Source organism: Theobroma cacao, chromosome 9 (assembly GCF_053813885.1).
Source record: "Theobroma cacao isolate CCN51 chromosome 9, ASM5381388v1, whole genome shotgun sequence".
NCBI lineage: Eukaryota > Viridiplantae > Streptophyta > Magnoliopsida > Malvales > Malvaceae > Theobroma > Theobroma cacao.
Window position 1 is genome coordinate 4,577,641 of NC_142647.1, and position 221,849 is coordinate 4,799,489.

The 221,849-nt window shown below is 35.4% G+C and overlaps 31 protein-coding genes, 2 long non-coding RNA genes and 3 pseudogenes across 58 annotated transcripts; 22 read left to right on the forward strand and 14 right to left on the reverse strand.

Moving 5' to 3' along the window:
• Positions 1-1,538: 1,538 nt before the first annotated feature.
• Positions 1,539-4,810, reverse strand: LOC18588382 (basic helix-loop-helix (bHLH) DNA-binding family protein). The gene is made up of 8 exons (XM_018127362.2): positions 4,226-4,810; positions 4,023-4,130; positions 3,823-3,931; positions 3,715-3,729; positions 3,546-3,608; positions 2,705-3,415; positions 2,180-2,560; positions 1,539-1,812 (listed from the first exon to the last, which is right to left on the reverse strand). The coding sequence occupies exons 1-8, from the start codon at positions 4,336-4,338 to the stop codon at positions 1,744-1,746; spliced, it is 1,569 nt and encodes a 522-aa protein (XP_017982851.2). The 5' UTR covers positions 4,339-4,810; the 3' UTR covers positions 1,539-1,743.
• A 6,174-nt stretch (positions 4,811-10,984) lies between these two features.
• LOC18588383 (putative uncharacterized protein YDL057W) lies at positions 10,985-13,774 on the forward strand. The gene is made up of 7 exons (XM_007012749.3): positions 10,985-11,151; positions 11,242-11,360; positions 11,547-11,629; positions 12,133-12,254; positions 12,578-12,742; positions 13,118-13,211; positions 13,317-13,774. The coding sequence occupies exons 1-7, from the start codon at positions 10,992-10,994 to the stop codon at positions 13,501-13,503; spliced, it is 930 nt and encodes a 309-aa protein (XP_007012811.1). The 5' UTR covers positions 10,985-10,991; the 3' UTR covers positions 13,504-13,774.
• A 1,172-nt stretch (positions 13,775-14,946) lies between these two features.
• On the forward strand, positions 14,947-17,809 carry LOC18588385 (putative uncharacterized protein YDL057W). 2 transcript variants are annotated; one of them, XM_018127366.2, is made up of 8 exons: positions 14,947-15,044; positions 15,250-15,343; positions 15,441-15,559; positions 15,694-15,776; positions 15,906-16,027; positions 16,453-16,617; positions 17,155-17,248; positions 17,402-17,809. In XM_018127366.2, exons 2-8 carry the CDS (start codon positions 15,313-15,315, stop codon positions 17,598-17,600), a joined length of 813 nt encoding a protein of 270 aa, XP_017982855.2. In that variant the 5' UTR covers positions 14,947-15,044; positions 15,250-15,312; the 3' UTR covers positions 17,601-17,809. The 2 variants fall into 2 exon arrangements, with proteins under 2 accessions (XP_017982855.2, XP_017982854.2); XM_018127365.2 differs by having other exon boundaries at positions 15,030-15,164.
• A 53-nt stretch (positions 17,810-17,862) lies between these two features.
• Positions 17,863-23,021, reverse strand: LOC18588384 (CRS1 / YhbY (CRM) domain-containing protein). The gene is made up of 9 exons (XM_018127361.2): positions 21,991-23,021; positions 21,261-21,741; positions 20,997-21,127; positions 19,934-20,284; positions 19,670-19,826; positions 19,300-19,592; positions 19,142-19,201; positions 18,951-19,043; positions 17,863-18,325 (listed from the first exon to the last, which is right to left on the reverse strand). The coding sequence occupies exons 1-9, from the start codon at positions 22,966-22,968 to the stop codon at positions 18,248-18,250; spliced, it is 2,622 nt and encodes an 873-aa protein (XP_017982850.2). The 5' UTR covers positions 22,969-23,021; the 3' UTR covers positions 17,863-18,247.
• Positions 23,022-25,164: 2,143 nt separating this feature from the next.
• On the reverse strand, positions 25,165-27,989 carry LOC18588386 (cytokinin dehydrogenase 3-like). Its single transcript, XM_007012757.3, has 5 exons — positions 27,165-27,989; positions 26,482-26,609; positions 26,084-26,359; positions 25,705-25,973; positions 25,165-25,594 (listed from the first exon to the last, which is right to left on the reverse strand). Exons 1-5 carry the CDS (start codon positions 27,769-27,771, stop codon positions 25,300-25,302), a joined length of 1,575 nt encoding a protein of 524 aa, XP_007012819.1. The 5' UTR covers positions 27,772-27,989; the 3' UTR covers positions 25,165-25,299.
• Positions 27,990-36,291: 8,302 nt separating this feature from the next.
• Positions 36,292-40,502, reverse strand: LOC18588387 (translation machinery-associated protein 22-like). Of its 2 annotated transcripts, none has more exons than XM_007012759.3 (7): positions 40,266-40,502; positions 40,111-40,179; positions 38,368-38,432; positions 38,165-38,246; positions 38,013-38,080; positions 37,842-37,925; positions 36,292-36,783 (listed from the first exon to the last, which is right to left on the reverse strand). In XM_007012759.3, exons 1-7 carry the CDS (start codon positions 40,411-40,413, stop codon positions 36,727-36,729), a joined length of 573 nt encoding a protein of 190 aa, XP_007012821.1. In that variant the 5' UTR covers positions 40,414-40,502; the 3' UTR covers positions 36,292-36,726. The 2 variants fall into 2 exon arrangements, with proteins under 2 accessions (XP_007012821.1, XP_007012820.1); XM_007012758.3 differs by having other exon boundaries at positions 40,111-40,182; positions 40,266-40,501.
• Positions 40,503-41,054: 552 nt separating this feature from the next.
• On the forward strand, positions 41,055-41,468 carry LOC18588388 (LOB domain-containing protein 22 pseudogene; annotated as a pseudogene).
• A 2,806-nt stretch (positions 41,469-44,274) lies between these two features.
• LOC18588389 (pathogen-associated molecular patterns-induced protein A70) lies at positions 44,275-45,889 on the reverse strand. Its single transcript, XM_018126492.2, has one exon. It carries the CDS (start codon positions 45,874-45,876, stop codon positions 44,866-44,868), a length of 1,011 nt encoding a protein of 336 aa, XP_017981981.2. The 5' UTR covers positions 45,877-45,889; the 3' UTR covers positions 44,275-44,865.
• A 7,195-nt stretch (positions 45,890-53,084) lies between these two features.
• Positions 53,085-58,941, forward strand: LOC18588391 (CwfJ-like family protein / zinc finger (CCCH-type) family protein). The gene is made up of 10 exons (XM_007012765.3): positions 53,085-53,259; positions 53,365-53,638; positions 53,747-53,876; positions 53,971-54,090; positions 55,029-55,146; positions 55,705-56,156; positions 56,357-56,642; positions 56,999-57,092; positions 57,291-57,436; positions 58,327-58,941. The coding sequence occupies exons 1-10, from the start codon at positions 53,185-53,187 to the stop codon at positions 58,453-58,455; spliced, it is 1,824 nt and encodes a 607-aa protein (XP_007012827.3). The 5' UTR covers positions 53,085-53,184; the 3' UTR covers positions 58,456-58,941.
• A 2,876-nt stretch (positions 58,942-61,817) lies between these two features.
• On the forward strand, positions 61,818-70,446 carry LOC18588393 (Protein kinase superfamily protein). 10 transcript variants are annotated; one of them, XM_088809822.1, is made up of 21 exons: positions 61,818-62,484; positions 63,392-63,505; positions 63,580-63,894; positions 63,979-64,035; positions 64,131-64,187; positions 64,285-64,425; positions 64,522-64,656; positions 64,746-64,853; positions 64,943-65,050; positions 65,173-65,250; positions 65,339-65,422; positions 65,584-65,712; positions 65,803-66,018; positions 66,113-66,184; positions 66,292-66,384; positions 66,482-66,589; positions 66,708-67,079; positions 67,167-67,463; positions 67,747-68,136; positions 68,247-68,490; positions 69,056-70,446. In XM_088809822.1, exons 1-21 carry the CDS (start codon positions 62,391-62,393, stop codon positions 69,744-69,746), a joined length of 3,903 nt encoding a protein of 1,300 aa, XP_088665948.1. In that variant the 5' UTR covers positions 61,818-62,390; the 3' UTR covers positions 69,747-70,446. The 10 variants fall into 10 exon arrangements, with proteins under 10 accessions (XP_088665948.1, XP_088665949.1, XP_088665951.1 ...); XM_088809823.1 differs by having other exon boundaries at positions 61,819-62,484; positions 63,586-63,894; positions 64,516-64,656; XM_088809825.1 differs by having other exon boundaries at positions 61,819-62,484; positions 63,631-63,894; positions 64,516-64,656.
• A 6,242-nt stretch (positions 70,447-76,688) lies between these two features.
• On the forward strand, positions 76,689-77,218 carry LOC148760641 (uncharacterized). The gene is made up of 2 exons (XR_016028168.1): positions 76,689-76,739; positions 76,819-77,218. It is a non-coding gene; the product is annotated as an uncharacterized LOC148760641 (long non-coding RNA).
• A 2,737-nt stretch (positions 77,219-79,955) lies between these two features.
• LOC18588394 (uncharacterized) lies at positions 79,956-82,001 on the forward strand. 2 transcript variants are annotated; one of them, XM_007012775.3, is made up of 5 exons: positions 79,956-80,095; positions 80,185-80,291; positions 81,585-81,663; positions 81,758-81,833; positions 81,952-82,001. In XM_007012775.3, the coding sequence occupies exons 1-4, from the start codon at positions 80,093-80,095 to the stop codon at positions 81,803-81,805; spliced, it is 237 nt and encodes a 78-aa protein (XP_007012837.1). In that variant the 5' UTR covers positions 79,956-80,092; the 3' UTR covers positions 81,806-81,833; positions 81,952-82,001. The 2 variants fall into 2 exon arrangements, with proteins under 2 accessions (XP_007012837.1, XP_017983246.1); XM_018127757.2 differs by having other exon boundaries at positions 81,758-82,001.
• A 719-nt stretch (positions 82,002-82,720) lies between these two features.
• LOC18588395 (WD-40 repeat-containing protein MSI4-like) lies at positions 82,721-89,482 on the forward strand. Its single transcript, XM_007012776.3, has 15 exons — positions 82,721-83,104; positions 83,518-83,581; positions 83,931-84,017; positions 84,118-84,180; positions 84,508-84,573; positions 84,682-84,756; positions 84,908-84,983; positions 85,450-85,648; positions 85,861-85,942; positions 86,647-86,720; positions 86,868-86,979; positions 87,084-87,158; positions 87,808-87,884; positions 88,578-88,677; positions 89,155-89,482. The coding sequence occupies exons 1-15, from the start codon at positions 82,848-82,850 to the stop codon at positions 89,254-89,256; spliced, it is 1,509 nt and encodes a 502-aa protein (XP_007012838.3). The 5' UTR covers positions 82,721-82,847; the 3' UTR covers positions 89,257-89,482.
• A 4,724-nt stretch (positions 89,483-94,206) lies between these two features.
• On the forward strand, positions 94,207-95,172 carry LOC18588397 (uncharacterized). The gene has a single exon (XM_007012778.3). It carries the CDS (start codon positions 94,240-94,242, stop codon positions 94,828-94,830), a length of 591 nt encoding a protein of 196 aa, XP_007012840.3. The 5' UTR covers positions 94,207-94,239; the 3' UTR covers positions 94,831-95,172.
• Positions 95,173-99,869: 4,697 nt separating this feature from the next.
• Positions 99,870-102,106, forward strand: PAO5 (polyamine oxidase 5). Its single transcript, XM_007012779.3, has one exon. The coding sequence runs from the start codon at positions 100,141-100,143 to the stop codon at positions 101,824-101,826; it is 1,686 nt and encodes a 561-aa protein (XP_007012841.3). The 5' UTR covers positions 99,870-100,140; the 3' UTR covers positions 101,827-102,106.
• Positions 102,107-108,059: 5,953 nt separating this feature from the next.
• LOC18588399 (beta-galactosidase-like) lies at positions 108,060-109,358 on the reverse strand (annotated as a pseudogene).
• Positions 109,359-112,437: 3,079 nt separating this feature from the next.
• LOC18588400 (acyl-CoA synthetase family protein) lies at positions 112,438-116,673 on the forward strand. 2 transcript variants are annotated; one of them, XM_007012781.3, is made up of 6 exons: positions 112,438-112,653; positions 112,748-112,934; positions 113,218-113,407; positions 113,809-114,012; positions 115,004-115,303; positions 115,438-116,673. In XM_007012781.3, the coding sequence occupies exons 1-6, from the start codon at positions 112,447-112,449 to the stop codon at positions 116,438-116,440; spliced, it is 2,091 nt and encodes a 696-aa protein (XP_007012843.3). In that variant the 5' UTR covers positions 112,438-112,446; the 3' UTR covers positions 116,441-116,673. The 2 variants fall into 2 exon arrangements, with proteins under 2 accessions (XP_007012843.3, XP_017983040.2); XM_018127551.2 differs by having other exon boundaries at positions 112,515-112,653; positions 112,857-112,934.
• A 104-nt stretch (positions 116,674-116,777) lies between these two features.
• LOC18588401 (beta-galactosidase) lies at positions 116,778-123,790 on the reverse strand. Its single transcript, XM_018127550.2, has 19 exons — positions 123,325-123,790; positions 123,075-123,170; positions 122,856-122,968; positions 122,658-122,724; positions 122,440-122,532; positions 122,142-122,285; positions 121,487-121,575; positions 121,185-121,290; positions 120,979-121,066; positions 120,557-120,675; positions 120,279-120,443; positions 119,814-119,989; positions 119,593-119,702; positions 119,385-119,494; positions 119,167-119,277; positions 118,672-118,782; positions 118,380-118,585; positions 117,978-118,305; positions 116,778-117,337 (listed from the first exon to the last, which is right to left on the reverse strand). Exons 1-19 carry the CDS (start codon positions 123,499-123,501, stop codon positions 117,227-117,229), a joined length of 2,520 nt encoding a protein of 839 aa, XP_017983039.2. The 5' UTR covers positions 123,502-123,790; the 3' UTR covers positions 116,778-117,226.
• An 11,585-nt stretch (positions 123,791-135,375) lies between these two features.
• Positions 135,376-137,120, forward strand: GNC (GATA type zinc finger transcription factor family protein). The gene is made up of 3 exons (XM_007012783.3): positions 135,376-135,877; positions 136,020-136,367; positions 136,506-137,120. The coding sequence occupies exons 1-3, from the start codon at positions 135,656-135,658 to the stop codon at positions 136,842-136,844; spliced, it is 909 nt and encodes a 302-aa protein (XP_007012845.3). The 5' UTR covers positions 135,376-135,655; the 3' UTR covers positions 136,845-137,120.
• Positions 137,121-140,121: 3,001 nt separating this feature from the next.
• On the forward strand, positions 140,122-142,018 carry LOC18588403 (uncharacterized). Of its 2 annotated transcripts, none has more exons than XM_007012784.3 (2): positions 140,122-140,456; positions 141,551-142,018. In XM_007012784.3, exons 1-2 carry the CDS (start codon positions 140,342-140,344, stop codon positions 141,892-141,894), a joined length of 459 nt encoding a protein of 152 aa, XP_007012846.3. In that variant the 5' UTR covers positions 140,122-140,341; the 3' UTR covers positions 141,895-142,018. The 2 variants fall into 2 exon arrangements, with proteins under 2 accessions (XP_007012846.3, XP_007012847.3); XM_007012785.3 differs by lacking the exon at positions 140,122-140,456 and adding an exon at positions 140,904-141,037.
• LOC18588404 (uncharacterized) lies at positions 140,819-142,204 on the reverse strand. 2 transcript variants are annotated; one of them, XR_016028350.1, is made up of 3 exons: positions 142,065-142,204; positions 141,605-141,745; positions 140,819-141,432 (listed from the first exon to the last, which is right to left on the reverse strand). It is a non-coding gene; the product is annotated as an uncharacterized LOC18588404 (long non-coding RNA). The 2 variants fall into 2 exon arrangements; XR_001929567.2 differs by lacking the exon at positions 140,819-141,432 and having other exon boundaries at positions 141,449-141,745.
• A 222-nt stretch (positions 142,205-142,426) lies between these two features.
• On the forward strand, positions 142,427-148,091 carry LOC18588405 (uncharacterized). Of its 6 annotated transcripts, none has more exons than XM_018128056.2 (12): positions 142,427-142,620; positions 142,709-142,765; positions 142,876-142,945; positions 143,037-143,110; positions 143,200-143,330; positions 143,748-143,841; positions 144,028-144,170; positions 144,258-144,461; positions 144,548-145,300; positions 146,305-146,427; positions 147,047-147,114; positions 147,406-148,091. In XM_018128056.2, exons 5-12 carry the CDS (start codon positions 143,277-143,279, stop codon positions 147,407-147,409), a joined length of 1,443 nt encoding a protein of 480 aa, XP_017983545.2. In that variant the 5' UTR covers positions 142,427-142,620; positions 142,709-142,765; positions 142,876-142,945; positions 143,037-143,110; positions 143,200-143,276; the 3' UTR covers positions 147,410-148,091. The 6 variants fall into 6 exon arrangements, with proteins under 6 accessions (XP_017983545.2, XP_007012849.3, XP_088665915.1 ...); XM_007012787.3 differs by having other exon boundaries at positions 142,876-142,927; XM_088809789.1 differs by having other exon boundaries at positions 142,876-142,927; positions 144,345-144,461.
• LOC18588406 (Transducin family protein / WD-40 repeat family protein) lies at positions 147,957-151,589 on the forward strand. Its single transcript, XM_007012790.3, has 12 exons — positions 147,957-148,092; positions 148,198-148,364; positions 148,545-148,623; positions 148,805-148,984; positions 149,085-149,183; positions 149,566-149,734; positions 149,855-149,961; positions 150,081-150,220; positions 150,319-150,391; positions 150,717-150,832; positions 150,978-151,095; positions 151,169-151,589. Exons 1-12 carry the CDS (start codon positions 148,045-148,047, stop codon positions 151,298-151,300), a joined length of 1,428 nt encoding a protein of 475 aa, XP_007012852.2. The 5' UTR covers positions 147,957-148,044; the 3' UTR covers positions 151,301-151,589.
• A 167-nt stretch (positions 151,590-151,756) lies between these two features.
• EER5 (proteasome family protein) lies at positions 151,757-155,546 on the reverse strand. Of its 2 annotated transcripts, none has more exons than XM_007012792.3 (13): positions 155,244-155,546; positions 155,006-155,142; positions 154,802-154,895; positions 154,626-154,715; positions 154,443-154,508; positions 154,037-154,126; positions 153,899-153,955; positions 153,567-153,628; positions 152,845-152,932; positions 152,533-152,609; positions 152,383-152,457; positions 152,191-152,296; positions 151,757-152,109 (listed from the first exon to the last, which is right to left on the reverse strand). In XM_007012792.3, exons 1-13 carry the CDS (start codon positions 155,409-155,411, stop codon positions 151,978-151,980), a joined length of 1,242 nt encoding a protein of 413 aa, XP_007012854.3. In that variant the 5' UTR covers positions 155,412-155,546; the 3' UTR covers positions 151,757-151,977. The 2 variants fall into 2 exon arrangements, with proteins under 2 accessions (XP_007012854.3, XP_017983505.2); XM_018128016.2 differs by having other exon boundaries at positions 155,006-155,131; positions 155,244-155,408.
• A 217-nt stretch (positions 155,547-155,763) lies between these two features.
• On the forward strand, positions 155,764-157,923 carry LOC18588408 (Alkaline-phosphatase-like family protein). Its single transcript, XM_018127636.2, has one exon. The coding sequence runs from the start codon at positions 155,980-155,982 to the stop codon at positions 157,456-157,458; it is 1,479 nt and encodes a 492-aa protein (XP_017983125.2). The 5' UTR covers positions 155,764-155,979; the 3' UTR covers positions 157,459-157,923.
• Positions 157,924-159,935: 2,012 nt separating this feature from the next.
• On the forward strand, positions 159,936-163,911 carry LOC18588410 (thioredoxin-like 2, chloroplastic). The gene is made up of 4 exons (XM_007012796.3): positions 159,936-160,672; positions 161,811-161,993; positions 162,841-163,005; positions 163,549-163,911. Exons 1-4 carry the CDS (start codon positions 160,457-160,459, stop codon positions 163,678-163,680), a joined length of 696 nt encoding a protein of 231 aa, XP_007012858.3. The 5' UTR covers positions 159,936-160,456; the 3' UTR covers positions 163,681-163,911.
• A 959-nt stretch (positions 163,912-164,870) lies between these two features.
• On the forward strand, positions 164,871-166,570 carry EMB2752 (embryo defective 2752). The gene is made up of 2 exons (XM_018127927.2): positions 164,871-165,230; positions 166,199-166,570. Exons 1-2 carry the CDS (start codon positions 165,048-165,050, stop codon positions 166,307-166,309), a joined length of 294 nt encoding a protein of 97 aa, XP_017983416.1. The 5' UTR covers positions 164,871-165,047; the 3' UTR covers positions 166,310-166,570.
• Positions 166,571-166,786: 216 nt separating this feature from the next.
• Positions 166,787-168,712, forward strand: PRA1.C (prenylated RAB acceptor 1.C). Its single transcript, XM_018127926.2, is given in 2 exon segments — positions 166,787-168,285; positions 168,288-168,712. Coding segments are annotated over 2 exon segments (831 nt in total). The 5' UTR covers positions 166,787-167,729; the 3' UTR covers positions 168,563-168,712.
• A 1,847-nt stretch (positions 168,713-170,559) lies between these two features.
• On the reverse strand, positions 170,560-171,925 carry LOC18588414 (cytidine deaminase 1-like). Its single transcript, XM_007012801.3, has one exon. The coding sequence runs from the start codon at positions 171,705-171,707 to the stop codon at positions 170,793-170,795; it is 915 nt and encodes a 304-aa protein (XP_007012863.1). The 5' UTR covers positions 171,708-171,925; the 3' UTR covers positions 170,560-170,792.
• Positions 171,926-174,354: 2,429 nt separating this feature from the next.
• On the forward strand, positions 174,355-178,875 carry LOC18588415 (S-adenosyl-L-methionine-dependent methyltransferases superfamily protein). 3 transcript variants are annotated; one of them, XM_088809980.1, is made up of 8 exons: positions 174,355-174,729; positions 175,552-175,619; positions 176,284-176,431; positions 176,517-176,597; positions 177,047-177,133; positions 177,435-177,520; positions 177,996-178,116; positions 178,316-178,417. In XM_088809980.1, the coding sequence occupies exons 1-8, from the start codon at positions 174,472-174,474 to the stop codon at positions 178,385-178,387; spliced, it is 921 nt and encodes a 306-aa protein (XP_088666106.1). In that variant the 5' UTR covers positions 174,355-174,471; the 3' UTR covers positions 178,388-178,417. The 3 variants fall into 3 exon arrangements, with proteins under 3 accessions (XP_088666106.1, XP_088666107.1, XP_007012864.3); XM_088809981.1 differs by lacking the exon at positions 178,316-178,417 and adding an exon at positions 178,517-178,875 and having other exon boundaries at positions 174,356-174,729; positions 175,561-175,619; XM_007012802.3 differs by lacking the exon at positions 178,316-178,417 and adding an exon at positions 178,517-178,875 and having other exon boundaries at positions 174,358-174,729.
• A 189-nt stretch (positions 178,876-179,064) lies between these two features.
• On the reverse strand, positions 179,065-181,630 carry TET2 (tetraspanin2). Its single transcript, XM_007012803.3, has 2 exons — positions 181,034-181,630; positions 179,065-179,648 (listed from the first exon to the last, which is right to left on the reverse strand). The coding sequence occupies exons 1-2, from the start codon at positions 181,529-181,531 to the stop codon at positions 179,337-179,339; spliced, it is 810 nt and encodes a 269-aa protein (XP_007012865.2). The 5' UTR covers positions 181,532-181,630; the 3' UTR covers positions 179,065-179,336.
• Positions 181,631-182,531: 901 nt separating this feature from the next.
• LOC18588417 (fanconi anemia group E protein FANCE protein) lies at positions 182,532-184,294 on the forward strand. Its single transcript, XM_007012804.3, has 2 exons — positions 182,532-182,920; positions 183,019-184,294. Exons 1-2 carry the CDS (start codon positions 182,706-182,708, stop codon positions 184,289-184,291), a joined length of 1,488 nt encoding a protein of 495 aa, XP_007012866.3. The 5' UTR covers positions 182,532-182,705; the 3' UTR covers positions 184,292-184,294.
• A 1,025-nt stretch (positions 184,295-185,319) lies between these two features.
• Positions 185,320-186,638, reverse strand: LOC18588418 (ACC oxidase 1). Its single transcript, XM_007012805.3, has 3 exons — positions 186,480-186,638; positions 186,173-186,396; positions 185,320-186,084 (listed from the first exon to the last, which is right to left on the reverse strand). The coding sequence occupies exons 1-3, from the start codon at positions 186,579-186,581 to the stop codon at positions 185,490-185,492; spliced, it is 921 nt and encodes a 306-aa protein (XP_007012867.1). The 5' UTR covers positions 186,582-186,638; the 3' UTR covers positions 185,320-185,489.
• A 2,979-nt stretch (positions 186,639-189,617) lies between these two features.
• Positions 189,618-190,715, reverse strand: LOC18588419 (1-aminocyclopropane-1-carboxylate oxidase 1-like; annotated as a pseudogene).
• Positions 190,716-204,513: 13,798 nt separating this feature from the next.
• Positions 204,514-213,550, forward strand: KEA4 (K+ efflux antiporter 4). Of its 3 annotated transcripts, none has more exons than XM_018128155.2 (20): positions 204,515-204,953; positions 205,352-205,395; positions 205,889-205,947; positions 206,072-206,150; positions 206,312-206,373; positions 206,468-206,543; positions 206,704-206,778; positions 208,545-208,616; positions 208,697-208,780; positions 209,813-209,881; positions 210,077-210,154; positions 210,257-210,345; positions 210,446-210,542; positions 210,617-210,670; positions 210,891-210,986; positions 211,635-211,823; positions 211,913-211,990; positions 212,246-212,290; positions 212,693-212,782; positions 213,096-213,550. In XM_018128155.2, exons 1-20 carry the CDS (start codon positions 204,737-204,739, stop codon positions 213,123-213,125), a joined length of 1,683 nt encoding a protein of 560 aa, XP_017983644.1. In that variant the 5' UTR covers positions 204,515-204,736; the 3' UTR covers positions 213,126-213,550. The 3 variants fall into 3 exon arrangements, 2 of the variants coding, with proteins under 2 accessions (XP_017983644.1, XP_007012870.2); XM_007012808.3 differs by having other exon boundaries at positions 204,516-204,953; positions 212,938-213,550; XR_016028429.1 differs by lacking the exons at positions 212,693-212,782; positions 213,096-213,550 and having other exon boundaries at positions 204,514-204,953; positions 211,635-211,829.
• Positions 213,551-218,977: 5,427 nt separating this feature from the next.
• On the reverse strand, positions 218,978-220,597 carry LOC18588421 (myb-like transcription factor family protein). The gene is made up of 3 exons (XM_018126522.2): positions 220,162-220,597; positions 219,617-219,813; positions 218,978-219,484 (listed from the first exon to the last, which is right to left on the reverse strand). The coding sequence occupies exons 1-3, from the start codon at positions 220,460-220,462 to the stop codon at positions 219,212-219,214; spliced, it is 771 nt and encodes a 256-aa protein (XP_017982011.2). The 5' UTR covers positions 220,463-220,597; the 3' UTR covers positions 218,978-219,211.
• Positions 220,598-221,849: the final 1,252 nt, after the last annotated feature.

Below are 221,849 nucleotides of genomic sequence, written 5' to 3' on the forward strand. Positions count from 1 at the left end.
TTCGAATCTCATTAAATTACTTACAATTAGAGAAATTTTTGTTATGTTTATCACTTTTGAATAGGTAAAATCACATTATCTTGTTTAATGAGGAAAAGTGATTTTTGCAATGAATCAATTAGATCTTAAACCCTCAATCCATTTCACGAAAAGGCTGAGGAAAACTATGCTGCTTATAAAGAGTCATAAAATGCAGTTGAGGGGATGGAAAATCCATCACATCTTTAGAGCTGTAAAAGCCAGTGTTCGACCGTCACCGGATTTGTTGATGGTAAATAGCTAGACTATGGTTTAACTCCTTGAGAGTGTGCTATACCTGTGTGAGATATTGATTTGTCGGTGAATTACTTTGGATTCTCTGTTCCGTAGCAGAAGAAAGGGGCGGTGCCCCCTTTGTGTTTTCTGCCTATTAAGTCTTTTGTTGAGCTTGATTTTTGCTTGAATTCGGAAATTCTGTTTTAAGGGAGAATTATGACTAATTGTCTCAGCCGCAAACGTTGAGAGTTTCAGCCAGTCATGATATGGCATGTAGCTTTGCACATACACGTGGTTGATATGTTGGTTAAAATTATCATAATTTCTTTTAATTTAATCTTAAATTAAATTAAAACCATGAAAGTATATGTAATAGGTCGAATTTGTTACAAAGTAGAACGTGTATGTTATACATATTTCTAAGCAATCGTTCACTAATTATAACATTCTTAATGTATAAAAAAGGACCAAGTAAAATTAAGACTTAATCTCTGTACTTGCCACAAAACTCACTCATAATTAAAGCCAACTCATATAGAAGAAAACTTCTAGTACCACCATATTGACCCGTCCACACCCACAAACAAACGCAATTAAATAAGAGGAAATCCAACGTGCAGGCAAATATTATTATTGTTAAATTAAAGTAAGAACCAGTATTGGGTTATAGTTTCCTGCTAAACTAACATTGGTCCAAGTGTTGCCGATAGCGCCCACACCCCCCACCCCTGAAACCAGATTAGGTAGACGAGTCAGTGGATGACAAAAACAGCCAAAAGAACATGGTCCTGAGACGAAATTCCACGGCTTCCATCCCAAAGAAAAAGTTGTCAGTCAAAAGCGCCGTCTCTCTTCTTTTCCTTATTACGTACAGGAAAGAGAGAATGAATGGCCCAACTTAATTTATTTGGATCTGGGAATCCTAAAGTGACGGCGTGGCCAAACGTTTTCAGCCAGGCAAAACTACAACTAAGCCTCAGGATGCCATAATAGAAAACAAGTACAATAATCTTGAGCAGCACTAATTGAAGATTATTTGAAAGATGGGGTTGGTGCTTGGGTGGTCTTGAAAAAGTAATATTTTTTGACATTGGACCAACTTTGAATGCACCTATCAATGTTTTGTTGTTGTATTTATGTATGGTTTCTTGCTCAAATTAAAGGAGAGGGTCGCTGTCATAGTCTCCCCTTTTAACAAAAAAAAAAAAATTAAGTCAATATGGGCGACACAAACTACATAGTCATATATTTGGAAAATCAACTATTCAATTACTCCCTTAAGCTACCAAAATTGTGACGCATCACTAAAAGTATTATTTTTGAACTCAGAAACACTTGGTGGAGATCAAAAGGATGTGATCAGAGGGGAAAAAGGAGACCAAAAAGACTCAGCACACCATCAACTACAATAGCTGTTGGCCGCAGAATAAATCAGTCTGACCACTTTTAATTAGAGAGTGATAAATATTAGAAAAATATGATATTATATCACTGTGCCAGATCAGCGACTAGCCTTCTCACTGCTTCCTGGAAGGTGTATTCATCCCATCCATTGCCCTACATACCACAAAAGTATCATCAAACATCCATTTCCTTGCCATCAATTTCATAAGCTTCAATTTCAGTTTTCCCATCATGAGAAAAAAATTTTAATATACAAGTCCAGGGAATTAAACTATATATGGGCCCAAGATATTAGTAATTTTTATGGAAGGAAACCCCTCTATTGTTTTTAGGCAAGTTTAAACATATCGCTTTCATGCAAAAACATAATAATAACATATATATATATATATATATATATTGTCTATATTAAAAAAGGAAAAACATAAGTATATACTAGCATTTTTTTTTTGGTTCAAGAAAGTATATGTTATTGCAACATTTTTCTCATGCAGCTTGAAATCTTAGTTTGTGCTCATACCTCTATTCTCAGTCTCAAGTTAAAATTATTAACAGAGCCTGCGTCTGTTATATGGGTGTTAGCCTCAATGGACAGCAAGCTCACATTTCTGTCGAGCTTCAAAAATTGTAGCAGGTGGATTAAGACATCCACTATTGGCCGTTCTCCTCTAACACTGACTCTCAGGTCCATGATTCTTTGTTCTGATGTTGATTCGGGTACAGGTGTAATCCGAACACTAAATCTCTCGTTTGATGAACCAGTTACCTCCCCGCCGACAGCTTCTCTGGAAGGCAAAAGCTGAGCTTCTAATAACTGGTTTCTCCGATTAAGCTCCACAATATGAGCTTGCAATGAGGTCAAGTGTTCCCTTGCACTACAGAGCACCGATGCTTTGTCTTTCTACATGAATGATTTCAAGACCAAATTTAACTTCATGACTTCAATTTTTTTATAATAAACATTGTTGTGCATAAATCCTTGACGCATAAGAAAATTAATTCATGTTGAAACTTCATAACTATATGCTGAAGATTGAAATAATACCTTGGTGCCAGAAGGAAGAAGAGATCGCAATGCAATGAAACTTTCATTGAGTTTCTCTCTCCTTTTGCGCTCTGACATCATATGGTGCAATTGATTGCTAGTGGGGCGTATTCGCAGCTGTTGTTCACGCCTCGCTAAATTCAGTTTTCCATAGAACAAAACGGCTCGTTTCTGCATGCTTTGGGCTCGTAAACTGGCCCTCGCTGGTGTTGTAGGGGCTCCTAACATAGAGGCAGCATAACGTTTAAATGCACTAGCTTTCGGGTTCAGCTGGTAATCATTGTAAGGTAAATTTTGATTTTGTTGGGGTTGGTGGGATGTTGAAGAGGAAGAAGAAGAAGGAGAGGTTAAAACGGCAAGGATTGCTCTGGTCATCGCAGCATCTTCGCTCTCTAGCGTCGGTAACTGAATATTGCTCCGTATTTGAGACAAGGCCTGCATGGCTTGTTGGTGTTGGTCGGTGATTGAGGAAGAGATTGCTTGCAGTGAAGAAGGTGTCGCGTCGGTTGGAACCTGGGGGCGGGATGCGCTTGGGATGGTGAAGATCAGAGAAGAGTCTGGACTACCCGTAGACAGTGACCTTAAAGATGACGAAGACGAAGATGGCCTGTTCGGATCAGTTGGTTGGGGTTGGGGAAGCTGATCTCCTACAGGAGATCGTCTTGAAAAGTCTTCTGGGAAAAAACCTCTCATCTCCATCTCCATGTTGAGCTATAATTAAGATAATAAGTTCAGTGGCAAATTAGATATACTTATATAGATTAATATTTTCATTAAACGAAGCAAGTGGCATTAAATATATCTAATATTATATTCATAACCGATAGTTTTACTTCCTTACTTGTACCACATTGGAAGACCCTAACTCAATCTCTCCACTCCTGCATCCCATGAATACAGCCGTCTGCAATATTTAACCGACAAAAGAAAGCACGTCAGGATTGTTGTACTTTGCATTAATTATCAAGATCAAGCTAGCCATAAGCTTTGGGAAACAAAGCGAAGGAAACCTTAATTCCTGCTTCCTGCAATAAAGACAGAAAGATTTTAGGTTAGTCTGGTTAAACAAAAATGCAATATTTAATTCTTATCGTAAAGTATTTTCCATTGATCTTTACCCCATAAAATTGCCGCTGTGTCTGCTGGGCTATCCGGTTCTGAAGCTCCGATTCCCCTAACTCAATGTAAGGCCTATTATTCCTGAAAGCAAATCCTGGAACGAGGCCACTGTAGCGCAGAAATTCAACAGGTTAATGGCGAAACTATAACTTGACTGATCAAGTAGAAAAAAAATGGGTAAGAAATTTTCTTGCCGTACTTATCATTTTCGAGAGGGAATACTAATTGCCGGTACTCGAGGAAAAGTCTCAAAGCTCTGGGTTGGTTGCTTTCTTCATTGTAACATCCGTCCCAACACATTAAACAGCTGCTAAGAATCAAAATATTAGGTTCCCAAATGATAAAAATAAAAAATAAAAAAAGTGAAAGAGAGAGATAGAGAGATATGAAGAAGATATATACTTTGCTTGATGGATGTACGACCATAGGCAAATGTATGTGCAGCCGGTAGAGTGCATGAGTAATTGGAGAAATTCAGCACGGGATGCTTCATCGAGGTGGAAGACAGCGTCCATGGGAGTTAAATGGTTACTTTGCTGTCGTTTTTTTCCCTACTAAAATAGCAGTACGAGATCCCTCTTGGATCCCTTTATCGCTGTTTCGATTTCCATGTCATTTGAGTATTCTCTGCCTTTCATGTCATTCCTGGAAGATTATGAACCTTGAAGGTTGGAGAAATCATCTCTTGAAAGAAGAAACTTGGTCTCGCATGATAAGAAAACGAAGCTAACTGAGATACTTATTGGGTGGGAACGTGATGAGATGAGGGTCTCTGGAAATAACTCGCAATTAAGGTTATCACACTTGGGACTTGGGAAATAAGCAAAGCCAGCTGATAGGAAGAAGGGGTTTGAAAAGTAGCAGAAATTAACCAAGAAACCATAACAAAAGATATCAGGAAAATTATAAAAAAAAAAAAAAAAAGCTAATGGTAGCAAGACAGCAAGGGCCTCCTCTTTGTGCAATAGTGATCGTGAGAGAGAGGAAAGAATTGTCTGGAAAATGAGAACTTGGAAAAGTATTTAGGAGAGAGAGAGAATTGCTCCAGCAAATCGATTGACAGAAGCAAGGAAAGCGAAAGAGAGAGAAGAGCAGCAGCCAGCCAAGAGAAAATTAGAAAAGTAATGGTCAATCTTCAAAGTCCTCCCTCGCGATGGTTTGTTTGAAAAGAGTCAAGGAGGGAATGCACATTTCTTTTTCCTTTGGGCTATATACCCTTGATTGTTTTATTATTATACATACAATTAATACATACTCCATGCAAATTCAGAATACAATCCTCCATCAAATAAATTTTACATAAAACTCATCATTTCGAAAACGCACTAAATTGACAGGTGACCTCGACTAATATTAAATGATATCGATTTTATTATATAAAATATGTTAATCAACGTTGTACGAGAAAATTAATATTATATAAAAAATAATTGTCAATTATTCCAATTACACGTAAAACATTTTGTTTGTTCAATTTTCTTTCCATGACCCAAGGCTTGATTCCATTTAATGCTGTTTCCATGTTGGATTCCATAAGAAAGTATGAACACAATCCTTCCAAAAAGAAAATGTTTTATATGTTGTGTTCAGATATGGTGATGCAGCTAATGCTTACAGCTGCTTACCTGTTCCCAGAATCTAGAGGGACAGGTTGATTAAAATTTGATGCTGAGATCCGTTGAGCATGGATTTTAATTAGCAATAATTAATTAAGGTTCTAAAGAAGGTTCGCAACACAAACAAAATTATAGTTTTCCAATTGAAGGAGATGCTAACCTACCATATTGAAAAAGTCTGAGGGAGTTATAGAATTCTTTTTCCTTTTGACATTCCCAATATTGAGCTGTTAAACTTTTGGCCAATTCTCTTAACTACTACCACATCAATATTTATGTACACTCATTAAAGGTTATTATTTAAATTTACTCGAACCCATGTCAGGTAATAGTTGTGCCACTCAAATTTAAACTCGATTATAAAATATCATATTATTACTTAATCAAGTCGGATAACGCAAAATATTTGATTATACTCAGTCCATTTCTCATATAATTGTGTGGGCAATTTTTGTATAAAACCAAAGCGGGAAATGTTAAATAAAAAAAAAAAGAAAGCAAGAAAAGGTGCATGAGAATAATTGATTTTTTTTGAAAAGTTTTCAAAACCAAAGACCAGAGAATTAAATTTTCGGGAAAGATATGTATAACAACTTGCTCAACTTATTTTGTGATATAAATGCCGATGCAACAAATTAAGAATGTCAAAGAGATATTTTTATTTCAATTAATTGGAAAAAAATTTGTCGAATTAGTCTTCATAAATTTAGCATATCAGATGCAATTGACTTATAAAGAGTGTTTTGGGTTTTCATTCTTATCGCAACAATATTTTGGGCCATAACTTTATAATAAAATTATAAAATAGGTCAAGCTCTTTTTTTTCAAGAGTATATGAATTTAAATTTAAAATCTTTACTCAAAATTATTTCTTTCATATATACTTTATTTGGACCTTGATCTTAAGTTTATTAAAAATTTCGTGTTTTAATATTGTTCATACTTATAATTAATATTTAAATGAGGTCACTTTTTTATTAACATCATTTATTTTCAATATATTTTAGGGTAAACTTCTCATATAGCTCTTGTGATATAATCCTTTCTCACATAACACCTTGAACTTTTTTTTTCATATAAAATTTTGTGATTTATTTATGTTCCCATAGGGACTAATGGGTTAAATATTCAATTTAATTTTTGTTTAAAAAAATAATAAAATCCTTTACCCCTTTATTTCTTTATTTGTCTAGATTTGTTGTATTTTCAATTGTTTTTTCTCTCCTTTTAACCAACTTGTTTCCTTTCTTAATGGGTACAAAAACTGCATGTTTGTATTGAATGTGTTAAATATTAGATCCAGCTATGTTTTGTTCCTTGATTTTAATAAAGGTTGTCCCATTTTCTTTATGCAAGAAGGACGAAAAAATAAATAAATATGAATTCAAGTCAGAGGTCCTACACCAAGCTCGCCTACTTTGTAGACAAGGCTGGTTGTTTGAAACCCCTCCAAGCATTGGGTCCCCAGCAATTAAGGCAGGGGTACTTTTTCTTTTCTTTTCTCAAAAAACATTCATAAGATTTCATTAGAAAAAGGGCATGGAACTTTCCCTTTTCAAAGTACAGAACAAAACACAAAACGGGGATTAGAAATATTGGTCAGTATTCTCATTTGCTGCCTACGGGTATACCTCCCCAATATTTCCACATAATCATCCTTAACGGGGTCTCAAAATAATCCCCGTAACCGTAAACAAAAAGTACCTACAAAAAAAGACTATTCCCCTGCACTATACAATTTAATAAGAGGCGTCTACCACAATAAGTTTATTTTCCTGTATACAAAAATCTGCTATCAATAATATTAACCAATCTAAAATCAAAAACATCATAGGGTAGAAGTTTCAAAACCTCCACTATGTTGGACATTTTCAAATAAAATATATGATTTCATATCAAAATAGGAGAAAAAATTGTGACTGCTGAAAATTAAAATTTTAAAAAAAGTTATATATGTTAGAAATAAAAATAAATAAATATCATAAAATAAAATCACGTATGTTGAAAAGGGAAACAGACACAAATAATATCTATTGGAAACAAACATCTATGCCTATAAAAGAGAATCCTCTTTATCCAACAGAATATATCAGAAAACAAAAACTTTTATTTCCTTTCTCAAATTTCTCAAGTCTTCTTCTATATTATTTACCTGCACAAAAATACTATAAAAGTTTGATAATTATGTTATACTTTGATGAGTACTCAGTAAATTGATTTCGTTAGTGTAAAATACCGTCAATCACTAGATTTTATTGTATTTTTGAGATTTATACGTCGTTAACTCTTTTGCACGCTACAAGTGGGAGCGAATAAAACCTTAAGAACAGTAACATTGATACACACCTTGAAGTTAATTTCTAAGTTTTTTCAGCTTGATGTTCTAACACACTAAGGGTAAACCAAGGCATTTCTTCATCACAGTAAACATCACAGCTTAATTGTCACGATAATAGCAAGGATAGTATACCCAGTTAAGGCAGGAGGCGCTTAATAATCACCATAGTTGCCAAATAACTACTCTTTTATATTATCAGTTCAAAGACTAAACTTCAATCCCAATCAAATTTCAAAATGGAAAAACAAAGGAACAAAAAAACTAAATTTTGTAATAAATTTGGCAACTTTAAAATCAAGAAAGAAAGCATATAGCTAGATCCAAAACTTAACACATCCAATACAAATATGCAGTTTCTGCACCCATTAAGAAAGGAAACAAGGTATTTAAACAAAGAGAAGAAATAACTAGAAACACAACCAATTCAGACAAATAAAGAAAGAATAAGGAGATAAAAAGATTTTATTATCTTTTTACAGAAAATTAAGTTGAATATTTAACTAGTTAACTTCAATGGGATAGAAATAAAACACAAAATTTTATATGAAAAAAATATGTGAAAAATGATTATACCATAAGGGGTATGTGTGGAGTTTACTTAATATTTTATTTTAAACACATATGTATGTGTATATATATATAATAATTATTTTGGCTTATCTTACATAGGATTTGGAAGAGGGTTGTCAACTCATAAACAAACCTGTCTAATATTGAAAGGTTGATTTTGCTTGCTTAAATTTCGATGTTTCTTCTTCTTCTTTTCTTTTTTGTGATTACTATAACTTCATTGGGTGGGTAATACAGCTAAAAACATGAAAGTCCCACCTTCTTTCATTTTCAATATTTAAAAAAATCAAGAAGAACGACTTTCTGCTTAGTCTGCAACTCAGGGATGTATGTTGAAAAGCAGAAAAATTCATTCGCCGCCTTTTTCAATGAAATCTTTCTGAACGACTTTCAAAGACAAAAAATAAAAAATAAATAAAAAAGAACGAATTTCAAAATATTTATCTATAATATAAGAATTTTATTTTAAAATGTGAAAATAACCCAGTACCATTCAATTAATTTCCATTTATTCGAGCATTTCTTAGGTATTATTAATATTTGCATGTGAAGAAATGAATGGTGATTAAGTAGATTACTTTCTATGATCCCTTTGATTCGAAAAGTCTGGGATGGTGTATGATGAGACGAGACCTAGCTAGCAAGTTAAATTCCAAGGCACTTTTTGGCTCCCAAACAAAGCTTCTTTCGAACGTGTTCTCACTCAGATTTTCCTCTCCTACCCGCCCAACAACTCCAACGACCAAATTTCTAGCTGCTGCTGCTGCTGCTGCTAAGTCTCCATCCGAAGCTTAGATTCGCAAAACCAAGTCCAAGACGTTGACCCAAGTTGCTGCTCATCACGGCATTTTCTTTGTTGCAGCTTGGCAATTGCTAAATGCCAGGCCAGCCAAAGATCCATCAAGTGAGCAAAATAAAAATAAATAAACGCCTGGCCCATGGTCGCATGCGTTTGTGAACGCGTTGATTTACCCTTTAGGGTCCCCCGCGAGGGATGTTAAATTCTTTCGATTTCTTGTTTTGGGTTAGGGTACAAGTAAATTATTGACTTATTGACACATCGTATGGAAACATGCATGGCACATGATTGAATTGAAATGAAGTTGATTGAGAGGTTATGAACGGAGACCATTTCATATTTTTTCTTTTATATATGGATCCCAACTTTCTCATCAGTTATATTCTTCTCTCTGTGGTCCTTTATATTAGCACTGTCTCACGCATGCTGAGACAATTTCAAACAAAAGATTTTTTCTACCAAGTCAGAAATACGATGCACTTTCAAAGCTAAAGGGTAAGAGCCTATTTGGTTTGATTTTTTTTTTTAATTTAAAAGTTATTATAAAATTCTTATAAAAAATAATAGTTTTTAAAATTAAGTTAAAGTTGTTTGGTAAATTTTTTTTTATAAATTCTTTTTAATAAGTTATAATTTTTGTTAAAATTATTATAGAAAGTATTTTTTAAGGGTAATATTGTAATTATTTTTAACAAATGAGGATATTTTTTAAAACAAAATAAAAATTCTCTTGTATTTTTAAAAGTAGAGAAGAAAAAACTCCTCATTGGAGCTTTTTTTTAAACTTTTTTTTTTTAAATTTTGTTCTAAAAAAAAGTTATTTTTTTTAAGAGCTTTTTAAAAAATTATGTTTGACTTGGTTTTTGTTTTTAAGAGGTAAATAAGCTGAAAAAAAAAGTTAAGCCAAACATGCACTAAAACTAATTTTGTACGTATCGGTCACACGCTATATATATCATTATCAAAGAAAGAAATGATAATTTTTTTTATATAATACTTAAAAAGATGTTTGTTGAATTATTTAAACAAATTTAAATAAATTTTTATTCTTTTATTATATTTAATCAATAATATCTTACAATTGACTAAGTATTTGTAACTAAAATCCCATTTGTCTTTTATGTCATGTGATGATAATGTAGCATATTGACGTGTTATACTATATAATGATATGATCACGTGATATTTTTTACACTCTATATCAGAATCACATGACTATAAAATATAAGATGTTATTTTAATTAATGAAAATTAATTAACTACTAGTTATAATGAGAATTTTCTTAAATAGTTCAATGGTATTATAAAACTACTTCATGCATATTAAAAGAATTAATTTAATCAATAATAATAACAAGGTTTTATACCAAAATTGTATTATTTTCATTTCTTTTGCCCAACGTATTATTTTCATTTAGAAATTCTTTTAACCCCCCTTAGAATAGCTAGTGAAATGAAACTTTGAATATAGTGGTTGAGAAAAGCTCCATGTTAATACAAATAAAAATAAAAATTATATTTTTATATTGAAAAATATGAATTTCAATTTCTTTTTTATTTCTTTAGTGGAGCATAAATATAATCAGCCCAATAATAAGTGTTTTCTTGAAGAGATGAGTCATGTTTGTGGCAATCCAAGCTTAATTAGTTTCTCGGGCCTATACTGAGTGGGCCAGGCTAAGCTTTAAAGACTTATTGGACTTCAAACAATTATGCGTTTTTTTTTTTGTTACAACGTCCTGTCCTGGCCTGTCCTATCCTGTCCTATCCACAACATTTTGGGAGCTTTGCTTTGCTGCTGTAGTGTAAGGAATAAGAAAAAGAAACACTTGGCAAGTAGATGAAATGGAAACACTTGCTTGTAATTTTCATCCATTGATCTTCAATTTATCAAATTCTAAAACTCTCTCTTTTCTTAAATTTCCTCTTTCACCAGATCCCTTCATCTCATCAGCAACAACCTTGAGCTTGAGGATGGCTCACCCTCACTCTGCCCAAAGTCCAGGTTTTGTAATTTTGTTTTGAGTTTTTATGATTTCATTTTTTGAAAAGTTACTTAAAAGAATCTTGGGGACTGACCCTTGTTGTATTTCAGTGATTGAGCAGCAGAGAGTAGTGATTCCTAACAAGCATGGTGAAAAGCTTGTGGGATTATTGCATGAAACTGGGTCTAAAGAAATTGTAGTCTTATGCCATGGTTTCAGATCCACCAAGGTTGGTAAATTCTAGTCGAGACCTTTCATATTTCTGTTCTTTGATTTAGTCAAGCATTGAAACGCTCATAGTAATTAAGAATAAGCTTGGGCGTATAATCCGTTATTGTTGAAATGAAAATGTGATATGTAGAATCACTCATTTATGGGGTTCAAAGCCCACTTATAGAACCGGCATGTGTTCCAGGCTGATCGTACTATGATGAACCTTGCTGTTGCCTTAGAGAAAGAAGGAATCAGTGCCTTTCGTTTCGACTTTGCTGGAAATGGGTAAGTGGTATATATGCTAGGGTACTTGCCGTGGACTTTTGAGATTTAATGACTGCATTCATGTTTAGTTTCCTAGTTATTAGGAGATTGCCTCATTATTATGAGGTTTCTGTTTCATAACCATTTGTGTCATGGCTATTTAGATCACCTTGGAGCTTAATTTAATTGAGAGATACCAATAGTGTGGGATGCATATAATGTCAATATCTGTTTCTTACTGATTTGATATAAAATGCTGCAGATTAGTACAGATTCTTTTTATTTAATTCTAATGGAAGAGATAATTATCTTGGACATTAATGTTCACCACACTTTTGTTGATGAATCAATTGTCACATTTACTGGCAGAATTAGAATTACTGTATAGATACTTCTGAGAATTTGATTGTAAGTGTGCTTGATTCAATTGTGTCAAGTGGTGTATGTTCTTAATGTCAGTCTTGGGAGTTATGAATTCATTTTGATGCTTATCATCTAATTACTTGACACGTAACTCATTTTAGTGAAAGCGAAGGTTCATTTGAGTTTGGTAACTACTTGCGAGAAGCTGATGATTTACATGCTGTCACCCAGCACTTTTGCGGGGAAAACCGCATAGTAAGTGCAATTCTTGGGCATAGCAAAGGTGAGTGGATTTTCCGAGGTGTTTTGCTCATAACATTCTGATCATTGATTATTGATATTACAACTGGATACAGAAATAGAATACCACAGCCTAGAGTAGCTGTCATATATGACAAGCAGAGTTTACGAAGGAATAAATTTAGATTTTAGACTCCATGTTCTTTTCATGTTGAATTAATGAGGCTTAAGTAGTTTGCTTTAATTAGCTTTGTTCAAATGCAATTTTCTTTTCAAGCAGCCTACTTACAAGGTTTGATTCAATCATTGACTAGCAAGTTTTCATATTTACACTCTTGCAATATAACTAAAATAATGCAAATGCAGGAGGTAATGTGGTGCTTCTCTGTGCTTCTAAGTATCACGATATTCATACAGTTGTCAATGTTTCTGGCCGCTATGATTTGAAGAAAGGCGTTGAAGAACGTTTTGGAAAAGATGCTGTGGACAGAATTAAGAAGGATGGATTTGTTGATATCAAGGATAAGACAGGTAACTGCTACTTTGCTTCAATAATTATTCAATAACTGAGAAGTCACTGGTCCTTCCAACTGAAATTTTCTTTCCCTCCAAGTGTTTCTTCTGTGGCTGCATCACAAGTGATGAAGCAAATTAAGCTGCTTCCACCAGCCTTCTTCTAGCTTTTTGAATTTTAGAAGAAAAATAAACATAGTAAATGACCTGTGTAAATTCTTGATATGGTTTGATCATGAACAGAATTGGATGTAGAATGGTGGAAATATCAAGATATGATGCCTCATCATTCACCAAACTAATTGAGCAGATTCCCCTCCACCCCTTCTTACTTGCTTAGTCATTCTAGCTTCATTTCACATTCATTGAGAATTTGAGATTTTATATCTATAGGAAGTGTTGAATTTCGTGTGACTGAGAAAAGTCTGATGGAGCGCTTAAGCACAGACATGCATGAAGCATGTCTTAAGATCCCTAGAGAATGCAGGTGAGAATGAACCACATCCCTCTGGAATTTTTCTTGTGGTGTTAGATAATTTTCTCAAGTTATTATTGGTCTAAAAAGCAAGTCTCATGAAGTGTTCATTTACAGGGTTTTGACAGTCCACGGATCTGCTGATGAAATAATCCCTGTTGAAGATGCATTGGAGTTTGCCAAGATTATACCTAACCATAAATTGCACATTGTAGAAGGAGCTGATCATAACTACACTTCACATCAAACTGAATTAGCTTCTGTGGTGTTGAGTTATATAAAGGTAGCTTTACAGCAGGACTAGGATACACCTAATTACTAGCTGCTTTTCGTGCCAATAAACAGATAAACCTTTTCATCTGAAATAAAATTTCAAGTTAATTTTAACCTTGCTCCGGGTAAGAAAGTGATAGAGGGGGCTGATGGAATGTTCCCAGTGTAAGATGTAGAAATAGCATATGTTGGTCATCGCTCTTTTGTGTGTTTGGAGACAAGTCTATGTATATAAGTTGGCATTTCAGGTTTTGTTACCAAGTTGGCTAATTTAATCTTTGGTCAGGATTCACTGTTAGAAAGCTTTATGATCTTGGTTGTCCTTATTGTTTACAAGCTTTAATATTTGATTAGAAGTTTTAATTTGACTTTGTGCTCGCAAACTGAATTGAATGATGGATGTAATGAAGCCATCTTTTCCTTTTTATTGAAGGCCACTTTCAGCTTTTTAAGTAAGAGCTTGTTTGGCCTAGTTTTTTTCTAGCTTAAAAGTTATTATGAAGCTCTTAGGAAAAATAATAGTTTTTAAAATTAAATTAAAGTTGTTTGATAAATTTCTTTTTATAAGTTATAATTTTGGTTAAAATTATTGTAGAGGGTATTTTTTTTTTAAGAGGGTAATATTATAATTATTTTTAACAGATAAAGATATTTTTTAAACAAAAATAAAAATTTTCTTGTATTTAAAAAAAAAAGATAAGATAAAGTTCAGTAGTTTTTTTTGAAGTTTTTTTTTAAAAAATTTGATTTTTTTAAAAAAATTATTTTTTTAAGAATTTTTTCAAATTTATGTTTGACTTGATTTTTATTTTTATGAGATAGATAAATTGAAAAAAAAAATACCAAACAAATACTAAGACGTAAAAAATCTCTTAAGTATTTGCTACTGTGTATGTGCTGTTATGGTTAAAGTCTCCAGGCCCATGTCACTAGCTTAGTATTTAGATCATTTTTTTGGGCCTAAAGATGGGGACAAAGCCGTTCGGTATCCAACCACATCTGGCACTCTTGAGAAAGACATGGGATGAGGCCAACAACATGATAACCGCCAAATAGTGCAGGTGCTAGATGGGGTTGATTCTTGTGGTTTTCCCCATTATGGAATACCCTGCAATTAGTCCTGGTTTCACGTTTGTTAATCATATTGTGCATGGAACATGAGTGCCACTCTGTCCAACCAATGGTGCTCATAGACCATGTTTAACCGCATTCAAGGTGTAGCACTAGACATAGAAGATGGGCAAAAAATAACTGTACACACTAAGCAGAATCATTGGAATTGATTTTGGCCTCGTAACTCTTGGTTACTGAGGAACATAACTGAAGAGGTCAACTAAGCAATGAGAAAGTTGGCTCGCCAATGTAATTGAACCATGTGTTCAACAAAAGGTTGAGCTAGCTAAATGTCTGAAATGCTTTTAGGTTTCAATAAGCTATAAATAAATAGTTGAATCCTTTTTTTAAGGGCTTAAATTTTTAAGATAATCAGTTAAGGTAAATTAAAAAAAAAAAAAAAAAAAACCAAAGAAAGCTACACGGAAGAGCAGTACTGTATAAAGCGTTGCCAATCTGGTACTTACTGTTTATTCTCTGCGATCCTGTTTTACCGATAAGTGATAAGTAATAAGCACTCTTGCTTACTCCCATTTGCGGTCTTGCATTTTTTCGTTATAGTGCAAGAAAGAGGGAGAGGTACTCAGATATGGAAACTGTTGCTTATAATTTTCATTCATTTCTCTTAAATTTATCAATTTATACCACGTCTCCTTGTCGACAGCTCTCCTTCATCTCATCCGCCAATCGCATCTCCAAAGCAAAGTCAACAACCTTGAGGTTGAGGATGGCTCACTCTCACTCTGCCCAAGACCCAGGTCCCAAATTAAATAGTCATTTGATTTGTAATTTTATGATTCCAGTTTTTAATGTAACAATTTTGGATAAAAAAATTGACCCTTTTTTATATTTTAGTGATTGAGCAGCAGAGAGTGATAATTCCGAGCAAGCATGGAGAAAAGCTGGTGGGATTGTTGCATGAAACTGGGTCTAAAGAGATTGTTATCTTATGCCATGGTTTTAGATCCAGAAAGGTTGGTAGTTATGAAGTTGGGTCCTTTCATCTCCTTTGCCTTGCTTTAAATAACAAATATATTGACTGTAAATGTCTGCTCATGTAGAAATAGTAATAATTTATGGAATCTCACTAGGGTTAATTCTACTTCAGGACTACAATACTATGGTGAACCTGGCTGCTGCTTTAGAGAAAGAAGGAATCAGTGTCTTTCGTTTTGACTTTGCTGGAAATGGGTGAGTAGTAGAGATTTTCTGAGCTGGTTTCTGTTGCATAGACAACATGTGTTATATGGTGTAGTTCTTACTTCTCTATGTCAATTTCGTGAGTTGTGGGCTATTTATTTTTATCATTACATTTTTCAGAGAGAGTGAAGGATCATTTCAGTATGGTAACTATTCCCGAGAAGCTGATGATTTACATGCTGTAATTCAACACTTTTCTGGGGAAAATCGTGTGGTAAGTGCGATTGTTGGGCATAGCAAAGGTGAGTATCCTAAGTGTTCATACATGAAATTTTACAAACTAGTGAAAATAGAAAATGATTTTACACTATGCAGTAGAAGTTGCATGTGAGTTTTTGAAGGGGAACCAAGTTGATGAAGATTATATCTTCTATCACATTCGAGACAATGAGTTAATTTCAGATCTACTGTCTGTTGGATCTTAGCAATATCTTTTGCTTATAATGTTTTGATCATTAATATAAGGAAGGAATATGTAGCCAAGCTAACATTTAGACTACATTTTCTTTTCATTTTGAGTTAGTGAGGCTTAAGTGTTCAGTTTGTCAATTAGATTTTTTCAGCTGTAATTTGACTAATCCATTTACTTTAATGTGATAATGGCTAGTCAGTTTTCATATGAATATTGCCCTGCAAATGTTGTGCCACTAAAATAATGTAAATGCAGGAGGTAATGTGGTGCTTCTCTATGCTTCTAAATATCGAGATATCCATATACTTGTCAATGTTTCTGGCCGTTATGATTTGAATAGAGGCATTGCTGAACGCTTGGGAGAGGACTTTATGCAAATAATTAAGAAGGATGGATATATTGATGTTAAGAATAAGACAGGTAATGTTCTATATTGCTTCCATGACATGTATACGTTCCTCACTTCTGTTTTGTTCATGTCTGTGAGGGTGTATTTGTTGTTTGTTAGGTTGAGAAAATCAATAGCCCTTCCTATTGGACTTTCCATTCAGTTAAACGTTACTCTAAAGAATCCAGATAGGGAATGTGGCCACATAATCAGTGATGAAGACAGCTGCTTAAAGTGCTCTACTAGCATTCGGTATTTGAGAGAAAAGAAACATAGAAATTGTGTTAGAAATGCAAACAATTCTTTAATGTTTCCTGGAAATAAAAACATTGCTTGTAAAATGTGGAAAGCGTAAGATGTACTACCCTATCAAAATCAAACTAGGCATATATTTTTCCCACCTACCCCACCTCACCTCTCTCTCTCTCTCTCTCTCTCTCTCTCTCTCTCTCTCTCTCTCAGCCCCATATATATTGCTTGGTTACTCGCTTGCTGAATCACTCTTGTTCAATCTTTTTTTGTATGCTCAATTGGCAACATATCATGGTTGAATTACATTTTATGTGTAGGAGGTGTTCAATACCGTGTGACTGAGGAAAGTTTAATGGAACACTTAAGAACAGATATGCATGAAGCTTGCCTTAAGATTGACAAAGAATGTCGGTAAAACTCTGAATCCGGAGCCTATTACTGCTCTTTCAAAATCACTGTTTGTCCATTAATTCATTGATATAGCTGTAGATGTCATTGTAAAATGATAGTTAATTACACTAATATATGCTTATATATACTTTTATTCACCAATCTTATTTACAGGGTCTTGACAGTCCATGGATCTGCTGATGAGATAATTCCCATTGAGGATGCATTGGAGTTTGCCAAGATCATACCTAATCACAAGTTACACATCGTGGAAGGAGCCAATCATGGATACACCTCACATCAAACTGAGTTGGCATCCGTTGTTGTGAACTTTATAAAGACAGTCTTAGAGCAAGACAAGGTTGCCCCGTAGTAGGCAGTTTATGTGATCAATGGATAAGCTTTTCATTTCAACTTTGATGTTGAGCATTTAAACTTTTCTTCTCACAATAAAAGCGCAATACAGGTCACTGATGGAATGTTCCAGCATTGTAAGCCCTGCAGCTGTAATTGATCTCAGTTGACTAGGGAAATATTACAAGGACTTGACCACTCTTAATAATTTGATTAAGTTTCATGAAAGCGTGAGTCTTCCAAGTTAGTTTCGTAAGTCTTTTATATTCGGTCTTCGAACATGTGGCAATGTATATTCTTTTATTTGTTATTTTTTCACAACCATTTCCATGGTTGCAAGCTGGTAATAAGGCAAGTTCACAGAAATATCAGATTGCTTCAAACCTATTAAGAATACAGAAGATGGGAAGAAAACTTTTGCTACATTATCGTATTTACGGCTTAAGCGAAAGCACCTACAAGCTTCTAAAATTTGCCCGTGAATCCTAGCCTAACACTGGCTGCTTTAAAGGACATTTGCCAAATAATGTCACTATTCTATGATCTCCATTGCTAGATGACCTTTCCCTTGCCCACTGGCTGGAATGTTAAATTATTTGTCTTTCCTTTTAAACATCTGCTGTGGCTGGTACTTCGCACTCCAATCGGGTGGACGAACTATTAAACTCACATAAGCTCCTTTTGCTCATGACCATCGTCCTCGCTACTGTCATACGTTTCTAGATACTCCTCTTCCCATTCGCCCTGATTCAACCAAAAATACGTTTGCTATCAATAGCAGTACAAAGGGAACATACCATCCTAGCACGAGAACTAGAAACATAAGTGACAGGTTCCCATATCAGACCGCGGAAGGAACTGAGACTTAACCTCATAGTAGTCAGTTCAAATCCTTGATGTCCTCATCAAGATCACAAATCATCCACAGGACCAAGAACTCCATCAGAGCAATGTGAAAACCCACATCGTACTAGTACAAGCTCTAATACCATTTGTAACAACTCAAGTTCAAACACTGGCCTAACAACTTTTCTAGCCTAAACCACGTGATCCTCAAAAGCTCAAGCTCAAGTTGTTAGTAGTGAGAGACTTGGATTGTTATATAAATCTTAACAATCACATTCACATCAAATGTGAGATGTGAGGTCTCACAATTAAAAAAAAAAAATTATAGATTATTAATGACTATTGAGAGATGTAAATAGCTGAAGAGTAAGCACTCTGAGTATTAGGAAATGTGGCCAAAAGGAAGATTGTAACTTCTAAAGGGTATAACTCTCATACCAAGGTGGAAGAAATTGAATTGCATGTCTATTTCCAGCACATACACTTGACCTAGAGAGTTATAAAAGTTTGGGAGTTCATTTACCTCTTCAATATCCTCATCAAAAAGGGGAGCTTTATTCAACCTTGAGTATGAAGTTTTGTCTACATCAATCTCCTTCCCAGTTTTCATTTCTTCCTGAATTAAAAAACTCATTGTTGAGATAAAAATCTTCAGCAAGCCACCTCTTGCTAATATCACTATGAAATTATATATATCTAAAATGAAAAGAATACCAGTTCTGATTTCATTAACTCAATTTTTTCCTGTAAGTCCAAGACGTGATGCTTCAGTGCCTAGAAAATGCAGGAAACAAATTAGGTAGAAGCAAAAACATTATATTTTAGTTGGAGAAGAATCATAAAAAGGATCAAGAGTTTTATTACTATGTTACCTCACGTCTCTGAAGTTCAACTGACCGAGCTAATGCCTGTCTTCTTGTCAACAAATTCTTGGGCCTCAATACACAAGGACGCATGTAGTTTTTCCCTCGATAGATAATAATTGCATAGCCTTTGGTAGTTTTATCTAAAGATACTAGCAACCCACCACTCTCAGCCTCCAATGAAATTGCAATGTGCTTGACTTGTGCAAAATTTTCTCCTTTGACAATTATCTTTACCAATTCACGATATTTCCAATGCAGGTGCATGTTTTCTATTGTCCCATCATAAACACCTCGTCTTCCTAAAACAGAAAAACCACATAAATATTTGACTTGTCCTGTCAGAAGCAATAAGCAGAAGCAAAGTACTCATTCTTACCCAAAAGCAAGTAGGGTTTCATACTCAGACCAATCTTACGAAATAAAATTCTTTCCTCATCACTCAAAGTTTCCAAATCAGTTGGGAGATCTGCTGGTTCCAGATGCTGCTGCACTTTAGCCAAAGCCTTATTGGCCTTTCTCAACTTCCCTATAGCCTAGGACCATAAAATTAGAAACACAGCATAAATCAGAAAGAGTGTCAGGGTTATCAAATGTTTGAGAATATTTTTATAGTTTCTTAGTTACTGTATCTGTAACTTACAAGAGCTAGTTTCTTCTCAAGATATCTGACTAGTGAAGCCTGTTGAGTCAAAGCTGAGTTTTTCTTCATTTCCTCCACCTCTTCAATACTTGGTTGGTGCCCCCAGCGAGACGTTGCAGCAGTGGTTTCTGCAAGGGTGCCGGCAACCAAAGGAAGTTTAGAAGCTTTGGCATTAGATCCAACCAAGGCCAGGACCCTCTCTCGTGCTTTCTCTTCCTCCTCTTGTTGAAGATTTCTTGATTTTTGCCTCTCTTTCAATGTCTTTGTTACAACAGGTGGCAAGAAGTCATTACCCCTGTAAAAGACAATAAATTCCTTGTTTCTGGAAAGCAGTGTCCCCCCTGTCAATTGCTGCATAGGCAAAATGCATATGCAATAAGCAATAAGCTTCTATGAAGCAACAGATTAGAGCACCAAAAGAATAGAGAAATAAAAAGCAATTGTCCAAAAGCTTGATAGAATAAGTAATAAGGTAGCCTGAGCTTGAATTTGGTGTGTAAAAAAACTAATCTCAAAGATTAGTAAAATCAAGCCAAAAGCAATGGTTTATAGTATTCAAATCCATCCTTATTCTGCTCAAACATCGAAATACCTGTTTCCATGATCTAACACAAAAAATTTAGCAAAATTTTGAACATAGTCATAAACGTGCATTTGCTTCAAATTTGAAATGATATGCCTCATTAGCATACCATATAATACATAACTGAATGTATGTTTCTCACCAAGCAGAAAACTTCCATCAACAAGTTCATTTCAAGAGAGTTAAAAATGAGCTGAAAGGGGAGGAGGGGAGTCTGCTATATAATACATGAGAATATCAAAATACTAAATTTAGGGGCTAAACAAACAATGATATCAATAGGTTTACATATCATTTTTCTCTTTTCCTTTCATAAGAGAAACAGCAATATCCAGGTGATGGGAAAATATCTTGAGACCATAAAATGTCTCCTTTAGAATACTTGAATCCCTCATTTCATATTCCTTCCATAAGCTGACTAAATCCTCATAAATATTTAAATTTACATTTCAAGATGCAACAATATCTGTAATCTCTCACCTTGAGTTCTTCAGCCATTCTTTCATTGCGTGTATTTTGCACTCCACGTTTGATGGCTATCTTTGCAATAGCACTGCTTTCCCATAGCTTCACAATAGCCTCTGCCAGGCCTTGCAGTTCCCTGTTTCTTCCTGCAAAAATCAGGAAACAGAACACCTCAAGAAGAAAGTGATTTGGTGATTAAATAAAAGAAAAAGAAAAAACAGGAGAAAAACGAAAAAGAAATATCTGGCAATGCAAAGACCATCTCATACATTAATTTACCTAAGGCAAAATGTGGAGGCACTGTCCTTGCAAGCCTACGGAAAGTAGTCACTTCACGGTCCTTTAAACAATGTCTTATCCCATAAGGAAGACGTCTGAATGGAGGTTGATATCCAGGAACAACAGGAGGAAGCAGGTCAGCATCAACAGGCAATGGTTCACGACCTGACCAATCTTTATACCGTGGACCTAATTCATCTAACAAATGGTTGAGTTCACACAAATCCATGAGCTCTTCTTTAGATAAATCCTTTAAATACTCTGAAGAAGAAGGCATGAAGCACTCCATGGTCCTAACAGATTCTTTGACTACTATATTTTGGGTGGTATCAGATTCAACATTAGTTGAACAATCCAAAACATTCATATCAACCTTATTCTGACTGGTATATGATTGAACACAATGAAGTTTGTAGGCCATTCCCCTGTACAACACCAATGAGCTGCCTGATCTCCATATAACCAATCCCCCGGTTCTTTGCTGATGAAAAATAGAGATAATTAATACACGATTGCTAGCAGACTCAATTCTGATAAACAAAACATTAAATAGCTGGACTCAATTCTATATGAATTCTACTCTAAACTACGATTCCAGTTTCAGTCAATAATATTTTCAATAACTCCATCCACTGGAAGTATATCATCAAAGACAGAAACAGAATGAAATGATTTAATATTGCAACTACTTATAGAAACATAAAAAATCAAAACAATGTACAAAACTAACCTCCAAAATCTCATGTGTTCTTTTCATGTTAAGAGAAAGAGGCTCTTCAAACTTCAACTTAACCACCTCATCCATCTTCCATCTCTCATGAATGTACTCCACTAAGGCCTGCGTGATCCCTGCAACTCCAACTTTTGTTCTCTCCACCATCCTCAATGCAACATTCCTTAGCCTCTGCAATTCATGTTCCGGTATCATTCTGTCCACCATCTCTGTGTTGCTCCTCTTCTTACTTCTCCCGCTATCTCCTTCAACTGAACCACCCTCATCATCACTATTAGAAACCTCGAAATTCTCTCTGGAAGAAACTACATCGTTTAAGCCCTCAACTGCTGCAACCTCCTTTCCAACTGGTAATCCAATTTTTTGCTTATTTATGTTAACTTCCTCATTTAAAGATTCTGATTTATCAATTAGGCCACCAACAACTTCAGCCTTGTTTCCCCCTGGAAACTCAATTGTTTTCTCACTAGCAAAACTATCTTCTATTTTAGACTCAAAATTTGAAATTTCAGGCACAAAATCAAAATGGGGTTCATTAAATTCGCTTCCATGAGACCAAGGAGCAGAAATTACCCGACTCGGAAAAGAGGAACTCACTGGGTCACTCCCTTCAACTTGTGGGTCCTCATCACGTTCTGACTCAGATATGGCCCCCCCAAAAGACTGCTTTCTTTCCACTTCTTCTTCTTCAAATTCCTCTTTTTCTTGCCATGGAAACTTCTCTCTTGTGGAAATGATTGGTTTTAGAGACCATTTATCCTTAATTTGATCCAAAAAACTTGGCTTGGGCTTCCTCTTCCTAGTTATCTCAACACCAACCTTTATTGTTTGATGAGAACAACAAGAAGGTTTGAATTTGAGAGCTCTGAAACTATTATTTGGACAGTGCGTTTGGGCCTGCAAAAGAAGAAAGTAAAGAGAACGTGAAGATGTTGGGAAAGTTTGATGATTTACTGGAAATGGTGAGAGCTCCATGGCCAAGCCACAGTGACGAAGAATACTGAAATCTTTTATAGAACACGGTGCTGGAGATTCTATGGTACCGTGCTTACTAGTATTAATCAGTGACCAATTAAATCCTGCCACCTCAAATGTTAATAATATGCTCAAACCTTAACGTGCTCTTCAAAAAGAAAATAAAGGAGGCCCAATCTAAGCCCACTGTGAAGAGTTTGGGGTGCGGAGAGCCTATTTGTCAAGCCAGGCCCGTAGGCTCATTATTTGTGGCTTGAACCCAAAAAAGCAGCAAGGAATTAGGAATGCTCGGGCCCCAATTCTCATCGGCCTTAGAAATCCGGAATCTGTCCTTGAGATCCAAAGCTTCACTTTATATAATTTTACAGTATCTTATAAACATTTCACATTAACGTCTAATCGCATCGTTAAATTATTTATTTTTATTATTTGAATTTAAAGTTTAAAATTTAAAATTTAGAGATTAAAACATTTTTTATCAATAAAATATGAAAGTAAACATGTGACCTAAAATGATTAAAAAACTATAAAAAAAAAATGTCAAATGCCGTAACAGATTTTTATTCTATATATTAAACAATAACTCCAGTAAAATGGTCATGTTAATCACGGTCAAGAAGATAGACAAGAGGTCATGACATGTTGAATTGAAAGATGAAATAGTTTGAAAAATAAAAAAATGATTTTGCAAACACAGGAGATGGCATATGGTAAATGTTTATAGTTGGCCATACGTTGTTAAACAAAAACATGATTACTCCGACAGCTTAAAATCTTTGAATGCTTTAAGGCGTCGAAATCAAATCTTAATATTCATAATTACTCGGAAGAAATTTTGACTGGGCATGAGTAGGAAACTGGGAGGAAGGAAGAGAGCAAAGTGGGTTAGATATGAACATGGATTTCCATTTAAGAAGAAAAACCACACGTGGGTACGTCTGCTGGCAATGAAGACGAATATATGGAGGAACTGTTGTTTTCCTCATCCTTCGCTATGCTATAATCCCTTAAGAAACAAAGTTTGCTCAAAAGGAAAATAACCTTTGCATTGAGAAAACGTGTGGATTTTCAACTCAAAAAGAGTATTTTAACAGTAGTATGCTTTCTCACATCATCTTTCTTTTCTTTTGCAAAAGATGTTAACAGTTAATTACAAAACACTAATTAATAGTGCTGGAATTTAGGCTGTAAACAAAGGGATAAAAACACCGACAAGCTTTTATGGGAAAAAGTCAAAAAATGATGGGGTGGGAGCAGCCAGATTGCCTCATGTCTCCTGGTTTTGAGCAATATGTATTAAGAGTTGCCAACATTCTGAAACATTATAATAAGCTAAGGTTGATAAAAATTAAAAAAGGGGCATTTCTTTATGTGATTCTTGCGGCTATAGCCAGCAGCAGGCCCTAAAGAGATCATGGCCCCTTTCCTTTCATCATGGATATTGATTACTAGTAATTTTTTAATCAAGTGAAAAGGGGATTTGAAACCTTATACAAGCTAATTTTACTCTTGTCTATGCCATTGTTTTTAGCTGCCATGATTATAGTATAGTGGTAGTGTAGTGTTAATTGATCTGCCTTCACCATCGGAGGCAATGTTGCCTACCACACCAATTAATCATAGTCTTTTAATATTCTTTCTTTCTTTTTTGGTCAGGAGATGTTCCTAAACTTCTTTAAGCATTTCATACTATTCTTTTACATGGTGTAGTTTGAGCTGAATTCTTTTCCTTTAATTATGGAATTCTTTTCATCCTTGCAAGGATTGGATAATTAACATGGATTATACACAAACTAACCAGTGCATGTAATGTGTACCAACCTTCTGATCAGTCCAAATTTTGGTAAGGAGAATATCAATTGGACCATGTTGCAGGCTTAGTTATAAATGGAACAGTCCAATATTCTTACACCAATTTAAATATTGAAAAGGTTCTCAGTTTAATAAGAATAGATGAGGTTAAGGATTATATTAAAAATATGAGAGGAGGTTCCAGTTATAGGATTCTCTCATTAATTTATATAAGTGCATGTACATGAAATGTATGTGTGAATTTTAGGATTAATCTTTGTTATCTAATTTTTGCATTATTCATTATATAAAGGAGATTGATTGTAAGTTTTTATGGCAAGATTATAGAGGGAAACAAATAAAAAAGAGGCGAAGAGAATTTTCTACCCTTAATCTACATATTAATTTTGTTAACTTGTGGGAAAAATATATACCATAACTCATAGAGTTATACACTAACTTTCCCCCTCCAGGAAAGGAAGATATTATTTGTACTACTAATAACCCTAAAAGCACAAAAACCAAAAAAGATACTAGGACTTAATTGTTGTTGAAAATCCTTTGTCCTGGTGACAATATCATTTTGGGATCAAACTGATGTTTACTCTGTTGGAAAGTCTTCCATTTTGAGCCAAAGTGTTGAATCCATTCTTCCTTGGCGGTGTAATGAGGAAGATACTGCTTAACCCCAATACCAGCCTTATCACAGAACTGCATTATTTCCTTATTTTGATCATCAAAAGCTTCCCAATCATCAAACCCACTTGAATGCAAGATTCCTACCGTGTAGAAAATCTCTTCATCTGGTATTACAGCTGACATCCTATCATCCCATCTGCCATCATTCAACATCAAATTATTATTTAAAGTATCAAAGCTTTTGGTTCAGTACAAAAATCAAAGTATGTGAAAAAATAATATAAAATTTTAATTAAAAACACTTACTTTTTTCTGTTCATGGGATAAAGGAGGACAGGTCCTGTAGTAATGCTTCGTTCAAGGACGATGCCCTTGAAGACACCATCATTAAAATCTGCTATCTGAGATTTGGGTATAAAAAGATTCAACCATGGATGGGGAACATCCCATAATCCTTGTGACTTAAGCTTCAGCTCTCCACTTCGGACTCTATTCAAGAATTCTGCATAGAGGACATCTTTTTCGAACATAAGTCCCGGCGTGTAGCTCAAACCTTTCAAAAGCTGTTGCAACTCCTAAAAAGGAAAAATCCATAGGCAAATTATTACCCTATTATGTTCAGCAAAAACATTATAGTATTCATGATCATATACCTTTTGTAAGAATGATAAACGCGATCATTTACCTTGTCCACTGTGCTTTTGGTTTGATCATCATAATGCTTGACAACTTCAAGACAGTAGATGATGCGATGTTCGGTTATCAAGGACATTATTTTGGGGTGATCTGCGGGTGGGAAAAAGGAGGATCTCCAGTTGTCAGGAGAACCCTGATCCATCATGAGTGAACCTTCCAAATAATCTAGTGCATTATTGTCTTTCCTTCCATTTATCGAGATCAAAAGCTCTTGGTCTCTAGTAAAAGCAGAGAAATCATTGTACAACATTCGTACCCACTTAACCTGTGAACAGAATCATCAGGGTCTCAAAATTAAAATTAATTGAGAGAGATTGAACATAAAGCAAAGGAAAAGAATGGCTCCTATGAGTGGGGCTAATAAGCATGTTCCCATGTAATATTTACCCTTTTTGGGGCTGGCTCAAGTGGAATTCTTGCCCTGGTTATTATTCCAAACTGGCCTAAACCTCCCAGAACAGCATAAAAGAGCTCTGAATTCTTCTCTGGGGAGCAAGTATGAAAATCAGCTGTTCCTGAAATTGAAGAGGCAGAGACCCAGCTCGTAAGTAAACCCAAACGCTCTAAACAACTGCATGCATGCAAGCACATATAGTATTTAAAATATGTAGACCATAAAACTTCTAATATAGTAGTATAATGTTAGCATTTTTTTGGTTGTAATGCGGTACACTAAAACATAAAATAATTGGAAGGGGAGAAAAACTAACAATCTGACCCTTCAAACACGGTTTGGTTAAATCTACCAGGGAGTTGTCCTCACATGAAATATAATTATGATAGGAATCAAATTATTTACAGTGACATCATACATTATTGTAAACAGATTGGAAAATTTTGAATTTGTATGAAACGGCTGTGGATAAGGGATGCTGAGCGCCGTGTGAACTTTCGTCCATGGCTTCCTACCCGTGGGACCCTGGACGAGTACGTTTCCAGAAATAATTAAATATATGTGAGAAGGACTACATTTAAATGTATAATGATCAACCACCAGCTAATTTGTCTGATCAGGGTTTTTCAACAGAGGGAAAAAGAAAATGTGGAAAGGAGAGACAGAAGAATCATACCTGTTATTACATCCATTTCATAAACATTACTGATCTGAGGACCATATCGAAAGGTTTGCCCACTAATTCCTGCATTGGAGAGTGTCCCACCTACGGTTAGGTACAAATAATCGGTCCAGGAAACAGGTGCAAGTCCACGTTCCAATGTGGCGTTTAGCACATCAATCCAAAGCTGTTCGCCGCCAATATCTGCGTAACACCCGTCACTCGAGATTCGGATTCCGCTTCCGTTTCGATGCTTCTTCATAGATGCCATGTCCACCACCACCCCGTTGTTTGCCATGGCTTGGCCCCTGACAGAATGCCCGTGCCCTTTGGCTGCTATGCTGAAGGGAACCAAACTGTTGTAGCTGAGTTTTACAAGGGTTGCAATGTCTTCAGCGGATGAAGGGTAAAGAACTGCTTCAGGAATGGCTTTCACAATGTGACCAAAATCTTGAGAGGCTGATTCAATGGCTGAAGGATCAACGGAGAGCTTGCCTGCAATTTCAAGGGTTAGGAACTTAGGTGAAATATTCCAGGGCTTCGATATCCCTATGATGGACATCAAACGGCTTATAATGAAAATAGCCGTGAAATATGTTGTGATTGGAAAATCCACAGCCATTTCTTTCTGGTGAATGAAATTCAAGCAGCGAAAATAAACAAAGAAAGGGAAAGCAAAAGGGGTTAAGAAGAGGAAAAGAGAAGTTGTCTCTCTTAGCTTTTATGGTTTGAGTTGTGTTATAGGGATGGTGAAAGGAAGAAGACGGGAGGGGAACATATATATACACAGGGTCGTGGAAATTTTGCATGAAAACGATGGAGAATAGGAAAAACATCTCGGTTGGTGAAGAAACGACGCCGTAGGGTTATGGTTAATTACTAGTGTACTACTTTTTCAATGTAATCGAAATTTCAAGGACAAGAGCCCTGGGATCCATTGCATGATTTACTCGTATCATGCGAATATAATAATTCATCTAATACATGTTTAGTGTGTCTTTGTACGATGTAATCATCAAAGATTCCAAAGCCATAGCCACCCACAGATTTTCATCACTTGTGGGCCTATTTCATATGGGCCAAACCCAGTTAATTTCGACCGTCGGATCATGATCTTGTGGTCAATATTAGTCAAGCTGGGTCAATTGGGCTCGTACCAAACGTTCCCTTCCTATTTTTCGATCATTGTAAAAGTATTTCTTTTCCAATTTTAACGTGCGGGTTGGTCAAAATTAGGTAATCATCAAGAGGATCTTTAAGATTTTTTTTTTTCTCTCTTTTGGGGTTTGGAAGAACTCTTACGAATCAAGGCGTTGGGTGTTTCGATGATTCAGACGGGTGAGTTTTCATGAGAAATGAAGAGTGGTGGAGACATCAGCCAGATTTTTCTTCTTTAGAAGATTTGGTTTGTATGTATCTTAGGCTACATGTAAATCGAATAAAGTCAATTTGGGACCATATAATTAACCCAACCCAGCCTTAGTTGTCTCATTAATTAACTCACTGTCCAGTCTAAATTGAATGAATCCCCGAAACCAGTAGCATAAATTTCACTTGTTTTGATCCCAAAGTATGCTTTAATTACCCAAATCTCTATGTTGAATGTTGTACCAAACTTTCAAGAGAGTTAAGAGAATTAATTAATGTCTATTTAAAGAAATCTAAATCAACTTGCATGCAAGATAGAGGTAGACAACAATATCATGCCATGCACACGGAAGAATGCCAAAGGGAAAAATTGAATTGAACACCAAGAAAATTTGACCCTTTCCCATGTATCATTGCCGTGCTAGCAACAAATTAATTTATCATGGAAGGAATGAATCAGGAGAATTGTATATTCTTCATCTTCTGTTTTTTTAAGTGAAGAAAAGAGAAAAAGTTAGTGAGTCGTGTTGAGGCATATATTGATATTGTAATGCAAGAAATCGCGAAAAAATTTATATACTTAGGTCCTAGATTCGGTTGGAATTCAAGTATTAGACTAACAAAAAACATTTCATTCAAAGGACAATCTTTGACCTAAAGATCTTACAGGTACGAAGACCTATCAGATAGCAGACCCTTCAACATTCATAAATCCTGTTAATACTATATTATTAGGAATGAAATCTTTAAGACTCATGTGCAACATGCAAGTCTAAAATATATTAAATGCCTTGCTAATCGGAACAAAAAAAATGACAAACCAAATGTACCAAGAATGTCCATTGGAGTTGTTTTTAAGTGATATTATAACAACAAGAAACTATCATGAAAACAACTAAGCATGCCATCCCCACATGCCAAAACAGTGACAGTTAGGTTTTTATACCTAACAGAAGACAGTGAAAAGGAGAAGAAGAAAGGTGGGTCATGAACACATAACTTGGAAATTTGGAATTATAACTAAACCATGAATTAACAATATGCACCATTCAAAAGACCAAAGGGCTAGCTAGCTAGCTAGCTATGACTTCAATTTCGGTTGCCACTAATGCTATCGTGTGTTGCCAAAATTTATGAATACTGTTGCTTGAACTTGGACTGCCAAGTTAGGATCGATGCCATCAAATTCAAAACATGTAATAAGCTTATGCCTTTGTCTCATGCGGAATCTCTTTTCCACCATTAGCAAATGACAATGTGAAGAAATTCATTGGCTTTAACACAGTGTAATTATATTTTAATCAAAAACTATATATGAAGGTGGAGTACAATTTTGTCAAAAGTGCGGAAGGGGGAATTCAGATTCTCTGGATGAGCTGTTTAAAGATGTGCTATGGAAAACGCACAAATGAGTTTTCAAATGTCATGCTTCTTCATGATGCATACTACACAGAGAAAGGGGGGGTTTGAGACAGACAAACTAAGATGATATTGAGCGTCTTCGTGACGAATGACAAGCAAGCATGAGTCATGAGTGAGAGAGAGAGAGAGCCAAATCAAAAGGCCCCGTGCAGAAAAACATGGGTAGGGCCTCGGGAGGCAGGGGAGGGGGGGTGCGGGGACTATTGTGAGATACTGAAAATCTTTATGGGGATCGTAGCCAGCCCAAAAGATCACGTGGTCCAAACAACACCATCAGCCATCAGCCCTTCACTCCCCCACTCCTTTCTTTTCTTTCCTTGCCCCCTTTACACCGCCAAAATCTATGTCACTGTGATTGCTCACGTACAGCAATCATTTCTACCCATACGTGCATGAGAAAAGTACAAATAATAAAAGCACTTAGCTTAATTATGTTGTTTCTTAATTAAACAGCATAAATTGCTCTTTTTGGAGCTCAGAAAAGTTGACGCACACTGTTAATCCGCACTGAGTAGTAGTAGTGTATAAATATATAAATGTATGTATATATATATATATATATAACATGAAAAGAAAGTCATTCATCGAGAAGAAGAAGACGTGAGGGATATGTTGATGGCTAAACTTACAAGTCTTTTGATTGATGAGAGAGAGAGAAAGGCTTTTGAAGTTACCATTTTTGTCTTCTCTAGTTTTCTATTCCAACTTTCACCGTATAATGTCAAACTGTCTTCTTCAGAATGGAAAAGTCGACTATGGACCATCACACAGCGTGATAATCCTCTATGTAACTACAGCCTTGATGGGGATATTTGCTCATAAAAGATTGCTAATAGAACAAACAGATCAGAACTTAAAACCTGTCACCTAGCTACAATCTTGTTGGAGAAATTCCCAAGGAATCGATTAATCAAACGTTTTATTGAAAACAGTTGAGGAAAACAACAGATGATCCTAGTTGATGAAAGTGTACGTGAGAGTGTTTTACACGATCCAAAGACAGGGGGGTGGGGTTAGGTCGGGAAGTTTGCTGTCGATGCCCGTGGCGGGAAGGAACTTTATGGGCACCGAAGGTAATCAAAAAGCTTGACAAAACGACCCCACTTGTGAGTGCAACTTGCTCAGTTTTTACATGAGCTCGTGCTTTGGCTCTGTCTGTACTGTGGGGTGCTTTACAGACAGAGATTTCGAGCAGACAAGATGGAAGATACGTCCTAGAATAGGAGCCATAGCCCTCTCCCCCCCTCCCCCACTCTCTCTCTCTCTTTCTCTCTCCTTCCTAGCTAGCAAGTGAAAAGAAGAGAAAAAAGAGTTTCTGCTCTTAGGCAGTGACATTCATCTCTCAATTTCTGTTCCTTTATCACTGTTGGCATTACCTATTCTTGTTAGTACACGGCAAGAGGTACTTCCATCGTATTACCAACATTTTCTTTACAGCTTGGAGCTTTCTATGTTCATCTCTGAGTTGTCATAATTTACAGTCCATTAACAGTGGCTTATCTCATTTCAATCTCAAAACTATATTTAGGATTTATTGCTGTACAACTAGCTAGAGAGTGATGTACAGAATATGTACCGTAAATCATTACTATCTGACCCTGTACTAAATAATCACATGCTTAATTAGAGTTTTCTCAGTGCTTATAATCAAGTTATCAACAATTCTGTTCACGATATATCCCCATTGGTTTCATTTGAACCACCAACAACTCATCGCCATCAAGATCATATAGGCCATAGATAACAGAGGGAATATGTCTACTTTTAAGACTCTACCAACGACCTACTGAACAAGACGCAGTCTTCTTAATGAGAGACATTATTGCCTAAACTCCTACAGCAGGCACACTCTGATCCCCAGATTTTGAACTTATTTTGGAGCGCCCAGCATTGAACTTGCAGCAGGTCTTAATCACAATAACTGTATCCATGTGCATGGAAGAATGAAATCAAGAAAAGCACCATCTCCTTTATGTTGAACTAATCTCTTCTGGATCTTGCATGCTGTGGTCAATTTTTTCCCAGTGCTGCAAACATCAATCTCCTTTCCGAATATCTGCTGTTGGATCTTGGATGATCTCTCGCATGATCCTTTCAATCAACCAAGTTCATTCAATCTGTACAGGAACGTGGGGTCCCAGCCCCAGTTGGAATCTAAGCTAAAGTACTTTGTACTTGGATACTCTGAGCACTGACCTCCTACTCCCTCAATGTATCATGCGCCGATACTCCAATGTTTTCTAGCAGAAGCTCTGTAGCTGAAATGAGAAACAGATCAATCTTGGTCAAAATTGAAGATCGGTCCTTACACTGGATAAATTTTCAGAATTTAATCGCCTTACACCACAATTTTAACAATTTAATCTTTATTAATTTTGTTCATAAATTATCAGATTGAGAACAATTCTTAATAATGTGAATATTGGATCCTAAAATTAATTAGGTGATAAATTGTAATCTAGGTCACGTGCTGTGACACATGAATTTCTTTACCACTTAATTACATATTCTGAGTGTCTAAAAGTTTTAGATTTTTTTTTTCCACTTGCTGATTACATTTTTTTTTATCAAGTTTTCTTTTTTAATCATAAATTATTATAATTATAATCAGCAAAAAAATCAAAACAATTCTTTGAGATACAATGGTGAGTTGGTAACAAAAATTTACGAGGCCAGAATAATATAGTATCAACCAATTTGAAAGTTGAATATTCACACCATTAACAATTGTTCTCAATTCGATATTTAATGAAAGTATCGAGATTTAATGCATTGAAATTGTGATACATGGACTACATCCTTAATATTGAGATAGTAAAGGCACCAATCAGAATTGAATAATTTTTTTTACCTATTGCGTGTCATTGTACTGAATAATTTGTTCTTTACTGACCATTGTTAACAGCCTTACTGGTAAAATGATTCAATGATCACCAAGATATGAAAAGAGCGAAGCGTCCAATTGACAAGATTTTGGAGGCAAGTACAGGTGAGTAAAATCCTAGCAGTCAGAGCGCTAAACAACATAGAATGGGGCACTACTCAAATAGTTTATCGAATTAAACCAATTAGTAAGCAAAAGATAATATTCTACTAGAGAAGACCATGTCGACAAAAAGATGAACAAAACGAAAACAGCAACCCCGGAGGAAGCTGCCATCCTGGAATTGAACAAGTTTGAATTTGACTGGGTCGACTGGGTGTATAGTTCATCCATGGGCAGTCTCTGTCAGATCACTAGCATGTGAAAATGGTAATCCATCTAACATCTTCCTGGATCGTTCAAGTCAAATGTTTTTTAGAAAAAAAAAATTATGGTGTGCTAACTAGCTAGTTCTGTTTCAACTACTAGTTGGTCATTTACTACAATTCCAATGTGGTCTCTATGATCGAGCAAGTGAATTTTCCCTCATCTTTCCTGAGCCATTTTCTGCAGTCCCATGACGGGGAAGGTAAAGCCAATGCCAAGCAGCCTGGAGCCATCATTGTATCTAATCAATTATTTAGTTCCCTTCACCACTTCCTCCAGCTGGCTCAGGAACGCCATTGGATAACCCATCTCCAAAAAGAGTTGTTCGCACATAGGGCACCAATTTCCATGGAAAGACACCGACAGTTGCCTACTTTTCGGTTTGTGTGGCCTAATAACCAAAAGGAAATGGTAATTTTCTAAAGTTTCTGCAGAGAAAAAGGTTTTGCATGCATGTTTAAGAGAAATTTTTTAATCTTAGTGAGCTGACAATTATTCTCATTTAGTCACATATTGTTTACTAGGGGATCAATTAGCCTAGAGAAGCTTTTGGAGCTACTGAAAATGATTTGCTTCTCTACTTCCAAATATAAAAAGAAAAAGTGGCAGCCTATATATGCTCCTATTCTCTATGTAGGTTATATATTGATGCAGCATCTTTACCCATGTGCTTATATATGGGGAGATTATCAAGCAAGGGTGATGACAACCTCTCAAATAGTTACATTAACCAGGTGCCAGGAAGTATTTCTACTGTTTCACTCTTGAATTCAGCAGAGAAAATCTGCTTCTGATACTTTGATAGTTATATGTGATAGGATAGACGATCTCTGACAAGGCAGTCTTTTGGCATCATACAAACAAACAATCTGATTCGCAGGAAAATGTTAGGATACCACCCGGCAAATAATTCATTCAAGGACTGCCCTAAACTTGATTGACAACACCAACCTTTCCAACAACGATAACGATAACAATAACAATAATAATAACAAGTAAATTTCAGGCGTAGACTAAACATAAATACCACCTAGATTTCACCACCCCAATATAAATTTCTTTGAAGTGGCCAAAAAGGACTTCCAGGAAAACAAAATGGTGCTTGTAATGCTAATTTTTCTAGCAAGTTTGTGTAATATGTATGTATAGAAAAGGATGCCTACGAAAAGAGACAAACCTGAAAGCATAACTTTCTAGTTTTGCCTTTTAAATATACGAATCCAGACCAAATTAATTGATCTTTTATAGAAGAGAAAAATGTTGGAAGCATTGGCTTTTGGGATAATGGATGAGGCTGAACCCTTAATACTTGACATAATGGTGCCTGAGAAATGCCAATAACATAATTTCAAAAGATTCTTAATGTGATTTGCAACAGGTAGAACATAGAGAAATAAAATCCAATGCCATGATAGAGACAAAAATGAACAACTGGAATAACTTAATCTGTGTGGGACACCATGTGGTGTTGAAAATGCTCACCTATTGGGAAGCACTTTAAGAATGTGAACATGAACTCATTGGAGGAGAGCCGTCCCAAACATGCTTTAAGGTTGTTTTCATTTTTCCAGCTGAAAGAGAGAACTGGAAATAAGACGAAGTTGTATTCACACTAGTAACAAACACACAGTGTGAAACAAAATGTTGGCTGGTCTTGGACCATGCTACTGGGAGATGGTGATGATGATGGAGCTAAGGTGGAGGACAGTAATAATAAGGTTGCTAAAAGCTGGCCAAAATGGCGAAATCAGCTCCCTGATTAGACTCATTGACTTTATTTATTCTCCAAAAACATCAGCTTCACCTTCTAATGCATTCAGATCAGTAGCACAACGCCAATTATCCACAAAAACAAAAAGCAATAAAACAAAACAAAAGGTAGCAGAATCAGATTTGAAAAATTAGTCACAACTATCACATGATGAGATTGTTAGCCCCACTCTAGTTCCCAATAGCTTTGCTCCCCAATGTTCTTGCCCACATTATTGTAATCAATAAGCTTTTGTTTTCCTTCTCTTTTACTGCAGAGTTCAGATTTATGTAAATTCTCGGTGAAAGTAATCTTTATTCTCAGCCATCGCTTCCCAACGTTACAAGGCTTCAAAATAAATTGCCAAGATAAATTTCATTTGCTAAGAAACCTTACCATGGAGTCAGTTTCTGAGTCTTAATCGCAAGCAATATGGGAATCATGAAAAGTCGCCTAGTGAAAAAAGTTAAGAGATTCCAGATGAGATCATCATCAAGTGAACAATGTACACCATATCTAAGTCAAAATCCACTAGATATTGCAGCCGACCACTCATGATTCCACATCAACATCTAGTTAATGAAGACAGCGAGTCAGTCCGATTAGCTATATAGGTTTATTAGATCAATTATTTTATGAACATCTAACCCCAACACTACCGCAGTAGCTATATCATTGTCAGTACAGCTCTCAAAGTTAAGTTACAATGAACTTACTTTCCTGAAGCAATACTGTCAAACGTTATCCATGCAATGAAAAAACATGGCCTGGTACACGGAATGTGTTGTAAGTCTTTTTCACCCTTCATATTTTCCTTTCACCTTCATCCGCGCAAGCCATTAATTATTAATTGTTAGAGACCATAGGTTAGAGCTCATCCCAAACAAACCAAGTGGATAACATTTACACCAGGCAGCAACCACTGGCACAAAACCCAACCACAACCACCATTAAATCTTCCTAGCCACACATGCAGAATGACTACCTATGCCACCATCACATCTATCTTATTGACAATATCCATCACCACTTGTGTTTGTCCACCGCTTATGCAGAGAGCACCATTTCTTAATATGTTCCCTGTTAGTTATAAAATTATATCATGAAAAGTGTTTTTCTGTGCTTCTCATGACTGACTGATGCAGATCCACGATCAATTTTCAATCACAATATATCAAAACTCACTTCCTATAACATTGACGTGCACACTGTAGATTCCTATATGTATTATCATAGTTCATATAGCAACATGCTGCAACCATCAAACCTGCAAAGACTGCAGAGTCTCCAACTTGTGTCAAATCTTGATTGCATTTAGCTTTAAGAGGTCAATTCAACTAGAAGATAGAATGTGTACGGAAAACTCTTCATCATACACACAAGATACTGATATTCCATAGGAGGCACAGACATAACCAAAATATCACAGGCAAACAGCGAAAGAAGAATACAACTGTGGAAAAGCAAGGTTCATCACAACAAATTAAAATAGCATCTTGTTAAGGAAATTCTACTCTGAATGCAAAATATAGCATACACCATTGATGTTGCCACTATACAGACTGTGCCTATTGATTAAATGCACGTACATGTTCACTTCGACTGGAAAACTATACTACTTTTGCAAAAGAGTAACAGGTGACTGTGAAAGAGGGAAAAGTCTCACTGGCTGTTGAATTTTCTGAAGCAGCACTTCTCAATTTGACAGGATGATACACCTCACAGAGTCCCATCCAAAGGGGAAAGATGATACTTCAATGCCTATTATGTATTTGCCTTCATTTACGTCAAGCAGCTGGAACCTTTTTTCCGTCCTCAATAAAGAAAATTGCAGTTTCTGGGACCTAATGTCAAGGGAAAAAAAAGTGGTTAATAAATGTAACCTGATTTTGTCCAATAATTTTTTAGAAGAAAACTGTAGGACATGTAAATAGGCTTATCCTGAAGAGGTCAGTCAATGCAAAAAATGTAACAAAAGATACAGAATCATGGAAAAAAAATAATCTCAACCTTCCTGAAAAACTTATAAAAGGAAAAGGGAAAATAAAGATGTGTAATTGCCAAAGAAATACTCAAAAACACCAGTTCTTATTGAGACATGGCAATTTCAAAAGTATTCACAACCTTTTATCTTAGCACAAAATCCCACTAAGTATAAATGCATGAAAACTTTAAGCCTTTAAGCCCTCAACAAGTCTTCATCAGAAAATGATATGCTTTAAGATTCATTGTTACTTAACAAGAGAAGTTGTTATTTCAAGGTTTTGGAGGACTTCACAACGCTATTTCCTCTTTCCATGCTATTAAGTTGTAAAAACAAGAAAAAAAAATTATAAATACCAAAAGAAGTATACTTCTTTCTGTTTTTTTTTAACAAGTCCAAATGACTACAGCCAAAATAGTTTCAACAGAATTCAATAGAAAGAGAGGCTTTAACAGGTTTACACGTATAATGAACATTTATTGAGAACATCAATAAGCAATGTGAAAATAAACACGGCACGTTATCCAAATGCAAAGTTTCACTGCAATTAAATTTTCAATAGCTTTTGTTCTTGGAGACATGTTTACTTGGTGCCAAAATGGAAGGGAAAGTAAAGGGTCTCTAACATAGTTTACTTTGACCAATTAAGCTGACACATTAACTTATTTTTGGCAGAAAATACAGGTATAAAGGGAGATAGTGTGCATTATAGGACACAATTTGATTTGATATAAAAAGAGATAGAATGCTTTTTTGATATAAGGATGGATGTACGCTTACTCCAGTTTGGCTAAACTTCTTAGTATAGAGAGGAACAGCCTGCCTTATAGAGAATGATAGAGAATGATAAAAGAAATGGAGACACATTCAAACCCAACATAAAACATCAAAAAGGACAGAGAATGATAAGAGTATTACATCTGGCCATGTGTCTGTGATGAATTCCACAATGTCATATGATATATCTCCTTGGACATCAATCTGTTCCTTGTCAGTTGGCCCCTGAAACAAATTAGTTGAAAAACAGTAAGGCATGATGGGATATTACGTCAGAATAGATTAATAGATATTTTCCTCAAAATAATGCACCTTTACAACAGAGGCTCCTGTAGCAAACTTCTTCCCAAGTTTCTTTGAAGCATCACTTAGTTTTACACCTGAACCGAGTTAAGGATGATAATGAGATGGGAATCTTGACATGAATTTACACTTTAGAAAACAAGAACTAGCATGTGGCTCACCGAAAAGATCCAGGCCTTTTACAGTGGTGATACACTTTCGCTTATTACGCACAACCTTTTCAATGACAACTTCTTGCTTCTCCTACACAATAAGACAATCCAAATTTCAATTCCATTAAACTAAATTGGCATGTACAGTTAATGTTAGATAATTCATTTCATGTGAGTGATGTTTGCATGCATGGAAGAGTTTTAGATTGTACTTTCTTCTTAATCTTTCCCCCAGGAAGACGTTTAACTTCCTCTTGCTTAGGTTCTGAACTACCACCTGCAGCCCAAGTGAGAAAAAGAGGACTGAAGAATGCATCATAGCGGAAATTTAAGCAAAACTATTAAGTATGGAAAGTAACAAAATTGATGAAACCAAAAAACATATAGCACAAAGAAAACACATGATTATGCATGGAGAAAGTTAATTAACTCCCAGGACCATAGGAAATCTTCATAATAAAAGTAAAAACAACTACCTCGGAAATGTTCATTTGCAGATGATATTTTAATAACTTTGGACAATACATATAATGTTCAATCTAACACCAGGAATGATCATATTTATGCACATAAAGGTTAGCCATTTATAAGCATGTTTGAACATGCTAGACTAGTTCGAACAAGCTATTAGCTCATGGAGCAGCATCCCTCTACTCTCATAACTAACCTATTTCACTCAGTCCAATTAACAGCAAAAATAATTTTCCAGGGAGTTTTTATCTACTCTTTACTACACTAGCCCCTTTTTTCTGAAAACTTCTCTCCAACTACTAGTCTCTTACTATCAATCACCATTTGGAGTACAGTTACATTATTTAGAAATTTTCGCAGAAGATTGCTCAGTCAGTGAAATGAAATCCATAATTTTTTTTATAAAGTTTAACAGGTTTATTTGCTATTATCAGTTAGGTATTCTTCTTGGCTTGGAAGTGATTTCTTCAATCCTTGAAATGTTGACATCTTTCTCATCAACAATCAATACCTAGCAACAACACTCCTAAACATTCTCAAATTTGTACTCCAATATTTACAGCAACATGCCCTATAATTATGAGATTTTTAAATCACAGAAAACTATTCTTTTTTCCTGGAGAGCTGACCTCAAAGAGCAGGTACACTTGTAAACTATTCCAGAAAATGTAGGAAAATATAATATTCAACACCACTCTTTCTTTCTTGTTCAGGGTAAATGAAAACGATGAGACATTAGATCAGTTATTAATTCGAAACTCTGCTTCTACCGCACCAACATTATCAAGACAGCTTGTAGGCACCAGCCATGCCAATAGGCTACAACAGAGATGGGAAATTTGAACCTTCCCAGTTTCCCTTGCTCCCTGACTTTTACAAGTGACCATAAGAACCATTTTAGATTTTTTTCTTGAATCCCCCATTTACAATTACTTTGTGCTAAAAGTTGAACTGATAAAGCTAACAACTTAAGCATCTTGTTATTCTAATTCGCCTACCTCTACATTCAGATGCAATCAGCTATAATAATAATAATAAACAGCTTTAGAGTTTTGAAGAGATCAAAGCAGATTGAACCAAGTTCATTATTCCACCACAACAATAAAACCAATTTAAATTATTGCCCTTATCCTGCTCTAGTACAATATTACTACAGCGTCACCTCCATCTTCCAGGCTCTGAGGCCGAATACCACTATCAAATATAGTACATTACTACACTAATAAACGCAACCGTTTAGTTCAGAACGATAAACTGCCGACTCACAGGCACAATCATCTAGGATAAAACTGACACATTATAGAATGGATTTACTACATGCAAATCTTTTTCTATTTTCAAGAATTTTGGAATGTGATTTACAAAAATAAGCTTAAACCAACAACAAACAACAAAATCAAATTTCAAATCAATTCCGATATTCAAAATTGAAAAAAAGAGATAGAAATTGAAGTATGTAAAAGAGAAAAACAAATAAAATTTACCTGCAGCAGCAGAAGAGATGCCAGTGGATTGTAACTGATCAGCAACTTTATCAGCTTCTTTAGCATTCGCTGCTGCACATAAAATTTTGAATAAAAAATTAATATATGAAAAACAAAAAGATTGGTTTTAACGGCGGTGATTAAAGGGCGTTTACCTTGAAGGAGATCCGGGTAAAGGTCGGGTGCGTTTTGGATCAACCAGGGTTTGCATTTATCGAATTCGGATCCGAATTCGCAATACTCGGCGGGCAATCCGCAGACTTGACAGTATTGTACGACGATCGGTTGGGGTTTCTCCGCCATTAGACCACCGCCGCCTCGATGATTCAATCACTCTCTCGCTTCTCTCTAGGAAGGGACACCTGTACACAGTAAAGTATGTTTGGCGGCATTCCCACCATCCGCCTTCTAATATTGCATGTGGATGGTTGATAAAAAAAAATAACAGCAGTTATAATTTTATCATCTTAGAGTAACTTTTTTTTTTTTAACAAATATGGCAACGTTTGGTCTTATTCACCCCCATCAATTTCTGATTACAGTTCTTCTTAAAATATTTTGATTTGAAATTTTAGGTTTTTAATTTAAAAAAACCCATTATTAATTTTTACATAAATTATAGCATTGATTTCTTAAATATTTTACATTAACTCAACTTCGAGTTTTATAATTATATCTATAGTCAACATTTTTTCATGAAAAGAGTAGAGTTTGAATTCATAAAAAGAGAAATAAACATATTAGGTAATTGAGATTATGAAAACTAATTTCATAAAATACAGATTTTCATAATCTGATATCTGATTCTTCTGTACTAAAATAATAAATCAAATTTAATATCTAATATCACAATATATATATATATATGTATAAACACTCAGACAATTGTCTTGATGTATCAACAAGTTTTGAGTTGTATTCTCTTCAAATTCTAAAGTGCAAATATGAATGGAGAGGGTCGTGGGGGAAATCCTCCTGCCTGTGCTGCTTGCAGGCATCATAGAAGAAGGTGCCACCAGAGCTGCGAGTTGGCACCCTACTTCCCAGCAAGCAAATATGATGAGTTCAAAAATGCTTTGAAGCACTTTGGGTTAAGCAACATTGTAAAAATCATGAGTACGGTCCGACCCGATCAAAGACAAGCAGCTGCGGAGTCGATACTGATGGAGGGCAATGCGAGATTGGATCACCCTGCGCATGGCTGTCTAGGCATCATTCGGAACCTCCACAGTCTCCTGGAAATTTATGAATCCGAGCTCGCTGCTGTGAACCAACAGCTAGCTGTCTTCAAGGCAAGCTCGTCTTCAACACCACAGCCATCGCAGCCTGAAATTGACCCCCTTGTAAGATATTTATGATTCTAATCTAATATCTCCTTTCTCCCATTCCTTCTCATTTTCTCTTTATATTTAACATCTCCAATAGATGTTAGCAAAAATATAAAAGGCTTTATCATCTTTCTTGGTGATTTATAGGTTGCCAAAATGTTTAATGAGGGAGACAATTCCCGCTGGGTGAATTTGGAAGCAGATGCAACCATCAACAGGTTGTTTCATATATATTCATCCAACTGATCAAACCGTGGGTCTGAATTCTTTTACAGGCCTATTTATGACTATACATATATTTATATGTGGCATTAATCATAAAGCTTATTGCATATCTATACCAAGTATCAATTCAACATTAACCAAGTCTCAATTTGACACATTCTTTGTATATATTTGGTGGCGCAGTGTTCCATCTGACTCCAGAGGAAAGCAGCCTGTCAGGCCTGATGAGGAAGCAAGGGACGATGAAGCTGATGATATCTTTATGGAAAGTGATTAAAGATTGAGGATATCAATAGGAAAATAAATCATGCTAATGTTTTTATGGTTATGTTTCAAGATAAATCTGATTAGCCTCCCCCGATGACCACCTAATTAAATTACTAGCACATACAGGTGGCTGGTTATGCTTTACTTTAATCTGTAGCAGTGTGCTAGCAATTATATATATATATATACACACACACCATATTTCCTTTCCCTTGTTTGTTTTTCTCTCCTCTTGTTGGTGTTCTTAACTAGCAAATAGATTGATGATGAGCTTTTGCAAAGGTCTGTAGAGAACCAACGGGCTAACTAATTGCTCATCTCAATTATCGCTAATTAACCAAAGCCTGATTTCGTGTAGGGAAGAGTCACCGCACGGCCCAAAGCAATCTGCCTTTGTTAAGGTTCTAACGACAAAACTCAATCCATTAAAAGCCGAAGAAGATCATTTAGCAAAGTTAAAACGAAAAGAAAGCATTGTAACTTTTTTAAAAAATTGACTGAAATAACGGAAATAACATAATTAGTAATCAAAAACTGTATGAGCTGTAATATTATTTGTCAGATTCAGTGTACCAAAGACAACTAATGTGTTAAAAGTTCAGTAATTCCATCCGGTAAAAGAGAAAAAGATGAGATTGGGTGCCAATTCAACAACCAGTTGAATAAAGGAAGAAGAGAGAAACCGTATCGTTTCAACTATTAGTTTGATGAGTTAATGAAACGAAAATTAGCTTGTCATTTTATTTCTTATTCCTGTTTTTTAGTTTGGCTAAACGCTGAGATGCTGAGTCCTTTAATTGATTTGTAAGATTAAGAAAGTCACGTTTTTTATTTATCTGGTATTTTTGTTATTTTTTATTTATCGTTGTTGTGTCTGTTGTGAAGCACAAAATTCCAAATCTGGAATCCTGTGCCTAGCTGTAATTCCTTAGCACTTCATTCTCCTATACCGAAGTGCAAGGACGGTTTTGGGTGTGTAACAATCTATATATATGAAATACAAAAATCAACTTGTGTTGCCCCCTCAATTTCTGGTTTTTCCTTTTCTTCTTAGCTCTCCTGTTTTCCTTCTCAGTAAAAACCTTCTCTGTATTTCATACTTCACCTTTATCAGTGAAATTTCTACATGGTGCGTGAGACTAGCAATTAGCATGAAACCCAACTAGAGCCACAGAGACACCACCCTCACAGGGCCTACGCGACAATCCTACTTAGGGCCTCTTATCATTTTACAAATACTAATAAATATTTATATGCTTTGGAGTTTTGAAGAATTCATCAACGATCCCACCTCTTGCTTTCCCATCCAAAAGTAACATAAAGAAGATTCTCGCATGTTCTGGGATCGCCTTTTGAGTTTGCTTTTGAGAGTGACATCAAATCGCATTACATTATTCAAAAAGACTCAGTTTGACCTTTATAGTATTGCTGCCTGAAAAGCGAAAATTCTAACAGCGGCTTACTTATAAGTTATATAGCTTTGTAAAGGAACCGATCTGAGTCTTCTAGCATAAAAGAAGAAACTTTTCCGTAAACAAATTAAAGGTAAGATAATTACATTTTCATTGTTAATTAGAATTTAATTACGAATACGCTTGCTCTGAAAGTTCCTCCGCAGACCTCAATTGTAATTATAATACAAAACCTAACAGTGATAAAACGTGATTATTGACTCCATAGTCAACACCCATTTAATCCACCAATGGAAATGTCTCGAAAACTTTCTAATGAGCTATGGTCATATCTTCTTGATTACAATGTTGACGAGTAAGAAAGCTGGTGAGACCGGTAACGCCGTGTTTCAACGATTCCTGTTCCTCCTCTGTTCTTGTCCTGCTTTGGGTGAGGATAAAGATAAGACGGTCATAGGAATGATTCCGTTTTGTTTGCTGATTAAGCAGATGAAGGGAGTATCTTTATCTTGTTGACCCCAAGGTCCATTGAAGAAATTGAACATATCACCGTTACCAAAACCCGATTACTAACGTCCACGTAGGCAGAGGCGGAGGGCAGGGGGCTAGTAGGGCACCCGCCCCCTAAAATTTTAAATTTTATATATTTTTTTATTTTATAATTTTATTTATATTTTTTAAAAATTTTATAATTTTATTTTTTAAATATTAAATATTTTTTTTATCTCTTTTAATTTAAAACTTGATTCCACTACTGCTATGGTGTCAGAAACAAAAAGAGTGTGCAAAAACTGTACCGATCAGGTTTCTTAATTATCATATTTGTACGATGTCATTGTCCATAACCATGTCAATGATTGTCAAGTTCATAGTTAAGCTTAGGTTGCCTTTGATGCGAGGCAGATGCAACATATCCTAGAATTTCAGGGAAGTTCGGCAGCAAAATAATCCTGGAAAATTTGCATAATCACTGCCATAACATGGCTTGATCCAAGGGCACGAGGCTCCTTCCCCTACAGCAATTTATAAACATTACCCGATTTCGTAGACATGGGCGGTTTGACTCTTTGAATATGGCAATCTAGCCGTCTACTCACCACGCAAAAGTTGTTGAACCTTACTCCGCCTGATAAATATGACTTAAAACAGTTCATTAAAAGCTACAGACTCTTCACATGCAAACTACTAATTGAAATTACTTTTATAGAACAGAAAACCCCATCATTTTGCAGACCAAATTTACTCGAAACCAAGGGGGCAATTTCGGTCATTCGAATTTCATTCTTTTTGCCCACTGCTCAGCTCTTCTTCCCCGCTGTTCACTTGCCGCTCACCGGTCGGAGGAAACTGGATCATAAACTAAGCGTTTAAGCTGGAAAAATTACGAAAACACCCCTCGTACATTATGAAAATCAGCTCCCCACCTTGCACTAATTAAACAGTGGGAAAAAGCGACCGTAAAGCCACACGGAATCCTATGTTAATTTCGAAACCTTAACAAAAACAAAAAGGAAATTCTTACATTACTTGCCCTTAAGCATATCCCTGTAACGCAACAGAGAATCCAACCTCTGCAACTTAAGTTGCTGCTTAAACTTGTTGATGAAATCATCAGCTTTTGCATCGACACCTCGATCATCATCTCCAAACGATACCGTTTTCTCGATCCTAGTAGTTGCTGGTCGTCTTCTCTCCACTTCTTCTTCTTCCTCCTCCTCCTCCTCCTCCTCCTCCTCCTCCCTCTTTTCCGCCTTGAGTCTTGAATTCTCACTTTCTGATTTCTTCAACTTCTCTGGAAATCTTCTTTGTTTTACCTTAGACTCCGATTTGCTTCTATTTACTTGACCACGAACTGGACTCATATCCGTGTCCGAATCGGGTTCTTCAGTTGCAGGGAGTTCCTTTTCTGGGTTTGCTTTAAAGGAGTTGGATCTGTAAAAGGACGTGAAATCTATGGACTTGACTCGCTCTAAGAGAGACGGTGCTCGGCTGAGGGGTTGTGAGTTATTGTGTTCGTGTTCCGTTGGCTCAATATACTCCCTGTCTGGATCTTGAGGAGAGTATTTGTAAAGGGAGAAGTTGATGGACTTGACTCGTTCGAGAATTGAAGGGGCTCGCTCAAGCGGATGGGCAGCTAAGTTGTCAGGTGGGAGATGATGGTCCATGTCTTGGTAATTTGGAAGAGGAAATTTGTACGTTGAAAAGTTAATCGACCTGACTCGGTCGAGGAATGACGGAGATCGCTCGAGTCGTGGCGGGGCTGAGTTATAGTCGCCGTCTCCAAATTGCTGGTGATGTGGCCTTTTGGGAGGGGAGAGACGGGAGATAAGGAAGATGGTGCCGATCATGATGTTGAGGAGGAGGAAAAGAGAGGTTGGTGTCAACCAGCTTGCTATGAAAGACGACATATCAGAAGACGAGCAAGGGAAGGTATTGCCAGAAAGAGAAAGAAAGAATTGAACTTCCTTACTGTTTGTGTGTTGCGTTTCCGCGGATAGTGAGAATGGAAGTAGAACTCCTGAGAGCACAAGCATATAATGTCGCCGTGAACATTTTAGGGCTTACAATAACGTGCTTTGTTTTTTCTTTGTCGTATTTTTTCAACTAGAGATAGATAACCTACGGTATCAACATGGCACACGTGGTTTTCTTTTGTTCAATTTTCTCCTCCAGGAAAGCGAAAGGGAAAAGTCTTTTTTTATTCTTTTTTGGGTAAAATAATGGAAAAGTCTTTTTCCAGGAACGTGAAGTGCCACGGCTCATCCACCATGCATGTTCATATGTATATATGAAGCATATTTAAATTTCTGCTACGTACTGAGTAGCAAGAAATTTACCTACTGAGTTGCAAGAAATTTAGTTGGGGTATGGAGAGCTGCTCTACATGACAGAGAGAACCATACTGTCTCCACTCTATCAATATAAATGCTGAACATCACAGAATGGTCTAACTCTAGTGCAGGATTCACGTTGATTCCTAGCAATGAGGTGTAAAATTAATTTCCCAATCAATCTAGCAAAGAAGGGTGAGGTTTCGTTTAAAAATAATTAAACAAAAATTAAATTTAAAAATCTATATGGATAAATTAAAACATCATCTTATATAGATTAATTAAATATTTAATTTAATTATTAATTTTCTTATCGAGTTTTATTAATTTATTTTTAAATTTAATTTTTAATCATTTTTTAAATAAAAACTCATGAACTTAATTTAAAAAATCTTGCCTAAATTCTCTCTAATAAAAAGTCACCAACAAACCATAATTTAACTTTGACTTGTTTTCTCATTTGATTAAAAAAAAAAAGAAAAAAGAGTTACTTTTGAATCAAACAGCTTACCTGTCTTTCCATAAATTGCGGCCGTATTCATTAAAAGTTTGTCTGCTTGTAGCTTTCTCGGCTTGCTAGGCAAGTAGTATGGAGAGTTTTGAGAAAATTTTTCGCTTATTACAAATGCGTACCAGTTACTATATCTTAAATTTCTCTCCGTTGGCAGGAATTAATATAGCATGGCATGTGCTAACAATAAACAACGTACATAAATAAATAAATAAATAAAGAGAACAATAACTCCTATAGTCATTTTCAAGTACATTATTTGCATCGTATTTTCACATCATAATTAACTACTGAAGTGCGTTCTTAACAAACCTGATTTTGGAATTTTCTGAAGGACCAACGTGGATGAGTACAAGGATTCGATATGTCGTACGGTAAATAAATAAGGTTGACTAGGACATATCGTGATGATGTCTGTGGACATTTTCTTATATACCAGGCATCGAGGAGTCGTCCTGCACTTGACGGAGACTTAGTCCAAGTCATGTATTCTGGTCCATGTATATCTCATCGGCACCCTCATTAAATTGGAATCTTATTTTGAAGTCATGTAAGTATCAGATGTTGATTCATGATAACCACTCGTTTGAATATTTTAATATATAGTATATGTCACTCGACGTCTCTCTTTTTTCTTTCTAAAGCTAATGAACTGTTTGATTAGAGTGTTGTTATTTGTTAATCCAAGATGTGATGACTCGGATTGACGTTTTATTATACCTACCCAATATTGTATACATTGATTTAGGAGGTTGATTTCTGATTTGAGAGTTTTAAGTGTGACACTTGCTATTTTAGGATTAGCTAGTACTAGTCGTAGTATGAGATACCAAATGGATAATGCATGCTAACGAATGCAGTGATATTGTTGGCTACGAAGTATATAGAATGTGAGCAGGGAATTACAGGGTAAAGTAGATGGTAAATACTCGCATCAGCAAAGGACTTGTTGAAGTTCAGGGTTAACTGTATGGCAATGGCTTCTATGAGATGGATACCCCAACGCCCACCAGGCACCGACCATGTAAAAGGCTGCAACGAGTAAATTCCCCAACACGATTACTGGCAACAAACATTTATCGCGTGCAAATCCTGAGTGTTGGTAATTCGACTCGCCACTTTTTCATTTTCATTGTTAATAATTAATAAAGGTATAATATTTTAATAAATTTTTTAATTATTTAAAAATATTTACATAAGTTTATATTTTTTTATTATAGATCAAATAAATTTTTATTATTAATAATTGATTAATTATTATTATTAATGTTATTTTTTATTTTATATTTATATAAAATTGATATAAAAAATAAAAAATATCATATAATTATATTATCACATCAAATCAATATGTTACGTTATTATTAATTATAATATATGCCAACGTATTATATAATTATCATTTATGATATATTAATGTACCATACTAACGTTACTTAATATAGAATGATAAAAAATATTTTCACAAAACTAATCATTAATTATAAAAATTTATTTGACTCAAAATAAAAATATAAAATTTACTTAATTTAAAATAAAATTATAAAAAATTAATTTAAATATTTTTAAATAATTTATTTTAAAAAAATATTATTTTATTAACAAATCAAAGACCTACAACTACAAATTAACAAAAAAAAAAAAAAAGACGACAAGCTTAAAATCCTCTACCAGCCAAAAAGATTTTGAAGAATCTAACTGGGCAGCTTTCTTGTTTTTTTTTTTTTTTCCTTCTTATAAGAACATTTACTGATAACTGGAGGATCACACTACATGGATCCTGGCTTTTCAACGGTCTTCTTGGCAGGGGCGGAGCCTCATTATGGAATGGGGGCGTCATGGCTCTCCAAAATTTTAAAATTTTTTTACATATTAAAATAATTTTTTTATAAAATTTCTTAATGACCCCTTAAAATAAATTTTATTTAATAATTAATATAAGTAAAAAATAATAAAATAATTTCATGTGCTTGACTCAATTTAAAAGTTTTTTTTTTATTTTTTTTCAATTTATATTATTATTATTTATTTATTTTTATTTTATTTACTTATATGTTCTAAATCTATATTGATTTTCTTTCACAAATTAATAGGAACCATCAATTATATTCTTTTTATTTATTTTTTATTATATCATAAATGGATTTTATCTTCTACTTGTTATCTTTTTCTTTTTTCTATTATATAAATTTTATTTTTTATTATTTTAATATTTAAAAATAAATAAATTATTATTTAATTTTCAAATATAAATTATAATGTTGTACTATTGCTTAGAATTTCATCAATATATAGTTTTTTATTCAGTATAATACATGTATCTTAGCATATATGTTGTAAACTTTAAGTAATAAGGATATACATATAAATTGATAGAATAAAATAAATTTATTTTTTTTAATATAATTTAATTTATTATATTTATTTTTAATGGCTCTCAAAATAAATTTTTATTTAATAATTAAACTTATTCTTCAAATTGTTTGATAAAATTAAAGTCATTATGGTTAGCATATTGCTAGTTAAACCCAACAAATAAATTCTAAACTAATATGTTAAGCCAATCAAATTTACAAAAAAATAAAAGTGAGTTTACTAATCCAAACTCATTAAGTTTTAATATATATATATAAGCTTATCATAACATATTATATTTTAACAGTCCAATTTAATAGTCTATCATAACATATTATATCTTAATAGTTCAATCCAATAATCCAATATGTTAATTAGTAATTTAAAAGATAAATAGAAAATAATAGGAGAGTTATGACACATAAAGTAAAAAGGCAATTCATTTAAATTTCAAAAATTGTTCTCTTTCATTATTGGGCACAAAAAGTGAAAGACTCATTTTATAAGTTCATTTAGTCATATATATAAATGATACCATCATTACTATTAATGTGTATTTTTTTTTATGTTCAATATCTTTTGAATTTTTTTTAATATTTTAAATTAATGAAAATTGAATTATATATAAAATTTTCTTTAACTGTTTAATGTCTATTTCTGTTTAACCCCAATTTGAAAATGCTTTAGCTCTGCCCTTGCTTCTTGGCAGGGCTAGTTTTAGTCTGGAGCCAGCAAAGCCCTTGCTTTAGGCCTCACTATCTTATAGGCCCCATAAATCTATACAATATAATTAATTATATTAAATATATAAAAATTAAAATAATTAATAAAATATTTTTAAAAATAAGTATCTATTAAATATTTATTTTTTTTCACTTCCTATCTCTTATTAATTATCAACTATTTATATCACTTCTTAACTTATATGAAAGTCAAAATAATTAATAAAATTACATATTTTCTCATTTTTTCAATTATGTGCCTAATAAAATTCTATTTTTTATCACTTCCCAATTCCAGTAATACTAATAATTCTCAATTATTTTTTCTATTCTCAATAAATGTAATATGCTTTTAATGATCTCCAACTAACGGTAATTTTTTTTAATTTCAATAAAATAGCTTCATTTTTTTTTTGCTTAATAAAGACCTCATTTAAATATTTAATCGTTTTAAACCTTTAGAAATATTGAGCCACCCTTGCATCTTGGCACCTTGTGTTCCCATTTCAACAGTGTGAACATTCTCAATTTATTATAGATTTATGTAATATAAGATATGACGCAACATAAAATAAAAGGTGCTGAAGGAAAATTTTTTTTGTGTAAAATATTTTATAGAAAAATTTAATATTTTCTGTTGTTTGGATAAACTGTCGAAAACAAATTATGTTATTTGGATCATTTTATGAAAAATATTTTTCATCATGGTGGAGTTATTTAAGTGTTAAAATAATAAATAGGAGTTGAGTACAAAATAATATTGATATTTGATTTTCACGAATTTGGAATCAAAATTAAGAATGGAAATACAAATAGATAAAATCAAAAATGATATTTCTCAAAGCATTTAATCACAAATTTGTAATGAAAATGAACTCTAATTTTCAAAAAATTTTCTATCTTATCACTTTTTTATCATAACTATAAAAATATAAATATTTATCATTTGTGTAATATATCCTAAACCTATACTTATAAATATGTTTAATTAAATAACAATTATTGAAATATTTTTTATTATAATTATTAGTAAGATTTAAACCTATTATAAATGTGTATTCATCAAATAATTTCATTGAAATATTTTGTATTATAATTATTAGTAATATTTATTTCATTTATAAATAAAAAATTTAATTGTATTGAATGGTTTCATTAAAATAATATTTTTTAATTTTAATAGTATTGTATAATTTAAATATTAATATTTTAAATTAATTATTTTAAAGTTAAATATTAATTTTTTAATATTTTAAGTTAAATATTAATATTTATCAAATTTATATTCATAAACTTAGTATAAAAGTTTTTTTCATTATTATGTAAAAAATATCTTACGTTTTTTAAGAACGTAAGGTCTTTTTTGTAATTAATTTTATTGATTCGTAAAATATTTTATATATAAAATTAATTTTTTATTTATTAAATAAGTATAAATTTTAAAAATATTTTTTAAAAAATATTTTACTATAGAACAAACGAAACGGTAAGGTATGATCTGTCTCGACGGTGGTGAGATAATAACACCAAATTAAATATATATTAGATTTAAGTTTTATGGAGGAATTCGAACATGGAATATTCTTGCCACTTTGTCGCTTTTGATCAAATGCCTGTCCTTAGTGACTATAGTTTTCAGCCTGAGATATTTTTTGTTTTTTATTCAAAAGTAAGGATCATGTGTGCTTGACGAATGGTTCATAGAGTTTTAAGCGACAAATCAGATGGAGCATCTTAGACCCGCGGCCCATGGCATGTTACGAACAATGTACAGTTGCTTTCACTTGGAACCGACTTTTTATGTGGACTGGTTAGGTTGGATCACAATCCGAATACTGGCTTGACTTGAGATTGGACCAGTTTGGAAGGCCCTCGGACAATGTTAAGCCATTGACTTTGCCTTGCTGGGTTCAAAGAGTATGATGAATAAGTTTTGACATAACAAAAATAATTTTGTATCATTAAAATTGCGTAAATAGTGAAATTTGACTTTAACTTCAAATAGAATGGTAAAATGTTTTCATTGTTTTTTTCTTTCTTTTTATAAACAATTTTTTCACATTTTTGGATATTTGGTTGGTAGAAAATAACATAATCAAAATAAAAAAACTAGCCCCCCCCCAAAAAAAATTAGCTTCCCTTCTTCTTGTCCGGAAGTCAATTTACTTTGTTAGGCCAACACATCAGAACCCACTCTTCACAGGAAGATCCATACACCCAAAACTGCTGCCGCCCATACCATAACCGGCAACCACCAATTCCCATCCCTACCATCGCCGGCGACGACCTTTCTCCTTCCTGTCCTCGTAGGTAGCCACCTCACCAACTTGGTTTCCCGTTTCCTTCTTTTCAATTCAATCAAAAAATCGCTACACAAACAAAGCCAGCCCCTTCAACCCCTAACAAGACCAGAAACTTGCAGCAAATTAAAGCAGCAAACTTGTAGAGATCCAGTTTAATTTTTGGTACATAATTCGTATGAGGTCCAATTATTGATTTGATTAAACTCTTGAATTTTCACATTTTTATGCGTTCTCATTAATTTTGTTCGGGGGTTTTGCTTGACTTGGTTATGTAAATAATTGATTATATAAGACAAAATTTGCAAAAAAAAAAAAGAAAAGAAATTTGTGGATTTTGATAATGAAGTTGAACTGATTTATGGGTTTTGCTCATTGACGAAGATAAATGAGAATCTTTTGTTCATGTATTTCTTTGGATTCGTTCAATGCATTATAATCTATAGGTTCCAGCCAGAAGCCCATTTAAGAAAATTATATCTGGAAGTCATTTGAAACATGTTAAAAGCAAGATTGAAAATAGAAAGCAATAGTAATCAATCACATTTCAAGAAATTAGTCCAAAACCACATCAACTTATAAAACAAAAAAATTCATGCATAACAAAATAATAATAATGAGTAGTTATAAAAAAATTATAAATGTAATTAGTAAGAAAATTAAATATTAAGAGAAAAAATAATCAAAAAAATAAAAAAAATACTAAACAAAGAATTCAATCTCATGACTCAATGTAAAAAAAAAAAAGCCCTTTTTTTCAATTTTCTTTTTTTTTTCTTCTGTCATATTGAATTTAAACTACTTTTATATATTTTAAGATTCCTTACATAACCAACATATACTGTTAGCTATTTTTTGAAATGTAAAGTCAAAATCAACTCAAAGTTGAAGGATGAACCCACATAAGTTTGAATGTTAAAATAAATATAGGTTAGATAAGAACTAAGGATCTGCCCATATGAGCATGGTCCATATATTTCAAACATGGGCCACAGGGCTCGGACCATTTGAGTCTGTCCTCATTAGGCAAGCGTGTCCAACTTCTCTCCCCGCCCTCCCCCATCACTCTTCAGAGCACCAGTCCCGCTTTTCACTCTCAACGGTCTCTCTCTCTCTCTCTCTGATGGCTCCTCCACGAATACTACTATGTGGCGATGTTTTAGGCCGTCCCAACCAGCTCTTCAAGCGATTCAACTCAGTAATTTGCTCTCATTTTCCTTTTTTTCTTCCTCCATTTTTTTGCTAGGGTTCAATTCTTTACTTTTATACTGCGCTGAGCTGAAGAAATGATTATATGTTTCAGGTGAACAAATCAGCGGGTCCTTTCGATTCTCTTTTTTGCGTGGGCCAGTTCTTTCCGGACGAAACGGACCGGCTCGATGAATTAATGGATTACATCGAAGGCCGGGCCCAAATTCCGCTCCCAACTTACTTTATCGGCGATTACGGCGTCGGTGCGGCCAAGGTTTTGTCGGCCGCTTCGAAGAACTCTGCCAATCAAGGATTTAAAATGGACGGTTTCAAGATTTGCGACAATTTGTTTTGGTTAAAAGGCAGCGGCAAGTTCACTCTCCATGGTATGTTTTTTTGAACTTTTATGAAGCATTTTCTGTCTGGTTACTTAGAAAGTAGGCGAAATTTCTGAAAAACTTCTGCCATACCTGATTTGTTGTGCTCATATTTAGGTTTGTCTGTTGCTTACTTATCTGGTAGGCAGTTGTCTAGTGGTCAACAGTTTGGATCATATAGTGAAGATGACATTGACGCGTTGCGAGCATTCGCAGAGGAACCTGGAATAGTTGACTTGTTTTTAAGATATCCTTTGCTTTGCTAGGCATGGGAACTTTTTATGTGTTCATTTGTATTGGTTTTGTGGTTGTATCTTTTGACTTCCTTAATTAATTTTCACTAATGAATGGCCAAGTGGTGTCACAAATAGAGCTACTGCATCAGATATTCCTGCAGGAATGTCGAATTCTTCTGGTAGTGATTCCACTGTATCCCAATTAGTCGCAGAGATCAAACCACGGTACGTGATGTTTGAAGACTTTTGCATTACTTAGTGTAGCCAATTGTCAATAGGCTGTTTTTATGGTTCCCTGTCTTGGATGCTGTTACGTTGCCATAATCGTGATAATAGTATTTTATGATTCTTGTTCAAATTAGTGTTTAATGGTTGATTTTGTTCTCACAAAGACTTCAAGTTACAATAACTTAGCCAACTAAATGTTAATGGCAAAGTGATTTGGTCAGATACATGATCCTTTCCTTTTCCTATAATCTGCATGGTCTAAGGCCTTACTCTCAGTGAGATGTTACAAATGAAAGGTATATTTTGATATTATGCTTTTTTCCATGTCGCTAGCTTCTGTGTTGTACAAGACTCACAGTTTTACCATTACAAGTAAGTCTATCTTAGACATCTTAGACATCCTGATTCATAAAAGACACCATGCTTGTAATTCATCTCTATCTCCTCTCAATTAGAATATCTCAGGTCCGTACTACTGTAACCTTTCAAATCAGCAATTTTCATGGTCAGATAAAGGTTGTAGTGTATATATATATATATATTCTGAGTTAGGTATTTCCTCATATGTTAGGAATTGAATTTCGTTTTCATGAAATAAACTAGGGAATATGGATTAATGGTTCAATGTCAAGTGCGAAGATTTGTTATGTGGGAAGAATGTGGATTTTAGGGAGCATTTTGGTAGTTATCAGCATAAAAGTTTATGTTTATATATTTGAAGATTTTCTATTGGCTGGAAAATCAACAGTTGTCTGTCAATCCACTGATAAATTTAGATGTGGCCTTGTTCATAGAAGTTTTCTGCTGAAAGGCTATGGCATCATAAATGTGAGAATACATAATTTAAAACCCAATTAGAATTTTGTTTCTTTATTGCATTTGCAGTTACTCAAAAGTTGTTAGTTTCTTTTGCTAATGGTCGTTCTCCCTGTTAGCTATCACATTGCAGGTACTAAGGGTGCATTTTATGCTCGCGAACCTTATTCTAATGTTGATGCTGTGCATGTAACTCGGTTCTTGGGTCTTGCTTCCGTTGGGAATAAAGAGAAGCAGGTCTGACCATCTTATATCACCACATCTTTATTTTTAGATTTGAAAATATCTCCTCACTGTATATTGAAATATTGATTGTATTTGGCTGAGACATTAAGCTGTAAAGCTCTATTAATGAAGCATTAACCTGCATTGACATGATGCCATGTCCAGAATATCAGTATATATATTGCCAGGAACAGTTAAATTGCTAGTACATATTGACCGGATCTCCTCCTAAAATGAGAGTGTCATTTCTTGTCTATTACTTGATTAGTGCCTGCCCTGGTACAATATCCTGTTCTCTGCTTAGCTCCTTTCTCCTTTTTAGAGAGTTCATACATCCCTGCAAAGAACACTCCAGAGAAAAGAGAAAAAGGAAAGATGATCCAACACTACTATTTATTTGGACTTGTTGGTCTTGAAGAATTTCTGCATAATCAAACTATTTCCTTTATGCTATCATGATTTTGGGTTAATTTAATATCCACACTCTTGTGAGGAATTTAAAGTGCCAGCAACTGCTAGATTTAGCTTTTAAGCATTCTGTGACTGTTGATTCCTGCATCTGCTCCTCAGAAATTTCTTCACGCACTTTCTCCAACTCCATCATCTGCTATGTCAGCTGCTGAGATCAGCGCAAAGCCACCAAATACTACCTTATCACCATACACATTAGCAGACCAAGTAGATCGTCCTAAAGAAGCCACAATGAGGGCTGGTGATAATGCTCCTGATTCACAATATTGGAGATATGATGTCTCGAACAAACGGCAAAAGCATGGAAATGGAGATGGTAATAAGGTGTGTTTTAAATTTATATCTTCTGGGAGCTGTCCACGGGGAGAAAAGTGCAACTTTCAACATGACATAGATGCAAGGGAGCAATTTTTGAGAGGTGTTTGCCTTGATTTTATAATAAAAGGAAAATGTGAAAAAGGTCCAGATTGCAACTTTAAGCACAGTTTACAGGATGAAGGTGAGAGTTACTCTCGTAAGAGACCTGGATCTGGCAATAATAGTGCTAACAGGTTGGTAGTTTTGTTGCCTTCGTCTTTTTCTCCCCCTAATTTCTCTGCAGATAGTTCACTTCATATTGTCGTTACTTTGGTTAGCACAAAAAATTGATTAGACAGCATAACAACACTTATATGAAGAGTGTTTCCGTTTCATCCTTGTTATAAAATATATAAACCACTAGAGTAATTATCAATTTTGCAACTGAGTACAGGTTGAAAGAGTGCTGGTTTTGTTTGTCTAGCCCAAATGTGGAGATACATCTGGTGACTAGCATAGGAGAGAATTTCTATTGTGCACTAGCAAAAGGCCCACTTGTCCAAGATCATGTCCTGTTAATTCCAGTTGAGCATTTGCCAAATACACTTTGTTTATCAGCAGATAGTGAGATTGAGCTTGGAAAATTCCAGAACAGTCTCAAGATGTATTATAAAAACCAGGGAAAGGAAGCTGTGTTCTTTGAGTGGATATCAAAACGTGGCACTCATGCCAACCTTCAGGTAAAAGAGATTTCTCTCATGAATGTCATCATGGAGTTACACATCAGTGTGTTAGAACTGGTGAACTGCTTAGTGCAACTTTATTTGTTTATGAAGTCTCTCGTCGTAATTGGATGCTACATTGTGGAATATGAGAAACGCTTCAGATAAAGTCTTGTTATTGTGTCTGAGCTAAATTGGCTTCCATAAGCAATTTCATTTATCATTGTTTAGTTATTGAAGAGTATGTTTATGAAATACACATACATAAGACATACATGGGTTCTCTCTGTATAATTGTTTCCTTAATAGTGAGTTTCTTCATAGTTAAGTATTTGTTTTGGCATCTAATTGTATCTTCTGTTCCCTTTCTGTAGGCTGTTCCTGTTCCATCATCCAAAGCAGCTGCTCTTAAAGACATTTTTAATTTGGCAGCTGAAAAGTTGGGTTTTGAATTTGTTACCAAAAAATGTAAGTTTATTACTTTGAGTATGTGTGGTGCATATATGTTGATAATGTTTCCTTCAAAATTCCCATATTCATGGGCTATGCAATGCATATGTGTTGTGTCTGACTGTAAGGGATCCTGAATATGGTTTCAATTCTACTCCTCAAATGCATGGGCCCTTTATTTTTCTTTGTATCTTTATGCTGATGTTTCTCCTGCAGTCAACAATAATTCTGAGGGGAGAAAATGGTTGAAGACACAGTTTGATAAGAATTTTAGCTGCTTCTATGTGGAACTCCCTGAAGGTTCAATCCTATCACATTTGGTTGAGGAGAATGAAAAGTTTCCTGCCCAATTTGGACGTGAGGTAAGATTCTTAATTTCTCTCCTGAATGCGAGATGATGCTGCCTATTTGTACCTGGGCACCTGCTTTCTAAAGTAAAAACTGTAAAATAATTTTGCATTTTATTTCTAAACAAGATGCTTTGAATTGTATCCTTATTCCTTGATTTTTACCTTTCGAGATTTTTGCTAATTAGAGTGTTCATGTCTTTAACATTGATTTTCATGATTGGTTCTTCATTCCCATCAATGTCTATGACATACAAAGTTACCATGTCTTGGCTGTGAGCTGAGATTAGCTTCTTATAAATAAAGTAATATAGAAAGCATATGATTAGGAGCCAAATTTAAATCACATATGCAATTCAAATGTAATTTTTGTTTTTCGAAAAATAGAAAACAGAGAATAAGAGAAGTAGTGGTGAGATATTTTCATTGTTATTGGAAAAAAAAAAAAAACTTTTGCCTTGTTAACTGGAAGTTGTTCTTCTCAATGGCATGGGTGTTCATGCTTCATCTGACGTTCATTCAAGAGGTGGGACTATATGTTATATCTTGGAATTTGCACCATAATTTTAAAATTATTTTTATCATAAAGATGTTTTAGTTACATTGATGAATAAAAGCTGTTGTTGGGGTTAGATCTGAGTAGTAAATTTGAAGCAGAATATGCTGTTTTGAATATTCTAGTATTTGAGATTTCTTATCTTTATGAAGGATATGAATTATGAAGTTCTTAGTTATTAGGTAAAGTCCTTTGGTTAAATGCAGCTAATGATCACCATACTTTTCATTGCTTCTTTTTTTTTTTTTTGAAAAAGAATGACTAACATAACTTAATCTCTATAGCTGATGTTTAGGAGATGGATCTCTCACAATGAATAAAAGATTGATCGGTGTGAAATCTTATGCAGGTTCTGGCAGGCCTACTGAACATGGCAGATAGAGCTGATTGGAGGAATTGTACACTTGGGAAAGAAGAGGAAACAAAGCTGGCAGAGAATTTCAAAAAACTGTTTGATGTATTTGATCCGAGTCAATGACTTTTAAAAAGGATGTGATGATCCAACAGAAGAATCACAGATATCAGTGAACAGGAGCTCCAATCAGTAGCCTTGTGCTCATACCAAAGTGTGTCGAAGGGTGTTCTTAATCAGTTTGGAAGGATGTTGAATCCCTAGCAGCAATGCGATCAGGACATCTTACATTCCCTCTTGGAACCTTTGATACCGACTATGCCCATGTTTGGTTGGCATGGCCGTCTTATATTCCTGAGAATGTAAGTTGCCACATGAGAAGATATGAAACCCTTCCCCCCTTTGGTCAGGGTTTTTTCCAGGGATCCAAAATTTTTTACCATTGTACCTTGAGTTTTGTTTCAGTCCGAATTACCCTTCAATGTAAGGTGAAATTTTAACTAAACTAGCTTCCATTATACTAGTCCCTGCACAATGCCTCCTAATTGTATAATATTTTAAAGAACTGGTGAAATCCTTTAATCAAGAGCTGCGTAGCCTTCACAGTCAGAACACTCCTACTTTACCTTAGCACCAGTAGTCGGCCTTTACTGTTATTTATTTATTTATTGAAATATAGAGTTGTTGATGCCTTACGTTCCTAATACTATTTGTACACTTTGCCTTTTCCAAGAAGAAAAAAAACAGAAAATCTTTCTACACTAACGTTTTCCATTGTGGTTTTATCCCAATCTTGAACTGCTTTTGTTCATATAGTGGCAAATTTTGCCGTAATGGCTCATGGTATAAGTTGCTTCAATGTAGCATTCATTTACCATACTTGGCACTTGGCAATAGTTAAATTTACATAATTCAATTGGCCATGTATCTTATAGCTCACGCGGGAAGGGGAAACTATGGCCCTTTTCACCTTTTGTAGCAGAGCAATTCGGGGACTGTATGGTTGTCTTTTCAATTGATTTTGTATGTGGAGCAGCCTTCTTAAAGCAGCGAAGAATTTTGTGTCCTCCGATTTTTCCATGAAAGAACAGAAGACTGCTCTGCATTAAATCGTTATAGGTTAGTTACGTGCATTAATGCCGGGGGTGTAACATTACAAGGTTCCTTGCCGGTTAGGTTATGTGCAGGTCCAATCCGATTTGGTGGAATATCATTTAAAGTGTAGCTCTTTTTCAGCCTTAACAAAGGCAAACACAGCAATAGAATATGCAAAAAAGACATGGAGGTTGCTTACTGCATATCTCCACGTGGTCTGCAAAAAAAAAAAGAGGTGGTTGAAGCCTTTACGCAATGGTCCCAGGCTTCTGGCGTTTGTTGTTGGGCTGCCTTGTAAAAAAGATAAAGCACTCTTGGCCAAAAGTAGTGATGTGCGGTGAGGGAGCCGAAACGGAGGGAATGTGGTATCAGGTCAAGCACGTATTTGCGCCATTGAAAACATAATCTGATCTGTATGGTGCTATTTGTTCTTGACTTCAATTGGTCCACCATAAATCTAGCTGGGGACGGTGGTGGAAGTTTTAGTGTTTTTGAATGAATTTGTGGGGAAATTATAAGGGGGTTTGTCTACATCCACATGTTTGTTTGTTGTCTGATGGATGAATCTTCTGATGTAGAATTCATGGACAATCATCGCTGTGATGACCCCAGAAGTCCAATTCTCTGCAATAAAATAGAACCCACCCCTGAATATACAGTCGTTAGATAGAACAAAAAGAATCCAGATATTTGGGGGTGTGGGCGTCCTAAGGAATAGGAACTCAGATAAATTAAGCCTTGTGACAAAGAATGAAAAATATAGAGTATTTCTCAGTTTGAACAAGATCCTTGTCATTTGGTGAAGCCTTTGCTGTATGATGCTGACTTGTATGGGATCATCTTACGGTAAAATGCAATTATAACCCTTGGGAATATAAAGAGTTCTTCTGCAAAAAAAAAATGGGGAATAAATCACATACAAACATCAAACAAAAGAAAAAACAAATCGAATACGAACATACTTTCTAGTAATAGACAACCGGAAAGAACATATCCTAGACGACAACTATCACACATGCAAGGCTTATTCGCTTCTAGCTTTCTACTTTATTATTATATACTTATTGTTTAATGTTATTTTGCTATTATTATTTACCTTTAAACACCCTTTTCAGCAGTGAAATTAATAAAAACTTTTGAGCCCCCATCGTCATCAAACAAAAGATGAATGACAATCAAGACGTGCTCAATTCAAAGGACTCAGCCTGTCGGGTCCCCTTTCCAGTCACATGCGCCATAGTCTTTCTTTCACCCCCCCTCCCACATCATCATCATCCTCCAGCAATCATAGTTATTGCTATGCTGTGAAAAGTGGCTTCCTTGGCTACGTTCCAAGCAAACCCCTCCTCTCTTCACCCATGGAGGGTGGCTATGGTGGTGGCCTGGTCCCTGCTGTGGGACAATGTTGAGACCCACTGGCCATTAACTCTGTAGGTTCTGCACTAAGGTTTTGGAAACTAGCTTAGTGGGCTCCATCTTGTCAATCCATTCTCTGTCTTTCTATAAAGAGTGATTTAACTTTTTGTTTCTACGGAAAAATTAAGGGCTTAATAAGCTAAATGTGAATCCATTGGATTAAACTTCTTTTATAATATATTTTCCTAGCATTAGCAGCGTTTTCCAGTATGGAGAAAAGGGTAAGAGTAAGACCTGTTTTAGACTTTGGAATCTATTGTCTTAATTGCCACCTAAACTTTGTTATGACGATTAAGAGCTGTCGGTGTATTAAAAAATCCAATACTACTATCATCAACTTTAAAGGAATAAGATCCACAAAGGAATCAAGAAAATGGAAAATTTTCTGATCCATATTTCAAAGATGGCTTAATTCAGTTAGAGTTATGGACTTAGACCAAATTGCTAGGCATGAAAACGCCATGCAGTTGACAATTTTTTCTTCTTTCCTTTTGGTGGGTCCATTATCTTATCTAACAAAATTATAGCCTTTTAGATTTGTTTGAAGCTCTGAAAGGTCCTTAATGAGCAGCAACTAACATAAACTGTAAGCTGAATACATAAAACATATGGACACAAACACTGTTCCACAAGAGAGTTGTATTTGTATGAGTTGAGCAAGACCACAAATCAGAATATTCTAACGCTTATTTCTTGGTGGGACCTTAACTTTTGTCTTAAACGAAAGGATAAATCTTTTTCTAAGATCATCGAGAAATTAAGAAATTGGTTGATGTGTCAAAATAGAAATTGGCCACATGCTAAGTCTCACTTTCACTGGAGTCACTATCTCTTACTGGCCAACAAGATCAACTGAAAATCAGCAAGAAAAATGAGTTAGGAGTTAAGCAAAGCCAAACCCATTAAACAAATCCTTATGAATTCCAACACCAAAGTAAAAAAAGTTGGTTCAAACCCCATTAAAACACCACTTTAAGTCTAACTTCGCCCACTAAAATAACATTACAATTAATTTAAGTTTCTTTCTTCTCTCTCTCACAGGCACTCATCCACCAAACTGTCCAAATCTTTTCTTTTTGATGCATATATTTTTTTCTTCTCTCTTAAAAAAGCGTCCGTCCGTTACTTAGCACTGTGACTCTGTGAGGTGTCTCTGTTTCTTGTTTCATTCAATTTATTGTTTTTTTTATGTGTCAGTTTTTTTTTGTGTTCAACAACTTATGTTAGCAAAAACGGTTCTGTCAAACATGGAAAGATCAGAACTTTGTGAAGTTGAGAACTTTGGTTTTGAGGAAAAAAAGATTGCTTTGCTTCTTTTTACCAAACCCAATTCTGGGTTGTCCCATCTACAGCCTAAAAAAACTAATCCTTGCTTGTTTTACACTGTTTGTGGGGGTCTTTGTTAATCTAACTGCCCTTTCCTTCTTGCTTCAAGTAACCTGTCTATCTCTTAATATCACTTAGTTCCATTTTTTTATTACTTTTTCTGGTTCTTAATTTTCTTCATCATCATCATTGAGGGAGCTTGTTTAGAGATTTTGTGAGATTTGATGCTTTATGGGATGGGGATGTTGATGCCACTGATTCTCCAGCTTGCCAGACTCTGCATCATTGGCTTTCCTTTAATTGTTCAGGAATCTTCAGGTACAATTCTATATCTTTCCAGCTCTCTTATTAGAAGTATGTGATTTGATTATACCAGTTGCTCAAAGTTATTGAATTTTACGTGTGTTCAGGGACTTCACTTAATTTCGTTTAAGTGAACAATCTTTTGATCACATTTAACCTTGCAAATGTTGTTTCTGTGACTGGTAATGCCGGGAAGTTTTTGCTTGTCAACTTGTGTGCTCAATTATGTTCTCAAAATTTTACTGAAAAACTGCTCTTTAGGGTAACATTAACTTATAGAGTTTAGATCCAATGAATTTGGATCCAGCACCTTCATGGATCCGTATATACTATCTTGTCATAGAAAAAAATCACAGTTTGCCTAGCCAGAGGCTTGAAGCATTGTACATCTCCACTCAGGCTAAGCTTTGGGTGCAACTAAAGAATGATTTTTTGTGGAGGTTTTATCTGAGAAATGCATTTTAATAGCATAATTACCAAGTAATGGTATTCCATGGATGCCTTACACATCCTTTCATACAGTTAAGGTATGTTTCTGGAAAAGAGTTTGACCTCTATTCCTGTATCTCAAAAAAGGCCTTTATTTGTTAGATATATTTTTCTGAGAAAGACAATGAACTTTGAATGCTGATGGTGTGGGGTATCTTTGAGCCATTGTTTGGTGAAATTAAACGTTCTTTTGACCTTATCATTTTTATAGATCATGGATCATAACTTATCTGATCTCACGAAGTAGGCTTCTCAGTCATGATTCTGTAATAAGTAAAAACAAAATATTGCCCCGATAAGTTTCAATTTGGTGTTTACCTAAGAGAATTGTAAATTTCTAACATACTTATCAATAATATAAATGACAAATGGGTGTAAGTTGTATGCCTTCTTTAAATTTATGCAGAATATTTCTTCTTTTGTCTTGTTTTAGGGCACAATGCATCCCCGTCTCCAGCAAAGTTTTTTATGTTTCCTCCTGCAGAAGGAATCCCTAGTGCTGTTGAACAAAGAAGCGATGCACCAAACACACTCTCTCAGCCAAATGGTAACTTCCATTTTCCATTATCAATTGTTCCTGTTCTTGAGATTTTTAGTCAAATTTCCGGCTTGACAATCCAGGTTCAGATTTGCATTCTCCTCCTGCATTACCACCTCTTATGTCTGCCTCAGTGCCTGAAACGACTGAAGGGCATGCACGTTCCTTTTCCCCGAGTAATTCAATGGAATTGCCACCATATAATACAGCTCCGCCTCCAGTTACCGTTGAAGAAGGTGTACCATCCTTGGCACCAAGTACTCCTGCGGTGTTGCCACCATTTGATACAGCTCCTCCACCTATGCTTGTTCAAGTACACACACCATCAAAGTCACCAACTGCTCTGCAGAAAAAGGAACCAATTATGAAGTCTCCTCCCTCAGTGCCAGATGCTCCAGGCACATGACTAAATTGATTTGCTTTCCTCAAGTTAATGTAAATTGACACTGGTTCTAATCCTGCTTTTTGGCTTCAATATGCAGCTCCAGTTGCATCACCCTCAAGGAATTTGCCTCAGAATTCACCAGCTATCCACCCATGTATGCTTGCTAATCAAAGAAATGCATCTAATAACTGGGTAAATTTAGAGTTGAGTATGGTTCTTATTAAAGGGTGCACTTCTTCTAACTTGCAGTTCCATCAATAACACCAACACAGAATTCTCCAGAAAATTCACCAGTTGTCCATCAAAGTAAGCAAGATGCTCTGCAAAAGACATAAATTAAATAACTGAGTAGATTACAGATTGAGTCTGGTTCTAATATAGCTTGCTTTATTATAATCTGTAGCTCCATTTGCACCGCCATTGAGGAATCCACCACAAAATTCCCCACCCACTCAATCCAGTAGGCGAAGTGCTTTCCCCCCAATTTCTAATCAAAGAAATTCATCAAGTAATAGGGCACCTGTTTTGGAGCCAACTGCTCCAGGTATATAATCAGCAGTTTGAAGTGTCTTTTTCTGGATAAATTTAAAAACAAGTTTGGTTCTAATACTGCTGCTTTTGCTCTATTCTGTAGCTCCAGTTGCACCACCATTGAGGAATCCACCACAAAATTCCCCAGCCATTCACTTCAGTAAGCCACATGCCTTGCCCCCAAGTGCCAATCAAGGAAATTCATCAAATAAGACAGAACCTGTTATGGAGCCAATTGCTCCAGGTACATAATTTGTAGTTTGATGTGTAATTAGTGGATAGATTTAACACCAGTTTTGGTTATAATATTGCTGCTTTTACTGTATTTTGTAGTTCCAGTTGCAACACCTTCGGGAAATTTACCACGAAATCAAACAGCCATTCACCCAAGAGGGCCTGCTTTAGCACCAAGTGTTCCTATTCCAGAGCCCACTGCTCCAGGTACATAATTTGTAGTTTGATGTGTAATTAGTGGATAGATTTAACACCAGGTTTGGTTATAATATTGCTGCTTTTACTGTTTTTTGTAGTTCCAGTCGCAACACCTTCGGGAAATTCACCACGAAATCAAACAGCCATTCACCCAAGGGGGCCTGCTTTAGCACCAAGTGTTCCAATTCCAGAGCCCACTGCTCCAGGTACATAATTCTTGGCTTGATATGTCATTTTTAGATCTTGAGGGGATGCTCTATTGGAACTTTTCTACCTTTTCTCATTCTACTTGCCCTTTACCATGCCATCCCTACACGAAACACAATAGCAGTTGCATCTCCCCCAAGGAAATTAGAAAGGACCACACCACCTGTCCACTCAATCATGCCACCGTCCATTTTACCAGGTAGGCCTAGTTACTTTGTGTTTTCTATGAAATTTCAATCAAACAGACTGTTAAGAGTTGCTTATTTTGTTATATAATGCGGTGCCAGTTGTATCACCACCAGAAGAATCACCCCACATTTCACCAACCATCCACCCAAATGTGCCAGAAGGAACTCCATCTCAGTTACCAGGTTCTACTTAGGAGATTATATCAATTTTATTTTGGAAGTTGAACAGATGACTAATTTTCCGTGTCTATATGTTCTTCTCACTTTTTAATCATTATTGGATTTGATTGGTCTTGAGAGATTTATTCTAATCTCCTTGGTATTTTTGATTGCTTGCAATGCAGATCCTGATATCTCTCCTGTTTCAACTCCACCCTCGAGCATTAACTGGAAAAATGATGGAATACCAGTTGCGTCACCTAGGAATGAGATACACAAGCCAATGCCACCTTTGAGCCATACCCCAGAAAATGGTGTATATTGTGAATCTGCAAATATCAAGCTAATTGTTAATTTGATTATTACTAACAACGCCGTTGAGTTGCTGAAGCTCTTATTTGCAGGTTCTTCCTCAGCTAAATCTCCTTTGGCACCCAAAGCTGTGAGGCACCCTGGTAATTCTCCTGTTTCATCTCTCGCTCCTTCAAATAAAGGGTATAACCCTCCTGCATTGTCACCTTCAATCTCGTTTCATAAGCATCAACATAAAAGAAATGGAAGAACCAGTCCTGCTCCTGCATCATCATACCTGATTTCACCTCCTCCTCTGAAACAGCAAGGTGTAATATCTTGTGCCAAAGACTTGTCTCAACCATACTAAAATTATATGGGCATATCACATTTCGTTAATGTTTCATTTCAATAATTATATAGGTCCAGTTATCTCTCCAGCATTTCTTCCTGGAAGAAGGCGCAGACACTATGCTCCTGCACCTCTTCATTCTGGTATCAAAATAGCAAATGTTAAATTGATGCTTTCAGAACAGAGTCTGAGAAGTGATTTTAAATTGTCATTTGATTTCTAACACCTTCCTACATCGCTGTTTATTCAGTTTCCCCATCCCATTCTGCTGTTCCTTCGTCAGTAGGCACTGTTTCTCCTGTTCCTTCACCATCTCCAATGACTGCATCTAGGCAGACCAAAAGTAAGAATAAAATGTTACTTAATATGCTAAGTATGTGTTTGTGATATATCTTCATTTTCTTTATTCTCTGCTTACTTATTCATGATCTTTTCCAAAGTGCCACTTAGCCCCCCAAAAGTTTCTCCTTCTGTGTCTCCATTGAGGAGTCCCAAGGTGCCACCTCCGCCACCAGTTATGTCATTTCCACCTCCACCTCCTAATGAAGGTTAAAGACTAGATTCTGTGCTTTACATTTTACGTTTTCTGGTATGTCTGCTCTAATTTTCATCTCCAAGTATGTTCTGTTGTACTAATGTGTAATATGTTGTTCCTTATATATGTAGATTGTTCAACAACTATTTGCACAGAACCTTATACAAATACACCTCCTGGATCTCCTTGTGGCTGTGTCTTGCCAATGCAAGTTGGATTACGCCTGAGTGTTGCTCTCTATACTTTCTTCCCTTTGGTTTCTGAGCTGGCAACAGAAATTGCTGCTGGAGTTTTTATGAAACAAAGTCAAGTTCGCATTATTGGAGCTAATGCTGCTAGTGAGCAACCCGAGAAGACAGTTGTCCTTATAGACTTGGTACCGCTTGGTGAAAAATTTGATAACACCACTGCCTTTTTAACTTATCAGAGATTTTGGCATAAACAAGTTGCTATAAAAACTTCATTTTTTGGGGATTATGAAGTATTATATGTGCGCTATCTTGGTATGTTCAAGCTCCTTTTTTGGCTTTTCCTTTTTTCTCTTTTGGCATATATCTTCTTGGAAATATGCAGTAATAGTGGATTTCTAGGTTTGCCTCCTTCTCCACCTTTGCCACCTTCCGACATTGATATAATGGATGCTGGACCATATTCTGGTAATGACAACAATGCAAGGGCTATAAAGCCCCTTGGTGTTGATGTGCATGGAAAGCGGCATAAAAATGTGCCTAGTGGTGGCGTGATTGCTATAATTGTTCTGTCTGCTTTGGTGGCTATGGTGTTATGCTCTGCCATTGCATGGGTTTTGCTTTTCAGACGTACAAATCATGCTAGTCAACAAGCAGCAACTACACAGCCTCCGCAAACATCTCTTGCCAAACCATCAGGTTATATTTAGCTTAATATATTCTGGCCTTTCAGTTTTCTTAATCCATCAATTTACTGTAGGAAACAACAAGCATATCATCCGATACCTCAAACTTCTTATGAATAATAATATCCATTTTCACATTGCTTCTGACATCTCTTGAGTTGCATTTGTCTGTAATCAGTTCAGTGGCAACATTTCACCTAACTTAAGACTGTATTTATAGGCAGAAAACTGCATCCATACAAAACTTTTCTTATTTTTACCCCAATTAAAGTGGAAAAAAATGTTGAAATTTTCAGGTTCTGCTGGGTCAATGGTTGGAAGCGGTCTAAGTTCCACATCACTGTCATTTGGCTCTAGCATTGTAGCTTATACAGGATCTGCAAAGACCTTCAGTACAAGTGATATAGAAAAAGCCACTAACAATTTTGATGCTTCAAGAATACTTGGGGAAGGTGGATTTGGTCGTGTTTATAGTGGTGTTCTTGAAGATGGAACTAAAGTGGCAGTCAAAGTTCTGAAGAGAGATGATCAGCAAGGTGGCAGGGAATTCTTGGCTGAGGTGGAGATGCTTAGCCGTCTTCACCACAGAAACTTGGTGAAGTTGATTGGTATATGCACAGAGGAGCGCAACCGTTGCTTGGTTTATGAACTCATTCCAAATGGCAGTGTTGAATCTCACTTGCATGGTAGTTAAGCTGTAATTTCTGTGGTTTATTCCTGGGTAAAATATTCAGCATTCCGAGTGATCAAATCCATAAAAAATGGTTATATTTGCCTCTACTGTGTTGTTTTTCAGGAGTTGACAAGGATTCTGCACCACTTGACTGGGATGCCCGGATAAAGATAGCCCTTGGTGCTGCTCGTGGGCTGGCTTATCTCCATGAAGATTCAAGCCCACGTGTCATCCACCGGGATTTTAAGTCAAGCAACATCTTGTTGGAGCATGATTTCACACCAAAAGTGTCTGACTTTGGTTTGGCTCGAACTGCCATGGACGAGGAAGGCAGGCACATATCAACACGTGTCATGGGAACTTTTGGGTATGAAACCTCCTTTGTTGGATTTAGTTTTGGCATATCCTTGTCATTGTGTGTGCCAACCTGGCCCGTTATGTGTGTTAGGCATGACCATCAGAACATAGAGTCTACACTTGATATGGATGTTGATGTTATACCTTGATTTATACATGCTAGCAGAAAGTAGCTTTTCTCTAGAAGAAATGGAAGCAACTCATTATTACCCTAAGGAGATGTATATTGTTTGAGGATATTTCATTTAACAAAGAAAGCAATTTGGAAATTGATTTATGTAGCAGGTTTTGTTTGATGATTCTAACTTGAAAATCCTTATTTCTTTAGCCATTTAAAAGGTTACAGCAAACATAAAACAAGGAAATACTTTCCAATTACTGGAGGTCAAGACTGTATTATCTTTCTCATGATCAATTGGTGTTGTGTTATGTAACTTACTTGCTTCTCTCTACAAATCTTTCAGTTCTTTTGATCCAAAAAAATAAAAAAAGAAGAAATCTTTTAGTTCTTGTATTGTTATTTTGTCAGTGCTATCTGTAATTTTGACATTTACTCCTGATGAATCATTGGCCAGGTATGTGGCTCCTGAGTATGCAATGACTGGCCATCTACTTGTGAAGAGTGATGTTTACAGCTATGGTGTAGTCCTTCTTGAGCTTCTGACGGGGAGAAAACCAGTAGATATGACACAGCCACCAGGTCAGGAGAATCTAGTTGCATGGGCTCGTCCTCTTCTCACAACCAAAGAAGGGTTAGAAACAATTATAGATCCATCGCTAAGTTCTGATGTTCCTTTTGATAGTGTGGCCAAAGTAGCAGCAATAGCTTCAATGTGTGTTCAACCTGAGGTATCACACCGACCTTTTATGGGTGAGGTTGTTCAGGCTTTAAAACTAGTATGTAACGAATGCGATGAGGCAAAAGAAGTAGGTTCAAGATGTTCTAGTCAGGATGATTTGTCCATTGATCTGGATGCTAGGGTTAGTACTGGCTCAGGACAATTGGCTGATCCCTTGCAAAGCCATTATTTGATTCCTAACTATGACACTGGTCTTGATACTGAGAGAGGACTATCGGTGTCAGATTTGTTTAGTTCATCAGCAAGATTTGGAAGGCAATCATCTGGGTCATTTCGGAGGCACTGTAGCTCAGGTCCCCTGAGAACAGCAAGGGGCAGTCGTTTCTGGCAAAAAGTGCAAAGATTGTCTAGGGGCAGCATCAGTGAACATGGTGTTATGATGAGGTTCTGGCCAGGGTCACATTGAAATATCCTTCTTCCATGCATGTACATCAGCTTGTCCTTCAATTTTTTTGGTACAGACAGCATTTCCTCTCTCCCCCATTCGAAACCTGGAAAAAAACAAGGAAACTCCAAAGAAAGCAAAATTGTGCAGCAAGATTCTTAATTCGGAACTTCTGATGGTTGTTACAGCGAGTTTGTATCAACCTGAATAAGCGTCGGATTGGCAACTGGAAGAGCTGTCAACATGCAGCTGCACTATAAGCATAAAATGAATTGTTCTTTTGCCTTTTATGATGGAAGGCTTTCTTGATCTACACCCCGAATTGCATTGTTGCGGTTGAGTATTCATAATAAGATGGGGCAAAATTTCCATTTTGAGGCTCAGAATTATTCTGAATTCATCTTGATCCTCTCTTCATGAAAGGAAAGAGGAGTACTCTTTGTACTCCCCAAGAGCGCCCCCCACCCAACACCTTTTTGTTCTGTGAATTCCCATGTCACTCAAATGTATAGAACCTTTTTTTTTTTCTTTGTATCATGAAATGCATCTGTTTCTTAATGTCAAATCTGTAGAATTCTAAAGAAATTTATATCTTCTGTTTTGCAAACGTAGGTTTATAGGACTATATGGCATAAGCATGTACATTTGAGGGGTACAAAGACTTAATAGGATGAGGCCTACTTTAGCTCTATGATTCATGAATGAAGCAGACTTGCCACTATTCTGGATTTTGAGCTCTCTTTTGATTGGATTCTTCTAATTTTAGACATTAATTTTTGTAAGACTATATATATAATCCAACCAAACAAGTCCTTGTGATATATCAAAGAAACTTTTAACATATATCTGTAAAAGAGGTTCTTGTGATAGGGAGAGGAAGCGTTGCAAACAAGTAAAAGGATATGTCAGAGGCGGCAGAGAGGAAGATTGAAGCAGTTCCTAAAGTACTAATAGCATGTTTGGTTGAGGGAATGGCTAAGCCATTCCCCCTTTATTCCCAAGGAATTTTTATTCCTTTGTTTGGTTGAAAAATGATCCAAGGAATAGCCATTCCTATGGAATGGCTATTCTTCAAAATCCTTCAAAACCAAGGAATAGCTAATACCACCCTCTCCCATGGTATTAGCTATTCCATGGTTGAAGAATAAATTTAAAAATTAATAAAGACAAAAATACCCCTTACAAGTTTGAAAATTTACAACTTTATTAGTATAAAATATTATTTTTCTCTCTCTCCTCTTTCTCTCACTTGATTCCAATTTTTTAAAAAATATTAATATTAAATTATAAATAAAATATTAATATTTAAATTATCAATTATTAATAAAATAAATTATAAATTATTTCTATTTAAAAACAAAATAAATTAAAAATAAATAAACATAATATCATTTAAATTAGATAAATAATATTAATAATTAAATCATCAATTATTAATATTTAAATAAATTACCAATTATTAATATTTAAAAAATAAAATAAAAAATTAATCATAATAAAATTTAAATTAAATAAAATATTAATATTTAAATTATCTATTATTAATATTTTAAATAAATAATCAATTATTAATTTTCAAAAATAAAATAAAATAAAATAATTGATCATCATAATATTTAAATTAAATAAAATATTAATATTTTAAAAAATAAATAAATATTAATATTGAAATTATCAATTATTAATATTTTAAATAAATTATCAATTATTAATATTTTAAAAATAAAATAAAATAAAAATTTTTCATAATAATATTTAAATTAAATAAATGTTAATATTTAAATAATTTATTATTAATATTTTAATTAAATTCTAGATTATTAATATTTAAAAAATCTAATAAAAATAAAATGTCACATAAATAATAAAGGGTGTTTTTATCTTTTTATTTTCTATTCCTTTCTTATTCCAAAATTATTGTTACTAACCAAACACTATAATAAGTCATAATAATTATTCATGTTCTATTCCCTTTGTCATACCAAACTAAGTAATAACTATTCTATTCTATTCCCACCTCATTCTATTCCCACATAATAACTATTCTATTCCATTCCTATCTATTCCGCCAACCAAACGTACCATAAGTGCTGTGACAGGTGAAAGATAATAAGAAGAGACTTAGAGAGTACAAGATAATTAGAGAGAGAAGCTCTCAAGTTGAGAATGTGTTAGCTTGGAGGGGGAGAGAAGAGTCCTTCCAAATGAATTGTGAGGCTCTATATATAGTGCTAAAAGTGACGGTTACATAAGAATAGGCTTTAAGGCACCTAACGAATGACATTATTATGAAGAACATTAATGTAAGTAACCGTTACTGTAATTGGATGTAGTAAGACTTGTTATCAAGTAAAGGTAATAGAAAATAGGTGTACAAGAATAGGTACAAGAGAAGAAGGTGTACGAGAATAGGTATAAGAGAATAAGCTGTACATGAATAAGTATACGAAAATAAGGTAAGAGGGTGAAACACTTGTACTTCAGGAAAAGGTTAAGATGAAGACCTCTTAATTACCTCCATATCTGAGCCACCAAGCCAAACTCTCTGGAACATCTCAAAATGAAAGTAACCTATAAACCCTGTCACTTATTCTGAGTTGCTTTCACTGTCATCCAAGTGAAGTGGTTATTCTATTCGAAGTAGTTGTTTTACTTGCATTAATTGTTCCATATGGTGTAGTGTTCTATTTATTCTAGTTATTCTGCCTTAAGTAGCACTTCACTTGTTCTAGTTGTTCTACGTGAAGTAGCGCTTCACTTGTTCTACTTATTCTACGTGAAGTAGCACTTCACTTGTTTTACTTATTCTACGTGAAGTAGCACTTCACTTGTTCTGGTTGTTCTCTGTACAACATTATATTGTAACGTAATTTTTTAGAGTAACAGTATTAACCAAAATCTAGTATCTACATTTTGCCTCCTACATAAGAATTTATTGTTAAAAATAATTCTTATGTATTAATTTAAAGTAAATTTTTTTTTGTACTATAACGTATTATACTGTATCATTTTGAGCAGTAATACTTTGGGCAGTATTGTTTTAGACAGTAACACCTTAACCAGTAATACTTTAGGTAGTAACATGTTACTATCTTGTGTAAGGTGTAATACTATTTTTTTTTTGTAATGTCAATATCTTTTTGTAATATTTGATTGATTATGCAATAATATTTAATGTCTTTCGTAATATTTGATTGCATTTTTTTTTAATTTCAATATCTTTTGTAATATTTTATTGATTATGCAATAATATTTAATATCTTTTTCATAAAAAATTTTGATTCTATTTGTAATATTTTATTGATTATGCAATAATATTTAATATCTTTTTCATAAAAACCTTGATTCTACGTGGCTTATAAATATCAACTTACTATGAACAATTTTCTTCATTCATATTCAAAGTAAAGCAAAACAAATTTTAGAATAAAGTCGATTCTTTTGCGAATCTTTTCAAGTAAGTAAATTTTTCTTCTTCTTTTAATTTTTTTTTAATTTTGTTTTCAATCAGTTGAATTTTTCTAGTTGAATTTCTCTTACTTGTTGTCCCCTGCATGAAATTTTTTTGTTATATATTTTCAAGTTAAAATATGAAACAAGAAATTTTTTTTTCATGCATGAGCTGAATTTTTTTTTTATTGAAAGAATTATAGATATATATTCAAGTACATAAATAATTTTTTATTTTAATTACTTTTTTTTAATTTTATTTTTGTTTTCAATTAGTTGAATTTCTCTTACTTGTTGCCCCCTGTATAAATTTTTTTTTTAAATTGAAATATGAGGAAAGAGAAAAAAAATTTCATGCATGAGATATTTTGATTATAAAAGAAAATCACAAAGCAAGAATATTTATGTTACCCTGACTTTGTTTCGATCCTTTATTACTCTGGTCCGTTGTAAGGTAGGTGTGGTTTCTGTTTGTTTTTTTTTTTTTTTACAAATTAGAGTAATAGGCTTCTTGATTTATTTATTTTTTAGTATAATTTATTGTTTTATTTTGGCATATAGTGTTTAATATAAAAGAGAAATATTAGAATAAAGAAAGCAAGAAAAGGAATAAAGTGAACGGTATGTCAGGTAGAGGGAGAAATACCAAAATAAAGAAACAAACTAGTAAATGCATAAAAAGTTGGCAAAAGCTTAATGTCTTCCTTTTTTTTAATATAATTTGACTTTTAGCCTTGTCTTTTGTTTTGCAAAAAAGCTAACAAAATTGAACGGAATGTCTTTCTATTTTTTTTTAATATAATTTGATTTTGACTTGTATTATGTTTTGGTGCAGTTCTTTCACTTTGGGTTTTTTTTTTTTTTTTATTTTTTTACTTGGGCTTGTATTATGACTTTGACTTGTATTTTGCCTTTCTCTTGCTTTTTAAAGTAAAAGCTTTTTAAGTGAAGCTCGTGGCACATTTTTTAGTGGAGCTCGCGGCATTTTTAAGTGGAGCTCATGGCATGTGCCGCGAGCATTTTTAAGTAAAGCTCGCTGCATTTGCTACGAGCTCTTTTCAAAGAAGCTTGTAACGAGCGTCGCGATTTCTTTAATTATTATATATATTTTTAAAATGTTATATATATATATATATTAGTTTTATCTATTTGTTATTATTATTATTATTTAAAGTTGTAAATTTTTTTTAAGTTTTACTTATTTATTATATATATTTATTTATATTACATATATAAAAATAATAATATCAAAATCTATAATTTTGATAAGTTTTATTATTTTACTTTGTGATTGTGAATTTTTTTTATGCATAATCAATAAGTAAAATAAAAAAATTATTATGTATGTATACTTATCTCTTTTTTCATGATCATGTTTGTCGGCAGCTTTTTCCATCATCCTTTATGCCTAGGACGCGTGTCCCTCCGAAGATCAATTATGGTGAGCCTGGAAAGGTTGCAACAAGAAAAAAAACCACTGCACATAAAAGGAAGAATGGTGATTCCAAATTAGTTGCTCTCAAAAAAAATTAGAGTAAGAAAGAGTGGTGAAGTTCCTCCTATTCCTGAAAATTGGGAAGATGACATTATTAGAGAAAGAGAAGGAGATCGTTTTTGGGAAGAGGTTCGTGCCAGACAAGTTGACGAACATCCCTCCGAACCCGTTGGATATGATTGGAATTGTTTATGCTCAGAAGCACCTCCTCATAGAAGAAGTGGTATTTCAGGACAATCTATTCTGAAGTTCAGGTTTGAACGTGGTGAGTTTCCCCTTTTTGCTACTAAGTTAGGCTCTAATTCTCAATTTGTTCATGGTTGGGATGAATGGGTAACTAAGGTGTTGAAGAATCCTTCTTATGTTAAACTTCTTTCTTTTGCTGGGATACTTGATGCTATACGTATCACTTCCAAGCTCAATATTCGTAAAGAAAAAAGGATAGATGTGTGCCGTACTATTCTTGCGAGGTGGAGCACGTTTTTTCATACTATGATTACCGCATTGGGGGGAATTTACCTTCACTTTGGAAGATGTATGTGTTCTCTTGAAACTTCCTTGTATAGGAAATGATGATTTTCACTCTATTAAGCTTTTTGAAGAAAAGGTATGTACTTGAGACTTTTTCTTCGATTGACTTAAGAGTTTGAGTAAAACTTCGAAGATTGCACGATTCTCTAATTGGATAGGAGTTTTTTTTATAAAAAGTTCAATGCTAAAGGTATTAAGATCGGTTCTCCTGAGTACCCAGACCATAAGTATGAGCTAGTAGCTTTAACAATTTTTTGGTTGGCACGACATGTACTCCCAAGGTATCCAAATGATGGTATCTCTTCACTAGTTGTTCCTTTAGCAATAAAAATTATTAAGGGAATACGTTTTCCTCTTGCTCCACTGTATTTAGGCTCATTATATAAGAAATTAGACTTGTACCAACTCAAACTGTTGAATCAGCTAGGCGTTACAAGGTTTTGACTTATGTGGATGTTTCCTTCATTCAAATGTGCCTATGGGAAAGGTTTGGTACTTGCGCTCCTGTGCCTAATGCATATCCTTTTGCATCTTTTTCTGTGAATAACCTTTTATCCAAGAATAACTACAGAGCTTGGGCATGGCATGATCGACTCTCGAGAGGTAATGTTCTTGAAGTGATGGATGTGACAAAAGAATTCAATCCCAAACCTTATGTGCAGGCCACAAATGGATTCGGTGATCCAGGAATTTATTATGATCGCCACCCTCTACAGTCTGGAAGAATGAGTTCACTAGGTATTAACTTTTATTTATGGGTTCACAGTTCCCAATTGCCATATATGATTGAGAGTTCCAGTTCAGGTGGAGATAGAAATATTCTTTCTGTTGAGATATATTCTCCTTTTAAGAGTGGCACGCCAATTTAGGTTTGATCAACCAGCTCCGCCTGACTCTTCTTCAACTATCAGTTTTTCTTCTTGCGTTTCTTCATTCCTCATGGCAAGACTTCAACTCCGTTTAGATAAACTTAAGAGTTGTACTGTCCCAGCTTTTGATAGAGTTGGTACTCACACTTCTGGATGGTTTGCTTATTGGATGGAGTGTGTTGAAGAATGGAGATATTTTATTATGCCTTTTGACTAATCCCAGAGCTTGTCTCTACACTCCTCCTATAAGTAACTCCGATGTATCCTTACGCTTGATTTCTCTCAAAAAGAAAAGAAATGTAAATGAAGAAGAAGATGATGCTCATCGCGCTCTTACTCATCAAACAAAACATGTGCATCGAAAAGTAAGCTCATCCTTTGCTTCTTTTTTTTTTTACTTTTTTTTTTAAATTCATTTTCTCATCATACTTTTTTTTTTTGTAAAAAGAAACAACTGCGAGAGTAGAATTTAACTCGATTGAAGAGGAAGAGACTTTTAAAGTTGAGACTGAGGAATAATCATGTGACTCTGAACGTAGTGATGAATCTGATGATGAATCAGTTGATGTTGATAAAGCTGAAAATGAGGGTGAGCTAGCCCCTTTTGATGATTTCCTTGATTTGGATGTTCTATTTCCAAATCATGTTCAAAGCTCTACCATGAACAAGGTATAAACACATCACTATGTTATTCCGATTGATGTTGTTCCATTTTTTTTTTGAAGTTAAGATTATTCTTACTCCTCAGGTTATTCGAGATGAGGTTGTTCCTGACATTGAGACTATTCCTGCTGTTGAAGTTGTTCCTGAGGCTACTCCAAATGTTGAGGTTATTCATGATGTTAGAGTTGATACTGACGATGTTAGAGCTATTCCAATGACTCCTCATGCTTCTTCCTCCCTAGTGCTAGAACACAGAGATGCAAGTAGTGCTTCTGGCATTCAAGTAGCACATACTCCTTTGTAAAAAACGTAGACATCATTTGTTTATGATGGAAGTGTTGGGTAGAGCTTTAGCCATTTCCCATGCTCCACTAATGAGTACTTCACCAGAGGAATTGCAACAAATGTTACAGGATTTCGATGATGCTTGTAACTTTGGATTCAAGCTTGAGTGCCTCAGTGATTGTAGATCTAAAGCCAAGATTTTTCTCAACAAGTCTTCCTTGGAGAATGAGTTAGAAGACATTGCAGCGAAGATAACTTTACTGAAAAAACTTGAAGCTGAAGTACAAGAACAATTAAATGTATTTGCCAATAATAACTCTTCTCTATGGAGTATGTAATTGACTAGTCTTTTGCTTTTCCTTTGCTCTTTTTGAAAGCTCATTTGAGCTAGTACTTCGCTATTGATATATCATATTTTTTTTTCTTTTGCAATAATAATAATACTATACGCTTGTTGTGTATGTGTTCACATTTCATATTATTGTGTATGGCCAAAAGGGAACTCTCAACTTTACATCAAGGAGATTAACTCTAACTTGATATGAAGGAGATTAATTCAACCCTTAAAATAAATAAGCGTAATAGCTGCGGCCAATTTGTGAGTAATAAGCTAGGGTCAAGAAATGAGCAATAAAGCTTGCGGCCAATAGCATAACATCATTACAGCCAAATTATGAGCGATAAAGCTAGTGGCTGGAATGTGAATAATAAATTATGGTCAAAGAATAAGCGATAAAGCTTGCGACTAAAAGAAGAATATCATTGCAGCCAAAATATGAGCGGTAAAGCTTGCGGCTGAAGTAAGAATGATGAACTATGGTCAAAGAATAAGCGATAAAACTTGCGACCAATAGTATAATATAATTACAGCCAAAATATAAACGATAAAGCTAGTGGCTGAATATGAATTTTTTTTTTAATGTCAAATTATAATTCATAAAGCGATGAAGAGTTAAAGTCATAGAAATATCATACATGAGCAGAAAGCGAGTTGTTCTGGACAGTGTTGTTCTCAATCAATAACTATTTTGCTTGCATTTTCTTATGGAATATTCCCTTCTGAAAAGGATCTCTTCTTTCTCTACCTCTTCCTTAAATTGCATTCACTCTTGGAGTATTTTTTCTATCAAAGCAAGTAGCTCTCTTTTGTTTGAGAACCATATTATTGGTTCTTCTTGTCATTTCCATTAAGGTAGCAAAAGTTGGAAGAGGTAAATTCTGCTAGTGTAGCCTACACTCGTCAAACATTTTTTTTGAATGTAAATCGTCACCAACTCCTTCTCATCATAAGACTCTTGTATATCCAACACCCTTTCTCTAAAGTGTTAGATGTATTCCATGAGGTCTTCTCTGGACTTTTGATATTCTGTTCCCAAATCAAAGAGATTAACTTTCTCTTGAGTAAAGAAAAAGAACTCTTCCCTAAACATCCACATTAATTGTAGTTTCTCCATTTCCTTCATTCCCCTTAGTGTTTGTAACTAGAGGAATGACTTTATCAGGTGCACTCTCATTAAAGTGTACAGATTGAGCTTGAAAAATGGTGGAAGTGAAGGATACAAATTGAGATATGGTCTCCAACATCCGCCTATTGTTGTCTTCTAACATTTGCATTCTCTCTTAAGAAGCCTCAATCATTTTCATCAGCTTTTGAATATAGGTTGGAATAGATGCATCTTGGTTACTAAAGGAACTGTCTATTTCTTCCAATAATGCAAAGTTTTTCTAGTAAGCTTTTACTTAATGCAATCACTCCTCCCTAGTGGAGTCACCAAAATGTAAAGGGGGTTCTTGTGATAGGGAGAGGAAGCGTTGCAAACAAGTAAAATGATGTGCCAGAGGCGACAGAGAGGAAGATTGAAGCAGTTCCTAAAGTACTAAGTGCTGTGGCAGGTGGAAGACAATAAGAAGAGACTTAAAGAGACTTAGAGAGTACAAGATAATTAGAGAGAGAAGCTCTCAAGTTGAGAACGTGTTAGCTTGGAGGGGGAGAGAAGAGTCATTTCAAATGAATTGTGAGGCTCTATATATAATGCTAAAAGTGACGGTTACATAAGAATAGGCTTTAATGCGCCTAATGAATGACATTATTATGAAGAATATTAATGTAAGTAACTGTTACTGTAATTGGATGTAGTAAGACTTGTTATCAAGTAAAGGTAATAGAAAAGAGGTGTACAAGAATAGGTACAAGAGAAGAAGCTGTACGAGAATAGGTACAAGAGAATAAGCTGTACATGAATAAGTATACGAGAATAAGGTAAGAGGGTGAAACACTTGTACTTTAGGAAATGGTTAAGAGGAAGACCTCTTAATTACCTCCATATCTGAGCCACCAAGCCAAACTTTCTGGAACATCCCAAATTGAAAGTAACCCATGAACCCTGCTACTTATTCCGAGTTGCTTTCACTGTCATCCAAGTGAAGTGGTTATTCTATTCGAAATAGTTGTTTTACTTGCATTAATTGTTCCATATGGAGTAGTGCTCTATTTATTCTAATTATTTTGCCTTAAGTAGCACTTCACTTGTTCTAGTTGTTCTGCGTGAAATAGCGCTTCACTTGTTCTACTTATTTTACGTGAAGTAGCACTTCACTTATTTTACTTATTCTGCGTGAAGTAATACTTCACTTGTTCTGGTTGTTCTCTGTATAATATTATATTGTAAAGTAATTTTTTAGAGTAACAGTATTAACCAAAATCTAGTATCTACAATATCTAAATCTTAAAAATATTTCTTAATCGTACCAAGTGAAATCCAAGCAAACGGGAGATCGTAAAAGAGAGAAGAAACTTATTCGAGGGATGCAAAGACAAACACAGCCTTGACTTCCTCGCGGTTAAATATCGGTACACATCATCGACAGTCCCAAACACGCCCAGACCCGAGAACACATATTTTTCATACACCACGGTGTACTGAATCGTAAGTTCCAATACAAGCCAAGACTCCAGAGTCAAGGCTCAATGGTCTCATAAAACTCAAAACCTCTTGCCAACATACCGCCAGTCGCGCGTTATTTCCACTCTCTTCGATTAACATCCAAAATCCGAAGCGAAGAGACAAAGATCGATGGTAAATCTTTCTCAATTGAATTCGAAGCATTTCTAGGGTTCTATTTTTTTCTGGTTTTTGTGATAATTTGCTTAATGATTTTGTCTCAGGCTCCTCCTGCAAAAGCGATAACGAGTCCAGTGCCAGATGCGTGGTACCCAACCCTAGCCGTCTTTATGCTCGCCATTGGTCTTGTCCTCACCGCTTCCTTCTTCATGTAACTACCTTGATCTTATCTCATCCCCAACTTGTCTCCCTTTTTGGCTAGAATAAATTTCATTTTTCCCTTTTTGTTCTTCTTATTAGATTCGATTTAGGAGCCAATTTTCCGCTTTTAGTTTTCCCTTATATGCTTGAAATTTGTATAACTAGATCTGACACAGCCTGATTTTTTATATAATTTCTAAATTGATGATTGGTTATATTAATAGGCATACATTAGCGGCATTGGAACTTAATTTTCTTAGTTTATAATGTACCTTTCATAGATTTGATGAGTCGTTTTGAAATAACGTTTTTTAAGTAGTCAATTTGCAGGCTACAGTTCATTCTGTTATTTTAAGTGAGAATAGAATACAAGTGTGAATTGTTGATGATTCCCCTTTGTTTTTTTGGTGGGTACGATACTGCAATTCACTTCTGTTGACCTTTTTCTTATAGAGTTTTCAGTCGGAATCGTGGCATTCCATGTCTGGTTTGAGTCCTTTTGGGTTTTAAAAGCTCTTGTGATTCTGTATTAAAGAGTATCTGGTTTTTCTGATTTGGTTGTGGTGTTTTAAAGTTTTAACTTTTATCTGTTAATTCCAAAGCCAAAGGCAAGGAGCAGGTTGTCAGAAGTGATAGATCAACTTTGGGCATTTGTCAAATTGTATCTGAGCTCATCTAGTTTGTTATTGTAAATATGTCTTCATGCATTATATTCTGCTATTTTTGCTATCTTTAGCACATTGTTTTTCTGGTTTTGGAGGATGGGAACATTCTGACTCTAAGGAGTTTCATATCAGTTGGATCTTACAGTTAGAGATCTCTTTGCATTGAACTGTATTGATGCTACCTTTAAATCTACTCGCACTTGGTTTCACTTGAGAATAATGAATTTCTTTGTGTCCATTGGATCTCATATTTAGAACGTAGAGGTCTCTTTTTATTTAACTGTACTGATGCTAGCTTTGAATCTACTCAAACTTCTTTTTCACTAGAGAGTAAAGAATTTCAAATCAGTTGGATCTTGTAGTTAGAACTTAGAGGTCTCTTTTCACTATACTCTAACAATACTACCTTTCAATTATTCAAACTTCTTTTCACTTGATTGTTTTTCCTGAGAAGTCTTTAACTTTGCTTATACTGCTGCTGATGTTTGTAAAAGTTAAGTTAGAATCTCATGCATAGATTCTGATTGCTTTACCATTTAGCATCGCCCAAAACAAGATCCTGTTTGATGCAATCTTTATAGGCCTAAGATCACAGTTGAAAAGTTTTATGAAAATTTTCTTTTTTCCAAAATATGCAGCTATGAAGCAACTTCTTCTAAGCGAAACCGCAGCCTTGCCAAGGAGCTCACCACTGGGGGGGTGGCGTCTGTTTTCCTGGTATAGCTTCTTGTATCTGTTTTGACTGGATTTTCTCATTCATAATTCGTGTAGTTACTGCATTGCTGATGCTTGATTATTGATATCCTTGCAGGGCTTTGGGTCGTTGTTTTTGCTACTTTCAGCTGGTGTTTATGTCTGATTTCAACATTGTTCAACCAGTTTAAAAGGTTTTGTTGAGCGAGAATGGCTTTGGCATTGTTACTTATAGACATTTTTGTTATTTATCAGACGATGATAGCTTTCTTTGATAAGATTTTGATATTCTTAATACATGCTCGAATGTAGGGACCCCTGGTTATATCAAATTATTTCAGTTGCACACAGTTCAGCATGAAGTATTCAAGTTTATGAAGTATCTGAGGGTGGAAAACCCGCTTCTAATGTTTAGTTCTTTGGATTTTTGCTTCGTGGTATCACTTATAAAACGATAGCTGCCAAAATGGTTCAATCAAGTGTGAATCTTAACAAGAAGCAAGAAAACAAAAAGACCAGTGTGAAGGAACAATCGTAAAATGTGTAGGTGGTTGAAATGCGTTGATGCTTTCTGTTCCCTTGGTAAATTGCTCTTGGATTCCTAGTTTTCAAACAAGATCATTTTCAAGGAGTGAATCAGAATTTGAGGTTTCTCATTTGAATGAATTGAGTCAGATGATAGGCCAAACATGAATTGATTAGAATTCTCTATCAAGCTCAAATACTAATCCGCAGCAATCGCCAGAGTTTCGGTTGTTCTTCCATTGGTAGAAATCTGTCTTCGGATTCCTCGTTCCTAATTCCGAGCGAGCAAAGCTGGCAAGCACCCATCAATTGCCAAAAAGTAAAAAGTTAGAACCCCAACAACTCAGTAAACACGTGCAATAAGCCTTGACCAGTAAATGTAAATGGCTGAATCCCGTTCAACCGTTCAACACATCTCAGTAACGCCTGAGCCGTAAGCCCTACTGACACACCAGGTTAGGCTCTACCAACTTGCCGCGTGTAAAGCACTTCCCTTTTAAAGAGCGTAGCCCCAACAAAAACCCTCACCACCATATTTACTAGTACTTTAGTTTTTCCCATTCTCTTCCAAACCCCTATCACAGTCGCAGTAGGGTCCGGTCTCGGGTCCCCGGAAACCAATCGTTGTTTTTTTCCTTTCTTTCTTTGCTTTTAAAGTCGCAGCAACACTCCCAATCTCAAAAATGGAGTCTCCCCAATCTCAACAGCAACAGCAGCAGCAGCAGCAAGGTCCCAAGAAGAGAGGCCGAAAACCAAAACCAAAGGACGAGAAAGAACAGCAGCAGCAGCAACAACAACAAAGCGCTGGTAAAATGAAAGAAGGAAAGAAAGCCCAACAACCGAGCGTTGATGAGAAGTACACTCAGTGGAAGTCCTTGGTCCCTGTTCTCTATGACTGGCTTGCTAACCACAATCTAGTTTGGCCTTCTCTCTCTTGCCGGTATGTCTCTTTAAACCCTTTTTAGGGTTTTTGGGTTTTTGGTCTTTTCGTTGCAAACGCTTGGGTTTTTGGTTCTGTTGTTAATAAAGATGCTATTTTTGCGTTTAGGGTTTATTTTGGGTTATTGAGTTTGTTTTTGAAGATCTTAAATTTTTTATGCTAAAACCTAGTGTGCTCTTGCGGAGCTTCTGATCTGTTTTCATTTCTTGAATCCTGTGATTATTTATGTATCCTTGTGTTTCAAGTGTAAGATGGCTGGCATTAATTGTTTGTAGTTGTCGAGGAACGAAATGAGAGTTTTTGTTGCTTCAAGTTTGTTTTACATTGTTGCCAATTTAGCTCATTTTCTGAGTTCTTTTTTTATTTCTTCTTTTTCATATTTATTGATGATAGTTTAATTTGGTTTTGAACAGTTGGGGACCACAGCTTGAACAAGCTACTTACAAGAATCGCCAGCGTCTCTACCTCTCTGAACAGGCAAGCGTGTTTCCTTTATAGGGAATTTCTTTGTCTACCGAAACATGGCTTGGACTGAACGGAAGAACCCCCTCTTGTTTCATTTTGTCTGTTGCTTGATGTTCAGTTTTACATAACAAAAAAATACTCTTTCTGGACTCTTAATTTATTAAAGCAATAACAGATGCATCAAGCTTAGAACCCTTTGAATTAATGGAACTTACAACAAAAGCTTGGTTGAACAATGTTGAAGCATGTTAAATTTGTGCTTAAGTTGTTTAACCTAACATCACACTTTTTGGAAAAAAATTGTTATTATCGTTATATTTGACATCTTTTCTTTTTGTTATTGTTAATGTTTTAATGCCAGACTGATGGTAGCGTACCAAATACTCTTGTGATTGCGAACTGCGAAGTTGTCAAACCTAGGGTTGCTGCTGCTGAGCACATATCTCAGGTAACTCATTTTCATGGGAGCTTGTTCCTTGTTCTGCACTTCAGTACTGATGTATGCAGCTTGCTTCTTTTTATATACACGATTGCTTCATATTTTTCAGTTTAATGAAGAAGCACGCTCACCATTTGTGAAGAAGTACAAGACCATCATACATCCTGGGGAGGTATGAATCTTGCACACTCTAGAAAAATAAATTTGTTTTTATATAGTTGTGCTGACATAACTACAAACAGTTTTGTTGGAACTCATTCTATCTTTGCATAAAGAGATCTATTTGATCTGACAATGTAATTCTTCTTTTTTAGTGGGGCATTAAAAGTCCCATTCTTTTGATGTTTGACATTGGTGGGAAATAGATATTCTGCTTATTTGAATTCCCTGTTTTGCATGTATAACTTTAGAATTTTATAATTTTTATTTTATCCTTTTTCTTTTTTTTTTTGTGTGGATTTATTGTTATATGTTGTGGTCACCAAATACTATCTTGCAGGTGAACAGAATCAGGGAACTTCCTCAGAACTCTAAGATTGTGGCCACTCACACTGATAGTCCGGATGTAAGACCCTTGCTATTTCTGTTGTCAAATTTTTTGGAGCCAATATTCCTGTCATGTTTTCTTTCTAAGATATTAAAGTTGCCTGATATTTGACTTGATGATATTTAGGTTCTTATCTGGGATGTTGAAGCTCAACCCAATCGTCATGCTGTTCTTGGAGCAACAAGTTCTCGTCCAGATTTGGTATATTTATTTCCAAATTTCAGTTATATGTTTAGTAAAAGCTATCTATGCTGCTTATCTGTATGTCTGTGTTCTTTGGACAAGGGGACGAGTGTGAATGCACTGTTTTCACTTATGACTTTGCCTTTTTTTTTTTCTTTCTTTTTGGCAGATTTTGACTGGACATCAAGATAATGCAGAATTTGCTCTTGCAATGTGTCCTACGGAACCCTATGTGCTCTCTGGAGGTTGGGAAGTTTTATCATTTAATTAACTATATTTTTGCTTGGAATCAGTACTTTCATCAATATATTTGGTACCGAAATCCTCATGGAAATCATGATCTTATATCTTTGATATGATCATATGAGATGTTATGAATTCATTATCTTCCTCTCGCAAAGTGGTAATCGAGTTAAAATTATTTAATTTGATAGCTGAGTATACCCTTTTTTCACACACAAAGTATTATTATCATATGTATGAAATAACTTTATTGTCTGATTCAGGAAGTATGTCAGATTGTGCTATATGGTATGTCTTATTGTGTGCTATTTTATAACTGCATAACTTTTACTTTGATTCCATATTCCTGCAACTATTGTTTCAAGTCCTGAAGTTCATATTTTTAACTTTTTTAAATTGGACTCGGCAAAACTGAATCTCATTTCATGTGATGGGATTTTCTTCTTAATGAGAGCACTTTTATGGCAGGGAAGGACAAATCAGTGGTTTGGTGGAGCATCCAGGACCACATAACAACAACAGCTACAGACGCAACCAAATCTCCAGGATCTGGTGGATCAATCATCAAACAGAATGATAAAGCTGCTGACGGGCCTTCTGTAGGTCCTCGTGGTATCTTCTGTGGGCATGAGGATACCGTTGAAGATGTCACGTTTTGTCCATCCGGGTACCTTCTTCTCTTGGATAAAATCTAAATGCTGTAATTCTTTATGGTTTATTCTTTTTGAATTCTCTTCATAAACTTTTCATGTAAAGGTGAGTTTATTCAAATGGTTTTTCATTGTTTTTTCTTCTACCGTTGAAATGGCTTCTGTATTGATACTTTTGACATTGTTCATATGGCGACTAATTTCTGACAAATTTCCATATCTTCTGAAGTGCACAGGAGTTTTGTAGCGTAGGGGATGATTCCTGCCTCATATTATGGGATGCACGAGTTGGCACTAGCCCCACTGTCAAGGTGACTGTCCATAATTCTTGCTTTTTTAATGATAATAACTGCTTAGTGGTTTCCTTTTTCCTTCCCCCACCCCCTCTCTTTCCTTTCTTTTTCATTTTATTACTTTGGATGAATTTGTGTGTGTGTGTGTGTGTGTGTAAAAAAATAGTGTGTATATTCATGAAAAGGAAGTTTCAAAAGAGTTGAAAAATAAGCTCAACAGTAAGGATCTTCAGTACTCATTGTTATCATTGGACCTGATATTTAAATAGCCTTTGACTGACCTCTGTAAAGTGGTTTACAGTCGAGAGGATGATGTGAATGATTTGAATCATTCAGCATCATTTTTGTACCTTTTTCCTTTTTATGTGGGTGGCTGGATTGCCATGCCACTTCTTCAACTCCTTTGCACAAACTTGTCAACAGTTTGGTTTCCTGTATTTCTGATTGTAGTTATATGTTGCTGTTCTTTGTGTGGCACTTCATTCTTGTGAGGGTTTGTCTGTTTCAAATCATTTTTAAGATGATGTGATTTGATATCAAAAAGCCAACCATTTATCTTCTTTTTTTAATTGTGAATTCCTTCTGGTGGAATCAACCAAGGCTTCATGTTTCTCATGCTTTCTTTTATAGTCTTGTTAACATTTGATTGTATGGTATTTTTAATTTTAATATACCGATGCCTTTGATGATATATGCTAAATTGTTTGGTTTCTTGTTGACAGGTTGAAAAGGCACATAATGCTGATCTTCATTGTGTTGATTGGAACCCCCACGATGATAATCTTATTCTGACCGGGTTTGTCTCAGTCCTTGTTTCTTTCAGTTTTGCATTTTCCTTTTGGTATCAAAATATGATGCACTATGAAAATTGCAGTGCTTCTTCATGTTTTGCAATGATGGGTTACGATAAAACATTATTTGTCATCTTTTGTTGATCTCTCAGGTCAGCGGATAATACGGTTCGCATGTTTGATCGAAGAAATCTCACTTCTAATGGAGTTGGATCACCCATTTATAAATTTGAGGGTCATAAAGCTGCTGTTCTTTGTGTTCAGGTGTTTTAGAGACCTGATCATATTACTTTGTATTTCGTTACAAATGTGATGATAAATGGTATCATGCATCTGTTCTTACCAAATTTATTTCTCCAATGGTCCAGTGGTCTCCAGACAAGTCCTCTGTTTTTGGTAGTTCTGCCGAGGATGGGCTCTTAAACATTTGGGATTATGACAAGGTGTGATTTGTTTGATTCCTCTCTAGTAATTGCCTTTGCATACAACTTACATGCATGTAACACAGATAACATGTGGCTATGCATATATGTTGAACTGGGTGATATCTGTATGCTCTCCATCCAATTTTGCAGTTTGCATGAATAATTTGTATATGGAAATAATTTTAGATTTTCACACAATCAATTTTAGGAAATTGAACTCAGATTATAAGAGGATGTGGTTTGTGAGTTGACAATTCTGGCTCATATCTTTCTAGGATTGGAATATATTTGTGAAAAATGATGGCAGTGTAGAAGATTACTATTTTCTCCATCCTCATCAATCAAGCCCTGTTGCAATGTCTATGTTACAACTGTAAATTAATGATTTGACAGTAAATCAGTGAAAGAGGATATAAAGAAATTGCTAGCAGTAACCACCTTGATTACCAGTGATTAGATTTTGGTCACCTTACCTTTTTTTTTTCTCGAGTTTTACTTTTGTTCTTTGTAGTTATTTACGTTAAACATAGTTAAGGCTCTGCCTTGCCTGCCTTAGTAGGAGAAAATATTCCCCTTACATTTCAAAGGCGGACGTGTTACTTATTTTGTCATGTGTACTTGCTTCTGCTGATATTGTGGTTGGCTTACTTGCTTGTCCTTATTGCAGGTTGGCAAAAAGGTGGAACGTGCTTCAAGATCACCTAGTACTCCTGCAGGATTGTTCTTCCAGCATGCTGGGCACAGGTTGGTTTGCAACTGTTTTGCAGTGTGTGATATAGCATATATTAGGACTCTTCTTTTGAACCAGGCCTTCATGTCTTAATCTCAATATGCATTTGACATTCTTCCTCTTTGTTTCTTTCTTTTTATTTTCTTGTAGTGGTATCTATATCCATTTAAACTTGCACCATTAAACTGGTTTCCTTAATGATCTTTGTTGCATACAAGTATCTCATTCAACCTTATTTCTTACATTTGTGTATGTAAAAGGCTTTAAAACCTTATCTTTTATCTTTTGATGGTTCTGTAAGAGTCCTTGGTGGAAATTTCAATGTTCCATCTATTAGGGAGGTTTATGCCTTGACAGTGAATTTGATCTTGGTGAAGTATCTTTTATTGGAAAAAGAAAAGTGGGTATAATGATGCAATTGCAAGCTAATTTGGAATGTCATGAAGCTTAATCTTGAGGCATGTCTCAACATTGCAACCAAATCATACTTAAAAACTTTTTGGTTTCACTGGTGAAAGCTGTTTATGTTTTATGCACCTCATAATAACAAGTTTTGGTTTCTGAGAACAATTTCCTTATGTGTGTTCTGAAGCCTATATATGTTTGAGTTGAAAATCATGCAACTCTTCAAAATTTTTTTTTATTTTTTATTTTAATGTTGCCTGATTTGTTCTCATAACGTTTTCAATCTGTCAATTTTTATACAGGGACAAAGTTGTTGACTTCCATTGGAATGCATCTGATCCGTGGACCGTTGTTAGTGTGTCTGATGACTGTGATACCACTGGCGGAGGAGGTACATTGCAGGTATAGTTACTATCTTCCCATACAAATGTTCTTTGTGTCAGAAAATGCAAAATCTTTTTTCTTGAGGCAAAATTCAAATAAACACTGGACTGTGAAGTTAGAGATAATAAGATATGACATGATAAGTTAAAACTCAAAAGCAATGCACAAGGGCATTACCTGGCATGCATATTACAACAAAAATTTGTAAAATTATTCAGGGGACTTCACTTCCCTGCCAACATTCCAAAACATGTTGCTTATAATCATCAAGGGTTACCATGGGCGGTAGAATCATGGTATTTCTGGCAGTAAATGGGTAACACCAGAAACTGCTTGTAATGGCATTCCTTCACTGCTGGTTATGAAGTTACTCCAACTTAATGGGATTGGTTTGTTGAAAGTGCTTTATTTTACATATTGCTTCAACAGCCTGACCACATGCATTAACTTTGAATGAAAATTACAATTATTGATATGCTAAACAATTATTTGCAGATATGGCGCATGAGTGATCTGATCTACAGGCCAGAAGAGGAGGTTTTGGCAGAGCTTGAGAAATTCAAGTCTCACGTCATTTCATGCGCGTCAAAGCCATGAGATAAAGTTGGGAAGAAAGAAGACCAGATATTTGCTGATTGACTTGTAACAAACCTCTGTAGTAGCTTATTATGTGGATTTAGATGTTTGCTCTTCAAGTTTGAAGAAATTGGGATGGGATGACTCTGTAAGCTCATTGCTAGCAATTGTAGATTTTCAGATATTAAGGCTTGTAAACAGGTTTTCTTCCATTTATTGACGGAGTGTTACACTGATTTTATGAGTATGTTGAAGACATTGTCATATACTGATACCTGGCCCCACCAGGGTACAAATTACGATCAATGAACCATCAAATTCTACCATCGGATTCAAAGGTTTGTGGTCGTGGTATTGAATGAAAGGAAACTTACGTCTCGTCTCATGGGTTCTTGCCTTACTCGAGAACTCGTGTGGCTCTGGACGGTTGAGTTTGGGATCTCTTGACTTGTCAGCATGTCGTTCTATCACAAGATCAAAGCTTTTAATTTCGGAGGTAGTAGCCCATTATGTTTTGGCAGGTTGTGGTTGGAATGTTGAACAGGTAAGAGGTTTGAAAATTACTGCCCTTCGATAGGATTGGTTAGTTGGTCAGCTAATCTGAAACAATTTATATTTATTCTCTGAAATGAGGGAGGGTTACGAGACCGTTCATAAAATATTTCTTTTCAGATTTTGGGATGGAGACAACATCCCAGCCGGTCGCCAAGAATGGCATTCCATAGAGACAAATTATGTGTAGTACATTTTTGTATTAAACAAATGCACCAAATATGCATCAGGGGAGTTTGCTTCAAAAGCGTTTAGAAAAGAGATTTAAGTTGAGGTAAAGCTTGATATATTTCTGATTATGTTATCAAAAAAACATGGACATAGCAGAAAAGGAGGTGGGTTCGGTTAAGCATCCAGGCTATCCAAATTGACGACCAAGTTGCTGTGATCTAGTGTCGACGCCTCCAACTAGACAAGGATTGCGTTACTGTGCTAACAGTGCCATTCATATTGGGTTCTACTCTGATTGAGAGTAATAGCAACAGCAGTGGAATGTTATCGCGGCTGGCCCTTCTTTTCTTTTTACTAACAGTAACAACGACGCTTGTACCTGGATCCTGTTCCATCTCTCTCGGTGCAGTTGCTCCTGCCGATTTCTATATTGTAGATTTCCCTTTTCTATTTGCTCTCTTTCGATGATTTGTTTCCTTTTCGGAAATCTGTCGTGGTCAGTGAACCTTTATGCATGCAGGGAGATCCTCTTCAAGTCGAGGTTTCCAATCTTACTTCCCCCGACACACGGCTTTCCTATGACTTTTATTCCATCCGTTATTGTAAGCCCTCCAAGACCTTGAGAAAATTTCTTCAAGGCGAAGCTTTTCAGGGTTCTGTCTATACTGTTAGTATGTTGCTTGCATTGAGTGCTTTCTTGTTTGTAGAAGGAAAAGCTATTTTTCTGCTTTGGATGATCCAAGGTTTTCCCCCCTTTTTTTTCCTGTGCCATTTTGATATGAGAAAAGAAGTCATGCGAAGTAGCCTGCCGGGTAAAACTTGATGCTGAAGCTGCAAAGAATTTCAAGGAGAAAATTCGTGATGACTACCGAGTTAATATGTAAGTGCGGAGTCTATGTTCTAATCATTCCTGATTTCAGGTTTGAAATTCTCTTCTTTCCAGCAATAGAGTCAAGCTGATTGCATTTACATGTTGCTCATTAGCGAAGTCTTATGCTTTGTTCCTCAATTTTGACACGAAAAGTCGCAAACTAATATGCAGGAATTTGGTAATCTTCCAGTTACACAACGGAAGCAGAAAGGCTTTCGTGTTGGGTTGAAGGGAACATATTACCCTGTAGGTTTATGAATGCCATGTTCTACTCTTTCTTGTTTATATCTTTATATGATTCTTTCCCTGAGATGTGCTAAATTGCTGGATACGGAGCGGAGAGGAGGTATATTTCATCCATAACCATCTAAGCTTCAGAGTCATGTATCATAAGAATCCCCGAACTGATTCTGCTCAAATTGCTGGCTTTGAGGTTGATCCCTACAGGTGCAGGACCCTGCTTCTTTCATGACTCAAATTGCTTTGTGTTATATGATCACATTGTTTGCATTTCTTGCTTTTTTGTGTTTTCAATTCTAGTAGTTGTAGCACTCGACGTGCATTATATTCATTTCTCTCTATTGATTGGGTGATTAATGTCCTCATTGCCATTCTCTGGTCTGCTCAAACAGAATACGAGGGTCCTTGGAATGAGAAAAACCCTCAGTTATTAACGTGCAACCCAAGAACCAATGGTATACATCAAGCTTTCGCTATTCCACAACGCATCGGAACTTAATGCAGAAGTCATTTTCACATTCGAAGTCTCGTTTTATGAGGTATTCCTAACCCCTGCCCTTTTTCCTTTTTATCTTTTCTGGTACTAATATGAATCTTAACGTGAAAACAATGCTCCCTTTGGCAGTTGGATGACAAGCCACGCATCCGGAGTGTCTTGTATCGGGGCCCCGAGTTGATTATTTAGACCCATTGGTTCTCTACTCTGAAGCATGCTTGCCATGACTATGGTGACAATAATGTGTGTTTTGGTGAATTAGGTGTTGTTGCTGCATTTACATTTTACCAGGAATGAAAGAGATGTGGGGATTAGACAAAAAATTGAATCATAATCCAATTTTAGGCAGAAGCATTTTGTGTTAAGGTACATAAAAAAAGTAACTTAAAACTTCAGAAGTAATTTATTGTTTTCTTCTTTGTGTTTTCCTACTACTTGAAGGAAGAGTTAAATCTCAGACTTTTTCGTGAAGAGGTAACAGCGACAAAGGCTTGACATGGTATCGAAGCTGAATGGGACAAAAGCAGTTGGCAAACAGCCTTTAAAATTTGCCCTCTTCCAAGGCTGGTTATGATAATTGCATTAAGGAGCGCTTTTAATTTCGAATCTGACCTCTTCCAAGTTCCAAGGTTTTGTGCCATTAAAATTTGTCTCCAAAAAGTTGTTGATTTTGACCATCCAATGCTACCACGGCCTCACATTTGAGCACTATTCAACGCAATACTGCACATGTGTATGCCGTTTTGGCAGGATAAAACCAGTTAGTTTGGTTGATTTGAATTTTTTTTTGTCCTTTTTAAAAAGTAATACGTGAATAATCGGATCAAAATCAGGATATTATTTTAAAAAATATACCGTGAAAATTTGAATTTCGTGCAGAGTGAAATTACACGTTTTATTATGCTAAAATAGTAGATGAAGAGGCATTTTTGCCAAAAGGATAGGGTTGTTGAAATACCACTGCACAAAATTCAACAATATGCTTTGTATCTTTCACCTTTATTTATGTAATGAAAACAGAAGCTTACTCAAACTTCCACTCTTATTTGTCAACCTAATTCCTCTTTGCTCTTCTCGTGCTCCACTTTGAGCCTAAACGAGAAACGCTTCAAACAGAATTATCTCCACGTTTTCCACGTAGGAACCAATCTTCATGATTTGTGCGGCCCTGCTCAGGCGGCCCGACGTGTACCTCCTACCAAAATAAAAGAGTAAAGGACTGCCCATCTTTATTGTTCGATTTGCACGTGTCAGAGGACAGTTCAATCACACGTGTGAGTGGTCCAGGTTCCCATGGGAAGTACTAGCCCTAGCCTCCGGGTCTCAGCGCCCTTTTCCTCTGTTCCCACGCTGCACTTGTTGCTAAAGGGCCCAACTGTCACGTTTCCGGATCCTACTGTAGCTCTGTCATCCCTTCCCCTGCCTAGTAATAATGCCATTCAACATTCTTTGTCTATTTTCGATGGCTTTCTTTCTTAATTATAATTTTTAAGTATAATATTTAAAAAAAATTTAAATTCTTTAAAAATTTTAAATAAAATTTTATTTTTTATTACAACTAAATAAATTCATTTATTTTTATCTTATATTAAATAAATTTTTATAATTAATAATAAATTAATTATCATTAATTAAAATATATTTATCATTTTATATTGACATATGATATTAATGTGAAAAATAAAAAATATCAAATAATCATATTATTATTCATTATTACATATTAACTTCATAATAACATATAATAATAAATAATATTTTAATTAATAATTAATTAATTAATTATTAGCTATTAAGACAAATTTTATTGAAAATAAAAAATAAGATTACAATAGAAAATTTTTTAATAGTTTATAAACTTTTGAATAGTATATCTAATTTTTATATAAATATAAGATAATGATTAATTATATACATTAATTAACTATAATTAAATTTATAAATATCACATTAATCGATATCAACTTGTGAAGGTTGATGACCTAGCTTCTAAAGTAAGGGGGTCTCACATACTGATAATTCTCTCAAATAATATAAATCACATTACTTCATTAAAATAACAACAACTGCATTTAAAAAAAAAAAAACTTCAATAAAATATTACATTAAGAAAATAAACTTCACTTTCATAAAAAAGAGCTTAAATAATATTATTTGTGGACTTCCTTATGGAAGATAAAGTAAGTTTTACATATAAAAGAGATAAAGAAATGAAGGATAGGGATGTAATTACGCATGTCAGAATAGCCACAGCTGTTCTGAGAATTTCAAAACAGGGGCTGTAAGTACTAAAAGTACTGACATGGATATACTTCCCGATATCCACCACTTACAGGGCAACACAAAATTTTCCCGCCATTTTTCAGCGGACAACTCTCCTGCCAGGTCAGTACCATACCTTGCACGTGGCACCATCTTTTGCCACCTGGCATCATCCGTCTAAGCGATAGGCATAAAGATGCTCCGCCACATCATTAAAGACATTTAAAACCATCGAATCGGACGGCTAGCATTAAATATATCACCATCTCATCATCCAGCAGTTACCACATCAAAATAAAAAATTTTCAGATCCTTCTCTTTCACGTTGTTGCTTAAATATGTAGAGTTTTTTTTTATATCATCCTTCTCTCTTTGAAGAGCATCATCCTTTTCTCTTTGAAGAAAAACTACTATGAAGGAAGAGGAGGAAAGGAAAAGAGCAAGTGAGGAAACCGGAGACGTTGGGTTTCTGGCGTCGAAACGGCTGAGAGAGACGGTAACAGATGAGTTGGCGGATGACGTCAAGGCGTGGTTATCAGTTGAAGATAGTGAGACTGACTCAGTGAGTGAGTTATTGAAGCTTCTGGACGACTCACCGGAAGATACCACCTCAGCGTCTTCATCGACGTCGTCGCCGACCTTGTTCGGGATGAGGGTTAGGTTCAGCGACAACCCGTACTCGTCGGCGTTGATTTTCCAGTCGTCGTCCTCGTACATAACCATCAACGGCAACGAAGAGAGCTGCGGGTCGTCGTTTTCGGAGTCGGAGTCTAGCGTGATGGCCAGTGTGGACATGGGAGGGATTTTAAACGCGAATGTGAAGGTTGGGAGTAGGTTGGAGGGAATCAGAGGGTGGGTGGAGGCGGAGGGCGGAGGGGGCGCGTGGGATAGAAGCGAGGAAGAGGCGCGTGGGTGGATGATGGATTGGGAGTGGGAATGGGACGAAAAGCAGCTGGTGAGGTTTCTAGGCGAGGAGGAGGAACTGAGGAAGTACCTCTTTTGAAATTTTGACTGGAATTTCCTGAGTAAACGTGAACAGTTATGACCCCTTTTTTAATTTTATTTTTAAAAAAAAAAAATTGCGGTGACTTCCGCTTTTGGAAAATGGGATGGGGCTTTTAACTTTTGTTAATACTAGAAATTTAGAAAATAGAAAAATAGGGGTTTAGAGAGGGTTGAAGGAAGGTATTAAACTGAAGAGAGGAGGATGCATTTGACACGCTGCTGGCTGAGTGGCTGACTGCTTTGTTTGGAAATGGCGTGTCTTGGAATTTCCTCTCTTTGTATTTACTCTAAAAGTACACAAAAGAAAGAAAGTGGAGAGATATATCAGAATTGAAAGCCAGTAATGGTCGCAATTTTAATCTCTCAGTCTGCAGCTTTTGTTTTCTGTTTTTTTATTTGCTAATTGCTCAATTACAGCCGACCACGTTGCTTATATTTATTTTCTTCAGTTTCAATGGGAAGAGTAGTACCAATATATAGTATAAACAATATACTTGGAAGTAAGAGTATCTTGTACGCTTATCCTGTTTCATGGATGGCTTTTCTTTTCAAGTGGGGATAAAAGGCCACAATCAAGTGCTAAAAAGTGTCATGGAAGGAAGAGTGCTTTAATGGGAAAGCATCGATCAAAGCACTGGAAGGTGCATGTAAATATCCAGGAAAATTCCAATTGATTTGAAATGAAATCCTGACGCAAAGACTTGTGTAAAGTGAAATGGTTGATTAAGGCTCGATGGGGAAAAAGATAAGAAGGGATTTCCCATCAACTGACATGGCCAGCCACAGCCAAAAAACAAAGATAAAAACATGCAGACATCATAATTGTATCCAACTTCAATGGACATGACTCCTACTCGGCTCTACCGTCTCCTCTTTGGCTTTGCAAGAGTAAACGTTAATGTTGGGGCCTGGGGGAATATATGTCATCCGAATGAACATTAATTGGTCTTTCAACACTTGTGAATTAAAAAATGAACAGGGTGCCAAGGACTATCTAAATGAAGCGCAAGATGGACAAATTTATGGGTCAGAATTACGATTGGCCTTTCCAGCATTCATGGGTAAATTTTGAACAAGATGGAAACTAGGAAAAATGATCCATCAACCTTTTATGGGCCCAATAATTCTCAAGTAGTAGTATCAATCACTGCAAGCTTTAAGGCTCCAGATTGTGTAACTGTTAGACCATTCCATACATCCAAACCAAGGCAATGGGCTCTTTGGACCCCAATCGCTCAACCCGAGGACTAAGGTAGAATTTTATCTCAGTGGGACAAGTCCGTTGTTTATTGCCTCCTGATGACAAAATTAGCACTATTTTGCAAATTAAATTTTGAAAAATGGGGAAAAAAAAAAGTTTACTAGTAGTACGTATTAGATTCAAGGGGAAATGTCAAACAAAAAAGGTAGCTTCTGTTAATCTGTTGTAGTCACTCCATTACATTATGATTTTGCTTGTTGACTGGAGAGCGAGATAAGGCTAGGCCGAGAGAGATGTTGTTGGCCTACTTTTAGTAATTAGTATGAAGGATTGACGCTATATTTGTGCATGCAAACAGATGCCATCATAGAGAAAAGCTAAGGCCTATATATAGGCTTGAAAATGATGTAAAGCAATGACAAATCAATTCATATTTATATGGACGTTACAACTCAATTAGAAAAAATAATGGACTTGGCATAGGGGCCGGCAGGAGTCTCCATTTAGGTTGGAAATGGTTCAGCTTTCATTATCTTCTCAGGTCTCAGCTGCTGGGAGAGAAGGGTGATATCCACTCGGAGCTGCCTCTCTCATTCCCTTTTTCATTTCTTTTCCAAATAAAAAATTAATGAAGACAAACTCCAAACCTCTCTTGGGAACCATTGCTTTTTATAGTTTAGTGCTACTCTTTCAAAAGGAAATCTTCAGATATTGAATTTAAAAGTGTAGGTATTATTAGGATGAAAACATTTTTGTTTCTCATTTTTCTTTTTGATACATGTAAAGAAAGTTTAAAGAGAGAGAGAGAAGGGATTATAACAGTGGAGTTTCTCTTTTTCAAAAGAGGAATAATGACTGTTGAGCTAAACCTTCACTGCCAGGATGGAAAATATTAGCTGAAAGAGAGTTGAAGGTGAGTTGTAATAACTCAAATCAAAACTAATTAGCATAAACTATATGTAGGGTTGGACCACTCCGCACCCCAAAGGCAAACACGACGGCTCTTGATCCCATCATAGGAACTCAAATTAAGGAGTAGCTCAGAGCAAGATTAGGAGACAGTTGGTGGCTCAAGGACTCTAAGTCCCGCTTGCGCTTACAAGACTTGAACCCTAATCATATTTCTTAACCAATACATATCATAGCTTGTGTTGTTAGAGAGGCAGTCCATACACAACACTTGCATTGGCATTGCATGAGAAAAGGCTACTATTTGATACATTCTCCCTTCTGCAACCTTCAATGTTGAATATCATCCTTGGGCTAAAGAAAACAAGAAAATGGCAATCATGCTCGTTTCAAAAAAGGCCAAAGAGATGACGTAATTGATACACGGAAAGGAAAAGTAAAACCCAACAACGATTGGGAAATGATAATTTGGATGGCCAACATATCACTACTTTTATACACATCAAATCAAGGAAAAACAAGAGAAAAAGGTCGACTCTCTCTCTCTGTCTGTAAAAGTAAAAAATAAAAATAAAAAAGAACAAGGAAAATTTACCCTAGCCATCTAGGTTTTAACCTCGTTGCTTTCTCAGTTTTGGCAAAATCTGGAAACAGCCCTCGTCCAAGTGCACGTGAAGCTACGGAGAGCACTTGGGTCCGTGCTTCGATGCTCACGAGAGACGATGTGGAAATAAATAATATTGGGCAACTCTAGAATTTTGACCTGTCTTGATTAAGCCCTGATAGCGATGCATCAACACAATTAATGCCAATTAATGAAGCTTTCAGTACATCAAAAAGATTTTTTGCTTCCATTTCCTACTTATGCTTTTGACCGTGATTTGTCAACGAGAATTCATCGGCCCTATAAGTCAATCCCGCCCCCCTGTCTGGCGTCTTTCCATGGTTTTCAACCATACAGGGTTTAGGGTTACCCCGCCTCTCACATGGGGATTCCGACAAATAATCCTAGAAGATTACTTGACAACTGCGTCACACACCATTTGCTATCGTCTTTGCATGATTTCTCGTGAATATCCACTGTTACATAAAATTCACCTTAGGTATGGTACCTAGTAAGCCGATTTACCTGTCATCTCGTGATTGGAAGACTCAAAGTAATGGTTTCACAAAATCTTTTTTCTTGATATTTTATATTAAAAACAATTAACCCTGCAAAATGGATACTTAAATCATACACCTTTTCCTTTTGATGTTTAGTTTAGAAGATTTGATATACTTGCATATCCGCACTGCCTTTAATGAAGATTTAGATGAAAGTTTGAGCTTTGGGAGATGTCGACAGCAAAAAATGCAATTAAATAAAAACTTTGTTAAAGAGATAGAGGAACAAATGCAGAATCATGTATTTATTTACTTATAATAATAGCGATGGGTCATGGTAATAAACTCTGTGATAGTGCTTATCTTCAGGTGGCTTTATCTCACATCATTAGATCATGTTTATTCAATCTCGTGGGCCAAAAAATTATCATGATTCGAGGTTAAAATACCCTCCAAATGTAAGCATGCAAATGGCATAGTGTGAAGATAAACTGACTTAAAGAAAAGTTAACCCATATTGTTATGTGACTTAATCATAAATCAATAAACTAAAAGAAAGGTGGGCTAAAGCAATCTTTGAGTTGAAATAGATAATGAATGTGCATTTGTCTGGTAACAACAACAAGTATAGTGTTTGAGTAAAGCGAAGGGGATGGGGTGGAAGTCAAGTCAGGTTCTAACATTACTTGTTCTGAAACAACGTAAGTTGGATCGAGCTAAGAAATGACAAGGGTTCTTTGAATTAATCTTTGTTCCTATCAAAGATTAAAAGTTTATTAGCATTTTCTATAAAAACGGATTAATTAGTAAAAGCAAGGGTTCATGTCTGTTACATAAACATTGTAGAGATAAATCCAAACGAAGATGGGGTTTGGAACATGACAACAAAAGCATAGTCACATTTGCCACCACAAGTACCTCCAACATCTGGCCACGATAATCCTCTGCACTGTTATAAGTAATCTCTGATGTTGTATTGCTTCTAAATCAGCCGTATGATTCCAAAAACTAATGAATGTCCCACTTGTCCACATATACTTGCTTAAATCCAAAGAAACAAATATGCATTTCTTTTTACTGATACTTCCCCTTCAATAAAACCTACTGCCTCCCTAAGAGAGAGACTAAGAGTGCTGCACTTTGAATGGAAACAATCGCCCTTGCTCCCAAAGAGAGAGAGAGAGAGAGAGAGAGTAGTGCACAGTACAGCTAAATCATCAAATAAATACCGTCATTTTTTTAGATTTAAGATAATTTTGTTACAAATTTTAATCAAGGTAAAATGATTGATGGATATTGATCATGGTTGTGCTCAAATCACATTATCTTTGTTTATCTAAACTTATACTAATCGTTTGAACATTAATTCTCCAATATGTCAATTCATGGATGCATGCACCCAAGAGATACATACTGTTGGAATGCTAGCAGAAATGAAGGGCAGAAGGCTCATAGCATCGGCAACAAATGTATTCTCAAGGCAGATACACCAAAGGGGGTTTATAGTTGTTACATTTGTATGATTACCTAATTATGATCGAGGACAGGCCAATCAAAGTGACCAGGATCAAAGACTTGTTCAGTTGGTGGGCCGTCCTCAACCCCAATTAACATGTGAGGTTGGTGAAAGGAACTGTCAACCTTTTATTGTCCTTCCCACCACCATAATATCTCTACAATTTTTTTATTAAGTATTTTTCATCTTTTAATGTACCAATACTACTAATATTCTTGAAAATTATGGCAAGTCAAGATGAAAACAGTGGCATACATCGACATAAATGGCAGTGTGTTTGAGGAAGACTAGGTGAGGATTTTAAGAGTGAGTGGCCTTTAGGGTATAAGCTATATTTGTAGCTAGTAGAGTTCAAGAAAAAGTAGAGCCCTGTCTTTATTAGAGAAATAAATAATGTGAGAAATTAAAGTCTCAAAGAAGCCAGACTATGCAGTACACACCCCCTTATAAATTCCTTATCAGTAACTCAATAAAACCTCACAGTTCTTCTTCACTCTGTTCTCTCCTTTGGTAAAATTTCCCCAATTGTTTTTTGTATCTTTCTGGTGCTAGTGAAGCTTTGCAAGCTAGCAACTATAATGGCCAAGAAGCCAAGAATTGTAATAATCGGAGCAGGGATGGCTGGTCTTACTGCAGCTAACAAGCTCTATACTTCCACTGGCTCCAAAGATTTGTTTGAGCTATTTGTTGTTGAAGGTGGCACTAGAATTGGTGGCAGAATCAACACTTCAGAGTTTGGTGGTGACAGAATTGAGATGGGAGCTACTTGGATCCATGGTATAGGAGGCAGCCCTGTTCACCAAATTGCTCAAGAAATCCATGCACTAGAGTCTGACAAGCCATGGGAGTGCATGGATGGCTTCTCGGATGAGCCTAAGACCGTTGCTGAAGGTGGTTTCCAGTTAAATGCCTCTATTGTTGACCCCATATCGACCCTTTTCAAGAACTTGATGGATTTTGCTCAGGGAAAGCTGACTGAAGACAGTGCAGGCAGTGGAGATGTTCGTTACTATAATTTTGCAGCTAAAGCAGCATCCAAAGGTTGTACAAGCAATGGTGGATTTGGTAACAAAAGTGTCGGTGCTTTTCTTAGACAAGGCCTGGATGCTTATTGGGATTCTTCCAAGGACCGTGAGGAGCTCAGAGGATATGGTAAATGGAGCAGAAAGTTGCTGGGAGAAGCCATTTTTGCCATGCATGAAGACACCCAAAGGACTTATACTTCAGCTGGTGATCTGTTGACTCTAGATTTTGAAGCAGAAAGCGAGTACCGCATGTTTCCTGGCGAAGAAATCACCATTTCCAAAGGCTACTTGAGCATAATCGAATATCTTGCATCTGTTCTTCCTCCTGGAGTTATCCAATTAGGCCGCAAAGTCTCAAGAATTGAATGGCAACCTGAGAGTCATCAATCTGTAGAAATGGCAAACGGTTATGATTCCAGGCCTGTGAAGATACACTTCTTTGATGGATCGGTTATGTTAGCTGATCATGTGATAGTCACAGTTTCACTGGGGGTCCTAAAAGCTGGAACTTGCCAAGATTCAGGTATGTTCAATCCTCCCCTTCCTTCTTTCAAGACACAGGCTATAACAAGACTCGGATATGGTGTTGTTAACAAGTTGTTTCTCCAACTGTGTCCAACTGGTAAGCGAAAAGCCAATGATATGAACAAATTTCCTTCCTTGCAAATGGTTTTTCATCGTTCAGACTCCGACTTAAGGCATAAAAAGATCCCATGGTGGATGAGGAGGACAGCTTCTCTGTCTCCCATTTATAAAAATTCAAGTGTCCTGCTATCATGGTTTGCAGGGAAAGAAGCTCTTGAGCTTGAAACACTTAGTGATGAAGAGATTATAAACGGAGTTACAACCACAGTGTCTAGTTTATTATCACAACCCCACGCGGCAGTGAAGTCCAATTCTCATGAATTCTGCAACGGGAATTTGAAATCTGTAGAGAGCTTGGGTGACAGTGAAGTAAGATTTGCTAAGGTTTTGAAGAGCAAATGGGGTCGTGATCCTCTATTCTTGGGATCTTACAGTTATGTCGCGGTTGGATCAAGTGGTGATGATTTGGACACAATGGCTGAACCATTACCAAAGGTTGGGAGCTCTGAGTCAGCTGGTGTGCATCCACTTCAAATTTTGTTTGCTGGGGAGGCTACACACAGAACCCACTATTCTACTACCCATGGAGCTTATTTTAGTGGTCTAAGGGAAGCCAATAGGCTTCTGCAACACTACCATTGTGTTGGAGTTTAGACTTAGCAATTTAATTTATTTTATTTTTGAATACCTATTTTCCTCATTTTCCATCTAAAGCATCTTTCTTTCTCTTTCTTTAAAGTAAGTAAGAGTGAACGAGAGCAAAAGAGGAAAAAAAAAAAGAATTAGGGGGGATGAAAGAGATAGATGGGGACATTTTTAGATGTATGGCATGAATTAAAGAAGCTTCTTTGTCATTTTTCTATCGGTTTGTGAGTTCAGGGTTTCCTTTTCAATATATAATCTTGCTTTGATATTCAAAGCAAAACCATTTTAAGATTGTGCTTGGCATTGAATGTTTGATCGTTGGGAGTAAAGAACAAGAGAAGCTTTGGATCCCACCTCTCTCTTCATCTCCCCCTGTCTCTGGTGCTTGTGTTGGCTTTTGGCTCACTGGACAGGATCCGCTAAACCCGGCTCTTTCCAGCTAGGAATCTCTTAAATACGGTTCCTTTTCTGGCTTTCTCTTTGCCCCTGACTTTGTGATCTCAATTCTCAAATCCAAACAAGGCTTTGTTATCTCTCTCTGTCTCTCTGTCTCTCTCCAGCCTTTGCCAACAAAAACCTGTAATGAACTGGGGACAATCAATGAGCTGGCTGTGCCTGTGATGTAGTAGAGAGCCTCCAATAAGACACCCTCCAATGCAGCCCTGAATCGGACCAATAGCTGAGTCCATGGAGTCCATCAGTTCTTCTTACCAAAATGTCCTGAGCAATCGGACAGAATCAGAGATGCTTATTGCCATCTGATTGCTTTGCTTTGATCTTTGGTTCTTGGTGGGGGGACCCATTCGGAATGATAGGTCCAACTCCATGCATACGTGACATTGCAGACATATACAACGACAGTCAGCTCGTAGCCTCTTACTAGAAAGCACCAGTGGCCTACGGCCCACCACTTGGTACCATAGATTTCTCTGCAAAGCAAATCCATAGCATTGTATGTAGACATAGAAAAGGACAGTCCACAAGCAAACAATATCAGCTTAAAAATACCACAGATTTTTTCTGCCTGGGGTTATTTCTCTTCTCAGATATCCCAATTCCATCCGTTCGATGTCATGGTATCCAAATCCAACCATCCAAAAGTATCTTCATCTTTTAATTGGGTCCACCACACCCTAATAATTGACCCTGATGCAGATGAAGATTTCTCATGTCTTTAAAACCTTCGGTAACAACAAAGAAGAGTAAATCTCCATTGCTTTTATTTTTGCTAAGGGAAATCCAAAATGGTTTTCAGCTGCTTAGCCCTTTGGGTTTGATATTTTAGGGTGTGTGAGAGCACTGTATGGTCAAATCAGTAGAGCTATTCATAGAGACTCCATTATTGTGATTTGTGAGATTTGCCAGGCTCTCCCCCAGAAAAACTGGAATGGCCCACTTGCTGTCTCTTTTGCCTCTTGTGGGCTTCAATCACCCTTTGATGATTGTGCATATCGCAGACCTCTCTGTCACCAAGTCCTTGTCTGATTTCATAAATAGACAAATGAGGATCGCCGTTTCCCAACCCACCCACCTCACCGCTGCCCCATCCCCAAACATCTTGCTACTAATTACTTGCTTGAAATACACCCTCTTTTTGCCTCTGATCATCATTATCAACCCCCGTGTTAATCCTAGTGCTTATGGTTAATCAATTATCCTCGGCTCCAGTTTTCTATCTGATACCATAATTTGTCATGATCACACCCTCTAATTCAAAAGTCTATGCAATTATCAATACCAAATCATAGTCTAACTATTGCTGTTAATTATTCAGGTTACAGAGTAGTGCAATGCAAGCTAACTTGGATGGAACGCTTTCCTCTGCTTTTAAACTTTTTTCACTGTTAGATTGCGGCCCCGTCATGGTGTAAACTATAAACCATCAATCGTCGACACGTGTAATGGGATAGCTGGTACATAGTCGTAATCAATGCAGGATAAGACATGCAATCTCAAGAGAATCTTCAGTGGAAGGAGAACATATAGAGCTAATGCTTGGTGGATTTTGCTTGTTAATCTCACGTTACATGGGAGATCCATTCTTAACTTTACATCTCACTTTTGAACGTGGTCTTTCAATCCCATGGACCATGGTTCATGATCACAGATTTGCACACACAAAAATTACTTTCATTTTGAAAGGCTACTAAAGTTATGACCGCTGCAATCATTCCTTTGAAACTGTCAAATGCAACGTGGAGCCTAAAGATTGAACCAAGGTGGAACAATTTGTCCAAAGCAATAGAAAGTAAAAAGAGACAAGAAAAACGGGGATTTGTTCAAAGAACACCTACTGACCAATCCAGCTTGATAAGTTTTAACAGAGCTGACCAGTCTACTTCTTGTTCTCGTTTTCTTCTTCCATTCTATAAGTTGTAACAAGTAATCTTAAAAAAAAAAAACCATGATACAACACAGTAAAATGGTTAAACCGGTTACAAGGTAAACAAATTTGCTTCAAATGTCAGTAATTTGAAGTCAGAAGATTGGAACCGTACGTACGATTCCAGGCTGCAGCCCTGCTTCCTATACTTTCCGTTTATTCTGTTGAATGATGATTAGAATCATTTTCTTGTTTGAAATTTCCGGGACTCATCATTTTCCACTTCAAGACAATGAAACTTTTTGGTTAGGGAGTCCAATTGTTTATTTGTTCTTTAATCAAATGATCCTCTTTACTTTCTTTGCAAATCTTAGATTTTATAAGTCCAATGACGCACAAGGGAGCTGTGTACTTTATTCTTCCCAAATGAGAATTAACTTTTCTATCCTTAAGAGAGCCAATGATCCCCCAACTTGGAGATTGTCTGATTTAAGTAAGTTATCATGTTGGCATCTAACCAAATGTTGCTTTATAAAGTTCCTTGTGATGATAGCAGGGCACACTCTTTTAACTCAAAAGAACAAATGGCATGTCAAAAACAAATTCATGTGAAGGAATCTAGAGAGCTACTTGTAGGGATTATAGGGGGGGGTCTTTGGGGGCTTTCCCTCAATGCCGCCCCCCCCCCCCCCCCGCCCCAGAAGTCATAAGCTCATACCTGATAATCAAGTGAACCTTATTGTTGATGCCAAGCTCTCCATATAGTAGGTTTTCGTTTCATTGATCTCGTCCAATTCACAAAGTGTTGAAAACCACCCAGCTTGTCGGATTTGTCTTTTTAATGAGTGTATAGGGGGTCCAGCAATGTTAAAACGGTCAGGTAACTACCAGTAGAAAACAAAAGTTTATGATTTGGAGCCATTTTGGCCAGTGGGACACTGCAGGTAATTTGCACATGTAAGACCTAGGTGGTAACAAAAGCATTGATGGGGTTTGCTTTTCTGATCAATTTACTCGCACCCTGTCATTGGACCCTTTTTCCCCCCCCTAAGGTGAGAGGGGCAGTGTTTTCCTCTTTTGCAGGTAGGTTCCATCCGCGCCTTTTTCTCTTAAGCCTTGTTCGATGGGTTCCCAACTTGTAAGTTGAAAAACTATTTCTAATAATCAAATTTTAGTTTCTGATTAATATTTTTGTTACAATCTATACCACAGTTTTACAACTCAAATACTTTTAATGTCAAAAACATTAACAATAATGTGCTGTGACTGCCAAATTCAACTACTCCACGCTAATTTTACATTAACATTTGTCATAAGATCCAAGAAATGAACCAATCTCATCTAATTTTCTGTTAGCCTTCCAAATCCTCGACTTAATTTGTACTTTAAGGTGAGATATAATCTATGGTTGAAGACAAAAAATGGTAGAGAATTAATTATCATTAGTCACTTTCATCAAAATTATCGTAATTCAAATTTTTTATAATGAAACGAAATTTCTTTTGTTCCTATCTAATTTAAGTAATAATTGATATATATAAAAAAATTTAAGTACTTATTTCAGGCATTGTAAAAGCTTTGAAGGGAACACCTAATCATGAAAATTTTCTTAATTTACAATGTATCTTTAAATTTTAATGATTTATTATGCATTACTAAACTCATACTAATGAAAAATTAAACCTTTTAGATTTTTAATTTCACAATTAAACATTTAAATTATATAAGATGTAAACACCTCGATTTTTATAAGATATGAACATAGTGTAAATTTTAAGTTACAGTAATAGAGTATAACAGTAAAAGGGAGTTCATTAATTAAATTAAGTATGAAAAATAAAGGAAAATAAAAACCCCTCCGTAATATTACAGCCAAAGCTTGTGAAAAATGAATACATTTTTTTGGAATGGAAGAAGATTCATATATACTTTTAACCAAAAAGAGAATTGTTAAATCTTAATTTGTCCACGTAGTCCCCCAAGTACAGAAAACTCAACCATGAACCATGATAGAGTTTGAGAAAGTAGAAAGACAAAGTGTAAATCATTTCAATTTACAGGTCAGAGAACTTAATGTTTTAGCTTTAGTCAACAAATATCTTGGTCTAAGCTTTCTTTCTTTGTAATTTAGTCATCGTATAATGAAGTAATATTTTTTTCAAATAGCATCAAATTCATTCTTAAAGAAGGGAGAAAAAACCCTCCACCATTGCAAAGAACAAAAGGGTAGATAGTTTTGGATCACATATCAGTCCTATTTACCTGATATATCTTTCCAAAACCTCCTCCAATAAACGAAGGGAACCGTACCCCTGTACAAACCAAGGCCGAAAGCCAAGCCATCAAAGAGGGCCCCTGCATTCACCGCTCCTTAACAAAAAATCCCAAAGGTTGCACACACTCAAGAACTTGTCTGTGCATCCCTGTATCGAAAGAGACCTGCTCTCTCAATCCAGTAGAAATTAGGGAGGGATCACTACAAAACTTAAACAAAAACACAAATCCAAAGAAACAGGATTCATTCACAACCATAAGCCCCAACCTGACTCACCACCACATCATCGAAAGAACTCATTCACATCCAGTATAATGAAGTAATAGTAAGAGTAAAAATAGCAAAGAGCTGCGCTATAAAGTCTTTGAATCCCATGTTGAGCAGTCTACCAAATTTTGGAGGCAGCATCAGCACATGTTAGTGTGAACTTCCAATTTCTTTCTCAATTAAAGGAGGAGATCACAAAGGCCAAAATGTGTTATGGCATGCTAACTAATTAAGGGTAAAATAAAAGTGAAAAAGGAGAAAAGGATACAAAGAAACAAGTCATAATTCAAGGGATTCGAATATTTTACTCATTCATTGATGCATGATTTTTTACTTAAAAAGTAGAGTTCGAATTTCTCTTTTCTAAATTATAAAAAAATAAATCATAATTCAAGAGAATATTGGACAGTGACTTACCTCGAGATACAAGACATTTTGATTTAACAGCCTAAGCCTTAGTTGTAAAAGTAATAGATTTAGGTTATCAATCACGAGCCACAAGCTTTTTTTTTTTTTTTTCTATCTTTCCCCTATCAAATCAACAAGATTTATTTGATAACCCTCTTTACACTTATTCAAGGTTTTGTAAAGGTGACCCACCAAGCAACTGAAAACAATTGAAAATGATTGATTGGGATTTTGAAACTTTTATCCAAGAAGGAGCAATTATTCCACTGGACAATGATTTTACATTCTCCTTTTGGTTTTTCTGCCTTCACTTTCTTTTGTAGTCAGCCTGTAAATGAATCCCATCATCCTAATTCCTTAAAAACAGTATTTGGCTCTTCATAACCAAATATTCTTTCCCCAGAAATTCATGCCGGCATTAGATTTAATTACTACTTACTGCCTCTGTTGTGCAAGGTTTTTTCCCTTCATAATATTGGTTAGATAGATGGTAAAATATGATCTTAGAAAGTACAGGAGATAGTATTTGATTTTGGGTAATTACTCAAGTGCTTCTCCTTACCCCATACTCCATTGACCACGGGCATCTCGCAATGGGCTCTTGGACTGATTTCCCAAGGGTAGGCACTCATTCAAATGTGTTTATTGATTAATGCCATTTCAATGCATTAACAGAACTATTTGTTGAACAACAAATAGTTTAGGAAAAACTAATCCAAGAGTCAACAGGTGATTATTTTGTTTACAAAGGTATCATAAGGCAGTCCAAAAAAAAAATACTACTACTTACGAATTCATTTGTTAAATTATGATGGATTTAAAGAGTCAAGGGAGAGAGAGAAATTATCTTGTCATGGATCTATAAGCAAAAAAATATGGTGTATAATTTTATATATTACTAAATACTAATGAATTATAATCATTATACCTTCTTGCTTTACGGCTGCAATTTCTTTGAAGACAAAAAGCTTAATTCACATTGTTCTCCTGTCCCCATTCTTCCAGGACAACCAGCAAGCTCCCTTTTGGGTACAGCCATGACCACGGAATTTCATACCTGAATACAAAAACAAAAATCCCAATCAATGTGCCTGGATTGGTATCAAGTAGAGATATGGAGGAGCAAAAGCAAAGCTGCCACTCACCATCTTTCGCCATGGTGTTCATGTATATCCAGAGCTAATGGATCATTGCCTTGTGGTGAATCGAAAGTTGCCCAGGTAAGCAGCCAGAACAAAATTTAGTAATGTGAAGATATCGTATTTATGAGTAAAATTTTGGTGTCATAATGCTCCAAGATGATCCTCAGTCTCACCTTGTACCATGTTAAGGGCTTCTTCACCTTGTACCATGAGGAGCTGCCTTCGAATGTATAGACACTCAAAGCTTCACCTTCCACAGCGACCTTTTCAAATCAATTTCAAACATTAATAGGAGTTGTCAGGCATCTTGGACTATCATTGTAATATTCCTGATAATTTTCATTTTATTTTCTGCTGAACCCATAAGATAATAATATGGAATAATCATGGAAATTGAAAAATGAATTCAGCTGCTTAATATACCCTTATATTTTAGTAGCCGTGCTTGTTACCATTGAAGTTGTTAGAAAATTACGATTTATCCGTTTGACTTTTTCTTTGGGATTCACTTCTTTGTTCAAAGGTGAAACCTGTGATCCAATTTCTTAGAATTATGGCGGCAGTAGAAAGTTAGAGCAGTGTAGATGATGTACGAAACAGACCTTGTAGGACCATCTCCATCTAGACATGTCCCAAATCCCTGAATAAGGGCTTTCAATGTTACGGGGCCAATAATTCCTCCATTCCGAAATCATCGTGTGAGTTGACAGAAACAATGAAAGGGGAAAAAATAAGTTAGCTTCCCATACCTCCCATATGTGTGTGACAGAAAGCAAAATTTAAGTCACGATATCTGACTGGAAGTCTGACTGCAGTGGTTAGCAAATTAAGAAACCTTGTTGGTTCCAGCTCTGAGGTTCACTTTGTCACTAAATGTTGACTTTGGGTTCTCCAAATTCCCACAAGCAGTTCCTGCCCAAAAGAATGAAAAAACCAATTGATTAGCATCAGGAACATAAATTTATAATGCGCTTAGAACTTTATGTGGAAAAAAAATAATCCCATCAATGCTACAGTATCTACCCCATAACTGACCATTGATGAAAACATCTAGACAATGACCTGCAGGTTCAAACGTGAGGATTGGAAGCTGTCCACTCTTCGGAAATCCTTCGCTGGCTTCCATGTTGACACTGTTGCAGGAAGACAACGTTAACTAAAAATTAGTACTGGAAAAAGAAAATGACAAGAGTGGTTTTGGTTGATGACATATACTAGTATTTTCTTCAATTGAAACGAATTTTCAGGGAATGGATTGATTTGATCATTTGAATAAAGTTACTCACCCGTCATGCACCATAAATAGTCTTAACCCCTAACCCCATCAGCTGCAAATGATTTCTTTTCACCACGAAAGCGGTTGCTTCGGCGTATGATTGCCAAGAGAATGTGCCACCATTCACAGGCACCATCTGCGTATGAAAAGTAGGGGCAGAAACCTAAGCACAACATCTAAGGTTGCCTCAATCCCGATTATCAATTTCTAATAGGAACAAGAAAAAGAGCAGGGGAAATGGAGGCATTTGACCAAAATGTGTACCTTGCATACTATCACCTTTACAGTGTTGAAGATTGCATTCTTGCAGTCAGGGAGGATGCTTACCGACCATGGAGGGAGACCAAATTGCATATTTCTGAAGGTCACGGTCACAGAGTTTTCTTTATCATCGTTTGCAAGGAATGCTGCACAAGTCCTGGACCCCGACTGGAAAACACGGGCCTTGGTATAGAAAAAGAAGGGTTGTCAGTTTTAAACTAAGGGGAAGAGAAAGAGGAAAAGCAGAAAAAGATATGTAATACCCCCTCAAAAATATTTTATTTAATTAATTATATAAAAATAGTAATTACTAAATTATAGCTTATATTAAATAAATAAAAAAATATAAATCTAACTTTTTATAATTGTAGATATGATTTTTGAGTTTATTAATAAAGATAAAATAGAAGAAAGGATCTTTAAACAAATAGAGTAGTTTAGTTAATGTCAATTATATAATATTAGGTTATTTATCAAGTTTAAGAGAGGTTAAGCACAGTCTCATTTACCACATTTAAAAAAAAAAGTAAAAATATTGACATCAATTTATTTCATCAGGCTTAAATGATAGGTTGTTAAAAGAACTTAATTTTAGATGAAAGGGAAAAAGAAGAAAGATACAGAATATGGAAAAACATTAAAAGGAGGTGTTGATTAATGTACGATTAAGTCTTGTGTTTTTCATAGTTTAGGTACAAAAATCTTAAGTAAATCTTTTAAGTTATTTTGTGTTTTTTTATTTTTCATTTAAATTTAATACTGTTCTAGTGACTTTCCTATAACATGATATGTAGTTCTAAAAGTATTTCTTAATGGTTTTTATACCATTTCATTTGGCTTTGTGATTAGAAATATATGAATTTTTTAAGTTGATTGAGAAATTTATTTTTAACAATTTTGACGATTCAATGGGTCATCGGAAACATACTTTAAAACACAAAATCCTTTTAGAAATAAAGATGTTGAAAACATAATTTTTCATAAGTCAAAAATTTCAAAATCATTATTGAAATATCTAGATTTTTGAGTTTTCAAATTCATCGAGTCTATTTTGGAATTTCGATTCTCTTAAAATAGAAAGCTCTTAATTGAGCCATTGACATCAAACCAAAAATCAAGTTAAATAGTACATTTAATATTACCAAAATGTGAAGTTTCAATAACTTAAAGTTGAGTTGTCAAAATTATTAAAAACAGTTTTTCCAATTAATTTCAAAAATTTATTTCTCTCTAACTACAAAGTCAAATGAAATGTTACAAAAACCATTAGAAAGATTTTTTTTAAGACATTTCCATTAGTGCCCATTACATTATCGAAAAGTCACCAAAATAGAACTAAATTTGAATGAAAAATAAATAATTTTATACCCAAATTATTGAAAACACAAAACCTAATTATATCTTAATTAACACCTCCTTGGATGTTTTTCACTTTTCTCTATCTTTCTTCTTCTTCTCCAAGATTAAATCTTGTAACTACCTATTGTTTAAAGTTGATGAAATAAACTGATATTAATTTTTTTATCTTTTTTTTCAAAACGTGATAATAAAAAATGATCTTAACCTCTTTTATCTGTTTTTTTTCTTTAACGTGATAAATAAAACTAACTTTTATCTCCTTTATATGCTTTTCTCTTAAATGATATTAACTAAACTACTCTATTTGCTTAAAGACTTTTTTTTTATTCCTTCTTATTTAATAAACTCAAAAGGCATATCTAAAATCATAAAAAGTTGGACTTATATTATATTTATTTTTTTATTTAATATAGATTATAACTTAGTAATTACTAATTTTTTATATAATTAAGTAAATATTTTTGAGGGGTATTAGAAGATACTACATTAGTATTTTTATTTTATCTAAATCAGTTGAATTGAACCTGATCAGCTCTTGTGGTTCACGGAGACTAATGCTTGGTTCACAAAGCGTGATGGCTTTATGCAAATCCCTAGAGTCGCTCCATTTTGGTTTGCTGACAAGCCCTCTCGTACAAGGAATTATGGCAAAACGATTACTTGGAAATGATCTGATCAAGACGCCCTAAAATATATGAATAAATTGGTCTTCTTGGTCTCTTTGCAAGATCCTTGTAAGTGATAGTATTTAGCAGCAAGTTAGTAGAAAACAAGGTTAATATCAAGAGGAAAACTGACTTTAGATTGCGATCGTGTTCACCATATTCATCAATTGGAGCATCGTAGTCATAACTGGTGGCGACAATGTCCCCTCTAAAGTTGCTCCTCCGTGATACTGTAGCCAGAGGAAATCAAAGGACTAAAAACAGGGTTATAAACTGCATTTGTGTCGATCAAAGTTGGGGTATAACCCGTTGTTCTGTATAAACCTTGCAACCGCAAAGGACAGGTCCTCTGCTGGCCTATAAGGAAATGCTCCACCCCACTCTAACCGCCTGGACGATGAGTTGGGTCTGCCAATGGCTATGTCTAATTCTTTACGAAGAGATACAATTGACCAAGAATAGTTACAGAATCTGTCCATATTTTTTGGTTTATATTCAACAGAATGGGCCTTCCATACCCATAGCCCATTAAAAGTAACGGGAAGCCCAAAACTAATTTAATTCTGGCGGGAAATTCCACCGTCCTCTACAGCTATATTAATCATCGTCAACCGCACGCCACACTCTCATCACCGTCTGAATCACTGAAAATCATGGCCACTCCACAATCAATCACCGACCTCTTCGCTCGACTCGCTTTTCACCTTCAATTACCGATCAGCGAACGCGAAAACGAAGAGGAAGCTCTCAATCTCGCAATTTCGAAGCTAAATCAATCTTTGAACCTCAACGAAAACCACGATTCTAGGGTTAGGGTTATGGATACCGCTCTCTCCCTTATGTGCTTCAAGGCACCCCAGGTAAATTCCTCTACCAAGTTGTAAATTTGTTTTTTTACTAGATAATGCCCCTTTTTTTTATTACCCATTTGTGTAAATTTACGATTTTGCTTAGGTTTTTGATTCGGTGATTGAGTATTTGGTGAAGACGATCGTCAGCGTTTTATCTTCTTCGGTTAATTGCAAAGTTTTTCTGATTCAAAACCAAGAGTTTTTGCTTATAGGTAGCGCGAGCTTGGGTCAAAATAGCGTGGAATTGGTTGAAATGTGTAACAATGTTTATGCACAACTAGAGGGAAAAGGTGGATTTTTTATGCCTTTTTTAACATTTTTTTTAAATCTTTTGATATTGTATGTTATATCAACTCTTTTATTTGGTAACGCTAAACCTTTGTTATAATTATACTAAATAAAATTAAAAAAAATCTGCAAAGGCAGGTAAGGGAGAGAGTTTTCATTGAGTTAAAACTAGAGAGGAGTGGAGTACTAAGAAGCCTGTTCATGGGATTGAAATATTTTATCTAGTTTTTGAATGATAATGTTGTATTTGATTACCTATGTAAGAGTATTTTCTTTATGTTGCAGGGGTGTTTTCTCATTTGCTTTTACGTGCTGTTGTAAGGGGAACAGTTTTGGCATCTCGCTATCAGTATTCATACCCATTTGTACCTATTCTTGATGTAAAATCAATTGAAGGAAGAAGCGCTGCTGTTTCAAAGTTGCACTGTCATTTACCCACAGAACTGTCCCTTGAAAATGAAGAGTTACCATTGAGGTTTGTTGGATAAAAATTGTTATCACATCGATATAGAAGTCAATCATCTTTAATTTTCATTAAGCTGTTTATTAACAAACAGAATACTTATAAATGGGAAATGTTAAGATAATTTGACAGCAGGGACGAGAGAGTGAGGAAAGTGAGGAGAAAATAAGAGCTTGATTTACATATTTTAATAGATTTTTGTGTTCTTACATTTTAGCATTCACCATTTCCGACAATATATTTGGTTCAGTTTTTGTTCTTTCCCTTTTTAAGGAAAGCTCACTTTCTTTTTCACTTTCATTTAAATAAACTTTTTTTTTCAGTTGGGAAATGTTATGCATGTTATAATGCTCAAATGTTTTGAGTTCTGTAAGTTATTTTTCTTATAAGGTATAATTCTGTTCTTTAAGCAGGTTGCTATTCTGGTATCTTGACCCACTAATTCTAAAGCAAGCTATCTCAAAGATATTAGAAGATACCACAGGCAGGCCTTTCATTTGTTTGAGCGAGGAATTTCACCAGAGAATAGATTGGCGCTCTATCATTATATGCTTGGTGCTTTCCCCTGTTATGTTTATTGAGACCAGAGCTCTATTGCACAGCTGGTTTCTCAAGACGTGAGTTCCCCATTTCTTATTCTCACAAATGTTTCAATTTTTTGTTGACAATTGCTTTCATATGTTTTGTGAGATACATCTCATTATTTTTAAAAAATGTGTTTTCTAACCAGTTCCACATTGATTATAGTGCCAACTTTCAATAACCTCATTTTACTCTGTTTCTGCACGTAATATTTTCTCTCTTAGGAGGAACATAGAAGCAGATTGGAGTTATTGTTTGATGTGAAAAGAATATCATAAATTGGCTGCCTCCATATTGGTTTTATTTTATAGCTTCCAAATATTGCGGCCAGCACCATTTCATGAATATGATTGACGTAGAACAAGTGATCCAAAAACTCAAAACACTCAAGAAGTAATGTGAATTCTCGACCAAATTCTCAAATATCAATATCAAAAACTCAGATATCCAGAAAATATAAATAATTCATCAATCTAGGTCTGCCTGCAACTAAAATAACTTTAGGTATTTATAACTAAATCTAAAATGCAAAATACCAAAAATAAGACCAAAGCCCTAATACCAGGAAAAAAAGTGAAATACTAATTATAATAAAACCTAAATAATCTAAAATAGCCTAATTAAATGTAAAAATTAGAATCAAACCCATAAAATATATAATAAGTCCTAGAAAAGTTAATCTCCCATCCTCCACCAATGCTACTTCAAGCTTTTTGATGGTCAGAATGGTATTTCCTGAACCAATCTATTCAGTCTTTTGATTCCTCCCTGAATTTGTTTTATATCTTCTTCTTTTTTTTCAGCATTAAGACAGTCATGAATCATGATACATATAAAATTTGTGGCATTGTGATAATCCAAGGCACTTAAAGTTGTTTTTACTTTTGCTGCTTCTATTAACCATGGATATTTTGATTCACGGATAGTGTAGAAAGATGCATTATATCATGATATTGTTTTAGTTTTCATCTATTATAACCTAATTAACAAGAATATTTCCTCATTATTAGTTTAGTTCTAAAACAGGGGTCTGGCTTCTGTACTTCAGCTTCTGGTTGGATTAGTGTCAGCGGTACTTGATGTGATTTCCAGACCAACATGGTGGGGCATATCCATGGAATTGGGATCTAAGCTGCCATTTTCCTGTGCATATTTCCCCAACAAGAACCATTTGTTGAGGATTTTAGCTGGAACCTTCTCTGCTGAAAATTTTCTGCATTTAGTTCATGCCACAAGTGAACTCGTTTCTCTTGGTAAGGAACAACTACATCCAGCCGTCAAGCCAAAATCAATGGACGTTACAAGCATTGATCACAAATCTCTCTGGTAAACTCCACCCACCCCCAAGCGTCTATAAGAGTTTTCATCTTGACATTTTTCCCTGGCTAAAGTAGGGTTCTCTCCCCAACCCACTCTTTACTCAAAATTAAAAAATTTAAGATGAAATCTTTGCCTTGCAGGGCTTTGGCTATAGACTTCCCAGATTGGTTCTATTTTGCTTCTTGTCTACTTTTCCCTGAGAATAGTCTCCGAGAAGAATTTCATTTAAAGTGCACATTTGCAGCATCTAAAGTTGGAGAAACACATGATAAGGAGTTGTTATCTATATCTGCAGCAAGGTATATTTCATGGATTCTGAGCCCCATTAGTAAATCTAATCAGGATTTGCTAGTTGATTTTTTGACTAAAATATCAGAGTCTTGGGCTCTGAAACAATATGACTCAGTTATGCACAACAAAGAAGCAGCTGCCTGCAAGAAGAAATGTAAGAAACCAAAACTTTATGATAAAAGGGAGCATTATTCTCTGGCAAACGAGTATGATTGTCAAAAGATGGGAATCTGGCTCAATGAAATTGAAAACATATACCTTCAGTATGCTAATAAAACTGTCAACAGTTCTGCATCTGCTGATTCAAATGCATCCCATGGTAGCACACAGCAAAATGTGCTTTTGAGGAGAATCCCTTTAGGCATCTTGATTGGGTGCCCCAATTGTATAACCGAGGATGCATGTGCACTGCTGCTGCACTATGCAGCAACTGGTAATATACTTCGGCCAAGGGAAACTGTGACATCTGGATTAAGACACGTAAAACAGAAGTCTGAAAGGCAGGACTTAACTATATGGATGGGCAAATGTAGTAAAAGAGATGTTTTAGCTGGTGCCTGTCTTGTTTTTACTTTGACAGATGCTGTAGATAGTATATCTGCTTCATTGTTCGATACTGAAGATAGTGAGTTAGAATATATTTACCAGGTGAAAGTAAAGGCTGCTAAGTATTTGATGAAGTGCATCAAGAGGCTAAGCCAGCTCAACATTGACAAAGATGAAGTTTTGACGTTAAGGGATCTATGTAGTAGATTGGGGCGATGGAGGCATCAAGGGCAAGAAACGTTACAAGTTCAGAATGATATAGATGATGTCATCAATGACTTGAGTCAGAAATTATCTTCATTATGAGGAGATTTTGTAAAGGAGAACTGACATATTGTTCTTGCCCCCTTACACCTTCATCCCTCCCATTTCCATCTTTTCATTTTAAGGGGAAGCTCTTCTGTCAGCTTGAGTTTTACCATCATTCTGGTGTACAAGGGGAGAGATTTATCAATGTTGTGAAAAGAAATTGTAAACAAACGATTGGATTGTGTATTCTTTTACATATGTGTGAATATGGCATAGCCTCCTTGCAGCAACTCAGTAATCCACCTAAACATCATTGCGTCTAGTTGATAGATCAATGATGATGCTACAACATGATGAATTAAAGAAGAAGACAGTAACATCTTATACGATGGAGTTTAAACTCAAATTGCTTTTGAAATACTTGGATTTATTACTTTCCCGTTTATTTTTACAAAGAGAAGCAATGAAATTGCTTTCCACTTGAGCCTTACAGGCATAAATTGATTCCAGCAAGCTAGAGTAATCCTAGATTTTAGAAAGTGATCCTAAGTATTATGTATGAAGCTTTATCAGACAAATAATAGCTTCTCTATGTACACAAAGCATCCTTTCTACCATTTCACAAACAATATTTGGCATTGGCCAAACAGAGTGTGCTGTGTTCACTCTCTTCTTTATTGCCTTCTAGCAGAGTCAAATCCATATCATCTTTGCAGTATAGGATGTGTAAGCTTGAACTACCTTTAAAACTCACAGAGGCTGTGAGGGAGTATCTACGTACTGAATATGAACTAGTCTGGCCTTCAATTTTTTTGGTTTACCACAGTTCTTTCTCTTTAGTCTTCAGTTGCAGGCAGCTTCAACTGAGAGCTTCTTCATGCTATCTGGACATGGATCTCCTCCAAAAACTTCTGGAGCCACAGTTACCGAACATGATTGTTTTCCAATGCAATTCTGAAAAAGACTCCCTTGTTAATTATAAATTACAGGGAAAACTGATAAAAATTCAATATCCAGAACTAAGAAGGTACTGCAATCACAGCTGCCATGGGGCAAACTCATTTTTTGAGCTTCAAGTCTGTGGCACAAAAATATAGCTCTACTAAAAGATCAGGTTCACAGCTTCAACAATTTATGCAGTGCAAGCAGATTATGCATGACAGAAGAAAAGATTAATTAAAATGATTTATTCATGAGAAATCTCGGAAATTCCATGAAACTTGGTAAAATAAATCCTTCAAATAGAGAATGTTAAATTTCTTACAACATAATAGGTAGGAGCACCAAGGTTCCGACACTACAGGCCACCCAGGGAAGTATCTAAACTGATAATTTAAATTCTATTTCTAGCATGCCTCAACCTAAGAAAATTTATTAAGTCTGATGTTGGCCATTTCTTAAATTGAGGACAAAAATCAAAGAAATATTTGAAGTATAAGAGGTGTATACAATCCTTTTTTATTAAGAGGAGAAACGAAGCAAGAGTACCCTTATTCTTCTGAACAACACCGTCCAGTGGGATTTGACATCAGGTCAAACAGTTCCATATAAAGCTAGAGACAGACAGACAGAGATGTTAGAGTTTTGAGCATACCTTTTGAAACGCATCATATGACCTGTGGGCATGGCAGCTTCCCTCACTAAAGCTTCCACAAGTCCCCTCGGGAATTCCATAACTAGCAAACTTTATTTCAGAAATTTTCTGCCCAGGAGGACACCACAAATGGGCTTTGGGTCGATTGATTTTGCCAGAAGCTAGCATTCCCCAATTCTTCATTGTTGGTTGCGCTTCAAAAATATCAGCACAAACACTTCCGGTTGTTCTTTTGACCAAAGAAATTCCAGATGGATCACCACCCCATTCTTCAAACACAACCATGAGGTTTCCACTTGGGTTCAGCCATGAGCGTGGAACATGGTACCTGAAAGTAAAAACTCTTCTATGAATATTTGAATTAGATCAACAAATGATAACAGAAGCAGAATAGGTTCCCACCATCTTTGAGACGGCTCTCCACAGTTAGTTCGGCATTTCTTATCACTATAAGTTCCAGCATAATCACAAGCACCACACGCACCACGTGCTATATATCCAGGCCAGTGGCGTCCAATGCTCTGGCCATTTATCCATATTTGCCCTTTTCCCATGCTACTCATATCTAAAGCCAATGGTTCATTGCCACCCGGTGCATTAAAAGTTGTCTGCAAACAACAAATATTAAATCTTTAAATCTGGTTCTATCTTTTCAAGTATGGAATATGTTTAATCAACAAGGAAACTTACTGACCTTGTACCAAGTCATAGGTTGTTTCTTTACCAATAGCGATCCTTTGACCCATTCAACAGAGGAGCTTCCAGTAACGGTATGAAGGCTTAAGGCCTCCCCTTTTAGACCAATCTGCTCAGGATCATGTCACCATAGTGTATTAGTATATCTACATGCTAGTAAATGCAAAAACTCTCCGTAATAAAGGTAATTTGAGGACTTGGGTCAGTTTCCTGACAAGATCTCCAGACATTAATTTTTGAAAACTTTTTCAAAAATTCATAAATATTTAAAAATGCTATGAATTCTTTAACAGTATCCAAAAATGTTCCCACAAATCGAGAGGTACATTACAGCAATTATTAAGTTTTTCCTAAAATTTATTTCCCAGATCATTCCAAGAGTTTTTTTTATGGCTCGTCTAGATAAAACTATTAGTTTTTTTGTTCAAATGAATTTTAACAAATTTATGTTCCATCCCTGAATTTTTCAGCCAGGAATCACTAGTCAACAAACCTTGTAAGACCATTTCTGCTTAGATAAGTCTCTTGACCCCTCATTGAGACCCTTCAATGTAACAGGACCTAGAACCCCAGCATTCCATGTCTCAAAATGAACGCCAACATTCTGAAACATTTGAAATTTGATAATAGGATAATTAGAATTGCCATATTCACCACTAAAATCAAAGTTAAGAAAAATTATAGCCATATCAGAAAGGTGAGGGAACTAACTGGAAGTCCCACTGCAATGCTTAATAAAGAAATCTTGTTAATCCCAGCTCTCAGTTTGACATTTTTGCTGAATGTTAATTTTGGATTGTCCAATTCCCCATATGCAGTCCCTGAAATGAGAATAGGGTAAATATTGATGTTCATTCAAAACTTTAGCTTATCTCACAGAAGAATGAATGAATGAAAAGTGCCAGAGCATTGGTTTTACCGGATAATTGACCATTAATGAAAACATGCAAAGCATGACCTGCTGACCAAATGGTCAGAGAAGGATCTTGTCCACTTGTCAAAAATCCTTCATTAGGATCTATTTGTACACTGATTGAAAAAGAGCATGTAATAAAATGGTGTAAGGAAATTGTATAAGTTTACAGAGGTACAAGAATATGTGTTATAATGTTTAGATCATCATTAGTCAAGATTACTTACTCTGTCATGTACCACAAATAATCTGAAGCATCTCTGGTGACATATATCTGTTCCAAGAGCCCGTCTTTTACAGTTGCATCCTGATCATCAGCAGAGGGGCTTTCTTCATTATATGATTGCCAAGAGAATGCGCTGTTTACAGGTACCATCTTCTTTTGTGAGCTTTGGGCACCAAGCTGTACAACGATTACGATCAGATGTTAATTTTACATTAAAGAGCTCTTCATACAGATGGGACAGAAAGAAAACTCAGCTTTGATGTATAAAACAGAATAAAAGCTTGAATTTCATGTATTAAGACTATATAAGGCCCTATTGTCTCTGTTGTAATCATTTAACTAAGTTTTTTCCCCCATTTTGCAGAAAGAAATTATAGTGCTTATTCATATAGAAGTGATATGTACGAGAATAGTACGGAGATAAAGTAGACTAATGTACTGAAACAGGATTAACCCTTTTCCTTACCCTGGCAGTGTTGAAAACAGCAGTTTTACAGTCGGGAAGGATGCTGATGGACCAAGCTGGTAAGTCATATTGCACATTTCCGAAAGTTACTTTTACAGAGTATTTTGTGTCATAGTTTGCAAGGAATGCAGCACATGCACCAGACTTTGCCTTGAATACGTGAGCCTGGGAATAAAAACAATTAACAATTATGAGAAGAGCAAATTCCAAATTAAAACGGTGGGGCGAGTCTCTATGTGTAATTTTCTTTATTTCTTCCAGCTAGAGAAAAAACTTACCTCCTGATTACTTCCAAGTGAAGTCACGGTAGGATCTGCAGAAACTAAAGCTGGTTCACTTAATTTGATGGCTTTATGCAAATCTCTCAGATGTCCCCATTTTGGTTCCCTTGGTAGCCCTGGTATAAGATCAAAAAGCCATTCAGAAGCCAGAAGAATTAATCTTTTGGGGCTTATTTTCAAGCACCTAGTTGTTGTATAGGTTTCATTTTATTCAGAAATCTTTCTAGCTCTTCCACATTAGATTTAGCAAATTGAGTATTCCTCATCCTTCGTGTGTGAGAAATAATATGTATTCATTGGTCACACATAAACACAAACGGTGCTCCCAAATTAACTAGTTGGAATCTTTAATGCTCATCAAGAAGCAGGTAAATAAAATCAGCGCAGCGTAGTTCAGACTGCTGTTGATATGTACATACCATATTCATCAATAGGAGCATCATAGTCATAGCTGGTAGCAATGAAGGGACCACCAGCTGTCCGCCCAAAATTGGTTCCTCCATGGTACTGAAGCAAAAAGAATGGAAAAGGTTAAAAACAAGGCTAGGGATCCTTCACTGTATATAATCATACATTAGGTGAATACAATTCACAAGGAAAAGAGAGACAGCGGAATTTAATATACCATATAATAATTAACAAATGAACCACCATTCTGAATGAATCGTGCAACTGAAAATGCTATGTCTTCTGCAGGTCTGGTAGGGACAGCACCACCAAACTCTGTAAACCTTGGGATTAAACAAAACAAAGGCCAAAATAGAATTAGTCTAAGGGAAGAACTTTGATAGAAGCAAGAGGAATGATAGTTATTGGATTTAATATAAAAAGCATTTTCTCCCCTTTTGTACAAATAAATATAAGACAAGAAAATTAAACAGTAGCAAAAAAAGATTAGGCAATACAGCCAAAATTTGTGTGACTTACCAGCCAGTCCAGTTCTCTGTCCACATCTTTGGTTTGTATTTCGCGTTGGGAGTAAAATTTTCACAGTAGAATCCATTGCAGGTGTTTATCTGTCACGGTACAAAGGGAATAAGAGACAGACAGAGAAAGAGACGGAGAGACAAAGAGATATCTGAAATCTTTCTCCAATAGCAAGTGTATGTGATTACGAGTAATTCTACAGTTACTAGTAGAATTAACCCAGATAAAATTTCCCGCTAAGATAACCAGTAGAAACTTCCTTTTTAACTGAATCTTCTCACTTGAGACCAAGGTGGCTTTGATCATATCATGTCACGAGGAAACACTCTTATTATTTCCATCATTATGAAACTCAGAAACCAAAAGAAATTCAGAAAAGACAAAAGCATTAAGAAAAGGATTGGAGACTTGGAGCCCGTGAAGTTGGAAATAAGTAAAGAGCAACCAAACCCAAAACCGTGTGAGATAAGGTTCTAAAATTTAAGGCCACCTTAGCTGGACAAAAAACACTGTTAAAAACCCCACCAAGAAAGGAGGAGCACTAATTCAAAGGCAACACCAACAAATCTTTAAAGGACAATGACAATAACAAAAGCAATAGCGAAAGCTTTTGATACTAAAAATTAAAAAAGAAACATAAGGCAGGAAATCTTACCACAGGGTCAGGAGCATCATCTTGCTTGCACATAATCCATGGGACTCCAGTGCCAAGTCCCACTGCCATTTGTGCAGCCCATTTGGTGTAAGCTTTACCAGGAGCACCAATTTCCCATTCAACAGGACCAAATTCATTTTCAATCTGTCATTATAAAATTCATTGAGAAAGAGAAAGTTTGATTACTCAATTTTGATTGAGTACTGAGTCAATATTGAAGAAAAATGATAATTAAAGTCAGTGAAATGACTATTGAAAAAAACCCATAACCGATATCTAGAAGGATAACTTTCCAAACCTGAGACATAATTATTGGACCTCCTTGAGTCTGAAACAGCTTTTCTGCTTTCATCATGCTGACTATCTTCTCTGTGAATTTTTGCATTGCAGCCTACATTATAGTCAATTACAAGTCAAATCATTTGATTAATAAAACCAATACATCAAATTTAGCAAAGGAAAAAAAAAACAAACTAAAGGGCAATTCGATACAATCAAATAGTCGAAGTTCTCAACCTTGAAAGGTCCATTGTCTGTCCTGAAAACAATGCCGGGGACATATTTCAGCCACACAGGAAATCCCCTGAAACAGAAACAGAGCAAAATACAGAGCATATCAGAAAATCTGCATAAAATTAGAAATAGACTCACAATTTTTTTCTCTATGGTGATTGATAAAAGGATATTAATTGTCTAATGTATTCAATATATTACCCAAAGTTCCATTCAGCACAAACATAGGGACCAATCCGGAGATGAACATAAAGTCCAGCCTGTTGCACCAGCTTAATAAATCGAACCAGATCATACCTATCGTCAAAATAATACTGCAAAAGAAACAAATGAATCAGTAAACAATAGGCAATAAAATTTTTAAACTCATATAGAAAAAATTTTGAACTTTATAAATAAAATTGAATGCACGTGCATTACTTTTCCAGGAGAAGGCTCGTGTCCGTTCCAGAAAACATAAGTTTGTATAACATCCAAGCCTCCTTCTTTAGCCTTTGCTATAAGATCAGGCCACATCTGCATACCCAAAAAAATGGTAAATTTAATTTTTAAAAAATGAGCTTTGAACCTTGAAAGCTGGGAAAACCGAGAAACAGCCATGTTCTGAGAAAGGCAATAAAGAATAAAGAAACAAGAGAAATCAAGGAGCTACATTGGGTTTATCAAATACCTGCGGAGTGCTTCTGGGGTAATGAATGGAGCCAGAAAGAAGAATCCTTCTCCTGCCATTAATGATGATAGCTTTACTGTCATAAGAAACAGTAGCTGAAACTGAAAAAACCCAAGAAGAAAACAATAGCCATAACATGAACACGGTGACCCTTGACAACATGTCTCTGTTCCACATTATGGGCACTTGAACAAAAGCAATGAGCTTTTGTTTGTCTTTGTATATCTACTTCTTCTTCTATAAATTATTCAAAGAAGGGAAAAGAGAAAGAGAAATGGATTTGTTTTTTTTTTTCTTAAATTTATCTCTTTTGTTTGTCCTTTTTGATTCTTTTGAGAACCAAAAGGAGGGAGGGAGGGTTGGCAGAGTGTTTAAGAGATAGTGGATTTGATTTGACAAAGAGCTTCTGGTTTTGGTGTTTTGAGTTTGTCCTGAATAAATGAGTGCAAAGCGCCCCCTGCAACTGCCTTATAAATATTTTGAGGAGTGAAGCAAAGTGACCCCACAGTTTGCCTTTTGTGGGGGCTCACCCTCTCTGACACGAAACTTAGCCTCTTCCAATTGTTTCACTTTTATTCTTTTTCAACCTTATTTACAAGTAAGCAGCATTTAAGACAAATTAATTTTCTTATTAAATGAATGAAAGTTTTGGATGTGTGAAAACAGGACCAAACGGTGACGCTTTCACCGTAGTACCTTGTTACTCTTCTTACTCGAAGAAAGATTCTCCCAATCCCAATACGGAGAGTGTACATTTATTTATATCCACTCAATATTTGTTTACTAATATTTCTTCTTTTTCGTGAAGAATTGATCAAGCAAAGGGTATCAATTGTCTTTCTTCAAAGCATATGATGCCTTTGTGTTTCCCTTTTCATTCAATCAAAGGAAACTTTCCCTACTTGTATCGAGTTTTATGATTATGGTTGGGACGGTTAAGGGAAACAAATGTTTTATTTGCAAATCTCTTATCCCACCCTTATTAATTAAACAAGGAAAACTACCTTATGGTAAACAAGATGTTTGTTTCAATTGCACGACGTTGCTCAATCATGGAAAGTTTTTTTTTTTTTTTGCCAAAATTTTGTGAAAGTTCGTTGTGATGAATTAGTCATTCAATCATTTTCTTTTATTATTTATATTATATAATAGTATTTTTTTATATATATTTGAAAAAAAATAAAAACTTACATTATTCTAGACGAACAAACTCTCAAATTGTCGATTAAAAGATAAGTAAGAATTTATTCTGGTGAAAATTCAATGATATGTAACTCTAAAAAGAGATATTCATAATGAGTGGTCATCCAATCGACACACTGATTGGCTTCACGGTAAATGTAAGTGAGAGTATAATTCCAATATCGATGAATAAACTCCTTAATATTTCGTATTAATTTAATGAATAATACTGTACTTTATACCATTTAAACTTTAAGTATTACTAATCTATTTTTCTTTTTAATAAATGGTAATAAAAAATTAAATAAGTTTAAATTACCAAATAAAAAAATAAAAATTGATTTTAGATATATTTAATTAATAAAATCGTTTGTTTGGATTGTTAGAAAATAATAAAATCTTTGCATAATATAAAATTGTATAAATTATCAAGAATCCTAAATTATATACATTACATAGATAAATAATATATATAAGACTAATCTTGATCTGTTACCTATAACTAGCCAATGATATTACAATATAACTCTAACAAGATATTGCAATCTAATTAAATAATAATATTGCATGATAATTCTAATTAAATAATTTATATAATTATCTTAACATGAACATTTATATTTAAAAAAAAAAACCTCAAATAATCTATAAGTGTTTGTGGATAACACCCATAAATCGAGTCAAGCTCGGATAACATCTCTGACACCTAAGCTTGATCTCAATTCACCCAATTCAAATATGTTTTTTATATTTTAAATTGTAAACTGAATAAAATATATTGAACCGAATTAGGCTAACCGATCAGTGCAAATAACCCGGTCCGTGAGCGCACCCGTAGAACGAGCTCAACCTTTAATTGTCGCCAATTTTGGACTTGTGTGGCCAGTTTTAAATTTCCTGCTAAGACTGATAACTGCTAACTACTACTACTAATAGTAATATCCTCGGCAACCAACTACTTCACTAAAAAAGGTCAAGCTGCCGCGTCCGTAAAAAGGGTACTACCCTATGACGTGTTACTGCTTTATTTTCTTCTTATACTCCAAACTTTCCACACTTGCTCCTGAAGAGCCGAAGGCCAGAACAAGCAGCCAAAAAAGAAAATGATGGATCCATTTCCTTTTATTTTCCATAAAACAAAAATTAAAAAGAGTCTTGCGTTATCTTATAACGGAAGTCTCAAAAATTGCATGTTAGGCCTATAAATAAGTACTCAACAGGGGCACGTTTCAGACAAGGCAATTGAATGATATAGCTGTTGTTGTCTTAATAATTATTTCATTAGTTTATAAACTAATTACATAACTTCATAGTTCGAGTGGGAACTCAGAAGTGATGAGGCTGCCAACTGAAAAGAAACAGCTGTTCCAAACAAATCGTGGCTTCAAAATCAAGCAAATAGATGCAGTCCCAACGATTGTACTCCAATTTTCTTTTTTTTTTTTTTTGTGAGAACTTATTAGTAATAATAGCTATATGTTATAATTGGTGCTTGATTAATCGGACGTATATATATATATATATATATATATATATATATATATATATATATATATTTGTTTAAGAAATAAAATTAATAGTTGTTATGGTGGTTGATATAAGATCCAAAAATTAGGTGATGAATGGGCTTTGACAATCCTATAAGTTTTAAGTTTGAAGGCAAATAAAATAGAAATGAATTAAGTCCATGCATTTGAACTTTGATGAACTTAATCCAAATAGACTATCCATCATGCATGATTTCAGCACCCAACTTTCCTTAGCTCTTTCAACAACCCTACTAATTTAATTCCCAAGTCATTATCAACAATATGTTTGAAAATTCTACGGATCTCAAAATTCAATTCATTAAACAATTATTCTTTTTATTATTATTAGTATTATATGATATTTGCCTATTGGGAAGGAGTGTTGCCACCTGTCACAAAGAAATTTGGGGGTAAGAATAGATTTTGTTCACTTGAAAACATATTTGTTTAATCAATACGTTTTCTTTTTTCTCCTTGAAAGTTTAATGGCAATTATAGTTTAAATATATTATCTTAATTGACTTTAATTTGGTAATCCAATGTCATATTATCATAAACTCAATCATAATTGATAGGGATTGAATTTTGACGTATTTGGTTTGATGTAAAACGTGCAATATACGAAATAAAAGTTCGAGTCTTATTATTCATGTTTATCGAATGACATATCAAAAAGTGAAAAAGCACTTAAAAAATTTAAAATTATGTATCAAATTATTAAATTAGTTTATGTAATACGGAATGGGACAAAATTGATAAATTAAATAAATATTTTTTTTAACCCTAGCCATGGAATTTTGATTCATTTTTGTAAGGGGGAAAAAGGAAAAGAAAAGCTTGATACATGACTTACCAAGGAGAAGAACCCTACTTTATTTTTTTTTTTTTAAAAAATAGCAGTTATAAATTAAAGATAGGGCACTTTTAATTATGCTAAGATACTTTGCCCAATTCAGTGCTTGATAAAAGTGATTCTCCCCAAAAAACTTCTTGCTTACCTTACTGACATGGAATATCATCATATCTTGCACATTTGTACTCTTACCTCAATTAATCATGTAGAATTTTGAACCATCTTCAGATTAGATTTGCTTACACCAAGTAATCGGAAAGTCATGAATCTTCTTTCCGAATCAAAAAGGTAAAATGTTAGTTGAGCATACGGCATCATCTTCATGACAGAAAGGTCACAGTAAAAGATTTTAATTTCGAAGAAAGCTGGCTTCGGTTGTTAAAGTCTTTTGATCGGAGCTTTGATTATTTTGTAATTTCCCAACCAAGAGCAGCCCATTAAATGAAAGGAAATAAAGTAGTTCCGTAAGTGGTTAGGAGGTTCATGTAACCTTGTCCAGCAGTCAAATTACAAGACATAAAGAAAAGGGGTTTCAAAAAGATACCACTCAATTTTTTAAGATTAAAATTTGGTGGTTGTGTAAAGTCCAAATCAAGTATCTCGAACCCATCAGTTAGTAATAATAATAATATTATTATTATTATTATTAAATTGTTCATAATCATATTATTATATTGTTAACGCCGAATTAAATATGCAAAATTCAATAAACGAGTTATTGTGTGATAAACACTTTTCTCATTTTTGGTCATGCTTTACATAATTTATAAGGACGGTGGAATTTGGCAGATTAATGGCATTTTTTCTTAGCTAAGACAAATATTTTAACTTATATTTATGTCTTTAACAGCGTCCACATTAGTGGGCTTTATATCCTGTTAGTGAATTCTTACGTGCACATACAGGAAACGGATGGGGCCCTATCCTCCTCAAACTGGGTCGGGTTGGGCCCATTTATGTCTCCTCGAAGTTTAAAACCACACGTTTTAACCTCTCCCGCAGCCCAAAACAAAGACCTCTTTCGGAGGTCAAAACAAATGATCTACCGGTTCCAACCTTGATTAGAGGATTATAATGCGACACGTCATCATCGGTCCGATAAACTTCCGTTGGATGATGATCCTACGGTTAGGCAAGTGGAATTGTTAAGTTCGTGGCTCACTCAATTGGATGAGCCTGCCAGGTCATCACACGTTGCCCATATCTTGAGTTCTTGGTTGAAGTAGGGACCATCGGAAGAATTGTGGGACCCGATGTGGACTTTTGATGAAATCAAGTGGATCATAATCCCAGAATCAAATTGTTGTTTCCACCCATGAAAAGGCAAAGCCAAGTTGTTTCCTTCAAGCAAAGCGTCGAGGGTGACACCAAATTTCCATTCAAAGTGGTAACTTCCGTTGGTTACAATATTGATTTATTCATCTCCCTATTGATTACAAATCTTTATGTTTAGGAAGGAAGAAATAAATTTAATTTAAGTCATAAGTTTTTACGTCTCGATAATTATTACATAATTTATGTTCGATAATTTAATCATATAAAATGTATCGTTTCTGTTCGATTCAAAACTATTATCATTAGGCATGGAAAACGAGTTTGTGAGCATAAATGTTGTGAAATTTTCTGTCTCATACTTTCTTTTTGTGTCAACTTTTCTAGGGAAAGGAGTCTGCATTAAGTTTTCTTTCTTTCGCATGAAATATTAACAATTGTAGATGTGGACAGGCAAATGCAAGTGGATGGAATCAAACAAATAAAATAAAATAAGATAAAGTAAGGGGGGCGGAAAATTAACTAAGCTTATAAAATAATACTACGTTAAATGATCAATGGATTGAGTGAACAAAAGTTAGACCAAATAGGCAAGGAAATAATTTCCCAAAGTATATTAATGTTCCTTCTTTTGGTTTAGCACTTTTAACCTACCATACTTAGGGTAGGTGGTCCTACCAGATCAATACCCACTAATCCAAATGACCCATCAAAGTCTAATAACTTAGCTTAACATCCAATAGATTAATTTTTGGGTATTGCAGCCATTGTTTTGCTGACTGATTTCCAGCTTTGAAAACTCATTTTGGCTTCCTGTTTTGATTAGTTCTAAAGAACAGATTCAATGGTTTTGGTCCATTCCAATATTCCATGTATTTAGAGCCAATCATGCATCCTTAAATTTCAATAAGTTTTGAAGTATGTCATCTATGATAATTCCTCTTGTATTTTATTGTTCTTTGCTTGCATGAGTTAATTAAAAAAATGAAAAATGATGACATCCAAGTCAGAAAACTATTTGATCCCAGTAGTTAGAGGGTCATGTTTTCAATGTTCAAGACTTGTGAGTCTAATGCTACTCTAATCTTCATGTCATAATCAAGTTGAATGGGAAAACTATAATAATTTAAACTTTTATTTACCTTAGAATCTTGTACTAAAATTAAAGACAAAAAAGAAAAGATGAAAATAAATGTTTCTTCTTTTTATCAAATTTCTAATCTTTTAAAACTTATCCAGTAGCATGGAATTGAACAATTGAAGAAACCCAATTCCCACCTTGTCCTTTTCTTGAAGCAGGCCGGCTGCAGTAGTGGTTACTGGTTTCTGTTATCCATGAAAAGGTGTTAGGGGAACCTTTTGGAGATGCTGATGGGAAGTTGGAGTAGATGAGTAGAGAGGGTTGAGTACAAAAAAGAAAAGAAAAACCAATAAGCAATAATTTGTAGAGAAGATTATCCTGAATGAATGATATAATCATCTGATAATGACATGGGATCTATTATAGATTAGGTTTGCTAATGAAGTTTTAACGAACAGATAAGTTACATGGTTTAAACCTCATCATCAGCTTTTTTGGTCCTTTGATTTGGCGGCAGAATAAAGGCTAGATGTTCCTTCTCCTAGTTAGTTATGGTTATAATCAGTACAGCTTTACTTGACATTAAAACTACTGCAACTTCATTTGTTCAACTACCTCCACCTGTTGAGTTTCTCAACAAAAACTAAAAAAAAGTGAGAGGAAAGTCCACAGCTATTTTGAGGCTTGTATTTGACAATTTGGCTACATTTTTATTACACTCCTTTCACCTAACACTTCTCTCAACCACAATGAATAATGTTTCTCTTTCTCATAGTTTCCCTTATCAGGGAAGTTGGCTCAGAGCCCCTTATCCAACCCGACAAGCGTTTGATTGTTGCGGTTGGGACCAGACTCCAAGCCACCCAGGTTGTGGATTGTGCCACTTAGAACAGGTCGCAACCACCCTGGGTAATTGGTTCAACTCGACCTCTCCTGCCTTTCACATTCACCAAACCCTACCTGATTTCTCTCCATTTTGTGAAGTCTTGTTGCGTGAATGAGTGAAAGTGCTTTGGCAGGCAAACTCTTTGTGCTTGTTAAAGTTCCGCAAAGTTCCAAGCTGCAGTGATGACTGATGACCAACAAACTTTCAATTGAATTTATCGACCTCAAAAGGACAAATGAAATCGGGTCATGAGTTCCATCTGCACCTACACTGTGATTTTGAATAAGAAGCTGAGATTCAAGAAAAGAAAAAGTATAAAAAATTTATGGTACTTTGAACAATTATAGTATTAATTAAGATGTGACAGTAACATAGGGATAGAATAATTGAAGAAGCATTTCCTAAAGTTAATTACCGCAACTAGTTGAGTGCAACTCAAATCTCGAAGAGATCTCGACTGGTCTTCTCATAATTGTAATAATATACTAATAATTTCATTGGAAGGACGATTGCACAACACATGATCCTAAAACTTCAACTTAGGCTGAGGATGCAGGTTCTTCCTATATTAAATAGTTTTCTAATGTCTGGTTTTTCAAACTTTAGAAACAGATTCACAACCCTATCTCATCCAGTCGACTGGCCACACTCTAATTCAATTCCACCATAACTTCATCAAATTAACTAACAGTAGGCTGTGAGCTGTAAGTTGCCAATAAAAAATCATATTTAATACATGAAAACTTCATTGATGAATATCTCACATCAGCAGCCATCGTGGGTCCGATTTCGACATCAAACATAAAAACAGGCTGTAATTGATGTTAAGATGACAGATACCGCCGTTATCTGGCATGGCCTTACACATTTCACGAACAATCCTAGCTTTAATGAAACTGCAGATGTTTGTAGTTACGGATAAGAAGGAAAAAAAAGACATGCTTTAACATTCCAAGTCATGCCCAAGAGTTTCCTTATCGTTTTGCTTATGATTTTATGAGCTTGACACAATTAATCTGCATGTGGACTTTGATATTACAGACATACCATATCCGAAACTCTTACTTTCGGCTGGCTCCACAGTCCACAGGAATGAATCATAATCCTTTACAATAGTCGAGGAATTAAAAGCTTTATTCTCTTCAAATATTCTGCATCCTCTGAGGCCAAAGCAGGGCCTTAAAAATGTTGTCAGATCATATTTGTTTCTGATATATCATGGCAAAAAAGGAAGAGGATAAGTTGATTGGATTAGAAGCAATCAATCAACTTCACACCTTAGATTGAATATAGCACCATAGTCTTGGATATGGGTATTATCGAAAATGTATTGTTTAATATGTAAATAACATGATATGAGAATAACACTAATGCAAATTAATGGTGATGTTTCACAGCTCAAGGATGAGGAAGTCAACAGTTAACATTATTGTCCCTGCGTGCTTGATTCTGCTTCCTAATGGCTTTCATCGTCACGTCTGGTCACTACTGCCAATTCACAATATAACAGTAGCCCAACGTAGGTTATACTACGGATAATAGTTCTGTAAATAGATTGCGAATTAATTCAAATCTCAAACATTGAAAAAAGTAGGTAGGAAACTCTTTAGAAAGCTTTCAATGCTTCACAAGTCCTGCAGCAGTAAAATTCAGGCACTGAATATTTATTAAATTACAAGTTTCTCTCCATTTCTGTACTTTTGGTAGGGAGGTAAGAGTCCTTGAAAGTCGCCGGATTCAGATTTTTGGCACAGAGTGCTTGCATATTGTAGCCAAAAGTATATTTCCATAGATTATAAAAGCCTGGAGTCCATCAATTCATGGCCTGAACTTTGTCAATCAAGGAACCTTTCTCTCATTTGTTCAATAGCAGTTTTCGGGATATGGAATCAGCACATGATCCTTGTTGGGCTGGCCTCTACCTTGAACTTGTTTCAGTCTTTCGCATGGATGGATTTCTTGTAGTGGTGGGCTAGTTGTGACCATGATCTGGCCCAAAAAAAGCACTGGAGAGTATGGGTGTGGGAGTTTGGTTCACCAATTAGTGGGCCAATTCTCTGGGTGCCCCTCATTACAGATTGGACCTAAAAAAATGACTTTAGCGTCCCAATGGCCCAATCCCCACCCCCGTCTTTTATTTTTTATTTTTTTATTCAAGAACAAAAACCGGTGCCATTGATCAGGTCAGAGCAATTTCTGTTTTGATTGTAATTCCAATGAGAAAATTGCATATAAGAAAAAGATATGTATTCTAACTCCATATAAAATTTTCAAGAACAAAATTTTTAAATAACAATTGTCATACCAAGTTAGACAAATAGTCGAGATAAATTTATTAAAATGAATATTATTTTTTGAATATACATATATAAAATTACGATAATCACATATATTAATTTTTATAAATATAAGAAAATAGGAATTGATGTGCAACAGTGCAAGCCATAATTACACACATATAATTATTGTTGTGATAATATATATAATATGATGGAGAAGGGGAGTTCAATCAAGTTGTGCTTTTCAGGAGGGGGGGACCTGCGCCAGAAACGGAAAACGTGGACGCGAATTTCTCAGTGATGGTTTTGCATGGGTGTCTTGTAGCATTTTAAAAGATATTAAAAATCTTGCCTAGCCTGTTATGTTTTTAGCAGGAGGATATGTAAAAACCATTGGTTTTTATAACTACTGGATTGGACTATATATATATGTTGATCAAGTAAGTCAAAATCTGAAGACAATATTCTATTTATACAGGAAAAGAGTCCGGAAATCTTGACCGCAAATAAAAAATTTCTGGTCTGGCGTCCATATCATTGAAGGGTTTGTTTTGCCCATGAACAATTTGCAGCCACCATAACTTATCTAGACAAGGGGCCGGGAGGGAGAGAGGGGATGGGATGGGATGGGATGGGACCGTGATTTTGGCATTGAGGAATAGTGTCATGTAGCCCTAAGGGCAATGGCCCGGTCAGATTTGCCAGCACCTCTTTGAAAACTACCCATGGTTGGACGTACCCTCCGTTTCTGACACAATTCATGATAATTTTTCACCCGTGTCTCCATCCACGTCTCCACCTCAAACAAATGTTACAGGATGTGATTAACAGCCTGCCTACGTAGCCCCCCTCCTCATCTTATAAATTATATTTATATATATACCCCCCTTCAATTCTTTTCTTTTTTTTAAGCACATAATGGATATTGTTATCATTATGTTGTGATCCGTAGACAGTCAAGTTTCCTATGTTCCCAATTGCCCCTTTGGGGTGCCTCTCTCTCTCTCTCTCTGCATGCTTCAGATAATAATACTGCGGATATTTTTGCTGTCATTTACAGCTTAAATGTCACCAACAGCAAAATGCCTTAGGATGTGTTATAAATAAGTAACATAAATGTCCCAAAAATCAACTTAATCTATATTATAATATGGAAAGATGAACCAAAAGTTTTTGGTGCAGACGTAGAGTACGGCATCCATGGTTGCATCATCTGTTGTGCTAAATTACCTACAATTATTTTCCATGTTATATAGTACTAATATGACAATATCGTTGAAATCAAAGCAAGAGGTAAACCAGGTGACAGTACTGTACCATACGCCTGAAAAGATCAATTCATGTAAAAGAGTACAATTTTTTTTTTAGTAGATTCACAAGGAACAGTACGTCTATCTGAGAATTGAACTCAACCCCCGCCCAGTGAGAAAATAGTAAACACACCAATTTTACTTTGTACTACTCATAGGGGACTTCAACCTTTTAACAAGATCCAGGTATAAAGAAATTAATCTTGAATGAACAAGTTCTTCACGTGCCTGGCTTAGATATTGGAGATGGCAGAGAAGCATTCGAGCTGGGACAGTGATACCCAAAATTGAAATATAAATGTCAAAGGGAATATAACCCTACTGGTATCTCTTTTGAAACGAACAAAAGGATACTGGATACACAACAACAGAGCAGAGAGAGTAGCAAATGTTTTACAGACTACTACAGTTCTTTTAAGAAATCACTGCTTAGATAGATGTTGAGCACTAGTGATAGAGGTAAAACATACGGAAAGAATCCAAATTTGTTAAAATTCAAGACAGTCAAAATCTTGTGTTGTGTTTTTAAGCAACGATAACTAATACTCCTGTGTCTCACATGTAGCTTTTTAGCAAGAAGCTTTTTCCTTGTCTTGTTCCTTTCTTCACTCAGCTTTTTTTTTATTATTATTATGTTTTCATACTTTTCTTTGGCAATTTCCCGTGGTATATACAGCTATTTCCTTGTTCTTTTTCAACAATTTTCAATATATAGTAGTAGCATCTACAAAACAAGTTCTCTTTAGTTTAATTATAGTCTGTTTTCTCTTCTAATTTTAGGGATTCACATGATCGTTTCTAACCAGCTGCTCATTTAAACGTTTCTTAGGTAAAAGGGGAAAAACCTATATATAGTTATGTAATGCAATGATAAGGAGATAGGAACATGAGTCACTGAAAGAAAATGGAAGACAGTATAAATGATGCGTGATGGCAAAGGTGTGGGGTGCTGCATTTGTCTCTTGCCTGCACCAGCATTCAATGCTTTTTGGCAAGAGTAAGGTGGTCAAGAATGGAGATGTTCCCATGAACAATTTTTAGCCCACCTCTGATCTTCCACTATCATATATGCACCATGCTCCCAATATTCCTTATACCCTAATTAGAAAGATACTGCGATGTCTGAAGCTCATATCATGTGATGCTCCTTATAGTACCTGACCAAGTGATGGATTATCATCTGTCTGCTTACAAGCTACTCTTGATGCTGTTATTCTATCGTTTTTTTTTTCTTTAATTTAACAAAGGTAATAAGGAAGCTACAAAAGGCTAAAATGAACCAAAATTCAGACATAATGGGGCACCAAGTTAATCAAGAAAAAGGATTACCTTCATCCTACGGTTCACCACAATGCTGTGTTTGATAAAGAATAGTAATACTGATAATTATAATTTCGTTAAGTGGAAGGATGAGTTATATGTGCATAAGAAAAAATGAGTTTTTATTAATTATATGAGTAGACAATCAGAATTAGTATCAAAGGGGACTATAAGGAAGCATGATTTTGTGTGGCTACCATGAAATGAACTCTATCTTCATGCTTTTAAAAATTTCAACTAAGGGTTACAGCTATTGGGGGGTAAAATTCCTGCAGATAGGGGTTCTTTTTGAATAGGATCGAGCAGTAGCATTCCGCACTTCTCCTTTTCCTTTGTCTTTTCAAATTGTTTGTTCGGGTGTCATATATGAACTCACGTGAACCGCTTATTAGCTCTCTCTCTCTCTGTTCCTCTTTCTCATCATCTGTCCTTTAAAAGGGGTTTACCACTCGATGGCGTAGGCCTTTTTTGCCTTTTCTCTATCATTCATCACCTTCCGTCGTATCTCCCTAATCTCAAACATCCTCCTCCTTTACTGGACAACAGCAAGAATTACTGTTGATCACTTGATTGCTGCATTCTCTCTCTCTCTCTCTCTCTCTCTCTAGCTGATCTCCTGATGACTTCTAGTAATTGCTATTCATCTCTTTATCCTTTTCCTATTGACCTTAACGAAGATGATCAACACCAACAGCACCAGCTTTTCAGCTTAAAACCCCAACCACCTTCTTTATCTTCTTCTTCTCTTACTTGTCCTATTCTCTTCAACCCAGTTGTTCAAGAACAAGCAGGGGGTCATCAAAGGGAACCCCATCAACACTTCCAGTATCAAGAAGATCAGGTACATAGACTTGTTTGATCTTCCATAATCACCTTTCATGATTTTTTTTATGTGATCACTTAGGGTTTTCTTTTCTCTTTCTTTTTTCTTTATCCTTTTAGGGATAGATTATTGATCACTTAAATAACTTTCTTAATTTCAGGCTAAAATATATGTTCCACAAGATGAACCATTGGAGAGTGACAGTGGGCTCAACTTATCTTTACGCAAAAAAGAAGAAGGGAATGAAAATCATCAAATTGAGGATAGTTCTGCTAAGTGGATGTCTTCAAAGATGAGGATGATGAGGAAGATGATGAGCTCGGATCGCGCAGATTTATCGAATAGCTCTACACCGAAATTGGAAGAGCCAAAGCAGCAGCCATCATCATCTCCAGATAACAGCAGCAACTCTTCTTACAACAATAACGACAACATCACAATTAGGGTTTGTGCTGATTGCAACACAACCAAGACTCCTCTTTGGAGGAGCGGACCTAGAGGTCCCAAGGTACTTAGTTTCCACTCATTTTTCTGATCTATTACCCTTATGCTAAAATCTAAGTGAAGAGATGTTCTCAAAGAAAATAACTACCTTCTTTTTTTTTTAATCTTTGGAGATGATTAATTTTTGTCCTTTTGGCTGCAGTCCCTTTGCAACGCCTGTGGAATTCGACAAAGAAAAGCAAGACGAGCTATGGCTGCAGCGGCGGCGGCAAATGGCACTATTGTTGCAGCTCAGACAACGCCAACGATGAAGAGTAAGGTTCAAGATAAGTCCAAGAGATCAAGTAATAGTGGTTGCGTTGCACAGTTGAAGAAAAAGTGCAAACATAGTTCCCAATCTCAAGGTAGAAAGAAGCTTTGTTTTGAGGACTTGAGGATAATCTTGAGCAAGAACTCGGCTTTTCATCGAGTTTTCCCTCAGGATGAGAAGGAAGCCGCGATCCTGCTGATGGCTTTGTCGTACGGACTTGTTCATGGTTGAAAATTTCTCAAGCAGCTAGCTAGGCTAGCTTTATTGTTTTTCTCAGTTTGAGTAATGTTAGGGAGAGTGTTCTGGCTTTGCTAGATCATAAATGTTAGAAACCTGAGTTTGTACGAGTGAGTGAGTGAGGAAAATTTAGACATAAATAAACAAAGAGATAAAGAATTGCATGGACATCTTTGAGTGTTTGAGGTTGGATTTGAACAACGGTTGATAACCAAAATTTATGGATCTCTTGTTAATCAATGTTATGTTTATCAACTTAATTAATTTCAACGTTTTATCTCTCTCTCTCTTACTTTTGTTTCTTTCTTTCATCTTTGCTTTTTGATTATTCAACAAGGATGAACAGATAATCAAATTAATTAAGTTAATATTTATCATCATAGTTTCTTGCAACAATTGTTCGAAGTTAGAAGGTCTAATCAACCTAAGGTAATAATGGTTTGTGAATATATATAAAGCTCTGCCTATACGAGTCACGTGAACAACAATTTTCACAGCTGACACGTTTTTATTTATTTTAATTACTATAGTAATAATTAGGTAAGTGTTGATTAAGATCGTGGGGTTCAGTACAAATCAGTACTCACTAATTGATTAGCAAAGGTTTTTTCAGACCTTTTTCTGATAATCATGATGGCCATATATGAATCAAAGTCTAGGCTTACAACTTTTTTTTTTATTGTTTTGTTTTTCTTTTTTTGCGCGTTCTGAAAGTCACCCTAGAAGATTGTACTTCTGTCTTAGACATTGTCCTCATTCAAGTCAGATCATAGCTTTTAAGAGGTAGGAGTACGTACAACAAAAACAACTGGATTTGTACCTGGGCTTGTAGACTTTGATCTGCATTCTGTTCGTAAGCAGTGAACAAGTTCACTGGGTGGGGCAGATTACTTGGAAAACTATAACTAGTTTTGTTTGGTGGGGTGGTGAAGCTTTACTTATGATGATGCAAGGTTTTAAGAGGTAGGAGTACGTACAACAAAAACAACTGGATTTGTACCTGGGCTTGTAGACTTTGATCTGCATTCTCTTCGTAAGCAGTGAACAAGTTCACTGGGTGGGGCAGATTACTTGGAAAACTATAACTAGTTTTATTTGGTGGGGTGGTGAAGCTTTACTTATGATGATGCAAGGTTTTCCATAGTTTGTTTTCTTCAAGTGGATTGATAGTAATGTCAAAATGTACGTGGTGCTGCATCAAGTCTTTAGCCTAGATATAGGCCTAGATATAGGTGGAAGACTTGGTTTCAGCCTTAGACATTCTTACAGTGAGAACCCCGCACACCCATTCCCAAAGCTAATACCCCTTCCCTTCCTTGGACAATGCACACCAATCTTACAGTTTAGCCTGTAGATTTGCATTAAATAGAATTGAGATAAAAAGCCTGTGAATTTGTTTAATTCATTTAAATTATAATATAATTTGTTATTTTATGTATTGACAATATCTCTTATAATATATACATATATATAAAATCCTTTTAAAATTTACACTAAATTATATAGCAGGAAGTTAGGTTCCTTATTTAGCATTTTAAATTATTCACTCATTAATGACCAAGATTAAAGAGATTGATGCAATAATTAAATCAAGATGACTAACTTAATTATAAAAAGTTTCTAAAATATTCAAAACTTACTTTAACAATTCCTTATACCCTCTGATGAGATACAAAAGAAGAATACTGTGACAATAATTTAAAACATTTATCGAAGCTCACCTCATTAGTCTTAGAATTCAAAATTTACAAAAGCGACATATTCCCTCACTTATCCCAAGCCATAGCCTAAAGTTAATTATACTAGTATAAAATATTATAGTATGTTAAAGTAGTTAATTAAGGTTACATATATATCATTTTAGGAATTAACCTTATGACAAATTATCTTGGATGGTGCAGCACTAATTAATTTCAGAAAAAAAGACTAGCAATACTTAATTTGACATAAGGTTTAATTATATGAAACCAAATAGGCTTTGTACCCATTTGGTAGCATAGGAACAAGAAGAAATTATTAGAAGAGGTGTGTTTCAATATTTTTACAGATATCTGGTACTAAGGTAGGTAATTTGTTTCATTGTCAAAAGATAAATATAAAAAGAATAGGGTTTTTAAGGCGACTATGGCTTTGTTCAATTTATGTGCAACTGGCGGAGCCACTTGTAGACCGGAGGGACCACCGCCGTCCCTTTCCAAATAAAGAAACAAAAAGGAAAAAGAAAACCTTTTACCTGTGTTTGGTAGGAGGACAACAAGAAAAAAAAAAAGGAAATCGTTGAAAGAATATTTACTTTCTTTTCGTCATTTTCTTTTTGTTTGATATGTGAGAAATTGGGAAAGGGGAAGGAAAAAGTGGATTTGTATTTTTTTCTTTTTTTTTTAAGTCAAAATTTTTTAAAAATTAACAAGGAAATTCTCATTCAATTTAAATTAATAATTTTATTTTGACATAATATTTAAAAAATTTCTAAATTATTTGAAAATTTTTAAATATAAAATTTTTATTATATTCAATTAAATACTTATATTTTTAATTTAAATCAAATAATATCTTATAAATAATGATTATTAGTGTTGACGTGTGCTAACATGTCATAGTTGATAGTGACATCGTATGATGATATAATATTTTTCACTTTTTATATCAATATTATATGAGTATAAAATAATAAGTAATGTTTTGACTAATGGTTATGAGTTAACTGTTAATAATAAAAACTTATTTAATTTAAAATAAAAATATAAAAATTTAATTAAATTTAATAAAAAATGATTTATTTAAATATTTTTAAATAATTTAAAATTATTTAAAATATTATACCTTTTATTTATTTTATTTTTTTTTCACTTAGAAGATAGGAAAAATCACAACTATGCAATGTAATCCAAGAATAAGTATACTTCTCAATAACATATAATTCCACATAGTCTTGACTAATTATGATTGATTAGCATAAAGATCATGTTTTATGTTGAAAAAACAAAGAGAGATTTATTAGGTGTTAAAAATAGTAACTTATAAGTGAATATACTCGTGGCATATTAGATTGAAAAATAAAAATTTGAATTCAGATAATTTTTTTCTTAAATAAAAAGAATAATGGGATACAACAAACAGAAATGGGCTTTGATGGGCCTATATATATAAAGAGTTCAGTTCCATGGGCTGGAAAGCGTCCAGTTGCTAGAAAGGCTGGAGCTGGAAGGGCTAGGCCCAATAGCTCGGCCTTTATTGAAATCAAGGGTTGGACTTCAATTGTTCTAACACCCAACCAACAACGCTGACTGTTGTCTAGAATCAGTTGATCAACGTTTACTTGCACAAGCAAACAGATTTGAAATGCAAAGCAAGTTTGAAATTGGATTCCAGGATTGATAAACCCTCCAAAAACCCCACAAGAACAACAACAAAAAAGAAGAAGAGAGAAACCCTTTGTTACTTCCAGGCTCATCAATCAACCCATCCAAAAAAAAAAAGAAAAAAAGAAAATGGAACCTTCTCATTCTCAAATGGAAACCCCTCCTTTGTCTTCTAAGGAATCCCGCATTAATCGCTACAAGCCCATTTGGCGCATTCTCTTGATTTCCAATCTCGCTCTTGGAGGTATTTTTTATTTTGGTTTTGTATTCTTGAAATCTAATACTATTAGTTTCTTAACAATAGGTTGACGTACCTTTTGTGGTATTTCTTGTTTTTTCATCGTTCGATTTAGGATGTGTTTGATATATTGACTAGGTGAAAGAGACTTTGTTAAAAGAGGTAGTGGAAGATTTATGCGAATGGGTTGATGAAACTTGTATGGAAGGCTGTTATTATGATGTAGGTTAGAAGCGGAAAGATTTGATCTCTCATTAGTTTGTTGATGGAGCATTTCGTAGAATTAATGTTTTTGTTTTGGTCCTGATAGTGGGTTCTTCTTTAATATTACGTGTGACTTAATTGTTCTTTTGCTTTGTGCAACAACGTTCTTGAAAGATTTTGTCAACAGGTCAATGCCGTTAGGAGCTTGAGCTTTTGACAAGTGCGCTTTGGTTTCTAGCTTGTTTGACATTTTTGGCTCTTTTCCTTAGTCATTGAGCACAATGCGATGCTCTAAATCAAACAGATTGTGGGCATAAATAGTTGTTACTTCCTATGGGAGGTTGAAGGGATGCTCTATGAACTGAGAGGGGCAAGTGATCTAGGTACTCTGTTATTGTCAAAGCTTTTGCGTTGATGACATTTAATTTTAGTCACTGGTATTGTTCTTTCTGTTTGAGTAACGCCTATTAGTGTTAAACTTTACAACTGGTAAATGACAATTTTTTTGCAACTTTTTTTTCTGTTGCTGTCCTTGCAGTAGAATTTTGTTTCAGAGGAACATCGAGTTTTCATTCTAAAATTAGTGTCTTTGTTATTATTCAAGAATAATTGTCGCTTGGTTGCATTTATCATTCTTGAGGATCAGAATTCATGGAAGAATTGCATAATATTGATTTGCAGTGATGATAAACCATGATCAATGAGCTTCGCATTAACTAGCAGGCCTGGATCAACTGAATCTTCCACTCATGCACCATTTCATTTTTTGTTTGAAGGCCTGTGAAGCAAAAGTATGATCTGAATTGGAAGTTTTATGGCTTTATTATGGGACATAAAATTTGCTTAATTTTGAGTGCTCTTTTGGAATTAGCTGACATTCTTTCTCCCTGTTGCAGCTTACATGTTTGCAAAGGCAAGAAAGAAGAATTCAAGCATTGTGGATAACAAACCTGCTAAAATAGAGATGGAGCCTGAAAAGAGTAAAACTGAAGCAGATCTTTCTTCTGCTCCGTTGACACCTACCCCAGTTTACGAGGAACCACCAATCTTTCCGGTTGTTGCAACACCACCAAAGGTTTTGGAGCCTATACCTGAAAATCAGCGGTGTGAACTTTTTGAGTGGATATTGGAAGAGAAAAGAAAAGTCAAGCCTAAGGATCCTGAAGAAAGAAAAAGAATTGATGAAGAGAAGGCCATTCTCAAGCAGTTTATGCGTTCCAAATCTATGCCTAGAATTTGATTGGGGCCTCTCCTCCTACTTGACAAATTGTTGTTGTAATGAAGAACAAGTCACTGTTAAGTATGGTTTTGAAAAATCGCATACCAAAGATGGGCTTTTGGTTTTTGTTGCCCATTTCTTATGAGATTGGATATTTAAGAACTTGTAGTAGATTTAACTGCAGTACTTACTGGTCTAAGACATTCATCACGTCTGCTTCCTCCCAAACTAATTGAATCTTCTCGATTGGCAAAACAGCAAAAGAATTCAGTGTAGTCAATGTAATATAGCAGTGAAAGTGTGTCTTGCTTTGATTAACAACATCACACACCTATCAGAAACAAAAGGCAACAAACTAAACGGAGAGGTAGTTACTTATTCTCCTTCTGCGAAGTTGCCTTAATAGGATGCCTACTTCGGGGTAAAGGGCCTGCAGGCAACTGCGCCTAGAAGCTCTAAGTGAGACAAAAGATAAGAGTTTGGCTTCCCACCCCTCCGGCTTTGAAGTAGTGGGGTCCGTTATGTAACCTTTCATTCAAGTCCAGCCACATATATTTTTCCATCCAGTACCAATTCTAAAACTCTCCCGGGTGCACCCATGCTTTTCTTTGAAGCTATCCTTCCAAACATCAAATTTGAAATAAAAATGCTAGTTTTAGTCACTGGTTAATCTCTTATCATCTTCTCTACTCTTCTAGTGTCACTGCAAAGCTTTATCTCAAATGCCAGGAACCATCCAAGTTACAGGTACCAAGAACTGTTCTAACTGTAATTCAAAAAGGGCAGTTGAAGTTCATACTCATTTTTCAGTACTTTCTTATTTGATTCATTTCAGTTCTGGATTTCAATGGGCTCGACTCATCATCAACAGCTTCAAAAACATCAATAAAAGGTAGTCAATCAACACTTTTTTTTGTCCTAATTTTCGTATCTTGAATGGCAATACATATGTGTACTAAGTGAGTAGAAAATCTTACTAAAGTTCCATCCTTGATATCGCAGTTTCCATGGGAAAAAGAGAGTACCAGACTTGGGACAAGGGAGACTTCTCATTGTAGTGATTTTGAACACTGTATCGACTTCTGTATTTTTTCCTTCGGTTTTGCTCTGTTTTCAACTTTTGACTTTTGCTCTTGAATTCCAACATGTTTGCTATGGCACAGTCCATTGACAACCCTTCGGGACAATTTGATTATAACCCTTCAAGATGCCGAGGGAAATGAAATTTCTCATACTGGTTTGCCCCTATTCGTTTTCCACGTTCATTGAAATATTGGGTTTCTTTCTAGTAGTAAGGCTGTTTGAAATAATACTGTTCTGGGGCAGGAGTTGAGACCAGATTGGTGGTTGAGAAAGGGGTTTGGGATGACATATTTTTCCTTGAAGGAGGCGGGCATGTACATATGAAGTTGCAGTTTGTCCTCAGTGAAGAAGAGCGCCAGAGAATCCGGACAATGGTATTGTTTCCTCTACTTTAACGCTTTTTCTTTTGATGCAATGAATTATACTTCTTCCTAGAGGACTTACAGAACTAATCCCCTGTTATAGCTGTAAATTAACCTAAAATTCAAATGCTTAATGTATAGTGTAAAAAAGGTAGAGCACTTACAAATGATCCTGGAAATGGAATCTATTTAGTCTCTTCAACGAATGACATGATCTTCTGTTCATATTTACATCTAGAAGTTATTTCGGATAGTCTCTAGATAAGTTACACTATAAACCAGTACTACCGAATGTATATTATATCCAATGAGTTGCATTACCTCTATGATCAATGACAAACCTATTGAATTCCCCTTTAAATTTCGTGATCTTGATAAACTTAGTCCCTTTGCTAGCATAATTAAGTTTCATTTTGATTTCATTTGCAGAGAGAATCTGCACTGAAGAAGAAACATGATGAGCTTTGCAATAGTGGTCATGGAAGTCCCATAAGTGCTTCTGTCAGTTATAATGAAGTTTCAGGTTCGATCTTGCTTACTCAGCTTTCATTTTCCTTTTGCCCCGAAAATGGGGGACTTGAAAAGAAAAGAAAAATGAAACAGTTCACGAAACTTGCATGAGGTAAAAATGAATTGAATTAATTGGTGTTGCATATATCAAACTGTAAAAGGCTTTCTCTTGATGTATTGAGTGCTCTCTCTTCTCAAGGTTCAGAAGAAAGTTTTTCCCAAAGTGGATTGGTAGCCAATGAAGCCAGTCTAGTGTCGGTCCCTTTCAATTTCTTCAAGGATGCCAAATTTGATATTGACAGCAGAGACAGAAGTGATTCTGTTGAGAAGCAAAAGAGCACAGTTAAGGATTACTCAGCATTGCCAACCTTTTCCTCTTGACTAACAAACCTTAAGTTTTCCTAATGTTCATTTCGTATGAATATTTAGAATGACAGAGATGAAAAAGAAGCAAATTCATCAGCCAAGTCCATGTCACAAGCAGCCAATGTCCATCTAACTGAATTATGTCCCCAGGATTCAGTTCCTTCAGAACTGGAGAAGGCTAATAACTCCAAGAAGCTGGGAGCAGCGGGGAAAGCCCATAGCAATGTAAGGAAAATGATAAGTGCGTTTGAGGATGGTCTAAATCAGGTATATGGAGCATATTGCTTAAAATTCTCATTTGTTATTGCAACTTAGGCACATGATTAAGATTACTGGAACTTGGTCTGTGGCAGGATATGAAATCTTCTATTAAACCACTGCCAAAAAAACCTCAGACAAGAAACATTGGAATGGACTCTTTTCTAGCAAATTCACAGCTTAATGAAGTTGAGACAGAAAAGATCATACCACCGAAGGCAAATTTAGGAAGGATCAATACAAAAGAATTTGAACAAACCAATATATATTTTAGGGAAAAAGTACAGACAATTGGTTGTGTCAAACCTATATATGAGGCTGCATCATCTAAGGAAACTCAGCAGTTGAAGGAGTCAAATGCAGCATGTATTCAAACTGAAAGAAAAAATTTAGATTTGAAGAATAAATTTAAAGTTATACAGAAAGAAAGTGACGAGAAGGAAGAGAAGAAATATTCTGAAGAGTTCAAGAGAGCGTTAGAGAAAGCTGCATTCTCCCGCAGAATGCTTGACAAGCATTCAAAAGGCAACCAATCTTGGAACTTGTTTTCCAAAAAGCAACATTCTAGCAGAAATTTAGTAGCAAAGGAGGGTGGGGATGAGATTTTCCTAAAGGATCCACGAGGCGCTGAAGGCAATTTAAATGAAAAATTGAAATCAGTGGCTATTTGGAGTGATGACCACTGTTCCATTGGAAGCTCTGGTCTCTGGATATTTCCAGGTGAAGCAAAATGCTTGTGCATAACAACTGGTGGCAAACAAATAATGGATCTAACGGGAGGTTTCTGGGATGAAACAAATACCCACCAAATAAAGTTGAGTGCTCGTGATCCAAAAAATACAGGAGAGGTTTGTAAGATATCCCATATAGCCTTGAAGTTTCACTGATATTGGATTAATTAATTTTAATATTTTGGGCCTCTGTCCTTTTATCATGTTTGTACAATAATATAGCAGAGGAAAATTACAGGTGTTGGAATCTGCCATTAATTTGTGTTGGGTTTCTATTTCCATAAACTGGTGAAAAAACGAAAAAGATATTACTGCAAATTACTGTTTCTCTCTGTTAACTGCAATGATCTATAGTTATTATACTGCATGGGTGCATGCTGATTCCTGGAAAAATAAGTAAGAAAATTTATTAATCCTTCTGCAGCTTATAAAGATAAGAACATTCTTCAGAAGGGGAAGAAAATCAAAACTAGGCTGAAATGTCAAAAGATAGTTCGTTGGTCTTGGAATTGAACAGAGGAAATAAAATCACCAATGACACTACATTAAAAAGTTAGCACAACCTATTTCAGAGCACCATTCTTAGCAATTGAACATCTACACCATTCGTATAGTTACTAATTAGGAGCACTCAGGAAAATATGATTGGAACTAGGAGTTTATATTGCCACATGTTAATCATGCATCTTGATGGAATAAAAGGCATAAGGAACCATCGTATGAAGAGCTAACTTATTGCACAGTGTCAAGCACTGTACTGAATTTAGAACTTAGGCAGATGTTGCCAATTAGATAATTACTATGTTCAGCATATATAGGAACAGTTCAGAATGACGTGCAGTTAATGCCATATCCACGTTAGACTGTCATCCCCCTTGAGTGGACGTAATGCAAAGCTGAAACTTTCTCATGCATTTGTATTCTGATGGATTAAGAACACTAGTGTCACTTGAGGATATCTATATTAAGTTCTTGGTTTGGTAAACAGCAGCCTGCTAATAAACTGGAAGTTGATCAGGGGTAAGCTGATTAAATATGTTCAAATTTGGTTGCACTGAATCTTTTTGCAGTTGATTCTACTATCATATAACCAAACCATTTTGTTTGCCTATTATTTTCAGGTTAATGCTGATGCTGGAACTGGTAATGAGGCGAATGGAGATGCGAAGTCTTCTTCTCAAAAGTTAAGACCAAAGCTCGAGAATTTCAGGGATCCTGAACACACCATAGGACCTGTTGGACAGGTTATATTTTTTTGTTTTACTATTGAAGCACCGAGATATGTTTACCCTGGCAAGTTGTTGTTAGAATCATCCTGGAGATCTTATGAAGTGTGACATAATGCAAAACGTTTTTACTTTTCCTCGTGACTTTTATATGAATTTTACTCTTGGTGAGAGTTGTATTAGTGACTCAAATAAAGCATGCCAGTAACCTTCAAAGTATAATATAAGCCTCTATGACACTCCTACCATGCTCAAATGACTACATATTCATTGCTACATTGTTGTTCCAAAAGTTTTAAGAATCGTGACATGATTTAACAATTGTTTACCGTTGCTGGCCAAGATCTTAATGTGACTGAACAATCAATTTAGAAATCAATGCATTTGCAATGAACTGCAATTATCTAATATCGACTGAAATGACAATAGAATTCTAACTTCATGGAGTCGCTTAGAGTGTGAATTCCTTTAATATCTAGAATTCCATCGAAATTCGAATCATACTCAATGAATCCTCTTTCTGTTTCTATACTCTCTATTTTGTTGTCAAATACCCTCATGAATAGGGGATAGAAACAAGTTGTGGATGAGCTTCTTTCTGCAAAATGTCACTGCTAATTTCTCTTCTTTACCTCAGGTGATTAGAGCCATAATCATGGTGAGCTTTGCAACGCTGGTTCTCCTAACTAGAAAAAGGACGTACAGGTATCCATGTCTTTGTTGTTGAATTTCATTCTCTTTACCAGCATAGACCGTGCTTACCTTTCTTTACAAACTTTGCCTCCTTGACCCTTGTACAACCTCTGCAATTTTCTATTGAAATATGGTCTAAATTCTTGTTTCCTTGTTTTCCCAAAAGTTTTCCTCCACATACATTTCCATTATCCTCTGAAAGAAACACAAAGTTCAAGTCTATAACCTACGCAAAACAAACATGAATAAGCTAACTGTGTTATGCATAACCTGATGTGTATTGCCTGTTATATGACCTTGCAGATAAGGTCAGCTGCTGACAGTTTGGAATTCTTTGGATCCTCTACATATGCAAAAGTTTTGTTGACTAAATCCTCTTCCAGCATTACATATGTAAAGGAGAATGTTCCAATCATATTGATGTAACTCTATTATTTCCCTGCTGGGCCATGGCTTATGGCAGCTGTACTTGTAGGGGTCGACCTCACAACATCTGTAATGGTTCAAGCCTGGACCTGTGCAATTCACACCACCAAAATGAGTGGTACACAAAACACCAGTACAAAAGGAGATGTAAATTTGTTGCCATATTTTCAATTCTTCAGATCAAATGTAAATTTCACTTGTTGTAAATTAAAATTATTATATAAGTAAATAATATTTACTCATTTTAATTAAGTATATTAGCCTTAACAAATGTATGACTATAGTAATAGCATCAAAATAATATTTGTTTCAAACAAGTATTTAGCCAGATTCGCAATACTTACTTAATTAAGGGACCTATTTGCAATTTAGTAAAGTTTTTGGAACATTTTAAAAATACCCAAAAATAATCTTAACAGGCGAAAGCGCATAAGATCTTAAGCCCTAGCGGCCATCGAAAAACCCTCTCTGTTTTCTTCTTCTCACTGCTACTCTGAATAAACCCACAAAAACCAAATGGCTCGCACTCTCAAAAACCCTAAAAAGGCAAAGAGAAAGAACAAGGTTCAATTGCAAAAACCAACTCTTAATCTGTTCTTTAGAATTCAGCTTAAATTTGGGTTCTTTTATTAACACTAAAATTTGTTCTGTTATTGGTTTCGTAAAAAGGGCTCAAAGAAAGGAGATGGAGCATCAGCATCTTCTTCGGTGCCGACGATTCAGCCAAGGGTTTGGCAACCAGGAGTCGACGAATTGGAGGAAGGAGAAGAGCTTCAGTGTGACTCTTCTGCTTATAATTCTCTTCACGCTTTTCACATTGGATGGCCTTGTTTGAGGTAATTTTTGAATTTTTTCCATTTTTTGGTGTTTGTTTGCTGAGAAAGTAATGGGATAAGTGAGAGAAATTGGAAATGTTTATAGAAAATGTAAAGTGGGTTTTTGAAAAGTGATTACTTTATATTTTATATTTGTTTCGTTTTATTGGTTTTAACGTAGAAATTGGATTTTTTTGACAGCTTTGATATTGTTCGCGATTCATTGGGTTCAGACAGGAAAGATTTTCCGCATACAGTGTATTTTGTTACAGGCACTCAGGTAAGCATCATTTCTTATTAATATTAAGGTAATAGTTTAGGGATCGATAGAGCAAAATTTTTCTTCTCTTAGTTACTCAGAGTAGATGGTCTATATTTTCGACTTTGTGTTATGTTCATTTGATCTCTTGTCGTGTTACATAATTATACTCTTATTGATGTTCATGTTTATGATTCTGCAGGCTGAGAAAGCTTCTTGGAACTCTATTGGAGTGTTTAAAGTAAGTAATGTTTCTGGGAAAAGACGTGAACTAGTTCCTACCAAATCCGTGGAGGATGATCCTGATATGGATGCAGAAAGTAGTGATAGTGAGGATAGTGCAGATGAGGAAGAAGGTGGATCTGGTGCACCAGTTTTGCAGGCAATTTCTTGTTTCTTTGACATTTCTAGTTATATCATCTCTGGTGTTTATTATTTGATTTATATTGTTCCTTAATTTTTTTTCTTGTTTAAATCTGCAGTTGCGAAAGGTAGCTCATCATGGATGTGTTAACCGTATACGTGCAATGACACAAAATCCTCACATATGTGCATCTTGGGCTGATAGTGGCCATGTTCAGGTCAGACTCATAATCCAAAGATTTTGTTCAGTCTTAGCAATTTAAAATTTAATAATTAACTGATTGGCCAAAAAACTATCAAAAGTGAGAAAAAGGAGAATTGTGCATAATTGAGAGAGAGAATTTTAGAGAACAGGAAAATGGATGATGAGGAGTAAATCCTGTTGATTTACAAGAAGCATGGAGAGAGAAAATTCACTGTTTACCTTTCCATATCTTTTGCCTTCTTTTTTTTTTTTGGGGGGCTGGGGGGGGTGGGGGTGTATTTATAATGGTTTTAAATTGTAATATAATGCATTTAATGATGGGAAACACTCGTATATGTACAAACTAGGGACATGATCTTTTGCTTGCTTTGCTTATTTGATACCGTTTGTTGCAGGTGTGGGACTTCAGTTCTCATCTGAATGCTTTAGCGGAGTCAGAGACGGAAGGTGTCCAGGGAGCTTCTTCAGTTTTTAATCAGGCTCCATTAGTTAACTTCCGTGGCCACAAAGATGAAGGCTATGCAATTGATTGGAGTCCTGTTGTCGCTGGAAGACTTGTTACAGGTATTGTTGAGTAATAATTGTGAAAAATTCTCATTTGACATCTAAGTAATCTTGAACTGTCATTTGCTTTATGGATTGTAGATTGTCTATGGTGAATGTGATGTTTTTCATATTTTCTAGGGGACTGCAAGAATTGTATTCATTTGTGGGAGCCTACATCTGGTTCAACATGGAATGTTGATGCTACTCCATTTGTTGGACATTCTGCAAGTGTAGAAGACCTACAAGTGTGTAATTTTGTCTTGAAGTAATGATTGAATCTTTTTGAAGTCTAAACTTGTGCTTAAACATTGTTTTGCACTATCTTAATTTAGTAACCATTTATCTTTTCAACTTTTATTTGCAGTGGAGTCCAACTGAACCTCATGCATTTGTCTCCTGTTCTGTGGATGGGACTATTGCAATTTGGGATATCCGTTTAGGCAAGTCACCTGCAGCTTCTTTTAAGGCACATGATGCAGATGTGAATGTAGTCTCATGGAACAGGTACTTCAGTCTTGATAGAATCAATTGCTCTTTTGTTTGAACTCTTTCCTCTGGATCATCAAACTTTTTGACTTTGTGCATCCTTGATTCTTTATTAGGCAGGCTAGTTGTATGTTAGCATCTGGAAGTGATGATGGAACATTTTCAATTCATGATTTTAGGTTGCTCAAGGTATGTCTACTAACCTTTGGTAGGGTGGTACTTGGTTTGATCAAAAAAGAAATCTGACAGTGGACTTATACTTGAGTCGGCGAAGTTTTGTTTATCTTAAATGTTATGTCATCTGGTTTTTGAAGATTTTTTCTAGATTCATTAGTGCTTCTTTTGTTTTCCGTTCTGCTCTTTTTATTATCTTAGGCTGCAATTAAAGTTTTTAAGCTTCACTTTCATGTTTCTATTTGAGATGATTGTTTTCTAACGAACTCTACCCAAGCCATCAACTATAATTTACTGTTGCTAATACTGATGGTACTGATCTATTGTTTTGCGTGGGCAGGATGGAAATACAGTGGTAGCTCATTTCAAGTACCATAAATATCCTGTGACATCCATTGAGTGGAGCCCACATGAAGCCTCCACTTTGGCAGTTTCATCTTCTGATAATCAGTTAACGTGAGTACTTGTAAAGTGGTAGAATATGGAGGCTAACAAACTTGATAGATGAGATGCCAGGAATAGGATATTGGACATTTGAAGATCTCTCTCACTCTGAATTTTGTTAATTGATTATTTGATTTTCTTTTGCTCCAATTTTCAGAATATGGGATCTTTCTTTAGAAAAGGATGAAGAAGAGGAAGCAGAGTTCAAAGCTCAAACAAGGGAGCAAGTTAATGCCCCAGAAGATTTACCTCCGCAACTTCTTTTTGTTCATCAGGTACTTAATCCCAGTATTGAATTGAAGATGCTTGCTGACTCTTATCTTTTAACACTCTTTCCATTATGAACAGGGGCAGAAGGACTTGAAAGAACTTCATTGGCATGCTCAGATTCCTGGAATGATTGTGTCAACTGCAGCAGATGGTTTCAACATCCTAATGCCTTCAAATATACAGAGTACTCTCCCCTCCAATGGTTCTTGAAAAATGACTTGGTTCACTGCTTTAAGTATGAATCAGCAGCTGATTTGAAGCATACATCCGTACATGTGTGAATTATGGTGTAGCTTTTTCTGTTTCTCCCCTTGGTGCACCAGAGTAGAAAAATCGTTTGCTTCCAAAGTATTTTCGGTTTGGTCTTACTTATGACAGCTGCTGGCTGCTCGCGATATTTTATTGTCTTTCACAGTATCGTGTGTTAATGGAGAGTCTCAATGTTCGACGATTTGATAAAGAAATACTGTAACTGCTTATAAGAAAATTTTTTGGCTAATCTATGATATGAGTTTTACCATATAGAGAAGAATTTATCTTATGACTTTCAATGTATAGAGACTTATATTGATAAACAAAGTTCAAAGTAGAGAATAACTGCGTGCTTGAGAGAATTGAATTGAGCAAGCAGACATAGCAAGTTAAACTAAGAACAGATAAATAAGATAGGAAAACGAAGCTCTTTATTGATGATTTAGGCAGATCTAAAATAATCCGTAGACACTGAAATTACACAGAACTCCATTTGGTTAATCCAACATAAGGTACAGCAAAATCAGGCTTGACCCAGTGTAGCTCTATATATTCTTTACATTAAATTTGCCTGCCTATCATCATCAAAAGTCAAAAGTTCAACAAAATTGTATGTTACCATTTCAGAGAGTTCTCTATGAGTTTACAGGCTTTCCATTTAATTTGGGGAATGGATCTTGCTTGCTTAAAACAACTACTTTGCTCTTGTGAGCAAAGTACCCTTTCACAAGATTTTTGTATATAAGAATGGTCATTATGCACTCAACCTGCAAAAACGGAACATCGAGCATGGTAAGTTCTCAAAACTAAATACAACTACAGGGAAGAATGTAATGGAGAATAAGTACCTCATCCAAATCCATGTCCATCTCAAGCCATTTCAATGCTTTGACAATTACTTCCAACTTCAACTGGTGAGCTTTGCTAGGGTCCTTTTGCTTTTGGATGATGTAACTACAAGATAAGAATGATACAATCAATATCTGAGCAAAAACTATTCAATAAAATAGCATATAGGGTCATTTGATGTAAGCTCTTACATTTTCTTCACCAATCTTTGGTAAACTTGGAGCTCTAGCTTCTCTAGAACAAGATATACGCCAGATCTCAAGAACCTGACAGATGGGAAGTAGTCAGACAAGTCTTAACAAGTTATTTTGTTGACAACAAAAACAGGAAGATAAACATACCGGTCCTCATGTTCTTGGAGAGCATGCCGAAGAAGTCGGAGATCACCCCTTTTTAGAGCTTGTACAACATTGCTGTACTGTGAATACAACCATTGCTAATTACTAATTTGATATGTAAGTCCAACAACAAAAATTTTAAACTGTATTTGCAATTTGCCCTTTCATTCATCTGATTTTTTTGTCCCTTTTAATAATAAAATCACATCATAAACACATGTTCACAGAGAAAGAAGCATAAGCACAAAGCATCTTCTTGTGCATAAAGACTACATAGAAGGAAAAGTAAGTAAACATAATAAAAAGATGTTGTACCTCAAGGAGGTTATACTTCTCTAGGAGCCAAGCATTAGGTAAGATGCCTAATGAAAGCTTCACTGGTATCAAGTATTTTAATATCATCCTTCACAAACCGAAACAACTGATATAAGAATAAAAGAAATGCCAAAAACTTGAGACTTAACTTGTGATTCTCATGAAAAGTTTAATGCAGAAGTAAGTTTACGTGAAACAACTGTGCCTGACACTTAAGCATTTATTTATCCAGACAATGTCAATATAGTATATTTTGTGTCATTTTCCAAACTCTAACATCAAAGTATTCCCACTCAATAAAATCCATTCTCCACATAGGTAATGCATGGAACACATTGAAAATATAGCACTATGAATAGAGTACCTTCAACACTGAAAGGAAAATTTAACTTTATCAGCACCAAGATCTGATTAATTTGGATACTTCTAAGCCCAAATTGAAATAAGAAATTAAACAACAAAATAAGGACATCAATGGGAACTAAAAAACTCATCAAAACAAGTGAGAAATACCAGTTGAAATGAACTAAAAGTTGCAGCATAAATGTTTAAGGCTGTTACATACAAACAGAAGAAATTTCAGCTACTGATTATTAAATGGCACGGATGATGTCAAATGATCAATACAGCAACAGTTTTCAATAGATCAGTTATTTTGGCTTTTCTAGAATCTCTACCATGCAGATGCAAGATATATACAAAAACCACAATCAGAGACAAACCTTATATTTGCTTCTCTGAGAGGGTTGCAATGTGTCAAGGCATATGATAACTTGTGGTCAGCCTGCCCAATTACAACAGTATACAGTACAAGAGTCAGCCCTTGTTGTATTGAATAATAATTTTGATGCTTTTACATGCATAAATGGATGGGGAAATCAAATTCAATACTACGCAACTTATGTCATCCAAAGTTAACAGCATGAAACCAGATAAAACTAATAATGAGAAGTTTGGATGCTAGTTATAAACTGGGTAAAGAAAACAACCACAAATAATGTTTATCTCAAAAAGCAAGAAGCGAATCTTTCTCCACAGAATTTAGATTACTTACAGCAGGAAAATTTTCATTGAAAACTTCCAAACGCCCAGTATAATACATGTAAGTGACCTGGAAAAGAAGGCAGCATCCATCAAATAGTTGTATACATGAATCCTATCCGAGGAGAAACATCTTTCAAATACAACTTACCTTGTCTCTTCTAGGAAATTCCTCAAAATCAAAAATACGAGCAGTTTCAATACTTCTTATGACACTTCGGCAGAGGTGAACTGTACCAAGCTGCAAAGTAAAAGTTAAAGTTCATAATATAGCATAGCCACCTGTATCATTCTCAGTTTAAAATAGAAATATTTGAAACTGATGTTGAAACTGAAAATAATTTGCATTGCTTTTAGTTAGCGTGTTGGAGGAAGAAGAAATGATATCCTCGGCCAGAGGCCTACAAAAAATCTTAAGTGCTTCTTAACCTCTGAAACGCCTGGTTCTAACTATATAATCAAGTTACCAAAACCCAACTCATGATAAATATAAAATGTATAGGGCGAAAATTTTCTAGCAAAGCAGAAAGCGAAGTTAGAAGAAACATAAATATTACCTTGAAGTAGATTTTAAACAGCTGGCAAGTCACATATAATGCTCCGACGCGTTTTGGGCCTTTTCCCTATAATCCACATGTCATAACCCACAGTTAGCAAATATTTCTATTACTTCAGCAAATGAAGTCTAAACAACTTGACAACAGGCCAATAACAAGAATTGGGAAGACAAAGAAACCTACAGCGAGAACACCAAATACTTTCATAAGGAATGAGCCAGCTCCCTTCAATTTCTCTGGGGACTTTCCATTAGAAGCCAACTCTCTATCAGCCTACAATTACAATTTCCAATCTCAATATACATCAAAACAAAATTTTTCTTCAAAAAACGGAAACTACAAGGTTATGCCATCAATACCCTCTCTGCAAGAACCCGAATTTCATAAGCAATAACATACAATGCCTGCAATGCCCACGATGATTCCCAATTCCGAAACTCCTGAATAAAAGCACTGCCAAAACAACATTCTAATTATTACCAGATTGCATACACATGTCTAATTAATTAAAAAGATTTTAAAAAGAATTATCTTAAAAACCAAAAGAGGAGAAAGAAAGTTACTTTGCAAATTTTTCGAAGGCATGGTAGGCATCAACCAAGTTTCCAAGTCTATAGCTTTGCAGTAAACGAAAAAGTGGGGCCAAAATCTCACCAAACTGTGAAAACTTATCTGACTGCTTTATCAATCTATTAGCATCCTATCACAAAAAAAAAAGAGTAAAATTTGACTAATTTATTTTGATTTTTTAAACAATAGATAGATAAGAATAAAGAGGATGAGAGAGAGAGAGAGAGAGACCTGGAAGAAGTTGAGGGCATCGGCAAGGGAAAGGAGAGAGGGAGAGTTGGAGGAAAAGGAAAAGAGCTGAGCAAGGGAAGCTACATCTTGGTCTGAAACGGCGTCGGAGAAATTGTTTAGGTAATCTGTGATTCTTCTATGGGCTTCTCCCATGCTTGGATACGCCATTGCTCCCCTAAGCTTCGATTTTTATTGACAAATATATATTTTTTAAACAAACTTTTAGTTTGATCAGCTGCTCTGCTACTTCAACTGTAGTTTTCTGTTTCTGCCGGGCTTTTATTGAAAAAACAAGGGAAGATTTTTCCTTGAGCTACCAGGATGGAATTTGCCTCTAAAAACGACAACGTTTCAATTAGGGAATGTAAGACTTTACCAGGGCCGACAATAATTGTATTACGGACCCATAACGCATCAGAGCCGAACAAGTGGAAAGGCGATGAATGGTTACCGTCGGATCAATCTCCGGGGAATGGAATATTCCAAATAAAAAACGTTGAAGTGGAACAACTCTTAGTTTTATCTTCAGCTGGACTCCATTAGACCATTTCACCTTCCTGAACTAAGACTTGCTTTGGCGACTTCCTAACCAACCATCTCTGAAACATCTCAAAATCTTGCAGTTTACTCTACCAACTACCACTTGTCGTTGTGCCTTCAAGTCTTTTTGATCTCTCTTTTCTTTGTCTCTGAGGCCTTGAATTCACAGAAACTGTGGAAAAGGAAGAAGAAGGAAATGACGAGTTCTGATTCATTGAGTCAAACAAAGCCAATACCAATCCCCACCCAAGAAGAAGACCCTTCAAGCCAATCCACAGCTCTTCTTTCTTTCAACACTGATTCTTCTTTAGACCCTTCAGCTAAAGAATCTCCTTCAAAGCCCACCACCACCATCGTCTTCATTGCTTTAATACTCCTAACTTGCGTTGCTCTTTCTGCTGCCTTTGCCTTTGCTTTCCTCTTTTACTCTTCTCCCTCTTCATCATCTTCCTCTTCAGCTACAGTTCACAACTTGTCTCGTCCTCTGAAGAAACTGGAAAAACCAGTGGTTCTCTTGATTTCCTCTGATGGGTTTCGATTTGGGTACCAATTCAAGACTCCAACGCCAAACATCCACCGTTTGATTGCTAATGGAACAGAAGCTGAGATGGGTTTGATTCCTGTTTTCCCTACTCTTACTTTTCCTAATCATTATTCCATCGTTACTGGCCTTTATCCTGCTTACCATGGTATTATAAATAATTATTTTGTGGATCCTAACACTGGTGAGGTTTTCACTATGGCGAGTCACGAACCTAAATGGTGGTTAGGTGAACCACTTTGGGAGACCGTGGTCAATCATGGGTTAAAGGCTGCTACTTATTTTTGGCCTGGAAGTGAGGTAAAGAAAGGTTCTTGGAATTGCCCTGTAAAGTTCTGTATGGATTATAATGGTTCTGTTCCATTTGAGGACAGAGTTGATACCGTTTTAAGTTATTTTGATCTGCCTGGTAGTGAGATTCCTGCGTTTATGACATTGTATTTTGAGGATCCCGATCATCAGGGTCACCAAGTTGGACCTGATGATCCGGAGATTACTGAGGCTGTTGCCAGAATTGACCGTATGATTGGGAGGTTGATTGATGGTTTAGAAAAAAGAGGGGTTTTTGAGGATGTTACTATAATCATGGTTGGAGATCATGGGATGGTTGGTACATGTGATAAAAAGTTGATTTTTCTTGAGGATTTGGCCCCTTGGACTGAAATTCCGAAGGAATGGGTTCAGTCTTATAGTCCATTGCTTGCTATTCGTCCACCTCCCGGTTATGCACCATCGGATATTGTTGCAAAGATGAAAGATGGATTGGAGTCTGGGAAAGTTGAGAATGGAAAATTTTTGAAGGTTTATCTTAAGGAGGAGCTACCTAGTCGGCTACATTATGCAGCAAGTGATCGAATTCCTCCAATAATAGGGCTGATTGAGGAGAGTTTTAAGGTAGAGCAGAAGAGAACTAAGAGAAAAGAGTGTGGAGGATCACATGGGTATGACAATGCAGTTTTCTCCATGAGGACCATTTTTATTGGTCATGGTCCTCAATTTGCAAGGGGGAAGAAGGTGCCATCTTTTGAGAATGTTCAGATATATAACTTGGTTACTTCAATTCTTAAGATACCGGGTGCTCCAAATAATGGGTCATCATCATTTCCTGCGTCTATGCTTTTGCCTAGCCAGTAATAATAGTTCCCTAAATATGTTAAGGATCTATCTGCTGAAGCATGGAGTAAAGTGGGCAGGATGACTATTGCAAAGCCACATGATCACCAGTTCATCTAGGCAGATGTTTGTGAGTACAAAAATGGTGAGACTGTGCAGTAAGATAAGGGTATTGGTGAACTTAGGATCTTTTGAAATTGTTGAGATAATGCATTGTTGTATCTCCTCTCCTCAATTGGCTCCAACTTTTCATGTATCTGAGCTGCACCTTATCATTTGAAAATCAATCTGTAATCCTGTGCATTGCTTTTATGATATTTTTAAGATAAGAGTCAAAGTACATCGGGGAAAAGTACAAAGTTTCGAGGATTGTCCTCTCTGCTTCTATTCCCTGCTTAGACAAAAGCCTAGGTTGCTCACTTAAGTTGTCTTTTTGAAGCACTTACCTTGAATCTTGGAATACACAACTAAATTTAGAACAAACAATCTTTAAGCTACTTGTTGAAAGGGTTCAATTTCTGTTCTGTCTCTGCATGTCATAAGTTGCTTTGATGATGAATTTAGTTGTGTGGAAGAAAGCAGTGCTTTGTTGCTGGTGGAATGCTTGTTACTATTGTATCATGCTAGCTGCAGCGTAGGTAATTGTTCTCTTGCCTGGATATAAAGTGTCAAGCTTCTTGACTTTTGATATTATTCTTACTTGCATCCACCTTTTTGGTTTTTTATATAAATTGAATCATGAGATGCTTGTAGCGAAACAGATTATAATCTCTTCCCTGTTACCCTAAGCAGTTTATTCTCAGATAAAGGGTGAATGTTTTTATGACTTGCTTCTTGACCCACTTGGTTTTTTTGCAATTTAGGAGTACAGATTCTGACATGGAAGTAGTTGACATTGGGTCAATTCCTAGGATTTTTCAATGACAAAGGTTGGAATCTTTGATTCTTTTGTAATGCACTTGGGCCATGCATAACGGTTTTTGATCAGTGTTTCTCTTTGCATGGTCATTGTTTACCCACGCATCCAGGATGCATAAGTGGGATGGTTTACCTATAAACACTATGGAGACTTGGGTTTTTAATGATGAACGGTTGTTGATTGTTTCTTTGTGGAGTATGCATGGCTCTTTTGCCACTGTCTGCTTAGATAATTTATAAGCTTCAGAAATGGTCGAACTTATTTATGGCACTCGCCGTAAAATATCTCCATACGTTACAGGCTCTTCAAATGTTGAACTTAAGTTCATATGGAAACCAATTATAATTGTAAACATGGAGGAAGAGGTATGATCTATGCACAACTTTCCTATGATTTCATCGTAAAACAATCTTTGTTTCACACGTCATGAAGACATTAACACTTGGATTTAAAGCAATGTTGAGGAGTAGGTTTAGGGTTTAGGGTTGCTTCAAGTCAAATTTATGTAGAGTCTTCTTGGAAGTTACTATGAAACAAAAGCAAATAACCAAAACACATAACAAGAAAAGAACAAAATCATATCTGATCAAAATGAGTGTAAGCTTAACATATATAAAAAGACCAATTCAAGGATAAGTATTTGATATATGTGTAATTATACAAACAAAAGGTTACATTTGAATCACAATTCTCTCTTTAAAGAGTCAAAGAGCTGATTTGATTAATCCTAACTCTCTTCTAGGCAGTATATCAAATGGGTTTCTGTTCTGTAGAATTTGAGACTAAAGAATGTTTTGATTAAAACCACAGTAGGATCTCTAAAACAGATATCGGGATGTTTAAAGCACCCTGAAAGCCAAGCAGAGGATGAAGAATGAAATGAGGTTGCAGACCTCTGGAAAACCACCTATGCCTCTGTATTGGTGGTACAAGATTACAGTTGAAGAAGACAAAGAGCTACTCAATTGTGCAAGTTTTCTTCTTTTCTTTCATTACCATGTAATAAGCTCCCTTTTTTTTCACTGAACAGGCAATATTCGACACGGATCGACGGATACCTACTTTTCCAGCAAAGCTGAAGCTGTTGACGGGTTTGCACAAACTTCCAAGTCCCGCCATCCACCAGCACCTAGGAGAGCAAAAACCCAGACCATTTATTTTATTTTGTCACGTTTTTTTTTTTTAAATAATCATTGAGATTCTGAAATGAAATCCGACCTCACAAAATGTGAATTTTCTAGAATCTTCCTTAGAAAAGTAGTGTTCCACGCGTTCTTGCAAGTTACACACTAATTTCGTCGAAGCATGCGACCTGGATATTTTTGGATATGTCCATTTCAGGTTTAAGAGAGTAAAATTGGAAACGTTGTTGGTTTATTACTTTTCCTTCTTTTCTCAAATGCAACTTTGGAGGTTTCTGACGGAGAAAGAAACAACTTTACCTCATCAAATTTGATAGGTTGGACGGGCATCCCTTGGCAGTTTCTGTTCATTCAGTCTGAAATTCCATTCTACCATTGCCCTTTAAAACCTTGAAGGTTCTTGTTCTCCTACCACAAATTGTAGTTCGTACTTTGAACTAAATATTGTTCGGACTAGGATGAAGAGAAATACCAATTGTGGAGAACCCTTAGCCTAATTTCTCTTTTTTAACTAAAAATAACTGAAGTGGGAGTTGGGTTAACCGGCCGACCGGTCAAAGATTCTGAAGGAAGCCAAAACCAACGAAATTACCATGTAAGTGTAACTGGAGTACATGTGGAAGCATCTTCATCGTACGATGTTTGTTCAAAGTTCACATTCTTTCCCATAAACATAAACATACAGAGCAGAAACTAACAAAATACAGAGGGTGTCTTTCTCTTTGCCTTTTCGTGTATCACAGTTTGACCTTCTCTTTCTGTACACCAACCCTTATTTTCCCTCTTCACCTCTATAAATATATCCCAAGGTATCATATTTAACTACTTACATAACTTCTTGGCCCCAAAAAAAAAACTACTTACATAACTTTCATTAATTAAAGAGAGAAATATCAATTCTTTCTTTCTTTCTCAGTCTCTCTCTTCTTTCTTTCTATCGTAAGAATCTCTAGACTAGATGGCAGATGTGGTTAGATTATCAGCATCATCGTTTCATTCTTCTTCTTCTTCGTTGCTTACCTCCTTTGCATCCACCTTGAACTCTCGACAACCGGGTCTGCCACCCAATTTTAATTTACGTAGGAAAAGTTGTTCTCTTCCTTCGTCTTCTTCTTCCGTTGCCGGCCTTTCTCGCCTTCCTTTGACTTCCAGAAAGCAATTGCTGTCTTTCAAGGTACTGGAGCTTTGCTTTTTGTTCTTGTTTTTTTTGTAATTTTATTTTCATTCATCAGTCAAATTATGAGGACCCATTTGTTTAATTTGTTTGTTTATGCAGTTTTGTACGAAAATTAGGAGGATGATGCTCAGTTTCATTTGAATTTTGCATTTTTACTACGAGAAACTGTTTGTTTTAAATCTATTATTGGCCACAGAATTTTAATTTGGGTAGGAGCTTATTTTATTTACATTTTCTTGCTTGAGAATACCCTGCTCTTTCCAGTTTAATGACTTTTAGCTATTTTACTGGCCCTTTCATTGCCTATTATAACAATAGACTTACAAACTCTATAGCACTCGAACTACAATTTTCATCTTAGGGCTTGTGTCAGGAGTCCCTTCACTTTCTTACATGATTTGTTTGAATCTAGTCTCGACTGGGTCAAGAAGTTGAGTTTTGTCTATCTACATGGTTTGCATATTGCCTTTTCATTCTTATAAAGCCATGAAACCGCAGAGAAATATTTCGAACACAGTTTCTAACAAAATTTTAAAACTCCCTTCTTTAGCTTACCAGGTTTCTTATAGGTGTGCTTAAGACTTACTTAATGATCTATCATCTGCTTGTTCCTTGTACACCAGGTTTTTGTGGGTAGCTTAGTTGGGAATTTTCTAAATTCTTTTCATCATTCCTGTGTAATTTTATTACTATTTGACAGTTCGTCCTTTACAAGAATATAAGTTTTGGGATGATGATATTTTCTGCTGGATTAACTGGGTAGTAAGAATCAATAGCTACCTTTATTGGGGTTAACATTGTTGAATTATTGATAGTTTATTGTACCACTTATTCCAAAATTACATGCTGAAATCTTTTGTCTCGGAGCTTGCAATATTGTTAGACAGCTACACTTGATTTGGACTTCTTATCATCACTTATGGTTGACAGCATTCTCACTTATTAATTGTTATTATAAATTGCATGAAATTGAATCATGTTACTTGGGCCATTTGTGTCAGCCTTATTGTTAATTGAGTATGAAATGTTTTCCTGGACCGCACTTTCCCGCAATTTCCCAATACTATTTGCAGAAACGATTGATTAGGTCTTATATATGAGATTGAGATCCATTAACCAAGTTCTTTTGTTGCAGGTGCATGCAACTATTACTGAAATGAACAAGCCAAAATGGTGGGAAAAGAATGCCGGACCAAATATGCTTGACATTCATTCTACTGAAGAATTTTTGAGTGCCTTAAGTGAAGCTGGAGATCGATTAGTTATTGTTGAATTTTATGGAACTTGGTGTGCTTCTTGCAGAGCTTTATTTCCCAAGGTAACTCGTGTGTTTCTTGACTAGTATTTCATGTTTCCATGATACTTCCAAGATCAAAATCAACTTTTTGTGTTGGCAAAATTATGCCCTTGATTAATTATATATGATTTCTGCATTGGAGAACCTTTAAGTATTTCTCGATTGAATATAACATTATTGTTAGTCAATACATCGTAAAGATAAACAATGACTACGTTATATAATCCAAGGACGACTAAGTAGATCTTGTTTATGCTGAGTTTCACTTAGTCTTGGCTATTTATATCAATTTTGACATTTGTTAAAGTTCTCTACGTGATATCGTGGATGCTTGTTCTCCTTGTTCTCCTAGGATAGCAAGGGCCCTCCCTTGTCGGGAAATATTGGCACAGAAAATCTTTCTTCAAAAAACAAAATATGCATTTGGAAAGGTTACCTTAAGCAGCACAAAGCCTTCAATGAACTCATAGTGTTTTACTGTAAGAGATCCACCAAAAACGACGGATCTTCAAATTAAAAAACTGGAATGGTGTGTGTATGTGTGGTGGGGGGAGGGGTGCTTTCCAAATGGTTTTTCCAGCAACTACTGCTTGTTAGGACAAATATATTAATTCATTTCCATGTAAATCATCAAAGTGATGTTTGCACTGCCTACTCATCTTGCTTGACAGAGCAAAATTTTATCGAGTCCATTGCTTACACCCAGTCAAGAAGTCATCCACTAACAATTTCTCAAATCAGGCTAGATGTGCTCTTTAAATATTTAATACCTGAAGCTTTTTACCTTTTTCATCTTTTGTAAAATAGCTGATATTGTTTCTGAACTGTGTTGATTTTTTCTGATGTTGCTTTGAAATGATTCTGGCAGCTCTGCAGGACAGCGCAAGAACATCCTGAAATTTTATTCTTAAAAGTCAATTTTGATGAGAACAAGCCTATGTGTAAAAGTTTGAATGTTAAGGTGCTTCCTTATTTCCACTTTTACCATGGAGCCCATGGACAACTGGAATCGTTTTCATGTTCGCTTGCCAAGGTGAGCATTTTTATCCTCTATGAGCCCATGGACATATTTGCACTTGTTAAGACATAAGTTGATCCCATTAGTTAATTGTTCTCCATCTGGCTGCTGGGAAGTGGATAAAGTAAAAACTTTAGTCATAAAAGAACCGTCTGAATATGCACTCCCCTTGAAGGAAAGGTTGAGGCATCGACTTCTGGTTCTAGAATACCTTGCTTGCTCAACTATAGGTTGACATCAGAAATCATGTCTTTCAGTACTTCATAATTTGATTGGAACACTTGTTGGAAGCACAATGGTTTTTTGATTTTCCTTTTTTGGTGGTGGCTTTTGTTGAGAGAATGATAAGAGAAATGTATGAAGTGGATGCATAACATTGAGAAGATTCATTATCAAAAGACTCTTAGGTGTATATTTAGTCTTTGAAACTTGCATGTATAGGTGATCAATTTTCTTTTGCAACTATATCACTTGCAGAGAAGATTCAATATAAAATTGTTAGTAACTTAACCTTCACTGTCTTAACTACATCTGATGCTTTTCCAATATCATCTGCAGTTTCAAAAAATAAAGGATGCTATCCAAATGCACAGCCAATCGCATCGCAACGTCGGTCCACCTAAGGGACTTGGAGACCTGAATCTTGAATCTGTATCTGCTCCGATTGAAAAACCGGCTGTGTCAACTTAAACACAGGATTCATTATGAAGCTTGTGTCTACACCGGTGCATTGCCATGTATATTGCACACCAAAGTGGACTCCCATATTGAGCTTATATGATATTTCTGTATATTGTCATTTTTCTCTGCAGAAGAATACTAAGTAGAAATTCTTAGCTTGCTGCATTTTTTTCATTCTTATTCTGCCTGTGATATATGTAACCTCGAAACTCAATTAGAAATCAAATTGATTTTGTTGCATCTTGATTGCTAATATTACTGTAACGATTCAGGTTCAAGCTCCATGGAAGTAATAATTTGTTAGATTCAAATAACATGATCTAAGTTGTTAGTAATGATTGACTTAATATTTTATATAAATTTTAACAATTACATTCATTTCATATTAATGTACGATGAGATATCACAGTTTTTGATATAATATTTGATCAAGATCAAGTGTAATGTTTAAGCATTTGTTAATATTACAAAAAAATAAAATATGAACATGTCAAAGTAGGTGATAAAATTGATCTCGAGGTAGATAAAAATTGTGATTTTATCTTAATTTTTGTTCGTTTAGTCTGAAAAGAAAGTTTAGTACGACATTAAAACTATTATAAATTTTAATGTTTTCTGAATTTATATTAAAATTTGATGTTAAAAAACGTATCATTAGAAAATTATAGATAGGCTGGAACCTATTTGGTTTGATTTTTTTTTAACTTAAAAGTTATTATGAAACTCTTATGAAAAATAATAATTTTTAAAATTAAGCTAAATCTGTTTGATAAATTTACTTTTATAAGTTCTTTTTTATAAATAAGTTGTTTGACAAAATAATTTATATAAGTTATAATTTTGATTAAAATTACCATAAAAGATATTTAATAAATAATTTTCTATTAATCATAAATTCTTTTGTTCATAATGAAAAAAAGTTCATTTTATTTTTTTATTTATAAAAAGTATAACAAGTATTTTTATATAACATAAAATTGAAATTATTTTTAATAGATGAGGTATTTTTGAAATAAAAAGAAAATTTTTTCTAAAAAAAAAGACGTGTTTAAAAAAAAAGAAAAAAGAAAGCTCTTCTCTGCAATTTTTTCTAAAAATTTTTTTAAAAAAATTTTATTTTTAAAAATTTTTTAAAATTTTTATTTAACCTATTTTTACTTTTAAAATATAAATATACTAAAAAAAAATTAAGTCGAAAGCTAGTTTCCAATTTCGGGGAGATTTTGGGTATTTCAGCACTCACATCCATCTCACAAGAACCCACTCTAGCTCACGCGCCGCCGTAAGCAAGTGGGTTTCGACACGATCTTCAACTGGATTCAGACGTCTTAGAAAGGGAACTGTGAAGAAAAGTAAAGTGGAGGCGGGGAAAAAAAATGGCAAGCTATCTCTGGAGAAAATATGCAGACTATGTTTACACCAAATGGGAAAGAACGCTTCTTTGGGACATGTTAGAGCCCTACAGAAGACCCAAATCTTTTACGCCTCTCGTTACTATTTATATTGCAGCTTTCTACACTGGGGTCATTGGCTCCGCCATTACTGAGCAACGCTACAAGGTATTTCCTTTCTACCATTTTCCTGGGTTTTTTTTTTTCCCATAGTTATGGTAGCTATGTCTTTAGTTAAACCAAAGGGTTTACTTTTCTTCTTCTTTTTTGATAAAAACTAGAAAGGATTAGATGAGTTTATAACGATAGCAGAAAATCACAAAAATGAGTGCCTTCTTTACCTGGATTTGGAGTCCATATATGTAAACGGGAAATTACAATAGGAGATTGTAAAATAAGTGTTAAAACTTGGAGGATATGGCTTGAAGTTCTTCCTAAATTATCTGTGGCTCAATTGTTAGGTTTAGGCCTCTTTTGGATGTTTGGCAATTGTTTCAGCAAGTTACTAACAGCTCAGTGATTCAAAATCCATAGCGAATTACATAGAAATGCTCTCAATCAATGATCAATCTTTGTCTATATAAAGCTTTGCCATAACATTCTATCTTAATCTTTTAGGAGTTTACACATGTTGTTTTCTTGAACTTTATAATTATCTTCTTCATATATCCCTAATCCCTATAATCTTTTATATCTAATCAGGATCCCATTTTTTTATGTTCGAGTTTTATGTGGGCTCATACAGATGATTGAAGAGAGTCATGAATTTTCCTTTAAGAGATTGAATCATAAACAAATCAAGTGCATATAAACGTTTATGTTTTGTTTTCAACTCCCTGAGCATAGTCAGCATATTCGTCAAATTTATGATTGAAGAGTGGAGCAAATGTTTCATAATTGTATTTCATCTCATTTTTCTTGTTATCATTTATCTCAAGTCCAAACAACTAAAAGGAATTAAATCTGTTTTTTGTATCACTTTGTTTTCTATATTTTCTTTCTTTTCATTTATTATCTGACTTAAGTCGCCAAGCATATTGTAAAAGCTCTTGGAAACCCATGTTGTAATCAATGGTCATTTAGGAATTGCAATCTTCAAGGATCTATCAAGAGTTGCAATCTTTGTTATTGATCAGGAAAAGTACTGGGAAGATCACCCTGGGGAAGCAGTGCCGCTCATGAAGCCAAAATTTTATGGTGGGCCCTGGAAGGTGCTCAAAGGTGATGTCCTGCCACCTAATCAGTGAAAGCCAGAAGATCCGGTCAAAGAGTTATTGTGTCATTCCTTCTATTTTACTCTGTTCCTGTATAAAGGTTACAGATTTTGTAGTGTTTAGCTTTAAGCTGTGGTGATGATGTTTGTCAATGACCAGTTGAGATAGAAGATTGTTTAGTTCTTAATTGTTTCTAGCATCAGATCTCCATATGAGATGAGAGACCACTTCTTAAAAACATAAATCATATATTATCAGTTTTTCATCTAACTAATATCCTTATTCTTGAAACGATATTCAGGCTTTCTTTTCCTTGTGTTTGTTATTCATGTTTTATGCCTCTGGTAAAAGGGGCGCACTATCCATCATGGTGCATGCTTCCTCTCAAATTTGTAATTGGAAGAAAGTAATATGTTGTCGCTTGAACTTGCTCTTTAAGATGTTCTTTATTGGCATGGAATAAGGTATGCAAAGTGGATGTTCCCTTTAATATTTTGTTTTGGCTAGGAATCGAACCCACTGCTTCCGATGCAGCACCAATCCACCTAAAGGCAATTAACAAGATCCAAACTAGATGCCAACACAGCTGAAGTTATGGCGATCAGGAAGGCACTCCAAATGGTGGCAGCCTGTAGATGGTGTAGTACCGATGAAGTTATTATAGAAAGTGACTTGGAAAATGCAGTGAAGTGGGCAAAGGATCCGCCGGCTGCAGCTTGGAGAATTAGAGGCATTTTAATGCAGATGGAGCTCTATAAAACTAAACTCAAAGCCTGCAATTTCAGGTAAATTCCTAGGTCTGCAAATGGTGTTGCAGACTCCTTGGCTAAAGCTGGGGTGCTGAGATTGGAAGATTTCTTGTGGGCACTTAATGATGCTGTGGATGATATTTAATTGTTGCATGCTGATGGCCTCTTTTATTTTGTTTGTTGATTATGTCGATGATTGCATGCTGGTAGCCCGATTATCATGCTTCTTGATTTTGTGGATGGACCATGCTAATGGTCCTGACTTCTTTTTTGGGTTTGTTGATACGTGTTGTGCCCTGGGGTATATATTTGCTGGTTCTTTTTGTTTATCTTGCTGCTGCAGGTAACTTTTGTGTACAATGGATACGAGGCTTTTATATTGTCATGATGTACTTAATCTTTGGATATGAATGTACGAAGGTCATGCTAACCTCCTGTTTGTGGGGGATGTATAGAATTGGTTGGGGATCTAAAGATTGAGCTAAGCACTGCCGAGGTTTTTGATGTTCTGCAGTTTTTGTAAGACTGAGCAGATGGTGGAACTGCTCCTTTGTTTCTTTTACAATTGTGTATACCGTTCAGCTCTTCAAGAAAAAAAAACAAGATTTCAAACTTATTACAGACAACTTGATCTATCCTCTTTCTAAACGCTTAGCTGATATGTGTTAACTTGAGCCACAAAATGAAGAATGAAACCCGCCTAGATGTTATGTTTAGCTCACCTCAAATTTAGCAAATTATGTAGTGCAGGTTCTTCTCTCCTCCTCCGTAGCGATTGGCTTTCTTTCGCTCTCTCCCTCTTGGCATTAGCCACTATCTCTCTGCAGATCAAATTAGAAAATGACAACATATGGAACTATTCCAGCAGAGTCGCCACCATCATCAAACTTCATTTTCCGTGCAAGGGAACAGATCCGATCAGGCCTTGGCAGGTGACAACATATGGAACTATTCCAGCAGAGTCACCACCATCATCAAACTTCATTTTCCGTGCAAGAGAACAGATCCGATCAGGCCTTGGCAGGTGACGACAATGGAAAGAGATGGTCAAGATCCAAGCTATAAACCTCCCCTCCAATTTTAACGACTCCATACAAAGAATCCAAACCAATGCGGCATTTTTTAGGATGAACCTTGCCATCATCATATTGTTTCTTCTCTTCCTCACCTTGCTCTGGCACCCTATCTCACTAATTGTCTTCATTATCATGATGGTCGCAGGGTTGTTCCTTTATTTTTTACGAGACGGCCCCGTGTCAATTAAGGCTTTGTGATTGATGATCGCATTGTGATGACGGGTGTGTTGTTGGTTACCATTGCCATGCTTTTCCTAACAGATGTGACAGACAATATCATAATTGGCCTTTCTGTTGGATTAGCGGTTGTTTTGGTCCATGGAGTATTCAGAAGTACTGCTGATTTGTTCTCTGTGGATGACGAAGAAGTGAATAGATCGCCAGTTTTGATGCGCCGTGCAGAAGAAGCGGTGCCTCTGCCATTAAAGAATGCAGCCTCCTCTTCTTATTCTGTTTCTTAGTGTTCTCTTGAATGCTTGAGATGCTGTTGTTCAGTTTAGAATATATGAATTAGGGAAAGTAAGAGATTCTTTGCTGTTTGAAGTTTTATGTGTATAGACTAGAATATATATAATGTTTTCTTCTTTAAGAGAAAGTTCTGTTGCATTCAATTCAGTGTTTTTCTTTTAACATTTGAAGCTTTGAAGGGCTGAAGGGAAACCGATTAACCAAGTTGGGTTGGTTATCAAAATCAATCACTTCATGTCGGATAAGTCCTTAATGAAGTAACTATTCAAGTTTATATTAGGCCAAAAAAGTGATTGCTCTTTCATTAAAGGTGCCAAGAGTGAGATTCATATAAAGATAATCTCTCTTTCATCTACTGTCACTCGATTGATCAGCCTTCCTATCCCAATGCTGCTATCACAAATTACGTCAGGATTAAAGATAAACTTGGACAAGGTTACAGTCATTTATAGCTTCATATGTTTTAGATTGATGTTGACAATGACCAAAAGTTCAAAATTTTTTTAGGATAAAGATTATTTGTGGGAGGAATGGCACTGGTTAAACCGAAATTGAGTTGATGTCGAAATAGTTGCTGCTTTATACTGCCATTTTGACCATCTTTCGACATCCACTGCACTTAGATGAAGTCTTTGATACCTAAATTCAGAAGGAAATTGCAAGTTGCAACCTTGTGCCATAATCGGCTGGAGCAAAATAATTGGCATGTCGGATCTTTAACACTTGAACCAGGTTGGGATCAGTTCTTCATCTGGTACAGGGCCGTATGTAGGAGACTCTGGGCTTCTGGCATAGTTTGTTTCGATTGTACTATTGTATGTGACAGAATAAATTTGCTGACTACAAAGAATCACATCGATCTGATCTTTTACAAGTTAGGAGATTATGACAAGTCTTAGTTCCCAGAATCAGCTCCAAATGACTAAAAGTTTACCAGTTTAGTTTGGGTATCTAACATGATGAATATCTATTAATTTCCCTGCAAAAAGCAAATCAAATCCACTGTAGGCACTTGCCTGGCAGCAATATGAAATCTTGCAAGGAGATAATAAAGGAGAAAAGCTGTGCAGAGAACTTTGAAGGCAAACTTTAATGCTCTTTTTGTTTCCTTCTTGTTGGCTCTGCTTTTCTATTGTGGATCCTCGATCTATTGTTCGACATTTTGTACTTTCTCTACCTTTTTTTCCCTTCATTAAAAGCCACAAAATTGGACAAAGCCAAACAGAAGAATCGACACCTTTTGATGGTTAAGAACTATCAATTTCCCCTTGTTTGAGCCTACACTTGATCCATCATCACACCAATTTCACCATTGCCAATATCAAGTTACCTGCAACTCCACGTCACTGTTCGGCATTAGCCTGTATGTAAGTGAAACTATCCTAGATTATAATCCCACTTTCGATCATAAAAGCTTATAACCTGACCTGCAAGTTAAATGGTCATGATCCTACCCAGCTGGAAAAGTGAAAAAAATTGCAGCACCAGAACAGAGCCTGGGCATTTGAGAGGCCATTAAGAAAGGTTCAAGTGTTTTGACTTAATAATTAAAGAAGCCTTTTGACAACACATTTAGATCATGAGGATAGATCTTGAGAGTAAATATATAGAGATGGGTAAATGCGTTGCAAAGGAAGTAGCAATGTTGGAACTCCACGGCAGCAGGATCCACCACCCACCAATCGAAAATTACAGCCGCAAATGGACCAGTTTCCATACAATGATATCGATCCGGTCAGAGAGTGAAAAGGGAACCTCATGTTTGCCTCTTTTTTGGATGCCCTTTTACCAACCAAAACTTTTAAAAGAAATCATCAGCTCAGCAACAGCCGCCGCACCACCTGCTTTTCATCTTTCATTTATCAAACAGTTCCAGCCACCCCATCTAAGTCCATTGAACAGCTCAGACAAAAATTAAGTAATGCAGGAGAAAATAATTCAAGCAAAGCATATTCAAACATACCCAGTTGCTGACTTACATCAGAAAGCATTAGAAAATAGCGAAACTTTTATTAACTTGCTGATTTACATTTCATGCTTGGTTTCTTGAACCAAGCATGGTCATTTTTTCTTGCACTAAAGATCAAACAGGCATTATCTTTTTTCTTTTCATCAATGGATCCATGAAATTCCCAGTTTTCTTTCTTGTTTTTTTTTTTTGCCATGCTTCAACCATTACAATTTTTTATATAAACATAAATTGTACCTAGTACTCAAATTTTTTTAACAAGTCTTTTTACAATGGAACACCTTGAACTCACACTTTGGCGAAATACACTGCAAAAGCAACCTCGCCGTGTGTTCTTGTTTAATAACAGCATCCGCTTTTTCCACCAAAACCGCCCCAACGATCCTCTCATACCCTCCACCGCCACCGCTCGCCACGTAAGCCACAATCGCCGCCTGAGCAGGCGGCAAGCTCGGATTATAAGCCGCCGATTCCATGTAAGACCCTTTATATATCTTCCCTTCAACATCCACCAACGCCACCCCAGATGGACATCTGCTATAAGGCGCGTGTGACGCATTCGCCGCGTCGAGAGCCGCGTATTTTAAATCATCCTCACCGTTGATTTTGCCGTTGCATAAATCGGAGTAAAAGGACAACCCATTTCGGTGAGGCTCGAGGAGAAGAGGGACGTCTTTTTCGAGCAAATCATCAGGGCCGAACCTGTGAGGTAAAAAGTGAGATAAAGGAGTAAATTCTTGGTCTTTATCATTATAATTATTGTTTGTTTTGTTTTCTTTTTCGTCGTCAGAGGAGGTTATGAGGAGCTTGACATCGGGGGCGCCACGGAGCTCTTGGAGGAATTGGCGGCAATGGCCGCAAGGGGCGGCGGAGACGGCGAGGTATTTAAGAAGCGGCTCCGCATTGAGGGAGAGGTTGGTGATAAGGAATTGCTCGGCGTGGACGGAATGGTTGAGGGGTAGACCCGGGAATTCTAGATTGACTCCGAAGAAGATCCGACCAGATGACCCGAGTCCGACTGCTCCCACGTGGTAGTTCGAGATTGGCGGGCGGGCTAAGGATTGAGCGGATTTGACCAAGGAAGGGAGGAGTTGGAGCACCGTTTGGCCTGATTGTTTGGCCATTTGTTCGGCTTCGGCGGAGTCGATTACGAATCTGGGTCCGTCCATTTTGAGAGATGAGCTGATGGGTTGACCCTGCTGGGGACGGTGAGTTTGGGTGATGCTTGGATGAGGAGTAGGAGAGCTCCTGAGAATGAGGAGGACGGGAGGGAGATGTGGGGAGAGAAACAGCGAGGCGAATGGGGATTATTTATAGTGGGAATTGGCCTATGGCTGTCATGAACAGTAAATAATTACTATTTCTTTTCTACTAGTAGTAGTGTGTGTTTTTTCAAACTGTTTAAGGCTGGTATATTTTGCTAGGTCTAGAGGGATCCATGAGATTATTGGAGTAAAACGATCTACATTTGACAACTTCTTTTATATTCTCATCCAGCTTTTAGTTTCATGAATGAGGTGAATGATTGTTAAATTTATTTGTATTATGCATGCATGTTATATGAACATTCATATTTATCTATACAATATGATATGCTTAATTAAATTATACTTATTAACCCAAATAAAAAAACCAACAAACAATTTTGACTTGGAAAATTCTAATATTGACAGCTTGCCACCAAAACCATTAACAAGGAGACTGATCTCAAACCATCCAACACAAGCAATTTGGTTCAAGTTCAAAGTTTGATAATTTCTTTGTAGTTTTAAAGAGTCCGATGATGCAATACTACTAATTATTAACCTAATTGAGTATTAATAAAATTGGTGGGAAAAAGTGTGCATTACTAAGAAGTTTCATATATACTTTGATACCAAACATCATCTACTTATGTGTAGAGAGATGATGATTGATTAAGTTGTTTAACATGTTGGACATGTGCCATGTCTATTGGCAGTGAAGAAAAAGTTAAGAAAGGAACAAATCCCAATACGTTGTTAAAGTAAAACATGCCGTACATATATAGAGATTTGTCCAAAAAGATTGATTGATTCCATTTCGCCATTAGATCAGTTTTTTGGCCATATTATTGCATAAGAATTAGAGGGGGGAAAAGTCATTTTAAAGGTGCTTGATATCTTGGTCAGATAGAGACACAAAGGGATTAGTTGAGTGAAAGCAAGAAACTCAGTCAATGCAATGAATTCTATGGGCTATTGATTGAGCATTAGCACTGGAAATAGAAATAAATATGAATTTAACACTGGGAAAAGGATCCATGGCTTTTTGCCCTTTCTATTTTTATTATTTTTTAAAATTTACATCTAAATTATTGATAAGATCCAATGGTCAAGTCAACTTCTAACATGTTAGATGCAACCAAACAAAGGAATCATTAGCCCTACTAATAATTTATCTAATCTGTTATCAATTCTGTCTTTGAGTTGAGCAAGTTTAATAATTCATCAGGATAAAAGACAAGATTGTACAATTGCATGGTTTTGCTTTCCCTGTTCATGGGAGCAGCTTGTACAGCCATGAATTTTATTCTTTTTCTTCTGTGTGTACTTGTAATAGTTTTGAGTGCACAGGCTCGTTCCAGCTAGGCAGCTACCACTTTGACAATCATCTCATTTTGCGTGATTTCATGGTGATTAATTTATTAGGGGTAACTACTAGTAAAATTCAAATTGGATATTTCAAATCAATTGTCGTTCTGCTAGATTAACTGTGCGTCCTTGCTCCTTAGTCTTGATTTTGTTTGAACTTTGCTGAGGAATTAAGCCTACAGACTGGTCTTTTTCCAATGAGCTAGTGGGTCTTTTTCCTGGGGCATGTTTGCCACTTAATTTACACGAGTCGTGATGGAAATGAGACCTTCGCCACATGCAATGCAACCATACCTAAAGAATCACATGCATATTGCCAATTGATGCTGACAGTGGATTCACACTTACCTTTGGAATTCTTTATCTTAGTTGCTGCAAGCTTGCAAGCATATCTTTATTCTATACTGAATGGCTATTAGATTAAAAGATGCTAGGCTTCTCTCAGCCTCTGTATCTCCTGGCATGGTTACCCTGCTGTTTCCTGGTGGCCCCCGATCTTTACCTACCAATCTAGATGATGACGTTACCCTGGTTTGGTTGCAAGCGTTGGTAGATTTAAGTACCGATCACTTGTTATTTTTTTAAAAGTTTATTTTAAGTTATGTTTATTTGAGACGGATGAATTGACCCAACAGAGAGAAGGATAACGACGAAAAGAAGAAACAAGAACGTTACATAGCAATTCTGTCTGTATCCTGTTTCTAATTTTCCCCTTTTGAAAGAGAAGTAACCATCATAGTGATCCATTTACTGACTTGGGCCTGTCAAGCTTGGTGGTAGCCTTGTAGGCTGGTAGTAGCTCTCACAAATTTCTAATTATGGGTCCATTAATTGTCGATTCATGTAATAATTTTGGATTCTCTCTCTTTTCTCGTACGGTAAGGCCTTCTGCACTTGGAGGTTTGATCCTATCTGATGTCCACTTTGCCAATGTGGATTCCCAGTGAGACATCCACTAGGTAGTTCGGACTGAGTCATTGGGATGTCTGGTCGGCACAGGAACAACATAGAGATGACATTTTCTGTGTTAGATGAAACTCATGCTTAGTTTTCTTGAGAAATTTCGTGTATGGATTTGAATGCTGTGTAATGGTTCCACGTTAACCGAACGTGAATCACTAATATAAGATCAGACACCAAATCACATCAACCACACATTAGTTTTGGGGGCATTTTCTCACATGACAACCTTGATTATCATTTCGTCAACATAACATCCAACCATCACCATTAATCGTACGGTTTCTAATGCCCCAACGTGCATGCTACCGTAACCCAAGCAGCAGCATATAAAAGTACAAACCTATATATACACGATGACATGACGTCAAAGATGGCAATCATCGGACTTCAACTGCAACAAAGGTTACCTGTCTTGGCTGGTGTTAGTTATTCTTGTTTGACTTCTGCTACCGCCGTTAATTCTGTTTCTAGGCTGAAAAAATGGAACAATGGTGGTAGACTGCCACGTAGGCTGGTGCTAGGCTTAGGGGCTTCATTTTGGGCTCAGTATATGAACATGGCTGGCAACTGCAAATCATTCATTGCTTCTGCAAGGCAAAAGGGTGCTGTTGAACAGGTGCATCTTCAATGTTTACTAATTCTTCTTTTGTTGATTAGTCTCTGGGTTTTTCTTTTCTTGCACTTTGAATTATGTCGGTGGTTTTTGGAGTCGAATTTGAAACGTAATCAAGTTTTCATTGATTTGGGCTTAAGGAATTCGACAAGTTAAGTCTTTTAATAGCTTCTGGGTTAGTTCAATTTTGGAACGCAATTTCTAAGCATTTGAAAACGGGTACGTATCAAAGTGGAAGAAAGAAAACTCAACTCAGTTCTTGATGGATAATCATCATGAAGATTAAGTTGATTGGGGGTATAAAGTTGACTAATTGCTCGGTTGTTCTTGACCAAATAATAAAAACAAAATTTAGCACTTTTTTGTTTTCTGAAAAATGGATAAGGATAATAGGCAATAATGGATAGAAGTCTTACATCCTTCAGTTCTCGGGATTTGAATGTGCAGAGAAAGTAATGGTGCATACAACTTCTTAAACCAGAGATGATTTTGAGCTGAGTTTTACAGCCAAAATTAAGGCCTGCAGATGTTAGTAGTGACTAGTGTTACATGCGTGCATACACACACACACACACACACAAAAACAACAGGCTAACATATGAATCAATGTGCTTGGTTGAGTTTAGTATTAACAGTCTCTACTATGTTTATTGCAATTTATTCTTGTATGCTTTAAGTTACTTTCTAGAGTTTTCAAGGTCATTACTGAACCCATAATTCAATCATTGTCCTAATGTTATTTTCATGGCTAAAGTTTAGATGGAAATTGGAAACTGTTATTCTCTCTGATTGAGAAGCCAAATCCCCTTGCTTTACTTAACACAGGTGTTGCAGAATGTGGAATGGCCAGAACAGTTCCCCTTCAAGGATGAGGATTTCCAACGCTTTGATGAGTAAATAATCTAAACTGAGTTTTGCTGTTTAGATTGAAATCTATGTTCAACTTACTGCTTTCCTTGAGGTTATTCATCAAATTTTGTTATTGCTTTGGTTGCTGCTGTTACTTACTGAGTACTGACCATATTCATGATGATAATTTGCATTCGAAATTGTTGATTGGAGATTGGAGAAGTAACTTTTGAAGCATCTTTTACCAATTCTAGATGAATGAGCTTTGTAAATGTGATACATGTTTGGCAAAGCCCTTTTACTCAAACGTCAAAGAAAGTTACATGGTCAAAACATGAGTCTGTTGAATTGTTATTTCTCCTAGACTTAAGGGCTTTAAGTTTTCAATCAAGCTGTCTATACTTGCTGCCTGTATCTCACGTCATTTCCTCTACACTTTGCTAGAATAAAATGGAAAAAGAAGTTGATTAGTACTATTAAACAAAGAGGAAATCTCACAGCACTCCACAGCTCATCCTTGCATATATCATCCTACAGTACACTGATTACAGGATCTAATGCTTCAGCATGTGGTTCAGTCAAGCACATATTGTTTAGCTGAAAGTTTATGCTTTTCTTCAATCATTTCAAAGTTTCATCCTCACGTTAAACATATTGACCAGGTTTTTAGATTTTCATATCTGTCTTACACCTTTTGATATGTTTCAGATCACCGGATTCATTGTTTTATGAAGCTCCGCGCTTTGTTACACATATTGATGATCCAGCCATTGCAGCACTTACAAAGTACTATTCAGAAGTTTTCCCTCCCAGCAATACTCCAGGAGTGAGCATCTTGGATATGTGCAGCAGTTGGGTGAGACATTCTTAATGTTGAGATCAGTTGATCAGCCTATTTCTCTATTGCATTATCATGATCCAGTTCTTGGCTTTATGTTTAGGTCAGTCATTTCCCAAAAGGATACAAGCAAGAACGAGTAGTTGGAATGGGCATGAATGAAGAAGAGCTCAAGCGAAATCCTGTGAGATTAATTTTTCTTCTCGCTTCTTTATTGGCTTATAAGTACATGTTCAAAAATGTCTTGAAGCTGGTCAAACTGCTGCTATTTGAGGCTATTTTAGCAACTACAACTATAATGATTTAGTTACTTAAATAAGGATCCTACGGCAAAATTGTAATAGATTATGAGTTCTCTTCAAATAATAGTATTAAGTTACTCCCTACATTGATCTCCACACTCAAGCTACTTTTGCTTTGACATTCTTTATAGATAATTGTCATCTGTGTGAGTTCATGGGTACAACTGAATTGTGATACTGCAGCAAATGGAGTCTCTTTGAAACATGCCTTGTTCATGACATTGTTTTGTTTCCGGGCAAGGGAGTAATAGCCTTGCCTTCCTTTTAGTTAATAATCTCTATATTGATGGGATGAAGAGATTCATATTTCTTAAAATTATTGTCTTTGTAGGTTCTAACCGAGTATGTTGTGCAAGACTTAAATTTGAATCCTAATTTTCCTTTTGAAGAGAACTCCTTTGATGTCATTACTAATGTGGTATGTGCTCTTTCCCATCTCTTTAATTTCTCCTTGTCTTTTGCTGTTTCACTTTCAAAATTGCTTCTTGGACATTAGTTGTTCCTTTCTTTCTAATTCTTTTTCTATTTTGGATGCACTACGTGAAAGATGCTTTAGGATTTTTTGCACTTCTTCTCTTAAAGCTAGGGTTTATATGCTTATCTTCCGGCAGTATCATGTTTTCCAATTTTTGGATGCTTAAAACCAACTCCTTAACAAGTATGCTTGTAAAAATGACATTTTAAGGATGTTCAGATGTATGTTCTTTAAAATCCTGCAGGTCAGTGTTGATTATCTAACAAAGCCTCTTGATGTTTTCAAAGAGATGCGCCGGATTCTTAAGCCTGGTGGATTGGCTATAATGAGGTGAAATGTTTATCTACTTCTAATTAATGGTTGCGATCAAGTTTATGATCAAATTTTATTCTGTTCATTTCTTTTTGATGATCTCTTAGTGTAAGATTTAGCTGTTTCCATGATGTGATTCTTGACACCTAATGAAAGGATTTAATAAATTTCAACTTAACAAGCACTTAAGGTAAGAGAGTTTCCTCTGCTAGTTTTTAGAAGTCTTATGCAGAAAGTGTGAAGATTTTCCAGCTTCAGTAAGCTCATGTTATGTGGGTTTTCTGGCAGTACTTATTGTTGATTCTACAACCTGTGTGATTCATTGCCTTCGCCATAATTGCAACACATGTTTTTATGATTTAATATTGCAGTAGAACTACTGTCTACGAGATACCGTCAATGTTTCTCCTTGTTCCACTTCTTTGTTCAACCATTTATATTTATCCAAAAAATTTAAACTTTTTTCAACTTAATGGAATGCTTTTCCAAACAGCTTTTCAAATCGTTGCTTCTGGACAAAAGCAATTTCTGTATGGACATCCACTGGTGATACTGATCATGCTGTGATTGTTGGGTCATACTTCCATTATGCTGGTGGATTTGAACCTCCTCAGGTAAATAATCTTAATTATAATATGTTATTCACCCATGAAGTTTTTCATTTTGCACAATAGAATCATATTCTCCACCTGTTTTATGAGCTAATAATTTCTTCGACAACAGTTACCTGGCAATCTCTTAGCTCCCTATGCGTGTGCATGAGAGAGAGAGAGATGTCTAAGTGCCTAAGACATGCTTGTTTTTTTTTGTAAGAAAAATCAGCTGATGTTGACTGGAATATGCTGCTGCGTATATCGTCAACAAGCCCCAAAGTTTCCAAATTGAATTACATGTTACCCAAGTTCCAAACATGCACGTCCGCCATCCATGTGCATTCATATGAGCATATCCAAGCTAATGGTTGACACTAATCTGAGCCTTTCTTTAAAAAATTAACTACACTTGTGTTTACAGGCTGTTGATATATCTCCTAATCCCGGACGCTCAGATCCTATGTACATTGTTTACTCTAGGAAGCTCTCGTCTGCTTAAGAAGCTATCAGGCTGAAGATTTTGAGAATTTTCTTCCAATCAATTTCTTTTCTTTTCTTTACCCTTTTCTGCAATCCTAGGAAGGGAAACAAAGTATCTCTGAAGTCCAATCAAAACCACAACCTGAAAGCTTAATGCACATCTTGATGTTGTGACACTGAAAAACCCCATTGTTTCCCCATGCACTACACCTCTGTTATCTTATCATCCGGCTTCTTGTTTTCTTACATTTTTCGATATTAATGTGATCACATTACAAGAAATATTTAGAACATCAAAAAGGCATATATTCCCCGGTCGGCGACGTCGGTGCCATTTTTTATCTTGTTGCGCGTACTAAGGCTTTTCCTGAGTGCGCGTTTGCGCATGTGCCTATGCGCCTTTGAAAGGGTCGCCACTCTCCCAACAAATTGTCAAACGTTTCACCCAACCAGGAACCTTGTAAAGGCTTTTCAAATGGAAGAATCCTATTCTCGTGGAAAGCTGATAATTGAGATTCTATTCTCGTTTTTCATTAGACAGTGAGACAAGTACTTGAAAAACTCTTTTTGCTTTGCCCTCCTCACTGCTTCTCCATACATTCTAGATAAAAACAGAACATTGGGATATATACACGACACTACTGACAACATAGCTCAACGAAAAGATAAAAAAAGAAAAAAGCAAAAGCTGAATAAATACAAATGAAAATCAGAGAGTGAGGTTTCCAATGATGATTTTCTTTCTTTTTTTTTTTTGGCTTTTAAGTCCAACCCCGTTTGTAGCGATTGAAGAGGTCCTCCGTTTGGGCATTCCTGAAGGCACTGCAGGCAATGATATAGACCCATATCAGTACCACCACTGCCACAATGAGTATTATGTTGGCTTTCCTCCATTCTCTCCTCAGATTCCCAAGCAGACCAGCCTTGCATGAGTTGCAGTTATAGCAGAGTTGGCTCTGGTCATTGCTCCATAGATAGCAGTCAGCGTCCCCGGTCGGGTTCGCCGCATTAGACCACAATGTTGGGTTCACATAAGTGTAGCCACAGATTGTGGGAGGCTTACAACATCCCGACTGTCAAACAAAAGAACAAGAAGAGTTAAACTAATCAGAAAACAGCAACAAAAAGGCAAAAGGGAAAAGAAAAGAGAAACACCTCCCCACTAAATCAACGTCCACTTTGTCACCATATATTGCCAATGCTGGTACTTTTCAAAAAAAAAAAACATTGCCAAAGCTGGCAACCATAAACTAGCATTTTTATCTTCTGCAGATAGACTACATAGACAAAGCCATCAGCCCATCACTTTATTTAAAATGGACGGCTTTTTAATACGGTCAAAATCCCATGATTTCATACTAATAATTAATCTGGTAGGTACTGATTTCACTGGCACAAACTTCTCCAACCCACAAAATGAAAGTATTAGAACCTTTGGCCTTGCCCCACGGCACACAACATGTGCCTGATTCATGATTTGAGCTGTGATAAAACATAGCAAAAAGTTGTACTGATAATTTTGTGGATCAAATTGATCCATTCATGGGGGGCCCAATGAATGAATGGTATCATTATTTACCCTAAACTAAACATCAAACCCATAATAGTAGGTCCTTCTTTATATTATTTAGGGTGAAGTGGGCCATGGTTTAAGACATCAAGTCATGTCCTATTCCAGCAACTTCGTGTGACCTCATGGATAATTCAATCGCCATCTGAATTCTACTAATAACCATGAAGGATCTTATACCTAATCGTCATCGGGAAAACAAGTAACAGATGGGGCAAAGAAGAATTCTGTTCGCTATGTTATCCAGGAAAATAAAGGAGAAAGAAAAAGGCCCAGCAGCTATATAGTAAGGATGAACATAACGGTTAACACATTGCTGATTTTCATTTTTTTTTTTAATAAATACTCGTGTTCTAAGATTTCATTTAAAAAGAACGAATATAGTTAATTATGACAAAGATTTGAGGAAAAAATTAAATGAATAGCTATTGCTTACAACAGATTATTGAACGAAAATGACATGTTTGTGATTCTAAGTTTAATAAATGAATTCAATGTTTGTTGTTGAAAACTACATGATATCATATTCAATCAATAGTTAACACATTTATGGGATATTTATCAGAAGAAAAAGTAGGCATCCGATACTTGTTAGAACTAAATTCCTCTAAGGACTTTGCAATAACCAATAAGGATGTGCCATAACATTTTATTCAATATTCTTACAGTGAAGATCTAACGACCAGTTTGGTTGTCTGAAAAATAAGCTCCTCTGTTTTGCAGGTAATTAGCAGTGGACGTTTTCTGTTTAATTGCTCTTTCCTTGGACACTACCCATGAAAATCTTAGAAAGGGTACCGCTATTTTCATAAAAAAAAATCATGAAAATTTGAGAAAATATGGCCATAATTGAAAGGTAAAGATCTAAAGAACAGAGCTTGGACTTGCCTGAAGAGGAGTGATATGAGCGGCGAAGAACTGATCAGCGGTGATATATTGTTGAGTCAACTTAGGGCAAACATCGGTGTCAGCCAGACAAGCCCTGATCTTGTTCCAGCTCTTGGAATCAACTACGTGGTTTCTAAGCCAGCTCGAGTACCCATCGAGCCTATACTCCTTGTAACCCCTTCCAGGCACATCGTAGCTCCCATCAGGCCTTGTAACTATGAAAGCAAAGACCAGCAAGATGAGGAGGAGACCAATGAGAATGGCCATGCAGCAAAGATAGAAGGCCAGGAGGGTTTCCTTGTACCAGTAGGCACCGACAAAGCCAGCAAGGGAGACAAGGAGGATGAGGAAGCCAAGGAGAACAACGGGCCATCGGAAGAGGTGGATGCAGTTGTTGTCAGGCTTGGAGGCTAGCCAGATGCCAGCTGCAATGATTGGGATGGAGCAGAGAAGGGCTACAAAGTTGAGGACTGCTGTTATGTTATTGGCTACTCCCATATTTGGTTGAAGGGAAGAGAAGAAGAGAGTAGAACAGTTTAGAGAAGGGAGACTGTGTTTGAAGATTGGGTTCTTGAGCTGTTTTGGCCTTTTTATCAGTTTGGTAGCTTCCAACCTGTTTTGGTGCTCGAAAGGGTAAAATGGTAATTTCTGGACATATATTTGTTCACATTATTGTGCCTTCGAAGGATGTTCAAAGTAACAGCCGGTAACTCTTTTAATGGCTCAGAAGTTAGAAAGTAGAAACCCGTAAACATCTTAATCTTAGTGACTTACCTTCCCAATCTGTGATGTGATCTCTTTGCAGGAATTGTTTTCATCTTTGGCTTTGATTTCCATTTTCAAAGAGAAAATCATACTCCAACAGCCAAAGAAAAAGGATTTAGAGAAGGGAAAATTGAGGTTGAGTTCAAAGGCCAGGCCATTCTGTTTGGTAAAGCAAAAGTGCCTTCTGTCTTTTTTGACTCTCACAAATCACAATTTCCATCTAATCTGCTACTACTGGTGAAACGGTAGCAATTTCATCTTTTTGAAGCTTGTGCCTTCAATCCTAATTCCAGTTGCTATTGGAGCTATAAATTTAAAGTCTTCATCACTTTTCTTAGACACACAAAAGCTTAAGTACATTGTTACCAAGGATCAAAATATAATTTAATAGCTTAATCACATTAAAGTAAAATTTTGACTATTAAATGAACAGCTTTTTGTATACAGATCTTAATGAAGTTATTCATGGCGTAGACATGGACAATCTTTTCAATCCTTAACCTTTGCTGCTCAAATCTCTTTGTCTTAACATTAAGCAAAGTCGAAAGTCGGAACTCAAAAGACCATAATTGATGACGGAGAGCACATGATGCGGATTTACGCTTCGAGGCTCCTCCCATGCCCTCGCCATGGGCCGGGTTGCCTTTGGGTCCCACTATTTGAAAACGCGTTTCTATATATTGAAGTAAAAAAAATGCAACAAAAAAAAAACCCCAGCCGCAACTTTGAGCTAGTAGCTACAAGCTCCCAATCACTGCATGCCATGTTGAGATACATGTCAGAAGACAAGCTCTACCACGTGGCATAGAGTTTACTTCCTCTAATCTACACAGTTGAAAGCATTGCCATTTCCCGCGTTTTTCCCTTGAAGCTCCAAAGGAGGAGTTTCCTCTGCTTCAGAAAAAAAATGGAGCCATGGGTCCCGTTGTTCGACATTTTCATGAATAGCCCAACACCAGAAACCGAAGCGTCGCTTTGGCTGCAACAATCTTTCAATGCCACAACATCGTCATCGTCAACAACAACTCCAATCACCACAAGCTCTTTCCTTTCTCTGCTTACCAAACCTTGCAATCCCATTGTCAAAGACTCATCTTTTTCTTCACCTCCCACAACAAAAAGGTAAACCCTGAAATTTCAAACAAAAAAGAGGCTTTCTTTGGTTTTTTTTTCTCATTGTAGTTTTAGTGACTAATGAGTTGTTATCATTTTTTTTTAAGGATCATGTTTATAGAGACTCTACCGAGTATGATTCAGTCAAGAATATTGTCATTTCTTGCTTTGGAGAAGAAGAGGTTTGATGGAAAGGAATTATCTAAGCTGGCACGTAATATATTGAGTGAAAGTCAAGAGCTTGAATTTTGGGTGAAGAGGGCCGCACGTAATCTGCTTGATGCAGTGTCTGAATCAAATATTAATGAGTGGATTTCTGGTTTTAGTTTGGACTCTGGTGAAGAGTTTGAGTCCTTGCCGGATTGGCTCAAGGACGTAGATGCAACTAATGATCCGGTTCTCTCTTGGCTTCCTTTATCTGTAGCTGATTTTGGTTCGAGGCTTTGTGATGATAGTTTGGAAAAGGATGAGGGTTTGTTTAGTCAAGTTGAAGAAAATGGAGAAAATGATTTGAAGGAAGTTGGGGAGGCTATTGAGGTGGATCAGGCTCTGAATGTGCCTTTAGAACCTGAAATTGAAAAAATGGCTCTTAGTTTGAGAAGCAGGGTTATGAACTTTGAATCTAGTTTGAAAGCTGTAGCTTTAGCGAATGAAATTCGCCAACTTTGCTTGGATAAAGGAAGGGATTCTTTGCAAGTTTTGAATCTGATTGAGCCTTGGAAAGCGGAGGATGAGACTGCTTCAGTGCTGATTTCTCATCTTTCGTGTGGGGATGAAGAAGAGCTTGCTTGGCCAAGTCAGGTTCTCTGCTCAATTGTGCTTCCCAAGTTTTTGGTTATAGAAGAGCCAGCTTCTCGTCTGCTGGTGACTTCGACAATGGAGTACTGCAAGCTCCATCAGAGGGCTTCTGTGCATGGATTATTGTTTCCACTTGTATTGCGAAGTGAGGGTATCAATAACCCAATCTGTGATGTGATTACTAGGATTGTAAGGGAATGCTTGCACCCAGGTCATGTTTCTGCCTACTGCCAGAAGCTGCTTTGTGGAGGAGAGGAGGAGAGGAGCTTCATCTTGCTTCCATGCCACCAATATCTTGTCTCCAATGAATTGGTATGGACAGAATCATTGTTTAACCTCTTCCAGAACATCTTAAATCACAACGTTCACTTAACTGAGGATTCAGTTGATTGTCTTGTTTACCATGTTAGGCAAATGGCTGAAAGGTTTTCCAAATCTCTAAAATTTGGGAACTTCGTGTTATGTTTGGTCAGTAAATGTGCTTCACTATTGAAGTCGCATAAGAATGTATTAACTGAAGCAGTTGAGTGCACCAATACTCTTGTTACAAAATCTATATTATCAAGATTAGCTAGTCTTTAACTATTGTGTTTAATCTCATAAGCCAAAAGATTAGAACTTGACAGAGAAGTTACAGAACAATAGGCACTTCCACACAGTAATGGAAGTGGCACTTCCTAATAGAGCTAGGCAAAGGGTCAAGGGAGTGGGAATCAAGAACGGAAGATGTGCTTCAAGCCACACTGGAATAGAAACGGAGAGAAACCGCTTGACCAGGTCCTTTTTCTACCATTAAATTTTAATGGATACCTGTAGCTGAGAGTCGGCATATGAGGACATAAAAATGACATTCTCTTCAGATCTCATTCAGAACTTTTTGAATGTTGAGCCACTGGCCATGTTCGAACTCATGAAACTTTTTCCACATTAGCTGTAAGTGCTAGTCTTGGAACGCTTGGTTGTTTTGTACACGCTTATATTTAGACCAATAACTACTTGACAACATCGACAAAACAGTTAATGCAACGCTTACAAATGCGATATGAGGTACTATTATAAGAGGAGGAGCCAAGTTTACTATCTGTCGTCTTAAAATATAAGAGGTTTGTATAATATTGGCAAAATCCTCGTCTGTGACCTCACTAGTTCTATTCATCATGCAGGGCTGCTTCTTAACATAATTCTGCATAAGGAGATGTAGTCATCATTCAGTCCAATTTTATGCCACGAAATATTTATGCAATGAAAGCATCTTTGTTTCTTTCTGTCTTTTTCTTTTTATTTTTCTATTTGTTTCCGTCGGGGTGTCAAACACTTAAAAAGAAAGTCAACTGAGTAAAAGCATTGCAAAGAAAATTTTCATGGCATTTTCAATGTTGAAAAATAAGAGAAGAAATAGCTACTTGCTGTGACTTTCCTTGGTAACTGGTTTATGATAAAGTTGGTTAAAATATTGGTCAAAGAAACTAAACTTTCTAATTTTAGGTACAATTATTATTCCATGAACCTGTATTTCTTTATGACTTGTTAGTGGTTCTGGTATATCATTATTAAAGTCCTCAACTAGCAGAGCAACGGTACAGTCTCAAGAAAATTATTGAAATAAAAAATTGAAAGGAAGCATTCTTTTTCTTTTATTTTATTGGAATTATAAAAGCTGAAACTTCTTTGCTTGCAGGAGAAAAATATAATGCATCTTTTACTGTAGGAAACATAGCAAGAAAACTGAAAAAACAAACCAGGAGTGAGCAATTCAGGGTAACCCAAGTAAGTGGTACTTTTAGACATGGAGATTACGGTGCCCATTAGCCATTGTCTTCATGGACTCAAATCTCGGATCCTTCTCCGAAAACTTTGTGGTTGAATAAAGCTTCAGGTAATCCTGGAAACGGTAGTGATTGGGGTACAATAGTTTGGGAGCTGGAGAAATGAGTGCATCGCCAGCAGGATTGTAGAATGTAGCAATGGAAAGTCTGCTCCCATTCTTTTCTGCCAGGACACGATGCAGAACGCTTTTATACCTACCATTACTCAATACCTCCACTTGGTCACCTGTGTTAACAAAGATGGTGTTGTTCTTGGAGGGTGGAATCTGTACCCATGCTCCATCTTTCAGGAACTCAAGGCCAGGGACCTGCTCATCTTGGAGCAATAGTATGATCCCACCCGCATCGGTGTGTTCTCGGAGTCCTCTCACAAGCTCTGGATTAGGACACTGAGGGTATTTTGCTACTTTTGTCCCCACCGCAGGACCTTTCGATCCTGTGAATGCTTCCTTGATGTAGTTCTTCTCCAAGCCAAGATTCTCACACATGAGCTCAGAAAGCTTTTCCGCGAGCTTAATCAGTTGAGCAATGTATTCATCCATTGTTTTACTGCAAAGCATACATTGTTTTCCGTCACGTTTCATTTTTACACTAAACCGTAAAGCAACTCGGCAGGTTGAGCATTATATTAACTCACCAGTGTTCCTCTGACAGGTTCGGAATTTCATTGATGTTGGATGTGGGGCGATGCCAAATGAAAAAGGTGCTTTCCCAGTCCATATTAGACATACTTTCTTTGTTCTTTAAGCATTTAACTATCTCAGATTCATAAAAGCTTTCCTTCAAGTTTTCCTCATAATATGTATTGACCAACTCTTTCACCCTCTCCATCAACTTCATGTCAATTCCATGGTTATCAACCTGCAGATATTGGCAACTTCAGTATTAGAACAAAGCATAAATCACATTATCAGTTCAAATCGAGAAAATCCTATTCACTTAACCTGAAAGAAACCCCATTTCTCACAAGCTTCGTGCAGTAGTGCCATTGTTTGGCTTCTTTTCTCACCATGGAGTTCATCAAGATCTATCACAGGAATCTCCATCCTCTCTGCTCTTTCTAATCCAGATTGCAGAAGATGGGTAACTTGGAGGACTATTTATAGGCTTCAAGAAGGTGCTTGGGTCCCTCTCACTATTTTCGTTTTTAATCTTTTTTAATCCATTTTCCCAAACAAAGCAGTAAACTAACAAGAGGGCAGTTTATATTGTAATTTGGAAGCAATAGTAGTTTTAGGTAACTGTAACATCATTCCAAGGAAAATCATTTGGGTTCCTTGAAAAGAGTCAGGACATGATTAAAAAGTCCAAATTCAACTCATTACCACCAGGTGATTCACTGTAAACTGTTTCTCCTTCCTTGTGACTGTTATGGTCAATCATGCTCTCTTCTGAAGCACGCATTAGTTTCTTTTACTTCCCTAAGAAAACCTTTTACCTGATTGGGTTACTAGCCCCTAGTCATCCGCAGCAGCATCTGCACTAGCTCTCTTCACCTTTAATATTCAACGCACTGTCTCATCTTTGCTGGAAACCCGCTTTGATCAACCGGTTGTTTCTTGCATTGAACAAAACAAGGGGCGGACTATGATTCCTTTCAAACGGCCAAAGTGAAACGGTGGACATAGATCTTAGGAAGGAATTTAACAATGGGCGCTTCTGAATTATCATTTTCGTTTGTTTTCTTTTCTTTTCGTTTTTTGTCTGTTGGTTATGATGGCATTAGTATGAAATATGGTAAGACTATTTTTGAAATGTCGGTGGGGAAACATGAAATCGATTGGTAACTTCTTGTGGTGCATCATGATTATGTAACTATGATGTGTAACTTCATATAAATATTTGCAAGATGATAAATTTAATGGTAAAATATGATTTTAATTAATGTTGGGTCATCGCATATTATATAATATGTATGACGTTGTAGAGTATCCATGCATGTACTACATATAATTTGGTTATAAAATAATCAACATTTAAAATTTTTATAAAATATTTTTGAAATATATAAATATGAAGAATGACGTCGATACAGAGCAGACCTTTGGCACGTAAGCAAAGTTGGACCAAAAGATATTTGAACTTTGAAAGTCAATGAATCCGTTCAACATGCCATCTCATTGAATAAAAAAGTGAAATAACATAATCATCTCCTTCAAATTAGTAAAAAAAGTAATATAAAGAAGAAGACAAAAAAATTGAAAAAATGTACTGTTATCTATTTAAAGAAAAAAATGTAATGATTATCCACTGATCTAGTGATTGTAGATTAGTAGGTAACTGATTCTCATTGGTACAATAGACAAATAATAAACGAATATAGACAGTTATTTTAACTTTATTTTCTTTATTTTAAATAAATCTTTTTCCACATTGGCCGTAAGTGCTAGTCTTGGAACTCTTGGTTGTTTGGTATACACTTATGTTTAGACCAATAACTACTTGACAACATCGACAAAACAGTTAGTGCAACACTTACAAATGTGATATGAGGTATTATTATATGAGGAGGAGAAAATTTTACTATATGTCATCTTAAAAAAATGAGAGGTTTGTATAACATTGGCAAAATCCTAGTCTGTGACCTCACTAGCTCTATTCATCACTATACAGGGCTGTTGTTTAAGATAATTTTGCACCTAGTCATCATGCAGTCCAAGTTTATGCCATGAAACAAGGGTGTCCTGAAAAGGCTGGTATATGGGGTGTTATGAGGGATGAGAATGAGCTAATAAAAATTATCATTTCCAAAACTATCGGGTGGAGGATTCGAGTGTAGCAGAAACTAGAGCCATTAGGGAAGCGTTCTTGTTTTTTGTTGCTTCCAAATGGAGCCATTGTTGAGAGCGACTTGAGAAACGCTGTTAAATGGACAACCAAACCGAACGACGTCTCATGGAGGATGAGGAAGTGGGTTCTTCACATCGAAAGATTGAAAAAGGAGATCAAAGGGTGGGAGATCAAGCATGTTTATAGGGAAAGCAGCCAACTAACTGACAACTTAGTTAAAGAAAGTGTCCAAAGACAAGGAAATCTTGTTAGTGCTTTCGGGTAAGCAACTGTCCCTTGTGTGTGTGGCTATGTCCTCAGTGCAGGGATGCTGGGAAGGTTGATGAATGTCGTGTTACAGTGTGTAAGCAGGTATTACTTCGATATGCTTATGGCTGTGAATGATTCTGGATTGTTGTGCGTGTGATGTTTTTATCATTTTGGATATGGGATTGTATAGGGAAGGGTTGTGATTAATGTATAGCTGGGTTGATACTAACCCTCTGTTTTTTGTTCTTTTGGCCATGGCCTCTTGTGTTCTGAGGCTTTTGGGATTTTGACTTAGGTGATTAGGGGATTGATGAGTGCAGAAATGTATATAGGGGAAGTGTTACATGATTTTTGAGTAGATTTTGGTTGTTGTACTTGAGTGGAAGTGTAACAGGACAAAATTTGTTGCTCCTTTCAGAGGTGGAACAATTGTTCCCTCTGTTTCTAATGAACTTATGAAACTTAAAAAAAAAACAAGTTTATGCCACGAAATATTTATGTATTGAAAGCTTCTTTGTTTCTTTTTTTTTCTGTCTTTTCTTTTTCTTTTTCTATTTATTTCTGTCGGGCTGTCAAACGCTTAAAAAGAAAGTCAACTGAGTGCAAGTATTGCAAAGACCATTTTTCATGGAATTTTCAATGTTGAAAAATAAGAGAAGAAATAGCTACTTGTTGTGACTTTCCATGGTAACTGGTTTATGGTAAGAGTTGGTTAAAATATTGGTCAAAGAAACGAAACTTTCTAACATTGGTATAATTATTATATATTCCATGAACTTTCTTGATAATCAGTATTTCTTTGTGTCTTAATTATTAAAGTGCTCAACTAGCAGAGCAACGGTACAGTCTTCAAGAAAATTATTGAAATAAGAAAATGAAAGGAAGCATTATCTTTCTTTATCTTATTCGAATTATAAAAACTCAAAATCTTTGCTTGCAGGACAAAAATATAGTACATCTTTTAATGTAGGAAACGTAGGAACAAAACTGAAAAAACAAATAAGGAGTTGAGTGATTCAGGGTAACCTAATGAAGTGGTACTTTTAGATATGGAGATTATGATGCCCATTAGCCATTGTCTTCATGGACTCAAATCTCGGACCTTTCTCCATAAACTTCGTGGTTGAATAAAGCTCTAGGTAATCCTGGAAACGGTAGTGATTGGGGTATAATAGTTTGGGAGCTGGAGAAATAAGTGCATCGCCACTCGCCAGTAGGATTTTAGAATGTAGCAATGGAAAGTCTGCTTCCATTCTTTTCTGCCTTGACTCGATGCAGAACGCTTTTATGCCTACCATTACTCAGTACCTCCACTTGGTCACCTGTCTTAACAGAGATGGTGTTGTTCCTAGATGGTGGAATCAGTACCCATTCTCCATCTTTCGGGAATTCAAGGCCAGGGACCTGGTCATCTTGGAGCATTAGTACGATCCCACCAACATCAGTGTGTTCTCGGAGTCCTCTTACAAGCTTTGGATTAAGACACTGAGGGTATTTTGCCACTTTTGTCCCCACTGCGGGACCTTTAGATCTTGAGAATGCTTCCTTGATGTGATTTTTCTCCAAGCCAAGATTCTCACACATGAGCTCAGAAAGCTTTTCCGCGAGCTTAAGCAGTTCAGAGATGTATTCATCCATTGTTTTACTGCAAAACATGCATTGTTTTCAATCACCTTTCATTTTTACACTATACTGTAAAGCAACTAGGCAGGTTCAACATTATATTAACTCACCAGAGTTCCTCTGATAGGTTTGGAATTTCATTGATGTTGGATGTGGGGCGATGTCAAATGAAAAAGGTGCTTTCCCAATCCATATTAGACGTACTTTCTTAGTACTTTAAGCTTTTAACTATTTCATATTCATAAAAGCTTTCCTTCAAATTTTCACCATAATATGTATTGACCAACTCTTTCACCTTCTCCATCAACTTCTTGTCAATTCCGTGGTTATCAACCTGCAGATATTGGCAACTTCAGTATTAGAACAAAGCATAAATCACACTATCAGTTCAAACGAGAAAATCCTATTCACTTAACTTGAAAGAAACCCCATTTCTCGCAAGCTTTGTTCTGAAGTGCCATTGTTTTGCTCCTTTTCTCACCATGGAGTTCATCAAGATCTATTATAGTAATCTCCATCCTCTTTGCTCTTTCTAATCCAGATTGCAAAAGATAGGTAACTTGGAGGACTATTTATAGGCTTCAAGAAGGTGCTTGGGTCCCTCTCACTATTTTCTTTTTTAATCTTTGCTAAGCAATTTTCCCAAACAAAGTAGTAAATTAATAAGAAGGCAATTTATATTGGAATTTGAGAACAACAGTAGCTTTAGGTAACCATGACGTCATTCCAAGGAAAATCATTTGCGTTCCTTGAAAAGAGTCAGGACCTGTTTATTAAGTCCAAGTTCAACTCAGTACCACCATGTTATTCACTGCAAATTGTTTCTCCTTCCTTGTCACTGATATGGTCAACCATGCTCTCTTGTGAAGTATGCATTATTTTCTTTTACTTCCCTAAGAAAAACTTTTATCTGATTGGATTAGTGGCCCCAAGTCATCCGCTGCATCATCTGCACTTCCTCTTTTTAGCTTTAATATTCAACACACTGTCTCATTTTTGTTGGAAACCTGCTTTGATCAACCGACTATTTCTTACATTGAGCAAAACTAGAGGCGGACTATATATGATTCCTTTCAAATAGCCAAAGTGAAATTGTTGGTGTATTTTCACAATAAAGGGTTGTCTTTTCGTATCAAAAGTTATATTAGGTTAAAGGTTATATCACATAGTGTGATTATTGAATTGTAGTTGTGTTTTTTATGTGAATAGTTATGTCTTTTAATAAAGTGACATGTTAGAAAAAATACCTTTAAATCCAAAAATTAAGAAACAACAAGAAAAACTCCACAACTCAAAAGTTTGGATGTGAAAAGTTAAATTTTCATATTTTAGCTCAAAGATTATATCTTATGAAATGAATAGGTGCCCTTTCATAAGGTGATTATTAAAACTATATCTTTATCCAAGTATTGTATCTTGCAAAATGCAAAGGTATCTTTAAGACAAAGAGGTACCTTGTTAAAAGGGTTGTGTTTTTTAGGAGAAACTCTTATGAGCCTATATAAAGGACTTGTTGCCAATCATTTTGGCATACTAAAAATTATTAAGACAAGAGTAAAAAAATCAACAGAGATGGAAGTGTTATGTTTCAAAAATAAACATAAACACTTGAGTTCTCATCATCTATCAAAGGAATCTAAATTACTTATAATCTACTTGCTATAGAAAATATACTTTAAGATCAAATAACTTTGCAAACCTTTGGGTGTATCTAATGGTTTACTTTCATAAAGTGCAATATGAAGTTAGACGTTGGCTTTATTGTATCTCTAAGGTTATTAGCATAACTCTCTTTTGCATACCTAGTGGTAAAGGCAAAATAAATCTTAAAGATAGTATTTATTAAAAGGCTTGTTTTTAAGTAAATTTTGTCGATTCCTTGAATTTCAACTAAACCTCATTTCTACCTACAACTTTAAGACTTATTTTTTGTGTGATTAGAATTCAAAATGACTTCACTAAAAGAGATTGCTACCAACATAGTCATGTTAGATCGTTTTGAAGAAGAATCTATGGACGAGAATCATTTATGGCAAAATGGTGCTTCATCATATTATAAGATAAGTTATCTTTCCTTACTTGATATGAATGATATTGTACCCAACATGCATAATAAATGCATATTGGTTGGAAAGAAGTAGTTTGTCACATTCATAGATGATCATTTTGTTACGAATCAATTTCATGAGCTTGAATGCATGCTGAATAGCTTTAGGCAACATAATCTTAACATAGACAAAGCTATTATGGTGTCTTCTATAATTGATAAAATTTCGCTCTCATGAAAAGACATTAAGAAAACTCAAGGACATTAGTAATCATCTTTAAATAGAAGAAGATTATCGCAAACAAAAAGAAGTCAAGTAAACTGAAAAAGAAAAAGATTTTAATGGAAAGAACTTGAGATTTCGAAGGTCCATGTGATGGAACTCAAACCATCAAACAAGTCAGTGTCGCACATCAAAAACATTATGTTGGTATAAATGACAAAAGTCATAAGATCAAAAGCAACAAAAGGGGTCCATGTTTCCATTGTAACAAACTTGGACACCTCAAGGCCGAATGTAGACTTTTGAATTAAAAGAAATAAGGTGTGAACAACAAGTTTGTTGCTATGATTTCTAAGGTCAATCTTCTCTAAGATGATAGAGTATGGTGGATTGACACTAGTGCAACTAAACATATATGTAAAGATAAGAGTTTTTTCAAGTCCTTGGAAGTGGTTAATGATGGAATCGTATTATACATGGAAAATTCTTCCACTACATAAGTGAAAAGAAAAGGCATCGTTGAACTCATGTTTACTTAAAGAAAAGTACTTGTACTAAAAGATGTCTATTATGTACTAGAAGTTAGAAAAAATCTTGTGTCGAGTGGCTTGTTGAGTAAGTATAACTTCAAATTAGTATTTGAGGCAAATAAGTTTATCCGTACAAAAAATGGACAATATGTGAGAAGTGGATACTTATGCGAAAACATATTTAAGCTTAATATTAATAAGAATGCTACTAATTCTACTTACATTGATACCTCATTTAATGTTCATGATAGTAAACTAGCATTATCTAATTTATGGCATAATAGATTAAGTTATGTCCATTATAAAATAGTGCATGATATGGCTAAATTAGAGTTGATTCCTAATATTGATGGAAATGATTCTTTGTGCAAGACATGCATGGTTACTAAAATCAAAAGAAACTCATTTCTTAAGGTAGAAAGAAATTCCAAATTGCTTACATTAATACATTCTGATTTTGTGACATGCATATTACTCCATTTATTAGTGGAAAGAAATACTTCGTAACATTTATATCTGACTTCTCTAGATATTTCTATGTTTATTTATTGCATGCTAAATATGAAGTAATGGAAAAGTTTAGAATGTATAAAAATGAAATAGAATTGTATTGTACATTGCTTATCAAATATTTACTAAGTGACAAAGGAAGTGAATATTATGACCCCAAGTATTTCAAGTCCACTAGTATTATTCATGAGATTATAACTCCATACATAGCAAAACAAAATGGTGTAGCGAACGTAGGAATCGAATTCTTACAAAAATGATCAATTCTTTGTTTTTTAATTCGAGTTTGGGAAAGCAAAGCCTTATTAACGACTTGACATATACTAAATAGAATCCCAAACAAAAAGAGTAAAACTACTTTTTATGAGTTATAGAAAAGAAAAAAGCCAACACTTAATTATTTAAAAGTTTGGGGATATTGAACCATAGTAAAAGTTTTGGAACTAAAGAAAAAGGAAATTGGATAAAAGGGGAATTGAATGTATATTTATAAGATATGCTAAGCATATCGTTTCATAGTGATAGAAACCAATGATTTATATTCCATTCATACATTCATAGAATTAATGGACGTTATCTTTTGATGAAATAAGATTCAATTCAATTCCAATACCTAAAGAACTAGTAACAGAAAGTGATAAACTTTTGGAAAATAATGAAGAAACTATTAAGCTTCATAAAAGTAAAGAAATAGAAAAGCAAAGACATATGGATCCGATTTCTTCATGTACTTAGTAAAAGTTATAAAAGAAAAAACATGTGAATACTTATCTTACTGCTTTAATGTAGAAGGTGAAGGTGATTCTCAAACTTATGAGCAGGCAATGAGGTCTTGAGATGCTTCTTTTTAAAGATAAGTAATACAAGATAAAATGGATTTAACAATGGAAAACAAAACTTGAAAAATGATAGACCTTCTACCAAGTTCCAAGCTAATAGGTTGTAAATAAATTTTCAAAAGGAAAATGAAAATTGATGGAACCATAAATAAGTTTAAAACAAGGTTAATGGCTAAAGACTTTAAACAAAAGAAAGGTATTGATTATTTTAATACATATACACCGGTAGTTAGAATAGTTACAATCAAAATGCTTATAGCATTTACATCTATACACAAGATAGTAATTTACCAAATGAATGTTAAAATGACATTACTAAATGGTGAATTAGATAAATATGTGTTTATGGAATAACCTGAAGGGTTTATTTTTTCAGGTCAAGAAAGAAAAGTGTGTAAACTTGTAAAGTCTTTGTATAGATTAAAACAAGCGCCTAAAATAATGGCATCAAAAGTTCGATGATGTTGTGCAAGCTAATGGCTGCAAGATCAACTAATCTGATAAATGTGTCTATAGTAAGCTCCATAATGATAAATGTGTCATAATTTGTCCATATGTGGATGACATGTTAATTTTTTATACTGGAATAAGTGGAAGACACACAAAGATTCTTGTTAAAGAATTTTGACATGAAAGATATGGATGTTGTGGATGTTATTCTTGGTATAAGAATAATAAGAAAAAAAATAACCTAATATTGTCTCAATCTCATTACATTGAAAAGATTGTAATGAAATAAGAAAAGTCAGATTGTACGCCAATGTCTACGCCTTATGATTCTAATCTAAGGCTAGTACCAACCAAGACAAGCCAATAGCACAAAATGAATATGCAAGGGCGATTGGATGCCTAATGTATGCTATGGTGTGCACAAGGCCAGACATTACTTTTGCAGTTGGGATGCTAAGCCGATTTACAAGTAATCCAAGTAAAGAATATTGGTATGCTGTTTATAGAGTTCTAAGGAGTACAATGAACTTTGGCATTTGTTATTCAAGTTTTTCTTTGGTTTTACAAAGATATATAGGTTTTTCTTTGGTACAATAGAACAAATCATACTTCTACGAATGGGTGGATTTTCAATTGGTAGGGGTGTTATTTCTTAAGGTTTTAAGAAATAATCTTGTCAAGCAAACTCCACCATGACAATTGAATTTATAACCTTAGTATTTGTTACTCAAAAAGTGGAATGGTTAAGAGATTTACTTTATGAATTTAGTTGTGGCCTAAACGAATAGCACCTATCTTGATACTGTTGGGATGAGCCCTGCAGCTAATTGGGATTGGTTAAGGTTTGATTTCAATCATGCAACAGTATCATTCATGTTGAATGATTAGAGATTTTCCTTCAGCAATAAGACATCAATTATAATGAGTTATAAGTCTAATTGGATGAAGTCCATGATATTAATATGTCTTGCAAGAAAACTGTAATGGGTTGCAGTTATGAGATTCCTATGCATTAAAGCATAATCTCAAAATGTTCCTGGTCAATGTATTATTGAGACTGGACATTAATGATTCTTAGAGACTGGTATATTCTATGTTCCTTACTTTGGAAGTAAGCAATTGATCTCATAGATTGAAGTATAAAGATACTTGGAACTAGAATATAGGTGCTTGCTTGGGAGAGTAAGTTCACTGAACATGACCCGTCATGAGAAGTGCATTTGGTAATACACTCTAGTGTCTATGCAACACTTCTCATGTATCAATCGTCTAAATACTCCCTAGACTTGAGATACCAAGTTGTCTTATATGTGAAATGTTATACTTTGATTTCATCCCTATGGGTGCCTAACCAAGGATGCCAAAATAGGCTGTTTTGGGGTATAGTATGAAACATGTGAAGGTAAATGAGTGGTCAAGATAGGAATCATCACCTCAAGTGTTTTAGAAGACATATCCTATCAATTATTAGTTAACATTAGCTTATTGAAGTCCTTGGCCAAGGTGACATGAAGATTATGAAAAAGGTTTCATAACTCTCTATAAATCTAATGTTATAATTGCAAGAACAAATATGGAGGTCAAAAAGAGTAGACATTGTACCAAGCTCTTATCATCTCCAAGATATATGATGAGGGAATGAATTACATTGATAGACTATACATTGAAAGGTTGTCAAAAAACTCTTTGACTATCCCAACAATTGGGTGGCCATGATGCATTGCTAGATGCTAATCTTGGTCTATGGAATTGATTATAGATTAATTGATTGAAATTTATATTAATTAATTAAGTAATTAATCAATTACATTACCAACATGTTGAGAACTTAATGGGTCACACACAATGATTGCATTTGAATTAAATTGGGAGAGTGATGATTTAAGTTAGACTTAAATCACATGTTAGGTAATTAACTTCTATAAACTTAATTAAAAGAGTTTAATTAAGTTTTAGGCATAATTATAAATAGTTATAATTATAAGGCATTGATTGTAAAATATAAAGAAAATTAATTTTGATTTTAATTTTCAATGACTTAATTAAAAGAGTTTAATTAAGTAATGGGCCCAATATTATAATGTGCTATAATATTGAGGGCTTAATTGCAAAATTGAAGTTATTTTAACCTAACTATATAAGTCATCTTTTAACTATTTTTCATATGAGAGTTTTTCACAATTAAAGAAAACATAGTTTTTGTCAGAAAAAGAGAAACGTTTTCTTTCTTTGCCACCACTCCTTTTGTGTGAAAGAGAAAATTGCTTATGAAGCAATTTTCGAGAAAGATTCGGCTAAGATTGTGAAAAAGAAGAAAAGAAAAATTGTTGTCTTTTTTGCTAGCACAAAGTATAGTTAAAAACTCCTTCCTTTGTTGAAGATTCAAGTGCAATCGTGTGTACTACTATTGGAGGCCAAACACTTGATTAGCTAGGGTTTTTGCTCTTTGTGGTGTTCGCGGGATTGCTTCGAAAAGTGCCATCGTGATTACGAAATCACATGACAAGGTAACTTTCTAAATAATAATTTATTTTGTGCTTTTATGTATTAAATATCACCAAGGTGATCCATGAGTGGAGGCATATTTTGTTGTTTAGTTATAAAGTTTTTAATTTTCTTTTCTCTGCGTATTTTTAACATGCCATCCATAGCCAAACCCATTAAATACATTGTGACAATGAAGCAACGTTATCAAAGGCATATAATCAAGCATATAATGGAAATAGTCAATATTGGACTTTAACATATCATTATAAGAAAAAGAATTAGTGATGATATAGTTACTATCAATTATGTGAGGTATTGTAAAAACTTAGAAGATCCATTTATCAAAAGTCTGAAAAAGGACTAGGTACTAAAGACCTCAAGAGGAATGACTTTAAAGCTTATCAATTAAATCTCCAATGGTGGGAGCTCACCTCGACGCTTGTGGCCGACTTGTAAGTTTTAGGTACTAACCATTCAACCACATGAAAGATTGCAAGCATTCATTTATATTTTCCATCTCGAGGTGTATACTGTTGGGTTCTCGTAATGTGTAAAGTAAGATTGAACAAAAGTTCTTAATAGACTCATAAAATGTATATGTTGAAGTACTATAATTACAGTGTACTTTCGATGAAGGCTACCTATGTGAGTGGAAATGTGGCTATTTCTAAGAGTTAAAGGTTTGACTCTGATAGCACTCATGAATGCATGCAAAACAAAAGGCTATACAAAATGGGTTGACAAAATTAGATACAAAGTGAGTAAGGAAGTTTGTGTGTGTTTAGTGGCCCAACTAAACTTGGTCAACCAATCAATTCAGACTAGAACCAACCACACTCATTAATTGAAGGTTCAAATCTACAAGATACCTCCATTTATATATAAGATTCCCAAAGTTGTTGGTATTTGAAAATTTTGAAAATGATGGGAGATTGTTAGTGTATTTTCAAAATAAAAGGTTATCTTTTTATATGAAAAGTTATTTAGTTTAAAGGTAAATGTGTTTTTCATGTGAATAGTTATATCTTTTAGTAAAGTGACATGTTTGAAAAACACTTCTAAATTCAAAAGTTATGAGACAACAAGAAAAACTCCACAATTCAAAAGTTTGGATGTAAAAAGTTATTTTTTCATATTGTAGCTTAAAGATTATGTTTTATGGAATAAACGGTTGTTCTTACAGAAGGTGATTATTGAAACAATATCTTTATCCAAAGATTATATCTTGCAAAATGCAAAAGTATCTTTAAGATAAAGAGATGCTTTTATGAAATGGTTTTGTCCTTGAAAAGAAACCTTTGTAAGCTTACATAAAGGACTTGTTGCTATCTATTTTGACATACCAAAAGCAATTAAGACAAGATAAAAAAAAATTAAGAGAGATAGAAGTATTATGTTTTAAAAATAAATATAAATATTTGAGTTCCCATCATCGATCAAAAGAACCCAAATTTCTTATAATATACTTACTGCAAAAAGTAGGCTCTAAAGTCGAACAACTTTGTAATATTTCAGGTGTAACTAACGATCTACTTTCATAAAGTGCAAAACAAAGTTAGATGTTGACTTTATTATATATCTAAGGCTATTTGTATAACTTTCTTTTATATACCGAATGGTGGGAACGAAATAAGTCTTAAAGATAGCGTCTATTGAAAGACTCGCTTTGAAGTCAATTTTGTCAATTCTTTGAATTTCAACTAAACCCCATTTGCACCAACAGAAACGAAAGACACGAATATTATGAAGGAATTTAACAATGGGCACACTTAATTATCATTTTCTTTTCTTTTTTTTTTTTTTGCTTGTTGGCCTTTGTGATTTATTTATGATGGCATTAGTATGAAATATGATAAGAATATTTCTAAAATCTCGGTGGGAAGGATGAAATTGATTGTTAGCTTCTTGTTGTGCACCAATTAATCATGATTATGGAACTGTCAGGAGCGGAGGGAGAAGGGTGGCAGCCACCACCTCAATTTTTAATTTTTTTTATTTTTATATATATAAAATTTAAAATATCTAAATTTGTCACACATAAATCAAATGTGTTGTTTTGGAGTAGTGGTAGGAAACTTAAATTAATCTTTAGTGGTCTAAGTTCAATTCTTTTTAAGTCTAAATTTTACAATTATTTTTTTTCTCTAAAAATTTAATATTAATTTTTCTTTCTATTTTATATTTATTTTATATTGGTGAATCTGAAAACTTATACAAATTTAAATTATTAATGAATTTTATGTTATAATTTAATTTTATATCAAAAGTGATTAATTTTTAATGTGAAAATCTCATGTTAATTTTTCTTTCTACTTTATATCTATTTTTATTGGTGAATTTGAAAACTTATATAAATTTAAATTGTTAATGAAATTCTATATTATAATTTAATTTTATACCAAAAGTGATTAATTTTTACTCAAAATCGAATCATTAACCCGATCCATAACTTGATATGATTACTATTTCGCCACCCCTCATAAAAAATCTTCGATCCGTCACTAGTAACTGTGATGTGTGACTTCATATAAATATTTGCAAGATGATAAATTTAATGGTAAAATGTGGTTTTAATCAATGTTGGATCATCGCTTATTATATTATATGTATGACTTTGCAGAGTATGCATGCATGTACATATAATTTGGTTAAAAAATAATTAAAAATTAAAACATTTATAAATATTCGTATGTTTTGAAATATATAAATATGAAGAATGATGTTGATAGAGAGTAGACCTTAGCATGTGAGTAAAGTTGACTAAAAGATGTTTGAACTTTGAAAGTCAATGATTTCGTAAGATCTGTTCATCATGCCACTTCATTGAATAAAAAAGCGAAATAAAACTAAATAAAGTAATATAAGGAACATGGCGGCACGCTAACTTCATAAGCCTAAAATTAAATATTCAAATGAGACATTTTTATTGAAATTAAAAAAAAATTAAAATTTTATTTTTCTAACTTTTTGAGATGTAAAATTTTTAATTAAAATTTTATATTATAAATTAAAAAAATGATTTTATATATATATATATAGGAAAAAAATAACTGTTGGAGATCATTTTGAGAATTAATAGTAGTGTGAAAATTGGGAAGTAATAAAAAATTAAAATTTATTAAATACATAATTAGGAAAGTAAGAGAATATAATTATCTTTGACTTTTACATTAAACTTGAGATAAATAGTTGAGAATTAATAGGAATGTGGGAGGTGAGAGAAAATAAATATTTGTTAAGCGCTTAATTTAAGAAATAAGTAAATATGAAAATATTTTATTAATTATTTTAATTTTTATATATTTTTAATATAATTAATTATATTATTATAAAATTATGAGGCTTATGAAAAATTGAAGCCTAAAGCAATGGCTTTTGTGGCTTTATTCCAAAGTCAATTTTGATAATAAAAAAACAAAGAAAGAAAAAAAAGAATTGACAAAATGTATTGTCATCTATTTAAAGAAAAAAAAGCAATGATTATCCACTGATGTAGTGATTGTAGAATAGTAAGTAATTGTTATGCAGGAGCGTTTAGGATTGTATTTTATTTAATTTAATTTTTACTAATTTTAGTTGATTGAGGAGTTTATTTTTTTTATTATATTTAGATTATGATTTTTTCTTATTTTTATTGAGATTTTAATACTTTTAAGAATTAGTATTTGATTAGGATAGTTATATTCTATTTAGGAATAGAACATCTATTTTATTTAAATCTCTTGTTAATTATTCTAATTGTATTAGAGAACTAGAAGTAAAGTTTTACTAGGATGTGAGCCTATAATACTATAAATAAGACCCTTAAGCTTAGTTATGAGACATTCAAGTTGAGAGTAAATAAATAATATTTTCTTAAGCAGAAGTGCTTATTTCTATAGGCTCTTTTTAAAGAGTAAGAAGTTTTTAGTATATTTGGCCTAACCAACCAAAATGGGATTTTGGTTATTTTTTATCTTAGTGTGGTTTTTAACCTTGTCAAGATTGGTGATTCACCTTAGTGAGGTTTTCAACCTCGCCACGACTAGTGTCTTTTACAACGCCCCAACGTCAGTTTGGTATCAAAACAGGAGAATCATTGTTCGCTGCATAGTTCAGGTTCGCTGTCTAATTTTGATACTTCTTATTCAGATAATTTTATTTATTTCTTTATAGTTATATCATCTTTTTTCCTACATCACCACTTCGTCATCACCATATAATAAAAAACGTCAAAATCGTCAAATAGATGATCATGAGATTGAGATTGCAAAACTACGTCAGCAAATTCAAGAATTACAAAAGCAACTCACAAGACATGATGCTCAAATCAACAATAGCAGCTTTAATGATGAAGAAAATGACACCAACCCGTTTCATCAAAATTCGTCCTCTGATGAAGAAGTACCTATTCGTCGCTTGAGAACTGCTGCTACCAAAAATTTGAGAATCAAAGTCGACATTCCTGAGTTTGAAGGAAGATTTCATCTTAATGATTTCTTTGACTAGCTCTACACAATGGAAAGAGTTTTTGAGCTCAAAGATATTCCAGATAAAAAATATGTGAAGCTTGTGGCAATTAAATTGAAAAATCACGCTTCTATTTGGTGGAAAAATCTCCAAAGGCAACGAGAAAGAGAAAGCTGCAACAAGATCAAAACATGAGATAAGATGCGTCGAGAACTCAAGCATAAGTTCTTTCCTGAGCATTATCAAAAAGAAATTTTTATCAAATTTCATAACTTGAGGTAAAAAACAATATCGATGGAAGAATATACAATGGAGTTCGAACAACTTCACATGAAGTGCAATGTCCATAAACCTGAAGAACAAACTGTAGCTCCTTATCTTTGGGGTCTCAACATTGAAATTGCAAATGTTGTTAGACTATAACCATATTGGAACTTAAATGATGTCATCAGATTAGCACCAAAAGTTGAGAAACAATGATCACGAAAAAGCTCAATGAGTTCATCTAGACAAAAAGATTCTACCTTAAACCGTGGGAGACAAAGTTCAGCACCTATTTCACCTCTAAAGGTAAACTCTTACAAAACTGTAAGCAATAATGATAAAGAGACTACTTCTACTCGTGTTTCTAATGTCAATAAAAAATGCTTTAAATGCTAAAGATTTGGGCATATTGCTTATATTTGTCCGAATAGAAGAATTATCTTCTTAGTAGAAGAATAATTATCTTCTTAGTAGAAGAAGAATAATAATTTATGGAATAACCTAGTTTAGAAGAAGTAAATGATGAGCTAGAAATATTCAACAACGAAGAGAGAGAAGAAATTTTTGCTAACCATGGAAAAGCTCTTGTTGTTCGTCATAACCTCAATACTATTATGATAACTGAAGATGAAAGTTGGCTTCATCACAACATATTCTATACAAGGTGCACATCCCAAAGGAAGGTTTGTAATGTCATTATTGATAGTGGAAGTTGTGAGAATGTTGTTACCAATTACATGGTGGAAAAGTTGAAACTTCAAACTGAAGTACATCTTTATCCTTACAAGCTACAATGGTTGAGAAAAGGAAACAAAGTTAAGGTAATGAAGCGTAGTTGTGTTCAGTTCTCTATTGGAAATAAGTATCAAGATGAAATTTGGTGTGCTATTATGCTGATGGACGCATGCCACCTGTTGTTGGGATGTCAATGGCAAAATGATTGTCGAGCTCATCATGATAGATACAATAATACTTATTCCTTCATAAAGGATGAAGTAAAAATTATATTGACTCCATTAAAGCTAGAAAACCGCCCAAAAAGACAAGAAGAAGATAAAGCACTCATCACTGTGTCTGGCTTAAACAAAGCTTATTGTGAGTTAAACCATTTATGTTTCTTATTAGTCTATAAAGAGAATGAAATATCTTCACCCTTATCCAAGCATGGTCAAACAAAATTAGTCAACAAAAGTATGGGAAACTTATTGAGAAGATGTGTGGACAACCATGTCGTAAACAAGATCATAGTCAAGTATGATTTTCCTATTCCTCGATTGGATGACATACTTGATCAACTCATTGGTTCTAGGGTGTTTTTGAAAATCGATATGCTTAGTGGCTATCATCAAATTAGAATGCGACTTAAAGATGAATGGAAGACAACATTCAAAACAATGGATGAATTATATAAATGGTTGGTGTGGACCATGACAATATGTGGATCCAGACATCTACGAGGAGTTTGTCAAGGCCTACTCGTTAGAGCTGAGTTTTTCTGACCTCAGGAGACTGATGCAGGAGCATCTAGGATTGTATTTTATTTAATTTAGTTTTTGCTAATTTTAGTTGATTTAGGAGTTTATTTTCTTTATTCTATTTAGATTATGATTCTTTTCTTATTTTTATTGAGATTTTAATATTTTTAAGAATTAGTATTTGATTAGGATAGTCATGTTCTATTTAGAAATAGAATACCTATTTTATCTAAATCTCTTGTTAATTATTCCAATTGTATTTGGCAACTAAAAATAGAGTTTTATTAGGATGTGAGCCTATAATACTATAAATAGAACCCTTAAGCTTAGTTATGAGATATTCAAGTTGAGAGTTAATAAATAATATTTTCTTAAGCATGAGTGCTTATTTCTCTTAACTCTTTTTAAAGAGTAAGATGTTTTTAGTATCTTTAGCCTAAACGACCAAAGTGAGATTTTGACTATTTTTCACTTTAATGAGGTTTTTAACCTTGCCAAGATTGGTGATTCATCTTAGTGAGGTTTTCAACATTATCACGATTGGTGTCTTTTATAATATTCATATGTCTTTACAACACCTCAGCGTCAAATTGATTATTTTGGGTACTTGATAAGTAAATAATAAACAAATATAGATAGTTATTTTAACTTTATCTTCCATTCTTTAATTTTGGTTTAAATATACTTCTTAGGAATATCCCAAACCAGATTTGGGCCTGAAGAAATGTCCCAACCCGACCCAGATATATCTGATATACGGGCTTGGAGGGCCAACTGTGGCACCTCTAGACTATCGGCTTCCATGAGTCCATACACATTATACAGTCTTGTCCCGAACAAATTCCAGCTTCTCTTTGGGGGAGCGTGAAAACCAAGGCCCAACCAATTTGGTTGTGCAATTCCTTTTTTGGAATTCCAATTTTTTTATGGCCAATGTTAACGGCGCAATCTTCAAAATGTGGCGTTCTTCACACGCGAAATATTCTAGCGCGTAGGAGTAGGATCAGCACCTGATATATGTGAGTACACTATCTCAAGTTAAAGGACGTTTTTGTACTTTTACTCAACCTCCATTTCCAAGCTAACAAACGTTTTTTCCCTCTCGTTCTCCACAAACCAGAGAGAGAAGAGGAAAAGAGCCGAAAGGCGCAAATCCAACACTTACTCTTCGTTTTGCTAACTTACGCACCAGCTATTCTACGCACCTTTCCATTGACCTTTTTTCTCTCTAGGTTTTCTATTTTTCTCTCACTAAAACCTCTGCAATGAGAAGGAGACTCGTGGCTCTCTTCTTCATTTGCGATCTCTTCGTATTCTTCGCTTCCGTCGCCACCATTGAAACCGATTCCGAGTCGGCGGCCGAGATCAATGTCACTGCTGCCATGTCCAATGCCTCAGACCCGAGATCCAAAGAGGATAGTTTCGCCGACATGATCGATCGCGCTCTTGAGAAGGAGTTCAATGACACTGACCAAAATGAAGGTCCGTACTAGATCTGAACGCCTGTTCAGTCTCTCTTTTTCCATCTGCATTTTGTTTTTTAACAATGGTGGTTAAGGTAGGGTTTTGAAGATTTTGGATCAGCTCTTATTTCACTCAATTTCGCTTAATTTTGTGTTTTCTATTTAATTGTTTTAATATTTACTATTTATATTATTTCTCGTTCATTTGTGTGCTGTTTTATTTAGGGAAATTTGTGAGCATTTGAGCATGCGTCTAAGTACTTTCAATTGCAACGAAAAATGAGAATTGAAAATTGAAATGCCTTTTTTTTTTTCTTTTGTTATAAGTTATAAAATAGAAAGCTTATTGGGCCTCGTTGAATTCCTCTATTTTTTAGTTCCAATTATTGGAATTCTTATTAGTGTTTGCTTTTGCAGCCACTGATCCTGGTAGTTTCAATAATAGTGTTGCGGGGAAGCAGGTTGGTAGTAGCATTCTTTAAAATTTTTATTCATTTTCAATGACCTTTTAGTTTGAAAGTGATTATGTGCTCATGTCAAGCACTCAACATTGGGAATTCTTTTGTTGCATGGTGTGTACTCTCAACATAGGATTGTGAAGAAATGTTTTAGGTAGTTGGCTGCTGTTAAATTGCACTCAGATTAGTCAGTTTTAGTGGTTAGATAACCTTGAACATGAATAAAAAACAAAAAGAAAATTCTTGGACCAGATATTATTCACTATTGTTTTTAGGATTAGTTATAATTTGGACAATATCTGTTCTAGTTTCAACCCCAGAAAAACGATGGAGGTCCACTCTTGCAATAAACATAAGGGTTTTTTCTGGTTATGGAAAATGAAATATATTTTGTTGATTGAACTTTAAATACTTGTCTGTTTATGACATTTTCTGTTGAGTATTAAAGAAACTCTTGGTCTGGGCGGTGAGAATAGAATTTGTTTATTTTTGTCAGGCTGTCTTGGAAACTGTTGCTAGAGTTAAGCCCAAGAAAAATGAATCCAAGGAAGAGAAGTAAGTGATTAATTTTTCTTTGATAACAACTCATTTAACATGATAGGACTACCTCTTCTGATATTGTACGCTTCACTAACCCACTTTCAATGACAGCTTACGTTTTTTTTGAGCCCTATGTCAGGTCATTTCAGCTCCATGATGTTTTCCATTTGGATAATGAAAATCGAGGAGAAGATGCGCCAACCTTAATAGATCAAAATGTATGTCCAGAAATTGTTGTCTCTGGAAACTTCTATCTAGTTGACAATTTGCTTCAGTGTTTATATTGATTATGATATTGGTGCTTCAAGCAAATGTATATTTGGTGTAGTTATATGTAAAGTAGACAAATTGTTGATCATGCTGGGATATTTCTTTTCAGGACAATGTCTTTATAATATCCAACCCAAAGTCAAAGTATCCTGTTCTACAACTAGACTTAAGGTTATCCTTTTAATATATATTTTGTTATTTAGTTTTGACGCCATACTATTGTAATGGAAACAACTTTTTGATTGTTCAAAATTGCTTTGTGCAGATTGATATCAGATCTGGTAGTTGTCATTGTCTCCGCAACATGTGGTGGCATTGCTTTTGCTTGTGCTGGGCAACCGGTTAGACTGCTACTGTACCTTTTATGTCTTTATTCCAATATTGTGCTGCTTGCTAGATTCATTCTCTGTCTCTACTTGAAGCTTTGTAAATCTTATTTTTGATTCGCAGTGATAGGCCTTCCCTAAAGGAGCATTTTATACTTACATTTTGAAATTTCAGGTTATTACTGGATATCTACTCGCAGGATCTCTTATTGGGCCTGGTGGGTTTAGCTTTGTTGGGGAAATGGTGCAGGTATGTTGCTTTTGCTTTATGCTAGCTGCCAGTTGACTTATCTTTAGCTTAATAAGTGCTAATAATCTTTAGATTTATTCACTGGTGTATTGGACGTCAAGATATGTAACGTGAGGTTCAAATTGGTTACCAGAATGAAGCAGGATATCTGAATCTCCTTCCTACCAGGAATCAAATCCTTTTTTGTTTTGGAGGGGGGTGTATTTTAAGCATTGGATCCCAGGGATGGTGATTATTCTCTGTATTAAATCACTAAAAGGAAAGAGAAAAATGGGTTTTTGGGAGAGTTGGTTAATGAGTTAGATAAGATCTTTGTTGCTCAGACTCGCCATGAGTACTCGTGTTGACAGAACTTGACACTGACCTGGGTATGGGATCTGTTTGATTTTCCAGGATTATCTAACCAAATTGGACCAGATTGCTACCCTAACCAAAATTTTCTTCTCCACTTTCCTCACATTTTTACTTTCAATTATTGTAAAATCTTCATCCCTCGCAACAATCAGGATACTATTTATCATTGATTAGGGAAATTAGGAGACGAAGCATGAAGAACAAGAAGAGGAAAAGGATGTTGAAAAACTGAGATAGCGAAGAAAGACTGAAGAAAGTGGTTAAATCGGTACAGAATGACTCAAACTCAAAGAAGGAAGAGTACAAAAAAGAGAAACATCGAGAAACAAAGAAGAAAATGGAGAGAAAATAATTGAAAATTTTGGGGTCTCTATATTTTACAGATGGGATTTGTGATTATAAAAGTTAAAACTTAAAAGTTTAAATTCAATCACGTGCTCTACATTTCACCTTGTCATTTGCGCCAGCTTATTTTTCTTTTTATTTTTTGGCCCATTATGCTTCATTTTGCTTGGGTTTGCATCCTTCAGGGCAATTAAGATAATTGGACTTCAATTATTTATACAGGGTGACAAGGAGGTTGATTGCCTGTATGATTTTGCTTTCTTTTAAGACTTAAAACCAAGACACTAATAACACATCTTCTCTTCAAAAAAAAAATAAAAAATAGAAAGTTAAAACACCAGGAGAGTAATATTAACCATCTTAATATAATAATTTGAACAATGAGCACTGCACCTGTATCCTTGTTTCAGACCTTTACAGTTGTTTCCTCGTGTCTTCGATTCCATGTAATTGGCATGTTAGACACTACATGCGTACACACACCCGGCACTCATAGCTGAGCCCGAGCAACGTAGGATAAGACTCAAAACTCATTTTAGACATTTTAAAAATCATGATACTGACTGAATATGACTCCTAGGCTATTTGTTATAATAAGTAGAAATACTTGTGCAGATGCATAGCTACACTTTCATATGTGAACTAACTAAAAGCCTATGAGTATGATGTGGTATAGTGCACAACTATGATATTTACTTATTAATGCAAGAATTCACCCAAATACCCTTGCTTTCAGCGGATGTTATGTAATATTTTTAAATTTCATTTTGATTAAGATATAATTCTCCTTAGTTTCTACTAGGTTGATATTTCCCTGCATGCAATATGTTGCTAGAAAGAGAACCAGGCCAAGAAATGTATTTATATGCATTAAAATGGTAATGCACGTGCTATTTCTTGTGCTGCTGTAGCAAGTAAAACAGTTTTATTAATTCTCCATTGATGTTTGTTGATGGAAACTGAGGTGGTGATAGAAGCTTATAAATTTGTATAGTATTGCTTTTCCGTTTTTATTTTTAAATAATTTCGCTTTCTATTTTCATATTTTTATTGGTACGTTCATTCAGGTTGAAACAGTGGCTCAATTTGGTGTGATCTTTCTTCTTTTTGCATTAGGCTTGGAGTTTTCTACAACAAAGGTTTTCTTGTTGCCTTGGTACTTTCCCTATTAGATTCATTCCTCCGATCGATAATCCTCGTCTTGTAAAAATTCTTGCAGCTTCGCGTTGTTCGAGCAGTCGCTGTTCTTGGAGGTCTTCTCCAAATTTTTCTATTCATGTGCTTGTGTGGTATAACTGTCTCGGTATGTCTCATATTGTTAGAATTATTTTATATAAATGTTTGATATATAAAGCCTTAGGGCATAAAACCTTTGAATTTCTTGGATTCTGAATTTTATTATGTAAGGTTAATAATTTGTACCCAACAAAGAATTAAGATTTTAATTGTATTCTTGAGAGGCTACTGAATATTTTTTACACATAAATTGACAATTAATGGGTTCATATCCTTAATTGAACTTCTTAAATTTCATACATCAAGGTCAATGATCCTTGCCCTCATCATACTGCATATGATAAATAAAGCTTTTCTTTTAGGTAGTCATGGCTCGTGTGACTCATATCTATATCCCTTGCATGTGTCTTTCTCCATTAAATTTTTCTTTTCACTTTTCTCTCTAACTTGTACGCCAAATAGTTTTCTCTATCAGTCTATCACATGTTAGATTTCAATCTGCAACATTTAACTGACCACATGCCAGTCTTCCGCATAAGTCTTGAATTATGCTGCTTGCTATTGTTTGATTTAATGGGTGCTAAGAATACTACAGGTTTGGTGTTCACCCGGCACCATGTGTAACGGATTAACATATGCCCATGGGGTTAACTTGGCTTGAAGTATTGGTCTCTCTAGTTTCCATCTTCATGGTTGTTTTGTATTGACATTAGTGGTATTTGCACAAAAATGAGGTGTTGGTCATATGATTCCAACATTTAACTTCAGAATCTGTGAATGATCTGTTTTTTTAATATTATGATATATCATTTGCGTATTAGACTTCTAGGCCATCTGGCCTAAGTGAGCATTGTCTGGTGGTTGTTTGGGGCTCAGGCAATATTATGTGCTTTTATTAATCAGTTGGGCCGGGAACTATTCATTTGTTTGTTCAATTAGGCATGTGGATTAAGGTGCTGGTTCTTTTATTAGAGAAGTTAATGCTGTTTTTCTTTTCTTTCTTTTCTTCCTTCACTAGTGGTACAGTATTTTCCTTTCCCTTTATTCAGATTATTATAGCTATGAGTTTTTGATGGATGCAGCTACATGCTTTTTGCAGTTATGTGGAGGTAAACCTTCAGAGGGGGTATTTGTTGGTGCATTCCTGTCTATGTCTTCTACAGCAGTGGTAAACCTCTATGAACTGTGTATTGACTGAGAACTTGGATAGGTGAAAAATTTTAGCATGTTACAGTTGAATGAATAATGAGCTGGTAGGATAGTCTATGTCAGTTTGGATAGAGAACATGCTTGTTTGAGGATTGCTTTACAAACATTTGCTTGCATGTAGAACTAGTTACTAGTTTGTCTTTTATGGTTCCAGGTTTTGAAATTTTTGATGGAAAGAAACAGTATAAGTGCCCTTCATGGTCAGGTTACAATTGGAACTCTCATCCTTCAGGTATTTATTTTCTTGGTCATCATAGCAGTTAAAAATATATGTAGTTCACTTGTGCATAGATACTTGGCTAGTATGAAGTTTTGAACTATCATGGGTTGGCAGGACTGTGCTGTGGGTTTGTTGTTTGCTTTACTTCCAGTTCTAGGTGGCAGTTCTGGCATCCTTCAAGGAGTATTATCCATGACTAAATCGTAAGTGAAAAATTCTATAGGATCATCTCTCTTTGATGCAGTGGAGGCAAAGATCATCAATTTGTAGGCTTCTGATGATACATTCTCATTCAATTCTCAGTTTGGTGGTGTTGATCACATTTCTGGTCATTTTGACAATATTATCTAGGACTTGTGTGCCATGGTTTCTTAAGCTCATGATAAGCCTATCATCACAGGTAATGTGTATTATTTGGTTCAGCTCTTTTGTCTATGTAGACATTTATTGATATGCAAATGTTTATTTGTGCAGACTAATGAGCTATATCAGTTGGCATCGGTGGCATTTTGCCTGCTTGTTGCTTGGGTTTGCTCATTTCCTTCTTACTTCTTACATTGTGATTAACTTATGCATTTCATTACAACATAAACATCAGAAGGTTGCTGCACTATTTATAGTTGCTTATTCTTGCAACTTTTTTTCTTTTCTAACAAATAAGACCCACGTTCCTTTTCATTTACTGAGCAACTTATTTCTTCATGTATATATATGTATGTACATAACATAGCTTGTTATGATGCTCCAGTGTAGTGATAAGCTGGGTTTAAGCCTTGAGTTGGGTTCGTTTGCTGCGGGAGTGATGATATCAACCACTGATCTGGGTCAGCATACACTTGAACAAGTAAGATTTTTAGTTGTGTACCCTGTCTTGAACTTTTAGTGCCTTATCACTTTCGTAGTTTTGTTATGCTTTTATCGTCTTGTTTATAATTAAGTGTTTTGCATTTGGAGGTACATTTATGTATAATCTAATAATTGGTTAATGTCCTTTATTGACCATCCTGTACACAGTTACAGTTAATATTGGAATCCCTTTCCAGACTGAGCTATCAGTGTTAATGTTATTGAATCAGCTAAATGCAATCACTGATTCTGAATGTGTAAGATAAGTGGTTCTTGTAGAAAGGTAATTCATGGTCCTGCCTGTACTAGTTGTGCAGTTTGCAAAGTCTTGTGTCCATTAGGCACTACTGTAGGCATCCTGGTGTGGCTTTTAGGGATTTTAGTTGGTATTTTATGCTTACCGGAGTTTGTTTTCCTTAGTTTAATTTGGTTTATGAAATATGATGCTTGTTTGAGAGCTGTAATTTTTGAATTTGAGTACACTAATATGTGAACTTTCTTTATTCATTTTTGTTGGTAGTACTCTAGAACTGATACAAGGGAGGATGCAATTGCAGTGTTCTTGCCCTGTTATGCATTGCTTCCTTATTGATACTTCTGATTAACAATGAAATTCTGTCTTTTGATTTCTCTCTCTTATATACAGGTTGAGCCCATTCGCAATTTCTTTGCCGCTCTTTTCCTTGCCAGCATTGGGATGCTAATTCATGTGCATTTCCTTTGGAATCATGTTGATATATTGCTGGCAGCTGTAATATTGGTGATTGTTATTAAAACAGTAGTAGTTGCTGCAGTTGTCAAGGGATTTAGATACAGCAACAAAACTTCGCTTCTTGTATGAGTTGAGCATACTACTTGCAAATTGTATTCATTTTGACATCATTCGGTACAGGGGCCTTAGTTCCTTTCAACTTAATGTTGTAGGTTGGGATGTCTTTGGCTCAAATTGGGGAATTTGCTTTTGTTCTTCTGAGTCGTGCTTCTAATCTTCATCTAGTTGAGGTTTGTACTCCATTGCTTTAATCTTCGTTTAATTGATGTTACTACTGTCCATGTGACTGACTCTCATTCTCTCTTCAACCGCCAACTTCCTCTCACAATTTGATTGCAGGTGTCCCCCAAATTTATCTAACCAATGAATTTACTTAATTTAGAAGTGTTGTTAAGTGCAGTATGAGTTTTCATCTGAAAATGAGTATTCTTTTTCTGTGGCTTCTTGACTCGACAATATTGCTGAATTTTTTTTTGCTGCTGCAGGGCAAACTATATCTGCTACTTCTGGGCACAACAGCTCTTAGTTTGGTATGTGAACCATGGCCTTGCTGATGTTTTGCATTATATTCCCTTCAAGAAAAAAAAGAGAAAGAAAAGACATGTGAGATTCTCCGTGGTCTTATTATTCTGAGTGAGTAGTGAGCATGCAACTGGACGGCAGTTTGAACCAATGCAACTGCAATAAAGTCTTGCTGCAGTTGCTTTTCCGTTTATAGCTTCAACTCTCAAGAACAATATTCTATCAGAAATGATGCAACTGGTTTAAGCATTTTATGATCAGAATGGAAATTTTACTTTTAAAGTACCCAATTTTGCTGCAACTAGCCAATTTCATGAAGTTATTTCATTGTTAAAATTGCATTCTACTGTAAGACACTGAACTGAAATTCTATTTAGATTTCAAATTGTGCTCATCAAATAACCATGCAGGTGACTACTCCATTGCTTTTCAAGCTGATTCCAGCTGTTGTTCATCTTGGTGTGCTCTTGCGGTGGTTCCCCCCTGATGGTCCTAGCGAGGTAATCAATCTACCTTTGAAGATAAACTTGATGGTATAATGGTAAAATGTTGATAAGAGATCACCCAGGAGAAGATTGCCATCTTTTAAACTTTTGCCTAATTCTTGCTAGAACGAGTGTTTTGAGGTTATGTTGAATATGATTTCTCCTCCCAGATTGGTTTTAAAGGAGATAGCCTTCGCGCAGACAGTGCTAAGCGTATTACTTTGATGGTCCAAGGCTCCCATGATTCATGATATTAAATAAAACATGAACCAGAAAAATGCAAATTTCAAGCCTTTACCTGATGGGGTTCTTATACTCTGGAGGACAGGTGCTTAAAAGTGCAAAGGAAGTTGACTGAGTGAACAGGTTCTTTTCCATTGCAAGGCTCTTGATATGTTTGCCCGCTACCAATGTGAATTTCTGACGAAGCAAGACTGTACAAATAACAGCCAGCCCCGAGATATGAACAGCAATATATATATGATCATCATGCCGACACATTCTAATATTGGTTCAGGTCATCACATTTAAAATTTCCCAGATGACCTTTGTAATATAGCGTCAATTTTGTAATGTAATTCATTTCAATTTTTTTTCCCTTTTCCCCACTTCAATTGATTGGTTTATTTGTTTTATTTCAGTTTTTTGTTATTCTGGGTGAAGTAGCCAGGTTAAAAATCGCAAGTGTATCCATTCATGTTTTTGTTCCTGTAGATACACCATACCTTGTAAACTAAAATTTTGTTTCGCATATTAAAATTCTTTGACGAGGCTTGTAACTTATTGTTCATTTTCATGGTATCAGACTCGGAAAATTGGAAGATTGTGCACCTTTTGTCTCCGCCTCAACCTTGGTTTTTTAGGAGGAGCACAAGGCAAGATTATGAATTAAAGGTGACAAATGACAATGGAGATATGAGAACCTCTTTTAATATTCCTTCCCTTCCTCTGCCAGTTGCTCAGTCCGCATGGTTCGTAGCATGCTAACAGCCTGAAGAGATCTTGATAACATCTATGGTCCGCAAGGTGTGGACGTGGTTATGTGCAGGGGACTGGAAGGCTACAATTGACTCTTAGATCCTGAATCGTCATTTAAGGGACGGAAACTTAGTCCAGCCCCGATTGAATAAACACTCCACTAGAAAACATAGAATATTCAAATCACCGGCCAAACTTTCCTAGTTGTCTGGATGTGTAGGTCAACATCCGTTTGTGTGCGCAGGTCAGCTTGTTCACATTATGAAATCCAGGGAAAAACTTTTTGTAATTTTGATGCTTAAACTTCAAACCTGTCAGCGGATCTGCACATGAACTGACCAGAATTTAAGAAGTCTTTTTTCTTCGGGGTTAATGTCAGAGCTGATTGGGCTTTGAATTACGCAAAGAGTCGTAGGTGGAATTTTTTGGAATATAGATAGATATTGTTGAACTAAGCGGACCATGCAAGCCTATGGATTATTTTTGTGGATTGATGCTTACTATGAAGTTATATATACGTCATAATTCGTCATTAATATATTTCTTTTTCTGCTCCGTGAATTATTGTGTGAAATGGTTGACTTTGACTTTTGTTTCAACAAACTACTACAAGGAAAAAAACCATTCAAGAAATAATTCTTGCAATCGATGGAACAGCATAGTTTGAATAAACGAACCACAAAGGTAAGGGAATCAAACTTTGCTTCATTCTGACAGCCTAAGTTGCCTAGTAATTTTACTAGGTATGTTTTATATCATATCCTTGGCGTGGATATTGGTTTCGGCACCCCATTTTTTGGCCTTTTGCAATTACATTTGTCTTCGTTTGACAGAGGGCCTTTGCAATTACAGTTTCTCCCACATTGTCGCGTGTCAGAGGGGTGTAAATAAGGTACAACAAACACGAGTTGCTTTGAAAAGAAACACCAAAAAATAAAAAATAAAAAATAAAAAAAAAATGAAAAGAAAAAGAAAAAGGAGAGATGATATAGTTAGCTCTAATGTCACTTTATTACAAAAGTGATGATTAAAATTTCAAAATCATTTTGCCTTCGAGTAGGTAAAATTGACAGTAATGTTTTTATTTATTTATTTATTTTTTGTCATATGTTTGAAAAGGATATGTGGAGCTTTCTTACACGTTCATACACCCATTAAGACAAAGCTACTTAATGGTTTGGTGGTACATTTCATCACACACACACAGACAACATTTTTTTTTAATGAAAATACGAGTTTTATATGGAATTTTCGTTTCCCAAGTTTGTTTTTGTCTGGTTCGTTTCCCTCTCACATTTCCTTTAAGGAAAAGCTGATGCCTAGTTATGAAAGAAACGTCTAACTTTATACAAACGAACCTCGTGTAGTTCCATCTCAATGTAATACTACTAATAGATAATACAAAGGCAAACGCAATTGATTCACTTATTACTCGGTTTCTATATCTTCTTACCACAAGATTAATTTATACAAATAATGTAGTTGTAATTACTTGTAATTCTATGTACTCATATATACTCAAATCAGAATTACACTGATCCTTCAAAACCTGTATTAAGTTTTCCTTTACCATATGACCACTACTTTCTTGTGTAAAAAGTATATATATATAATATTTATTCAGAACATATTTATAGATATATATATATATATATATATATATGAATTAATAAAAAATCTACTTAATTTGTCTTGAAAAAAAAAACCATAGTGCTGTAATTTCTTGGATATGCGAGGTCTTAATTAATTAATTAGTTAATTATATCCTGATATTATTAGTAACTTTCGCTAAGATATTTGTGATCAAATTTGAAAGTTACTTTAGTTTAGGCATGAGATGTGTCCCACTAGGACCTTGTCAAACATGTATAAAACGTGGTTCGCAACTTGATGTCATTCGTGACATAAGGTAAAAACTAATAGTTAAAAGAAGAAATAAAAATAAATCTTTTTGAAGATGACATTCATGACATAATAACCACCTATCAAAACGCACCATATTGGTAAAGATCAAAGCTATACACTAACTACATAATTATATGTAGCTAGGTTTTTTTCCCCTTTTTTTTTTTAACAAGTTGAAAAGAACAAAATATTAATTAATTAATTAATTAATTAAATTGAAAAGAACGGAACACCGTAAATATATATATATATCAAACAAATTCTTACATATACTCACTTCCAACCACTTGTTTTCATGTTACAAATAACTACAAATGAACCCACCAAACCTATATATATATATATATGCTACCCTATAGTCTATGCCACATTTATATTAAAAATTCGAATGAAAATGGCCATTTTTCCAATGATTTGTTTTATCTTTATTATAATCACCCTCTTTTTACCTAAAGGACACTTACATCTGTAATTAGATTTTCTTCCAAAAAAAAAAAAACATTAGTGTCATTATTGGTACATTAATTTCTCATATATTGAACATTTTCCAATGGAATGCGACACAAGGTATAGTATCAACTAATAGTAAAAACATTCAGGCTTAAGGCTCAATAATTGTAATCTTTGATTGGTGCGTCTAGCTAGTAGTTCAGAATTCAGAGGCTTTGATTCAATACTAGTACAGTTTTTTATGTTTGATTGGATGGTCAAAGTCTAGGTTTTGTAACTATTTTATAGGACAATTAGTCAAGTGGGAAATTAATGAAAAGAACAATTGATTCGGAAAAATAAAATTGGCTTTAGTACTAAAAAATTGTACTAATTCAACTCCCGTAATCATGGTTAATTGAAAGTTATTATACTAGGTTTTATGTCACAATCTGAGTAATACTTAAAATATATTCATTAATAATATATTTATGCAATGAAAAGATGGGTGTTGAAGCTCTTAAAGAGGGAATTCACGTATGGCTGGAAATGGAATATAAGGAATAGAATGGTGCAGCGAATTGCATAGAACCAAAACAAAAAAAGGTGCTAATAATGTCAAGCTATGACAATGGCAGCTATAGTGACAACCGTGAGATCGCAGATCTTGGAACATTAAAATACAGGGAATATATTATCTATATCTATATAATATAGATCAAGGTTTTATCATATAAAGCATTAACATCCTAAAAACACACATGGGTAGGGTATAAAAAGGTTGCTTGCAGGCAAAAGGTTCCAAAGAACCTGACACCTCATCGATGTTTACAGGTAGTAAATAAAAACATGCCTTGTTTGTTGAAAGGTCACTGTGTCTTAAAAGTAATCATAAATGTGATGAATCATATGGATTTCAATTCGGACAAACCAATCCATCAGACAGACAGGAGTGAGTGAGTGAGAGCTAAGGAAGCCACGTATCTGAAAGAATCTCGGTGGCTTGTTTTTTTCCTTCGTATATACCATTTATTAGTTTGTTCAGAGGGAGGGAAGATATAGAGTAAGATTCCCAGACACAGAGGTCCCCCTTCTGTACAATCCTTAATTTCCAGTGGTTTCCCATGCGGCAGCAAAATAAATGGCAAAATTCAATGCCAGTGCTACGAGGTGATAATGTATAGATATATCAAGGCTTTTAAGCTTGTGGACAAGCTTCGTTTCCTTACGTGTTTTCCTTATCTTTAAAAGCTGGAGTCAAAAATTGCCTGGCCGTGGTGCCAGTTTTCTAGTCACACAATTTTTTTTTTGTTCCCTTGCTTACCTTGCACAGATTTTATCGGTGTCTTTTCCATCCGATGATATGCATGCACCATCCCAAGGTCTTGGTCCCACAGTCAATGCAAACAAAACTGGAGGATTTCTAAATGATGTCCAAGCTCTTGGAAACTTACTAGGTTGAATTTTATGGGTTGAAAATTAACAGACATACTATCTTCATTGAACTTTCAAAACATTTTAAGTCTTTGGAGGGTGTCCAGTGTAGACTATTTTTTAGAAGTCAGCAGTCAACATGGTTTTCCTTTTTCCGAATTGAAATTTGGGTTTCAATCTTTCTGGTCTGTTGTACTAATTCGCAGCAAAAAAGGATCCTTTTGACAGGCTGTAATTAATTCCATTACTGTAATAATTCAGCTCAAGTCGTTGAAGAATTTGCAATGTATAATAGGTTATCACTTGCTTCCCAAGGAAAGAGGATTAGCTGTCAATCGAATTCAGGATTTGACTATTATCCGAGGCCTTTGTGGCATTGCCAGGATCTAAATTAGTCCTCAAGGCATTTGCTCTAATTTGATCAAAGTCTGGGCAAGCAATGTTGCTCCTAGGTAGAAGAGTAGGACCCAGGAACGGGGCCCCCAAATTCCAGATTAATGTTTCTGATGGCTGAATTTTCAATCTATGGAGAAGCCAATAGCATGGTCCCGTTTTCGTGCTGGGACAAGATATACCTTGTCTTTTCTTATGTATTTATTCGCCAATGTCAATTATCATGTGCCATGAATATACCTTTCATGAAAAAGTGCTGTCTCTTCATCAACATTTGCTGATAAATTTCTAGGGAAGCAGAGGAGGCATATGGGCTAGCTGTAAAGAGGAGAAGAAAGAAACAAAAATTTTCTTGTAAAAGAGGGAATGGAAATAAAGAAGCAGAGGGCTGGCTATTGAAATCAGATTTCGACTAACATTGGAACAATTTTAATGCCATTTTCTAGCCTTTTTGGTCCTCCAAGTCATACATGGTAACCCTCACATTATAGCAACCGACACACGTTGCAAATGTTCTAACTTAATAATTTAATGGTAAAGTTGCTATCTGATTACCGTAACACAACCATTACAATCCCAGATGGTCAGATTCCATTTCTTTCTTTCCTTTTCCCTATCTTTTCCCTTTAGCCACACGAGCATTATACATTTCTATAATGCTAAAAGAGAGGAAGCTAAATGGCCTTTATCTTCAATGATCACTTTGGTTCATTTCCACAACTGTCGCTGTTAACACAGCTAGCACAAAAATGAAGTGAGAAGTTGTCACGATTGCAAATCATCACCTTCTTGGCCCCATTTTAGAATGAACAAAAGAAGACATAGAGGTGGTTCGGTATGGGCATTGAAAAGAAAATTCTGACTCCTTTCGAGGAGGTGCTGAAGGAAGATGCCTTTGTTATGTTTCACTAGTACAATAATGTGTTAGTGTTTCTCATTACTTGCTGCTATTTCCGACTTCATGGATCTTTCCACATACCAAAAACTGTGAGAAAATTGGCTTAGGCCCATCAAAGTAACTGAGTATAATGCCAGCAACAGGCTAATTCACGTTCTGCAATGATGGACAAATTAAGAATAAAAGGAAGATTCTACTAATAATCATTAACTACTATCATAATTGTATCTTTAACAAAACTGATTGCCTAAATCTGGATAAACAGGAAGGATATTAATTTGAGAAAAATATTTACTACTCTCTGGAAATACCATAAATAATAAAGTAACTACTATGTTCCTTCATCTTTATCAGCCTGAACAACGACAACATGGTTATTTCTTCAGTTTTCTAGCCTCGGAAAGTTGTCAAGTAACGCTAATAGGTCTGATAAGGAGGGTTCTTGGGGATGACTTATTTTCTTCTAAAGGCCTTGGGGCGGCAAGCGTGAGCTCCAGATCAGGCGCCACATTTCTAGAGATGGATTGTGCTGCATTTGATGTTGCTGTCTGGGAATCAGAGAATCCATGCTGCAGATTAACGGACATGGCATGATGATGCAAACCTAATTGAGGAATTATATGAGCAGGCCTGGAGTTAGAGCTGTTGGCATGAGGTCCAGCCATGCTACTGCTTCTAACCTGTCATGTTCAGAACAAGAAGTAAACTCGTTACAGAGATGCATGATTTCATAGTTATCAAGAATTTTTAGAATGTACAAGGAAAACAAACTGGTAATACCTAGAATTGAACAAGGCAGTATATATGCGTACCATGTCAAATAGGCTGGAACGTCGCTTCTTCTTGTTGAGAGTTGCCTGTCGAAGAAAATACTTTTGAGCATGACTTGCGACTTGGGTTGGAGTTCTTGTAGTCACAAAGTTTCTGGAGATGCCTCTCCAGTCTCCTTTCCCTAGCTTCTCCAGCCCAAGTAGAAATATTCGGTGTTCCTCTTCTGTCCATGGAACTCCTAAACATCCAAACCATGTAATCATTCTGGCTATTCTAACCATATTTATGGCGCTAATATCTTCCCAAACAGAACACAGAAAATTAATAACTATAAGCACTGTATGCTTCCTTTTTTAATCAGTTTCTTTGATAAAAAAAATATATATATCTCATCATATATTAGTAGTAATTGATAAATTTCTTGTCAATCAACAGGCTGAATAAATTAATGTGGTGAGAACAGGTTAGCAGATGATTTTTTGAACATAAACAACATAATAATAAACCGAAACCGATGCCAAAGATGATGAAAAAGGACAACCTAAAAGTTGGACTTGGTAAATATAAAAGGCGATTAAAAACTAACCCTTCTTCCTCTCCGGAGATCGACCCATGAGACCATCAGATAGATAACCGATGGAAGTTTTATCAGAATTTTCATCGATGGAAACTCTAGAAGAAGACAAAGAAGAAGAAGGAGAGGGAGATGAAGGGGAGGCTGAAGACAAGCAATCCATGCTGAAACTCTTCTTCATGGCAACAGAAGAGGAAGATATGTCAAGTTGAACACCAAAGAGCCTGAGTCCCCCAACAGCAGCCCGTCTATAAGTGGTGCAGGTCCTTGAATTATGGCCTATGTTTCCACAATGTGAGCACTTCCTGCCCATTTCCTCCCAGACAAAGCTCAAGTTCTCAGACCACAAGCAACACCCCAAGATAACAAACTCAAGGAAAGAGAGAGAGAGAGAGAGACAGAGAGAAAGAGAGAGAGAGAGCAAATAACTGATATGTTTGGTGGTATATATGATGACGGAACTAGGTGGGGTTTATGAAAATGGAGGCATACCTAGAGCAGATGATTGGATGGACATAGTTTATTGTTGGATATTTTTCCAACTTGGGTTCAAAACAAAAGAAAATACAAGCACACTTCTCCTTCTAGAAATCTTATCTAATATTATCTCATGCTGAGCATCTTTCTTTTTCCTTATTTTTTCCCTCGAGAGAATTTAGTTAGCATGCTACGTATTGTATAGTTGGGACCCTAAGCAATATACTGTGATGGACTGGACAAACTCTCGCTCTACAAATACACATAAATACGCATAATGATCGATTAATGAGTTGATGAAGTTGTCATCCTACTCAAAATGTCCTCCAATTGCTTCACCAATCAGGGCCCTGACATTTAAATCATCATCGTGGCCCGCTTGGAAGACTGACTACACAAATAATACTGGCATACATATGTTCATTTCTAAACTAACAAAAAGAAAAAAAACATAAATCAAGAAATATAAGAGAGAGACAGAGGGGGTGGGGGGGGGGGGGAGGGGACAGGATCCTCCAATAGTTTGGAGGTGGGTAGTTAGATGACTTGAGAGAAGGGATAAGAAATATCATAGAAAATCACAAGTTTGAAAGTTGATGTTGATCAACCAACATAAATCCATGGGAGAGGTTCAATAAAACTAATCTCCTGTTGTCAACGCCGAGGGATCCAGAAATGAATTTAAACCCATTTAAAAATACTTTCCTTTGAATGTTTCAACTGCTCTATTACACCAAGTTCTGTGGGGACACTGAATTTTTTTCTTTTTTTTTTTCACAAGTCAAGACAGAAGAAAATGATTGAAAGTTTTAACACTACCAGAATGCAATAAATTGACATTCTTTCCTTTTTTTCTAAATAGTTGAACCCATTGATCAAATATTTGCTGAAATAACTCATAATATTAGATGATTATCAAACGTTCCCTTTTGCCCTTTTACTCAGGATGGCTGACTCTTTCATAATATTGTGTAGAAATCGTGCTTACTGGGCGGCCAACACTCACATTTTCTTCCCATTTAAAGTCTCCCCTAATTCTTCTTCTTCTTCTTCTTCGTTCAAAGGAATTGTGTAGCAGACAAAAGAATAGAAAACAGGACAATCTCAAAACTGTTTGACATCTCTGTCTTTCGCATCTATTATAATTAAGACTTTAATTTCCGGGGGATTGCAGCCCCATGACTTTGGCAAAGATACCATTTGCCACTAATGGAATTAGCAAC

Coding starts and splice junctions, on each gene's coding strand:
- LOC18588397 (XM_007012778.3), top strand. CDS start 94,240: ATGAAGGAAGAGGAGGAAAGGAAAAGAGCAAGTGAGGAAACCGGAGAC.
- LOC18588415 (XM_007012802.3), top strand. CDS start 174,472: ATGACGTCAAAGATGGCAATCATCGGACTTCAACTGCAACAAAGGTTA. Junction 174,730..175,551: donor AAAAGGGTGCTGTTGAACAG/GTGCATCTTCAA, acceptor TACTTAACACAG/GTGTTGCAGAATGTGGAATG. Junction 177,134..177,434: donor TTGATGTCATTACTAATGTG/GTATGTGCTCTT, acceptor AAAATCCTGCAG/GTCAGTGTTGATTATCTAAC.
- EMB2752 (XM_018127927.2), top strand. CDS start 165,048: ATGGCAAGCTATCTCTGGAGAAAATATGCAGACTATGTTTACACCAAA. Junction 165,231..166,198: donor TTACTGAGCAACGCTACAAG/GTATTTCCTTTC, acceptor GTTATTGATCAG/GAAAAGTACTGGGAAGATCA.
- LOC18588421 (XM_018126522.2), bottom strand. CDS start 220,462: ATGGGCAGGAAGTGCTCACATTGTGGAAACATAGGCCATAATTCAAGG. Junction 219,814..220,161: donor ATCTCCGGAGAGGAAGAAGG/GTTAGTTTTTAA, acceptor TTGGATGTTTAG/GAGTTCCATGGACAGAAGAG. Junction 219,485..219,616: donor GTTCCAGCCTATTTGACATG/GTACGCATATAT, acceptor TGAACATGACAG/GTTAGAAGCAGTAGCATGGC.
- LOC18588403 (XM_007012784.3), top strand. CDS start 140,342: ATGGAACCTTCTCATTCTCAAATGGAAACCCCTCCTTTGTCTTCTAAG. Junction 140,457..141,550: donor TTCCAATCTCGCTCTTGGAG/GTATTTTTTATT, acceptor TCCCTGTTGCAG/CTTACATGTTTGCAAAGGCA.
- LOC18588400 (XM_007012781.3), top strand. CDS start 112,447: ATGGCCACTCCACAATCAATCACCGACCTCTTCGCTCGACTCGCTTTT. Junction 112,654..112,747: donor TGTGCTTCAAGGCACCCCAG/GTAAATTCCTCT, acceptor GATTTTGCTTAG/GTTTTTGATTCGGTGATTGA. Junction 115,304..115,437: donor ATTGATCACAAATCTCTCTG/GTAAACTCCACC, acceptor TTTGCCTTGCAG/GGCTTTGGCTATAGACTTCC.
- LOC18588387 (XM_007012758.3), bottom strand. CDS start 40,413: ATGGCGGAGAAACCCCAACCGATCGTCGTACAATACTGTCAAGTCTGC. Junction 37,926..38,012: donor CAGGAGCCTCTGTTGTAAAG/GTGCATTATTTT, acceptor AATTTGTTTCAG/GGGCCAACTGACAAGGAACA. Junction 36,784..37,841: donor TCACAGACACATGGCCAGAT/GTAATACTCTTA, acceptor CCTTGACATTAG/GTCCCAGAAACTGCAATTTT.
- LOC18588410 (XM_007012796.3), top strand. CDS start 160,457: ATGGCAGATGTGGTTAGATTATCAGCATCATCGTTTCATTCTTCTTCT. Junction 160,673..161,810: donor AGCAATTGCTGTCTTTCAAG/GTACTGGAGCTT, acceptor CTTTTGTTGCAG/GTGCATGCAACTATTACTGA. Junction 163,006..163,548: donor TTTCATGTTCGCTTGCCAAG/GTGAGCATTTTT, acceptor TATCATCTGCAG/TTTCAAAAAATAAAGGATGC.
- LOC18588406 (XM_007012790.3), top strand. CDS start 148,045: ATGGCTCGCACTCTCAAAAACCCTAAAAAGGCAAAGAGAAAGAACAAG. Junction 148,985..149,084: donor CTGGTGCACCAGTTTTGCAG/GCAATTTCTTGT, acceptor TTAAATCTGCAG/TTGCGAAAGGTAGCTCATCA. Junction 149,735..149,854: donor CGCTGGAAGACTTGTTACAG/GTATTGTTGAGT, acceptor CATATTTTCTAG/GGGACTGCAAGAATTGTATT.
- LOC18588405 (XM_007012787.3), top strand. CDS start 142,596: ATGCCAGGAACCATCCAAGTTACAG. Junction 142,766..142,875: donor TTCAAAAACATCAATAAAAG/GTAGTCAATCAA, acceptor TTGATATCGCAG/TTTCCATGGGAAAAAGAGAG. Junction 142,928..143,036: donor GACAAGGGAGACTTCTCATT/GTAGTGATTTTG, acceptor GCTATGGCACAG/TCCATTGACAACCCTTCGGG.
- LOC18588389 (XM_018126492.2), bottom strand. CDS start 45,876: ATGCTTGTGCTCTCAGGAGTTCTACTTCCATTCTCACTATCCGCGGAA.
- LOC18588418 (XM_007012805.3), bottom strand. CDS start 186,581: ATGGAGATTCCTGTGATAGATCTTGATGAACTCCATGGTGAGAAAAGA. Junction 186,397..186,479: donor AGAAATGGGGTTTCTTTCAG/GTTAAGTGAATA, acceptor CAATATCTGCAG/GTTGATAACCATGGAATTGA. Junction 186,085..186,172: donor AACCTGTCAGAGGAACACTG/GTGAGTTAATAT, acceptor TATGCTTTGCAG/TAAAACAATGGATGAATACA.
- LOC18588382 (XM_018127362.2), bottom strand. CDS start 4,338: ATGGACGCTGTCTTCCACCTCGATGAAGCATCCCGTGCTGAATTTCTC. Junction 4,131..4,225: donor TCGTACATCCATCAAGCAAA/GTATATATCTTC, acceptor GATTCTTAGCAG/CTGTTTAATGTGTTGGGACG. Junction 1,813..2,179: donor ACTTGAGACTGAGAATAGAG/GTATGAGCACAA, acceptor TGTGGTATGTAG/GGCAATGGATGGGATGAATA.
- LOC18588394 (XM_018127757.2), top strand. Junction 80,292..81,584: donor CTCACCGCTTCCTTCTTCAT/GTAACTACCTTG, acceptor CAAAATATGCAG/CTATGAAGCAACTTCTTCTA. Junction 81,664..81,757: donor GGGTGGCGTCTGTTTTCCTG/GTATAGCTTCTT, acceptor ATATCCTTGCAG/GGCTTTGGGTCGTTGTTTTT.
- KEA4 (XM_007012808.3), top strand. CDS start 204,737: ATGAGAAGGAGACTCGTGGCTCTCTTCTTCATTTGCGATCTCTTCGTA. Junction 208,781..209,812: donor TGTGTGGTATAACTGTCTCG/GTATGTCTCATA, acceptor TGCTTTTTGCAG/TTATGTGGAGGTAAACCTTC. Junction 212,783..212,937: donor CCCCTGATGGTCCTAGCGAG/GTAATCAATCTA, acceptor TTCTCCTCCCAG/ATTGGTTTTAAAGGAGATAG.
- LOC18588383 (XM_007012749.3), top strand. CDS start 10,992: ATGGAAACACTTGCTTGTAATTTTCATCCATTGATCTTCAATTTATCA. Junction 11,361..11,546: donor ATGGTTTCAGATCCACCAAG/GTTGGTAAATTC, acceptor CATGTGTTCCAG/GCTGATCGTACTATGATGAA. Junction 11,630..12,132: donor TTCGACTTTGCTGGAAATGG/GTAAGTGGTATA, acceptor AACTCATTTTAG/TGAAAGCGAAGGTTCATTTG.
- LOC18588386 (XM_007012757.3), bottom strand. CDS start 27,771: ATGGCTGTGGATTTTCCAATCACAACATATTTCACGGCTATTTTCATT. Junction 26,610..27,164: donor TGAAATGGATGTAATAACAG/GTATGATTCTTC, acceptor CTTCAATTTCAG/GAACAGCTGATTTTCATACT. Junction 25,595..25,704: donor TATCCCATGAACAGAAAAAA/GTAAGTGTTTTT, acceptor GAATGATGGCAG/ATGGGATGATAGGATGTCAG.
- LOC18588408 (XM_018127636.2), top strand. CDS start 155,980: ATGACGAGTTCTGATTCATTGAGTCAAACAAAGCCAATACCAATCCCC.
- TET2 (XM_007012803.3), bottom strand. CDS start 181,531: ATGGGAGTAGCCAATAACATAACAGCAGTCCTCAACTTTGTAGCCCTT. Junction 179,649..181,033: donor CTCATATCACTCCTCTTCAG/GCAAGTCCAAGC, acceptor TTTGTTTGACAG/TCGGGATGTTGTAAGCCTCC.
- LOC18588417 (XM_007012804.3), top strand. CDS start 182,706: ATGGAGCCATGGGTCCCGTTGTTCGACATTTTCATGAATAGCCCAACA. Junction 182,921..183,018: donor TCACCTCCCACAACAAAAAG/GTAAACCCTGAA, acceptor TTTTTTTTTAAG/GATCATGTTTATAGAGACTC.
- LOC18588391 (XM_007012765.3), top strand. CDS start 53,185: ATGGCTCCTCCACGAATACTACTATGTGGCGATGTTTTAGGCCGTCCC. Junction 53,877..53,970: donor ATAGTTGACTTGTTTTTAAG/ATATCCTTTGCT, acceptor ATTAATTTTCAC/TAATGAATGGCCAAGTGGTG. Junction 57,093..57,290: donor TGAATTTGTTACCAAAAAAT/GTAAGTTTATTA, acceptor TTTCTCCTGCAG/TCAACAATAATTCTGAGGGG.
- EER5 (XM_007012792.3), bottom strand. CDS start 155,411: ATGGCGTATCCAAGCATGGGAGAAGCCCATAGAAGAATCACAGATTAC. Junction 154,896..155,005: donor GCCTTCGAAAAATTTGCAAA/GTAACTTTCTTT, acceptor TTGTTTTGGCAG/TGCTTTTATTCAGGAGTTTC. Junction 154,509..154,625: donor AAGTATTTGGTGTTCTCGCT/GTAGGTTTCTTT, acceptor TGTGGATTATAG/GGAAAAGGCCCAAAACGCGT.
- LOC18588393 (XM_088809821.1), top strand. CDS start 62,391: ATGCTTTATGGGATGGGGATGTTGATGCCACTGATTCTCCAGCTTGCC. Junction 64,036..64,130: donor TTCACCAGCTATCCACCCAT/GTATGCTTGCTA, acceptor TCTAACTTGCAG/TTCCATCAATAACACCAACA. Junction 65,051..65,172: donor TCCAGAGCCCACTGCTCCAG/GTACATAATTCT, acceptor GAAACACAATAG/CAGTTGCATCTCCCCCAAGG.
- LOC18588384 (XM_018127361.2), bottom strand. CDS start 22,968: ATGGAGCTCTCACCATTTCCAGTAAATCATCAAACTTTCCCAACATCT. Junction 21,742..21,990: donor GAACACATGAGATTTTGGAG/GTTAGTTTTGTA, acceptor ATTTTTCATCAG/CAAAGAACCGGGGGATTGGT. Junction 19,593..19,669: donor GAAACCCTACTTGCTTTTGG/GTAAGAATGAGT, acceptor TTTCTGTTTTAG/GAAGACGAGGTGTTTATGAT.
- LOC18588414 (XM_007012801.3), bottom strand. CDS start 171,707: ATGGACGGACCCAGATTCGTAATCGACTCCGCCGAAGCCGAACAAATG.
- LOC18588385 (XM_018127366.2), top strand. CDS start 15,313: ATGGCTCACTCTCACTCTGCCCAAGACCCAG. Junction 15,777..15,905: donor TTTGACTTTGCTGGAAATGG/GTGAGTAGTAGA, acceptor TACATTTTTCAG/AGAGAGTGAAGGATCATTTC. Junction 16,028..16,452: donor GATTGTTGGGCATAGCAAAG/GTGAGTATCCTA, acceptor ATGTAAATGCAG/GAGGTAATGTGGTGCTTCTC.
- LOC18588401 (XM_018127550.2), bottom strand. CDS start 123,501: ATGTGGAACAGAGACATGTTGTCAAGGGTCACCGTGTTCATGTTATGG. Junction 122,725..122,855: donor TGTGCTGAATGGAACTTTGG/GTAATATATTGA, acceptor TTTCTGTTTCAG/GGGATTTCCTGTGTGGCTGA. Junction 120,676..120,978: donor TGCTCCTATTGATGAATATG/GTATGTACATAT, acceptor ATCTTATACCAG/GGCTACCAAGGGAACCAAAA.
- GNC (XM_007012783.3), top strand. CDS start 135,656: ATGACTTCTAGTAATTGCTATTCATCTCTTTATCCTTTTCCTATTGAC. Junction 135,878..136,019: donor TCCAGTATCAAGAAGATCAG/GTACATAGACTT, acceptor TCTTAATTTCAG/GCTAAAATATATGTTCCACA. Junction 136,368..136,505: donor GCGGACCTAGAGGTCCCAAG/GTACTTAGTTTC, acceptor TTTTGGCTGCAG/TCCCTTTGCAACGCCTGTGG.
- LOC18588395 (XM_007012776.3), top strand. CDS start 82,848: ATGGAGTCTCCCCAATCTCAACAGCAACAGCAGCAGCAGCAGCAAGGT. Junction 84,574..84,681: donor CTCACACTGATAGTCCGGAT/GTAAGACCCTTG, acceptor GATGATATTTAG/GTTCTTATCTGGGATGTTGA. Junction 84,757..84,907: donor CAAGTTCTCGTCCAGATTTG/GTATATTTATTT, acceptor TCTTTTTGGCAG/ATTTTGACTGGACATCAAGA.
- PAO5 (XM_007012779.3), top strand. CDS start 100,141: ATGGCCAAGAAGCCAAGAATTGTAATAATCGGAGCAGGGATGGCTGGT.